The following is a 234,415-nucleotide window of genomic DNA, read 5'->3' on the forward strand; positions in this document are numbered from 1 at the left end:
GAGCGATGGAAACGGGTGAAGCCGGGCAGGAGCCTGCCAGGAGCCCTGCGGGGCACGGACCCCGGCAAGCGGCTGGGCCACCGCCAGCCATCCCGCACCGAGCCTTCTCCCTGCTACATCTCCCTGCTGCCCGTACTGCATCCCCACGGGACGCGGCGGCTTCTGCCCTCACCTCCTGGGTGTCCCACAGGGGCCCTCAGCTCCAGCAGCAGAGGCAAGAAAACGCCCATAAAGCAGGTACTGATAAATAGGTCAGCGATTCAGCCCTCAGCACAGCTGGTCCAGGTCTGGCCCAGTCACCCAGCAGCACCCGAAATGGAATTAAGTCACAGCCCAACGCGTGACCCCCACCCCTGGCTGCTGGCGAGAGCACGGGCCGGCGGCGAGGGCTGGGACGGGCATTCCCGCGATTGCCAAAGCCCTTCCCGGGATTCTGTGATTAAAAAGCAATGAGAAGTTTTCTTTTAGGATAAAGATTTTTCAAATTTTTTTTTAATTAGGAAGCATCCATTAATGTCCCTGCCCTCTCCGAGGCTTGATAGTTTCTCCCCGTCTTCCCCTCTCGCTCCATCACCAACCTTGTGGGAAACCATTACCAGGAAGACGCTTTGAAGTACCAACTTTATTAAGATTGATTCCGCCTGCCTCCAGTTTTGACAAGTCCAAAGCAAACACACAGGGCCACGGGGAGATTTGGTAATAATTACCATCTTTAATTACTACTAAAACATCAATTGCTCTTGTTCAATTAGTATCAGAGATCCAGGCATGGCAAATTTTGTAGCACAAAATAAGCTGAAAATTGATTTCTGAACACTTAATGCAGATCCAAAATTGCTAACCTGATAAGGGGCAATGGCAGAACAAGCTCACCGTCAGGGAGGGATCGCGTGCTGGTGTAATTGCTTCAGCAGAAGATTAATAACTTGTATACTTACATCTTGTACATCAAGTAGGAGTTACTCATTAGGGGGAGTGCGAAGAAGGGGAGAACGTGTTAACAAGGACAGAGGCAATTAGAGAAGAAATCGTGGCAGAAATGCCGGCGGCTCGCCAGCGATGCCATGGCTGGAGAGGGCGGCACCGTAGCTCCCTGCCTGCCAACGCGATGCCACCCACGATGGTCACGCACGCTCCGACCTCCCCCCCTCGGCCCCAGGGCAACTCCTGACCCAAGGAGAGGTCTGTGCTCCCGAGAAATGCGCTGAGAACCCTCACAGGCTCCGCAGTCAGAGCCCCCCAGCCCACCAGAGATTCTCTTTCTCTGCCAAAGAGGGAGGGAAGAGGGGCTGCCCCCCCTCCTGCCGCCTCCCGCGGCTGCTCACTGCCCACAGCCTGGCCAGGCAGCGCTCCGGAGCACGCCCCGCCACTCATTGCCATTAACCAAAACGTTTCAACCTTCACTCAAATGTTATGAATTCACAAATAGCTCATGTTTTCTCTCCAGCTGCCCCCCGGGACAGCGAGGAGGCACGTCCCCCTACCCCAGCGGCGCTGAAGGTGCCTGGCTCCAGCGTGCACTGCGGCTGTGTGTCCCCATGTCTGCCCTCGTCCCCCCCCCACAGCCCACCCGCCCAGCAGCCTGGGCTCGGCTCATCTTCAATTCTCAGTGAGGAAGAGGAGGCAAAAAGGCGGGTTTCCTCGCCTCCACCCCGCGCCGCAGAGCCGCCCCACCACCCCGAGCTGCCGAGCGCTGCGAGGGAGGCAGCTAATTGCCGCCACAACGGGCAGAGGCATTTGCATAATGAAGTGCAGAAGGGATGCTTAGTTCATGTATTTTTTAGGAGGTTTATCTTTAATTTTATTTAGCTTAAGAAGGGCATGTCACTCAAACCCAGCTGGTCATTTATAAAAACATTTCAATTGTGTCTGCGCGAAGCTGTCTCCAGGCCTAAGTGGCTGCTCCAACCAGCCCCGAATACTAATGGCTCTGGCAGCACCAGGCGAGCGAGGGACGGAGCCCGCTCCCGCACGCAGGCCACCGAGGCTCCTTTCTGCTATTCTCACATGTGATTTTGTGTGGAAAACTCTCTCCCTTTCTACCTTGTGAGCAGCAGTTTTCTGTCTTTAGCCTCCTGAGCACCATCTGTGCTCGGGAAACACCGAGATTAAAGTATCGACTGCCTGTAGAAGCCCATGGGCAGGTGGTTTCTGAAGAAAGCTTTAAGCAAAGGCTGCTGGTGGACTCGGTACAATTGAGGGATAGAATGCCTTTGTTTTTAACCATGAGGAAACACACTGAGTTAACTCGCCCCCTCCAGCCTGTCCCGGGGTGCCCAAAGCCCAGGTGCAGAGCTGGGGAAGGGGCCGAATCCCTGCAGTGCCCCCAGGATCGCCCTGCCCTGCTGGGGTCCCTCATCCTCCGCTGAGACCCACCGGGCTGCCGAGCAGGAGCCGACGGGCCCCGGCCCAGCGTCTCTAACCAGCTGGTTTTTCATCACCCACAGAGCCCTGCAGTGACCCGTCTGGGTGCAGGATTGGCCAAGGCCTTCCCAAACACTGGTGGTGACCCAGCCCCTCCCAGCACCCCAAAGAGACCATTTTCTTGCTCCACACCCTTGAGACAAGCAACAGGCAAACAACTGGAAAGACGCACAGAGGGAGCAGTTGTGTATTCGCTTGGCATATTTTCTCCTCTCTTTCCTCTGCTCCACCTTCCATCTTCCCTCCCACACTGCTTCACCTCCCACACCTCCCTGTAGCTTAAAAGCAACTCAGCGAAAGCATCAAAAGCCCAAAATTCAGTGTGTGTCTTCACCCACAGCACAGGGGGCTTGAGAGACCTTTTCTGCCTTGTCCTGGGCCCCACACAGCACAGCCCTTCCTTGTCCTCCCACGCTCCCCGGAAACCTCTGGCAGCGTCCGTCCACCCGCTTCCCTGGCGTTTGGGGACGTCCCTGAGCACTGCCCCACTCCCCAGCACCCCACGGCGGTCCCTGCTGTGGGGCAGCACAGACCCACAGGGGGGTCCCCGCTGCCCCAGCCCCTGACACAGGCCGCTGCCAGCACAGCCCCTTCGAACACACGGGTACAGCGCAGGGTGTTGCCCAACTTGGAACTCACAGAGACACTTTGCAGCACAGAGAAGAGCAGCCCCTGCTCAGAGCTCCGCCACCCCCGCTGCCAAAACCCACATTTCTCTTTTTCTACAAGACCCCCGAGCGCTGGGACGCAACTTGCCTGGGGTTTCCGTGGCCGGAGAGCAGCTCTTCCCATCACCCGCAGCCACAGGAGCTGGGCCCGCCTGGCCTGGGGCCTGCAGCCCTGAGCTAGGAGGGGGGGCCACCCCTATTTGAAGGCTCTTGCTTTGCCCAATTAGCAGCCCCGGGTGCTAATGAGCAGAACTGGGCACAGGTGGGCAGCCGAGCTGGCTCTCACCTGAGAGCCTCTCCCCGCTGCACGGCTCGTGGGCGAGCTGATTAAACTGGCACGCACAGGCGCTCCGAAGTTGGAGAGAGGGCTCCAAACTAATTAGCACATGCACAACCACTCATTACTATTATTACTATGACATTATTAATTTCCCCACCTCTCATCTGCAGCTTTTCAGTCGCTTCATTTCAATCTGCTTTAGCATCGGGAGATGGAAATTAAACCCAAGCATTTATCCCGGAGTCACACAGCCCCGTCCCTCCTCCTCCTCCCACTCTGTCATGCCCGGTCCCCGTGTGCCGCGGGCTCCCGGCGTTCCCGGGTCCCCCCTAAATGGGGGTTTGCTGACAGCAGCAGCACCAGCCAGGGAGGCTTCTCCGTCCTCCGTGTGGGAGCTGGCGCATGCACGAGCGTGCACAGGGCAGCAGCCAAGCAGGGAAAAAGGATACAGCGGCTGAGAGATATTTGTTGGGAGTCATTAGCTACTCTCGGCGATCAATCTATTACCATAAACTTAAGCTTCCATATTCTTTCATTTTAAATGAATTTTCACATCGTATTTCCAAATGAGCTCTGCCTCCAGTCAGCTCCCATTTATCTAATAACGCTATGCAAATATTTTGTTATATTTCAATGAAATATGTCGAAAACTATTACCCAGCGCATTATCTCAGCATCAGCAGGGAGGCTCCAGTCCCTGCCGCCGGCGGGCTGTCGCTCCCCACGCCCCACGCCGAAGGCGGGTGAGCGGCCCGCAGCCACCCGGCGTGAAGGGCGCCCGAGGCGGGGCGGCGGCAGGGCCTGTCCGAGCGGGCAGAGCGTGGGCAGCGCCGCTGAGCACGTCCTGAGCCGCTCTCCCGGGGCCCGGCGGTGATTACACGCCCTGCGTGCACTTGCTAAGACCCACCAGCCTCCCCCTTTGCTGACCACCAACCCCCCGTTCCATGCAGCATCGGTGCTGTGTCAGGGGTCACTCCTACCACGTTTGCAGAAATGGCTTTTGACACCGCAAACACCCGCAGACGGGTGACGATGGTGTCATTGGAGCCACGTAGCCGGCGCGGGCGGCAGCTGCGGCCCCATGGGGAAGGGCAGTTCTGCCTGGCTCGGTGCCTTCCCCACCGCCCTCAGAGAGGGGCCCCTCTCCACAGGGTCGCGGTGCTCCAGCCATCAAGCTCTCGGCGAGGGGGCACCACGTTTTATTTGGTACTAAAACCCGCAGCCGCGCTGGGCTGTAATTGCAAAGTGCTCTTTCCCTTCCCGCCCAAGTACTGATTGCTGGGAGCGGGGCAGCTTTTCTGTCCGGGAGAAACACGCCCGGGTCTTGCCAGGCAAAGGGCCGAGACATCTGTATAAATAACCGGCCTTTGATCTCCGGCACCGCTGTGGTACTGGTGCTGTGTGGCTTCGGCTCTCCTCCTCCCTCCCCTCGACTTGTTATTGCCAAAGGACACGATGTGCCATCTCCCCCCCCGCCCCCAGCCCCCTCTCCTGATCTCAGAACCTGGCTTTATAGATCTCTCTTTTAAAAGCACTTTTATATTTTTAATTGGTATTCTGCAAACTCAGAGCCTTCCCTAAGGAGCTAGGATGTTTGTCTTCAAAAAGCCTTTTTTTTTTCCAACAAATTTTTTAAAGTACAAATTTTCCCAGCACGGATGAATGAGCTGCCATGTGCCCCACGCGACCTGCTCGCAGCCGAGGCTGCTTCTCCCAGTTTCAAGCATGGTGCGAGGGGGAGGAGAGGCAGCAGCATCGCTCCCGGCAGCAACACCTCTGCCCCACGCCCTCCCCACGCCCCGGGCAGCTTCTGGGGGGCTGGACCCCAACCCCGGTGCTGCCCAGCCAGCGCCACAGCCTCCCCCTGTGCACGGGATCCTGCACCAAATTAAATAACTGCAACTCCCTTTTTATTTTCCATTTGACAGTAACGTATTGCTAATGCGGCCAGTTTTGACATCCTAATATTCAGGCTTGTATCCCTTGGGATAAACACGTCATCTGTTATCTGAGGAAATGATTTGTACCGGGACAGTAGGGAGGAGGAAACCGGAGCAGACAGGCAGAGCCGGGCAGCAGCAGAGCGGAGCTGAACGTGCCGCCCAGCCCGGCCCCGCCGTGTGCCCACGCATCTCCTCGTCTGGCTGCCCCAGGGGCTGTGCCGGCGGTTCACTGAGGCGGGGCGGGGGCCATCTTCGGCTGCCGGCAGCGTGGCCACCTCATCCACACCGCAACAAAGCGCTTGTCACCAGGCTAATTTTATTAGGCGGGATCTCAAATGGCTAATTTCCTTTTAGTAATGAGAAAATGAGAGGAATCTCGGATCTGTTTTTAAGGCAGTTATACTAATAGAAGGCGGAGCAGTGGCTAAATTCATCCCAAAGTTGTGACCCGTGGTGTTAGAGGCGTGAGAAAACGACGGGCACAGCAGCTGGGAAAGCAAAGGTCTCCGTCTGCCGGCTCCGACGGGGCCTGCTCAGGCCTGGGAGCTGGAGCAGAGGATGGCTCAGAAGCGGCCGCGCCTGCACCCGCCATCCCGGGGCTGTGTGCCGGGGCCGGGCAGCGGCAGGGCAGCAGTCCCCGTGCTGGCCGGGGTCACTCAGGCAGGCTCAGCCCACCTCTCCCACTCATCCTCCCCTGGGAAAGGACGGAGACGCCGCCGTTTGACTCCCCTGGGGAGAGTTTGGGCTGTAACCGCCAAGCAACAGCGGTGCGGCAGGGTGCTGCGGCCTCACGGCTCTCGGTGGCAGCAGTTGAGCGCCAGGCGTTTCCCTCAGAAAGGCACCCGGCTGCCCGTTCTGTCCCTGATCGCTGGAAATTTTAGCCGTGGCTTATTCTGTGCGTGTTGCTTTTTAGACCTTAATACCAGCTCTATCCACTCGCCATTGCTTCCCATGAAAAGGTTCAGGCGGCTTAGGGTGTATCAAAAAGTCCATTGATTGTTTTGCTATATGTTTAAGGAATAAAAGTGGTGGAGCTTTAAGAGAAATCCTTTGAGCAAGCAAGACGCAACTGTGGCTCATGGCTGAGGGCAGAGCACATGTAGGCTGTTTTATTTCTCTTCCCAACCCTGTTCTCCTGAACTCGCTCCACAGCAGAACTTGATAGTGGGATGTTATTCAGTCAAAGGCGGGAGCTGATTCCTGACTCTCCACCCTCCCGCTGCATCTGGTAGCCGACTGCCCACTGGCCCCAACCCAGGGATCCGTGTGGCCCCCAGCGCCCCGCCAGCACCTCCCGCTCCAGCTCCTGCACCCCCCGGGCCATGCGTACCTCCCGGCCACGCTCCCCTGCCAGCACCGTGTCGAGGGCCGTGGCCCGACCCGCGTGGGCTTGGGGCTGCAGGACCAGCTTCCCTGGGGGGAGGTCTGCAAGGTGTTCGGGATTTTGTGTTGAAACCTGCAGGATGGGAAGGAAGAGGCTTGGTGCCCATGAATATTCTGTAGGAGGAGATGGATTAGTGTCTGAGATGTATCTGAGGGGATTTGCGAGGGAATTATTTATGGTGGTAACAAGTAAGCACTCATTTAGCTTATATTATACATTATACAAACAAGGCGTCGAGCTCTGGAAGTTAAAGCAGTAATGCCACTCTAAATTAAATTCATCAGTGCCTTAATTAAGATCTATATTTAGTTCCTAATTAAGGGGAGTGGAGCAGAGGCTTAGATGCTGTGCGGGGAGGAGTACGTGGCGGGCCCTCGGCGGGCCGGGGGACGCGCTTCGTGTGACGCGCCTGGGAAGTTTGGGAGGAAAAAGTTAACTTGGCAATAATGGGAAGATGAGAGTGGCCGAGGACGCGGCTGCTTCACCCCCCTCCCCTGCACCCACCGCTACAGCGCGCGGCTTTGATCCCCGAAATCAAACCCCCTGTCTGATGGGTGACTTGATGTTATGCTAATCCGGGTTGATTGAGCTGAGATAATTACACTTCATCCAGGTTTCCTGGGAGTTTTGAATAAATATTGATGCACAGCTGTCCCCCCACTCAGGTACGGATGGCGGAGAGCGCTTCGCCGCTCTGGGCCTGCCTTGCGCCAGCACACGGGCTGCGACTGGGACGGTGGCGGGTGAGGGACACTGGTCAAGTCCAAGTTCCCTTTGGAGCTTAGGCCAGGGGCTGCACCCTCATTGTGCTGCCTCCTTCCCCGACGCGGCACGGCACCTGGCCACAGGACCCTGCCTGTCCTGCCCACGGCGCCAAACCGTCCTGGGGAGCTCCACAGCCCACGTCTGCCCGGGATGTCACAGGGGAGGCGGCAGCACCGGGACCCTCCGCTGCATCCCCGGGGATGGCGGCGGGGTGGGGGGCGGCTGCGGCCAGGAGCCTGCGGCAAGGGGCCGCCTGAGCCAACTCGAGAGCCACAGAGACACGAGAAAACAAGCTAATCAAATTATACATTCCTAAGAAGCATTTATAAGCTGTGTGCATTCTTTAATCTTAATTAGAAATCTTAGCAGCTCCTGCCGACTCTGTAATCAACGTCTGAACGCGGCTGACCCCCATCGCGCTAACCTTGAGAGTCTCGAGCAGGTATTTGCCGAGGGAGCTGGGGAGCGAGTCGGCATCGCCGCGCTCCTTGTGGCGGGAAGCCTGGGGGTAGGGAGCCCAAGATCAGAGCCGAGCGACGGGGCAACGGTGAGCGTTACGGCTGAGCTCTAATTAAACAGCCTGCACTAACAATTCCAGGAGCCCCTAATAATCTTGCTCGTTTGGCTCAATAACGTCCCTATTTGCAAATAAACACGATCTCCGTGCACTCCCCGCGAGGGCAGGTGGCCGGGAGCCACGCTGGGGACATGGGTCTGGCCGGAGGTTTCTGGCAGCGGCGGAGCAGGGCGGGAGGCGGCGGCGAGACCTGGCGCGGGAGGAGCCGTCCTGGGCCGGGATGGAGCCGCAAGCAGGGCTCCCTGAGCTGTCCTGGCCCCGGGGACGGGCCCGCAGCACGCGGTGGCCTCCCCTCCTCGCTGCCTGGCGCCGATGAGTTCCCGCTGGAGGGAACGGAGGGGCCCGAGGTCGCTGGGGAACCCACGGCCAGGCGGGTGCTGCCTGGTAAACACGAGGCGCGGCACACAGGTGTCTGCAAACAGCGTCGCCTTCGGCGTTATTAACGGGCAGCATTCGCTGCCTCTTCATTAGCGCCGAGTATAAACAGAAGCGCGTTTGCTCACTGCAGATTCCAGCTTGAGCTAAGCAAATTTGGAGAGGGCTCGGCAAACAGGGAGCTGGTTGCCCAGCTGGCTGGGCTCACGGCGGCCAGTGCAGAGGTGGCCAAGCCCGGGCAGCTGCCGGGTCCGGGACGGGGGGGCAGCACCCCCTCAGCGAGGCCGAGCCCCACGCCAAGCCCTGCGCACTCGGCATCGGCCGGCGCTTTGGTTTTTCCGCTCAGCTGACGTGAAGGCTGAGTTTGGGGGGCAGGAGGAGCCAGCAGAGCCCCCCAGTCGGGGCACGGCGGCTGCCGGGCTGGCGTCGCTGGCGGAGAAATGGCAGCAGCTCTGCCCCCCATCAGCCGGGGGCTTGTTTTCACTATCGCTCTGTATTTCGGATGCCTTCCAGGGCTCCGTGCTCTGCCAGCCCCTCCCCAGCGCGAGCTGCGCGTGTCCCAGCCCGCCCCCCGTGCTGTGCGTGTCTGCATCTACACAGCGAGATGTATGTGCAACAGGCCTCCTTCAGAGCAAACATAAACAAACACGGAGCTGCGCCGCGGTTTGTGTGCAGAGGAAGCGCTTGCTGGCTGCCGGCGCTTTGCCAGATGGGGCAGGAGCAGCGACGGGGGCGAGAGCTGGGGCCGCCGAGGTTTAACTGGTTTAACTGGGAGATGTCGCTGGGAAGGGCCGGACTGACTCGCTCCGCAGCCGCTGCTGGGGCTCGGGGTGACCCCGCGCCGTGGCAGCTCTGCCGTGCCAGCGCCGGGCCCTGGCTGCCGCCGGGATTTCCACGGTTTCTCTCAAGCCTGGGAGTAAACGGAGCAGCGGTAATAAATAAGGGAGCTGCCATCCCAGGCGTTACTCGTGTAATTTGCAGTTCTTTAATAACCTCTTTGTGACTTTAAGCAAGGCGGCCAAAAATCCTTCCCTCCAAGGGGAAAACTACGGGGCACTGCATCCCAGGTCCTGCCATGCATAACAGTTAATCAGCAATAAAGACGGAGTTTTAGCAGTAATTAAAGCTACCAACGGCGGACTCCCGCGGCCTCGGCGGTGCCGACTGCAGCCGCCCTGCGCAGCCATGGCGAGGAGCGACGCCCGCGCCAGCCCTCCCGGCCGCCCGAAGCATCGCCCGCCGCCGCACCCTGCCCCGCCGAAGCCGCCCCGCTCACCCCGGGCAGCAGCTGCCCTTTCGCTGTATTAAACGCCTCGGAAACAACAAGATCTCACAGTTGTATTCTGTTCCATCGATCGGCTCAGTTAGAAACTCAGGGACTAATTAAGTTGCAGCCCTCGCCGCCCGTAGATGAGGAGCGAGGCTCAGCCATGGCCGGGGAAGGTGGCGGAGCCAGCGGTGGGCGAGCAGTGCCCGGTACCAGCCCGGGTGGCACGTCCCTGGTCCCTGCCATCCCCCGGTGCCAACAGACACCCCGCGGGCTTGTCCCGCCGGTCCCTGCACCCATCACCCTGCCAAACGCGGCAGAGGGGTGGTGGTGGGGGCGGGATGATGTTTTAGCATCTGTGCTTCTGGTCACAGTGAAAATAAATAAATAAGGGGGGAGAAAAATCCCTGTGAACATGAGTAATGGCCCAGGAATGAGCAACCCGAGATAAAACTGAATAATAACATGTCAAAAACTACACGATGTGGGTTTTTATTCCCCAGTGGAGTTTCCTTCCTGCTAATCCATCACTGTAGAAGATGCAAGATTACTGCTTTCAGGAAAAACTCCGGGAGATAAATGTGAGTAAATTAGTGTTTATTATATTATTTAGGACGACGTAATTTCAAACATTCCTTTATTAAATTATTTATGCCCTTGGCGGTGGCTCGGCCGGGCAGCAGCTCTCCCGGTAGCGTCCCCCTGTGCCGGGTGGCCACGGCAGTGGGCGCGGTGGGGACGGCAGCAGCGTCAGCCTCGCCCGAGCCACAGCGCCGGCCCAGGTGGAGCCGCGGGGTCTGCGTCGTCCCACCCCACAGCCCCCCCGAGAGGCGGCAGCCTCCAGGGCATCAGCGGGGCAGGGAGCTCCCCTGCCGCTGCTTAACGCGCCATGCGAACGAGCCCCGGCCCGCTCCCCTCCCCGCTGGCGTTTAAACAAGGTGTCGGGCACTCTTCTGTAAATTGCAGCAAAATTACAGTCACATCAATAATGAAAGGCTTGTCCTCCTGAGGGGAGGCTGGCAGGAACCAGCCGTCCTGCTGAAAGACAAATGTACCCTGTATTTAAATCCGGCGGCAGAGCCGCTCGCTGGTGGACGGCCTTTCTATTAGCGCGCAGCAAAGCCCGGCAGATAGGTCAGCGCTGTCAGAAAATGAAAGGTGACGCGAGGCCGGGACGAGCAGAGCAGGTAGGGAAAGGTGAACTTTGTCACGGTGGGGAAAAGAGGCTGCTGACAGGAATTTAGCGTGCTTAATGAGCGGCCCCGCTCCTCCGCCTCGGGCCTGACATCTCTGTTTTCCCAAGCACGCGGCGTGGCCGTGCCGTGGCCGGGACCGCCGTGCGTCCCGCGTTGCCAGCCCCGTTGGCCGGCCGAGGGCCCCTGCCGCGAGCAGCCACGTCCCGCTTGCCGTTGGGCTCGGCAGCAAAGGCAGCAGCCACGGCATCCCTCCTCGTTAGCTCTGCCCGGCCCCGCGCGGCCGGCTAACTAGACCGGAGCTGACAGAGGAGGATTACCCGCTCCCAGGAAGCCAGCGTGATTGTGTTTACTCCAAAACCTGGGCCGATTTAGTTGTCGGTGCGCATCATTAATCTTCTTCTACAATCCCTTCCCCATCTGCTCCCACTTTTTAATGAACTGCCACTTGCCACACTCAATAAAATCAGCGCTTCGCAAGGATCGCAGCAAGAGGGGAAGCAAGAGGCAACGCAGGGAGGGAGGGGACGGTGATAGAGCCGCGCACTTGGCTTTGGGAAGCTGTTGTCTCATCTGCACGGGCAAACGGATCGCCACTTCCCTCCCCGAGACGCTTTTGGCTGCCTCACCCCCGAGCAAGTTACTAATAACCACATCAGGCCGCGCCGAACGCGAGCCTCGCAACGCAAAATGTCAGCCCAAGTTTGATCCCAGCTCCGCTGTTTTACACAATTATTTTCAGCGCATCAATACTGCAGGCGGCACCGAGATTGTAGTTTTCCAGCTTGCTGGCAGCTCTGGGGATTCATCCGATATCAGGCTATTACCTTCTGATTACTTTCCTTGGCAGCCAACCCATTCGGAGCTGGCAAATAAACAATAGGGAAGAGTGTGATGGGGAGCTTAGCTTTCAAATTACGCTTCTCAATCATTTGTCACACCAAAGGTATAATGAGTGTTTAATACAAAACTCAAAAGACTGCGGGGCTGGGGGGGCCTTTCCTTACGTGGAGGACGCCGAGCTTGGTGGAGCTCAGAAACGTCATCCCCGTTTCTCCAGCTTTCCGTTCACAGACGTGGCTGGCCCAGCTGGACAGGACCTGCCGGAAACGCCCCGTGCCCATGAGCCACACTGGCTCCTGCTGGAACTGAGGGAAAGAGCCCGAAACCCACCCAGGCATCACCCGCGCAGGGGAAGGACGTGGCGGGTGCCGTCCCAACACGCTTACGGGGACGTCCCCAGCGACAGGGAGGGCTGGTGCAGGACGCAGAGCCGCCCGCCCACACTAATCCTTAAGCATTTGTTGCCTTAATGTTACTTGTGATCAGACCATCTCACGTTAATGGGGATCTAATGTAGAAATCCATACGAGCTCCAGAGTCATTCAGTATTAATTAAACGCCGCCATTGTATTACTCGCATTGCTTTGCGCTGATTGCTCTCCGCAATTAGCAGCCGAGACCCGCTCTGCAGCTGCAGGGCCGCCCCGCGCAGAGCGGGCGAGCCGGGTGGCCGCTGAGGGCGACGGGTGAGAGCAGCCCCCAGCCCTGCCCCTGCCCAGCGGCCGCCGCTGAACAGTTTCCCCCGCGGGCTCCGGGAAGATGCTTCCGGCGGCAGAAGGCCGCTGCCTCGGTCCCAGCATCCTCCCCCGAGGTGTTTCAGCCCTGTCTCGTTACCGAGGCTCGCGGTCCCTCTGCCCACATGTCAGACGAGGGAGAAGAATAGAAATCGCTCCTTAAAGTTCACAACCCGTCACTCCGGCTTTCAGAAATACAAGCAAAAATGGCAAAGCAGTGGGGGGAAAATCCATTTCTTTCGAGATGATCTTTCCCTGGAACATGTCCTGTTGATTTGCAGTCAGGGAAAGGCGAGTGTGTTTGTCTGAGATAGGGGAATCAGATCTGTCTAAACTCTCCTCTACTCCAAACTCCCCCCTTCAAAAGAGCTTTCAGAAAACGAAAAGCCTCGTGAGAGAAATCTCTGCTGTTCCAAGACTCTTCCTCGGCGAACGTGCCCGCTGAGGACCAGCCCTTCGCCCTTCCCCTGCGCCTGCGGTGCCGGGGGATGGAGCCGGCGTTACCCCGGGAGCGGAGCCGAGCCCGGGCGCTTCCCGCCGGGGGGGTTCGGGCTGGACGCTGCGACCCCCAAAAGCCCCCGGGCCGCGCTCGGACCGCGGGGGAGCGGCACCCGGCAGGGCACCGTGGGGAGAAAAGGACCTCGAGGGGCCCCGTCGTGGCCCTGCAGCCCCCGGGGGCCCCCCGCAGCCCTGCCCACGCGCCCGGCGTCTCCCGCATCCCGCTGCGGGGTGCGGGGGGGCAGAGCACCCCCAGGGGCTCCCCGCCCGCCTCGGGCTGCGCTGGGACCCCCGTCTCGCTCCTCGGCTGTGCCGGGGGCCGGAGGGGCCGTCGGTGCCACCCCGGCGGGAGCCTGGATGCGATCCCGGGGGCCCGCTGCGAGCGCGGGGCAACAAGTAGCCCGGGGGGGGCTTATCAGAAGCAATTGACCATCGCGGCGGCCTGCGGGCTGGCCACGCCGGCGAGCGGCTGCGGCTGGGGCGGCGGGGCCCTGCGCCGGTGCAGCACTGCCACCTCCCGTCCGCGCCGCCGCGGGGACAGCCCGGGGCTCGCCCACCCGTGGCAGCCCCCCGCGGCCCCCCGCGGCCCCCCGCGGCCAGGGGGTCCCCTCCGGCGCGGGGGCTGCGCGGCCAGGGCCGCTCCCCGCGGGAAGCCCGGGAAGGGGGGGACGGCAACGCAGCTCTCGATCAGCCAAACAAACCGGGGAAAAATCAACTCTCTGTCAAAAGGAAAGGGAAAAAAACATTCAGAGTGTGACCTATAAACATCTGCTCATGTTCCCCTCCAGTTATTGCAGAGAGAGAAGCCAAAGATATTTCAGGCTTCTCATACATCTGGGAAGGGTTTTCGGGTTTTTGCTTGTTTTTCCACCGCAATCACTCTTCAGGCTGTAACAACCGAAACACCCCACAGAAAGGGTTAGAGAGCTGAGGCTGCGTGTCCCTGGGTGCAGGCAACACCCCTAAACCTGCCCCTGGAAGGGGGGTGCCATGGGGAGGCCCGGCAGGTCTCCGGAGCCCCTGCCCAGCACTGGGACACATCACAAAAACGGGGATGGGCAGAAATGTCGGGCTCGGGGGGCCACCCCATGTCTGGGTCCCACGGGCTCCCTGCCCTCCCCGCTGCCGGCCCAGCCGCCACAGCTGCTGGCGAACCGTAAATACTGCACGGTCACGTTTGCTTTCCTGCTGCCCCTGATGTCTCACCAGGATGAGCAGCTCCTCACTTGGCTTCCCCAAAGGCAGCCCCTTGGGAGAGCCCCACGGAACCCTGCAGAACGGGTGGAGCAGCCCAGGGTCTCCCCAAGAACTGCCAGCCCAGCCAGGGCACCCCAGGGTGGTCTCGGCTGCTCAGCCCTGAGTTACGGGGGGTTCGGCTGGGGAGACCCCAACGCAAAGTCCTGCCCCTGGCCTGAAAGGTGCAGGAGAACCGGGACGGTCGCGAAGAACAAAGCCCAAACGGTGAAGAGTGCCGGGGAATCCCGCCGGGAGCTCGGGAGAGGAGAGGGAAGCGCTTCGTGTAACCTTGGAGACGGAGACGGGAGCCCAAAGCGGAGGGAGCGTGGTGCTGGAGCCGTGGGGACGGGCGGCAGCGCAGAGGGGCTCAGCGAGGAGGAGGAGCGAGCCCCCTCCCCAAGCCGCCCCCCGAGGAGGGAGAGCCGGACAGAGCACCCAGGAACGGAGCACGGAGCATCGGGAGGGGCACGGGGAGGATCTGTGGAGAACCCGTTCAGTGCAGAGGGAACGGGAGGGTCAGGCAGAGGAGAGAGCGGACGAAGAAAGGAGCGAGGTGGGAGAATAAAGGGAGCCAAGCGGAGAGGAGACGTTGATGCAGGAGAGAAGAAAAAAGATCAGATATGAAATACGGGAGAGCAAGGATAAAAGCTGTAAAGAGGCTACACCAGCGCCCCAGCCGCCACGACACCGCCAGAATTGTCTGTCTCGTTGAGCGCTATATCTGTTTTGATAAATCCGAACCATCACCACACACCATTTCTCCAGAGCAAGCAATTCCTGCAGTTCCCTCAGAACTTGCGCTGACTTTTTCTCGTCTTGCTTTCCATCCACCCCATCCCGCTTGCTCTTTAGTCTTCCCGTTGGGCATGAATCCCTTGGCACAAACCTCCAGATTCTGCCCCGCATGGCCACCAGCTCAGGGAGGAGCTTTTCACAGAGAAATTCCCAGGGGCCCGGCCACGGTGCCCCAGCTCCTGAGGCACACTGTTGCCCAGTGGCCACTGGCCCCAGCCTGAGCGTGGAGCGGGCTAGGAGACAGCCGGCACCTGGCCAGAGGCATCATCACTTCTAGGAGAGGTCCATGTTCCTCTGTGCTCACTGGGGGTAGAGATTTCTAAAAAGAATATTTAAAAAGGTTAAATCGGTGAGCTCTGGAACTCCCTGGGTGTGAACGGTGGCCTTGCCAGTCCGGGCTAACGAAGGCTGCGCACCGAGGCTGGTCCTACCTTCCCGAGCACCCTCAGCGAGGCAGAGCCAGGAGATGGCACCACGTCACGGGCAGGTGACAGCGCTGGGAACTGGCTCCAGGTGCGGGGTCACCTCCCACCCGGTCCCCACGCGCCTGGGGGACCACGTCCCCTCTCCGCAGCTCTGCGGGGAGCGGGAGCCCGGAGAGCCCCGGTGCTGCCCCACCAGCCCCACCACGCCACGTCTGCAAGGGACAACTCGGTTAATATAGGGCATCAAACAGCCCGCAATTAGCTCTTGATCTTAATTACACGCATTACTGATGAGCTCATCAGCTTAATCTAATTAGTCTGCAGAGCTCAATTGCCTGTCCCTTTTTCTGAAATAATGTGCAATGTAAGCCTATTATCCCTTCTGATAAAACCTGTTCGCTCACACGATTTGTCAGCCAGGCACAGCACTGGCCGCGGCACGGCCGGCCCTGCCACGGGCACCCACGCAGCGGCGCCCGCTCCGTCCCTGCCACGGCCCTCTGGTCCCCAGGGATGGGGGAAGGTGCTTTCCCGAGGGGAGGACACCGGGCTCAGAGGGGCCAAAGCGCCGGAGCTGGGGGCTGCCGGGTGCTGGCTGCGTCGCTGCCGAACGTCCCCCTCCCACCAGCCCGCAGCAGGGCTGGGCAGGGCCAAGAGCCGTGTCGCCGTCCTTGCTGTTCGCGAGGCAGCGCCTGGGCTCCGAAAATACCGGCGGCCCTCAGCCCCGTGGGTCCTGGGCAGCCCCCGGTGCCGCAGCCACCCTCAGTCCCGAGGGTCCCGGGCAGCCCCCGGTGCCACAGCCAGCGCCTCCCCCACCGCGCCGGTGCTGCCAGCAACCTGCCCTCGCCCTCTCCCGGAGCAGGAATCAATGAAATCCCCTAAAAGCTCATAACTCGGAGGTAATTATAAGAAGCATCAATTACCCAGCAATGTGGGTTTCATGAATTCAATTAATTTGCATAGTGATCGATTCAGGCGGGTCCTCTCCGGGTCCCTGGAGGAAGTTAGGACATTGTTCTGCACGCTATTGATTTTACAATGTAAAACCAAAGCGCGCTCTCCTCTTATTCAGAGCTGCTCATTCAGCCATATTAACTTTCAGATCATTTATTTTTGTATGTCTTTCAACTCTGTTTGTTGCTATCACACAAATGCAGAGTATTACATTGTAGAGAATAATTGAATCAATACAGTCATGGTACTCTGGGTCTCCCAGGCTCGCAGGAGCGCGAGCTGGCAGGAGCCCGCACGCAGCCGGAGAGGGTTTTGGGTTTTTTTAACCTTTCCAGTTATTAAAAGGCTCGTCTGGCTACATATTAACTTTCTGCACCGCGGCTGTTATTGTTTCGCCTGCATTGGAGCCGGAGACGCCGGCACCGCGACCAACAGGCGGAGAGGCCGGTCGCCTCTCTCCGCGCATCCCTGCGCCCTCGGCCGAGCTGCCGCTGCCCGGTGGCGGGGCCCTGTGCGGAGCCAGCCTCAGCCCTCCTCGCCCGCAGGTCTTCCTCGCCCCGCCACCCCCATTCCCCTCGCCCTCCTTCTCAGTTGCAGGTGGCCACACGCAAATAAGGGACTGGGAGAGAGGAAGAAGCCCCTTCAAATGAAAAGCCACCGCACAAAGGCAGAATCCTCCTTCAGATTGAAATGGCTCTGAAAAGAGACGCGTTTTAATTCTGCTTCCCCTCCCACTGGGATATTAGACAGCTAAATACCAGCGCGCCTGTTTCCTTCAGATAACCGGTTCCCAATGAGCACCCTAATTGTCCCCGGCCCCTCTCCAGCACCGAACAGAGCAGGTCATTTACCGCCCGGCACACGCAGCTAAACACAAATCCATTTTCCAAGGGAAATTTCTATTCTTATCTGGGCTCTGCAAGAGGGTCGCAAGCGGCCCCTGTTAATTGAAGCTTTGATGTTTGTTGGAGGAGGCCTCTAATCAGCTCGGCAAAGGGCTGAGACACCGCACCGCGCCTGCACCGCCTGTGCCGGGCGCCGCCGGGCTCAACGGGCCGTGCCAGGACAGCTGCCGTGCCGGGAAGGGCATCCAAAGCGAGCAGCGAAGGCGCAGGGAAACACCACCTGGGCAATGAAGGGCGATGAGCCGAGGTGCCGCGGGGCACCGTGCCCTTGGGCCCGGGCTGGTGGCCAGGGCACGCTCCGACCTGCAGCGCCGAGCGCCCGCCCATGGACATTTCCCAACGACACAGCGTCTTCTAAGCGCTTTGGCTCGTCTGCTGCAATATCCTCCAGCAAATCAAGCATCCCCTTCTTGGGATGTTTTCAATCTGTTTTATGTTGATTTTAATTAAAGAATTTGAAACTGAACAAACAGTTCGTAGCAGGTGGCCATACAAGTGTGAAATAAGCAAACTGTTCTATTTGCCACAAACTCCACCAGTAAATTCCTTCAAATTAATCCCAGCCTCCAAAAGGCTCATGACTCCGACTCAAGCGCCACACAAGCCGGGCTCTGCCATTCTCCAAATATTTGCCTTCATCCCAGTGCCAGGAGCAGGAGTGGCGGAGAGCGGGGATGTGCAGCGGCCCCCCCCCAGCCCCGCAGGGCTTCCTCTCCGCCCCCCCACCCTGTGAGGGCAGGGCCGGGGATTTCCTGAGGGGACAAACTGCACCCCAGCTTTGGGAGCGGCTCCGGCTGCACCCCGTAATGCTGCCTGCGTCAAGCCTTGCCAAAGAGGACCCCATCCTCCTCCTCCTCCTCCCGGGCAGCACCCCTGCCGCCACTGGCTCCGCACGAGGACCGGCGGCTGCAGAAAGCGGCTCCCACTGTAACCTTGACGGTGTGGCGGCAGCGAAGGGCCTTTACCCAGGTAACGGGCTCTGCATATTGATGGCCCCGGGGGAAGGCAGAAGCGGAGCACAGATGCCCACAAGCTTTTCTTCTTGCAAGGCTGCGCCGGAGATAGCTCGGGGAGAAAAAAAAAAGAAGGGAGAAGAAACGCACACACACGTTCCTCTTCATCTCAGACGCCTGCCCTCTGTCAGAAACCTTATCAGCATCTTTAAGAGATCACGTTTTGCCGTCTGGCGACGCCGCCTCCCTCGCCGACGGAAGGCAGAGGAGCCGCCAGCTCAGGCGGTGTCTTGGGTCCCGGCCCTGGGGCAGTTGGGGTGTGGGGGGACCCCATGCCCATGCGCTCCCCGGTGCCCAGGACCCCTCGTGCCAGGGCCTGGGAGCATCATCGCCAGCTGCCGGCGGTGGCCGTTTACGTGTCCCTCCTGGCCCGCTCTCCCTGCTGTCCCACGCGCTGCTGGCTCTGCCTTTTTAATGTCATTCTCTGTCACTCCCTGAGCACCCCCCAGCTCTTCCTCCGGCCACGCTGGTTTCCATGGCAGTGGCAAGCGCTGACTGCTGCTGCCTGTGCTGCCTGCAGCGTGAGGCCCTCTGCTCCCCCACGCCTTCAGGGTGCCCATTGCTCCATGTCCCCAGCTCTGCCCGCCGGCCTCGCGGGGAGCAGGCAGAGGCGAGAAGCCACCAGCCCAGCCACGGAGCTGCCGAGCAGGAGGTGACCAGCCCCCTGCTCCGCTGCTTTCAGCGGGAGAGACCATGTCCGTCAGGTCCTTCCCTGCCTGCCATGCTCAGAGCTTGTCCAACATCCAACCGCTCCTGTCTACCCTCCCCGGTGACCCACAGCCAGGAAACCAGAGCAGCGCTCATGGTCAGCCCACGCCCGCAGGAGCCAGCCGAGCTACCCGGATAATTACAAGATGTTCGGCTTTCCTGGGATTATCGTCGGTTTTTCTTCTCTTCCCCTCAATAAATATGGATGCGCAGCTGCTCCTGAAAAGAATCAACAGAGGGGCAGGCCATGAGCCCCATGCGCTGCCCTCCCTACACGTGCTCCCAGCGCTGCCTCTGTCCTGGATTCAGGCAGGTTGGAGGCGGGGGGCGGAGCGGGGATGTTCTCCCCAGACACCAGGCTCAGGTGTTTGCCAACACAAACCCATCCTAACAAAGGCACTGGGAAGGACACGGGATTTAACAGACAAGTGGGCAGCGCTCCCTCTCCTGCAGCCTCACCCCAAAGCCTGGCAGGAGGCGTCGAGACTAAACACCCTCTGCGAAGGCGTCGCCGAGCGCCTCATCCCACCCGTTCCTCCTGGCCTTTAAAGGCGAGGATCTGCTCTACTCCATATATTAATCTCCTAATCACTAAATTAATTTCCATCTCAGTTACAGCACATTCAGACTCTATTAGTAAATCATGTCCTAGCTGCTTAGCAACTTTTGTTAGAAGATTCCTATTAGATCATGTTTCAAACCGACGGAGATGGAACAGCTATTATCTTAATAAGTTAAACATTAAAGGCACGACGGTGGAGACGGGGAGCGCTCCCGTGCTCACAGCCACGCGTGAACGGCCTGCGTGTGCACGCCCCACATGGACCCCCGCTCCTCCCGCCACTGGGGGAGCCCACCGCAAGCACCCCAGGGCCCGGCTCCGTGCCGCAGCGCATGTCTGTCCTCGCTCCCGAAGCCCAGGCAGAGCTGGTCCCCTGCTGAGCTTCATTTCAGCTTCCGGGGCTGTCATTACGGGGAGAAAAAGACAGGAGTGTTTGCTCACTCATCTGTGCACCAATTTTCATCCAAGCCTGCGGTGCAGTCCCCTGCTCGGGGCAGGAGGGGGGCACGGGGCAGAGGGGCGCCCAGCAGCACCCCTGCCCGTCTGCGGAGGAGCTCAGGACCCGCGTGGGGGCTGGAGCCCAGCTCAGGGTGCCCAGGCAGTGCCCAGGCACCGTACGTGCCACCAAGCCGGGGCGAGGAGGCCATGCCCGCGAGCGCTCACTGCCGATTGCCTCCGCCACCCGGCCCACATCCCCCCTCGTCGCGCCGCACGCCGGCTCCTCCGGCTCATTGGCGTGAAATTTAATTTGCAACAATCAGCTGGAGGTGAGGCAGGCGCCGAATTAGCTCGACGTGATGCTCTCGCCTCCTCCCAGAGCCCCTCCCCACCAGCAGCAGCAGGGGCAGGCGGCCCCCCTGCCCCATCACACCCCAGCCCGGGGCTCACACCCGCCGGGGCCAGGCCAGGGCCGCAGGAGCAGCAAGAAGCCGCCGCGGTCCTCCTGCCTGCTTACACGAACGACGCAAGGGGTGAGTTATGGCGTGGCTGGATGCACACATATTCTGATAAGGAAGAATAATAACTTGTCAAAGATATATATGATATGTGTTTTCTTTCCAGACAGAATATATATTGGGATAATTCATCAACTCGCCTGGCACTGGCCAGAAGAGAGAGAGAAGAGAAGAAAATCACAATAAAAAGAAGCCAAGGCAGAAAAACCCCTTGGCACTGAGCGCTGCCTCCCCGCTGGATCCCTCTGCTCCAAGCCGTGCCTGGCGGGGCCCCCTGGCCTGCTCCGCTGGATTTGGGGTGCAGCTGGCAGGGGGTGGGCTCTCCCTTCACCCGGTGCCGGCTGTGAGCAGAGCCCCAGGACGGGGAGGAGCAGGGCAGGGCCCTGCAGAGCGGGAGGAAACGGCTCCTTCCAGCGGGCAGGACCCGCTCCCCGCACTGGGCACCCGCTCGCGGTCTGCAGGCGGCCAGATGGCGGAGCCACGACGCACTCGCCGCAGACACGCCCGCGCCCACAAAAACGGCCAGATTTCCTTTCCGTGAGCTGAGGGATTAGAAATAAAGCTCCTCGCCAATTAATCAGTAATTACTTTGTTTGCAAGACAAACATGCCAGTAAATAAAAGTCAATGCAAGGCAGAGCGGCGCTGAGCGGGCGCGGGGCGAAAGCTGGGGCTGCGTCCCCGGCGGGTGCTGGAGCGAGTCCGTCCCCACCGTGTCCCCTCCCTCGGTGCCGCTTCACCAGCGGAGACTCACGGTCTCAGCGCACACGGCTGCAGCTGCTCCGCAGGGGCGGCGTGACAAGACCGCTGCGCTGCGCTGGAGACGGCCCTGGGCCTGGCCACTCTGTCGCTGCCGACAGGAATAAAACGTGAGCGACGGAAAGAAACACTTGTTTGGGCCAGGGAGGAAATCGAAATGGCCAAGGGCCCCACCAGCCCGCGGCCCGAGCGCGCAGAACGGCGATGGGGGAAGCGCGCTCCCGAGGCGCCTGCCCCGAGGAGGAGCGTGGCACAAACTCTCACAGCGGGGTGGAAGCCGGCACATCCCGAACCGGCGAACCCAGGCACCGCAGGACGCCGCAGAAGGGGTTTGGGAAGCAATCTGTCAACTGACACGCAAAAATATATTACCAATTTCAGACTGTGATTTGCCTGCAAGATTTTAATCCCTGAGATGTTATTGAAGGGATTAAAGTGTCAGCTTTGATCCGCGCGTTTGGATGGAAACATAAATATTGCCGGTGCTCATCCTCCCGGCGCCCCGGTCAGCACCTGCTGTGCCGAGGGGAGCTGCCGGCTGTGCCCACCCTCCACGCTGTGGTGGGCCCCCGCCGGTTCCACAGGGACCTCTGGCCCCCCACCCTCCTCTGGCAGCCCCTTTGTCTATCCTCGTCCCCCAGCCTGACCACTGCTCACAGGGTGGCGGCTGTGTGGGAGGAGGTGGCCGCCGCGGAGCGTGAGAAGGAGCAGGATTTGGGCGGTAATCCCGTCTATCCTCCCCGCACGCTTGGCTGATCACGTCGGCCCCCTCCGCTGCCGGGCGGCGCGACTGGGCTTCACGCCTCCCCGCCCGGCTGGAGGAGCAAACCCTGCTCACATCGAGCTGTCAGGTGGGGCTACAAGTGTGACCGGCCGCAGCTTCCCTCCGCTCCGCTGTCGGGGCCAAGGGCCAGGCCCGATTTTAATTTGTTCCAAGCCCCCGGTGGTGGCAGGGGCGAGCAGCGGGACGAAGGTCCTGGGCAGCACCGAGGCAAGAGCAGCAGCAGGGAAGAGCAAACAGCTTCCAGCAGCCGGCAACCAGCGCTCAGCCAGTCCCCCCTGGTCAGGTGAGCAGGGCGAGACCTGGAACCTCCCTGACATTTTATCCAGGGGAAATCTGGATGGACCTGCCCCAGGTTTAACTCTGGTCTAAAAGCGCTGGTGCAGCCAGAGAGGGCTGGGGGGGCACCGCTCCGGTGCAGACTCCACCAGCACACGGATGCGCCTGGGCTGTGGGATGCACGTCCCTGGTGCAGGCCCAGCCCCAGCACCCCCAGCCACGCGGGACATGGCCCTGCGTGGGGCTGTGGTGGCACAAGCCACGTGTCCGCTCCTGAAATAAGCCGAGATCAATGTTCTGGGCAATTCTATGATGCAGAAATATGCAGCATAATTCAAGGGAAACAAATGAATCTCCACTTGCTCCCCTCTCCTTTTTTCCCCTCCTTCCCCCCCTCATTTGATACCGCTCCACATGGCAACATCAAACAATCTTTGAATATTTTAGCTCCTGTAAAATATTTATATTATAATGCAAGGAAGGAAATCGGTCGCTTCCAAGCCATGTAAACATATGCCTTCCAACAGCTGGAGCCCTGGCAGCGCTCGCCGGGCGGGAAGCGGCTGCGCAGCTGGCACACGCCCCGGTATTTCAAACGCTCAGTGGCCGAGCAGCACCGGGGAAGGGCAGGGAGGGGGAGGACCCAGGGCTCAGCCCTGCGTCACCACCCAGCGGCCGGGCAGCCCTGCCCCAACAGCTGCCTCTGCCCTCCTGCCCCTGCCCCGCACGAGGGTGGGCAAAGGGGAGGGGCCAAAGCCCCCCAAAAAGCGAGGGGAGGGCAAGGGCCTGCCCTCCGCCCCAGCAAGGCAGCGCTGCCTCTGGCCGAGCGGCGATTAACCGAGGACTGCCATTAAAATGTCACCGAGAAAATTATTAAGTTAAGGTAAACCACTTCCACGTGTCAAAAGCAAAGGCAATCAGTCGCAGGCCTGTCCCCCTAGGAAATTATGTGGAGTAATTAATCAAAAAGCTAATGAGAAATGTGTTTTCTTTCCCAGCCTAACACCACATCATATTCTTATTAGCCAAGGTTATTACAATAGTAATCATGCATGCTCCGAGTTCAGATTGGGTTTTTTTGCTCCACTGCCACCAATTTAGAAAGCCATTAATGGAAAAGATAAACCCCGATACACAAACCAGCCCTTTGTGGTTATTCACCCGGCGCGTGAGCATCGCCGCACGTGACCCCGCCCCGCCAACACGTGTTCGGCGTCACCCAACGACGGGCACCCCGCGGCGGGCACCGCCGGCCCTGGCAGACCCCCGGCATCGCTCCCCCGGCGCCGCAAACCCGGGGGCGCCCCGCTGGCTCCTGCTCCGCTCCCCCAGCCCTTTCCCGGACGGAAACAAGCACCCGAAGCGCAGCAGCCTTTCCAGGCCGGGGCTGTTCCGTAAATCTGGCTGTAAGTGGGTAATTTGCTGGGTGCGATGGGTTCCCCCTCCACCCACCTCGCAGAGCAGCCATCTGCCAATCTTGCCAGCCCTAAAGTGCGCAGTCAGCAGCCCAGCGAAGGGAAAACATCCCTGCTTGATATTCAGCATTAAATAATTCAGCCCCCTACAGAGAGACCGGGGAGAAGAATGAGTCTGACAAAAAATATAAAGATTTCCTATGCCATGTTAAAAATGCAGTGACCTGATTAGCTCGCTGGAGAGCTGCTGAGCCACGGCAGAGCAGCGTGGGGAAACCCGCTCTCGCCGTGACAGCAGAGCAGAGAGGACCTCGCTGGGGCAAATACAGCTCCCCAGCGTGCAGGAGCGCCTGATCTTCGGGGTTTTTTTGGCTTTTCTGGACCAGTGGTGCCGCAAAAGGGTGTTCCCTTGCCCAGGGGACATCTCACACCTTCCCTTGGCAGCCGAGCAGCCCAGCGCCGAGCCCCCCTGTCCGGCCTGCCCCCCTGCCTCCCCGCCTGCCTGCAACGCTGGGGAAGCCGCAAGATCTCTCCAGGATGTTTGGCAGCTCCGGCTTTGATGTGCGGATTAATGAGAACTGACACCTCTGGAGCAAAACCTTCAGAAGCCCAAAGGCAGGGCCTGGGGCAAGACTGGAGGGGACGACACTCTCCGCGTGCTCCCTTTGATCGCTCCACGCTCGGCTTCGCCTCCCCGCAGCCGGGCAAGAGGGCGGCGCGGGGCCAGGAGCCGCGGCTTGGCGGGCTGGTGGCAGAGGAAGGCCGGTTGCCCAGGGCTGGCTGGCCCCAGCGGGTGCCACAGCGTCACCGAGAGGCCTGGCCAGTCCCTCTGGGCACCATCACTGGGGCTGGCTCTGCCAAGGCCCGCTGGCACGTCAGCCCACGCAAACACCAACATCCCGGCGCGAGGCAGGACCCGGGGAGCCGCGGGAGTCCGGGTTGGAGCCACCCAACGCTACTCGCGCGCTCACGGCCGGCTGCCTCTGCCTTGCTGCCCAACCGCGGCACCAGTGCGGGTCACGGAGGCTCACCTGCGGCGCTGGAGCGGCACCGGCCGAGGACAGGACGCAGCGTCTGCGTGGCCTCTGTCTGCCACTGGGGACATGGCTCTTCTGCGGGCTGGGGACCTCGTGGCGCGGCACTGGAGCGGGGCTGGATTTGGCCAACGTCCTGGCACAGCGCTGGCCCGACTTTGCTGGCGGGGGAGCTGCAGCGTGCTCGAGCACACCTGGAGAGAAAACAACAACATTGTCATCAAAACGGCCCAAGGAGGAGCCGAGGCAATACAATAAACACCCTCCTAATCTGCTAAGGGAGAAACCTCCAGGCACGACACTCCCTGGCACCTCAACAGGCACCGAGGAGCATGGCCGGGGCGAAGAGCGAAGAGCAAAGAGCTGCGCTCCGTTTACACCGAGCAGGACGAGGAAAGCTGCAGCCGCCAAGAGCCTCTAATCCCCCCCTGCAGTGGGGGTCCCCTCCGCCAGCACCGGTTCCCCACAGCCCCCAGCCTCATGGGGAAGGGGTCCCTCGGGGCCGTGGCGGGGGGGGGGGGGAGCCCTGCACCCACTGTCCACAGCACTGGCACCAGCGAAGCAGGGGGTGGGAAGGTCCTGGGTGCCCACAGGGCGCAGCAGCCGGGGCCTAAGCCCTTTAAGAAGAAATCTATTAGCTGGTAATTACATGCAGGCTAGAACACTACAATTTTATTACGGCTATAAAGCACTCCACAATTATAATCTGTAATTTCTGCTGTAGGGTGTTTACTGTTAGAGCAACACCTGATTTACAGCCCCGCACCAGCCTGGCCCCGGGGCCGAGGGTCCTGCCCAGGCGCCTCTCCCGGTGTCCCCCCGAGGAGCCGCCAAGCCCGCCGGGGCCGTGGCCATCGCAGCGGCGAGGGGGTAGGGCAGCCCTGAGCAGGAGCCCAGCCTCGCCCCGGGCAGCCCTGCGAGCCCCTGGCCACGCTGCCGTGGAGACACGGCCCCGGGCGGCCGCAGAGGACGAGCCCTTGCCGCCGTCCTCACCTCCTCCGCCAGAACGGGAGCCCAGGCCGGAGGGCTGCGGCGTCGGGCAGTTCTGATTTCTGAAGTTCCTCCAGAATGAATATGGATGCACATCTGCCTCCGCTTAGGTGTGACAAATTGTTAGACGTTGCGTTAAATTATCCCCAAACTGCATCCACCGCTGACACCCCAACTGCCCTGGGCACGGGGCGGCTGCGGCCCGGAGCTGCCGCAGGATCTTTCACCGCCTGGAAGAAAGAAACGCTGCAGACTTCTGGTGTTTCATCAGTATTGTGCAGATAAAGCCCTCCCCAGCCCGCTCCTCCTGGAGAGGACGAGGGGCCGTTCTGCCGGAGGCAGGGGCTGCCCCCCGAGGCCCCTCTCCCTGCACGGGGACACGATGTCATCCCCGGGGGTGGCAGCAGGGCTTGGGGGACTGCGGGGAAACTGAGACACAGGAAGCTTTCCAGGCGCCCAAACCATGAGCCCGATTACGCGATGCCTTGCTCTAACCGCCAGATAACACATCTAAAATGTGTTTATTTCCATCCAGGCTGCTTTTTAATTTGATTATTTATCTCCCGTTTAGCCTTTGACAGATCAAAGGCTCAGCGGAGGGGAAGCGGAGCTGGGCTGCGCATGAAAATGAGCCTTGATACATAATTAATTAACATAAAACAGTTTCATTAGGAGATGGTGTTACATGGCTGTTTGTCTTAAAAATTTAAGCTGTGTAAAGAGCGCGGGGGAAACGCGTCTCCCCGGCGGGGCGGCTGGGGAGCCCTGACCCCGGCGTCCCAGCCCGGCGCCGGCTCCTGCCTCCCCCCGGGGAGCAGGGCGAGGGGCCGGAGCGCGGCCCCCTCCTCCTTAATTGCGGGCAATGGCTCCTACCCTTGATTATTAATCTGTTTTTAATTCTATTAAGGGATGGCCAGGAGAAAGAGTATCAATTTTAGATTAACAAGGTTATTAGCACTTAATTATGTGAGGTGTCTTTGTAATTGAAAAGGAAAAGAGGAAGCGCCATAAATATCCCCAGCCCCTGAGCTCCTGGGGGTTTGCGGGTGGCTCTTTATTCACCAGGCTGTGGAACCATAAATATTAAATATCTCGTGAAAAAAATTACAAGGCAGAGAGAGGATGCCCTCTGGATATTCCGTCGCCGAATGTTCTTGCATTTACAAATATTCATTAACTGGGATCTGCAAAGTTATTTCCACCAAGACTCGGCGAATGAGCAAGAGAGAGAGAGGTTATTTAAAAAAATAGAGTCTAGAGTAAATATTATTAGTAATTTTTATCTCTGCGTGTCCCTAATTATTCCATAATTAGGGAAAGTGCACATATGCATATACAATCACTAACCTGGCAGTCTCGGGATTTTCGCTGCCGGCCCCGCCGCAGGACGGAGGCACCGGGGAAAGCGCTTTTCCCCCAGACTGAGCCGGGGCGCGCGGGCCCGGGGGGACCCTGCCACGGCACCAGCCCCCCGCGCTCCCCACTGCCAGCCCGGGACCCTCCGCACAGTCATCGGGCTCTGCCGAGCACCCGCCCCTCAGAGCAGCTGCCGGATCGAAATTCAAATGACACATCTCGGGCTCTTTTTAATTAAAAAATAATAGGAGATCTCAGCAGGAAACTGGTACGATAACATGTCGCTTGTCAGGACCCGATTTGCTGGAGATATTAAAAAAAATGAACCCAGAGCCAGGCAGTCGGGAGCAGCCGCACATCCCCCCGCCCAGCACAGACGCGGCTGGATGGACAGGTGTGGCCGGACGGACAGACGGACGCAGCCCTTCGCCCCCCACCCCTCAGGTCACCCCCCTGGGCAGCCCCACGAGCACCCAGTGCCCCGGGCAAAGCCCCCCACTCCCGGGCAGGGGTCTGGGGGGCAGGCGGTGTCACACTCCGGGAATTAAGCTCTTAATCTTCACCAAACACGTTACCGATGAGCTCATCAACAAAAATCTAATTATTATGTGTGAGGCCAGGCTTAATTGCTTGTCCTTGACACGAATAATGCACCACGTAAGCCTATTAGCCAGTGTAAGCCTATTATTATTATTATCGTGCTCACTGTCAAAAGTATAAAAGTAAAACAGTTGAACAGGGGGAAAAAATAATGTTGTGCAATTAGCAGCAAAACACCAGACAAATAAGCTCATTAATTGTTCGAGGGAGCCGGCTCCAGCAGTCACATGCAAGTGCCCATTTTGGGGGTGGTCGGGGCACTGCCCCGGAGGGACGGACAGACAGAGGGCGGTGGGAGCGGACGGACAGACGCGGTGGGAGCGCGCGGCCGCCCCGGCGGCTCCTCCAGAAACGGGGAAACCAGCTGCGAAAGCAGCTTCTCAGCTGAGCGGAGCTCAACGCCCGAGCGGGACTTCGGGCCGGGTGCCGGCAGGCGCAGGGTCCAGGCGGCAGCTCCCCAAAACCGGGCACCGGCCCGCGCCAACCCTCGACCTCCCCCCAAACGCCGCTCGGCTCCTTCGCATCGTTTGCTAATTAAATCCCACTAATGAGAAAATCAGGATGCAGGAGCTGGCTGAGCAACGCTGCCTCCTGCGCACGCACTCCTCCCGGACTTATCACTAGTCACAGGATGTTTACAATAATTTTTAATTTGCGCAATTATTAATCATTTTTCTATCTGCCTCATTTGCATAATAATTACTCTGCTCGGTGTTTGCCATGACTGTGAATGACAGTGTTTTAAATTAAATTAAGATTTTAATATTCATTTTTTTTTGGTTAAAGCTAATCAAAGTTGCCGCTCGCTGCCAAGACCGGGGCTGCTGCCCTTCCAGAAACGCTAATGAAGAGATCCGCTTCCCCGTGGCACTCGCTTTGTCTCCGTCACCTCCCTCGTCCCAGGGGATCCCACAGCGTCTCCCCAGCGCTCTGCCACCAGCACGGCTCAGCCGCGACACGGCGGGGAGGGGAGCGCGGCGGGATGCAGGCCACGGGGACGAGGTGGCCGGGCACCTGCTCGGACCTCGGGCAGGCTGGGCGCTTCCCCAGGCCCGGGGGACAGGCAGCACGGCTCTGCCACCCGCCTCGGGCCCCGGAGTCACGCTCGAGGCAAACAAGGGCTGTTTCAGATCCCAGGTTTTACTACTCCAACTGCACCCAGACCAGCCGTCTAGTATTTGCCGATTTGTGAGCATAGGACGCACGTTAAAATGCTGAAACGGCACCGTCCGAGCTCTCCCACACCCTTACTGTGCGCAGATACAGCTTCAAAATATCTGAGAATCAAAACAAATACTAGGTGTACTGTATAAATTCAGAACTAACGAACCCTCCTACGAGGTCTCTACAGTAGCACCTCTACCTAAAATCTTAAAAACTGCACCCTTCAGAAATTTATGCTGTTTTCCAGGTACCAACTAAAGGGCTGCGCCTCGCAGCAGCAGTAAGACGGTTCTGCCTTCCTAGGGAGCAGCTTCCCATCCCAACTGCCAGGCGAGGCAGCAGCTGCCGCCGCCGGCTGCCGTGCCAGAGCACGGGCTCTCCGCAGGCAGCACGGGCCGAGCATCGAACCGGGGCCGCAACCCTCCACCCCGAGGTGAATTCAATAATTCCACAGTATTTTTCTCACATCTCCAGAAGTCTCAGTCGGATAAGCGAGAGCAAGAATGAGTACGTGCCAAACGTAACCCCACTCTTCGAGGTCGCAGCTGCATCAAGTTATAGGAAAAAAAGAACAAAACAGGATTTTGGTGACAGAAGGGGAAAGTACAACTGGAAAACACGCCCGAGTGCAGAGCAGCTCTGAGCACGCCGTAGCTCGGCTGTCGCTGCTGCCCCGCACGCTGCTGCTGCCCCGCACGCTTGCCTCGCGCTCCCAACCCAGCTCCTGCCCGAGGGGCTGCGGCGGAGCCCGCGGCAGCAGGGGAAGGGCGAGTGGCTCAGTGGGGCCTCCTGGGCTTGGCTGGGCTCCGACAAACCCCGCAGCTCGCTCCAAGATCGACTGGCGGCGCCTGGCTCCCCGTTCCCCTCCCGTTCCCAGCCACCGGCCACGAGCAGCAGCCCGCAGCTCATGCGCTGGCAGGCGGCGACAGGAGAGCAGCTGTGCCTGGAGTGTGGATGCTCACACGAGTCCCCCAGGCACGGGCGGGGCGGCCGGGGGCCACCAAGTCCCCGCTTTCAGCCTGGAGTTCCAGCAGACCCCAAGAAAGGCACCAGCGAAGCACAGTTGGATTGGCAGAGGTAACGGCAGGCGGTGACAGCCGCGGCAGACACCGCGTCCAACCCTTTTACCAGCAGCTGACAGTTATCTACCCTCCTCCTCCCTGCCCTGGAAGAACCACCACCACGCCAAAGTCCAGTAAAAAAAGGAAGCTGTTATTTACAAGTGTACACACAGATTCCAGGACTGCTAGAAACATAACACAGGGAATAAAAACCCGGGAAGGAAGTTCTCACAACTCTTCCACTCCAGAGAAGAGTCTGTGGTCGTACTTCTGGCCCGCGGCCCTCCCAGGGCTCGGCAGCGCAGTGCTGGCGGCTGCCCCTGCCCGCTCCCGGAGACAAGGCAGCTCCATGGAAACCGCTGCCTGCGTTTAACACCCGCTCCCCGAGAACAACTGTATTTATTTCCAGAAGCGCTTCCTCGCAGGCCGGGATGAAGGGAAGGTCTCTGCCCGGCCTCCAGCCCCGAGCCCGACAAATACAAGCACGAGCACGAGTCTGCACGGCTCGCTCCTCCGCCAGAGCCATCAGGAGAAGCAATTTAACAACCTCTGCCTGCTTATTTCTGCAAGAAACTGCCCCACGAAGATCTGCCGGGTCCCCACGGCTCCCGCTGTCAAGCGCAGCTCTGCAGGCTGGTCACTCTCCGCAGAGCCGGAGCACTACTCGCTGCGCAGAGCGGGCCAGGACAGGCCGAGCTTTATGAACCCCGCTGAAAGGCGGCGACTCCAGGAAGGAGGTTGGAGAACTACACAAACTGAATGGAAGCCCTTAGGGTGCGCTGGGAAGGGCACAGGGGATCCGACATCAGCCCAGAGGCCAATCAGCTCACCCTGTTAAGTAGTTTTAGGGTAGAGTTGCTCTCTGGAACAACTGGAACACAACCAAAGCTGCAACCAAGTTCTGGAACAGGCTGACCTACTGGGTGAGGTTAACTCTGCCGTGAGCGAGCGCTCCACGTGCTTTCACCACGAAGAAAAACCTGAGATTTAGGACACCTGAAGAGTTGTGAACTGCCCTCAGAGGACAAAGTATTTGGCATAAAACAATTAAGCACAGAGTTTATGCGGTGTTAGAAGACAGATAAAGGGACCAGAGAGCAGCGCCTGCAGCACCTCCTGGGGAGCAGCAGAGAGCCGTGGCCGTCCCGCAGCCTCCCCACTGCGGGTGTCAGTGCTCGTCCTCTTGGGCCGATGGGAAAACCCTCTCCTGGCAGAGCTCCTCCCTGCCCAGCCTCGACTCTTGGTCCAAGCATGGCAGGGCTCCGCAGCCTGGCTACATGTCCTCGACGCTCCACTTGTAGGCCAGCTCCTGAACCGCCTTCTTGTTGGCGATCCTGGCGAAGCGCTGCTGCTCGAAGCCGTTGGACCTACAAAGCGACAGCGAGAAGAGCGTGGGCTGCTGCGCCGAAGCTTTTCTGAAGCCGCGAAGCACTTCAGCGACACGACGAGCTTTCCCGCTGCCTGGGCTGAGCTTCCGCCGTGCTCCGTGGTGAGCACACCCGCGCTGACCCTGCCAGCCTCGCTCCCTCCTGTCCCCGACAAGCACCTACTTGTCACCCGCTCGTACCATAGCACGTTCAAGCTTACGCTGCTCCCTCACTCATCTGGTAACGCCCTACGCTATGAGCTCGGAAGCAAAAGCTCCTCTGTTGTCACTACTACCGTCACACACCATCACACCAGCAACATGTACCTGTCCACTCCGTCCCAGCGATGCCCAGGCCATATATTAAATCTGTTGAGGGGAGGGGCTGGTCCGTTGTACCTCGGTCTCTCTAGGAACAGGAAGAGCAATACAGCCGTTTACTCCTTCGGCGCAATCCCGGTTCACGCCGTCACCGCCCCGAGAGGCACAGCCCGGCGCGGTGCGCAGGCTGCCTAGCGCCCAGCTGCAGCCCCCAAAGATACGCCTAATCCACTGGAGCCTGCTGATTTTAGGTGACTGACACCGCACTCTACGCTAGCAAATCTCAGTAACCGCTCCTGGGAACGAGGCGGTAACAGCCGATACCGCGACCACACCAACTCCAGACCACGCCAACGCGGGCAGCGTCGGCTCCGTCTTTAGCAGCAGCTGCACTTCTACACCGCAACCTTAAACCATGCACCGGTGCGAATCAACAGCCAAACCTTTCTTTTCCTTGTTCTCTTTGGCCTTCCTTCTCTTGATGAAGTCAGCCATGGGGTCTCCTTCTCTCTCTTGCTCCCGCAGCATTCGATCCAGGTCCTGGTCATCGATGTAACGGGCCAAGGGCTTCTGCATCTCTTTTATCGCATCTTCCACGTTCTGCTGCTGCTGCCTCCCCTGTGCCAGCCTGCAAACAAACACAGTTTCACCCCGAAGCCAAGCAATCGTTTACTGCGACCGGCTGGACGCGCGGGACGGGTCTGAGCCTGGAACCACCACGCCGCACGCAGCCCGAAGCACGTCCAGCAGCCGAGCGGATCCCGGAGGGGCCTCTAAGACACGTGGAAATCGGGCTCTCCCAGTCCCGGGCTCAAGCTCAGAATGAAGTGACGTGGCACCGCCACCGGAACCAAAACCGGGCCGAAAAGCAGGGAGCGAGGAGTCCTCCGCTGCAGCGTGAGGCTGAAGGCACGTGCTGGGGAGCTCGGCAGAGCCTTACCCTTTCCCCCATTTGGCGTACTGCTCGTCCCTCTCGGTCTTGGCTTCAGCTTTCTGCCTCTGCTCCAGCCACTCCTGCGTGAGGTTTCTCTTGCGGCCCAACTTGTCTCGGAAGACGGTCTCACAGTGCCGGGATTCCTCTGGAGGGAGCAGATGCCTCGAGTCAGGCATTTTGGAGCATTTTGCCGTCTCCAGACAATTTGATGGCTAACCATGACTCATTTCAACGCTTTTTCCTTGTTCTGGCCTCTGACAGAGCTTATCATCTAAAAGCAGGCAGGATCCCAGCTCGCACTTCCAGCTGCTGCCCCATGCGGCCACGCTCGTGCCCAGAGCTCTCGCAACACCAGTCTGCTTCTGCAGACCTGCAGCTGGAGCCCAGAATAAGCCTCTCGCCTTTGCTACGATTCCACCGGCACCACTTGGACATCACCATTTATAAATGTTATTTTTGGGGCTCAGTGACCCTGCCCAAGGAATCCATCGGCACGCGCAGGTGCTTCTCCCCTGGGATGCCCCCTCAGCACCCCAACACCCCGAGGCAGCAGCAGGGGCAGCCGAGGGCAGGGAAGAGGCAGCATGCTGGTGTTCGCGGTGTTTTCGCGCCCCTACCTTCCAAGTGCTTGTTATTTCTCTCGTGCCTCCTGAGCTCCTCCTGTTCCCTGCGCAGCACGTCAGCTGACACCAAGCCAGCTTTGACCCCAGAAAACATCGTCCTCGCCTGCAAACCAAAGAAAAACCACGTTCACTGCTGGCTGAGCGCAGTCCGGCCATCCCGAGGCGACAGCCCGAAATCAGGAGACGCATGGGCAGAGACAGTCGCATTCCAACGGCGCTTTGCTGGGACCCTCACAAACAGCTTCCCCAGGGCTCCGGAAGCAGAGCGGAGCGAGGCAGCGCTCCTCTCTCACCCCCACCTCATGCCCCTCGCTGCAAGCAGGGGGTCTGGCACAGCTGCACGCATGAAGTATATGAAATCCCCACTGTGCAGTTGGTAAGTCGTTGGACTTTCAGGGTTCCCTATCAGCAGGAAGCAATCTACAGCTGAAATGGAAGGACGCAGCATTTACCTTCTTGGGCGATCCCTGAGCGTCGCGGTGGTGAGGAGGCGAGAGGTCGGGGGAACCGCGCTGATCCCTTCCGGCTGGCAGAGCCCGTTGCGGAGAGGATAAATCCGAGTCTGAGGATTTGCTCTGGTTCCGTTTGAGAGGAGCACGCTTCAGGGCATCGCTGCGTACAGGGCCCTGCCCGCGCTCAGCCTCGGAGGCATTCCGGGTACCCCTCCGCGGGGACGGGGACTTGGAGCTGTGCCTCAGGCACCTCGTGGGCGAGGGCACGGGCCTCAGCTTTTTCATGGCTGGAGAAGCACCTGCAGTAAAGACATACACTAGCTAAAAATCACAGGATTAGACACAATTAGTCCCATGAAAGGACTACGCGGTGGTGTGTGAGGGTAACTCCGAGAAAAATCAAGACCTTAAGAGGTGACAAGCTGTAGGGAAAAGACAAGTATGTGACAAGAGTCTGAATGCTCTTGCTTCTGACCACGTACTGCCTAAAGACAGGGTTTAAACTCTCTTTTCCTTTTGGACATGTTTAAGCCTTTGCCAGCTAACTCTGAGGTTAATTCTAGTCCAGCTGATGAAAAAACAGGATTACAAGAACGAGCTTCACCAACAGAGATGGCAACCTACCCGTTACTATTCCCAGAGTGCAGACTACCAACTCCACGCCGCTCCCCTCTCCAGAGCCTGCGAACCTGATCGCAGCGTGGGCAGGCAGCAAAGCACGGCACCGGCACGACAAACTCTTACGCACGCTCACCTCGTGTTCTGCTCTGCTTCTTCAGACTAGGTGACCCAGTGCTCTTTCTCCCAGGCGGTGACAAATCCGGGTCAGAATCGTACCTCCTCTTCTGTTGAGGGGACAGATCTGAAGTAGCCTGATGCTTCTGACGTGACGAGGACTTGTCAGAGGTGCTGTGTCTGAGCTGAGACGGCTCTCCTTGGCCTCTCCCTGACAGCAACTTGTCTGTGGTTTTGCAGCCCTTTTTCCCCATCGCTGAACTGACTCTCTTTGGAGCGACATCAGGGGAGTCGTGGCGCTGGCGCCTGGGAGGAGACAGGTCGGGTGAGTCGTGGCGCTTCCGTCTTGGGGGAGAGAGGTCGGGGGAGACATCGTACTTCAACCTCAGTGGTGACAGGTCGGGGGAGTCGTGGCGTTGGCGCCTGGGAGGTGACAAGTCAGGGGAGTCGTGACGCTTCCGTCTTGGGGGAGAGAGGTCAGGGAAGACATCGTACTTCAACCTCAGTGGTGATGGGTCGGGGGAGTCGTGGCGCTGGCGCCTGGGAGGAGACAGGTCGGGGGAGTCGTGGCGCTTCCGTCTTGGGGGAGACAGGTCAGAGAAGACATTGTACTTCAATCTTGGTGGTGAGGGGTCGGGGGAGTCATGGCGCTGGCGCCTGGGAGGCGACATGTCTGGCGAGTCGTGGCGCTTCCTTCTCGGTGGGGAGAGGTCCGGGGAGTCGTGGCGTTGGCGCCTGGGAGGCAAGAGGTTGTGGGAATTGTTTCTCTCGCGCCTGGGAGGGGACAGATCTGGGGAGTCGTGATGCTGTTGCCTTGGAGACCATTTGTCCGGGGAGTCGTGGCGCTGGCGCCTGGGAGGGGAGGAGAAGGTGAAAACAACTTTATGAATGCAAAAACCTAGACAGCAAGCTACCTGCCAGCTCCCCCCCACCAGCAGAGGCTACTCAACAGCAGAAGATGAACCCCAGCATACACTGCTTCCCACATTTCACAGCAAAGACTTAGAAACTGCACAACAAAACAGATGATGCCAGAAAACAAGAGTTAACCGACAAAAGAATTTCTAGTCGGAGCCCCGTACCTCACGGTAGATCTGGCGGGTACTGAAACATCTGAGCTTTGCGAGTCTTCATTCTGGTCTGAAGAAAAACAATCAGAAAGTCACCATTGTTGGGTTGTCCCCATTTCATCACCTCTTCAGCTTTTCAAGAATTTTTTTTTTTTTTTTAGCTAGTATTATCTTTAACTTGCAATAGTTTAGAGCAGATAAACAGTCAGAGAGAAAGTGGGAAGGTCTGGTCTCACCTCCTAACAGTTTCCATTTAGCATTTGTTCGGAATTGCTCCATGAGCTTCACTTCATCTGGACGCTCATCAATGAATTCTGCCACCTGAAGATAAAACCCCACAAAAAACAACATGGCTTTCAATAAAAAAGAGGATTTCTACTCTCTAACCCAAAGAATTGAGCATAATTGCACTCATGGGCAGCTGATGCGTGACCACCATTTTGCTGCCTTCCTACGGGCGGATCTCAAGGCTGCTCTCCAAAGCCTTCCCCCTCAGCGTCATCTCTTCCCCCTCAGCGTCATCTCTTCCCCCTCAGCGTCATCTCTTCCCCCTCAGCGTCATCTCTTCCCCCTCAGCGTCATCTCTTCGCTGCCAGGATTCCCAGCCCTGGCCACAAGCCCCGCCGCAGTGGTCAGCGGGCTCCTGCAATCCCGTGGGTACCTCCCACCTTGTCTCCAGCGAGTGTTTTAAAGCTGCGAGCCCCCCATGCCGGCCCCACTGCGTGCTTCTGGCGCTTGGGAAAATGAAAACGTGTCAAGAACGGGCTGCTTTTAGCAGGGAGCTAAATCCTGGGCAACTCACCCATCCCTGCTGCGGAGCCTCCCAAGAGAGGAGGCAGGGAGAAAGGGTTGGGCAAGCGCTTCCGCGAGGGAGCCACGGGCCGGGCCGTACGGAGAATGGGCTGAGTTGGACATAATTCCCCGCTCACCACAGGCAGGTCCCCCTCGTCCTCCTCCTCCTCCTCCTTCTCCTGGGCCGCAGCAATGCTGTTCCAGCTGACATCGTCGTCCACGATCCGCATCCTGGGAGTGGGGAGAGGGGCCCGGCCGTCAGCCCACCGGCCAGCCCGCCCGCGGGAAGGGGCTGGGGGGTGGATGTGGGGCCTGGGGAGCGTCCCGGCCCCGAGGGGGGTCCCGGCGGGCAGCGACCGCGCCGAAGCCCGCGCCTGCCGCGAAAGGCCCGGGGCAGGCGCGGGCCGCGGCGTCCCCGCAACTCACCCGGCTCTGCCGGCGCCGCCCGGAGGCTTCTTCTTGCGGCGGCGGCGGGGCTGGGCGGGCTCGGCCGGGCCGCTCAGGTACCGCCGCAGGTACTCGGCCTTGGAGAGCCCCGGCGCCGCCATCATGGCGCCGCCGGAAAGGACGGCGGGTGCGGAGGGACCGGCGGCGGAAGCGGCGGGGCCACGGCGGCGGGATGGGGCGGGGCGATGGGTGGGGGCACTGTGATGGGCGGGACAAGGGGGCGTCACTGTGGTGGGCGGGGCCATGGGCGGTGGGCGGGGCCAGCAGCAGCAGACAGACACCTTCCCTCCAGCAACAGCTTTTATTCGGGGGGGTCGCACCCCCCATCGCGGCCGTACCCCTCCGCGGGAGGCCCCGGCGCCCATCCCCGCGGCCTTGGGGCTGCAGCACCCATCCCCGCAGCCCCGCACGGGTCCTGCTCCCCCGAGGCGCGGGGGGAGGAGGCTGGCGGGGTGCGGGTGCACCCCGCTACCGGCCCGCGGCTCCCTCGGACTCGTAGCCCTCCGTCTTCATGTCGTTCAGGCCCAGGTCTTCGTTCTGCTCAAACGTACGCTGGTAGCGCTCCACTTTGAGCTCCGGGTCCTCCTCCGGGGCGTACACGTTCTGTGGGGCGAGATGGACGCCAGCTTCGCACCCCCCTTCTCAAAGGCTCTGGCGAGACTTGCCCACCACCCCCCGGGGAGCTCGATATTCCCAGCACCGGACCCCGGGGAGCAGACGCCACTCCCGCCTTCCTTCCCACGAAGCCCCCAGCACTCGCCTTTCCGCGGACAGAGCCTGCAGCCACCCAGAACCCCGAGAAGAACCCTGCCCGCCCACACACACTGGGGAAATACGGAAGAAAATCCACCCAAACCGCTCAGAAAACTTTGCACAACACTGCACCTGAAGATAGCTGTTGCCTGCAGGGTCATCCATGATGAAGTGAGCCTCTGTCTTTCCCTCTATGATCTGCAGAAAGAGAGCGTGTGCAGGCATTAAGGCTTTCTAATCCCCCCGCACTTGTGGCACCGAGACACACACAGCCCGCCTGCGATCGCTCAAACGACTTCCTCAGTCAAAAAACAGTGATAGCTCAGTGAAACAAGGCAGGCAGGCGTGGGACAGATAGAAAAGTTAAGGCGACGCTTGCTGAGGAGTTCAGTTAAACACACGTCGCAGCTGCGGTGGCAAAAACCACGCTGCGGAGCGTGGAAAATTGGGAGCGCGCTCACCTCTTGCAGTTTCCCAATGAACTCCTGCAGCTTTCCCGTTCTGCTGGGCACAGAGCTGTCCCCCAGGGTGAAGGGGTTTCTCTCGACCTGGAAGAGCAGAGCCGCGTGCTCAGCCCCCAGCGAGGCCAAAGTGAAGGCAGAGGGGCCCGAGCTGTGCTCGGCAGCACCGCAGGGTCGCTCACCAGCTCTCGGATGTCCTTCAGCAGCCCCTCCAGCGTGGTGAACTTCCCCCCCAGCGCTCCCATCCCCAGCTCGAACTCCAGCTCGGGGATCTCCACGCTGCACGTCTCCGACTGCAAGGGCGAGCACCCGGTGAGTCCCCATGGAGGGAGGGCCGGGCCCCGAGCCCCCACCGCAGGGCGGGGCAGGGATCGGATGCACCGTACCTTCAGGATATCCCTCGTCATGTCAGAAGGGTCCGTGATCCGAAGGGTAATCCTGGTGCCGTGCGGTTCGATCGCTCCTCCGGATTTCACCTAGGAACACCTGGCCGTCAGCTTCACAGAATCACAGAACCATCCAGGTTGGAAAAGACCTTGAAGCTCCTCCAGTCCAACCATGAACCTCACCCTGACCGTTCCCAACTCCACCAGATCCCTCAGCGCTGGGTCAACCCGACTCTTCAACCCCTCCAGGGATGGGGACTCCCCCCCTGCCCTGGGCAGCCCATTCCAACGCCCAACAACCCCTTCTGCAAAGAAATCCTTCCTAAGAGCCAGTCTGACCCTGCCCTGGCGCAGCTTGAGGCCATTCCCTCTTGGCCTGGCGCTGGTTCCTTGGCTCAAGAGACTCATCCCCCCTCTCTGCACCCTCCTTTCAGGGAGTTGCTTCACAGGCTTTTACACTTCAATCACACCATGATGCTTTAAGAGGGTTTACCCTGGCAGCTCGGAGGCCGCCCCAAGCCTGGGGATGGCGCCTGAACGCAGAGGACTTGAGCAGACGTGGAGACAGCCGACTCACGCCAAACGGGGCTCTTCCAGACCAAAGTCAGCCCCTTTGATTGTTCAGGAAGGGAAGCCCAGCCCAGCCTGAGCTCGCAGCACATGCGGCCTCCACGCAGCTCGCCTACAGCCTGGCCCCCACCCCTAAGCAGGGCAGCTCTGTGACACCCACCAACGCACCCCGTGACACCACCTGTAAATCCAGGCTCCCTCCAGCCCGAACCGCCAAGCCCAGGGACTCCAAGAAACCCATGAAACACTACCCGCCTCCCCAAAAAAAGGAGTCAATAGTTTTCCAGCTCACTTCATTTGTCCTGTGCCCACAGGCGTCGCAGTTTGTGGCCATGATAATCACCTCTTTGAAGTGAGGGATTTCTAGAGCACACGGTCAAGGAAAACTCAAGGAAAGGAAAGTCTCAAAGCCGCCTCCTGCACCCTCTTCACAGCCTCAGTCCCTCCCGAGGTATTGCAGGAGCTCGCTGGCAAGTTGTGAGCGGCACCGAGACAGATTTGCACCCTGACAGGCTCTACTCGGAAGAGTTTATGTCTTATGGGTGCAGCAGTAAGAGACCTGGGTCAGCACAGAGCAACTCCCACCCTGGCGCAGACAGCACCGACCCCCCTCAAAGGATACGCACTAACTTCATATTCGTGTCAGCTGGAGCGTTGCACTCGGGGCAGTTGGTGTTGAACTGCAGTACCTGGGTCACGGGAAGGGAAAGGAGAAACGGGAAGTCCCGGTCAGCCTGGACAGCCTGTCCTGGGAGCCAGCGGCCCAGGCATGGACACCGTTGCGCTGCAAAGGCACCCACCTCATTCCTCAGGTCCTCTGCAGAATCCACCGGCTTCTCGTCCGGCTCCTCTCCCTGCCAGGGGGACACCAGACGCAGCATTAACTCTGTTCCTGAGCTGAGGGCCTCCCGGGGAACGAGGGGACCGATCAGCCCCGCTGCCCCAGGCCGCGAGCACGCAGGGGCCCGCCGGCCTCGCGCGGGGAGCACGGCGGCAGCAGCTCCCCGTTACCTCCAGTCCCAGCGCGGCAGCCTGCTGGGGCGTCCTCCGGTAGCGGGTGACCACAAGAGCATCATCCTTCTGCGGCGCGTGCGGGTTCTCCACAAAGCTGTTCCCGGAAGGGTCGTCAAGGATCTGCGGAGGAAGGAAGCCTCAGGAATGCCTCCCCCCACGGGAAAGGGGCTGCCCTCCTGCGCGTACTCACAAAGGTGAAGGGGGAATGCACTTCTTTCAGCTGCTTTAGTTTCCCAATGAACTCATCTATTTTACTTGCCACCTCTTGGTCCGTCGCCTGCAAAAGAGGACACGTTTGAGACTGATGCTGGGGACAGCCCAGAGCTGAATACAACACCGACAACAGCACAAACGAGAGCGCCCTGCAGAAGAATTTTAAATACAACCTCTGGTATATTTGAAATAGATTTTAAGGCCTAATGAAACGTGTTTAAAAGCCAGTCAAGCTAATCACATAGAGACAGTTTTAACAAAGATGATTAACTGACTAAACACAGGTGTTTTGCCAGATTAAGAGAATTCGGTATATAGAAACTGCTCGCTCTGCCTAAGCTTTTAATAGATCGTCTTGAAGTCTTTCTCAGAATTGTGCGAGATGAAAAATAGTGGAAGAAAGATGAACGTGATGACCCGAAAGATGACCCTGAAACTGAAGCAAGAATTGGAACCAGAAGAGAAGAATTCAGCTGAGACAAGGGATTGTAGTGAACTGTAATAAATTATGAGAATCAAGAACTAAAAGGTTAAGTAGGACCTTACAAAGACTTTGGGCTTAGGTAATAGATTCAGAAATAGTATATAAACTGCACGAGTCCTTTGGACATTTGCCACTCACTGAGGTGATGGCCCAAATCCGAGTTGTTAATAAAGCTACGCCTAGAGATACCCAGAGTCTGGTGAAATTCTGAAATTCTTTAACAGCCCACAACACACTTATCAGCAGCACACGAGGCCAACAGGCAGAGTATGAACAAAAGAAGCATTTGCCACGCAGGCGCCCCCGAGGAGCTTCCCCCGTCACAGCATCTTACCCTGCGGAGGGGCTGGTCCTGCTCCAGGCCCACGACCGCTCTGTCAATGATCCCTTCAATGGTGGTGAGAACTGGAGAAGGAAAGAAAACAGAAGCGGCAGCACCGTTAAGCCCAGCTGTGCTACCCCCCGCCAGCTCATACCGATCTCCAGCAACCTCCCCCCGTGGGCCCTGCCAAGCTTATGTGAGCCCCGGGACAGGCAGCCGGGCCCTCCGCCGGCGTCGGCAGGCCGAGGGGCGCAGGCCATGTACCCACCTCCCTTCTGGGTGAAAGCGGGGATCTCAAAGTCCAGCTCTGGAATGCGAGTCGTGGCACAGTCGGTCTTCACCACCTCCCTGTTCATGTCCTGCACACGACAGCCGAGGAGCGGCGTTAGGGTCCCAGCGGGACCAGAAGCTCCCACACACTACGGGACCACCCCGGGACACACGGCGCCCGCCACAGCCGCAGCGTTCGCTCCAGGCAGCCTTTAGCAGCCTCTCCGTTCACAGGAATACGCGTGTTTGGGGCTTTACACAGTTACTACCAAACAAACAATGCTATTTCTCAAACGGCGCAGAGGAGAAACGCTTTATTGCTCAAGCTAGACCGGCTCATGAGGGGCAGAGGCGGGCGCCAGGCAGCTCCTGGCACACGGGTGGCCCCAGCCACAGCGGGGGGAGGAGAGGGAGCCCCCGCTCACCTGCCGGGAGACGACAGCCAGGGTGTAGCGCACGCCCTGCTCCTGGATCCTGCCCGCGGAGTGGATCTCCGTGTTGGACCAGGAGCAGCTGTCGCAGGCGAAGGAGCTGACGATGATCTCTTTGAAGAAGGGGATCCTGGTGAGCAGGAGCCGCGTCACCCCCTGCGGCAGCGAGGGGCCTCGTGGGAAGCCGAGCTCTCCCAACACTCCAGGCCCCGTGTTCCTGCCAAAACAACCCCCCGGGCAGGTCCCGGTCCCCGTCCCCGAGCTCTGTCACCCCCCCCCCCCCCCCAAACACCCAACCCCCCCCTCACCTCCGGGCAGGCCCCACCTCCCCCCGCTGCCTCCCACCGCCCCCCGCCTGCCTCCTGCACCCCAGCCCTCCGGCTCCCACCACCCACCCTCGCCCCGGGACGCGCCGTGGCCCCCGGCGGGCCCTTCCCCGGTGCTGCCCCGCTACCCGCGGAGGCCGCTGCGGCCCCGGCCCCGCCCTCACGTTGCGGAAGCAGCTCATGCACAGGGACTCGATCTCGGCCGGGCGCTGCTCCCCGTCCTCGGCGCTGAGAGGCCGGAACAGGGAACCCCCCGCCGCCTCCACCGCCCCCAGCGCCGACATGATGCCGCTGCCGCCGCGCCTGCGCGCCGCGGTCACGTGAGGCGGGGCGGTCACGTGAGGCGGGGCGGTCACGTGAGGAGGTGGCGGCTGAGGCGAGGCCTAGTCCGCCATGACGGCGCCTTTATTGTGGTTCAGCTTCCGCCAGACGGCCCCGCCCGGCCCCGCCGCCCCCCACACCCCCCACACACCCCCCGGGAGGCCCCTCCGCCCCCCCCCGGCCCCTCAGCGGGCCTCGCCGCCCCGCTCGCTCAGGCTGAGCGCCAGGTCTCTCCAGAGCGCGTCGAGGCGGGCACGCAGGTCGTCCACGGCGGGCGGGCCGTCCTGCGGGTCCCCCGGGGAGGAGGGCCGCGAGGAGAGCTTCAGCCTCATCTCCTCCGTCTCCTGGTCGAGGGCCCGGGTGAAGGCCTGGATCTGGACATACGTGTCCCTCCGGAACTCCTCCACCCGCCGCTGCACCTCCCGGGCCAGCTCTGCCGGGGAGCGGTCCGTGGGGGCCGGCGGCTGCTGGAGGCTGCCGGGGTAGAGGCTCAGCTTCACCTTGAGCTGCTCCAGGTTCCTCTGGATCTTCTGGTGGAGGTCCCTCGCGTTCTGGGTCAGCTTGGCGGAGAGCTCCTGGATGTACTGGTTGAGCTGCTCCGGGCTGGCCTGGGCGTGAGGGACAACGTTTCTGTGCAGCTCTTCCACGTTGCGGTGGATCTCGGTCACCAGCCTGTCCGCGTAGGGGTGGAAAATGTCCTTCACCTGCTCGGTGTGGAACGCGATCTTGTCGGCGTAATGAGCCATGAACCTCTGGACCTCGTCCGCGCCCTCCAGGAGCTGAGCTGTCACCTCCCGGCTGGGCATCAGGTGCCGCCGGAGCTCCCGGGCCTTCAGGGACACCTGGTCCAGCAGCTCCTCCGTGAACGGCTGCAGCCGGTAGCGAAGATCATCCAGGTGCTTCCCGACCTTGTGGTGCACCTCGTCCACGTACGGGGCCAGTTTCACCCTCAGGCTCTCCAGCTCTTTCCGGATGAGCTTGCGCAGGCTGTCCGAGTCGTGGTCCAGCCGGGGCTGGAGGCCTCTGTTGAGGGGCGCCAGCTTCTCCAGGAAGTTTCCCACGTAGCTGACCCCATCCTGAATGCTTCCCTTCAGGTTTCTGCACGAGACAGCGGGTCTAGTTACTGAAACAAAGAAATTCACTCAACAGTCAGAATCCAGTAGAACCGTTAAGCAGATATTCTTTATTAGCAGTGCTGAGGTCGCCCTGGGGATTCTCCACCACAAGGGCTCCCGAGAACTAGCAAGGGACATCAGTTTACCTACACACAAATCATACATGTTCAGATTTCGTGGAAAGGGCTGTCTTATGATAATGAGTTCCCATTTACATAGTCCGAGCACGCGTAGTTTAATAGAGTGAGGGTCTTTGGTGGTCAAGGGAAGAAGTAAACAGTCTTCTTCACGGTGTTCGCTAGCTGACCTTCCTTCCAGAGCACGGGCTGTGAAGTAAAGTCCAGGTGTCTTCTTCCTAACTCAGCAAGATCACCCTCCCTAGACTGTATCTCTGTGTCCTTTTGTTTGAGTTCCCCTCATCTCGGTTTGCCCAAGTGCCCACTGAGGGCTGAGTCTGCCCTCAGTGAGTGACAGAGGGAGCGTTTTACTTTAGACAAAGAGGCCGAGGGAAAACAGCTGCGGAGTCCTTGGGAAACAAACACAAGCCAAACTTTCATGCATCGCGGTTTAGTCTTAATCAGAAATTCATTAGTTTGAGCCCTTTCATTACTGAGCAGCCCGACTCACCGCAGCGTCTCCGCTCTGCCCTGACGCGCCCCAATAACCCCCCGACAGCCGCCAGGGCCGTTCCCACGAGCTTTCCTGCCCCCGGGGGGAGAGAAACGGGGGCCGCGGCGTGTCGGTGGGGCGCGGGGGGAGCTCGCTGCCGGGCGAGCCCCCGCAGCGGCCTACTCACGCCACGTCCCCGCCCAGCTTGCCGCCCTGGCCGTGCTCCGGGCTGTCCTTGTCGCTCGTCAGCTGGCTGAGGTGCCCCCAGAAGCCGCTCCGCGCCAGCTCGGCCGGCGACACTGCGGGCAGGAGGGCAGCGGTTGGCGGGGGGGGGCCGCGGCGCTGCCCGCCCCGGCTCTGCCCTCCCGCCCATCCGGCCCCGAGCGAGCCCCTGCGCTCGCCACCCACCCGGTAAGGTGGCCAGGAGGGCGAGGAGCAGCGCAGCCTTCGGAGCCATGGTCCGCCGGGCCGCCGCGCTGCGGGGACCGAGGAGGGAGCGGCTCGGTGGTGCCGGCGCTCGACGCCCCGCTCGCTGCTCTCGGGGCTGCCCCGCGCCCCTCTCCCGGCTCCTGGTCGCCGCCCGCCCCTCTCCTGCCGCCGCTCCCTTTATAGTCGCCGGGGTCGAGGTGGGGGGGGGTAGAGGCGCCCGGGCGATAAGGCGCGGCCGCAGGGGTGGCCAGTTTGGACCCTGGAAAGGCGACGTGGAGGTCGGCGGCCGGTGCCGGGAGGTGACGTGGGGGCCAGTTATCTGAGCGCCGGCGGCCCCTTCGCCTGCCCCGCACCGCGGCCTTCACCCCCCCCCGGGGCTGCCGGTCTGCGCGGCCCCTCCCCGAGCATCTCCCGGCCGGGAGCTGGCGCCGGGGCGGCCCGAGCGGCCGCCGTCCCGCTGGCTCAGCCCTTGTTTTCCCGGCGGCTTTCCCGGGACGAGGCCGACCCCCCCTCGCAGCCCACCTTTGCGCCGCGGAGCCAACGGCGGGGGGGCTGCCGGGGGGCGGGGGGCAGCGGGACGGGGCCGGCGACACCGGCTGCAGCTCCCGCCGCAGGCACTCGCAGCCCGAGGGGGGGCGAGGGCAGCCCGGGCCCCCGGACGAGGCCACGGGGGTGCGGGGGGATGAGCCCCACTCGCCAGGGAAGGGTGGAACGAGCCCCGGCACACGGCGGGGGCTGCCTGCCCGCGCCCCGCCGGGACACCGAACCCGCCGCCTTGCGGGGTGTTTCCTTCGCAGGCTGCCTCTCCCCCGGGGAAAAACGGGCGATGTTTTGGGCTGGGGTCTCACCCCCGGGAGGGGTGCTGGTCGCCCACCCCGGCCTTCTCCATCAGCAGAGCGCAGCTGTGTTGGCGCTGAAGCAGCTTGGCAAGCGGGGACCCGCCGGGACCGGCGACTCCCGGGGGGGGCCGGGCTGCGTGGCCGGGGCGCGTGTCGGGGTGCGGGGCCAGGGCACGGGCACCCTGCGGCGGAGGGCAAAGTCCGTCACCCCGCAGGGGCGAAGCTCCACGCAGTCGCCAGCGCTCCTCTGGCACCAAAGTCCACGCTGCTCCCCGGCCTGTGCGGACATGGTGGGGGGGCCCCAAGCAGCCCTGGCCGCACCCCCATCCTGCCGCAGCCCGCGCGGGAAATCCCCCCGTCCGTGGGAGCGTTCCTCACGGGGTGCCCAGCGGCACGGCGGCTTGCTGGGGCCACGGCTCCTGTCCCCTTCCTTCCCCCCGCACTGGGGATCGGGCGCCCCACCCGCCCCACCCCAGCGCCACTCGGCCCTGGCACCCCAGTTCGGGGGGATGCTCTGCCCTGAGGGCAGCCGGGACGCAGGACCCCACCGGGAAGGAGGACACAGACCAGCACGTGCGTCACAAAGCAGCGGTTTATTTGTGCCGCGGGCAGCGGCCGGGAGCGCGTGTGCTGCCGGGGGGGCGGCCGGCCGCCCCGTGCCCCCTCCCTGGGGTGCTCCAGGGGGCTCAGTTCTGGGCCGGCGGGGCGGTGCTGAGGAAGGCGGCCACCTTCTCCCGCACCTCCTTCTCCAGCAGCTCCAGGTGATCCTCCACGCCGGCGGTGCCCGAGTCGAGCTTGCCCCGCATGGCCTCCAGCCGCTCCACCAGCCGCTGCCCGAAGGTCTCGCCGAAGGGGGCTGCCTGCTGCCGGAAAGCCTCCAGCGTCTGCCCCACGCGCGCGTCCAGCTGCTGGGCCAGCGGGGCCAGGCGCTGCTGCAGGCCCTCGGTGTCGCTGCTGGCCGCCTGCCGCAGCTCCTGGGCCACCGCGCTGAGCTGGGCACGCAGCTCCTCCGAGCTGGCGGCCAGGCGGGCGCGCAGCTCCTCCGCCGCCTGCTCCATCTGCGCCGTCAGGCTCTCGAGCTGCCGGTTGAGGCCGTCCTGCACGTTCTGGGCGTAGGGGCTGAGCCCGCGGCGCAGCTCCTCCACACTCTGCTGCACCTGTGCCTTCAGCTCCTCGCTCAGGGGAGCCAGCCGCTGCTTGAGGCTCTCCACCCCGCCGTCGATCTGCTGCTGCAGCTGGTCAGCATAGGGGCTGAGCGAGGCCTGGACGCTCTCGGCATTGTCCTGCAGCCGGTCCCGCAGCTCGGTGGCGTAGGGCTCCAGCGCCCGCCGCAGCTCCCCGGCCCCGCGGTCCACCTGGGAGCGCAGCTCCTCGGCGTAGGGGCTCATCTTGGCTTGCAGCTGGCGGATGTTGGTGCCGATCTGCTGGTGCACCTCGTCGGCGTAGGGCGCCAGCTTGGCCTGCAGCTCCGCCAGCTCCCGCCGGATCTGCTCCTTCAGCCGCTGCGAGTCCTGCGCCAGCCGCGCCTGCAGCTCCGTGGCGAAGGGCACCAGCCGCCGCTGCAGGTCCTCGGCGTACGAGTTGACGCTCTGCAGGTTGCTCTCCAGCAGCGTGCTGGCAAGAGGGGGGATGTCAGCGCCCGCTACCCCGCAGCCCCCTCCCCTGGCCAGCACCTCCTGGCCGCTGCCGTGTCCCCCCCCCCCGGTGCCGCAGCTCGCGGCTCTGCTCACTTGAGCTGCTTGGTGAGCTCGGTCTGGTGCAGCTGGTCCACCGTCTCCTTGGCATGGCTGCCCAGCTCCGTGAAGTACTTCCAGAGCACGCTGGCCACCTCGTCCGGGTTGATGTCAGCCTGTGCCCCTGCAAGCCCATGTGGGGATCAGCGCTGGCACAGCAGCTGCCCCAGGGATGCAGCGTCCCCATCCCTGCCCCGAGCAGGGCCACCGTCCCGGCACCCGGCACCCGCACGCCGCCTCACCTGCCACGGCCAGGAGCACCAGGACGAGGGCGGCCGCCTTCAGGGACATCCTGGGTGCTGGGGGGGCCTGCAAGAGCGTGGAGTGGAGCTGAAGGGAGCCCGGGGTGCCTGTGCTGCTGCCACCGCGGGTACCTGCACTGCCGGGGAGCACCCAGCCCCTATTTATGCAGCCCCAGCGCCCTCGGCGGGTTCCACGCGGGCCGGTGACACGAGCCCCGGGCTTGGACTTTAGCACGGCCGCGACGTGGAAGCGCCTGACACGCAAAGCCATCACCGCAGCCCTGCCGGCTCCCGGCGGGGTGCCAGGGCAGAGAGGGGCGGGGGTACACACAGCCATCCCGCGGCTGAGCCCATCCTGGGGAGGGCAGGGACCCGGGGGTGGAGGGGACACGGGCACGGGGGGACGCTGTGGTGGATGTTTGGGGACACACGAGTCGGTGTTTGTGCAGGACAGTGTCGCTGCCCCGAGCACAGGTTCCGGGGGGATGTTGTGCCACAGGCAGTGCCAGGCCCCGTGTGCCCTTGGCTGGCGCTGGGAGCTGTGGGCGTCCCTGGCCGTGGGCATCGGGCTCTCGCACCAGCTCCAGGCTGCGGCCCAGCGACACCAAGGCCCCGAGAGCCCGGTGGTGCCCTGGGGCCAAGAGCGCAGCTGCACGATAGCCCTGGGCAGAGCCAGCCCGGTGCCATCGTGCCTGGGGCCGGTGCCGCTGGATGTCACCCTTGTGCTGGGTGTCCCCGCACCAGCCCTGGGCCTGTCCCCAGGGTGGCCCTCGCTGCCGTGCGCCCTGCAGCAGGCACTGGGCTGGTGTCACACACTGCAGCGTGTGGCCCCAAGGCACAGGCACACACGTGGCACAGGAACACACGTGGCACAGGCACACGCATGGCACACGTGTGCAGAGCCCCCGGCAGCCGTGCTCCCCGGGTGATTTCCCAAGCCCTGGCCGGGGCGCCGGCCCCTCCACAGCAACCCTGGCAGCAGGATGGGGCCATGCAGGTGTGTGTGACCCCCCCCGCCAGCCCTGCTGCCCCTGACCTTTGCACAAACCCCCCCGGAGGTGGCTGGGGGAGGGTATAAAGTGGGAGGCTGGGGCTGTCCCCGCGTAGCAGAGCCCAGCGCAGGTGAGCGAGGAAGCCCCCGGCGAGGGTCACGCCAGGAAGGGGACAGGGACGGGGTGGGGGTCGGGCCCCCCACCCACCACCCCGCGCCACGTGCTCTGCTCTCTCCGCAGCCATGAAGGCGTCGCTCCTGCTCGTGCTGGGCTGCGCGGCCGTCCTGGTGGCGGGAGCACGTAAGGGGGGGGCGAGGGCTGCAGCAGGAGGAGGGGGCTGGGGCTCAGGGGGCCGGGGTGCGTCCACAGCGGGGGGGGCCCAGCCCCATGGCCCCCCGCTCCCACAAGGCTGATGCTTGCAGGGGCCGAGACACCCGGGGAGCCCGAGGTTCTGCTGCAGAAGGTGCGGGAATACGCCCAGAAAGCCACGGCCGTGGCCAAAACCGCCCTGAGCACGGTGCAGGAGTCGGAAGCGGCTCAGCAGGCCAGGTGCCCCCCACCCCCCCGCCCCCCCACCCGGGCACCCGTCCCCCGCGCCCCGCTGCCCGCGGGGGACCCCGCTCTGAGCAACCCCCCCCTTGCAGGCGCTGGCTGGCCGACAACGCCGACCTGGCGAAGCAGCGGCTGGCCTGGCTGAAGGAGCAGCTGGCCGAGCTCTGGAAGCGGCGGGCGGCTGCATAGCCCCGCCGGGGGTTGGACGGGGCCCCCCCAGCTCCCCACCCGCTGTCGCGGTTCTGGCAATAAAGCGGCGCTGAAGCAGACGGCTGTGGCGGCGTCACTGGGGGGGGCGGCGAGGAGGAGCACACACCGTGGGGCGAGGAAGGGCCGGGAGAGACGCTCGGGCCGGGGTGCCAGGACCCCTCGCCTCGGGGTGAGCACCCACATGTGGGTGCCTGGGGGGGGCAGGAGCCAGTGGCAAAAGCAGCCCCTGCCGGGTTGGCCGCCCTGGCAGAGCCCTTTGTGTGGGGAGAGCCCCCGACTGTGTCCTGGAGAGCCCTGGGCACCTTCCCTGTCCCCACCCTCACCCAGCAGGTCCCCCCAACACCCCCCGCCTGGAGCACCCCTCGCCCCCAGCACCGCGCGCAGCTGCCCCCCTCCAGCATCCACTGCAAAGACTGAGCGAGCTCCAATAACTTAAGTCACGTTTATTTGACAAAAGAAAGGCAAAGCTGAGACCAACTCCGGTTCGGGGAGGGGAGGCGGCGGGAGGGGAGGAGGGGGGTCCCCAGGGAGGGCTCCCGCAGCCCGTCCCCAGAGCCCCCCCGGGCAGGGCAGGGAGCAGCCCCGGGGCGGCTGTAGGTGTGGGGCCGGGGTCAGTCCCTGGCTGCGCCGGCCGGCGGCTCAGGCCACGCTCTTCTGGAGGTCGTCCAGGAAGGTGAGGAAGCGGGTCTTGAGGCTCTCGGCGTAGGGGGTGAGGCGCTCCTTGAAGTCCTGCACCAGGGGCGTCACCTTCTCGCGCAGGTTGCTGAGGTGCTCCACCACCTTGGCCTGGTACTCGGCGGCCTGGGGGATGCCCTTCTCCCGGATCTCCTCCAGCTTCTGGCTCAGCTTCTGCCGCAGCTCGTCGCTGTAGGGCGCCAGGTTCTTGCGCAGCTCCTCGACGTGCCCGCGCAGGCGATCCCGCGCCTCCTCGGCGACTGGGGTCAGCTTCTCCTGCATCAGCTCCACCTTCTGCTTGGTGAGCTCCTTCAGCTCCTGGGCCACAGGCGCCAGGCGCTGCCGGTACTGCTCCAGCTCCTCCGTCCACTTGGCCGAGAACTGGTCCAGGAAGGGCCGGATCTTCTCCTTCACCTCCTCCAGGTCCTTGGTCAGCTCCTGGCGCAGGGCCTCGGTGTCCTTCAGCCACATCTCCCGCACCTCCTTGTAGTAGGGGGCCATGTCCTCCCGCAGCTTGGCAGCGGCTGCGCTCAGCGTGTCCAGGTTGTCGGCCAGCTTCAGGCTGCGGGGAGCGGAGGGGGGTCACGGCACGCCCGGCACCCGGGGACCCCCCGCCGGCCCCCCGCCACGCGCCCCCCCACTCACTCCAGCTGTTTGCCCACTGCGGAGGACTCGAACTGGGCGATGGCATCCTTGCCACTGGCCTTCACCGTCTCCAGGTACACGTCCACCATGTCCCTGAGGCGGTCCAGGGGCGCCTGGGGCTCATCGTGCTGCCAGAAGGAGCGGGCCTGGGTGCCTGCGGGGAGAGGCCGGCGCGCTCAGGACCGACTGCGCGGCGGGAGGGCGGCGGGGACGGCTCCGGCCCGTCGCCGCCCGGGGACCCACCCGGCTCCGGAGGGGCCCCGGGAGCCGCTCGGCTGCAGCCCGGCGCTTCCAGCAGCGCCCGCGCCGGGCTCGGCTGCCCCGTCCCGCTCCGTCCCGCGGGGATTTGCGGCCGCGGCCGCCCCAGCCGCAGCCCCGGCCCCGTTCGGACCTACCCGTCAGGCAGAGCAGGGCGAGGGCCACCACCACGGCTCTCATCTTGGCGCTGAACCTGGGGGCAGAGCGAGAGACGTGGGTGCTGGGTGCCAGCGGGGACCGAGCCGCTCGCCCCGGGCTCGGGAGCCCCCGCAGCCGCCCGGGCTCTTACCAGCTCTCTCCTGCCGCTGCCGCGCTGCCGGTCGTCCCGTCTGAGCCGGCCGCTGCCCCACCGCCGCTATTTATGCAGGAGGGGGCAGTTCCCGCCGGAGATAAGCCAACGCTGCAGCCCAAGAAACCGCTCCCCGGCGCGGGCGATGTGGCGTGTAGAGTTCAAGGATCGCGCGCGTGGGCCAGCGCCGAGGAGCCGCCGGCTTGGCAGGGGCGGCGAGCAAACAGGGGCTCCCCGCGGGACGCGCCTCGCTGGCCAAGGAGCCTGTTTACGCTCCCGGTGACCCAGATTCCTGCTCGCCGCTGCGGCCTCGCCGGGGCCTCTCGGCAGCCCCCGGGGATTGGCCGGCAGCCCGGGGACCGGGTTTATACCCGCAGCGATTCGGCCTGCCCTGCCCAGACCCCTCGTCCTCCGCTCGCCAGCCCTGCGGGTTCCTGCCCTGTCCTCCCCCGCGCCGCCGCCATCGTCACCCCCTTTCCCCGGTGCGGGGGGCCAGGAGCTGCACCCCCACGCGCTGCCGGGGGACCAGGGCAGCGAAGCGACAGCTCAGCCTGGAGCAGACGCCAGCGCGGCCGCCCCAAACCCCAAACCCGGGGTGGCCCCATCCTACAGCCGCCAGCCCGGGGACCCGCAGGAACCCAGCGCGGGGGGGCCACGCCTTGGGGGGGGGTGAAGGCGCCTGGCAAGAGCGGCCGGGGCAGAAAGGGGACGTGGCGTCCCCCCGGCAGCACCGTGCAGGAGGGGCTGGTTAAAGCCGGGGGGAAGCTGCCCACTGCTGGGCCCCACATCGGCATCCCCGGGCTCAGGCTGGGCTCACGGAGGCCAGAAACGGGTCAGGAGAGAAAGCGGCAGCGGCCCCGCGGCGTGGGGTGACAAGGCAAACAGGAGACGAGGGAAGATCATAATCATGGTTTTATTTGTCATGATCCCACTGTCCAACTAATTGACTAGTTGCAAGTGACCCACAAAAAAATGGACTGAAGATTTACTGAAACTTCTTTTAGTCCAACATAAATGAGGAAGAAAAAAAATACTTCTGACATTTCCAAAAAACAGAAATAATAGCAAAGTATATTAATATACATTCAACATATACTGCGCGTATTGATTACTACAATACAAAGCAATGATAAAAAAAGTGTGATACTGCGAAATGGCACGGTTAAGCGAGTCCCTGCTGTTTCGGATGCTGCTGGAGGGTGGCCGGCGGCTCTCCCACAAATACAGTGTCATGTAAACAAAAGGAAAACAAACCAAAGGTACAGAGCGAGAGGCTTTTGGGGGCTCCCGTGAGCCCCCCACACCCGCCAGCGCCGGGGGAGGCAGCGCCGGGGGAGGGCGGGGCCCTGGGCTGGCCCGGGCGCTGCCGGGGTCCCCCCTCGGCGGTTTTGGGGTGTGGAGGCGGTCGGCGTGGCTCCCCCGGGGCGGGGAGACGGGGAGGCCGGGAGGAGGTGGGGGTGAGGACAGCAGAGTCACCTCTGCCGTGCTGGTTTCACACTTCCTTCTGTGCAAATTCAGGAGGGCCGGGTCGGTTTTTCCTCGTTTAAAAAAGGTTCCGGAAAAGTGTCAATAAGAATTGGAGCTGTCGCTGGTAAAGTCCCAAAGGCAACGATGACACCGGGCGCTCCCCAGCCCCGGCGGGGGGGCTCCACGCTCCATCCGTTGGGAGAGGATGGAGAGAAGGACAGAGGAGGGATCTACGCGCGTCCCAGGTGGATAAAGGAGAAGACCACTGTCGCCACTGGCACGAGAGAGCAAACCAGTCACAAGTACAATGTCGTTAAAAGAAATAAAATACTTTGAACAAAAGGTGCAAGTCACAATTCATATAGAACAGAATCTAGTTAAAAATTTCTCTCAAACAGAAATTCCTTTTGCCTTTTATTAATAACAATAATAATAAAACAACATTTACCGAAAAACAATTCCTACATGATCGGGAGGAGAAGCTAAGAAAACAAAGAAAAATCTGTCTTCCCTACGTCAGGCCAGGAAAGAGGAAAAAAAACCCCAAGTCGTCTGCGGATTCGAAAAGAAAAGGTTCGAGGGGGCGGGGAAGAGGCGACCCCCGGCGCGCGCTGACAGCCGGAGCAGGAACAGCAGCGGACACGGATGAGACAAGAAGCGTCTTGCACCAGGGTGGGCGCTCCCCCGCCCTCGCCCCCCGCCAGCGCTGCCCCTCGGGGCGCGCCGGGCCCCTCCCCTGCGCCGAGGGCGAAAGATCCGGGGGGGCTCCGGCGCCCGCCAACGCCCTCCCCGCCAGGCCGGGCGCTCGCTCGGGCTCCACGAATCCTCCGCGGGCGCAGAGGCTGCTGGCGGGTTCTCTGGTCGTGTCGGCGGTAGCGGGAGTTACAGGCAGACGTGGCGAAAACGAAAGAAACCAAAGGAACAACACACGGGATGAAGTGACTATGAGGAAAGGGGCCATGGTATTCCAGTTAGTCAGAAATACTACGGCAATTTGGCGCAATGCTGCTAGATACTGTTGGTTTAAAATGGACCTTTTCGTTTCAAAGCTGTACATCAAACCTGCGAGAGAGACAGAGAGAAGTGGCGGAGACGTTAGGAGACACCCGAGCACAAGCCACCGTCCCGCTGCCGCAGCCCCCGCCGCCTGCCCGGCCCGGCCACGCGCACTGGGGGCTCAGGGTGGTGGCCCCTCCCTCGGGGCGCAGGGACAAGGAAGGGACATGAAAGCCAGGCCAGCGGGCCCGGGCCTGCCACCGAGGCGACGTGCGGCGGGAAGAGGAAGGACGCCCCAGTACTCACCCCCTCCCGGTTACACCCCGGCCTGCTCCATCCCAAAGGGCACCTCCGGGTGCTTGTAGCTCAGCAGGACGTCGGTGATACACGTCGACGGGTAACAGGAGGTGTTTAGGTGCTGGCTGCCATCGCCGAGGTTGGGATGCTCTTGACCTTCCAAACTCTCCCCGCATTCTGTAAGGCCGAGGAACTGCCTCAGCGGCTGCACGAGGAGCTCTGGGGCACCGGTTCTGGGGTGCTGGCTGCGAGCGGGTGCTCTCGGCGCCCGGCGCGGCCCCCCAGCAGCCCCCCGTCCTTACCCTCGCTGTCCCGGTCGCGCAGCTGCTGGCTGGCCATCAGCGACGACTGGCTGAGGACGGCGTCGGACATCCGTGCGGAGCTGAGCGCTTTTCCTGCCATCAGGCTCATGCCGGGCAAGTTATCCAACTGCACCTGCAGGGAGAGCAGGGCCCAAGTCAAGGGGGGTCGGGACAAGGCACCCCGCTACGCCCCAGCTTGGAGAGGCTGCCCGGGGAGCTCCCGCAGGCCTCAGCGAGGCTCCAACTATGGGTAAATCCACATCAGGGACCGCTCAGGCACAGCCAACGTCCACGAAGGGACTGGACGGCCCAAGTCCCCTCAGACTGACGCTGAGGGAAGGGCCCTTCCCCGTTCCAGGAGGGAACTGAGGCACCGAACGCATCAACGTTGGGGCAGGACGGTTCCCAGCGGCCCGAAGCGCCGGGGATGGGGCGCGGCCGCGGGCACCTCGTCCCCCAGGACACAACCCGCGCGCAGGGAGGACACCCCGCGCCGCTGTCAGCCCTGCGGGCACCGGCTCCTCCAAACCTACGTAGGCATCGTCGCTGTTCTGGATGGTGTGGTGTCTCTGCAGGGTGCGTGGCCGCGGGTGCTCGCTGGCGGCGGGGCGCGCCGGGTAGCCCAGGCCGTTGTGGTCAGGCACCTGCATCGCTTGGCCGGGGGAGCTCCTGTCCATGCAGTTCCCTACGATGGACTCTGGAAAATCAGACAAAGCACAAAAGCGACAGGTTAGCAGAAGGAAGCTGCAGGTCTTGGTGCTGCGTGGGCCCAAGGTGCGACGGCACAAAGGAGCGCTCGTGGCGGGTGGGCAGAAAGGGGAGGTGGTGCAGCGCCAGGGCCCCCCCAGTGGCACTCGGGGCAGCTTCTCCCGCCAGCTCCGAGATCCCAAAGAGCCCAGCGCTGCCTCCGCTCAGGTCTGCAAAAGCAGCCTGGAAATGGGGGGCCGGGAGCCCACAGCGCAGCGACCAGGGGCCTTCCCGCTGCCTCTGCCCCGCGAGCCCGCGCTCGCCCTCCTCCCTCCATTGCCCACACGGTTACACAAGAGCAGAGGGAGAAGCATCTCCCCAGCCTCCAACACGGGACGTTCTAGCAGGGCCCCTTGGCAATTGTAAGCAACATAATCTTGCTGGGAGCGTTGGCCAGGATACTCGCTTTTATCAGATGACTTCTCCCTGCCCTCCTCCAATCTGGCTGTGGGAGGACATGAGTGTTCTGCCTGGCAAAGTCCATCTGCACCGCAAGCTCTTCTGACCGAGGGTAAAGGCTACATTCCTATCGAGCAAAACCACTCGTCATCAAGTACACGATGTTTTGAAAAAAGTCCTGAGGTACGGCGAAGCCTATCACGGGGCCGATGCACGTCAACAGCTCTCTGTCAGCGAGTCGTCCCGCGGAGCACAAACATGCCGACGTGGCCGCGAGCAGCGGGGAGCTGCCCTGAAATGACACGGCTGCAGGTAGATCCCCCGCCCAGAGCCAGCGGCTGGCGCGGGCCTTGGCCCGGCGGGACGCGATCCCCCGCTGTGCCGGGCCGCCGCGGGCAGCCCGAAGGACGCTCCCCGAAGCGAGAGAGCCCCCGTGCCAGGCGCAGGCTGCGCCCCAGCCCCCCGCGCCGCCCTCCCGTCCTGCCGGAACCCCGGCCCGGGGCAGGGGAGGCGCAGCGGCCTCCCCCTGCCTTTGCACAACCGCGGGGTTACGTGCGGTTAACAGCTTTCCGGGAAAAACACGAGGGAAAGCATGAGGTAACAGATGTTGGCGGAGCCGTGCCACCCACCCACGGCTCGGGACGCCGCTCCAACTGTGGGAACAGTTGCTGGGGCCGGAGCCTGCTGCTCCAGCTCTGCAGCCAGCCCTGGCGCCAGCCCCCGCACCCCAGGTGACGCGAACCCCCTCAGCCTGCACCCAGAAAAGCCGAGCGCAGGCTGCCCGCCGCCGGCACGGCTCCTCTGGGAGCTCCCTCGCGCTCCCTCCCTCGCCCCCAGCCCGCGCCCACGGCGGGAGAGGTGGCCTTTGTGTCGGGGCGGCATGTGACACTGGCACGGCGGCAGGGCCAGCGCCGCCAGCTCAGCCCCCCCGCGCCGCGGCGAGGCCCGTTTCCCATGGGCAGCGTTCCCAGCCCCAGGACGGCCAGGTTGGAGCAGAGCTGGAGCGGAGCTGTTCAAAGGAGGTTCAGTCACATCCCAAACACAGATTTGGTCGGTGCTCTCACAGTCTCCGGCAGATGCTCAACAGCCCAGCCAGGGCTTTCTGCTCCCTCGGACGGCACAAATACTCCTGAGCCACCACAAAGTTACCCCCTGCTCTGGGGAAAACACACCCGGTGAGCTGGGGCAGAAGAGAAAGGATCCCCCCTCTCGAGACGTTGCATCCTCGGAACACAGGATAGGGAAAATAACGGGAAAACAGGAAAACGTGAGGAGGCGGCTGGGAAAGCATCGGGTGGGGAGAGGAGCCGCGCTCGGCCAGGGTGCTGGTGGCACCCGCGCGGGGGCTCCGGGGGGTTGTGCCGTACGTAAGGGGCCGCAGGCCGCGGCGGTGCCACTGGGGACCAGGCAGCACAGGCCTCATTCCAAGTGGGTTACGGAAGCCAGGAGGAGAGGGGTGCGAGCGGTTGTATCTCGGGACATAGTTTACTACATGAGCCCTCTGAACAGCACTGCCAGAAGGGCTTACACAACACTATTTGTAAACATTTACTTGCTTTTACTCATTTACGAAGTCTTGTAGTCTAAAGTCCTTTTCCCTTGTGCAACAGTTTCTAGTGCCATCAGTGTGGGGACAGACATTCAGCCTCTGGCTTCCTCAAATCTCGTTGTTCATCTAAGGGTCTACGATACTCAGAGGCAAACTCTCAGCTGGGTACAAAAAGCACCTCCAGAGCATCAAAGCTTGGCCTAACCGGGGCCGATTCCTCCCTTCCACGCTCCAGGGAAATGGAGGTCCGAGAGCAAACGCATCAGTAACCCAAAGTCGAAGAAAACTTCAGAAAAGCCATGGCCCGTCCCTCCCCCCGCCGCGCTCCGGGGGGCTGGGGCTTGGCGTGCCCACGCTGCCCTCCGAGCCAGCCTGCTCCAAGCCAGTACTTTCCCAACAGACCCGCGCTGTGTCCCCAGACAAAGCCGTGCCCCCCGTGCCTGGGCCAGCGCTCCCCCGCAGCGGGGCCCGCGCTGCCAAGGGCCGCCCGGTGGCTTCGGCCCAGGGCGGCTCAGTCCCGCAGTGAATACGGATCCGCCCAGCCCGGCCCGGAAAGCCTCCCCCCCTCCTCAGAGCCCTCCTCGCCAGGGGCTAAGATGGTGTTTTTCAGGCGGAGAAGGCCTGCAATGACAGCTCAGGCAGGAATTTCTCTTGCAGCGTGCCGCTGCCAAGGCAGCCACCAAGAAGCAAAGGCGCGGCTGCTTCCAACTAGCAGAAAAGGTCTTCGGATGCGAGTTTAAACTCCGCTTCCTTCAGAGTCAACCCCTCCTAGTTCAAGCGGGGCTCGAGCCTCGCCGCCGCTTCCCCACGCGCAGGAGGAGCCGCTCGTGGGAGCTTTCGCGCTGCTGGGACTCGAGGGCCTGCTCGTAAGAGAGGGACCCCCCCGCTGCAGTCAGGGGTACACAGTAACTGAACCGCTCCTGGGCCGCTGCTCCCGCGGGGTGGGGAACGTCCCCCCCCAGGAATCAGCACGTCGACAGCCCCGAGAAGACGGCAGCGCTCCGCGAGCCGGCGGCTACCTGCCGGCAGAAGTAGGGCAGGTTCCCAAGAGGAGCAGCCGAGCGGGTTCCCTGCTTATTTAAGGCTGTTTATTCGGCTGTGCCCACAATCGACGTGAGGCCTCGGAAGGAATCTAGGTAATCCCGCGCTATGCCAGGCACGGCACGCAGGCCGGGCCGGGGCGCGGCAGGAAGCCTTACCTCTGCTCGGCACCTTATTCCTGCCGAAGGCGGCAGCGGGCGGGTGTCGGTACGGCTGCGTCCCCAGCTCCGGCGCGTGCCCAGCAGTTCCCAGCAAGGGCTCGGGGTCCCCGCGCCCTCCCGCGCTCACGAGCAGAGGGGTCTCGTGGCAACCTTTGGTCAATGTGTTTGAGCTCTTACTGTCCGGAAAGCTGTCCCTGGCCCCCTCGCAGGCGCAGTCCTCCTCCATGCTCTCCGAGTGGAACAGGGCCGGCTGGTGGACGTACCCGTGCGGCGGCACCGACGCGGGTACCTGCGGGATACATTCTTGCGCCCTGATTTTTAAGAGGTGCTGGGGGCTGTTCTGGGGGTGGTACGTGTCAGCACTCTGATAAGGCAAAGACAGCGACTGGCGCTCCGAGAGGTTCTGGCCCACGCTGGTGCCCATGTTCCCAGCATCCCCTTGACTCATGTGCCTGAACAACTCTTGAAATTCTTGCTGCTGCTGCTGCTGCTGCCGCCGCTTGATGAGCTGTGCAAATTCGGCCTGGGGCAGCCGCATGTCCGTGTGCCCCGTGAGCGAGTGCCGGGGGGAAAGCAGTCCCTGGAGGATGTGCGGTACCTGCTGGTGTCGGCTGTAGTCAGGCGGCGTCGGGGACAACAGTGCTTGCTGTAGTGCCGATACGGTGTAGTGCTGCTGCTGCTGATGTGCATTTTGAGGGAAACTGGGGTACTGCTCAAGCTGGGGGACCTTCAGAGCTTGCTGAGCTGGAGGAAACCCAACTCCTCCCGATGGGCTGTAGCTGCTGGGGGAAACGCGAGGCTGCTCCGGGAACAGGTGGGGGTGTAAGTGCACCTGGTCGTAGTTGGCGGGGGGATACCTGTTCACGTTCAGGCTGCAAGGAACAGAAAGCAGCGGGTGAGCACGCCACAGCACCCCAGCTCGGCCGCGCAGCCGCCCGGGGCAGCCCTGCAGAGGCCCAGAGCCTCGGCTTGGCGGGGAGACACCTCACTCCCCCAGAGCAGCACGGCATGGCCCTGGGCTGGCGAGGAAGCCACGGCTCAGGCCGAGACAACCACTCCCTTATCCTCCTCCTCCTCCTCCCTGCTCCCAGCCAGTGGCCTCACCTGTGCGACTCGGCGCTGTCGGCGCTGAGCTGCTTGGAGAGCTGCCGGTGCCCGTAGGTGAGGGAGGCCATGAGGCTGGCACGGTGCTGCAGCTGCAGCGGGCTGGCGCCAGGGCTGAGGGGCAAGCCCCGGGCGTGGGAGGCCAGGCCCTGCCCGGCCACTGAGGCCCCTTGCAGGAGGTTGTTGCTGACCATGTCGCCGGGCTCCTGCACTTGGATCGTGACCTGCTGCGGCTGCGGCTGCTGCTGCAGGCCCAGGCACGGCAGCCCCATGGCTGGGGGAGGGGAACAGTTACCGGACTGCGGGAAGATGGCGGTGTGGGACGGCATCCCTTGGAACTGGGACTGGGAGGCAGCACCTACAAGGAACAGAGAGCCTCAGCGCCCACGCCGGCCCGTGCCAGGGCTCGGGAGCTGCTGCTCTTCAGGGCCGGAGCGGGAGCCCCAGCACGCGTTTGCGGGTGGCGAAAACAGCAGTACCCCAACCCCCACCATGCCACGCCAGCGGGCACAGGGTGCAGCTGGAGCCCCCTGCGCAGAACGGGAAACAAAGCGGAGTTGACGGGGATTTGCATAAACCCGAGAATATCAGCCCTTCCTCCCCACCCCCGGGAGCAATAAGTAAGGATCTTATGACAAGAAACCCGACAGCGCGTTCCAGCTGGCAGCTCCTCGCGAGCTCTCGCTAACACCAGCCCTTGCTGCCAGATGGAGAATCTTTTACATCATCAGCAAACCGTGCAAGGACGAGGCCACGGGGGGACCAAAGCCCCCGGCACCCTCCACCACTTTCCCCGGAGGGTCCACGGGACCGTGGGGCTCTGCCGAGCAGCCGGCCCAGCAAAGTGCCGGCGCTTACCGTGGGGCTGGAGCACGCTGCTGCTCACAGGAGGGGGGCTGCTGTTCGGCTGCCTGAAGAGGTGGTTATTGGGGTGGTTTGGGGGCGGGCTGGATGGCTGGATCCGTAACCTGCGCAGGGAAACAAGCACCTTCTCGTCACGCCGGCTCCTCATTAGGATGCCTTTTCAACTGCTCGCGCTGACACCAACTGCTGCGCTTCTCTGGTTTTAAATAAACACCATCAAGCCCTCGGTGGGGATCCCAAGCTCTTTACAGCCTGGCTTCTCTCCTGAGAGCCACCCGACTTGCCTAAGCCCAGCAGCTCGGGAGAAAAGAAACCCAGGGCCACGGGCACTGCAGGCTCGCCCTCCTGAGTCACGGCGGCCGGTGAGAAACCGTCCTTCCTCCTCTCTAAGTCAGCCTGCCCCAGCTACAAGTCGGGGCTGAAGCCAAGGCCAGTCACCTCCCCAGAAGCCTGAGAAGGTGCGAGACGGGCAGCAGCAGCTCCGAGCTGAAAGCACAAAACTGGCTAAGGAAGGCAATGCATTTTCAAGCTGGGCAAAAGGCAGAGCTGTCAATCATCTGTTCAAAGCAGATTTGTGCCTTTGAATCGTGTGTCTGTGCTTCTGAAGGGCCTTCAGACAGAATCCAGCTAAAAGGACCAGGCACATTCACCTGGGAACTGGCTCTGCGGTTCCAACTTCACACACTTCCACCCCAGCCCTGGACTCACAGTGTGTTCACACACCCCTGGGCTGGAGCACGAGAGAAAACACTCCCCAGAGCCTTACTAAAGGCATTTCTTTACCTCTGAAGCTGGTGAGTGAGCAGAGCTGGCTGGTTTTCACAGGGAGCTTGCAAGGGTGGAGATGGCTGGGGCGGCCGGATACAGTCCTGAACCAGGCACCGGAAGAAAACAAGAAGTGTTTGCGGTCAGTCAGGCCTCGGCTAGTGAATTAGAGAACACCGATCGCTGAAGCAGGACGTATCCCAAGTCAGCAAATGCTCAACCCCTGACTGCAGCGCTGGCTGTGGCAGCAGCTGTGCAAACATCACTGCTGAACTCCCTCAGGCCTGCTTCTCGTTACGGCAAGCCCAGCAACCGACCCTCCTCGGTCCCCACGGGCCCCACTCAGCTGCTCCATCTGCAGCAACGCAGGAAAGCAGCCAGGATGGCGGCAGGCCCGGCATGGGCGCCAGTACCTGGATCTGCTGATGAAGAATCTGATGGTGCTGCTCCTGCTGGTACAACATGTGCTGCTGCTGCGTCTTCTCCAGCGTCCTCTCGTCCATGTGTCCGCCGTACATCTTCTGAAGCTGCTCGCACTCCTGTAAGGAACCCAACACGCCTCTAAGTAACCTCTTCGGGCACGGCACACTTGCTGCGCAAAAAGGCGCTCTCTGCAGCCCGCCCATCTTGAAAAAGGCAGTAAAAAAAGCCTAATCTGCTTAATTTGACACAATCAGGTGTGTAACAACATGGCTAGCTCCAGCCTTGGATAACAGAAAAGGAAGGGGTGTCTGTGACACCGAGCTGGGACCCTTCCGTTGCCTTAAAAGTGCAAGCACAAAGCTCTCGAGATGACAACTTCAAGGTGAACTGAGCACCTCGTGTTTCTACCGGGTTGCAAGGTGAAAGTCCTGTCCCAGGGCCAAATCCTGCTGCAGCCATCGGTACAAGGCACACTGGCTGCGCAGGGGACAGCGCACGACCCGCTGCAAGCGCTGGCAGGAGGAACTGCCCGTGCCCAGGACACCCCAGGACACCCTTGCTGCCACGGAAGAGGCGGCAGAGGAGGAGCCGCGCTCAGGCAGTGCTGGTGGGACGTGTGGGGGCAGAGCGGTGCCCACTTTCCTCCCCAGAAAAGGGGGGTGGAAGCCCCCAGTGCTCCCGGCCCTACGCCGAGAGGACGCTCAGCGGGGCGGCTCCCGTGCGGGAAGCCCCCAGGGCATGTCCTCAGCCGGCAGCGGTGAAGGTTTCACCTTCTGCTTCCCGGAGCAGCTCGGCTGAGACAATCGCAAGCCCTTGCAGCGGCTCTTGGGAGGACCCCCCCTCCCTCTTACCTGCTGAAGCTGTTTGATGCTGCTGTTATTGCCCATCTTCTCCAGGTGGGCTTTGAAAGCCTGGATGCTGGCAGCACCATCAGAGAAGCGCCGAACCGGGGAGAAGCGTTCGGTGGGGAGGTGCAGAGTGTTTGAGTCCTTGTAAATAGAACTGAACACATGGGGAAGCGGGTTAGCGATGCCAGCTCAAAAACAAGCTCCAGTACAGAGACACTTAATTTACACCAGCCACGCCAAGTTCTACCTGCCCATTCACCCGGAATAAACCATGTTTTAGATCAAGAAATAAAGTCCCATCATCACAGTGAACAGGAAACAGGATTACCAGGTATCCCCGGTGCCTGGGCAGATAAACGTGTTTTGAGGTCGCAGAAGACTCAGCTGCAAACCAGACTCCAGATGGGCAGCAGCTCATTGTCCACCCATACAGATGCATCTATCCCTCGGATGGAAAAGGTTTACAGAAACCATCCACATCCTAAAAGTCTAAAATGCACGTCTCCGGTAGCCAGTTCTGGAGCTTTCCAGCTCTCCGGGGCCCCTGACTACACCTGACGCCTGTGCAAAACAGGAGGGGCACGTGGAGAAAAGCCTGGCAGGTTCTGCAGCCCCCGAGGAGGCAGCGGGGCTGCCGTCCCTGCTGAGAGATGCCCTGAATTGAAAAAAGAGGGCAGGGAGGGAGCTCTGCGCAGCAGGGGCATCTTCCTCGTGCATTAACCAAGCCGTCGCTTCACACGCAGTCTCCCGGTTGCCCGGTGCTCAGCCCTGGGTGATCAGAAGAGCAGACGCAGCCAGCACGGAGGCACCTTCCCCTCCCGACGAGGTTTCTTCTCCTTCACCATCAGAGGGAGCCAGATTTTGTTCAGGAGCCGTTTTCTCCCCAAGTTGGGGCTCCCCATTATCCCGGCCTGCGTTACCGTTAGCGCTGGCTCTCCGCGCCCCCGTCACCACGTCCCTCCCGAAGGGAGCCGGCTTCCTCTCCCTGCCCTAACGGCTTCTGTGCAAACGCAGCCTACGAAAGCCAGCGTCACCGCAGGACGGCCCAGGCTCCGGCGGCAGCCTCCCTCTGCAAGAAGGTGGCGGAGACGGGGCTTTGCGGCCGCCCGGGCACGGCGGGAGCCCCTCCGGTGGGCGCTGCTGGGGTCCTGGCCCACGTTACCGCCGCGGCTGCTCGGAACGCAGCTCTTCGCCGCAGCCTGTTCCGCCAAGAGCAGCGATTCCTCCTGGTGAGGAGCACGGCCAGCACGCGGGGCCAGCTCCTGCACCCGGCCGGCCCCAGCAGGACCTACTGCAGTTGCCACAGATCACACGTCACCGTCTTCCCAGGACAGAGCGGTGCCCCGGCCTCTCGATGCCAGCCCAGCCACCACCCTGATCCCTTTCATTGCCCTGATGGGAAGTGGAAGCTACAGATAAAACGCTGCTGAGGTTCCCAAACCCCTGTGGCTAAGGCAGAACTGCCCTGCCCCGTGCAGTCGGTGTACTTCAATTCTGCGCTCAGAGACTGAATTATTGTGACCAAAACCGGGTGCTACGTAAGAAGACGGCTTAAAATAGGGAAAGCGCTAAAATAAGCCCCACCTGCCGTTCAGTAACTGAGGTGTACTCATGTGCTCGTGGTTTCTGTGCGGTATGTGGCTGGGACACGACACGGGACAGTCCATTTAGGCCGTGGCGAGATGAAACCCCCGCGATTGCACAGGTAAAACAGGCGGCAGGCGCCCAGCGCGTCACCGCACTGCGGGTACCACTCGGCTCGTGGTGCAACGGCCTCAGGCCACCAGAGCCAGGAGGCGGAGGGGACAGGAGGTGACACCAGCCTATGTAAGTACAGGGTGAGGTGTTTGAACCAGTGTTTGAACCGTCTTGTAAAGAATCGGCTCCTGCAGAGCGCGAGGGGCCCAGCTTACCTGTGTGACTCGAAGCAGTCCTTAAAGCAGGACACAGACATTCTGGTTGTTTTGCAAGCTGTGCTCCTCTTCCTAGCAAGCTGTGACCCTAGAAATCTTTCCCCTCCTGCTCTTCCCATCCCCCAAGCACCTCTGTGAGGGAGTAACTGCAGGGTAGAGAGGTGCTTATCTTGGTTTTCCGGAGTTCCAGCGTGGCACTAGCACTGCCTCAGTCTGCTCAGAGTTCACCTGTCTCTGCTGATTACATCAGTGCTCAGCTCAGCAGGTATCTGGCTACGATAAAAAGCGCTTTGTCAAGCTCGCCAGCATGAGCTGGCTGGAAGACTGACCGCGAGCACCAACCGCGCCCGGTCGGCGACGGCCTTCCCCACAGGCAGCAGCTCTGCAGCTGGCAGCTGCTCTGCGCTCTCGGCGCCCAGAGCTTCGGAGCACGGGGTTTAAGCTCGCTCTGGGGCATCAGCGTCTCCAGCTCACTGCTGTGCCGAGGACTCTGTGTACCTCTCCCCTTCAGAGGGGCCCCCCAACGCTTCTGGTGGTTCAGATCCAACCTGCATCGGGTCCCTCCTTCCCAGCCACGGCAGCTTCCTTGCCTCCCCGGTGCCCTTTCCCCACATCATTCCCATCAGGGGTTCAGATCAGAAAGAAATTGACTCTTGAGGAGCTTTGCAAAGAGACTTTGCAGTCAGAACACACAACTCTGGTGCAGAACAGTGAGGTTTTAAAGCTGTGATGTAGATGACTTTTGCCTGCATCTGCCTCTGAAAAGGTTCTGTAGAAACTCTGCTAGCTAACTGTTGCCCTGACACCTACCCCTAGAGCAGAGAAAAGCTCTCCTCTACGCTGAACAGCTTTTTCCCAGCCCTCACATGGCGGCGGCCGTTCCGGCAGATCACCTCCAGCCGCAAACACGGGCCGGAGGGGCAGAGGCAGCCAACTCCTGCCCCCGTGCTGTGGGGATCTGCCGGCACAGCGCCCGCACAGGCCTCGGGCGTCCCCGTCGCGGTCAGACACCCCCTGCCCTGTGGGTCCGCTCCTGGGGCGCGCTCCTCCTCCGCACCCCTCCCTGCCAAGCGGGACGTCCTCAGTGCTCCCTTCCAGATGCCTCCTGAGCGGGGTTCCTGGCGCAAAGCTGCCCGAACGGCCGGTGCCATTACTCACCGGTGCTGATCGGGTACCAGGTGTGGAGCCCAAGCCCGGGGTCGGAAGGACTGCTGTCCTAGCTGCCTCTGCAAGTCTGGAGGGATTTCAGCTGTAGGGTTGGTCATTGCCAGAGTGTGCCTTTTTGACCTATTTGCCAAGTATCTGCAACAAGCAGGAGCACATTTTATAAGAGACTGATGGGAGTACTCCGAAAACAGGGAGCGTTAGATAATCCAGAGGAAACGGGAAGGAAGAACGCTTGCTGCAGTGCTCAGAACAACCGGGGAGAAGCGCGCCAGGGGCACGCTGCCCCTGCCCGTCACGTCACCGGGTCTTCCGGGCTTGGGGGACCAGGGTAGCCCGAGCTGCGTGTGTGCTACTGCCAGCCTCCGGAGGAAGGAGCGGCCGTTTGCTCTCCGCAGCAGCGAAGCCACGTCCCACCTCGCGGGGAGCGCCGGTATATCCATTGGGGAATACCCAGGCGACCACCGGCCCGCAGCGTGGATTCGCTCCGTGCCAGCGGGCCTGCCCCCCTCGGCCGAGGCCCCGCTGTGCCGCGGGGAAGCCTGCTGCGCGCGCGGAGCCAAGAGACGCGTCGCCGATCATCCCAGCGAGGGCTGGGCAGAGCGCGGGCGCCGAGCAGAGCTGCTGCTCGGCTGCAGCCTGGCAGGACGGCCCTGGCACTTCAGCCCTACCCTGGGACGCCCCAGGGCTTGTTGCAGCAGGGGAAGGGGGCGCGGGGGCCACCCCAGCCGAGGTTACGGTGTGTAGAGCCTCCGGCTGCCTGAGGAGGAGCACGAGGAAGGCGCTGGGCTGAGGACGGAGCGCTCAGCCCGGTCCAAGTGCGCCATCTAGTCCCTGCTCCACCTTGGGGAGTTGGGAACGGCCCAGCGAGGCGCAGGGCAAAACCAGGGCAGGGAACTGCACAGCGAGAGGCTCCCGGCCTCCGGAGCCAGCACACGGGCTGGGCTGGCCTCTCACCTCGGGGCCGGGGGCTGCAGCTGGGCCCAAAGCACCCTCTGCCCTGCAGCTGAGCAACTGTGGGTCCTTCGCAACCCCCCCCCGGGACTACGGCAGCATGCGGGGCAGCGCTGGGAGCGTCTGCACCAGCGAGGATGTGGTGACGGGCCAGGCGGCTCTGCCAGCCGCCGCCCTGAACGGCTGGTACTGGGGGCAGCGGGGCCTGAAGAGACAAGTGGTGAAGCCCCTGCACGGGCGGCCCGGGCTCGTGACGAGCGCGGGGGCTAGCACCCTGCCTGCTCGAGGCCAGGCGGGATGAACACCCGCTTCCAAACCCAACTGTTCCTACCCTCGTGAGCAGCAGCAGCAAGGCAGCTGCAGGAACTGCGACAAAGATCGCTTGGCCAGTGACACCAGGGACCCTGACGGGGAATTCTCACCTTCGCTCTCACCCCCTCCTAGGGCTCCCTGCAACCTCAGCTGGGGAAGCACAGAAGAGCAGCAAGCACCGAAGCTGTTGCCTTCTCCCAAGCCAGCCTCTCCTGGCCAGCTACTGAAGGCACTTAAGCAGAAGACAGCAAGTTAACAGAATGAAGAGCGCTTAGCGTTGTGGTAACTTGCCAAAGTCTGTGCCATTAGCTGTTTAAGAATCACTTGATGCAGACGGAGAAAGTTTCCCAAAGAGCTTTACAGTTGTGGTTTGCTCAGATCATTTTATTTCAGACCTCCAGGGAACAATCCAATCATGAGCTATAACAGCGTTCCGGGTGGAAGACAGTTCCCCAAAGCTCAAAGGAGATGTGACTGTTCCCTGGAGCGGAGAAGAGACTGCGCTCCGTTCTCAAGGTCAGACTGAGAAGGGCAAAAAGCGCTCACTGGTGGCTGCACACACTGTTCGGAGAAGCTAAATATTTGCATCTGTCCCCAACACTAACGCTATTTACCCTTCTCTGATGACTACTGACGTGTTGCAACACGAGGGGGTGGAGAGCAACTGAACACACCACCTGGATGGGGCTTTTCCTTGGCCACCTGATGGAGGAGGAACGGGTGGTGGGGAAGGGCCAAGGGCAGCACTGCCGAGAGCAGCAAGGCGGCCTGCGGGTCCAAGGAGATTTGCCTCTCAGCGGGACCCCAACATTTCAGCACCCTGTGACCTCCAGAACACCGTGTGGGGGTTTCAAAATGTTTCCAGCTGAACTAATGCTTTAACTTAAAGATTCAACAGACACCTCAGCTTTTAGAATAGGAGAGGTGAGAACCTGCCCAGGTAAGATGTCCGGGCAACCCCTTGCCAAGAATCAGATTCCTCCGACTGGCGCAGTCAGGGAGCCTGCCTGCCCTCCGAAGTGTTGTCAGCGGGCGTTCTTTGCCCTGAGTTACACCGTTTAGCAGCCGTCCAGCTGCGCAGAGTCCGTGCTCCTGAGCCCTGCCAGGCAGCGCAGCGCACGGGAAGGGCACCGCAGCCTGACAGGGGCTGAGCGCAACCTCTGCTGCCTGGAGGAGCAGCTCCTCGTCTGCTCAGCACGACGACTTCGCCTCATTGCTTTCATCCCGCTGCCATGCAGCTGGGGTGGGTCACGAGCAGGTACCTGCCCAGCGCTGGGGCTTGGTGGACAAACAGCAGCTCGTGAAGCCGGAAAATACTGCGAGAGCGAGCACAAAGATGAGGGTGGTGGAGAACTATGCAGAAAATATTAAGATGTGCTCCGTGTGAACTCAAAGGTGGGCTGGAAGCGAGCTCTTTCATGTGTACCAGCTCTGACTTTCTTCTAAGCTCAGGTAGGCAAAAGGAGTCTCAGCGCACACTCTGCACAGTCTGCCACTGCACACACCCACCGTTCAAATCCCCCCTTCGCTCTGGAGCGCCCAGAGGAGCAGAGCTGGCAGAGGCCCTGGAGCACGACCTCCACCCACCCCGGGGGTTCTCTGCCTGCAACCAGCCCCCAGCCTGGACCCTCCTCCCGAGCGCAGCCCCTGAGCAAACGCTGCCTTCCTCCAGGCAGTGGCCTCTACAAACCGGGGGGAATCCAGAAAACCCTGCAAGCCGGAGGTCAGAAGAGGGGCACTCCGTAGCCACACCCACCACACGTAGCGCACCAGCTGGTTAGCAGAGGAGAAACTATGCAAAAGCTTCTATGAAAATGTTAGCAAGGACACGGTTAGTGTTTTCACGGATGGAGACAGTACAAGCATATTCTACCCACCGCCTAGTACGTGTCTGGAGCAGACAAAGAGACCAGAAGTTTCCAGCCTGCTATCTAACAAACCCTTCCTTACTGGAGCAGACTATTTCAAGGCCTACTGTTTAAAATCAGAAGCTGGAGGGACCCATATTTCCAGCAAGCTCACTTTGTGTAAGGCATCAGAGTTGGATGTTTACTGCATGTCTTGATACAAAAGCTGCACTGACACCCAAGGCCACAGCTGAGATCTTCCTCCCTCTGCCCCTCGGCAGGGAGGGGCGAATCGCTGCGCACTCCTCTGGCAGGTTAGTGTGGATCGCATGCTGGTGCACACTAAGCAAAGGAATTCAGCGTTTCAGAGTTGCTGGAGAACCTACTGCTCGATTAGCCAACATTTCGGGGGGATCCAGCTTTGTGGGCACCGAGGAGTGTCAGAGGAGTCATTGCCTACAGCAATCAACACCCACAAGAACAAGAGAAAGCTCAAGCCTTCGCTGGAACCAACACTGTCGCCTGCGACGAGGCTGCTCGTGGTTTAATTGAGCTGTGGAACACCACAGGGTGAGCCCCGTGGAGGTGTAAGGGCAAATGTTAACAGATGGGGAGTTACCTCTGCACAGCTTCCTGATCCGGCTCCCCGTCGGAGCTCTCCTCGTCCACAGGGGTGACGGCGGGCACAGCCTGCAGAGAGAGAAGCCGCAGGTTCCCGAGGGCGGCCGGCGCGGGCCCCCCCGCACAGCGGACACCCGACCTTCCCAGACGAGCTGTCACAAGGACGGACGTCAGCTCTGCCGCCCCGAGGACCCTCGGCCAAGAAGCCCTTTGACATCCCCTCCCCAGAACCGCCTGTACAAGGCTTCTGCTTCTTCTGGCGCTACCAGGAAAATTCACTGATACAGATGCATCAAGGAAGAAAGAATGTGCATCAGTGCCCAGGAGGGACATTTTAGTTTTCTGTATTAGAACAGAATCACAGAATCATCCAGGTTGGAAAAGACCTTGAAGCTCCTCCAGTCCAACCATGAACCTCACCCTGACCGTTCTCAACTCCACCAGATCCCTCAGCGCTGGGTCAACCCGACTCTTCAACCCCTCCAGGGATGGGGACTCCCCCCCTGCCCTGGGCAGCCCATTCCAACGCCCAACAACCCCTTCTGCAAAGAAATCCTTCCTAAGAGCCAGTCTGACCCTGCCCTGGCGCAGCTTGAGGCCATTCCCTCTTGGCCTGGCGCTGGTTCCTTGGCTCAAGAGACTCATTCCCCCTCTCTGCACCCTCCTTTCAGGGAGTTGTAGAGGGCGATGAGGTCTCCCCTCAGCCTCCTCTTCTCCAGACTAAACCCCCCCAGTTCCCTCAGCCGCTCCCCATCAGACCTGTGCTCCAGACCCTGCACCAGCTCCGTTGCCCTTCTCTGGACACGCTCGAGTCATTCAATGGCCTTTTTGGGGTGAGTGGCCCAAAACTGAACCCACTCATCGAGGGGCGGCCTCACCAGTGCCGAGCACAGGGGTCAGATCCCTTCCCTGTCCCTGTCCCTCAGATCAGCAAAGAAGTAAAGCAGCCGTTAAAAAGTTCCCAAATGCTCTGTCAGCTCCGGAGAGGAACGCCATCCCGGCAGCCCTTCCGCAAGGGGACAGAGCTCCGGAGTGGGGGGACCTTTGGGAGGTGGCAGGCACCCCCCCAGCAGCGCTTCTGGAGCTCCTGCTGCCCTGACCTGGAGGCAGCCGCCTCTGCCCGCGGGAGCAGGGATTTCTAAGCAGCCACCAAGGCTCCTCCTCCCTTCTGCTACTTACTGGCGTCATGGTGACGAGCGGAGAGGGACCTCGCGGGCGCTTCAGCAGTTGCTGGGCGTGCAGCTGGATGTTGGCCCCGCCGTCCGAGGCGCGGCGGCCCAGCGGGCCCATGCCGTTCAGCAGCTGCAGCGTGGGGGGCTGCAGCAGGGACTGCTCCTGCCAAGCACAGACAGCGCCGTTACCCACCCCGCAGCGCGTCCTCCCGGCTGCCGGGGCCAAACCCCGGCGCTGGCACGAGAGGAGACAAGAGCAGACGAGCCTTCCGGCTTCAGGAGAAGGAGCATCACAACGTCCCCGAGCTGGCGCGGGGCAGAGAGGGGCAGCGGCGGTGGAATCGCGGGGTTTAACTCCCCGCGTCCCCGCGCTCTGCTTTGGCTGCAACCCGCAGCCCCAAAGCCAGGCAGCGCAGGCCTATCTCTCCCCAGCCCATTAATTAATTTCATCCTGCTCTCTCGTTTTTAAGGAACCAACTAGAATCACACCAAAAGAGACAGTGAGAGGGGAAACCGCGAAGCTTCTGGAGCCCAGGGAAGCGGCAGAGAGCGAGCGCGAGCGCCTGGGGCGGTACCTTGTACTCCAGCTGACCCGTGGGCTGCAGGTTCTGCCGAGGCAGCACGTTGTGCATGAAGTTCACGTTGGGGGTCACCTGCAGGAACGGGGCCTGGGGAGTGACGCGGGGGAAGCCAGGCAGCAGTTTCTGCAGATCTTCCATGACCTCCGTCCTGTGCAATCACATTCGGAGAGGTCAGTCAGCAACCATGGAAGAGAACCACCCCTGGGCCCGGCGCACTCCGCTTCCCCTCACAACAAGGCTTCTTACTGCTTGGGAAAATGGTCACAGAGAGCAGCCAAGCCACTCCTTGGTTTTCATTTGTCCCTTTTTCCCCTCCGAGTTGAGATTTCCCAGAAGAAGCTCTTTGCATTAGCCTCAACTAATCACAAGTTCACAAAGCCTTCCCCTAGCACGTGACGGCAGGACAGCTTGGGGGGAAACTGCCCAGCGCATGCGAACACCACTACAGCTCACCCAGAGCTCATCGGGGGGAGGAGGAAAGTGCCTCATCCTCAGCTGAAACACTAACCAAGTTGTACAATGGGACTAGGACGTTTAGAAGAACACTTCTGCGAAAGAGACACCTTGAATTTCTTTCCCCATCTAGCAAAAAGCAAGTTTGGGGGAATAACCCCAAGCCACGCACGGCAGGAGCGGGAAAGCAAAGGTCTGACAGTGGCTGCGATACCGATCCAGGCGCTCATCACCACCTGGCTGGGGTGAAGCCGAGACCCAGGACCGAGGGCCACGCTGTGAAGTGCATTTGCCAGCCCAAAGCTGGAGACCAATGCCAAAAAGTATCAACTCGCACACGGCACAGTGCCCAGGAGTCCCCTCGAGGCATTAGCCTCCCATCTGCCAGTGTAGCACATGAATAAAGCTGCGATGTGTCAGAAGGCCCAAGGTCACATGCTGGGAGTAAATCCTCAGGTTCCCCTCAGCCTCCCTCAGGGAGTACAAGTACTAACAGTACTAACAGTACTAACCGTGGGTCAGCCACTCCAACCGTGTGCCTTCTCATGGAGAGGTAACGGACCAGCGCTTCAGGCGACGGCTCCTCCCCCTCGTCACTGTCCAAGTTCATGGTTCCGTCGGTCTGGGCAGGCAGAACGTCGGAGATGGTGAAACACCCCGCGAGGATCCAGCCCAGGGCTCCAGTGCGAGCCCGGGAAAAGAACTTGCAGGGGTCAGCAAGGGGTGCACCTCACCTCCACAATCTGGTTCTCGGGGTTGATGAGCTGGACTTGGGGCACGTTGATGCTCATGGTGTTGCCGGTCTGCTCCGTCTGCTGAGCAGAGAGATCAGTGTCAGGAGACACGGACTGTCTCTGACAGCCCCGCCACAACGCTGCTGGATTAACTCCAGCGCCCAGGCCCGAGCAGCTGGGCCCAGGGCGGCTATCCTGGACCAGGGAAGATCTGTTTGCTCTTCATTCTCAAGGGGTTGCCTCACTTCCCCTCCTCCCAGCTGCCAGGCAGGGTCAGCACCTCTTCTGCTTCCCTTATGACCTGGCCTCTCAGAGCAAACCCCCATTTCTCGACAGCAGCACGAACGGACGAGGCAGCAGCGCACCGCAGGCCCGTGTGTGAACTCTGGCTGCCAGAAGCCCCCTCACGCTGCCTCCTCCTCCTCCCTAAGCTGACCCACGACTTCGTCCGAAGGGAACGCGCTAAGCTGGCAGCCGACGAACAAACCGTTCCTAACCTCGGGGTTAGGGCACCCCAACCACACACAGAGTTCTTGGGCCATGAACGTTTGGACGCTGCTGCTGGGACGGGGATGTCCGTGAGCCGGTCCGAGTTGAGCCAGGCCGGGCCTGGCTGCCCTGCCAGGGCTGGACAGACGCTGCGGGCGGGATCTACCTGGATGGTCGCAGAGGCGGGGAAGGTCACGGTCCGGGGCACGCTCGGAGACGCCGCGATGCGCAGATTCTTATGTCTCTTCAGACGGTCGCAGAGCAGGCTGTAGATTGCGCTGTAGTGATCGTAAGCGTCGGCCCTTAATGACTAGAAGAGGAAAAAGCAGTCAGCTCTTTTTGCCAAGCGATAGGACACGCTCCACGCCGTGCTGAGGTTGCTCGGTTCGCAGAGGCAGCAAGCGAGCACCGCAGCCGCTGGCTCTCGACGGAAACAGGCGGGACGCGGCTCAGCCACGGCGTCTTACCTGAACCGTGCGCTCCTTGTCCAGCCCCATGTCCGCCATCGCCAGCAGCACGTCCTCGTTCAGCGGCTCCATCTGCCTCTCGGTCTTCAGGTGCTGACACTCAGCGATGAGCTGCGAGAGCACGACAGAGCCAAAAGCACGGCGGTGAGCCACAGCGCCCCGGGCTCCAGCTGCAAGCTGGCGTCAGCTCTGGAGGCTGATGGCACAGCAACGCAAGATCTAGCGCCTTAGGCTCTCAAAGCCAAGGGGAAAGACACAAAAATATACACAGATGAGGAAAGCAAGACCAGGAGACACCGAATGCAGAAAGGCAGTGCACCAGCACTCGGAACGAGCCTTTGCAACGGCTGAAACAAACACGGTGGCCCGGCAGGCGCCGAGCAGGCCCCGCTCGCCCAGCGGCTCGCTGCTGCTTCTCACCCTGTCAAACTCCGCGTCGGCCTCCCCAAGCTTCATCCACTTGTGCTTGCAGATCTGCTCCATGGAGAGCCGCTTGCTGGGGTCCAGGACCAGCATGTGGCGGATCAGATGTTCACATTCTGCGAGGGAAGAGGGGGGCTGAGCACCCGCGGGGGAAGCCGGCTCTCGCAGCAGGCAGCCTCGCGCCGCGAGGGCGAAAGCGCTTCTCCACAGGGAGTCACCCACAGCAGAAACGTGCTTCTCCTGCTCCCGTCCCATCCCCGACACGCCACTTCGCTGCAGACACCGGCTGGCACGCCCATGCTAGGAGGGAAGGAAGCCACCCAGGCCACCAGGCCCATGTGCTGTTTGCCAGAGCCCTGAGCTGGCACGGTCACCCTGTCCCTGCCAGTGCGGGCCGGGGGACACGACTGGCTTTGGGGGCTTGAAGGGCAAAGCAGCCTCTGAACTCTCCCCACCCGGCAACAGCTCACTGCGGATGACTTCCCAGCGCTGTCACTGGGGGGACGCTGAGGCTCTCCCTGGCCTGGGGTGGGACCTAAGCTCGCGTTTTGGCAAGTGTTTTCTGCAGGAGAACCTCTGCCCCCAGCAAGGCGGCAGGTGAGGAAGGTTTCAGCTGGGAAATTCCACAGAGCCCGTGCAAAATCATTCCTTAAATTGAGAGGAGGCAACCAAGAACCTACACAGGGCTCGTTCTTACGTGAAGTTGGTTTTATCTGAGAATTAATCACACTTGTCAAAACCAAGATTTGTTGCTAAAGCATTCAGAAGCGTTTTTGCAGAAACCGGACGTAGACATTTGTCTCTGAGGGGGCTGTTGCTGGAAATTCACAGGCCAAAATGCTGTAAAAAGCTTCTTGTCAAAAACAGGTAGGGTGAAAGCCTCCATATTCCTAAATCACCATTCCATTTTTAGCTTTCACATTTCCCAAAATTTAGAAAGAGTCTATCTTTGCTAACGTTTTTCTGTATTTGCATAGCGATATACGTAAAAGCCGAGATTTTAAATAAGAGCGTTTTGGTTTCTAAATTCCAGATTCCGAACTATTTTAGCTTACACTACAAACCCCCAGCCAGCGGACAAGCTTCCCAGCATTCCACCTCGCTGGCACAGAACCCAACCGCGACGCTCTGATCTAAGCGCTCCCAAGAATCTGCAAGCAGAGATGGGGCCAGCGCCGGCTCGGGGCTGCCAGCACGCTGCGGCCCGCGCGCCCCGTACCTGTGGACATGAAAAATGGAATGCGGAATTTCCCACTGAGCACCCGGGCCCGCAGGTTCTGCAGCGTGCTCCCGTCGAAGGGCAGAGCGCCGCACACCAGCACGTACAGCACCACGCCGAGGCTCTGCGTCCAAAACAAAGGGCACGGCAGGAACGTTAGCGGGACAGACCGGGAGACGGCAGTTAATTGCAGTTAATGTTGCTTAAACAGAAACAAGTAATAATAAAGAAGAAAAAGCAAATCCCGTTAGAATGGACCTTGTTGACATCTGAGTCCTGGGCCAGCTTAATTCCTCCTTCAAACTTGAAGCTTAATCTAGGCTTTGGGGCCTCAGGAGCCAGCGGACGCGGCGGCGGGCCGCTCTGGCCGACCCGTGCACCCCAACAGCTTCAGCCGCCTGGAGGCCGCTGTGACAGCGCAGCCGTTGCGAGCCCAGCTCAGCCGCCCTTCCCTCCCGCTCCTCCGGCCGCGCGCCGAGGAGCCCCTCCCCAGCCTGCGCAAAAACCTCGCAGAGCAAGACTCAGTGTTTCCTCTTCCAGCTCTGCCAGATCAGGCCCTACCACCGTAAGTCCTCTGCCACCCAAAGCAGTGAGGTGAACCATATTTTGGGGAATTTAATCAAATTAAAACGCATTTCTGGGCAACCAGTAATTCTGGCACCATGCCTCCCAATGAAGAAAATGTGTGACACAGGAGCCAGAATACAATTTTATACTCATTTCTTTGAAAAATATTTTTTGCCACATCAGGGGTTTTCTCCAAGGCATGTACTGAATATCCAGGAAGCAAAGCCAAACAGAGCAAAAATTAGATCAATGTAAGAGAGAAAGTGGTTCATCACATACCCAAATGTCAACCTTTGGCCCATCGTACTCCTTTCCTTCGAAGAGCTCTGGAGCAGCATAGGGAGGGCTCCCACACCAGGTTTTAAGCAGCTGACCAGGTGTGAAGATGTTACTGAACCCAAAATCTGAAAGAACAAAGAGAAGCGATTAGAGGAAAACGATCCACTCCAACTGTCCTAAACAAATGGCATTTGAGTAATCCGCCAGTAAAGTCACGTACAATCCCCTAACGGAGAGCTGATACGCAGAGGTCAGAGAATCAAGAGGGCAGAAGAGGCAAGAAGAGGGAGAGCAAGGCTGGAGCCACCGGGACAGCGCGTGACGTCTCTCCGCACCAAGGCCAAAGACCACCAAGTATCGACAGCGGCAGGTCTGCTGCAGGCAGCATAAAGCACACCCTGTTCAAACAACCGGCTGCAAAATACCAGGCCATAGGCCTGCCTTGCTACTACAACCCCCCTGCTTTAGCTCAGCAGAACACGAAGACCTTCCCAGAGGTCTGCTCCTGCTTTTCACCCACGTGATTTCCGTGCTGGAGTCAATACACCAGCGACCAGATCAACCAGGGCTGCTGCAAGTCAGGCGGATGGTTTGGCACGAGGCTGCCACCTTATAGTCAAGAAATCCCACGTAAATCTTGTGTGTTAGTTCCCAACCTTCAGCTTCTCCAACATCAAGTTTGACAACTTCACTGGGGCCAGGGCAGCTGCCTGCAAGGGCAGAACATGGACAAAGGGGAAAACAAGGGGAAATGGTGATTTTCCAGAAAGCACGACATGAGCTGGAAGCTTTGGTTATGGTGGGCAGCTCTACAAACCAAGTCAAATCATCTACCAACAGCAAACAACAAATCCTGAAAGAGAGATTAAAAGAAAGGTCTTCACCTTACAGGCAGCCAACCATGAGCTTACGTGGGCGCTAATGGCATTCTCTGCTAATTAACCTGCCACCCCCTGGCACACAGCTGGGACTTGCCCTGGAAAGAGTAAAGAAACCAGAGTCTGGATTCAAGAGAAGCGAGCTCTTTCTTACAAAAAGAAAGGATCTTCACTAACAAATTCCCTCTTTTTTGCTTCAGTTGAATCAAAGCAAACAGAGAGTCAGAGGGGCGTCCCCACGTCCCGTGGAGGGGGTGTCCGTAGAAGCAAGCTCCGCCAGAAGGAGCGGGGCCACCAAGGTTATCTGCTCGCGGCTGTGCCCGCGCCTGTGCCAGAAGTGCCGGCAGGACGGGGGGTGACGCTGACGCGGGTGGACGTGCGCCTGCAGCAGCGAGGACGCTTCTCGTGGCATCGGCGCCACCGCAGATCCTCCCGGCGGGCTGCGGCGAGAAGCGCTGGAGAAAACGAGGAGGGCCAGCAATACCCCGCTTGCAAATTCTGACTGATTAAACCAAAAAGCATCATGGCAAAAATACACGGGACAGCTGCAGGAAGTGAAAATCTCTTAGCAAGAGCTTAAGATCAATTTTGACTCTGGCACTGGTCAGAACTGCAGCGTGTCTGGGATGACGCACGGCCGACTGCCCACCTGCCAGTGAAACGCAGGATCCCGGCGCTGGGCAGGGAGAATTTGACTGACAGGGCGTGTTTTAATAGATGTACACAAATGGCAAAGGGTACCTGAGATGCGAAAGCACAAAAGTTTTTTCCCATTTCTTGAGATCAATACACATTAATCCTGAAGATCCATCTTTGCTTTTATCTGCTTGTTTCTCTTCCCAGTCTTTTATCCACGCTGTAAAAGGTAAGGACGTTGGTGTGTGTTCTTTAGCCATCGAGAAACATCTGTTTTCCTAAATCCTACAAAACTAAGGTTTGCCCTAACACATTCCGTATTACCCTGCCGAAAGGAGAACGGCTGTCGTCCTTTAGACAAAAGCCCCTTGACACCAGCGCCCGGAGCTTCACCCCAAGTTCTGGGAGCGAGCGACCAGCGAGGCCAGCGCTGGCCAACGGCTCTGTGGGAGGCACAGAAAACCCCGCGGGCGCTCCGCAGGCAGCGCGCTAACAGAGCTCCGCGCTCCCGCCCGCCGGCGCCGCTCTCCTGACGGGAGTTTCCGTGACCTAATTTCAGGTGTCTCTCCTCTCCTCCTTCCAACGGCTTCCGCAGAGCTCAGCAGCCCACCTAGCACAGCTCGGCACCGCTGGCGCGGCTCCTGCTGGCTCAGCGCCGGGAGGGGACACCCGCCTCTCCTCCTTCCCACCCCGTCGCAGGGCCAACATTCGCGACGTGGAGATGGTTTATGCTCGTGAAGACGACCTGGTGCGGCGTGTTCCTGTGGAAGCACCTGGAGCACAGACAGCGCTGCTCAAACCCTGCCTCCAACCAGAGCACGGAGATGGTAAGCGTGCTTCAAAAGCATCACGGTATCAAAATAAGGCAGTTAAACACCCTTCGGGTTTTTACTGTTGGAAATGAAGTCATCTGAACTTCCAAAACACAAGCGCAGGCGGCCTTTGGAGGACTATTGCAGGGAAATAGGACACAGCTGCACATCGTCCTTCCCACCTCTGCAAGCTCACGGGCCACAAGTGCCTGAATTACAGCTACCAGAGCAGGCAGCGAGGACCGCAGCGCTCAATCAACTTCCGTCTCCTAACAACAAAGCACTTGTACTCAAGTTCAGACGTAAACTCTTTCCAACTGTGCAAGAATACGCTGGTGTTTTAGTACTTCACACGCTTTGAGCAAATTATTCTGGTTTAGTTACTTTTATTTCCCCTTGTACATACACGAGGGGGTTTTGCAGCACTTTGGGAACCAACCGTATTTTCAAAGCAGGGAGCATCGCCCCGTGCAGCCCGGCACCAGCTCCAGCCCCGCGCGGGGCAGAGGGACGGGGCGTTCTGGCCCCGGGGTCCCGGCGCTGAGCCCTGCTCGACGGCAGCGCGCTGTGTGGCGAGGGCAGAGCCGGGCCGTGCCAGCTGGCAGCCGCCGCGGCCTCTGAACAGACACGCAGCAGCTGCCTCCTGCAACCTTCTCTGCTTCCCAAGAGCTGCAGGAGATTGGCCGCCGTGGAAACTTTACCCCTCTTTCACCTCGGGTTGAAATTAGCCCACGGGTTCACAGCTCTGTCTGACAGCGGAGGGGAGGTGGGCAGAGAGCACGGCCCTGCAGAGCCCCTCCTTGGCGAGCCGGGCAAGAGGCAGAGACACCACGAGCGGGGCCGGGGGCTCCTGCCGTCACCCCGCGGCTGCCCCACGTTTCAGGGTGAGAAGCCTCTCCCTGCGAAGAGCTGCTGCCCTGCCCAGCGCTTCCCGGGCTCCGGGGGGAGCTGGATGGATCAGACGGTCCGTCCCGCACGCAGCGCTGCTCCCAGAACCCACCCGCGGGCCCGGGGGGAACAGCAGGCCCCCGAAGAAGTTAAGGGGCAGAATTTGAAAACCCCAAAGCAACAAACAACACCACAAAGTACAACTTCAATAAACTTTAAAAACTATGACAAGTCACCCCAGTCCAAGGAGACGTATAAATCCAAATCCTCAGGGAGCAGCCAGGTCTCATTCCACAGACGCACGCAGAGGGAAAAGGACACTTCTAAAGAGCAAGGTGAAAGTCCCCATGATGTGATACAGGGAAGATATTTAAAAAGAAACATCTCTGGGCTACAAAGCAGCGGGCCCAGTCCCTCCCGTTTCCTCGGAGCAGAGCTCCAGGGAGCTGGCTTCAGTATCTGCACAACAGGGACTTCCATCCCCCGAAGGTGAAAGAGCAAGCAGCCTCTTGCGAGCGAACGCAGAGCAACGCATAGATCACATTCCTCTCTGAAACCGTACCCCGGGAAGGCCTGGGTATTTAGCAATAATCTCAACTCCTGGCTGAACTCTCGGCCTGGGAGCGTAAGTGAACACAGTGCCAGAAGCTACTGACTCAGACTCTGAGAAGGTACGCTGGAGAAAAAGCATCCATGGGAAAAATGAGAGCGAGGGTAATGGCGTTTGTGTCCTACTGTTTACGGAAAAACTGTAGAGTTGCAATCGATCAAAAAAAAAACCAACCCCCAAGCCCCAAAAGCACATTTGTAGTCACCATCGAGTGGGAACAGCAGCATTAACCCGCTCCAAGGCCGCCACACTACCTGGCCAAGCGGCAGTTACTTAATAAACACCGAGTGCGGGAGGCAAAGCTGCACACGGAGGTCAGCTGGAACGTGCTAGAAAATCTGCGTCGGGGAGAGTCTGCAAACCTCCAAAAGCTGATGGAATTGTGCACGTTACCAAGGGCTGTGCACACGGGTCAGAAGAACCGCGGAGCTGTGGTCCCAGGCTCAGCTCCACGTGTGTGAGCTGACCCGCCGGCTCACCGCACCCGCCAGGCTACTGCCGCTGCGGCTACCTGGCAGCTAAAGAGCGACTGGACCCGCCCAGAGGAGCCTTCGAAGACACCCGAGATTTATCTACAGCTTCCATCAGCTGAATATCAAATGCATGACCGAGGAGGTTTGAGTTAGACACGGTTAAGGGGTTGAGTGATCCTCCGGCCTGTGGAGCAGGCCTTCGCGCAGTGCTGCAGTGTTTATTCTGGGAGGTCTGGTGTGAAAGAGATCAGTTGCTATCGCTTCTTTTTTCGCTCTTGGAACAATGGAAGAGCTGGTGTCAAGTTGTAAGTGATGAGTTATAGGGACAAAACTTAATACTTGGAAAATCCTATATCATAAATCAGCTTTTCCAGGCTAGTTTTCAAATCACTACATCTTCCTGCCAAGTAAAACACTACCACCACCAGGGTGGGAACTATCTTCTAGAGTCCATTCTGGGAGCAGAGATTTGGAAGGAAAATAGTTTCCAACTCCCTTAGATTAAAAAAAAAAAAGTTTCCACAATTTTCAGCCATTCACAGAGCTCGTCAGCATGCTCATGTGGACGTTTCTTTAGGAGATCCAGCCATCTCCCAGTTTCTACCTGGGTTAGTTTTTAACTTCTTTTTCTTTTTATTCGCCACGTTCCCCTGCGACACACAGATTAGATTTTACTCCATGAACACAAGATGGCCTCAAATCATCAGTGCATCTGTTTGCGTAAGACAGCTACCAGAAAGTGCCGCTCGAAGGGCTCCCGAAGAGCCTTTCTCGCAGGAGCTCCCTCACCTGCCACCAACTCCTCCCCGGCCCAGCGCAGGGCACTTGCTGTCGCCCTTCTTCAGCCTGGAGGCTCTTACCCAGCGGCGGGAGGTAAAACCATTCTGCCCACGCTGTCAGGACGTGTCTCTCGGTGACTGCGCGCACACGGTCCCGTGAGGCGCGAGCTCTCGGCCGGCCACGAAACGCTGCGCAGCGCCGGGCAGCTCAGGGCACCCAACCCCGAGGAAACACCGCGAACCACTCGCACTTCAGCAGCAACACGGCTCTTACTCATCTTCTGCTCCCAGAACAGCCAAGAGCAGGTTGTCATCCTTGTGCCAAGGAGGACATGGTTCATGCCGCTAATGTGTCCAGAGGACGTTTCATCAAGTCCTTCACTGCATCCTATTTCTTCCCCATTCCCTCCTCACAGCGCCAGGATGAGAGAAACCTAAGAAATTACTCATCGTTTTACTACAAACCAAATGTTAAACTCTAACACATAAGGATGGTACCTAAGAGAACAGTAACATGACAAACAAGACTCTCTCCTCTCTCCAACATGGCATCAAGCTAGAAGAGCTTTCCCCAACTCCCAATATTAAAATTGCTCAGACTGAAAAGTTTTGTAGCCCTAAGCGCCTTTTTTTTTAAAAAAAAAATCAAGTTACAAACCCTTGTAGAAGCCAACAAGCTCTCCACGGAAGTCTATTAGGAGAAAGGACAACCAAGTGCTTTCCAAACATGCTCTGCTATGCATTAGGCTCTAGAAGAATTAAATGGTAAGTACGAGCTCTTCCAATTCAAAATCCCGTGAAACAAGACGACCAGGACAGTACTAAATCCTCTTGTTTCAGTCAGTTGCTGTATAATCCCCCAAAGCTAAATAAAGTCAAGTCTAGCCAGCGCCTCACAGAGCTCCCAGGCAAGGCTCAATCTCAATACAAGAGGAGCACAGAGGTGCAGGCCTAGGAACTGCCCAAGGTTCCCCCCTCTGGAAGGGCAGGTGTCAGCAAAACCCCACGGCCCGGCAAAACCCTGGGAACAGGCTGCAAGGGGCTGTTCACTGAGTAACTTCAGCTTCTCTCCCTGCGACGAGGGAAACACCCGAAGCACTGGGGCTGTTCTCTTGCTGTCGGACGGCGCAGTGAAGTGATTCCAGGAGTGCCGTTTCCCCTTCACTGCTCTATAAATGTTGTCAGCCCTATTTTTCCATTCTTTCTCTCTCACCTAGTCTGACCTTCTTCAAAGAAGTCCCAAACCGGCAGCAGGGCTCAAAACAAGGTCGATTTTTTCATATTAGTCTCGCCCATGATGGAGCGTACTGGAACAGTGCGGTATCTATAGCCGCATATCCGCCTAGGAAGCCAGAACTGCTTCTTTTTCTCCTCCTTTCATTTTGCACTACTTGAAGGGAGATATAAATCTCCTGGCTACAACCTGGCAGTTTCAGCTCTGGGCAGCAGGCCACACAGAAATCCAAAGCTTCCTTTAGCTGCACTGCGCTTCCTTCTTTCTGAATACCTGGAAGCAGCCAATGCCTCCATTTATTAACTTCTGAGAGCAGCTGCCTTCCTCCCACACCGCTCGTCTGAGCTCACCTGCTATTTTGATGTTAAGGTTAGCATCCAGAAGGAGGTTTTCTGCCTTCAGATCTCTGTGGACGATATTACGACAGTGGCAGAAGTTGACAGCAGCCACTATTTGCTTGAACTTTCTCCGGGCTTCCTTCTCCGCCATACGACCGTGGGCCACCAAGTGATCTGCGAGGGACCAAGCGAAGAACAAAGTGGTTATTCACACGGGGAGCACGGCCTGGACAGGGGCTTCTCGCGGGCTGGCGGCCAGCGAGGCCGAGGGTGGCGGCGGGGAGCACTCGCCAGGTTCCACCCCCAGACGGGGCCAGCGCTGGAGCCGCATGGGGACGGACCCGGGCCCACCGCTGCCACACCGGCCCTCGCCGGGGCTGCCTCCCGCTGGAAGGCTTTAAAACGATGAACCTTCCTCCATTTAGTTCCAGCTGATGGCGCTGCCTGGAAAATCAGAACTGTTTTGGGAAAAGCGTAAAGGTGTTAAAACTTTTTCTACATCAAAATAAAACCCTTCCAGCCGTTTCCTTCAGTCAGTTACCAAGCCTCGTGCCCCATTACCTCAACAGTGAGAGGTGCAGGTTCGTGGCCACACGCCATCCCTCCTTTCCTCTGATTTTTGACAGAAAATGTGTCTTTGATCTAACAAGCCTCACCAAAGGTACCTCTTTGTACTGGTGGTGAAGTCCCGGCTAGTCAGACGGCCAGCTCCTCAAGCTCAGCTTTCCAGCTGCACACCCACCAGCTGCAGGAAGCATCGAACATGGTCCCTCTCTGGAGGAAAAGCCACTGGCGACCCGACCAGAGCGAGCCCCGCGATGCTCGGCTGCAGCGCGCTGTGCATCGGCCCCGGCCCCGTGCTCTCCCTGCTGCTGGGGGGCACGGGGCGCTCGCAAGGCCCCTCCGGCCCCCCCCGGCCCACCAGCTCCCCTCCCAACTCGGGACCGACGCGCAGCTTCAGGGACGTTCCTACTTCTGCAACACAACAGAAGGGCGTCACGCACGCGCTTCAGAACACACGCAGGGGTGTGGATGCTCGTGACCAGTCTCGGGGTACTCGCTACTGTTTTGGTGCAAAAACGTACTTGCAATATTCCACAATGCCTTTCACTACAAAAATGGAGCTCGCCTCTACTACGGAAATCTGAGTAGTCTAAAATATTCTGTTGAAAATCTATACTCTGACTGCTGCCAGCGAGGCTCTCGGTGGAAGCTAGCACTGCACACACGGACAGGAAAAGCCTCTCTACGAGATCACAAGGGCAGGCAGAGCGCAGCAACCCAACCGAAACCAATCCACTTCAAACCTGAAAGCACCAGGCTTACAGCAGCCACTCATCATCCTGTCCCGCAAGCGGGGATGGACAGACGGGGGACAGGCAGCAGAAAGGGCAGAGGAAGGAGGAGAAAAATTGTCCCCCTCCCTTGAAGCATCAGCAGAACAGGCAACAAAACTCTGCCAGGAAAGCGTAAAAGTCAAAGTAAGCAGCAGCTGAATTATGAAATACAAATATCACCCCTTCCTAATCTCTCTCTACACTATCAGCAAATCTAGGCAAAACTGATATAGTGTGGTAAGAGGTACAGGTAGGAAAAGTAGTTTGCAAGATTATGGAGCTGAGGAGAGTGCTACAAAAACCAGGAGAAGCCCGAGAAGGGTCCTGGAGAGCCCCAGTAACCACACGCCCTGACCCACACGCGGGGCCAGGAGGGCTCCCCAGTTTCCCCAATGCACAGCAAGAGCTTTGGAGAGGTTTGCATGAGCCCTCTCCCCTCTGGCGTGGGCCATGGAGTGGGCTAGCAGAGGCACTGGCAAGCCAAGCCCTGGGGTTTATCTCCTCGCCCATTTCAAGAGGCCATTACTTCGTCGCCGGGCCATCGAGTTGGCCTCCAGAGTTCTGGGAAAATAGGCTGAAGTGGTTCATTTCACTCCAGAAAGTCCATTAAACTGGAGGGCTTGAGAGAGATATCTGTTCTTGAAAATAATAAAAATAAATCACTTCTGAAGGTTTCTCATCAGGTGGTTGTATTTTTTCCAGTCACCCATTAATTAAAATACCTGCGACATAATTGACTTGCAGTAAATACTAATTACCGAGATCCATCAAAGCAGTTCTGCTGGCTGCTGGCTGCACAGCAACCTACTGCTCCGCGTTCGACTACTCGTGTTGTGCAACAGAGTCAAGTTGTTTTTCAAAGACCTTGACAATTAAGTTTTATTCATCGGATAAAGTTATTCCATGAGCAAATCCAAACCGGGGCTGGGGGAAGAAATCCATCGCCAATTCCAACATGACCCTCAATTCACTTGCTAGGAAAAGCAAAATTTACGATCTCAAATAGCCCCATCGTATTTCATTAAGTCATCTGCACGGTCATAAATTTTTTACTCTAAGGAGCTGGGAGACTGACAAGCAGAGGTAAGCAAGGGCCTGCTCTGATTTAAGCATTACCACCCATCAACAGATAGCAGCTCAGCTCCTAAACAAGTCAAGGTCGTTCACGCCTCTTACTCCGCTGGAACCGGGGAGCGCAGCCAATAGAGCAAGCGCTCCTAAAGCAAAGCGCAAGGCTGCCATCCCAACATTTTTGAAAAGATTCTCCCGCAGGCAAGAAATCAAATGCAGCTACTGCAGCAGGCGCCAAGGCTCTCCTAAGTACGTTTTTGCCCAAACCAGGTTGACCCGTCCCCGCGCGCAGACGGCGATGGGCGCCCTTCAGGCTCGCCCTCAGCAGCTGCCCCGCCAGGCGTCCGCTCACACAGAAAAACCTGCTGCCCCTTTTATTCCTCAGTCCTGCTTCGGCTGCAGAAAAAATCCTTTTAAGTTAGGCGTGAAATTTCACTTTTCATGAAGAACTGTGAGTGGAGGCCGGTCCCCAAGCTCTGCACGTAGGCACAGCACTCGGAGACCGCTGACATTTCTGCACGAGCTCCAGAGGAAGGACAGAAACAATGAAGCTACAGAATACTTCACATACCACCAAGGGCAACTGTATGCCAAAATTAACCGTTGCAAGCTTAGTCTGCAGAAACTTCTCGTGCAGCGGAGGTTACAGCCGTGACCTGCATGTCCAGCTGGGAGCCCGCACGCCGGTCTCCTGCACCCCAAGTGCGGAGGCACAGGCTGGCCGCTGGGTCGCACAGACGTCAGCGTGATCTTCGGAGCGGCACAGACAGACGGCGTCACTCCTTTGAGGGTTTTCCAGAGAGGAAGGAATGCGTGATTTCGTTTCACAATCCTTAAAAACGTCCGTCGCTGATCTCTGTGCTGATACGAAGCACCTGATGCTGCTCTCGGCATTAAAAAAACAGTAAAATCCTACACTGGAGAATAAGCATCTTCTGGTTAAGACACAGGACCGATACCCAAGTTTCCACTTTTTGCCTCTGGACAGACGCCTTGTGCTTTCTGTCTGGGAAGAAAACGCTGCTTCAGCTTCACGTCTCCTCTGTGTGGCGGGTTAAGCCCTGGTTCCAGCATATTTGGTGACCTTGTGATCTCAGAAGCAGCCTGACCTTCTCGAGACGTACCACGTCGCTCAACGCGCCTGTCAGCTCCTGCTCAGAGAGCTCAGGACGAGCAGGCAGGAGGTGGGAGGCAGGGCAGGGACAGAGGCCTGCTAACCACATTAACCAGACCATAATTTTGCCAAGTTCGCTGACATTTTCTGTTAATCAACCAAGTACCCATATCCTTGTCCACGAGGACTGCAGCTTATTTCCAGTAAACAGCTGAAATCAAACCAGACCTTTAGACTATTTTCTGTCTGGCCTCCCAAGAAGGACACTAGAGGGACCTGGAACAAAGAGCACCCTGTGTTTAAAAGGAGACGTTCATTTGTTCGTAATGTCAAACCAGCAGCCCAACCACACGCAAAACACGCACAGGGACAAAAATAACAATTTACATTTTGCTGCTTAAGCCCACAGCAAAAGCAAGTCTCTTCCCTGATCCCCGTGCTCCGCTACACAAACAAAGCGAATTATCCAAACGTTTCCAGTAAGGGATGAACCAGACACTTACGGCCCAGCGTGGCCACTGCAGGAGCCGTCGGCCCTCGGCCCGGAGATTCGGCTAACCGGGCAGGAAAGCTTATCCTTCGTAACATCCTTCGCGAAATCCTGGGTAAGCCCCAGCTTCCGCCTGCTGCAGGACACCACGGGAGAGCCGGAGCGGGTGCGAAGCCAGCCCACGCTGCGACAGACTTTCTCTCCACAACATGAGGACGTGAGATTCTTCAGTTCTGGAGATGCTAACGACGGCAAGGAAGCCTTCCCAAAACGGCTTGCTGTTTCCTCCCTGGAAATTGCTTCCGCTGTTAGAACAAAGTCTTAAGGGCTCCTCAGGAAACTCTGATTACAAAAAGCCGAGGCTTTAGTTTCCCCCTCTCTGCTCTAACACCGAGGGCGCACAGGGCCTCGTGCAGTGCCTGAAAACGCTCAAAACCAGGTAGTGGGGGCACAACCTCCTGGCTCCGCTCTGGAAAAGAGTCACGGCTGTTACATAACTGGCTGCTCCCGGCTATCAACGAGGATAAAACGCTGGGCAGCGTTATGGAAATTAGCCACGCTAACGAGCCGAGTTTACTACAGCATAAAGTATTTTGGAAAGCAATTAGATTTTCACTTCGCCTCACATAGAAGGCTATTTTTGTAACTAAGAGAATTCATTCCAAGTTCATATATGAGCTTGGACATCGTTCTGGTTTTAAAAAAGATGGGCCCACCTCTGCCAGATTCAACAGAAGAGGGGCAAAAAGTAAAAGGTGATTTCTAGTCTTCTGCAGCGATCCACACACAAGCAAACTCTAACACACACTCAAGTGATTTAGCTGCAGTTACGGCTTGCTGCACCGGGCAAGGTGACTTTCACAAGCCTTCATGACTGCTGGTGTCCAGCACCGCAATCCGTGTTTGAGGAAACAACTGGACGACTCAGCTGAAGTCAGGTTTTTCAGCAGGTGTTCCCCACTCTCCAGACATCGGCTGCTACTTGCTTCTTCCTTCAGCTGCCACTTTCTCCGAGAAGAAATCCAAAGGACAGGGACAACGTTGAGAAGAGGGCACGACAACCATCCACAAAGGTGCTGAAGGACTGGTATTATAGTTACTGGAAACCAGCATTGGTCAGCTCAAGTTGTCTGCTTTTCCTTAATTTGGGGCTTTTCTTGCTTCACTATGACAACGTGGTCTCAGTTCCGGCAGAGTGAGAGCCTCTGCCATCCAAAGCGAATCTCCTGCAGTGGCTGACCAGGACCAAAGGGAGAGCGTTTCCATCTGGCTGACAGGCCGCACGTGCCCGTCCTCACGAGGACACTGCCTGCAAGCAGGTTTAAGGCAGCTCCCTTCAAGCATGAAGGATTTTCCCCCTTTTTCTGAAGCTCACGCTGGCTAAGCTAGTAAAAGCCAATCTTGCAAAATTCTGACTCTGTCACCTGGCACGATATTCCAGTGTGTAAGTAAACCTCTGCTTCTACAAGTTTCTTATTAGTCATGGCAATAAAACAAATTAATGAATCAGTCAACAGTTCTTGCAATTGTCTTGCACAGATACTTTTTTTTTCCCTTTAAAGAATAGCTTCTGTGGTCAAGAAAGCTCAGCCAAAACCTTGTTAGCAGACAAGGGAGTTTAAAATGGATGTAGCTAATGCACGCTAAGATAACATCAGATATGAAAACGATAAGAAAATACATAGTTTTGAGATCAAAATACTGCAGAACCACAGGACTGCCTGTTTCTTTGAAAGCTACTACAAACACCAACATTTCTGCTATGTCAACAAGTTTCACACAACTTGCTGGGGAGCAAAGTATTCAGCAACACTTTAAAATCCGACTGGGTCACCAATTCCAACATCTTTAACCCCAAAGTCAGCATAAGAGAGGGGCAGCACCACCTGTCAGTGAAACCCAAAGAAGAAACAGAGGTTATGGCAGTTATTTTTCCACCAAGTTGGTATCGCTTATTTCTTTACTCCTCTTGTCAATGGAAAGTTTTCCGGCTGAAGGGCATCTCTCAACTGAAACAAGAGCGTGGCAGCTATTTTCAGTTTACTGTAGTTGACCAAGCGCATTATCTGATTAAAGAATGCAATAAATGTACTTACCAAATATTTCCCCTCCACTAGCATACTCTGTCACTAGATAAATCATCCTCTCCGTCTCCATAACCTGGACGCAAGGACAGAAAAGTGACAGATAAGGAGACCGCCGTGTGCAAAAAGAAACGTCACTAAAAAAGGTTTATTCTTTCTATAACACGTGCAACTGCTTTCATCAAATCAAAAATACTACCTTCCCGTGCTTTACAGAGCTATGCAAAGGAATGGACGGGAACTGGGGAAAGCGAGACTCAAAGAGCAGGTTTTAAACACTAAACCTGTAGCTACACACAACACTTCGCCTGCACCTTCCTCTCTTCTATTCCCCCCCCACTTTAGCGTTTGCTCCCTGGTCTCATCCTGTTCCAGCAGCCTGGGAGACTTCTCAGGGCTAGTTCACCTTTCTGATTAATCAGTCCATTGCAGGCACTAAAATAACCAGCACAAATTTGTCAAAGGGGGGATTATTCACTGACTTTCAAATGAGTCAAGACCTATCGGAAACCACCCAGAGCTCGGGCGTTGCTGTAGGAGTCTGCGCCTTTCAGTCAGGTAACACCGCACCTTCACCAGCTTTTAACACACATTTTTAAGAGTCTGTTGGGATATTGGGGCCGAAGCAGTCCACCACGCCAAGGCCAGCGGTTTCTCCGACGGGATTTCCTTAGGGGGCCGGGCACGGTGCAGGCAAAGGCAGTGAGGGGCTGCGGGAGCGCTCGGCACAGCAGCGGGGCCGCTGCCCACGGCTCTCGGAAGCACACGGCTGATTTCTGAGCACGGTTCTACAATCCTCAGGGAAACCAGCGCTCCGGAACGGCCTCAGAGGCCTGAACAACTTCTGGGAAGGGCCCTGTCAGGATGCAGAAGAGAAGCAAAGCACAGGGCAAGGCACTGTATGCTGACGACAGGCCTCAGCGACGGTTCTGACGCTCAGGAGGCAGCAGGTGAGGGCGTACGATCACGCCGCGCACACAAAAAGCAGCAAACGATGCCCTCCTGCCTGCAGCTTTGCTAAGGGTGCTCCGAGGGCTGTTCTGGGACCGGATTGTGTTTTGTGACCCGCCTTCGGGCAAGTACACGCTTGGGGTGTTTTCCAGAACTCGATGCTGTTCATTTAGCAGGCTTCACAGGTTTGTCAACGGCAAAACACACCGTCCGCGGCACGGAGCCTCTGGTGCCAGGAACGACAGGTCCGTTTGGATACTCCGGGGGGCTGAGAAAAGGCCTGGAAGCACTTTGTGTTTGTTTTGGCTTTTCTCTGATTCAAAGACAAGCGAAAGTTCACCTTTTGACACTAAACACACCGTTAGCCCAACAGAGAGGCTACGTACGTGGAGCCCAACGCTGCTTGTTCTTACTGAGAATTAGGACTCAAATGTGTAGACTTCATGCTTTAAAGAACACAGGCCTGACGCAGACAACAGCAGCTGCTGAAACAGCTGGATGGCTCTCACTCGGAATGTTAAAACAAGAGCATAACTGAGATGAACCTCGGTTCTGCGCAACTGTCACAGGGCGAGATCTACAGCTCCCACCTAACGGTGAGACTCCACGTCCAGAAAACCCTTAGGCGGATATTTTTAAGCGCAGTTCCGTTTCCAGACAGAATCTCTTGCATTATAAGCTACTGTCACTATAGACACTTCCTCCTTTTTCACTTACACCTTTAAGTTTTATAAGATCAAAGAAATGTGGTTTTTAAACTCAGATTCCTGATGAAAAGCTGTGGAAGGCTCTGAATTCCCAACTCCAGGTTTTAGTAGTTTTTCTCTAAAAATAAATGCCACTCGAAGTACCCAGAAAGAAGGGCCACGTGAAACACGCTCCGCAGCGGGTACTCTCTTCTCACCTTAGCAAAGCTGAGCCACAAGCGTCACCTGTCCAGTATCACATCAAAAGCTTTAGACGGAATAAAACAAGTTGAAAAAGGGGTTTTTGGCTCAAAAAAAAAGCTCTAAGGAGTCAGTTCACAAAGAAGCATTCCTTAAGTTCCTTAAAAATGCCACAATTCTGCAGTGTCTGCTGTAAGCATCTCACCCTTGGCCGTTTGGCCAGAACAGCTAAACATTAACCTCTGTCACTTCTCAGTTTTAACCCTTTGGAGTCCAGCAAATGCTCCTACCTATCAGGCACCGACGAGAAGCAGAGTGGGCTTGAACGGACAAGAGTTGGTTCTAGGGAACGGCAACTTCTGCTGCAGGTTAGCACAACTTCTCCCTTCAAACACTCCATTCCAAAAGGAAATAACCCCAGTGTCTTTCCCGCAGGATTTTGAGTCTCTCCCATCCGAGTCAGGCAGCCACAGAGATACCCCCTCCTGCACCTGCACGCTGCCCCAGAGGCAGGGCCCTCCTCCGCTTCGTGCGCCAGCCCAAAGAGCTGACTTTGCACCCGCAGCTCGGGTGGAAGCCCCCTCCGTTCCCTGCCAGCCCTCGGGTGGGCGCTGCTGGAGCCGAGGGCAGGTAGGTCTGGGTGGACCTGGCAGGCAGCGCCAGCTCTGGCAGGCTCCAGGGAAGGAGCCTTTGCCCCCAGCTTCCCAGAAGCGGGACCGCAAGCAGCCGAGCAGAGCTTGCACAGAGCTTTCCGCCACTCTGGTTGTAAGTCACTGCTCGAGCCCTTGCATCGGGAAGGCCCAGGGAGGGAGTTTTTCATCTGTCCGACTGCTCCCAAAGCAGCATTTAACATTTCGCCGAGGTGCGGGCTCCTTCATTCCTCCGCTCCCATCCCTCTGCCGTCTGCTTGTCTCTGGCCTGTGGCAGCTTCCTTGCTGTTCTGATTGACGGTGCAGTCGGAGGGGCACCACCAAATTCGTGTGTAAAAGGCAGCGCAGACGGATTCTGTCCCCGGTGGTTTTGTTTGCAGAGTAAAAATGCCAAACAAGCAGGAGAAAAAGTCTGCAAACAACATTCAAAAGCAGGTCTGCCGCTGCTATTGATCACCTTCCAGGAAAGCGCTGAGCAGATCAGCAAGTCCTCGGGGCCGCGGGGCAACCGGGCAGGGAGAGGAGAGCCGGGGAGCCGCGTGCTTTCAGTCCTGCTAGCGGGTGAGACTTACTCTCTCCCTTAAATTGAGAAGGGGAGCCCGCATCCGGTTTCAACTGGGAAACTGAAAAGCACACAATAGCCATAAACAAATGGCAAGAGGCCAGCCCACAGAGGAAGCGTGATCTCCCAGAAAAGCGAAGGATTAGCCACACTTTCCCCCCCTGCCCCTCTAATCAAAGAGACCTTGAAAACATAAAGGACTTTCCCAGTATTTCACGTAGCAGAAAGGGAGGGATAACCCTAGAGAAAGCACAACTATAGAGCGTAAAGGGAAGCCCACTGCAGGGTGCTCCTACCTGGTACAACCTGATGATATGCGGGTGGCAAAGCATCTTCATGATCTGAACTTCTCTAAATATCTTCTTCAGGTTCTCTTCATCCAGCTGTGTCTTATCAATTATCTTGATAGCAACCTAGCAGAAGGGGAAAACAAAAGAGAGATTATTGACCCAACTGCATATCAGGAAAAGCATTTTTAAGAACAAATACCGCACAGAAGACCCTGCCTCACACAGGCACCCACTACTGCGCTGAAAAGCACGCTATTTCTGAACTCCTGCCTGTATTTCAAAGCGAGCCCAAACATTTGTTTTGCTTGCCCGCAGGAACCGGTTTCTCAGATCTCACCAGCCAGCTCTGCTCTTCAGCCTGGCCGCTGCCGTGTTCCCTTACCGCTGGAGGATGCGCCCGAAGAGCAGCCTGAGAGCTGCACCGTGTTGGCATCAGGGCAGCGAGGGGGATGGAGAAGTTGCCAGGCTGCGACCCGGAGGGGAAACGGCTTTGGGGGATGGAAATCCGGATGCAAGTGGAAAGGACTCTGCTGCCCCTCCCAGCCAACGCCTCACTACAACAGGGCTGATCAACACGAGCAGGGACAAGAATGGGGGGGGTTCAGGCTTCTAACAACTGAGGTATTTATTTATCTATTTTAAAACAGAAGTGCTCCCTAACGCTACTTCAACAGAGTTTAAACAAGTCTAAGTGCTTCCAGTCAGGTGCTCTCCAGCCTCGAAGACTTCCTCCTCGCTCCTCTTCCCTCCACCCTCCCTGGCGCTGGCAGCTCCCAGCGCTTTCAGGCACGGACAGCAAAGCCATCAGACTGTGAACGGGGAGACTCTGCTGTGCTAAAGAGTACCTCCTCTCAAGTCCGCTGTAAGAAAGCAATTTGTTTCATCCAACACGCGCAGATAACGAGGAAGAGTCTTTTCCAGAAGGCCTGACTCAGCAGGGGAGACAAGGCAGCACTCTCAGCCAGCGTGAGACGTTGCTGGAGCAAACAGCTGAGAGAAAAGGCTGCTCTTACCAGCAGAGGAACATTTGCGCTGCTGCTTCTAAATCAGATTTCAGCCTTGAGTTAATAAGTACCTTCCTCCCCCCAAGAAACATCAGTGCGAGCGAGTAGCTACAGCATGCCAGCCTAGTTCGAGATTTGTGGGCTGAATTAACATCCACCAGCAGGTTTTCTCGCGTCGAGATGGCACACTCTCTGGGAAAAGAACCGCTTCTACAAATCTTCCCCTGGTTGCTTTGCTAAAGCATAATTTACAAAAGTTCTGTCAAGGAAGACTGCAGAATCATGCAAAGACATGGGGAAGGGCATGCAAAGCAGCACTGCGGTAAAAACCGCTGATGGTGCACAGCCTGAAGGATTTGACCCAGGAGCCCAAGCCCAATGACATCAATGCTTGTGACAGACTCCAGCATTCGCTGGGGACAGGGACACGTGCTCCGCACACAGCGGCGTGCCATGTCCACAGACAAAAAACCGCAGCAGCACACGATCCAAAACACATGCGCTTCTCCTCTGGTGCCAAACCCCAAGTGCAGTGCTAAAGGGTGCTCTGACAGGCATGGTGCCCTTTGGAGAAAAACAAACAAACAAAGGGAGCTTTAGCATGTTTAAGGGAACAGTCTGAAGCACACAAAAACTAGGCACCGCATTTTATGATAAAATCCTCGCCAGGGGAATAACTGCCCTGCATGTAAGCAGAACGCAGCAGAATCCCGAAAAGGCACCAAGCACAATAAGCTGTTTCTTTCATTTGAAACCTTTAATTCAGAGTCCAGGAACGATTCCAGACTTCTAAGTCACTGAGCATGCTTCCTACAGCAAGACCAGGAGCTGGAAGGCAGCCAGGCCTGGCACGCAGCACCAGAAGCTGCTGGCAGCAGCGGGGCTAGAGGCGAGAGGCAAGGTGAAACGGCAGAGTCGGGCCCCGCTCCGGGAGGCTGCCCAGCGGTGATTAACGGGGTGACGAGCCGCCGCTGTCCGGGGCTGGGCTGGGCTGGGCTGGCAGCCCTGTGGGCCGCGGCTCCTCCTCGCTGAGCAGCAGCCGGGTGAGGAGCGCAAGTGCCATTGGCCACGGTTCCGGCAGATCTGCACCGCGCAGTGTCAAGGACAACGCTCAGGAGTGGACTGGAAGAGCTAAGAGAGCCAGAGGGGGATTGGAAAGTGCTCGCTGCACGCTTTTCACCGAGGATTTTCCCCGCAAGAACGAGCTTTTGTAAAGCTTAAACCAATAGATAGATAAAAAAAAGCTAAGAGAAGCTTCCTCAAAGAGTGAAGCCAAGATGTCTACCGGGAGACGTGAGTCATTTTCAGGCACAAATACGTAAATGAAAATCCACAGATCTGGAGTATTCCGAAGCTCCTTACTCATTTCCCAGCTCTATATTTGCTCTACGGAAATCTCATTTCCCAGCTTAATTATATGGCTTGAGTTGACACTCTTGGCCAAGTTCAAGGTATGCAGAACATCTGATTGAATGCATCTTGGTCAGTAGGGCCAGACAAAACAGAAGAACTGAATTGCTCTGTTTTTCTCCCCGATAACGCAGGCAGGGAGAACCAGGCTGCCCCCTCTGCCGCCCGCCTGCCCCACGCTCGTCACCTTGCTACGCTGTGGGCTTCACACGCGGTGCCCTGCAACTCCACACCCGCCAGACACGCAACACCCGCGTCGGGAGCAGAGGAACGCCAACGCCAGCCAGAAGACTGCTTGGGAAGGATCTTACCGTGAGCTGGGCCAAACCTAAACCCACCCTCAAAAGTTACGAGGAGGAGAGAGCTGGCATTTCTGAAGGGGTTTCTTCAAAATGTTTTCATTCCATTCAAATGCCTCCAGCAACTGATGTAACCTAAAAGGTAAAAGTCTCCTGAAAAAGCCTGGGGAAACCACCCAGTGCTCTGGTTTCAGGAAATTCAGAGCTTCCTCACGAATGTGTGAGGGTGGAAGTAGGAAATCCCCTCCGCGCTCGCTGCAGAAGGGAAAGTGCAGGGAATTTTGGGGGGGCTGCGGAGGTACTTTATTTGGTTTGCTTCAGAGGATCGCTCTTCTCTCTCCAGAGGGAGGGAGCGGTTCAAAGGCTTTCCAGAACAGACCGAGTTGGTTCCTCCATTCCTGCATTTCCCAGCTGGCTAACATTCTCCCTTCCCTCGAAAGATGATGCAGGATTTCAACAACAAAAAGACTGGCTGAAGTCCTCTGGTCTCAGCAGCCAGACTGCCTTCACCTACAACTGGGTCGCAGGGGAAGAGCCACGGTGCATCCGGCCAGGCTAAGCGCACGCTCTCCTTCCTCCGGGAAGGTCTGCCCTGCCTAAGCCTCCCTGCCGGGACAGAGCCCCTGCAGCTGCACGCCCTCCTCTCTCCTCCTCCTCCTCCCGAGCCCGGCCCCGTCCTCCAAGCTGGGGGTGCAGGTCACGCACACGAGTATGCAGGCTTGGGGTGCTGTTCTTCCCGCCAGCAGCACCCTCCTGCCGCTGCCACAAAAGCATCTCAGCCCAGGAGAAAGCGTCGAGAAAGTACTGGCAAATCTGCTTCCTGCTCCAGCCGAAGGGAACGCCAACACGTGTGGCGCCACTAGAACTAGTACTATTATTACTAGTAGTAGTATTTATGTAAAAAGAATCAGTTTCAGGTAGTCTCGCGAAGCACCAAAAAATCCCCAACCCAAAATCAAGTGCGTTCCCTCATGCTTGCAAATATCACATGAAATAGAGAGGAGAGAGCGAGACTAAACATCATTAAATAAAGCACAAATGCAGCTACAAGTAGAAGTGGAAGAAAACCATGATCTAATTTCTTAAACAATGAAATACTGTAAAAAAGGAGTCTGAAAAATTAACTATTCTTTTGTCAAAAGTTAATGAAGCTTACAGGCAGTAGGATATATGCCAAATCTGGAGCATACATGCTGCTAGCAATTAACAAAATGTTCCCTCCATTTCTAAACCTTTCATTTTTTCCTTCTTGGATCCAAGTAAAACTGACACTAGTAATTTGAGGAAGAAAGTGTTACTTGGAAGAAATGTTAAGTTGCTAAAAACAACAGTTGGGAGAGAGAAGGTAAGGTGTTCAAACTGATGCCTGCAAGTCACTGCCGAGGTCTTGCTCTTCGGAGCCAGGAGGTCCGTCCTCTGTATTTCAGATTTTTCTCCTCCTGGTGCACTTGAGCTGAGCACCGCTCTAGTTTTTTGCTTCTAAAGCTGTGTGAGTATGCGTGTGTACCAGGCCAAGGCCCCGCGAGAAAAGGTGCAAGTTTCAAGCGCAGATTAGCAGGACAGCAGAAGGGTAGTTGAGGAACCAGAGGAGAGGCACGGGACCTCTGGAAGGCCAGAAGGGTGCAAGCACTTATCACTGGTATCAACATGTCCCCCTGCATCACATGGGAAGGCAGGAGGGACAGAAACTGCACTTCAGGTCAAAACAGCAAAGCTGCACCCGCTGCACCCCAAAATGATGAGTTCCTACTTTGCACCGAGAGACCAGATTTCAAAATCTGGTACCCGCCAGAGCTAGAAGATCACACCAAGGGTGAGAGTCTCCTAAAAAAGGCACGAGTCTGGGTTTGGAGAGAATACCTACTTGCAGGAATTAAAATTTATGTAGACATCCTGTTTATCAGCTAAGTGTGGCTAATATTCATACAGACTTCCTCGAATCAATGCTGCCCTGCCAACAAGAAGGGAAATAAATTGCTGGGTGCCCTGGCGGAGAGGCAGGAGGAGGACGGGGGCAGCACGGGGGCAGAGGGAGGGCACCCACCGTGCTCTTAAAAGTGCTCCAACTTCTGGGAAAGTACATAAGGGAGGGAAAAAAGGTAGGAGCAAACAGTCTGCCTTCAGTGGAAAGAAGCCATGAAACAGCGAACATTTCCTTTTTCTCTGTGCAGTGAACAAAGGAAAAAGCTAAAGACCCTGTCCTGGGCTAACATCTATTAGTCTGTGCCACACATTTGCTAAGATCTAATTATAACTATAATTAAACTATAATTAAAATTTCCTGCATGGATGATCATTCCATAAAGAAACCACCTTTTCCATTTCAGTCCAGTTGTTTCTATAGCAGCCTGAGTTGAAAATCAGGGAAAAAAACACTTCTTTCGGAATGTGACCATGTGACCAGCCTAATCAGTAATCGTTATAAAAGTGTAATTATGCCAGTAAGCGTTCCCGTAAGTCAGCAATTGATCTCCTCAATGCAACAAGAGCCAACAGATGGCACCGACAAACTGACTGCATTGAAAAAAAAAATCAACATGTTTATTTAGGAGAAACATTTCCTAGAATTGTTCCGAGGAGTCCTCCCGCTCCAAACTCCTCCTGGAGAACCCGCAGTAAGCACTCGCTGGCTGTCCTGCTGCGGTGGACCCGGCCACGCCACGGGGCTGCGGGGCGCTCCGAGGGCACAGGGCAGAGCGCAGCGGGCCGACAAGGGGCCGCCGGTGGGTCTTCGGACTGAGGAGTAAGCCTGGAGAAGGGTGATTGCCAGGACGGCCGCCTGCACTCCTTCTACGTCTGCAAGTTCTGCCAGCGAGGTGGCCCTCTCCCTTCCACCCACTCCCCCAGAGCTCACTCGTCCTGGGCTGGCAGCAGGAGGGCTCAGACGGACGGACAGAGAGGATCTTCTCCTCCCAGCAGCTCCTGCCTGCCAGAAACACTTGGGGAGCTCGGGAGCATGGTCTGTTTGGCTTAAGCAGCTGCTGGAGGGGTAAAAATCACTCCTGTAAGCAGATACCCAAGCTGCACAGGAGAACACCAGTAGCAGAGACCAGAATAAAGACAGATGGGGCAGTGAGGAAAAGAAAAAAAAGCAAAAAATCAGAAGAGAAAAACCTGCCATCAGTGGCTGATGCAAACTGCAAAGCACAGCAGTGCCAGCCCAGCACTGCCAGCACAACACCCCCCTCAGGAAACCTCCAGGGGAGGGTCACCTCGAGGTGCTGAACGCAGCCGAGAGGAGGTACAGAGGATGCTCTAAGGGCGGTGGGGAGCGTTAAGTGGCTGCGATGCAGCTACCAGGGGGCTGAAGCTGGATGGTTTCCTCCCCCAGCTGAGCCGCACGCTGCGGCCCACCCCATGTCCTCACGCGGCCGTCGCAGCTCCGCAGACCAGATAAGCACGCGGGCGTATGCAGAAGGCGATAGGCGTATTAGCTACGTGTGGCGGCGCTGAGCTGGCATATGGACACACGGCGGTGATAAAAACAAAGCTTGAACTCCAGGCTGCCGCCGGTCGCGTCCCCTTCCGGGAGCCCCGTTTGATAGATGCCACTCCGCAGCAACGCCGTGCTTCCGTCTGGGCCGGCGGATGGCGGAGGCACATGTTTTTCTGGCAAGCTGTCATCACAAGTTTGCTTGTGTGTTTAGGGTCGCTAAAAGTGATCTCTCGAGATGCAAATAGGCAATTTGTACAATTTTTAGTCATAAGGGAATGCTCGACAAAAAAGATGTGCTCTAACTGACATTTTAGATACCCGGCCTGTCACTGAACCATCGAGACTTCTCTTGACAAGCTCATGGGCAAAAGGGAGGCATCTCCTCCTTGGAATGAACTAACTCGCAGAATCCACCTAACTAAAAGCGATGTAGCAGATAAAACTAGGCCATTCTGCAGCAAAATCGGTGGCTTTCGGAGGAGGTACAAACAAATATTGGCAGCAACTGAAAGCAGGAAACTGTGGACCAAGATGTGTCTCAAAAAGTTGCATTTGCTCAGGAAGGAAGTTATCACCTTGTCCACATCCCTCTGCAGAATCAATGCAGTGACTTGTGTCTTGCACAAGGTGAAGAAAATACTGATGGCGTTTTCAGAAAAGTCAATATGTCCAAATCCTCTTGGCCTGCTGCAGCGTTAATACCCTGCTTGTGTGAGTGCTGTACTCTGCTATGACCTCTCCTTGTCCCCAGGGGAACAGAACCGGGGTTTCAATGGCAGAAGCACAAAACCCACATTCACATCTAGAGCCCAGCACACCAGCTAGACCCAGTGAAGAAAATCTCATCGTTTCAGTGACTGTACAACAGCCTATAAATGCGGTTGGAACCCTTGCAGCCAGAGGAGACTCATCCACGACACCCTCCAGGAGTCCAGCCCTTACCCGTGCTGACCACCAGAACACCAATTCCTCATTTTCCAGTCTTGTACTAACACTACGCCGGCAGCTGCAGCTTCTCTTTTCAAAAAGAAACTATCAGACACGTACAAGAGGTGAATGCCCCCACCCGAAGGACACTGCTTCACAGCATGAGCTTCTGTGTCAAATGGTGACCTGATCCTAAAGGCAAATTCTCTCTATTCCGAAAGGTGCACAGGATGACAGGGATCCTCTTGCACGTTCTGCCACAGCACGTAAGAAAGTGTTCTGCAAGCAACGAGCACGCTTACTCGCATTGCTACAGCCGGCTTCCAGGAACTTCACAGTTACCTTGCCTTGCAGGTCAGCAGCATGCCCTTCTGCAGAGCTTCTAATTGTTTCCTCACCTGGGGTAACAGCAGGAAACAATAGAGAGATTTTAAGTTGCCTTCGCTGGCTGCCGAGCATGCTCACGTAAGCGACACCACAGGCTTGCCGAACAGCACCAAGGGCGCTGAGACTGCAGAGAAAGGCAAGGGAAGTGTAACCGGAGATGCCAATTAGATAAACAAACCATTTCAGTGCACAAAGAACCTCCTGCTGCAAATCAGTGGTGCTGCAAGTGCCAGTCCTCCGGCCCGCAGCAGGGTCACACCGTGAAGCATCACCTGGGAGCGCAAACGCGAGGCCCGGGAAGAGCCCGCGCGGAGGGACAGGCTGCAGCACATCGCGCAGAACCACGCCGCCCGCCGCTGCTGCTTTGCTGTGAGGAGCGTGCCGAGGCTGTGCGGAATTACTGCATCAGTCCACAAAACCCGACGGCTGCGCGGCGAGTTACCCAGCCTTCAGGCTGACCAGAACTTCAGAGGACCCAACTGTGCCCAAGGAGGTCAGCCACCTGCAGCTTAAGCACCAGAATCCCTTAAGCTACACCACGTTTACCTCCAGGCTTTATCCTTAAAGGCAAGATCTCCAGAACCTCTTCTAGGAGATGCTGCACCTCCTGGTCGCAGCCGCTGCTGCCTTCTCTTCCTCAGCTACAGCAGGAGACTACACTGGATTGGGCCGAAGGCAGAACAAGTCTTAGCAAACCAGACTGTAGCCAGCCCCACCGAACCAATTCAAACAAAAGTATGGGGTGTTCACACAATTCCTGCCTCTTCTAAATTCCACCAGTTTTGCACTGTCCCGTGTTTACAATACGAACGGCCTCTCCACCTTTTCATTTAGCACTCAGTTACAAGAGGAGAAAAACCCTCCAGCTCCACAGCTTCAGCTGACATTAGGGCCAGTAATTTGGTTTTAGTTCAGAAGCCTTATAAAATTACTGTAATGCTTAACAGATGCAAGACAAAGAACTTCACAGGAGTCAGAACCGTGAATTAGAGGTGGTATGGAAAATTATTTATCCTAGTCAAGAAAAAAAAAAAACAAACCACACCCAGAAACACCAGCCTCCTGTGCTACTACACTGAAAGATGTCCACAGGGCCATCCACAGATAGGCGTGAAACAGCGAACGCCTGGGTACGTGATTTAATTGGACTCCTTCATACCTTGAATATAAATGCAGAATATCCAAGAACCGGTATTAAAACTTAGCCTAAGCCTAAGGGAAAAAGCTTAGGTAAAAGCCAAGTAAAGGCCTCTCTCCCCACCGATGTTGGACCCCCCAGCACAGTCCCTGGCTTCTTTACGTCTTATTTCTGCCTCGGGATCTTTGATCTAATGAGACTCTTTCTACAGCAGAGATCAAGATTTCCCTAACCAGTGGATGATGTTACCAGTTCACAAAACTCAAGCTGCAAATTAGGCCACTGTCGGGTCAAATCTAACCTGAGTTGCAGGTGTGAAACACATCACACAGACATTTAATGGGAAAGCAGCTTTAGCTTGTAGCATCAGCACTGACCCTACAGTAATTACGGAGGGATCCACCGAGGCGATGCAAGGACTGTGGGGGTTTGCTGGAGTGAAAGGAATGAAAACTCCACCAGGAACACTGCTGTGGTTCAGCCGTATGATCTGCTGACAGTCTGCAGCGCTACCTCCATGGCTTCCATGCAAATTAAAAGCAATCTTGGCACCTACTACACAAAGACTCCACTTGCTAATTAAAACCGGTTTTTGAATGAGCTTAAGCTAGTGCAGAACCTTATGGAGGTATATTTAAATTGATGTAAACCAGTCAAATGCCATGTGAAAAAGCAGATCCTGGTCACGTAGGCTTGACTCACCTTTTAACAACTTAAAGAAATCCCAGTGGTACGTTCCAGCTCAGCGCACGGCAGAGTCCCCGGACCACTACGAAATGCCTGGCTGTAACCAGGTGAGGCCAAAACCATGTCACTTAACCTCAGAGGGCACTTCTGCACCAGGTTTACCGTCGTTCTTTTATTTGCCAGGACAGGAGAGAGGAGGAGACTACACTGAATTCATTTGCAGTATCAGTCTGACACAGTTGTGCAACACCCCCAGGGCTATCCAACATAACGCAGCAGGCCGTAACAACAGCAGGAAAATTAAGACTGCTTCCGAGAAAAGCTCGCTGTTATCAATGCTGGGGTCTCCCTGACTTGCAGGAATTACACCCAGAATGACGCCGACTTGCACGGGGCGGAGGACATGACTTCACTCAACGCCAGTACAGCCCTTTTTCAAACACGGAGTTGTTTTGTTTGTCCCTACCTCACCATCTCTCTGAAAAGCCCAAAGAAGGAACAGGAAAATGAAATCCATACGGAGAGGCGCGTGGGATCACCTCCGACCAACGCCATCACCTCTCCCTTTTGGGCACACGCGCACCCTCCCGGGTTGCCCGGCCCCAGCCCACCACCCCCAGCCCTCTTGGGGCCGCCTCGCTGCGGGCAGCCTAAAGACAAGGTTCCGTTTACCAGCAACTTCAATACCCGTTTGTCAGTATTATGGCAGGAGATGTGGGTTGCGCACCGTAACCGAGCACCGCTCAGGCTCCTAACATCTCATGAGATTGCCATTTTAAGATTTAAAGCGGCTGTCAAAGAGCCAGTGTTGCTAAAGCTCAAAAGCCCATCAGCGTCCAAGGAGTAAAGCGTTAGTAACACATGTCAGACCCAAGTAAGAGCGTCTTGCAAAAGCCCAAGTGCAAACTCTTAAGCTGCAACTGATTTATTGTTGCTTTGCCCAGAACCAAGCGGCAGCTGAAGTAGGAAGCACACCAACTCATAAATCCAGCTCATTTCAGCAGTCAAGGCCTGCTTGGAAGATCACCTGTACTCCAACGAGCCCGTTTCTTACGCTGCTGCTGCTCTTGCCTGCAGCCAGAGCCGGAGGGAATCAAGCGAGCCTGTTCCTCCCTGGTGGTGCGTTACAGCAACACTACACTCTTGGACCGAGTTGCTTAGCAGCAGAGTTTTGGAAATGTAGTTGCATGCAGGAAGAAATCTGTCACAGCAGGCGACGCATCAAGAATGCTGCACGGCAGCGGCCGCCGGTCCGTCCGCCACAAAACCAAGCTGTGCTTGCTGCGACACGGAGACCGTGTCCGAGAGCAGAGGGGGAACGGCACAGAGTCCACCTTCCCGGGGATTAGGGGAAGAACAGTCTCACATATCCATAGGAAGCCTTCACAAAACTACTGGGATATCGGAGCAAGCAAGTTTTAAAATTGTTACTGAAAGTTCCCCCAGATTGTCGTTTTGCTCTAATTCAGTCATGACCTAGAAATGCAAGTGATGAGGGAAGACAGCACATTTCAGGTACACAGCTGCCAATTAGACTCAGCTTTGAATGCAAGTGCATTGGATTATTAAAACATAAAAGGTCAGAAGTAAGGAAAGTTAGTAGATGGTGTGCATGAAGTGTTGAACCATACCGTACTTTGGGGTTTGACTATTTTTAAGCAATACTTACAAAGCAAAGAAGCCCCACTGGGCTTGAGAGGCCTCCAGTGAGAAGAGGGAACCCCTTAACCTCACTCATATCAGAACACGTAGGGAGCAGCCAGCACCGGTGCACCACAACGGGTCTCTCAGCAAGTAAACAGTAGCTGGCTACTTTTTAATGGCAAGAGCAAGATGCAGGCAGCGGAAGCACCCCTGGTTTGGCTCACCGGTCCTCCACAGCACACAAGAAATCCGATGGCTGTAAGCTGTCGGGAGAAATAACTGGCACTGTACACCAGGATGCACAGCAGAGCCACAGGGAGCCTTTGCACCGGCTTCCAATTCCCTTCCCGAGGCTCCTCAAGGGTTAAAGCAGAGGCCTTCTGGAAGATATTAAGCACCGATGTCTTGGCTTCCCTTCTGCAAACAGCAACAACCTCCAGAGGAATCTGTCATCCCGTATAACAATCCCTTTCACTCAACCTCAGCGGCCTGCTCCCCTCGCCTCGCCACAGCCCAAGCGGCGGTGGCTCCGTGCTGAGCCGTTACACCGGGCTCTGCCCGCGTGCCAGGGAGGAGGCCGGCGTCTGCAGCAGGTTTTAATGTGGACCTAGGTTACAGGCAGTGATCTGCAGAAGCGTAACAGCTCCTGGCTGAAAAAGGAGGCTGCAAGAACATTAAATATCACACTGGGATCACAACAGTATCGGAGAAAATCTAAAGCGACAGATAAAATGGAACGAATCATTACCCCACTTCCTATGCCATCAAGCCCATTGGGGAATACGGTATTCTGGGCTCCAAAATGCAAACTTGCAGATATTTTCCTAAGCCTGTGCACGTTAGGTCTTTTCTATACCAAAGTGAATCTACTTGGATATTCCAAATAAACCCAAACAGCCTGCCCTTGCAGAGAAGGGCGTTATGCTGTAATATTGCTACAACTCCGTGACTGCCAAACACTACGACCTTGTCCCCAGGGTGCCCCCAGTGCACCACGGGCATGTCCCAAAGGCTCTGCAGCCAGCTCGGCTCCCACGAGGGCAGCGAGACCGCCCGAGGCTCCGCACCGAGGGACCGGCACCTCGCGATCGTCGGCGTCTTCCACAAGCACAGACACCCGCCTGCCACCGTTCAGAAAGGCTGCTGAAGGGCCAGAAAGACAGGGAAATCAGAGCTACGACAAAAATCCCACCTGATAGGCCGAGTCCCGAGGCAGCCGTTAGCTATCGGCACACGAAGGCTTTGCGCATGGTCCACAGAAGTTCGGGATTTCGATGCAGAGCTGTTCCCGGCTGCTCGTGGGGAGCCAGCTCCAGGCTGGGTGCGGGGCTGCCCCCCAACACGGCCCTCCTGATGCCAATGGGTGCTGGGGGGTGCCGGCCCCCTCCCCTGCAGTCTCTGTGTGCAAGCACATGCCGCTCCCACGCCCTGGACGGTTCAGATCACAGTTAGCAGGGGTAGCATCCCCTTTATTTCTGGGATCATTTTTAAAGGTGTCAAATGCATTAATGCTGCAGGATCTGGAGTCTACTGAGCGGGAAGGGACCGAGATTTTGACAGGAGAGCAAAGAATAAAGCAAAATGCTAGCTCTAGATGATGTATTTAGAAATTTTTAGACACTGCGTTTCCAGCAAGAGCCTTTATACAGTTTGCCATGATTAGGTGGCAGTTTCTATGGGAACAAACAAGCAGCGGCCCCGTCACAAGATGTCTCATAACCAGCACTTCCTCACGGCTTCGCATGAAACGCACCGTCCTCTCGCTGCGTCGGGAGATGCAGGCTCCCAGCCCCGCAGCACGGTCCTGTTTTGAATGCTGAGGGCAGAGCCCATATGCGTTTATGATGAACATCCACTGCTTTGCAAGACTGTACTAGCCGTCAGGATTAATGTATTCTCAGCGGCAGCCAACCCATTTGACATCTACTTTAATTTGGGCAAGCTCTCCTGCCCGTGTAAATGTTCACCCTGAGAACGGGCCTTTTCTTTGTGAAAAGACAGGCAGCAGTGGGGTGCCAGGGCCCCAGTCAAACCAGAACAGAGCAGCCGAGAGAAGATATAAAGGTACGGCAATCTGAAGGTAAAAAGCACCGTGAAGGCTAAGTACTTCATACCTGCAATGCCAGACGTTAGACCTCACTTTTTCTCTGGACCATTCATCCTCTTCCCCCTCAAAACCACCCCCAAACATCTACAAGTTGAACTTGAACAACTGATGAAGCATCTGAGCCAATTAAAGCCTGAATCTCAGGAAAATTTCTCATGTTGCAGCATAGCCTCCCAAAGATGTTCCGGAGCAGGTTATCAGCTCGCAAGGCAGAATTACAACAGATACGCCCGAAGTACTTCCAGTACAAAGCCGACGCAGACATTTGGCTCAAAGGAGTCCAGCCTTTGTGTGCAGGTAAGGCACCAACACGCTGGTTTCGAATCTCCACGTGGTGAGGGGAGACCCAAGCAATGGTGAGTGTTGGCTCGGGCAAAGCGAGCCCAGGAGTCGGGCCGGGAGCCAGCGGTGAGGGGTGGAGAACCGCAGCACCTCTGCTGCACGTTCACTTACGCGTCCGTTCAACTACCGCCTGCTCCGAACAGCTTCTGAAAGGCTGTAGTTTACCTCTCAAAGACGTCTCCATCGATACTATGGTTACTACGTGCCTGCAAAACCTAGTAACCTTAGTCTGCATTTGGCTCAAAAAAAGAAGAGAAACGATCAAACCAATGCAACACGAATTTTTAGCCCTAAAATGTCAGAACTTCCACTGCAGTTCCAAGAATACAGAAGAAAGCAATTTTCTTCTCAAAACCATCACCTCTATTTACTATCTCCACCCCTTAAGTTAATTAAAAATCCCTCAATTAGCTGATTTAGGGAGGGTTAATGTTACTCTCAGGAAGACTGGTTCCACGCCCCCCTGGGCCTGAAAACAACCGTGGCTGCCTCCATCCCCTCGATGACACAGACCAACATTTTCAGCCTCAGCAAAGGTTCCAGAGTATTACCACCCCTCAACTCCAAAACGGTTATGAAATGAAGTGGAAATTTTTAGGAAGGGAAGCCAAAAGTGAAACTGTAAGGAATGTAGCCTTCACATTAACCCTCAACCACCAAGTGAAAGTCCAAGCAACGCACGGCCCCTTCCTCTGCCCAGTCTTGCCCACGCTTTGCAGTTGAAGCAAACCCAATCGTGTCAGCGTTAGCACCCAACTTTCAGGAAAGGTGCCTCCCCTGTGCCCCCGCCCCGTCTATCTCTCACTGTTTGCACTGGCTCAGAAAGACATTTACTGGGTGTATTAGGTCTAGTGACCCTAAAACCTCAGTCCAGTGCAGCCAGAGCAGCAGCTCTGGCGGAAAGCAAGCTGGCAGCACGGCGCAGGGCTGCCCACGCTCCCGCACACGCAGGGAACCGCCTGGCTGGGAGCTCACCCCACCGTCACCACCGTCACCCCGCCCTGCAAGGGCCCTTCTCGGGGCGCTGCTGAAAAAAGAGAGCTCTGTGGGCACAGCAGGAGAGGCAAAGCTGAAGCTCACCTTGTCTAAGCTGTGCAGCCTACTGCTCCTCCCCAGACTCCTCCAAACCCCCTGTGCGCTGGGAGAACCGCCGGCTGCTGCACCCTTCTGCTTTCAGCAGAGTTTACGGAAGTACAAAGGAAGATGCAAAGTCGGCAACTTATGTTCAATCATAATGTTTGGCTTAAAATAAACCCATGTTCTGTGGTGGTATTTCCACCAAAGGGTGAGGGGGGAATACCTAAGTCAAGTCAGAAATTTCCTCGCTCTTAACCAGTGAGCAGCTCGGAGCTTGCTGAGGACAAAAACACCCTTGCAGTTATTTCCACTAGTGATGTCAGAACACAGTACCTGCCTCTCGTTGCTTTAGGAAGCTTGCTTCTCCCCCAGAAACCACAAACAAAAAGATTAGCTTAAAAATTAAATTTGTTTCATAACAAAGCAAGCCTGACAGAAGATCCTTCCACAGCAGCGACTGCACAGACCCACTTTTTAAAGAATCGCCTTTTGCTCTGGGGCAGAACTGAATGACGACACTAGAGAAGCCTACAAGTCACTTCAACAATAGTATCTGATTTCCCTTATCAGTAGAAATGACCTAAACCCACAGATAATGCGCTCAGGAGTTGAAAACCTACTTCAAAGCCAAAACATGATCCGGCAACGGCCTCTCAGGGGAGCATGGTACAGCACGGCCCGAGAAAAAGGGCACCTGGATGGAGAAGCTCAGCGCCACAAGAAAAGGCTGCCGAAGCCAGCCGAGGAAGCTGGTGCCCACCCGTGCCAGCAGCTCACTGCTACTTCCTCGCACAGGAAAGAGCCTTGGCAACGAAGGGCACTGCTGCAAATCCCCTGTCCCCGAGGACCCGCAGCCCTACGACACCCAACACCTCTTCACACCGCCCAGGCAGCGAGCAGGAGCTCTTCGGGTGCTGGTTTTCCCCTTCTGAAGGTGGATCGGCTGGGGAGTCCTCCCAGCAGCGCAAGAAGAGGAGGTAAGCCCTCGCCCGCAAGGAGGAAAGAGCCCTGGTCGAGGTTATCGTGAAGGACAGCGTGGAGATTTTATTTCCAGCTTTACTGGCAAACCAGGGGCAACATCCTCACCTGTTCTCTTGTAAGAGAGAACCAAACCATCGCAGCCCTCGGGAAGGCCGGTCTCATGTTCACGATTCACCTTTCTGTGCAAGCCGAAGCACAGCACGGCTCCTCAGAGGAGTTGATTCCAGTAAGGACAGGACAATTCCTGAGCTTCACCCTAAACACCCAAGCAAGCTGCTGCTCTCCAGGTATCACACACAGCCGTTAACCCCAGGTCGGTGGCAGGATGCGGCAAAGGGCCAAAAATCACAAACAGCAAGAGGCGTCACGGTCTTATCGCTGCCACGCCATCCACGCAGAGTAAACACGTTACTCCACAAGCCAGCGGCTTCGGCTGGAGAAGTGGGAGACCAGCAGCAACCAGGGCTCAGGCGGCCGGAGAGTTCTGAGGGGGGTTTCCGCCCTCAGCACTAACGCAGTCCTCACACGCGTCACAAATAACCATCGCTGCATCCCAGCTCCAAAACTTAAAGCGAGGGACAAGGGAGTATTTTTGGAGCATGGAGACACTGCTATTTTGAAAGCAGACTTCAGCGCTGTAGTACCGAAATTCTAATTGTGGCTGCTGCTTTGCTTTGCCACCGTAAATCCTGTTCTGAGGGAGTAAGACAGCAGCCAATACATGAGCGTAGGCATTGCACAACTGGGCTTCTACAAGCACTTGGTGTGAAGAATAATGTTCTTAAAAGATTTAATTTCGAGGGAATGTTTAAATACTGAAGAGTAAACACTGAGTCAGAGACATGCACTAAATACAGGTAAATGCAGCAGGGGCACGTGGAAGCAAAGCCGCAGCCTGGAATTCACTCAATGCCTCTCCTTGTACATGTGAAATTCAGGGCCCGACAGAGGACAAAGCCTCTTTTATACGTGCAGAAACTTCAAGAAAACAAAACCCCAACAAATAAGGCCAATCTACAGATCCGTTTGGGGGTCTTAAAACACGTCTGCAACACCCAAGGTCGCGTGTCTGAATTTTCAGCAGTTGGGCTGTTCCGCGCGCAGGGCACAGGCAGCGAGGACTCGCCAGCCCAGGAATCGCCGAGCAGAAAGGGTGGGACCGCGATCACCGCACTTGTCCAGGAAACCGCTCCGCATCTTCGGGGAGGCGACGCGGTGCACCAGTTTCTTTGCACAGCACGGATTGCTCCCTTCCACACGCACGTGGAAATCTCAGAATACAGCAGTTTTCCCATTTCACGGTATTTCTTACAACAAGCAGGTCAGGAGTAGTTGCACCAGGACACCGACCACGCGGTTTGATTTTTTCTTTCAGTAGAATGAAAATATCTACTTTCACGAGAACAAACTGATGCAGCTACTGAATTGTTTTACTTATCCTAGATCTTATAATACAACAAAATGCACATAAAAGCAAAAAGAACTATATATTAAGGAAACTCTCCAGTTCAAACAGCCACAACAGACAGAGGCGTGTTTAATTTCTACAAATTCTTGCAGACCATACACCATGCAGGTAATAGGCATTTTCTGAGCCACCCTCCCTTCCTTAGGTGCACCCCCAGGAGACAGTGCTCTGTCTGACACCGTCCAGGGCCAAGCAGAAGCACAAGCTTCCCTCGGCAGAACCCATCTTAGCACGTCAGGGCATCTGTTAAAATCCTTCCGCAGCTAAACTACCATTTCAAAACAAACTCGCCAGGCCATGACAAAAGCAGAAGGCACAGCTGGAAGCTCCCACCACCTCTGCCCCCACCGAAACACAGATAGCGCGGGCCAGTTCGGCACGGCCACCCAGGGGGGCTTTATCGGCTACCTGGGGCTGCCCAGAGGCGCAGGGCCTGCACACCCCAGCCCTCGCTTCACCGCCCAGCAAAGCTCAGGCCGCTCGGCCAAGGGATTTTTGCCTCCTCGAAGGGGAAGGGGACCAGCGAGTTCTCTGCAAACTTGGCAGATCATGTGGGAACCGATACAGCCAGGGTGGGCAAGCTGGAGCCAGAAGAACAGTTTTGGCTCCTAAGCTAGAAGCCTGAAAAATTGGAAGTGGCACTCCATTTGTTTAAATTACCTTCTGAAACCATGCTCCATATGTGGGAATAAACAGTCACTCTAGTAGCCCTGAACACAACCGGCAGTAAATTGTTCCAAGATGCACATCTGCATTTACCAAAGATTAGACAGACAGGCTGCCAAGTCAGGATTTGATTTTCCTCACAAGCCTTTTTTTTTTTTTTAAAGAACTCTTAACTGAACATGGCAGCACAGAAAGGTACTATCTGTGCAACAGGAACAGATCACCATCACCCCCACCTCGTTCCAACAAAGGTCTCAGTCTGTCCCGCTGCCGGCTGCGAGCAGAGACCACCGAACAGAGCACGCCCTGTTTGTCCCTCTCACACCGCACCTCCATAGCCCACGTCACCCTGGAACCCCAGAGAAAAAATAAAATCCCTCCCTCCCCAGCCTGCAGAAAAGAGCAGTTTCAGGAATTCGGTTTCACATTTTACGCCTTGTGCCCACACAAGCATTATTCTGAGGGCAAGAGAAAAAAAAAAAAAGCAAGCGTTCACATTTAATCTGTGAAGGAGCAGTCTCCATTCCCCTCATCCCCCAGGAACGATGTCTGACCTTCCCTGGTCACTGCCAGCACTGCCGTGGGACGGGGGTACCCCGGCCCTGACCCTGGCCGGGAAGGCAGATGACATCGTGCAGGTGGAGTCTGTCTTACGGATAATTTCCAAAAGCACAGAGTGCTGAGGGAAGCGACACCTCGCTCTAAGGTAGCGCAGCTCCTCCTACGTCGTGGACTGGCCTTTGCCTACCGAAGAACCAGGCAGAAAGCAGATGAGAGATCAGCTGCGAGGATCCATTTCGGGGGCGCGGCTGCTGCTGACACTAAGCGCACCGAGGGGCTTTCGGGCGCTTCGGCACGTTCGATGCCATCGGCTGAGACCGGAGCTCAGCCCCGTGGACCCTGGGACAGTGATGGGACAGAGATTAGAACTCCAACGACAAGGAGCAATTATCTTTCCTTTTGCACATGTACTGGGGGATCTAGAAAGGACAAACGCTCAGCATCACACCCGAAGACTTTGTTGAGAGCAACGCAAACTTCGGGACAAGCATCTCCCAGGGTTGGGAATGTCACAGAAGATTTGGGCAAGCCTGCGTGGCTACAGCTTGGTGAGCCACCTCCCAGGGAAGAAAACTTTCCCTGCATAGGCCCATTCTACCCAAGTTCTTTATTCATCACTATGGCACTTAGAAAGCAGGTTTTTCCATATTCCTGCACATCCGTAAAACAGCAAAATTAAGAGGACAGATGCGAGCTTTGAAGTGATTCTTTCTTACCATAAGGACTCTACCAGAGTCCCAGCCTGAGGGCCAATCTCCATCCTGGAGCAAGCCTACTCCATCCTTACCAGAAACAAGGCCAGCGCACTGGCAGTTTTTACGCGCTACTTCACCCTCGAGCTCTCAACGCTTTAAAGTCCTCGTCCCCTTCGTGCTGTACAGTCAGAGGGGATTTCAGCGAGAAGCTCATACTGTACGGATATCGAATGACACGTGCAGTAAAACAAGCTGCTTGCCTTCTAAACCTGGACTATCACAAGACCACCACATAAATGTCAAGAACAGCAGCGCCCGCTGAACAGCCGCAAGCTCACTTGTTGCTGCTGGCTGACATTAGGACACGGGCAGCAAAGCACCGCACGTGCAGCACAGCCTGCACAGCACCCTGCGTACTGAAGGCAAAGCACCGCTCTGTCGCTCAGGTAACCTAAACACAGCATGTGCTGTCAGGCCTGCACGTAATTAAGCACAGACCGCCAGCACTACCTGGTCTGAGCAGCGATCGGGATCACCGCGAGGCAACTCCTCCTGAAAAGAATTTCTGAAATCCTCTTTTTCCAGCACTCTGACCAACTTGGAAAGCTTTGGCTCGATCACTAAGACATGGGAGCAAATACTGCGTCTGGTTTTAAGAAACTTACTTCAGGCAGAGTTAGACCTCACTTACAGGCCATATTTTATAGCTAAGCAACGTTCTTCTGCACCGGGTCTCTTTGTTTGGTAATTCTGCTTATTTGGCGATACGCGCGCCGGCCAAGGCGTTTCCAAAGGCATCACTGTTTCTGAAGTGCGTGATCCAAAAAGGTAGGAAGTTGATTTAACAAGCAATTTACCAGCACTGGGCAAGATATTTATGGCAGCCGTACAAGAAAGCCTGGAAAAAGTGTAGCAATCCAAACACAGGCTCTTGCTTATTCACACTTGATAACATTGTACCCAAATATTGACTACTTGGCCTTAGGAAGCTAATTTACACATTAACTGCGTTCTTCCGCTCTTTAGCATTTTTAACCCAGCATGCACTACAAGTCCAAGACGCCTGAAGCAGCTGCAATGCCAGAGAAAACGGTGACATTAAAGGGAAAATAAGAGAAATCTAGAGCTGTGTAAAGGTTCCATAATACAAAATCTTTCCATGCGGCTGCAGAGTGGGACATAAGTGCTGTGCAGCTCTGCTGAGCACATACTGAACCAATTACACAGGAGCCTCATAAGACCCACAGAACCTCAGGAGCTATCGCATTATAGATCCTTATGTAAGGCACAATGACGTAAATACCGTCTCCCTTGACACACGGAGGGTGCGAGATGAGTGAGCCTGCAGGAATTTCAGATCACATTTCCAATCTCCCCTATTCATTCATTTCTATCATTTGTGATGACCTTGCTCTCCAGGGACATATATTACCAGGAGGAGATAAATGAGATTTCTATTAACTTAAACTATACCAGCAAGCAAATAAAGGCACTGTCTCACAAGGCCAATTATTATTTTTCCTCTCTTTGAATGCAGATGAAAAAAAAGCTTATTTACCAACTGCAAGACTGGTAACACCGACAATCATCACTGCCCTCAATGCTCGAAACCAGATAACCCAGACAGTTTGCATTTCAGCTACAATCTCTCTTCTGGGAAGAGAGAGAACATCCCGAGAAACATCCAGGCTAGTGAAGAAGCCTCCAAGGCAACGTGTTACTCCTCCCTCCACCCCCAAATCCTCCCCTCTGCCCCCCACCTCCACAAATCCCCACAAATTTATTGCCATGCAGACTAGTTAATCTCTTATCCTCTAGACATGTCCAAGTAAATTGAAAACCACACACCAAAATCCGAACCGGCTAAGATAGACCTCGGGCTTATTTCAGTTCAGCTCTCGGCAGTCGCAGTCACGGGCGCTTGCATCAGCGACGCCGAGTCTTGTTTCTGCTCCGGCCGAGCACATGCGAGGGGCTGCTGCTCCTGCAACCACAGCACGTGCCATCGTCCTTCCAGGAAAACCTCTTTCAACACAGGTGTTTTTCTGAGTGTCTGCCTTGTGGAGGGAGAAGCATGCAAAGCTTAAGGGTATTTCAAACCATGACACTCAGCAGAAATACAACTTCCCCTTCATCACCAAGTCAACCATGCTTTGCTGTCTTTCAAAGGCCCAACGTTTAAAAACGTCACTTTCATGGGCTACTCGCACTGTAAAAAGAGCCAAGAGGATGAGAAGTGACATCTACTTTCCTTACCAAAAATCACCTGTCTCCACCAAGGCCAACGGGACTCAGAAGCAGCCGTGAAAAACTCCAGAAACCTTTCCGCAAGAAAAGCCACCCAACCCGACCGCGGCCGAGCCCCGGTGCAGCCAGGCAGCACGCAGCCAGCCCCGCAGCTTCCAGTTTGCAGGACGCGGAGCGGACCCATCGCCATGCGCTAACCCCTTTCAAATCAGCCGGCAGAACCGCCTCTGCCGCCGTCCTGCGGGAAAGGCGCCTCACGGCCGTCCCTGAGAAGGGGCAGAAAGCCTCAGACTTCCCCCCGCACCCCATGAGGAGAAAGCCAAGAATCGCAGCTGGAGCGCAGGGGCTTTCCCTGCTGGCACGTTACGATGTCACTAGAGTTGGGGCAGGGAAGAGGGGAAAGAGTCGGGCCGAGCTGGCACAGCCGCAGAGATTCGCGCGGTGCGGGAGAACTTTGTCCGTCCCTCCAGAAACGAGCGTCGGCCGTGTTAGCTTGCTTTTCTAGGATTCAGGTACAAAATGAAAATGAGTTTCTATTCTAGCACGTACCAAAAATTCCTTAAATGCAACAGCTGCCTCAGGGAAAACAAGAACTTTTCCCTGGTTATGGAATGTGGTAGAGTCTTAGAGAATAAATAACAGTGACATCTGAGATAACTATAACGGGCGAGGGCCAGTACATGCACCTTCCAAAGAAACCACAAGCCTGCTAGGGAGTAAGTCACTCCCATCAGCAAGGCTCTACAAAAACGTGTTTCTTACAAGCTACAATTTCCACTCGTTACGCATCACATCCCTCTTCTCGTACACTGACCCAACCCACGGGTGCGGATGTCAAACTGTAAAACCTGACTGTAAGCAATTAGCTGCAGCACCATGTCACACAAACGGCCCCTGCATCCTGCAGAGTTGCAAAAGAAAGACCTATCGTTCCAGCAGGATTAACAACTCGGAAACGTTTAGAATTTAAAGAAATCACATTAAGAAGCAGCGAACAATACGGTTTCACACCCTAACACAGGTGAATACAGCTTCAGGATCAGCTGTCGGGAGCGATGGAGCCAAAGCGTGTTCCCACAGCGAAACGTGGAGCCGGCCCATGTGCTTCGCATCGCCCGTGGAAACCCAGGGAGCTGACAGAGGCGCTGCCGAAGCAGAATGGGACAGCACAGCACCCGTAAGGTGCTCACAGCTCCCGCTCCGGGTCTCTCTGGTCCTGCTCTCCTCTCCTTCCCCCTCTCACATTCATCTCGCTGTACTTGAGAAGTCTTGCTTTCGTCCGTCTGAGGGGAAGCTGAGGGTAAACAGTTCTGCTAAGTCCCTCTGGGGAAAAAGAAAGAAAAAAGCTTGCCAACGTCACTGAAATGGAATGTGAGGGAACTAAGTGCGCTTGGTAGGGGGAGAGAAAGGACAGCCTGACACTCCAACCTGTGCGTACACAGCGCTCAGCCGTGGAAAACGCGGAGCGTTCAGCAAAGCACCTGGGCTCACGCTTAAGATCCCTGTTCTGAGGGTCTGAAGAGATATTTTGGTTGGTAGAAAAGTTATGTTAATCGAATGAATCATTTGATAGGAATGTACAGTCATCCCAATGCAATGGAAAATCTAGAGATTAAAACGTTCAATCTACGCACCCAGCATAAAAGGTTAGAGTAGCGCTTCTTTAAAAAGCATTACTCATCCCTGCTTCAGCAGCACATCACTGCAGAGGTGTGGAGAAAGGGGGATGAACAGCATCAATAACTTAGCAGCTGCGGTACAAAACAACCAGGTAAGAGTCATAAAAAGCACAAAGCAAGACCTAAACCGCCCCGAACGCCTAACTGCAGCAGGGCCACCTCCTAGTCACTGCGTCTTGAAGTGGATGATGCCTGAGGCAGGTTTTCAGCTCTACCCCACTCCTACTGTATCCAAAGATGTGCACATAATGGTGGCACTCGCACACTCCTGCGAGCATTACAAGAAATTCCCTGTCTCAAAGAGCTGACAGAGGGTTTGCTGAAGTGCTGTAGCTATTGACCTACGGAGAAAAAAGAAAACAACGCAAGTCTTGGTTGAAAATAGCACGCATTCTGCGTTACACACGTGCTTTCCTACGCTTCTCAAGCTACGCTCAAGAAGTGCAGATACACAGTAACAGATCAGAGTTTTCGCAGCAGCTGTTTAAGGAAATTAATTTACAAAGATTAAGCACCACAGCAATCCCCCACACGGCCCATTCTTTACTGGGGGTTACATAACGAGTTCCAGTTACCCACTGACTTGGTTTGACAGTGCCATGACATTTTATGATCTAACAGGTAACCGCACGCAAGCAGATCCCTTCCTTACGTAGGCCGAGCTCTCTGCAGCGCCATTCTGCAGGAGGTGTGGAGACAGGCGGCGGGTTCACCCCGACAGGAGGTAGGCTGCGACCTCTCCCGTGCCACACGCCCTCCTCAAACCCCTCCTCAATTGCATTCACGTCTGGTGAAGAGTAATGCAACAGAGAGAGCATACGGATAGATCCAAAGATACTGCGATTCGTTACTGCCAGCAGACATATTGCTGTCATTAGGCTCTAGCTCAGTCACAAAAATTGTTTCTGAAAAGTCTTTAAGCCAACAGATCTGGTTATATAAAGCTCAGACCCTTCCTCTTTCACATGAGCTGATAGTCTTCTCGACGGGTGACTGGTGTTTCCTAGCAAAAACATTCATCCCTCCACAGACGAAGACGATGCATCTAATCAAAACATCTTCCCTGCCCAACAGCCTGCAGGTGGTCTAGCCAAAGCTGGCGCTGCCGGCTAAGCCCAATTATAGAAGATCTGCCAAAGAGAAGAGCCTCCCTCAGAAGAGGTCTGGCTGAGAAAAGCAAGGCCCAAGCAGCCTGGCGAGCAGCCGGCACCAGGGACGGACGGTTCCGCAGGAGGTCTGCTGCGCCCTCGCTTCCACAGAGAGCCTGCGCCTCGACGCGAGCCGGCAGAACAGCATCGCAGAGACAAAGCTCATCTGCCACCACCCCAACGCGCGTTCCTTTACTGCGAGGAATCCTGCTGCCATCGGGGTAAGGCAGCGTTCCTCGCCTCAGCACACCCCACCGACGGAACTGGCTGACCGGGCAGCCGAGCCGAAAAGGTTCATCACGTTACCCAGCACTTTTAAATAACTGCAGGTTACTGCTGAACCTTCTTTGTATCTTTTATCTAAACAAAACGTTACAGGACCAGGCTTGCTTTACGCAGCAACGCCCTTTAGTTTCTACTCCTGATAGCAAGCAAGCAGTTAGTTCTGTACACCTCACCGAGTGACCAACGGGCTTACCTCTTCCCACCTTTTACAAACAGATGCCTGAAAAGTTAAAAGCTATTCTGTCTTCTGAGATGTGCCTCCCCCTTTTTTGGTTTCTTTACTAATAAATACATATCAGGATCTCGCCCCCCAGATTCTGATAAACTCCTTGCGGTTTAAGCTTTACTGGAAACCACGCTTCCTACCCTGCTAGTTTTTCATATTACTCTCTCTCTCTCATTAAGCAATTTAGATACCCAAGGAGTAAGTTAGAAGTGAAAGGAAAGTTCTTAATCATGAAATCTACACTAACTGGTCCTTCGTCAGCTCGTAGCTCCTGATAACTACCTCATCTTCTGGTAAAAGTTGTCTAACACACTACAGTATCTTTACACTTTTGGTTGTCTGAACGAGGTCAAACAAGCACGTTGTACTCTCCCTGCAGCAGACTGGTAGTACTCCTGTGGTCGGTACTCCCCGTGCAGTGGAGATGGCTAGAGTAACTCAGCAGCTTGCAGTCAGCCGCCAATAACCAAAGTTCCTGTCCTAAAAACGACAGGCTGAAGAGACAGGTCAAGTGCAGCGGGGCACAAGGGCAATGAAATACAGTTAGCCATCCCAGCACACCCTCCAACTATTCCCCAGAAACTTGCTGGCTTCTTAGCGAGACGGCAGCTCGAGATGTGCTTTATCCAGCACTTCTCAACACAAAATACATAAACAGTCCCTGGAGCACAGATGGAAACCGATGCCTATCCCCTCCCAGGGGAGTTCCCTCCTCACTGGGCTACGAAGTCATGTTGCCTCTTGCTTTCAGTCTTTGATGATACAAATCTTACGTTCCTTCCTACACAGCACCCCAGTTTCAACATGAGAGGTAGAGCGTCCCCTCCCTTATTCGCCCGTAGCTTCGCGATTAGGGCGCTCTCGAAGCTGGAGCCACGGCTGCTGCACGGCCCGAGGAGACGGCTCATCTCTGGTATCGCACTAAATGCGATTTCCCGTCTCCTTTCACTCATCTACGGGGTGCCGGTGTTGGCCCGCGACGGATGACCTGGGGTGCAGCTCATGAACCACACGCAAGCTCCGAGTTGGAAGACGCTCCAAAAGCGCACTCATCTGCTCTGCGTAGAGATTTGCTCTTCCCACAAGAGCAGGCTGCTGAAAAGGGCCAAGCTGTTTAAGAGCAGAAGGAATTCAGTTTCTCCCCGTAGCAAATCAAAGCCATACAACATCATTTTGCTTAAGGAGACTTGAGACAGGAGAGGAAACCCTTAAAAGCCAGCTTTTAAACAAACAAGCAAGAGAAAAAACAGGCACATTGAGAAGTGCTGTCTTATGTGTGAAGTTTTAAGATTTAAGCCAAAATATTTGGAGCAAGATGAAACTCCATCCGCCGAGCGCCACCGGTTAAATCTCTCTCCAATACAAGCATCCCAGCACGAACCAGAGATCTGTGTCCAAGCAGCACGCAGGTATTGCTCAAGGTTCTGCCGTCAAACGCCTACTTCCTCCACACGTCCCGCAGCTCAAGCGTTTGGCAGAGAGTCAGCTATCCCATTTTTAAGGCAAGTGTCTAATCTTCAGAGTTTCTAATAACTTCTGAAATACTGACTTTTCTCCCTAAAAATCTGGAAGTCAAAGAAATCCTTTCCCTTCTGCACCCCTGCAGTTCACAGCACTCCTGTGCTTTGAGATCCTACTGCTGCTTCCCCCACAGCACGGCAGAAGGTTTCACCACTCACTCTTCCAATCCAAGGCCAACGAACCCAGAGGTGCTGCCTCCACGCTGCAGCCTACCTGAAAATAAGTCATTAGCTAGCCACAAAGAGAAATGGCAGATGGACAGCAACCCAGCGTGCCCTCCTGGCCAGCCAGGATGGCTGGGCTCCTCAGACACAGAAGCTACACAAGCCCATCATTCCCCACACAACAGGAGGTTCTTGAGATCATCTGAGGCTCTCTGGAAAAATCAAGCACAAGGCTCGTCAGCTTGGACACCTACTGCTATGGGCCACTGCCTTTATAAAATATTTATCCCTGCAATCAGCATCTTGCCAGCCATCCTGTTGAATCATCTCCCTCGTGGCCACTGCACAGCCCGCTACCGATTCAGCATTGCGACCTTACAGGGGTCACAGCAAATCACCCGTTAACGCCTCCGTCAAATCAGCGCAGGTCACACGGGAACAGCAAGGAGGTCGCCCAGTACTGGAAATCATCAGTTTCAACTAAGAGCTTACGAAATGTCGTTTAGGGAACAGAAGGTAACATCAGTTCCTAGACCTGAAAGCTAACCAGCTTTGACACCGCTGCCCCAGAGCTCTCTTACCTACACGTTCCACCCATGAAAAAAATTCATAAACTTCAGACAGAAGTCAAACTGCTACACTGAACTCACCTCACTCCAAGCATACTTGGAAGCTACGCACTCAGAATTGTATCCACTTACACCACAGATGCTTGACACCAAATCTTTGCAAACATAACTTGTCGTTCAAGTCCTTTGAAACAGAAGTGAGTTTGACACCACTCAAGGAATCTTCACTCTTAAATTGAAGATGAAAATGAAGCAGTGCGGGAAGGATAGGCCAGATTTAAGCCTCGAAATACCTAAGTTTCAGAGGTGTAGAATTAATTCAGGTTTTCGCATTTTGACTACCATACCTTACTACCAAATGTAGGGAAGGAAAGGAAGGCAATGAAAAAGGCAATCAGTATTTTCTGCATGATGTTCACCTTAAAGAAGCCGTAATGCAACGCATCCAAGCAATTATCGGACCTTGCCGGTTGGCCACATGAAGAGGTACAGACAATCAAAGCCCCCTGCCAAGGTCTGAAGTGCCCCCGGACCAGCAGTCCTCTACAACTGCTGTGAGAGCTACAGCACAACACCCTGCCACGGCTGAGCCCGGCCCGCAGCTGCCACCAGGGTAAAAAGACATTTCCTGTGATCTCAGCCCCTGACCTGTCCTTCGTGCTGCGTACAGGGACGATCCACTGGAGGAAAGAGGTTCCATGGCCATGGGAAATGAAGGACAAGTTTTCCAAAACTACATTTGTCTATTCAGAATATTTCCCCAATGACTTCTAATTAGACTCCTGACTTCTCATTTGCTTTCTATCAAATGTGCATCTAAAGTGCATCACAGGTGCACAAGGTAGACAAAATTCCAACCTACGTGAATTTGTAAGCACGTTTATCACAGGGAGCAAGAGCTTACGGGAACTTTGGCTGTAATCCTTACTAAAATGAAATCTCGGGCTGGGACTCTCCGCATGTCCTGTGGTCACACACGCAGCCCCAGACAGCCAGAAACCTTCCAAGGCTGAGAAGAAAGGGACACGTGGGCAGTCTGACTCCAAAGGCCCTAGAAAGCATCCGGCATGGAGTCACTGAATCAAAGGCCGACTTGTGTCCACGCCAACAAACAAGTTCACTCTTACATTAGGCACGTTCTTCTAAGGAGTTACTCAAAAGCTGGCAGCTAACCGCCTCCTAGAAAACAAACTGCTGACGTCTGAGTTATCTCGTTGGTCGTTTGTACTCACGCTAACACCACGAGAGCCTACAACGCTCTGCACTGCTCCGATTCTCATCCACCCCGTCAGCCAGCAGCGACCGCGCAGCTGAAGATTCCCGCGTACAGCCACTGCCTTTCTGATCAGCTTCCCGGGGCTGCGCTGCCTTCGGCAGTTTGCTCTTCCTCACCTTCACACACCTCAAACTCCAGGAAACTGGAGAAGTTAGGCCGATCGTGCAATTCCTAGGTCACTTCCACTATTCCCACGCCTTTATGGCTGTGGTCTCTATTAAACTCTTCCTCCCCCTTGTTTGTGGTGCGTTCGTCAGAAGCCTGTGCTGGCAGGCCTGCAGCCCGCGAAGGGGCCGAAGCACACCCCTTCCTGCAAGCTCAGCCAAGCCAGAAAACACGGGGGACGATCCCACGGAACCCTCTGCGGTCCACTAAGAAAATTCTAAGTGAAGAGGAAACAAAGATGGCCCTGGCACACAGATGGGGGAGCCTTCTACGCCCTTGGGAAGACAGCAGGTTTTGCCTGCCATAGCTAGTTTTCTTTTCCCACTCCAACGGCTCGTGGCTCTTCCGCGCGGCCGGTACACACATCCCCCCTCACCTGCATCTGCCCGTCCTGCCCCGGGGTACGCCGAAGGGCACAGATGTGCCGCCCAGGAGCAGCGGGGAAGTGAACGCCACCCTTGCAGCTGGCGAGGCCCCAGAGCCAAGTCGGGCCCTGGGGAGAGGCAGAGGAAGAGCTCACGAGTGGCAGAGAGCAAGCGTGGCCACGGAATTAAAAATAACTGCCCTGATGCTTCCTCGCCCTGCCACGCAGCTCAGTCCAGCGTCCCGTGAACAAGGAGAGGGAATTCCCCCGCTCCAGGTACAAAGGAAGCGCACGCAGATCATGTGCTTCACGTCACAGCAGCACCAGATCGAGTAGCTCGAATTATCCTTTAAAAAACCAAATTGAAATTCAAGCTTTATCACAGCCTCATACTGCAACTTCACGTAGTCCTTTGGCCGTGTGCTCTCTCCAGGGAAGACAGATAGGTTGCCAACCAAGAACTGCTCTGTGGGATTAGCCAATGTTTATGAAGTGCTTTAAAGATTAGAAGTGTCACCTATGCGCTAAATATTTCGTCGGCACTATCAGCTTGAACAGCAACCAAGTATCTCGTATCTCCTCCTGCTGATCTTGAGCTGGTTGCCCAAGGCGTCAGTCAACCTGACTTCCAACCACCGTGTCTGGCATTAATTCTAGGGGCATTTTTAGACACATGGCAGGAGAGGACAGAATTAGGGAAGTACTTAAACTGTAACTTCTAAAAACTACCAGCAGAAAAATGACAGTAATATCACCAGAAAAGGCTTAGGGATTTATTTTTTTAAAAAACATTCTCATACATGTGCGTGAGACCGGAATACTTTGGAATGAAGCCCAACCGTGCGAGGAGAGGCCCTCACCATCACTCCCCCAGACGGAACTGGCTCGGCAATGTTATGAAAAGGGACTTTGTACACATCAGCTTGATAGGAGCTCAATGGATCCCAAAGTCCTTCATTCCCCAAAAAGCTTTTTGCAATGCTCTTGCAGCATCTGAATCGAGAAACCGAGCCGTGAGCCCGAGCACACGGACAGCAGCAGTGCCCTGCTCACGCCGTTCACACCGGACAGTCTGCGTGACGACACACACAGACCAAACAGCAAGGACATACTTATTTTCATTCCTTTCTTCCTCCTGTTCCCCCATCACTTAAGTTTCTCTTCCAGCTAGAATACAATTCGAGCCTGCCTGTGTCAAGACCTTCCTGCTATCGCCACAGAGCCAAGCTGTAAGTGTTCAGCTTGAGATCTGGGTGTTTCCCATTCACTCACCTGTTGTCACCCAGACTCCATCCACCCGCAGAGGACTTACACCCCACATACAGGTTTAGAAACATTTGAAAGACACATTTAAAAACATTTAGACACATTTAGAAACATTTAGAAGTCCTCCCTTCAGCCTGTGCATTTGAACCAACAGCAATAGAATCCAACGACTATTATCAAGCAGTTGAGAAACGCGAAATTCAGTTCCAAGGGTTTACTCTGGGCTGGAGAGAGAAGAAAAACAAAGCAGGAAATCCCTCGCGTTGTAAACAGCTACTCCGAAAGCGCTGTCAATAGGAAGTTGTTGCGCTAAATGGCGTGCTCATCTGCCTCGCAATTTGCCAATGACGAGGGAAATGAGCTCTATGGAAGGACACCCATAACCTGAGCTCAGTGTCAAAAACTGGAGAGGTCACACCCCAGATCCAAAGGGGAACGTCACCCCAAATGGGCGCTGCACCACAGAGGGGCAGTTCTTACCGCGGCGGCCCAGCCCACGTCCGGCTTTCAAGCAGCACAGTTCAGCCAAACGCAGGACAGGCCCTTGCCGACGGGCCACGAGCACCCAGACCTGCCCCTCTGCCTCGAGCAGGGCACAAATCCCTTCCCCTCACCAGCTCTACGATCTTCTGTCGGCCACAGAACCGCTACCCCCTGTAGCCCGGGGACCCAGACGTCACCGTGCCAGCAGCGTGCCACCAGCGCTGTCTGCGGAGCGGCTCGGGCTGCACCCCCAGGTGCTGCGTCATCCCTCTGACTGCCGAGGTGAACGCTCCGGCAGCCGGAGACACAAACACACCGAGCCCAAGGACAGAGGAGCCCAGTGCAGAGACAAACATCATCCAAAGTCAAAACAGCGTCACCGCAATGTCTTCTGCTCGGTGCTGGAGCCAGGACAGGCACCTTGTTAACGCTTTACTCAACACAAACAGCAGCAAGAGAACCAGAGAAGCTGTGGTCGTCACTCAGCTCCTCTGCAGCTGGGAGGGCATTTTGGGGAGGAAACCATGAAACAGGACAGGGTACAAGCAGGGCAGGAGAAGAGCACAGCTGAGGACAGCGCGTTTCCCACACAGGTTTAAGGGTTTCCCGCGTGGCAGGAGGACTGCTCGCAGCTGCAGCCCCAGCCAGGTGCCCACCGAGGTGCCCTCGCTCGCTCGGGCCTCACCCAGGTGTCTCGCACGTGGGTTTGCACCGGCCCACAGGGCCGAGAGCGGCCTCCGACTTGGGATGAGGTGACTCACTGAGGTCACACGTCATAAACTGCTCTTAGTGCAAGGGAGCGAGAACCCCGAACTGAAGGCATAGCTCAGTACAAATAAGCCTCCCAACAACACGTGCCATTCTTGCAGGGCCACTTGCATCCTCTTCCGTGCTAAGCCAGCTGAAAGCAAAGGACCAAAACAAAGAGAACACCGGAATGGCCATTCAAGACTTTGAAACACATTTAACAGACTAAAAAAGCCTAGCAAAAAAATAAAAAGCAATCTTAATCGAGAGTTCATCTTCTTAAGTCTACTAAATGACCGGAGCATCCTAGGCACTGAATTTTGCCACTAATAACTTGGAGGCACCGCTGAGGTTTCCACCTGCGAGGAGGCGGCGGCACGGTGGGAGACCCTGCAGAGCAGCCTTTGTTCTGGGACCCAGCAAGGAAAACACATCTGCTGGGCCCAAAGCGCTTTTCCCTCCAACCTGATAGGATCTGAGTTTGGAGGACAGGAAGCAAGCTTTGTTTCAGGCAGCAAGGAAGGCGGTCTTAGCACACAGACTAACGCATCGGGTTTTCGACTTTGGAGCCCTACACATGGTAAAACAAAAAGCGTTTTGCCGTTTACCTCAGAGACACGTAACGCACTTTAAAAGAGCCTGCTCGGGTGTCTCTGCAGAGCTCCTCGTGTTCGGACAAGCACGTTTGCTCCGGTGACTATTTGAATGATGACTCACCCGAACAAGCCAGGGCACCCTACCACACAACCCCCCAAACTGCTGACTTAGGGCTTGGGATGCAAATCCGCCAGGAAGCGGCGTTTCCCCGCCAAGGGCCGTGACGCCTGGACCTGGTCACTGCTGCACGTCCCAGGGGGAGCAGCCAGGCTGCTCTGGGCACAGCCCGAGGCACCGCTCCTCCGGCAGCTCCAGGCCAGTGCTGGAGGAGAAGCTTTTGATCAAGTATATGTGTATGTATTTATTAAATGTGACCATAAACAGTGTTTGGTGAAAGCCTGGTATCTACGACGAAACAGTTAATTCTAATGCCATGAGGCCAAGAAGTACAAAACATGAAGCAGACTGGTGAAACGCAGCGCTAAAGAGAAAAACCCTACTTCAGCTGCAGTTCTTGCCTTGAGGACAAATTCAAAGAGCAGACAACAGGGATAAGCAAATTTTATAAAATATTCTTGCTCTCATTGCACTTCTAAAGTTGCTATTCTTTTTCTTTTCATATCTGAGCTCTGTCAAACAGACAGTCCAACTGCAATTTCTGCGTTCGCCCTCAGAAGGGCTCGTGGCAGGCGGGCACAGGGTCCCCCCGGAGCCACCGCAGGGCCGGCGCGGGTGCAAGCCCGCATCCGCCACTCGCCTCGCTGGTGGCACCCCTCCAGTGACTGCCACTTTTGTCCCACGAAGCATGTGAGAGTCACAACCCATGACGAGCCCAGCAGTAATTGCTGTATCAATTTCGACGCTCCGCCAGCCAGAGCAACGCCTGTAACTGTAAACCATAAACCTTTTAATATCCCGCTCAATTATGAAGACAACTCCCAAGCAGCAGCAGCACCGCAGCAGCGTCGCTCGGAGCCCGCTGCCATTGATTCCACCGTGAGCGGGGGCCTGGCTGGGGATGGCCAGACCACACGGGGAGAAGCTGTGTTGAGAGACACCGTCACGGGGGCCAGAAGCAGAGACGGCCCTTCCACGTGTCACTAATGATGCCAGTGCTGCTCAACCCCTTTCTTGCGACCTCAGTGAAGAGCTCAAAACGCTGGAACACACGGAAGGAGAAGGCAGATGAGCCAGCTGATGGCGTGCCATCAGAATGTGATTCAGGGCTAGTGCAACCCACAGGCTGTTCGCAAATCCAGGAGAAAGAGCCCAAGAATTAAGCAACTAAATCAGGCACTGTCGTATGAAGTAGTCTTACAACCACTCTCTTATTTCCAAACAAGTATCAAGGAAAGGTAAACAATCTGAATGACTGTTTGGAGTTCATAAAACATTCCCATCCACTGCAGCCTTTCAACAGCAAGTCAGATGCTTTGCTGAAGGAAGAATGAGATCAGCAGAACCCACTTCCAATCCCCGCCGCCAAACCCTGCCGTTCGCCGTCACCTTACCAGCCCTTTACACCGAAGGCAGCTTTTCTTGCCCAGGAATTCGGGGCAGGGTTTGGAGAGGCGCAGGCACAGAGCCTCCAGCAGGCTCCCACCTTGCTCCACTCAGACCTGACCCGCTTTTGCCTCGCTGGGCTGTGAGCTGGGCTTTGTTGCCATGGTGAAAGCTCTGACACATTTCTTTTTCCCACTAGTTTCCTGCTGCACTACAAACTACCGATGCTCTGCACCTCGCTGTTTATCAGTGCGGTGACAAGGAACCCCACCACCCCCCACACAAGTGAATACAGATTCGGCCAGGCACTGCCCTTGCCTGGTCACTCTGCCAACAGCATTTCTCAAGGCGACTTTAGTTACGCCTCTAGTAAGTAGCATCCCTCTTGCCTCAGCTGTATCAGGGTGGCTTTGGTACTCTGGGTTTTCTCAGGACGTGCAAGATTCGATACACTTTCGAAGGGTTTATCTTGCACCCTAAACCCACCTGCCTGTAAATTAAGCCCTACAAAAGTTCAAGAAATTTGATCATCACCCAAAAATGCCGCTCCAGAAGAAAAAAATGCATGCCTGTCCAGGTTTTGATTGCAACAACTGATAATCCCAGTCTTAGGATGACCTGAGAGCCAAACTGGGAGCGCCGAGTCCCTGCTGTCACACAGACTCTCACGTCAGCTTCCACTCCCGCACTGACCGGCAAGGTGCGAGAGCTCTGACCGCTGGAACAACGCAGGATTCTTGTAAACCTTGATCTACAACACAGAACAGGCAATTCTGCTCACAGAGCAAAGCGTGTTGCCATCCTCAAACCACACATGAATTTTAGTCCTGCCACTTCCCACATGTTTTAGGAAGCAACACTAACAGCTGCTTCCCCATCCTCCTGGAGACTGAAGCAGTCAGCAAATCCCATACACTTCTACAGGCCCTTGCAGGAGTCACCCACCAACCTCGTGTCCTGAGAAAAAACAAACAGTCTTTGCACACGAAGGATGATCAGCTTCCGTATGTTCTCAAGCAGCTCTGAGATTCTCAGCTGAAGTTTTCCCAAAGAAATACTTGGTACAAATCTGATGTTGTTCCACGGGCTCTACCAGCACATCTTCTGAAGCATTTTTTCCCCAAACTGCTTGTCTCGCTGTTGTCAGATTCGGGGTAAAGCACACAAGAGTGACCACTGCCACCCAAAAAGATGGACTAAAGGGTGTGTTTCACCAGGAAACTCACGAGTACGGGACAACACAGGGGTTTTCCAGGTCTCTGAAAGCTTCTCGGAAGGAACTAGACAACTTAGTGACCCTCATAATTAAAGGCTGCATCCCACCCTTGGCTTAAAAAAACATGGTACAGCCTCAAACACCATACTACCACTCCCGAGCCACCATATTTCCCTTTGAGCTGACATGAAGGAATTAACTTTATACCCAACTGTCTCAATGGCCCATGGCAAGTGAGAACAACGATCCAATTTTGTCTGCGGTACCAAACTGGGCCCAACAGCGCACACACACAAACAATGGAAAGTAGAGATTAAGGCCCACATTGTCTAGCAAATGACTCAGAAACTGCAGAAGCGCCTACTAAGTGGGAAACTACCTATAGTCAGTCTTCACTTGTCTTTTTACTGTGTAATAGGAGTCTCAACTTGGCTGAAAAAATATTAATATTTTGTTCTGACTAAGCATAGGCTTTGCCCCGTACTTCAGCTGCTGTGGGAAACGCACTCCCCTGCAGCTCCGCCAGGGCAGCGGGCACACAACACCCACACCGCAGCAAGCCCGTGGCGGTAGCGACCGAGATTCCCTTCTCCTCCCCCAACTCTGGATTTTCTTTCCAATATAAAACAGCTGAACTCACCAGCAGAAGGGAAAAGTCTTTGGCTTTATCTCACACTTCCCGAAGCAGCTCAGGTGAAAGAACCTCCACAGAAGCCAAATATTAAAATTCTTGTACAGAGATGGAATCAGAATGATTTGTATAGGTTTCCAATGGGATTGTCCTTGAAAACAAACAGTTGCTGTATAACTGACAACCCTCTCGCTGTGTCAGAATGCTTGAGATGCACGAGCATAGATGGGCTTTGTACAGCCAAGAACATACTCCTTCATGGCTACTGGGTAACGATTGTATTTGTTTAATGGAACATTTACATGTGCAAAGAACCAGTAGCACAAGCTACACTATACAGCACTCAGCCTTACTGGGGGGAGCGGGGGGGAACCCCACGACCTGCAAAAGTGCAGAAACCAGCTACAGCTGTTACCAGCCTCGGGGACGCAGAAGACACCAGACACAATGGAGGCTTCCCGCAGAAGAGCACTATTGTCTTCTGGCCACCTGGTAAGGAGAAGACCTTCCACAAACCGAGCGGCACATGATCCTTTCCCCATTCCCAGGCAGGGGAGAGGCTGGGACGGTTCCCCGCAGCAGCCGGCGGGGCTGCAGCGCACTGCATGGGCAGCGTCTGCGTGAGGAGCAGCCTTGGCTGGGCTGGGGGTGCCGGGCGCTGCCGGAAGCCCCAGCCGTCAGCGGCACCTCCAGCCGAGCTGATAACCTCGCCAGAGCCACTCGCCAGATTACAGCCCCAGGCTTTCCTACAAGCGCAGCTGGAGAGGAAAGACTAAGTACGAAGGCTAATACTTTTCATCTTTGGTTGCTGCCAGTGCTACTGAGCTTAAACTGCAATTTGGGAAGCGCAGATACACGGTCACGCTGTCAAGGCCAAAAGGCAAACACCTTTCTACAGCACGAATTCCTTCAGTGCAAAGGTAACGTCGGAGCAGGTCAGAGACCAGTGCCTCTTTCCGCTGTGGTAGTGCACAAAGCCAGCGCGGACATTTCAAGACTTACACGGCCAACAACTTAGCTCAGTAGTTGAACAGGCAACTGCCCAGCTGGTTTCACCTGCAAGGCAATAGTGATCGCAGGCCTCAAGGCAAAGGTAAGCACAAACCCTTTCCCAAAGAGACAGCAAGGACGAGGAGCAACAAACACGCAATGAAAGATGGCATCACTAAAGGAAAGTGTGGACCAACGTCTTGGTAAGAGTCTAGACACACAGATGATGAGAGGTATTTTTTCACTTTCGTTATGATGCAGTCCATTCCCCAGGAGATCTGAACAGGCAGGCCTACCTCCCCTTGCACACCCGCGCTACCCTAGCGAGGGCCACCAGCACCACTCCAGACCCCCGCAAGCCTCCTGCGGCAGCGCCGTACCCAAAGCAACCGCATCCTCCCGGCCCACGGACGGGAACTGGCCGCAGATGAGCATCGCTGCTGCCGTTCAGCGCGTTATCTGATCAGACTTCACAATTACATACAGCTTGCCAACTTACTCCTTCCATTAAAAAAAGACTCAGATGTTGCAAAATTAGTTTTTAGGTGAAGACTCATCAACTTCAATTCAGCGGCCTTTGCCCATCAGCAAGAAGCCTCAGGGCTTGAAGACACTGTCCCCTGAGAGGGACCAGAAGCACACCTGGAACTACCCGAGGAGCCTGAAAGCAGGCAAAAAAGTGAGAAACACCTCAAGCTAAATGACGGTAGACCCCCGAGCCTTAAACCCCCTCCCTGTGCCCGCACTGCGCTGGCCATGGCTCTTCCACCCACCCGACACTGTTCTGCCTCTCCCCACGTCACATACGTATTTCCGCACACACGGTCCATGCGCGGGAAGAGGCTCTCCAGGAAGCGATACAGCTGAAAGTCCGAGGCAGCCAAAGAGCCAGCACAGGCTGAGAGAAACTTGCTTAGGTAAGGAAAAACCTTAAAAAAATGCGTCTTCCCTCCTGCTGCAGAAATCCACGTGCACTTCCTCAGCCTTGAACACACTTCACTGGGTCCGTCTCATTCAAGACTACTTCCAATAGGCCTAACCATATTTTAAAAGTTATTGGAATGAGACATGAAACATCCATCTGTTTGCTGAAAGGCAGCAGACGTACGCAGCCTCCAGATCCAGACTTTAATTGCCGTACTTTAATCTGCTGCCGCAGCCCCCCATTCTCTTTTATTCCCAGGAGCTCCAAGGCGTGCGCTCTCCTAATGGAGTCCTGACAGTCGCCCTGCGCCTGGCGCTCCGTCAAACCACTCCAGCCTCCAGCTCCGGGCCCGCAGTCGCACGCTGATACCCTACAGAGACTCCTTTTCTTCTAAACGAGCTTCAAAACTCAATGATTAATGTACTGTAACTGCATTGGATACTTTAAGAAGTTGAAGGCAGAGCTTCTGATTGCCAACCCGTACAGGAAAGGGGCAAACGTCGAGGAGATACTGAACTACAATGAAAACATTAAATTGGACTGTCAATAACACAGCCGTCTTCTGCATTACACAATACCAAAACTGAGGCCAGTGGCTTCATCCATCTGCAAACCAAGACAATACCTTGAGGCACGCAGACGACTTCTGTGAGTGGGCCCGAGGTGGACGGGTGAGGCAGGATTCAGCCGCCTTGCTTTGGGAGGTTGCTCAGGCCAGGCTCTCACTCCGGTCACTGGAGAGCAACGGGCAGTTCCTTTCCTGCGACCTGACATGGTTCAGGGTGCACTGAATCACCCTCCAGACGAGCCGCCTCCTCCCACCGGTCGGCCCCAGGCTTTCATATCCAAAGCCAGGTGAAATGCATCCCGCTTCACCCGCGCCCTCCCCTGAGCCAGAAGACCATTTCAGGAGGGAAATTCAGGAACTTTCAGGAAGAATATCTGCGCTCCCACCACCTGCACACGATAACCAAGTCGCATCAATAATCAGCGCTACCACCACCGCAAACTACAGACTGAAGCCCACCTCTGCATAGCGAGGCTCCGTACCTCCACGGGGACGCTGAGTCGCTCCGGACACAGCCGTGCTACGCAAGGACCACGCCTTTCCCACAGTTCTTCAGCGTTATGAGACCCCCATCCCCAACTCGCACCTGCCCAGGCTGGTAACCGTCCCCAGCGCCGGACGCAGAGGCTGCCGGGACAGCCAGAAGCAACAGCAACATTTCAGCGCGATCAGGACGCGTGCTCAGCAAGGACTAAACGCTTCAAGAGAGCGTCCGGCAAGACGTGCCGCCCCCCGTCCCGGGAAAGCCGGCGGCGCCCAGCGCCATCCACCTCGGCGGCAGATGCTCGGGCTGCCCCAGGATCTCCTGCCCACCCCCTGCCCGCTGCTGACGAGCGGAGCTCAGCTCAGCTCCCCCCGCACACGCAGGCAAACGCTGCGCTATTTCTGAGCGCAACGTGTCAGTTCCACCGGGCGTGGGAGTTTGTTTGCGTGGGTTTGTGTGATTCGACTACTTTGAAACTTGGCTGAAGCCACATAATTCCCTTTTTATGGAACCCCTTTGATGGCCATTTAACAGAGAGGGCGAGGTTTAGCCTCAACTGTAGAGACTTGGGGTCAGAGTTACTAGAAAAAGACACATAATGACTAATAATGAATCAGCCTTCAGTGGTTTCTTCATTTAAGTGTTAATGCAGCATATTAAACCCCTGGACTGGGATCAGCAGAAAGGCCCTGTCTGTAATAAATGAGTACAATGGCTTAACTAGAGACTTTCCAAATTGCTCTACTTAAACCCCTGCGAGCTCCAAAGGGACACACTGGAGCCAGTTTAACCCTGGCTCACGCAGCGTCTCGTCGCCCGTGCAGACGACGGTGGGACTGACAGACGACAGCGCCCGTCGCGCTCGCAAGGGGAAGAAGTCACAGGTCACACGAGAAACTCTTCAGCCAGGGAAAACTTCCACTACGAACTGTAACTGCTGCTCTGCTGGCAGCACTGGAGCAACTTCCTAAAGCTTTACTGTCGTGGGGAAAAGCATACAGTCGTTACGCAACCATCTTGACAAGAGCAAGAAGGGGCGAGCTGCTCGGGCTAGCAGCTTTCTGCAGCAATTGCACAAGGCTGATACATGACCCAGTGAGAGGACGTGGGGAAAAAGGAGTTTAGCTGCTGCTTCTCTGTGAAAATATCTAATACCCAAGGAGCCCAGTCTCCCAGCAACATACTGCCATTTCCTCATTTCCTTCTAACACGATTCCTCCTTCAATCACAAATGAGAACACAGGCTTCAGAAACCCTAATTAGGCCTCCGCAGCATTCACAAAACCCTTGCGAGATCTCTACCAAGAAAAGAGACCCCAATCCCTTTTTATGGCGCAGCCGTTCCTCTCCCCGCTCCTGCTGGCAGCAACTACTTTTCCTCACAGGGGCAACTTCTAGACCTGCCCAAAGATGCCAGCACCCCGCTGACCGGCGCTTGCTTTGCTCCCACAGCTCCGTCCCACCTCCTGCCGTCACAGCCCCAGAGCTCTGGCCCAGGAGGACGGGATGCTGAGCAGCCAGGCTGCAGAGGCACCCACCCCAACCCCCAATTAATCTAATAGCAACACAGCTCAGAAGTAGGCCCTAATTATCTTGGCTCTTTCAGACCACTCCCCCTGCCCAAAAGGCTCAAGGCAGGCCAGGTGCCCAAGGCCCCCTTGTCACCATGCCCCTGCAGGGATGTTACCGCCGTCCGCTGGCTCTCCTGGCCCCTTTCTATGCGTTAGCACCGTTAGACTCCTCGAGAAGGAGCCTGGTCTCAAATTTATATCCTGCTCTTGCATTAGTCTCTCGGTAATCGTATGTCACTCGCTACAGCAAGAAGGTTGTAACGGAACATCGTGTCAGCACTTCAGCCTGCAGTTGACAGGCGTAATGCCGCTGTGAGGTTTTCAGACACAGTCCCTCTAAGCCCCGCTGCGGCAGCTATGCTTAGCCAAAGCCCATTTCCAGCTTTTAGGCTTTTACGGAATCTCCCCACCAGACGAGAACTAAAACACAACTCTTCCTCAGCACACAAATGATGAGAACAAAGGCCCCGTGAGCAGCAGTATAATAGATGCCTGAGGAATTAGCGATCCACAAGCATCAGCTTTCCCTACGGCCAAAAAAAATAAGCAGCGGGACAGGTGAAGCACCGACAAACACTGAAAAAGAAAGCGATTCGGAAAGGCGACCACGCGAGGCCCTCACGTGGCTCATTACACAACGCGCGGCACCAGCGCCAAACGACTTCCATTTGACGTGACGACGATGAACCACAGCATGCCCTGCTCGGAGCTGATCACCCTGAACATGCTGCTGGAGCCCAATGCCCCCCAGAGCAGCCAAGCCTAATTATCAATAAAGTCTACCAGCCGGAATTTCATCCTGGTTTTAAGTGCCCTGGTGCCACCTCCAAGAACTGCAGTGCCAACGTTGTTCTGCTGATGATTCCAACTCACCCAAAGACAAACCACAGAAACTAAGGCGGTTCTCTCGTGGAAGGGAACACCCTCTTCAAGTAAGAGCAGAGATGCCTCCCGTTCTCCAGAAAAGGCTCAGCTCCTTCAAAACCTAGAAAAAAAAATCTGCTTCATTCTAGCCTTTCTCCAGTTGAGCTTGTGATGGTAGAAAAAAGGCTCCGTTCTGCCAAGGATAAAAGCATCACAGCTTTGGGTTGCCATCCAACACATCAACCCCAGGTAGCCACTTAAACAGGATGCCCTTACACATGATTAGTCAAACTCCTTCCCAGCTTTGCCCATTCCCTAGCTGATATTTAAAATGCTCAGGGACTCCAAAAGCGGACAACCAGCCTGGAAGAAGTTAAGACAGCACAGGAGGAAGATCACTGGACTCGGGAGGTATCCACGTTCTCCCAGGACTGTGAATTCTCATCTCCACCTCAAGAGAAAAATGGAGGCAAAAATTAATACTCATCTCCCAAGGAAACACGCAGTGCAACGGCTTGAACTCACAGAAGAAGGGAAGGCGGGACGTTTACAGCAACGTACTGCTCGCTGCAGTGGGACGGCGGCGGGGACGCTCCACAGGCTGGCTGGGTCTCCAGGCTGTGGCTGGCCCAAGGGGAGGAGGGACAGCAGCGAGCTTTGGGCATGGCACAGCAGCCACAGCGGTCCCCCTCCTCCCTCCTTGTCCCCAACAGCTCCTGAAGGCCGAAACGCAACATCCAAAGAGCAGGGGAACATACGGTACGTGCTCCGCAGTGCATTCATGAAGTCCTCTCTGTTAATGTTCACGGATCAACCCCTATGAAAAAATGTGGCGTTAAAAACAACTCCAGTGTCTGAACAGAGCTGGAATTCTAATGAAGTCGCTTGGATGATTTATAAATGGAAATTGTGTGGAAAACAATTCATTCAGTAGGTCACTCGGAAGATTTTGAGAACAGAAGCAAGAAAGGGTTTCTTGTGGGAGATGAGAAGAGACAAAGGGAAGGGGGACAGAAGGCAGGAAACAGAAAAGGAGAGACGCAGCAAGATATCCTGCAGGTGCCCAATTAATCCCAGTCAGAGAAGCGGCTCCAGTTCCTGCCCAGCCATCAGAACAGCTCTCTTACAGAGCACAAGATTCCGACTTTGCATAACCAGGGACTGAATGTAAATTGCTGGCTTGGTTAATACGTAAATTGTCGACTGTTCCCTTCTATTTCATCAGTTCCAGCAGAGACAATTATGAATACAGGCCTCCTGCCCTTTGGGATGATTAACATTCCCTTTCGTTAGTGTCCCCAACACTGCTGACCCACATTCGACTTGTGAAATTCAGTTATATGTAAACTGCAACGCTCTGTGTCAGCACTGTGTGCCAGACCATTAGAGCCAGGCGCGCACGGCACACGCTCTCCTCCTCTCTGCAAATAAACCCAGCCCTCCGTTTCAAAACGGGGAGAAAAATCCTGGTCCTTTATTTCGAGAACAGGCACCAAACTATTCTCTGCTTTTCTTTTTTAGGGAAAAGGGGACGCCGGCCAGGAATGCCGAAGCCGTTATCTTCAGATGCCACGTCAAAGTCCGTTTGACCTGGTAAATGTCCACAGGACAGGAAAATGGGCTCCAAAGCCTCATCCAGGGGCCACCTTTAAACTGACGCGCAGCGATGAGCACGAGCAGACCTAGTGATTCGCTTCACCTTCTTGAAAAGGTCTAAAAAGAGGGTACAGCGCGTTTGCAAGCTTACGCAGGCGTTCACGCTGGAACTCCTTTGGAGACGTCAGGCAAGCGCGGTTCCCAAGGAGGGGCCGTGACGAGCAAACCAGCTTTTCTCCCAGAGAATGTGACACGGGGTCAAGTTTGTGCCGGGATTCGGTGGCTATATTTGAACGCTGCCCGATTCTTCTCTGCAGCCACTACTGGAAGAGACCACCTCTGGAGGGGGCCGCCAGCACGCTCAGCAACTGGGCTACACTTGTGTTTCGTGATCAAAGAATTCCTTCAGATCGCTAAATGGGACCATTCTGCCACGGCTTTTTTTTCTCCTAAGTCGTTTCCATTAAGCCAAACTGTTAAAAGTACTACCCTGATGAAAACAAGCTCTCGGCAGCGCTATTTGGTATTCCCGCTGCCATTTAGCAAAGCCTTCCCATACAGATTCACTCTTTCCAATGCTTTTTACATCGATACCTCCCCTCTAACCTCACGACTCCCGGAGCTCGAAGCGAGTAGCTCCTTTCTCCTTCCCCACTCCTCTCCCAGAGTCAGTAGCAACGGCCCTGTCAGTGAAGGAAAAGCACTGAAACAACAGCGCGGAGGGTTTGCAGGCAAAAACAATCCATTTGCTCGCACTCCACAGGCTGGGATTTGAAAGGAAACCTGACCTCCGAGCTGAGAAAGCTTCCAGGTCAAGTTTCAGCTCCAAGCTATCCCAGCTCAGCCCGGCAGGCCCCGGCACAGCCAAACAGACGGCAGTTGTTCCAGCACAGGTATTTCCCCAGTCTCAGAGAGCGCTCAGAGTTCGGAGGGATCGTGTCTCCTCCTCGCAGCGACGCAGGGCAGCGTGCAAGCACGCCCAACCCGCCCCTGCAGCAGCCGGCACGCTGCACGAGGCTCAGCGGCAGCAGCAACCAGTACATCTACCGTCCCACCAGGAACGAGCCGCGCTGCTTCGCAAAGCCAACAGACTGCCCTCGGTCGCCTCACGGCAGTCAAAACAAGTGTAAACGGCCATTTAGCAAAGCACGAGTTTTTCAAGCTTTGCAGCCTCTTCCACTATCCACCGACCACGCACAAAACCCAGCCCTGGCCCTGTCAACGCTGAACAGGGTCTCCAGAGAAAATCTACGTGCCTTGTGCCACACTTCAGAAAAAAAAAATCAACTATTCCCATGCAAAAGATGGTCTCCGCTTGGGTACTTTGCAAAGTTCGGAGTTCGCACCGCTGAAAAAAAACCTCGACTCAACGAGGAGGCCGAGAACAGGAGCGCAACTTGTCGCTGCGGGATCAGCCTCCTGCATGCGCAGCAGCTGGGCCTATCGCCCCTGCTTCTACCAGCACCATCCTGCTTCTGAACGGGGAAAACGAGGGCCAAGCCCTGCGCAAAACAGCAGCAGCCGAAGCGCAGGTTCAACTGCAGCATCGAGCACTTGAAGGCACAGAAGCAGACGTCAGTTTATGCAAGATAGGCAAATATAACCCAATTCTGAAAAGAACTGTCCGGGAGGTGTTAAGTAACTGGTTTTTAAATAGCCCCTGAAACTAATTTTACTTAGTTATCTGGGCAAAAAGCCAGAGTTCCAACAAATGAAAGTAACCGTGGATTTATACTGATGCTTCAATAACTTAACTAACGTAACTCTTGAAATTTATAGGAGGACAAGGACAGCCCCCAAGCCACAACCGCTTTCTCGGCCTCCATCGGCAGCCTCCAGGGTGCCACTACGGTAGCCAGGAGCCGGGCAGTGGCGCGGGCGAACGGGATTTAGCTGCGGCCTGTCCGCTCCCCGCTGCCTTCCCATGCCCGGTTCCGCTTCCATCGCGGTTTTCATCCTGCGAGGGTTTCCGCACAAGTCGCCGGCGTTGCCACCGGCACGGGCAGCGAGGCAAGTCCCCTGCGAGAGCGCGGCGTAAGGAAGTCACGACTGCAGCGGCGATATTTGGGTCCCTCAGGGATCTCCCGCCGTGCTCCGGGGTAACGGAGCCGCCGAGGCGGGAGCGCAGCCCGTACCTGGAGCCCCCCGTGCGCCAGCAGCGCTCGCCCAGCCAGCCCCCGTCTCGCGTTATTCCTCGCCGTTTGCTGCGCAGCCCCGCCAGACCGGGGGGCTCCTGCCCTGCAGCCCCGCTCGCCGCCGGGCTGGGGGTGCTGCCCCGCGCCCGGCGCATCCCCGCGCCCGCGCTGCCCCGGCTCCTGCCCCGCCGAAATCCCCCGGTAAAATGAAGAGCGAGAGCGAGCGAGGCGCGGGACCGCCCGGCGGGGAGAGGCGGCGGGTTTCGCTGCCGGCCGCGCCGCCGAGGCGAAGGGCCCGGTGACAGCTGCCCCGGCTCGGCCCCCGCTCGCCGCGGCGCTCGGCCCCCCGGTAACGCCACGAACCGGCCGTGCCGCGGCCGCTCGCCCGCCCCGGCGCTGCCGGCCCAGAGCGGGCGGAGCGGAGCGACGGGCCACGGGGAGCCCCGGCCGCGCCGCCCGCGGGCCCGGCCCCACGCACGGCGGGGCGGGCAGCGCTCTCCCCCCGCGCCGACAGCCCCGACAACCCCCGCCGGCGCCCCGGAGCGGCCCGCGGCGAGGGGGAAGCGCCCGGCGGGGCCGCCCCACGCGCGCCGGGCCCCCTCACCTTGGCCCGGGTCACCAGGTGCGTGGCCAGCTTCACGACGGCGAAGTTGCCCTTCCCGATGGTCCGCTCGATCTCGTAGTAGCCGATGCGGGCCGGCCCGGGGGGCCGCGGGGGCGGCGGGGCCGGGGGCAGCCGCGGGGCCGGAGGGGGCCCCCCCGCGCCGCTCGCCGCCGCCGCTGCAGCCGCCGCCGCCGCCATCTTGTTGCGAGGAGCAAACCCCCCCCCTCGGGGCTGCGGCACCGCGTGAGCTCATCCGCGGGGGGGGCGGGGGGGGGAAGGGGGGAGGGCGGGCGGCTGCCATGGCAACCCCGGGGAGGGGCGGGGCCAGTGACGCCAGCGCCGCCGGGACGCGCCCGCCATTGGCGGAGGGGCCGGTCGGGGCGCCCCCGCGCGGAGGGCGAAGCCCCGCGGGCCCGAAGGGAGGCGGCCCCGCCCCCGCCATCCCGCGGCCGCGGCGCGGTGACGTCACGGCTCACCGCTGACCTCAGCCCCGCGGCACACACACCCCCCCCCCCCCCCAGCACCCCGGGAGGTTCGAGGGGGACGGGACAGCCCCCCCCCCGCCCCGGGCCCGCCTCACCTCGCCTCGCCGGCGGGACAATGACGCCGCGGACGTCACGGCCGGGAGAATGACGTCATCGCCGCGGCCGCCGCCGCCGGGCGCCGCCTAGGGGCCAAGCCGGCCGGAGCGCTGGGCGGGACTTCCGTCAGCGCGGCCGGAAGCGCGGCGGGAGGCGAGCGGCGATTGGCGGGCGGCCGCGGGCGGAAGCGGAAGCGGCGGCGGCGCAGGCGCGGTGGGAGCCCGGGCCGAGGGGAGGGAGGCGCCCGCCCGACAGCGCCATGGAGTCGCGGGGGGAGCCGCAGCCGCAGCCGCCGTGAGTGCGCGGGGCCGGGGCCGGGCGCGGCGCGGGGGACCGGCCCAGCCCCGCCCCACGGGACCGCCGCCATCCCGGCCCGCCGCTCCCGGGGAGGGCGGAGCGGGGAGGCCTGGGCCGCGCCCCGCGGCGGAGCTGGCGCAGGGCTGCGGGGGCCTCCCCCTCCGCCCGATCGCTGGGGCCTGGGCGAGGGGGGAGGGCAGCCGGGCTCCCTCAGGCCGCAGGGAGACCCCACCCGACGCGGCGGCCTCGCCGTGACGGCGGAGCAGGAGGAGGAGGAGGAGCTCCCCCCAGAGCGGGGGCGGCGGCGGGAAGCCGTCCTTATAAACCCTGCCCCTCAGCATCGCCACCTGGGCGCGGGCGGGGCCGCTGGGGGGGCCCAGGTGGGAGCGGGGCCGGGGTGGGCACCTCTCTGACGGGACGGGAGGAGATGGGCTGCAGCCCGCCGCCCTGATGTCATGGCAGCCCGGGGCTGCGGGAGGAAGGGCTGGGCTCCGCTCTGGCCCCGGGCGGGAGCTGGCAGCCTTGGCCCGCTGGCCGACGGTCTTCCCCGTTTGGATCCTTCGGGATCAATCCTCTGTGATGCACCATCCCCTCAAGCCAGATAATCCACCTGACCGGCGGCGCTCAGACATTATAAGCTGGATATCTCAACGCTAATAGGGGCTAATCCTCAGGCTATTAGCGTTTATTATTATGTTATTCAAGCCTTGCAGAGCTGAGGTGCCCTTCCACAGAACACCCTCTGAAATGCGCTTTTCTTTGTTTTTTATAACGTGGTGTTCACATGCCGAGATAGGTCCAGGTGTGCTTTGCCCTTTGCGAATGTCAGGATGCGCAGCGGTTGCTGGCCAGGCAGAGCCTTTCTTCCCCAGCACCCGCGTGCCGCAAGTGCTGCTGGAATCGGCTCATCTGACGTGTTCTTTCCGCAGGAACAGCATGAGCCGGGGGGACCGAAACCCAGCAGCAGTTCCACACGCCGCTGAGGATATTCAGGGAGATGACAGGTGGATGTCACAGGTAAGGCCAGGAGGGGCTGTGGTCGTATGAGGTTGAGTTCTCTATACTGGGGGAGCTGCTGGGCGAGTGCTGCAGGGCCCCGACCGGTCATGCCGCTGGCCCTGAGGTCACAACAGCTCCGCTGCCCAAAGCTAGCTGGCTGGCGGTCGGTAGGCGTCTGCCTCGGGATGATGAAGCCCGGCAAAAAGGAGCATCGTTGTGTGACCTGGAGGCTGCCCTGTGCGTTTCAGAAAATCCTCCGGCTGGCCCATCGGCTGGGAGAAGTTGCCAACCCCTTTGTTAAACAAAGCGCAAAGCAGCGCTTTCACGCGTGCGCCTGCGCGAGGGAGTGGCAGGGCTGCAAACAGCAGAGGTGAAGTGTCTGGAGTGCCCGTCCCCTGCTGCGGCGCTTCCTGCTGGGCAGGGAGCAGTAGCCAGAGGATGCTCGCTGCGGTGACTAACTGCTCATTTCTCTGCTCTGTAATTGTTGAATCTAATGGGCGTCTGGCAGGCTCACAGCTTACGTACGTGTAGCGCGTGGGGCAAACGAGCTGCTGCTCTTGCCGCAGCCGAGGTGGTTGCTGGGGTTTGTGCAGTGGGGAGCAGCGTCCAGCGGCTCACGGGTTAAGGCAGAGGAGGGTGTTGGAGGGAATGGCACCGTTCTGTCCCGCAGCAGAGATACCGAGGAGGCACTGTCAGCCGCCAGCCCCCGCTTACCTTGCTGCTTCCTTTTAACAGCACAATAGGTTTGTCCTGGACTGCAAGGACAAGGAGCCCGACGTGCTCTTCGTGGGTGACTCCATGGTGCAGCTGCTGCAGCAGTACGAGGTATTGCTAAGGGCAGGAGGGCGGTGGGGTTGCAGAGAGTGGAGTCTTTCCGTCTCTCGTCCAGCAGTTGATGAGCACATGTAACACTGACAGCTTCTTCTGTTCTGATTTGACTGGCATCCCTTCGGGTTTGTCCTGCCCAGCTTCCGTAACATCCCAGTGCTTGTACGGAGCCCTGCCCGATCACCTCTGCCAGCCACCCGCATTCCTCTGAAGCCGTTACCGACTGCCTCCATTTTGACACACGTACACAGCCCCTTGCTAGTTCCCTGAGTCTCAGATTCCAGCTCCGTCGGGGTCTTTGGAGGCGTATCTTGCGTGGCCAGAACAGGTTTAACAGCCCCCGGAGTGCTGCTTCTCTCAAAAACCCTGTTGGGGCAAAGAGGAGCTGCGGTGGCAGCTGAGCAGCTTTGTTCTGCACGAGCTGCTTCCGTTTCTTCTAGTTCTGTTACCTGGTGATGAAAGGGGTGTCTTCGGGTCACAGCTCCCTTCTTCAGGAGCCCCGTGCTTAGGGTAGCGGGGGACACAGGGGTCTGCAACCGATCCAGCACTCTCTGTGGCTGATGGGACTCAAGAGCACTTGCCCTTCCTTTGTGCCAGGAGTGCTGGAACATCAGCGACTCCATCTCTTCTGGACCCCTGAGCAAAGCCTCGTCCTGTGTTTAACTGCCCCTTATGGCAGCGTGTTTCCAGAGGCAGCCTCGCGGCTGCTTTCGGGGTCCTTGAAGACGTCGCTGTCTGTGTAGGATCTTCCTGTCACAGTGGGGACGCTGCTCTGAACCGGCCGCTAATTTCTGATTGCAGATATGGCGAGAGCTCTTCTCACCCCTTCATGCGTTGAATTTTGGGATTGGTGGAGACACCACGGGACACGTTCTATGGAGACTGAAGAACGGTGAACTGGAGAACATTAAACCGAAGGTATAAGCAGAAAACCAAACCAGGCAGCCCTGTGCTGGCTTAGGAGAGGCTTCAGTGCTTGGGCGGTGCAGAACTGAGCCGTTACTCTGCACAGAACTTTTTGTTGGCGCTGTGTTGACATGTATTTGGCTAAACCCGCCGTGTTTGGGAACAGAGCTCTGTCTCCTACGCTGCTGAATACACAAATCGGAGAGTGTCATCCAGAAGTAGAGGCGGCCTTCTAGTCCTAGAGACAGTGTTGATCAGGCCTATGGTTTAGCTTAGCTAGGCGTGGTTTGGAGTGGCAGGGTGTCTCTCAGGCCTGCGATGCAGCCTTGGCCTCTGGAAAGGGGTGGTGAAGGACTGGCTACAGAGTTAGTGGTGGTGTTGGGGGGGTGGTGAAGATCAGCTTTCCGGGCTGCAGTCCTGTCGCCAGCGTCTTCCCTGGAAGGGGGGGCAGCGCAGCACGCTGCTGCGAGGCGGGGCGTACCCCGGGGAGGAGGCAGCGTCACTCCTGTTGGAGCCCAGTATTGAGCAGTTCACAATCTTTCAAGATAAAAAGCGGAGCTGCGCGGTTCTCCCCACCCCTGAGGAGCTGAGGCTATGCTGCCCTCTCGGCCGTGTAGGCTCCTGTGGGTCTGTCTGCTGGGAGGCTCCCAAATGGGCTCAGACGTCTCAGGCTGTCCAGGGAAGCTCCAGTAGTACCAGTTCGTCATCTGTTCTGGGGGCCAGAAGAGGAGCTCGTTCAGTGCTCTACAGGAATCAGCCTGGCTGCCCACTGAAGCCCTCTCGCAGTCCGAGTTTAGCCTTAAGCCTGACTCTGTAGCTCACTGGTCGCAGATGATGTTTACCCAGGGCTTTCAGGGTCAGCAAGCCTCTCACGGCATGTTCTGCAAAAGCTGCAAACATTTTTTTTCTCCTCGCAGGTCATTGTGGTTTGGGTTGGAACAAATAACCACGAAAACACAGCAGAAGAAGTAGCAGGTGGAATCGAGGCTATCGTGCGCCTGATAAACACCCAGCAGCCACAGGCCAAAGTGATTGTACTGGTACGTCTCCTGCGGCGCTGTGAACGTACCCGGCTCCGAGGAGGCCGGGCTCGCTCTGCACCGGGCCCCCACAGTGCTGGGAGTTACGGGGGCTTACGGGGGAGGGCAGCTGCTGGACTTATCTCCTGCGGCGTGCCTGCCTCCCCTCCTCCGCTTGGCTCTGCACCAGCCGTCCCTGCGGCCCCCCCGGGGCGGGTACAGCCATTCCCGGTAGCGGTATCGCTGTCCCGCTCGGCAGGGCGGGAGGAGAAGTCCTGTGAGGGGGGAAAAAAGGTGCCCAGAGCAGAGCAGGGATTGGAAATCCTGGTCCTGGCAGCTTAGCTGGTGCCTCTCTGACCGAGAAGCTGGGCACTGGCATTCAGGACGCCGCTGAAAGCTTCTAGAAAGAGCACAAGTGGATATATTTTTAAATAAAAGAAAAAAGAAAGCAGGCGCCTTGCCGGTTGTGCTTACAGCTCATCTGGCTCCTTCAGCTGCATTTCAAATTAGGTCTGAGTGGACAAAGTCTGGTTCGAGGGACGAGTCGCCCTTGTCGCAGACATCTTAAATCTGGAGAGGCAGCCTGGGGCGGAGGGGAGAGCAGGCCCCGGGATGCCGTCAGAGTCGCGTGAAGCTCTTGTCTTGCTCCTTCCTGTGCCAGGGCCTGCTACCTCGTGGAGAGAAGCCAAACCCGCTGCGGCAGAAGAACGCCAAGGTGAACCATCTGCTAAAAGCCTCGCTCCCCAAACTGCCCAACGTCCAGCTGCTGGACGTGGACGTCGGCTTCGTGCACTCGGACGGCACCATCTCCTACCACGACATGTTCGATTTCCTGCACCTGACGGGAGGGGGCTACGCCAAGATCTGCAAACCCCTCCACGAACTGATCATGCAGCTGCTGGAGGAGACCCCTGAGGAGAAACGAGCTGCCCTGGCCTGAGCAGCTGCCGCCAGCGTGCAGAGCATCACCCAGCCCATCAGATCCGTTCTGTCACTGGCACTACAGAATCCTTCTTTCTTAAAGCACTTTCCATTGTAGAATGTTACCGGCTGTTCGTACCTAGTGTTTGGAGGGGGAAGGCTCATGGTTAACTGGTCTTGTACATACGAGGGCCGGCTTGGTTGGTTTTATTGCAGGAGGAGATTAGCTGCAGAAGAGTTTTACTTTTAAACCATTCCTCATTTAACCTGAGAACAGGACTGTCGCTCTGTGCCCCCCTCACCTCTCGTTGCTCCGTGGTTGTCCTAGACCCCTCGTAGCCCGTCTCTGACGGCCCGTGCACAGCTCCTGCTCGCCAGTCCTGGCTGTGGGGACTGTGCTCTGTGTAGTAGCCTCTGAACAAGAATCACATTCCACTTGCAAAAGCCAGAACAGATGCATTTTTCCAAACTCGGTCCCACCTTTTAACGTTGGTCGGTCGGTTGTTGGTTTTTTTTTTCCCTGGGGGGGTTTGAAGTGACGCGTGTGGCTTCCTCACTCCTCACCGAAGCGGCGTGAAACTGGAATTCAGAAATGCAAAGAAACAAACGGTTAAGCAACCTCGTGTAACACTCCCGGGTGCTTGTGCTTGTGCTTATTTCACGTGCCTGTAGCCGGGCACCTTCCCCCCACGGGGCACCTTCCTCCCATGTAGCTTTCCCCGGGGGCAGCCTCGTCCCGGTGCTGCCGGCCGTCCTGTTCTCTGCTCCCGTCTCGCCGTGGTGTCGCTGGCTTTTAACAGTTGCTCAGTGTAGGATTTTAATTATCCAGTAAACACCGCGCAAGGCACTCACTTCCTCGCTACTCTAGAGCCGACATTTCATTCCTCCAAGATGCCACAGGGCCCTTTGTAGTGCTGTCCGTTGTTTTTTTTTTTTTAAGTATGACTGTTACATCCTTTTTTCCTAAAGGAAACCCCTATGAGTAGCCCCTGTCCGCAAGGCCTCAATCACTCTGAAGCTTTACAGATTCCAAGGTGTATATTTCTTTATTGCTTCTGTTTTACATGTATAAACATTTTATGTGAGCAACTACAGCCTCTAACAGTAAACACTGAAGCCAAGGTGTAGCTTTTCCTGCCCTGGACGCTGCTCCTCGCCTCGAGCTGAGGGACTGGAGGGGCAGGGCTGCGGCCAGCGGGGATTTTGGTTTGGGTTTTCTGTTACGAGGGCTGGTTGTGGTTGTAGTCTACTAACGATCGTTGGCAAACAGCCTTTCGTTTAAAAGCGAAAGGTTTCTCTTTTTCAGAAAGAAACTGGTTTGGACCCGGAAGGCAGAGCCCTAGACGAATAGCTAACCGTACTCGCAAATCATCTGAAACAAAGCCTGTTCCTCCTCGGCTTACCCGCCACCGCCGGAGCTCCCGTGGGCCTCGGCGCTTCCTCCCGCACGCGCAGGGTCCATGGCCCCGCGCGCTCGTCCCGGCGGGTAAATCAGGGAGGAACGGGTCGCTTTTCAGCGGGCGCTTCCCACCGTGTTCCCAGCGCGGGGCGTCGGGCGTCCGGGTTGCTTGCTGTGCCCCGCTGCAGTGGCGTGCGTAGGCGCTGTACATAGTCTGTCTGCCCTTTCTTACACGGAAGGGTGCTGGTGTTTAACACAGTCTATAACCTAGCAGTAAGGAACTCGTTAATTGTCCCACTACATTCCCCTCTCCCCGTAGATTTGATCGTAGCAGGATTTCTGCCTGGATTGCATGCGTAGTGTGTGTTTCGTTTCCAGTATATGTGATCTACACACAGATGAAGGAAAGACGAAGCGTTCCGCTTGCGGCAGCAGGAGCGGGACGTGGCGGTAGAGAAGGGACCACGGCCCCGGCCCTGCTGCCCCGACCAGGGCCGGCTCGGCCGCGGGGCTGCGCTGCCCGGCGGGATGGGCTCAGGCGAGGCCGCTCCGCTGCCGACCAGCCGCTCGCCAGGGAAGTTGGGGCAAGGGAGAGTGGAAAACCGCAACGCTGCAGCGGAGGATTCCTGGGGAAAGGACTTACCCCCACCCCACGCACCCCTGAGGGAGACGGGGTGAACCGAGCTCTGCTCCCTGTCAGCTTTCCAGGCGCTGGTTGAATCCCCATCGCTGCTTCGCTGTCGCTGCGTTTGGCTCAAGAGCTGCTGACCAGGAACATGCGCTCCAGCGAAAGGCCCCAGGTCGTCAAGTCAGCAACGGCGGCCGTGAGTCAGCCCCTCTTGGCGGGGGGCCGGGCAGGCCCAGAGCTTTGGCAGGCTCCTGAGCCGCCTGCGACGTGCCTGAGGACGGCTCTGCTTAGGCTCGGCTTGCTAAGGCGCCACGCTCTGCTCGGTCCAGCGCTCACAGCCCCCCCCTCTGCCCCCATAACCGCCGCTGGTACTGCTGGCACCGCGTCAAGAAAGCGAGGATGGCTTCCTCCCCGCTCCGGCTTGAGCTCTGCTTGTCGCTGCTTAGCAGGGACCTGCCCCGCTCCCACTGCTGGGCTTTGGGGGACCCAGTACCAGCGTCCCCACGCCCCGTCGCAAGACGGGTGGAGAAGCTGCAGTTCCGGCTCCTGAACGGCCCCTGGGGTTGGGGCTGGGAACCCTGACGTTGTCACGGTGTGAGCTCTGTGGGAGCGTTGCCAGCTTCGTCTTTATCACAGCAGAGAGAGAAACAAAACAAAAGATGTGAAAGGACAGAAAGTCACTGGTAACCTGCCGGGGTGGCAGGATGGGAGCTGGGAGGAGGAAAGCCCGCACCAGTGTGAAACGAGGCCGCAGGCTCCCTCGGCGCTGCCCTCCCTGCCCTGCCCGCTGCCCGCTCCGGACCTCCCCCGGGACAAAACCGTTGTGATTCTGCTTTGGCCAAAACGCAGCGTCGGCTGGTAGCGCTCGCTCTGTTCGTGCGTATTTCGATATAAATGTCAATGTTTCACCCCACCGTGTTGCAGCGTGTCTTTCCCACCGTGTTGCCCGCGTCTCCCCTCCCTGCCCGCTGTGGCTGACCCATCCCGTTTTGTCTCCGCGGGGCCGGGGGGGCGGCTGGGGGGTGCTGCCCGTGCTCACGGCCTGCCCTCCCAGGGGGCCGGCCCCTGGCTCCCCGTTTCACCCCCCTCCTGTTCCCCCGCTCCCCGGGGGCTGCTTTTCGCTTGGTTTCCCACTCCTTGCGCCGTGCAGAGCGTAGGCCCCGTGCCCGAAGCCGCGAGGGCGGTTCTGCACGGGGGGGCACTGTGGGCCTCGACGGGACCCCCGCCGGCGTTCGATTAGTCAGCGATTGATGTTTAACAGCCCTGAAATGAACGGGGACTGCGCGTCGCCACGCGGCTCGCGGTCACCCGGCGGAGGCGATGCTACTCCAGCCTGGAAACAACGTCCAGACTGTCTGAAAAGTGCTTTGGGCTCCTCGCTGGGGGACCCACAGAAATAAAGTGCACAATCGCAGCAGCACTCTTGTCTCTTGACGTTTGTCCCGCAGAGAACGGAGGGAAACTGGCGGCAGAGGCCTCGGTTCAAGCCTAGAAAAGGGCTTTCTGTGAGATGATGCGGGGCTGAGCTGCTTCAGCGGGGGTTTTAAACCCCAAAAACCCCAATCACGCACACAGAAAATGTGGTCGGGTGGCTGCAATGCGCCGAGGGAGAGGCCTGTAAGCGGGGAGCTCGGCCGCAGTCGGGCCAGGGGGTGTTTGAGGGAGACTCACGCTGAGACGCTGCGCAGCATCGCTGCTGCTTCCCCCGTGAGCGGAGCCGGGGAAACTTCCAGTGACTCCAAGGTCGGGTGCTGACGGGTGGTGAGAAGGGCGGGGGGGCTGCGGGAGCCCCCACGCAGAAATCCAGAGCACCAGACCTTGCCCGGCACCGACTTCGACCACGTCCCCACACGTGAGGATGCGGGTGGCGGCCCGGCTGGGCCGGGGGCTCAGCAGGCGGGACGGGCCCTTGTCCCTGTCAGAGGGGCTCTGGCAGCCTCTGTGCGAACTTGGGGGTCACTCAGGATGGAGGGGGGCTGTGCCTGCCCGGCCCCTGGGGCTGGGCACTGCCCTGCAGGGGGGCTCCCCTATAGGGTCCCATACGGGGCAGGGACTCCCCTATAGAGCAAGGGCTCCCCTATAGGGTCCCATACAGGGCAGGGGATCCCCTATAGGGTCCTGTATGGGGCACGGGATCCCCTATAGAGCAAGGGCTCCCCTATAGGGTCCCATCCGGGGCAGGGGCTCCCCTATAGAGCAAGGGCTCCCCTATAGGGTCCCATACAGGGCAGTGGATCCCCTATAGGGTCCTGTATGGGGCAGGAGCTCCCTTCTGGAGCAAGTGCTTCCCCTCCGGGGTCCCGTCTGGGGCAGGGGTGCCCGCGGCGCGGGGGGTTCCCCGTCGGGCCGAGGTTCTGCTCGGGGCCGCTCCCCCCGTCCCGTCCCGCCCCGCCGCCGCGTCACTTCCCCGGCCGGGCCCTTTAACGTGTGACGGCCCGTGACGTCACCGCCGGCCCGTGTTTACAGCGGCCAGCGGAGCGGGGACGTGCAGAGCACCGGCACCGGGCACCGGGCACCGACAGCGGCACCGACAGCGGCAGCTCCGCCGGGATCCAGCCCCGGGCAGCGCCGGCGCAGCCCGGCCATGGGGCAGGGTGCCCGGGCGCGCCCCGGCTGACCACCCCGTCCCGTCCCGTCCCGCCCCGGCGGACCTTGGCCGGCCGGGGCGCGGCCGGGGATGCTGGCGGGATGCCGGGCACCGGGGCGGCCGCGCTGGCCTGGGCGCTGCTGGCCTGGGCGCTGCTGGCCCTGCCGCCCAGCCTGCCCCTGCCCCAGCCCCGCCGGCCGCGGCGGGTGGCCGAGACGGAGGCCGCCTTCAACACCACCTACGCCGACTGGGTGGACGCCGACCTGCTCAACATCTACGCCTTCAACCACAGCGTCCGGAGGAACCGGGTGAGCCGGTGGGGCGGCCAACCGCGGCCCGGCCTCCTCGCTCCCGGGGCGCACGGCGGGGCCGGCGGGACCCCCCGCGCCATCCCCGCGCCCGGGACGCGTCCTCGTGCCACGAGGGCCGAGCAAAGTCCGGGTGCCGGGGCCCGGCCGACGCCTCGCCTTCCCGCTCTCCCGCAGACGGAGGGCGTGCGCGTCTCGGTGAACGTCCTCTCCGACCACAAGGACTTGCCCGTCCTCTTCGTGGTGAGGCAGAAGGAGGCGGTGGTCTCCTTCCAGGTGCCGCTCATCCTGCGGGGACTGTGAGTGGCGGGGGCGCGGGGGGGCCGGGGGGGCGTGGGGGGCGGCGGGGCGGCACGGCCCAGCTCGGCGGGCGCTCTGCCTGCCCAGGTACCAGCGCAAGTACGCGTACCAGGAGGTGAGCCGCACGCTCTGCCAGCCCCAGACCAAGGCCGAGGTGGAGACCCAGCACTTCTACGTCGACGTCTCCACGCTCTCCCTCAACGCTTCCTACCAGCTCCGGGTCACCCGCGTGGAGAACTTCGTGCTGCGGTGAGGGGACCCCCGCGCCCCGGACAGCCCCCCCGACCCACCCGCGGCCCCCCGGGGCTGCCGGCTGGAACTGGGGGTCCCCCCGCCAGCGTCATCCTTCCCACGCTCTCTGCAGGACGAATGAAAGGTTCAGCTTCAATGCCACGGCCGCGCAGCCGCAGGTGAGGAGGAGCCAGCCCGGCGCAGCGCAGAAGAGGGTCTACACCTTGGGGGGAGCGCGGCCGCCACGGCACTGATGGGCCCTTTCCCCCCCCCCGCCCCAGTATTTCAAGTATGAGTTCCCCGAGGGAGTGGACTCGGTGATCGTGAAGGTGACCTCGGCCATGGCCTTCCCCTGCTCCGTCATCTCCATCCAGGACATCCTGGTAGGTTTGGGGGGGGCTCCTGCCCAGGCGACACACGACACCTGGGGGGGTGACAGCTCCTCCGCCCCCGCAGTGCCCCGTCTATGACCTGGACAACAACGTGGCCTTCATCGGGATGTACCAGACCATGACGAAGAAGGCGGCCATCACAGTGCAGGTGGGCGCGGGGCCGTGCCCTTCCCGGCAGAGCTCGCTGACATTATCGCTCCGGGGCAGCCCCCGGCCCCCCCTGGGGAGCCCCGGCTGCGGGTTGCGGTGTGGGCCCCCCCAGGTGGGCTCCGCTGACCCCCGTCTCTGACCCCGCTGGGGACGGTGGCTGCAGAAGAAGGATTTCCCCAGCAACAGCTTCTACGTGGTGGTGGTGGTGAAGACGGAGGATGAGGCGTGCGGGGGGGCCCTGCCCTACTACCCCCTCTCCAAAAATGCCTCCCCAGGTACGCGGGGGGGGCTGGGGGCAGGGTGGGGAGCAGCACCCGCAGTGGCTGAGACCCCTGCCCGTGCCTTCTTCCAGATGAGCCCGTGGATCAGCACAACCGGCAGAAGATGCTGGAGGTGATGGTGTCGCCCGCCATAACCTGTGAGTCTGGGGGGGGGTTCTTCGGGGCCGGGGGTCTGGGCGCTGCAGGGGCCCCCGTGGCAGGTCCCCCGGGCTGCCGCTGCCCCTGAGGGCTTTTGTCCCGGCTCTGCGCAGCGGAGGCCTATGTCAGCAGCGTGCTCTTCTGCCTGGGCATCTTCCTCTCCTTCTACGTCCTCACGCTGCTCATCGCCTGCTGGGAGAGCTGCCGGTGAGTTCCCGGGCGCCGCCGCCCCCCAGCGCTGAGCCCACGGGGACCGTCTGTGGCCGTGGGGGCCCACAGGCCTGGCTCAGTGGCACGGCCCAGCGTGGCTCACGCCGCTCCCCTCGCAGGCAGCAGAAGAGGAGGGGGCTCCTGGCAGCCATGGACTCGCCCAGCCTGGACACGGGTGAGGGGCCGCAGGCAGCAGCCAGCAGCAGCGGCACGGGGCGGGGGTTTGCCTGCGGGATCCCCACGGGTTTTGCCCCCTCAGGCCCGTGGCAAAGCCCTCGGTTCGGCAGGAGCTCCCCGCTGTCCCCCGCTTGTCCCCCTGGGGACGAATCCTGGTGTTGGGGGGACAGGGAGGTCTTGGGGCACTGCTCTGGGGCTGGCCAGGCTGCGCTGGGGCTCGTCCCTCTCACCAACTCTCTTTCTTTCCGCGGCTTTCCGGGGACTCCCAGCATCTCTACTGGGTAGGTGCCACAATCCGCTCTGCCCTTGGCTGCCAGCCCGCTCTGTGCCGAACGGCCGGGTGGCCCCGGGTGGCCGCCGGGGCCTGATGGGGACCCTCCTGTCTCGCAGGGCACGCCCGCAGCATCCCCGACTCCTTCCTGGGCCATACCCCCTACGACAGCTACGGTTACGGCTCCTTCGGTGAGTGCCACGCGCCGTCCCTCGCCGTCCTGCCTGTCGGCAGGCGGCCGTGCCCACCCCGTCTGGCCGTCCCGGCAGGGAACGGCTCCTCCGGCAGCACCGAGGGCGTCACCGACAGCCTGGGCTCGGCAGAAGTCCCCTACGGCTACGTGGGTGAGTGCCGGGGCAGCGGCGCGGTGGCTAGCACGGCCGCAGCCCCGCAGAGCCGCGTGCCCGCGCTGCCCCTACCGCGCTGCGCTGCCGGCAGCGTCCCGGCTCTGCCCCTCTCCACCTCCCGGGAAGGGTCCCAGGGCCGCCAGCCCCTCTGTGCAGGCCGCAGCGGGGCCTCCGTTGGCACCGGCGGGACGGACACGTGCCGGGGAAGCCCCCGGGCTCGGCCCCGCTCCTGCTCCAGTAACTCTCGCTTTCCTTTGAAGGGCAGGAGCAGTTCAAGCGGCGCACGCCGTCCGCCCCGACGAGGCCGCTGAGCATTGCCATGGGTAGATGCTGGTACCGGGCGGGGACGGGCCAATCATGCTGAAATCTGCCCTGCCCCGAGCTCACGCCCGGGGCGCCAAGCACCTCAGGTCCCGCTCCGCTCCCCGCAGCGAGGGCAGCCCCCGGCAGCCCCCTCCCGCGGGCAGGGCAGCGCCCCAGGGGCGGTGGGGCGGGGGGACGACATCGTCCTCCTGACCCCCCCACTGTCCCCAGCCCGGCCGAGCGCTGCGGGTCAAGGGCACGGGGCGACGCCGGCACAGCCTGTGTGTGTCCCCCGGGCAGGGGCAGCGCTGGGGGTGCGCAGAGCTCCTGCGAGTTGGCGAGGAGGCGGCCGCGTGGTTAATTGGGGGCGATTAGGGGTGGGGGGCTCAGCCAGGGGTCTCAGCTCATGGCCCGGCTCGGCCGCAGGGGAGCGGTCGCTGGAGAACGTGGCCGGCCGGCCCCGCCTGGACTCGCTCAGCTCCGTCGAGGAGGACGACTACGACACGTTGGCCGACATCGACTACGACAAGAACGTCATCCGCACCAAGGTGCGTGTCCCCCCCGCGCCCCCACGCCCCGCCGGCGGCTCCCTGCCGCCCGGGCCGAGCCCCTCCGCCTGCCTCTCCTTCCAGCAATACCTCTGCGTCGCCGACCTGGCCCGCAAGGACAAGCGGGTGCTGCGGAAGAAGTACCAGATCTACTTCTGGTGAGCGGGGGGCAGCGGGGCTGGGGGGCAGCAGGCAGCGCCGCGGGGCGGGCGCGGGGCCCCCCTGACCCCCCCGGCCTCTCCCAGGAACATCGCCACCATCGCCGTCTTCTATGCCCTCCCCGTCATCCAGCTCGTCATCACCTACCAGACGGTGAGTGGGGCAGCAGCCGGGGCTCGGGGGGGGGGGGTCGCGCTCCCCCGGGACACTTCGGGGACGTCCCCGGGTGCCCCCGCGTCCGGCGCCGCCCACTCTGACCGCACCCACGTGCAGGTGGTGAACGTCACCGGCAACCAGGACATCTGCTACTACAACTTTCTGTGCGCCCACCCGCTGGGGAACCTCAGGTGGGCCCAGGGGGGACGTGGGGGGTGGCTGGGGGTCCCTGGTGAGGGATGGGATGGGATGGGGTGGGGTGGGATGGGGTGGGGTGGGGGGGCACAGCACCCACCTCTGGCCCGTCCCCTCGCAGCGCCTTCAACAACATCCTCAGCAACCTGGGCTACATCCTGCTGGGGCTGCTCTTCCTCCTCATCATCCTGCAGCGGGAGATCAACTACAACCGGGCGCTGCTGCGTAACGACGCTCGCGCCCTGGTAAGGGTCCGGGTGGGTGCCGCGTGCCAGGGGGGGCCTGTGCCGCCCGGGCTCCCCGCTTCCCCTCCCTGCCCCCCCAGGAGTGCGGCATCCCCAAGCACTTCGGGCTCTTCTACGCCATGGGCACCGCCCTGATGATGGAGGGGCTGCTCAGCGCCTGCTACCACGTCTGCCCCAACTACACCAACTTCCAGTTCGGTGAGCAGCTCCCCCAGCCCCCCGCTGCCCGCGCTGGAGCTGCCTCCACCGCGCTGACTGCTGCCCACCCCCCCAGACACCTCCTTCATGTACATGATCGCGGGGCTCTGCATGCTGAAGCTCTACCAGAAGCGTCACCCGGACATCAACGCCAGCGCCTACAGCGCCTACGCCTGCCTGGCCCTCGTCATCTTCTTCTCCGTCGTCGGCGTGGTGAGTACGGTGGGTACCGGTGGTGGGGAGGGGGAGGCACAGCCGGTGGCCCCCACTGCCCGCCGCTCCACTGGCCCTGCAGGTCTTCGGCAAGGGCAACACAGCCTTCTGGATCGTCTTCTCCGTCATCCACATCGTGGCCACGCTGCTGCTGAGCACTCAGCTCTACTACATGGGGCGCTGGAAGCTGGGTGAGGGGGGGCCCCGCCGCCAGCAGGGCCGGGGGGGGCCCCACCGCAGCGTGGCAGCCCCCCTGCACGACCTCTCTCCTCTCCTCTCCTCTCCCCGCAGACTCGGGCATCCTGCGCAGGATCCTGCACGTGCTGTACACGGACTGCGTCCGCCAGTGCAGCGGGCCCATGTACGTGGTGAGTGCCGGCACCGCGGCACCGGGGTCCCTGGCTCTGCCGAGACCCCATCGGGCAGCGCCGGCCCCCCCCGCCCCTCACAGCCCCCCCTCGCCCTCGGCAGGACCGAATGGTGCTCCTGGTCATGGGAAACATCATCAACTGGTCGCTGTAAGTGCGGAGCCGGGCAGACGCCAGACCCGGCAGCGTGGTCCCCCCCCACCGCCCGCGCTGCCCTCTGCCGGGCTGGGCTGAGGACGGCCAGCTCGTGACGGCTGTGAGCCGAGCACCACGGGCCCCCCTCCCCATCACCATGGCAGCCCCATGTGCTGCCCGGCCTCCCGGGGGCTGCTGGCGTGGCTTGAAGGCAGCAGCAGGCGGGTGGGGGGGTCCCCCTGGCTGGCGCTGACCCTGCTGCCTCGCCAGCGCTGCCTACGGCCTCATCGTGCGCCCCAATGACTTCGCTTCCTACCTGTTGGCCATCGGCATCTGCAACCTCCTGCTCTACTTCGCCTTCTACATCATCATGAAGGTGGGAGCCCCCGGCCCGGCGGTGCGGAGAGGGTGGGGCAGGGCAGGGCTGGGGCGGGCAGCTCTGCCGGCTCCTGCCTGCACCTTGACCCCGGCCTCTCCCGCAGCTGCGCAGCGGCGAGCGCATCAAGCTCATCCCCTTGCTCTGCATCGTCGGCACCTCGGTGGTCTGGGGCTTCGCCCTCTTCTTCTTCTTCCAGGGGCTCAGCACATGGCAGGTGAGCGGGAGGGCGGCGCGGTGTGGGGTGGTGCGGTGGGGCACGGTGGGGCGGCCGCGGTGACGCCTGGCCCTGTCCCCCGCAGAAAACGCCGGCCGAGTCCCGGGAGCACAACCGCGACTGCATCCTGCTCGACTTCTTTGACGACCACGACATCTGGCACTTCCTCTCCTCCATCGCCATGTTCGGCTCCTTCCTGGTAGGTGCTGGCGGCCCCAGCGCGGTGCCACGGCCCCGGGCGCCCCGGCTGAGCGCAGCCCCGCTCCCCTCGCCCCCAGGTGCTGCTGACGCTGGACGACGACCTGGACTGCGTCCAGCGGGACAAGATCTACGTCTTCTAGGGCCCCGCGGGCGCCCGCTGCCCTGGGCCCGTGCCAAACGTCCGGGGGGGGGGCCCCACCGCCACGGCCCGTGCCCCTGGGGAGGGATGCCCGTGCTGGGGGTCCCACCAGCCACTCCGTCCCCCTCCTCACGCCACCCGGGGGTCCCGGGGTGCCTCCTCCCCCTCAGCCGGGTCACTCCCCGGCACCGCGTGCCCATCCCCGGGCTCATCATAGCCAAAAATGGGGCGGGGGGGGGCCGCCGGGTGACCCGTCCTCGGTGGCAAGTGACACTGGAAGAAGTGCCGCTGCCGCCCCGTGTGCGGGGGGGCCGGGGCGAGCACCGTGCCAGCAGCCCCGCGGCCCCCCCAGCGCGGGGGTGCGGGTCCCTCCTCAGTGCCTGAGTTGGGTGGGTGGGAGGGGGGTGCGTCACGGCGGTGGTGGTGGCAGGGGGGGCCCTGCTCGCGTCTCCTTCGGCATCCCGGGGGGGGTGGGCTGCTGCGTGCCCCCCGCCACCGCTCCCCGCCGAGGCTGCCGCGTGCTCTCCGCGCGTGGGTCGGCTGGGAAGGGACTCGCATTAAACAAGTGTCTGCACTTTGCCCGCGCCTGCCGCCTCCTGCCTGGGCCGGGGTGGGTCGGGGGGGTCCCGGGGGGGCAGCGGGCTCTGCCGAGTGTCAGCCACGCTCTGCTGCGGTGACAGCTTCTCTGTCCCACTGGGGCTTTGGGGGGAGAAGATGCCCCGGAGGCTGCTGTGGGGCTGTTGTGGGGCGGGCTGTGGGGCGCGGGGGGGGCTGGTGTGTGGGACGGGGGGGCTGGGGATGCGCAGGGAGGGTCCCGCGGGCTGGGGCTGCCCGTGCCATCGCGGCCCGGGGTGCTGCGGGTCTCGCTGTGCCCTGGACCCCGCGGGCCGGGCCGGGGGGAGCCTGGGCATGGGCCGGGGGACCCGCAGCCCCGCTCGCCGCCCCGGCACCGAGCCCGCGGGGCAACCAGCCCTGAAGCCAGGGCAGAAACCCTCGGCGGGAGCCGCGGGCCGGCGAGCGCCTGGCTATAAAAGGACTTAGTCCAGCAGCCCCCGGCCCCGCTTCCTCCCTGCCCCCGATCCCGCTGGGGCGGAGGAACGCGGGGAATGCTCAGGCACGGGCCCGACTCGCCGATTTTCGGAGTCTTTCCCCAAATATGGTGCCCGGGCCAGAGTCCCGGTGCGCTGCGGGGCCGGCGCCCCCCGGGAGGGGGGGGGGGGCGGGACCGGCCCCCCGGCCGCGCTGACATCACGGGCCCGGCCCGGCCTTTTAGCGCGGGGCCGCCTCCAAGTGTGCAGAGTCCGCTCCGGCCGAGCAGCCCCCGCGCTCCGCCAGCAGCCGCCCGTGAGTCCCGCGGCGGGGGGGCGGCGGGGGTGGGGGGCCCCCGGCACCGGGCTGCTGCGATTCTGCTCCTGCCACCGGGGAGACGCTCCCCGGGACCACTCGGATTGTGCCGCCGCTCCCGGCTGAGGCTCCCCGGGAGGGGCAGCCGCTGCCCGGGCTCCGGAGGGGCCGCAGGGGCTCGGGGCACGGCGGAGGGGCGCGACGCCAGCCCCCGCTTGCCCGTTTCCAGCCCGTGCCTCGGCGGGGCCGGGAGATGGGCTCGGGGCCGGCGGGGCTGGGGGTGGCCGGTGGCCAGCGGGCACAGCCGTGCGTCCGAGGGAGCCGTGCCCGGCGAGGCTGGGGTCTGCGCGCGACCCCCCTGCGGAGCTGCTGCGGCAGCCGGCGGTGCCCGGGGGGGGCTCGTGGGGTGCTGCTGCCTAACCCGGGGGGCTCGTGGGGTACCCTCACGTCACCGGCAGCGAGCGGGGCCGGCGTCCTCCGCTGCCCTGAGCTGTGCCGGGTCTCAGAGCCCGTCTGGCGAGAGCTGGGGCGCGTCTGCCTGGGGCAGGCACCGGGCAACTGGCCACCAGATGGGAGAGCACCGGCACGTGGCAGCTTGAGGCAGGGAGCCACACGGGAAGGAGCAGAGCCGGGGTGCCACAGGCACCAAGCCGTGCCACAGCCCCCCCAGGATGTTGGTGCCGAGGGGGCGGGGGCCGGGGATGAGCCAGGGCGTGGGGACGGCTCGTGGGACACGCTGTGGGGGTCGCGGCCGCGCACTCACCTCCGAATGCGGAGCTGAAGGGCCGTGGCGTGGCGAGGGAAGAGCCGGGAGGTGGATGCTGTGGGGTGCCGGGGGGGCCCCCGGGCACGGGCACGGCCTCTCCGCAGCCTGACGGTCCCCGTGGCGGCGCCAGCTCTCCCGCCCGCCGCAGACATGGCGAACAAGGGCCCGGCCTATGGCATGAGCAGGGACGTCCAGTCCAAGATCGAGAAGAAGTACGACGACGAGCTGGAGGACCGGCTGGTGGAGTGGATCGTGGCGCAGTGCGGGGCGGCCGTGGGTCGCCCCGAGCGGGGCCGCCTGGGCTTCCAGGTCTGGCTGAAGAACGGCATCGTAAGTGGGGGGGCCGGGGCGGGCGGCGGGGAGCTCCACGGCCGGCGGCGTGCGCGGCACAGCGCGGCGAGCCCGGCCTCTGCTCTGCCGGCAGGTCCTCAGCCGGCTGGTGAACAGCCTCTACCCCGACGGTGCCAAGCCCGTCAAGGTCCCCGACGCCCCCCCCACCATGGTCTTCAAGCAGATGGAGCAGATCGCCCAGTTCCTCAAGGCGGCCGAGGACTACGGCGTCATCAAGACCGACATGTTCCAGACCGTCGACCTCTTTGAAGGTGCGGGCGGGGGGCGGCCGTGGTTTGGGGGGTCGGGGGGGGCCGGGGCTGCCGTGCTGGCCCTGACGCTGCTCCCTCCCTTGGCAGCCAAGGACATGGCGGCGGTGCAGAGGACGCTGATGGCCCTGGGGAGCCTCGCGGTCACCAAGAACGACGGGAACTACCACGGGGACCCCAACTGGTTCATGAAGTAAGTGAGGGAGCGCGGCCCCGGCGTGCAGGGACCCCCCCTCTCCCCGTGGCTGCCCCTCTTTGCTGGGGGGGCGACTGGGGCCCCCCGGGGGCGGGGGCGGGTGCCACATGGGCTCTCCCTCCGCCCCGCAGGAAGGCGCAGGAGCACAAGCGGGAGTTCACCGAGAGCCAGCTGAAGGAGGGCAAGAACGTCATCGGCCTACAGATGGGGACCAACAAAGGGGCGTCACAGGCGGGGATGAGCTACGGCCGGCCCCGGCAGATCATCAGCTAGGCAGCCCCCCTCGCCGCCCCCCGCCCTCCCGCCGGGACCGCCGCCTCCGCTCCCCCCGGCCCCGCAGCCGCCCGAGCGCCGGCGGCCGCCACCGCCCCTCACCGATTGGTATTTATTGAAAAGCAACCGCCAGCCGACGCCAACGCCCCCGCCGCGCTCGGCCTCTCCCCTCCGGCCCCGCACGCCCCCGCCGCACACCCCAGCCGCCAGCCGGCCCCGCGCTCGCCGGCACCCATGGGTGCCCCGCCGCCCTCCCCCGGGGCGGTGGGTGGGAAGGGCCCCGGCCCCTGGAGCCGCCCCGCCTGCCCGCAGCCCCGCACCAGCCCCGCGCCGCCACCGCCGCAGAGATCCTCGCGATCGGGGAGGAAAGAAATCGGCCTCGGTTTTGTACTTGTTTTTTGTCCAAATTAAAAAGTTATTCATCTATATCCATCTAGCGCGGCCTGACACGGTTTCCTCCCGCCCGCCCCCTCACAGTGGTGCCGGGAGAGCCAAAGCCGCCCTTGGCGAGAGCCGCTCGGGCCACCTGGGCCACCTCGGCTCCTTCTTCCAGCTCCAAACGTGGGAGAACCAGAGCCGTGGCCACAGCACCCACCTTCCTCCTCGCTCCTCCCGAGGGTGCCAGGGGCCTCGTGTTTCTCCAGCGAGAAAGCGCTGGGAGGGCGGAGGAGGGATGGGGTGGGGAGAGGAGAGGAGGGTTTTTCAGACTTTATTTGGAAAGCTACACAAAAGGGCGTTGCTGATTAAAAAACAAACCCCAGCTTTAAAAAAATAAACCGATGAACCCAAAGACACACGAACAAGCCGGCGCCGCTCGCAGATGAGCCACTGCCAGAGCAACTCGACCCCCCCTTCCTCCCCCAGGCATCGCCCGCGGCCTCGGCCACGCAGCAAGGGGACGGCCCGGGGAAGCCCTGCTGCCATGCTGGCCCCACGGCCGCTCGCCTGCCCGGGGGGAGGTGGCGGGGTCGGAGCACGGGGGACAGGGAGCAAGCGCTGGCTGGAGATGGGCAAAATGGCACCCTGCTCCTAAGCTGGGCTTAACTGGTGGGCACGGGCCAGCTCCCAGCCCAGCGGGGCAGGAAAGCGGCAGCGCTGGGGGGTCCCTGCCTGCGGAGGCAGCTGCGGGGGCTCTGCTGCGTTTTCCAGGCTCAGCCCTTCCCCGTGCTGCGGGGGGCTGGGTGCGGAGCTCTGCCACGGCCGCCCTGTGCCCAGGAGGGAGCGTCACGGCGCGGGGCCCTGCTCCACGCACAAAGGGAAGCCCTGAGTGGCGCGGCAGGCCGGGCTCCGTTAGGAATGGGTTTAAGGCTTGCTTTGTTTTCCAGAGCGAGGGCAAGGGAAGCTCCCCTTCCGCCGCCAGCGCTCTTCCTCCTCGTTTCTGAGCCCCTGCCGAGGCTGCCTGGCGCAGGACGCAGCGGCATGGCCCGGGGAGCCGCCACTGCCCGGGCGCGGGAAGGACGGACCAAGGAGGGTCCCGGCCCCGAGCCCCAGCCCCCGCTAGCACGCCTGGTGCTCCCTGTCCTCCGAGAGCAGCTCGGGGGCCGCCTCCCGGCCCCGGAACCCTGCGCTGGCGGGGGCCGCCTCGGCGAAGGCCGTGGCTCTGCCGCTGCCGGGAGGTTTGGGGTGCGCGGGGGTCCAGGGCCCCTCCTGCCCCTCGCCCTCCCGGGCAGGCTGCGGGTGCTCACACTCCATCTCGACGTCCTCGAGGTCCTTCTCCCGGTAGAGCGGCACAGCCTCCATCTCCAGGCTGCTCTCCAGGGCTCTGTGCTTCCCACCCGGCTGGTACCACTTGCAGGCGGCGGAGCCGTTGCAGGCCAGGTCCAGCCCCACGTTGTTCCGTGTCAGGCAAACCTCCAGCATGTAGTAGAAAGTCCAGAACACGGCGAAGCACCCCAACAGCAGGAGGGTCTGCGGAGGAGGAAACCCCTTGAGAAACAAAGCCCTCAGCCACTCCCTGCAGAGAGGGCCCCGTGCCGGGAGGAGTGGCGAGGGGGGTCCCACCCACCGAGGACGGGGTGTGCCGACCCCCGGCTCGTGGGCGCTCACCTTGAGGGTGTTGGCTGTGATGGTGTAGCGCTGCTCCTCGGGGATGGCCAGCCCCGGCGGGCAGGGCAGGGCGAAGTCGCTGCGCAGGTACCGCCCGCTCATGGCCTCCTCCAGCAGCCTGGGGGACAGAGGCGCCCGTGAGGGTCCCGCAGGCTGGGCTGCTCCAGCCAGGGCCGCGAGCGCTCCAGCACGGCTCCTCCGCCCCGCGGGCTGCCCTCCGGGGTCAGGCCCAGCCTGCAGAGCCCCTTCCCACGGCTCCCTGTGAGGGGTAATGGCCCTTAGCCCCCCTGTCTCCCCTCTCCCTGCCAAGACAGGGCGCAGTGTCCCACCTCTGCCGGTCCTTCATCTCCGCTGGCGACCAGGCGGAGCCATACAGCGTCAGCTGCCACTGCCTCAGGGTCCCAGGCCTCAGACTCTCATCTCCTGGGGAGAAAACGTGTTGGATGGGCCAGGAGCTCTCCTGCCCGGCCCAGCTACCCCACGGCCGCCCCGGTGCTGAGCTGGCAGCTCCCCAGGCCGCAGCACGGAGCCACTGCCCCCGCCCCGCAAGGATCCCGGGAAGGAGGGACTCACCGATGTCCCTGATGACCAGTCTGTATGTGCCCTGCGCTTCCTCGCCCCAGCACCGCACCGTGGAGAAGGTCCAGTCGGCAAAGCCGCTGGGGTCCCTGCCGAAGGGCGAGGAGAAACAACCCGTGAAGGGCCGGACCCGGGGTGGGGCCAGGTGTCCTGCCCCGTTGCAGCAGCCTCCACGCCCCGTCCCCCACGGCGCTTACGAGTCCATGCTCCTGGTGGTCCCGATCAGGGACATCATGCCGCTGGGGCAGAAGAGCCTGATCTCCAGGTTGCCGCGGCGGGGGTGGGTTATGGTGACGGTGACGGCCACGTGCTCCAGGGTTCTCATGCCGGAGAGCTGCAGGTCGGCGGGGGTGACTGGCAAAGGGAAGGCAGAGGCTGCTGAGGCTGGCGGCCATGATCAAGTCCCCGCTTCTGGCTGGCCTTAAGGGGCTGCTGTGCTGCTTGCCAGGGGACACGCGCTTGCCTCTGCCTCCTCCGCCTGCCCCCGCGTGCCTGTGGCCCCGCAGCGAGAGGCGGGAGCCGGGGCAGGCACACCCCACGTGGCAAGGCTGGGCTGTGCTGGGTGGCCTGGCCCTGGGCCACGCTCTGTGAGGAGCCCCCGTGTGTGTCCCCACACCTCCCGGCCGGGCACAGGGAACGGTGTCCTGGCATGCTCCCCCCAGCCACCCCACATCGGGCTCGGGCTGCTTGACATGGGCCAGAGGCTGTCAGATCCTCCCGGAACAGAGGCGCAGGAGGCACCTGGCACTGGCTGTCCCCTGCCTGCAGTGGTGCCCTTCGTCCCCTCCCTGAGCTCAGCCAGGGCCAGGCAGGATGGTGAGAGAGAGGTGAGGAGGAGGCGGTGAGGAAGGAGGGGTGAAAGAGCAGCATTAGCAGTGGGAAAGCCGCCGGGGCATCTCCCAGCACGTCCCCGAGCGGGAAGATGAGAGGAAGCCCCGCTCTCCCCGGCTCGGGAGGAGGGGGCCCAGGCAGGCCTCGCCGCCGCTCCTTAACCAGCAGCCTCTCTCTTGCCTGCAGCCGCGTCCTGGTTTCACGGGGGGGGTCCAGCTGCTGCCCACACCGCTGCCCCACGGGCTCCCCGACAGCTCGGCCCTGGGCCTGGCTCAGGGCCTGTGGGTTCAGGAGCCCACCCGGAGCGCTTTGGCCACTGCCGTGAGGTAACGCCTCATCCTTCATCAAAGCCTCCCCGCCTGGGTTCGTGCCAGCTTCTGGCGGCCCCAGAGGCTGCTCAGAGCCCACAGCTCCGTGGGAGCCCAGTTTGGAAAGAGGCCTGGGGTGAGCAGCCTGCTGTCCAGGCTCCCTGATCCCACCTCAGACCGTCTGCAGCTCCGCAGACGCTCCCAGCCCTGGAGCCGCTAATTATAGCGCAGGGAACCCCGGCACACTCCAGCCAGTGGCTCGGCTTTCCCCCGGCAGCCCCGGCCGAGCGGCGGGTAGGTGCCCCCCCAGGTCCCCGCAGCACCCCGGGAGTGGGCATTGGCCTGCAGCGGCTGGCCAGCACACTCCCCGGGGCCACGCGGGGCCAGGGTTAACTCCCAGTGGGTACCTGGGGGACAGCGGTGCCCCCGTCCACAGCCCCTACTTCTCCAAAGTGCCTCTTTTCTCCCTCTTCCAAGCTGTGCTTGTGGCCCAGCTGGCAGCTCACAGCTCCTTTGAGGGCAGGAGGAGCTGCTTGGCCCCCAGCCCTCTCCCCAGAGGCAGAGCAGGGTGACCCTGCCACCAGCCCCAGAGCGGGGTGTCCCCCCTGCGTCCCTCCGGGGTGAGCAGCCCAGGCGGGCAGGGGCCAGGGGGAGAGCAGGAGCCCAGCGCCTGCCCAGCACCTGCTCAGCCTGTGGCAAGGAGGGGAGGGACAGGACACCGGTGAGGGGGTGCCGGCCTGCCGAGCTCCGGACGCTTCCCAGGGCTCCTGTCCTGGGGAACAGGCTCCAGGCGCTGCCAACCCCCAGCACCTCCACAGGAGCTGCCGCTGGGGTGCAGGGTCAGGCCCCCCGGGACGGCATCTCTGGCGACGTGGGGAGGGGGCCAGTGGCCCAGCCTCAGTGCCAGCGGCTGTGCCCAGGGAGCCTGAAGGGCTTGGGCCTGAGCTCTGCATCCCACTGGTAGCAGCCTGAGCAGCCTTGTTTGTGTGGCCAGAGGCCGCCAAGTCGGGAGCTGCAGCGTTACCTAAAATGGTCAAAGGCAGAGGAGCGGGTCTGGCAGCTGCCCAGCCCGGCCACACTCGCTAAGGCCCGTCTGGCTCCTCCATGACATCAATCTACGGATGGAGCTCTGGGGAGGGGACGGCATCACCAGCCACAGATCCCCTGGGGAAGGGCAACGGAAAGAGCAGAGCGAGGGAAAAAACCCAGCCAGCCCAACGCTTAACCCCTCCGTGGCTTTGGCAGCCCAGGGCTTCCCCTGCCAGGCCGCTGGCACACCCAGCTGCGCCCCATGGCAGTGGCAGCGGGCTGGGTCCCCGGCCCCGGTGTGTGCGAGCACGTGCTGCCGCGAGGGACGCCGACTCTTACCGTTCCAGGCGACCTCCAGCTCCTGCGGGAGCAACGGGATGCTCCGGCCCTCCTTCAGGGCAGGGCTCACGTACGAGGCGAGGTACGGGACGGACTCCCAGATCTGTCAGGGGAAAGGCAGGAGGACTCAGCACGAGGCTGTGCCTTCCCCACACGTCCGCCTTGTGATCTTCCACTGCTCCTGCGAGCTGCTCCTACCCGGAGCACATCTAACGCGTGTGGATGGGGCCCAGGCCCAGGGGCCTCTCCCGAGGGGCATGGCCCCCCAGGCAGCACGCGGGGGCTGCAGAGGAGTGCCCACACCCCTGGGAGCCAAGGGAAAGCGACTGCCAGGCCCGCAGGGGCCAACTGAGACTCGGGGTTCGTCTCCGCCACCGCTCGAGTGGCTTTGAGTGGTTACGTGAAGCCATTCCACCTCAAGCCCTGGCACAGCGGGGCAGAGATGCAGCAGAACCCAAAGCCCGGCCAGAAGAGAGAGCAGCCTCTACGTCCCGCAGAGCTGGGGGCATTGCTGGCAACCGAGAGGACACGGCCTGGTCTCCACGCGACCGGAGGTGCAGGCAGGAAGGGATGGGGATGCCCCCGCCCGCTCTGAGCACACCGCTCTCCCGGCAGCCCCAGCAGCCCCCAGAGCTGACGACGCCCCGTTTCCTCGGGGTATGATGCGCTCCCTGGAGCCAGCTGCGCGGGGGGAAGGCGCTGGGGCTGCTGACGAAGCTCCCCAAGCCATGAATCAGAGCTGTCGTCTCCCCCCAGCGAAGGCTCTCGCCCATGGCTATATATAGTGCTGAGAGCGCAGCGGCTCGGGGGCAGGTTGCAGGCGTTGCCGAAAGCCTCGTTACTTCATACCAAAAGCAGCCTTACAGCGAGGGCCGGCAGGATGGTGGCCAAAGCGCTGGCCCTGAGCGGCAAGCGTGGCCCCGTGGTGCTGCCAGGACAGCGCCGGTGGCCGCCGGTGGGCGGGGCAGGCCGTGCCGGGGGGGGGACAGTCACCTTGGCGGCGTTCACCAGCCTCCAGGCGTTCAGCAGGCCGAAGCCGTGCTGGTGGCTGTGGCGGAAGCCGGCCTGGTTGGTGTCCCACTTGGCGCGACGATCCTCGTACTGAAAAGAAAGGCAGGACAGCCTTGTCACCGCGGGGTCCCCCCGCAGCCCCGCAAGCAAAGGGAACTGGGCCTGAGGGGAAGGGGATCAGAAATAGCCCGAGGCAGCGGGGAATCAAACCCTCGTGGCCTTATTCGAAAGGAACGGGTTGACCAGTGTTTGAAACAAGTCCCGGGACAAACAGGCGTCCCAGCTCCTCCGAAAGGAAATCAAACAGCATGAAAGGGCACAGATGCCTCTGCTCTGAAACATCCCAGCTGCTCCCCGCTGCCCCAGCCACAGCCCGTGGGACGACGGAAGCCTTGGGGAGAAGGAGCCCAGTCCTTTAAATCAACAAGAGCTGGGCCAGGACAGATCTGGGTCCCATCACTTCTCGGGTCGTAGGACTCCGGCACCGCTGGCTTGTAGCTGTGGAAAGCACGGCCCCGTGCCAAAGTGAGCACAGCACCTGCTGGGCACGGCTCCTGCTCCCCAGAGGGGTGCGGAAGAAGCCCCATCCCCAGGCCGAAGGGGGCAGCTCCTGCCCATTCCCCCTGCTGCGCTGCGCAGCGAAGCTGTGCTGGAGTCGAGCCGAGCCGAGCGAAGGGAAGGGCCGCGTTCGCCGCCCAGCTCCCTGTCACGTCTGCTCCCAAGAGCCCGACGCTCCGCAGAGCCCGAGGAAAGGCAGAGGCAGAGCTCCCTGCTCGCCCACCGCCCCGACTGCGGGCTGGCACCGCGGAGATGTGCCCCTGCCAGCCGGCAGACGGAGGCATTCCTGCAGCAAATACCCCGTATATTATCAGGACGGAGGAAAACGCCTCAGCCGCATTCCTGGGAGGAACAAGGGGCGAGGGGAGAACGCAGTCCCCTTGCTGGGAGCCAGACAACACCGAGATTTATAGAGGGGCAGGCAGACATAAACAAGGATGTGCACAGCAGGACCTCAGCGTCCCACAGCGTCCGGAAGGGCAGGCCTGGGAGGGAGCGGGAGGGAGAGGGAGGGAGAGGGAGGGACAGCCACTCACCTTGGTGGCAGTGAAGACAATGATGTGCTGGACGTCTCGCCAGGTGAGACACGGCCGCACCTGCAGCATCAGCGCGATCATGCCGGCTGCAAGCGGAGCGGCAGCCGATGTCCCAGTGTGGCCCTCGGTGCAGCCCGTGCCCTTCTGCAGATCCCAGTCTGTGGTCACCTGCCGAGAACGAGGAGAGGTGCCTCCCGTCAGGCCACCACTCACCACGCTGCGGGGGCCGGGAGAGGGACTCGAGCCACCTGCTCCTGGCCCCAGGCTGTGCCCTTGCCACACCAGCGGCCTGTGACACAACCACCAGCCAAACCCCGGGGATCGGGAGAGCGTGACCTCCACACGAGAGACAGGGGCTCTGAGGCTCCCCCCACCCCCCTGGATGCAGCAACACGCGAGCACAACAGGCACAAACGGGGCCAGCAGCCGTGCTCCCGGTGGGGAACCGGGCAGAGGGTGGGGGGCTCGTGAGCAAGGGCAGGCTGGTGAGGAGGAAAAGATCCCCCATGGGCTGGACACACGAGGGGGAGGCCTGGAACACCGGGAGCAAGTCGGGAGGCAGGACAGGGTCAGCAGCTCTCCTCCCCAGCAGCCTGGGTCCCCTCAGCACCAAGGGCTCTCGGGGGCACCTGGTTATTATTTTACCAAGGACAGCGCAGACCTTGTCCAGCTCAGGACACCTCTGGCCGGGCTGAGCCGACTGTCCCGGCCATCACAAGGTGTGTTGTGCAGTCAGCATCTGCCCCAACGCCTCTGCCCCGGGCAAACTGAGGGGAAAGCCTCTGAGCGGGCATGAGGTGCGAGGTCTGGCACCACGCTGGAATCGGAGCGAGGCAGAGGAAAGCGTGGCAGGGGAGAGCGTGGCAGGGGAGAGCGTGGCAGGGGAGAGCGCTGCCGCACGCACCGCGGGGTCGAAGGGCTGGGCTTCTCTGTGCTGTGCCAGGGCACGCAGCAGCCTCTGAAGGGCACCACAGATGCTCCCGCAGCACCTTTGCACCCGTCTGCTATTCCAGAGGGAAGGAGGGACTGCAGCCGAGCGCCCACGGCCCCTCGCCCAGGGACACTCCCGCCTCTGCGACCGCCACAGGGAAACAGGGGCAGGGAAGGATGAGCTGGGGCAGCACCCAGCCCGCACCCAGCGCCCAGAGCATGAGTCCCGCTGTACAGGGCTCTCAGGCCAAACGAGGAAGTTCTCTGGATGCCCAAGGACCCCCCGTCCAGAGCAAAGACACGGGGAGATGGTCCTTAACCCCCTGCCCACAGGAGCCACATCTGGTCTGTCTGTCTCCCAGCTGTCTGGTCCACACGGGCGGCTTCCCCCCAGGCAGGAGGGAGGAATTTGCAGCACACAGCTTTCTTTCTCTCTGCTCTCTCTGCGGTTGCTGAGATCAGGCTGGGAGATGGGAGGGGCAGTCAGAGATCCCATCATCCTCCCTGGGCCCAGACCAGAATAAGAGCAGGGGGAGAGGCTCTGAGATTAGCTGCTGAACAGCGTGCAGACATCTCCCCGACAGCGCCTGGCCAGGCCACGGAGACCCAGCAAAGCGCAGCTCACGGCGGGCAGGACGACAGTGCAGCTCCCCGGCGAGAGGCGCAGCCCGGCCAGGGCAGGAGAGCGAGCGCCTTCGCAGCCGCCGTCTGCGTGGTGTTTAGCCAAGGCTGGGGAATGGCAGCTTTGCATCGCTCCGAACCATGGCCCGGGAGAGCAGAGCACACAGAGCCTCCAAAGAGGCATCGGGACGTTCCCGAATTGGGACACCTCGCCGCAAACCACCTGCGCCCGTCTCCCTGCGCTCCCCGCGGGCAGACAGCCCACACGGCCCAACGCGCTGGGGTTTGCTGCCTTCCGTGCCTGGCTCCGGAACGCTCTGCCAGCTCTTAACAAGCGCAACTTGCGCCCGGACGCTGCGTGTCCTCCAACGAACACCCTCAGCGGCACAAACTTTCAGTAGGAAATGCAGCCAGTGCCAGAAGCCGTATTAAATTCTTCCCATTAAGGAAACCACACAAAGTTTATAGTCTGGTAAAAGAAAAAAACACCCAGCAGACGGCTGCTGAGAAGTTAACTCCTGCCACCACCGGAGCTCAGTTAAAGGGCATTTAGGAGCAGACTATCCTCCAGGAAAAGGGGCAGGGAAGTTTTAACGTGGCATGGGCTGCCAAAAGGAGCCATGGCAGTACGGTGAAGCAACCGGCCGGCTCTCTGGCACGTGCCGTGCCTCGGCTACGCGCGGCCTCTCGCCTGCTCCGTTACGCTCCCACAGAGCCACTGTTCGAAACAAAGGGGCATTTGGGCCCTTCAGAGCACTCACAGCAGCAGCAGCCTTGGGGGACGCTGGGCATAAACCCCAAACTCCTGGTGAAAGTGCAGCAGAGCCCTTGCCTGGCTGCCATTCCCTTTTTCCCTAGCGTCACTAGTTTCCAAACCAGCCTGGGACAACTGAATTTCTTTCTGAAAGGAAAAATTAGCGCCATTCTGGGTTTTCCCTTCCCTACTGTGTGAGCTGAGCCGTTGCTCCAGGCCGATTGCCCCGTGCCGCAGACGGATTCCTGCCCTGGCTCTGGCCTGCACGAGGAGCTTGCGGAGTCCCGACCAGGTGGGTGAGGAACCTGGGCTCGCCCGGTTCCCCCAGTTTACCCAGCAGGCATGGAAGCCTGTCTGACAGGCCGGGATTCAGCTCCCCGCTGGCAGGCACAGAGCCACAGCCGCACATCCCTGCTCGCACCCCTGGGCACTGTCCCCCGTCTGTCAGACCCCCGCGACCCCCCCGTGGGCTGGCTGGCCTGAGAGCCCCCCGAGTGCACCAGCACCAAGCGGGGAACGTGCTGGGTCGGGCCTGGGGCCGGGGAAAACAGGCCTCGCCGCTTGGCTCGGGCAAAAAGGACATTTTGTTGACAAGAAGTCATTTTTTGGCAAAAAAAGGAAAAGCTGATAAAAATACTCAGAAAAGTTCAGCCAGGAGAGGCACACGTGCCAGAACAGAGGAGCTGGGGCCGAGTAGTTTAAAGAGCCCAACCCTGCTCCCGGCCCCCCCATGCTCCCTTCGGGGCAGAAGCGCGGGGGGCTGGCGGGGCAGGGCATGCCGCACCCCCACAGAGCTGAGCCGCCGCCACAGCCACCCGTCTCCTCAGGAAAGCCCACAGTGGCACGGAGTCGAGCCCCAGGCTCCCTCCTCGCTGCGCAGAGGGGCGCACACAGCCGGGATAAAGCTTGTTTTGTGCCGGCTGGGCCCGGGGCTGGGCCGGGGGAGCTCCCCGGACGACGTTCCTGGAGCACGGGGCAAGGCGAGTGCTGCGCGTGGTACTCACAATGCTCCTCATCATCTTGTCCCCGCCGCTGAAGGTCACGGCTAACATGGAGGCACACTCCTCGGCGTAGAACGGCATGGAGCCCGTCTCGTCCACTGCGCCTGGGGACAGGGGAAAGGCATCGACTGTATGAAGCCTGTTTGCTCTGAACTGCAGAACTCGAGGTGACGAGCCCCCAGGAGCCTGTCCTGCTCACTGCCGGCAGCTGGGCAGGGAAACCAGAGCCAAGCCTGCATTTTTCACAGCTGGAAGATCTACAGGAAAGGCAGCCACAATGAACACCCTTTCACTGTGCTTAGTATTACACAGATCTTCTACCCCTCGTGTAGCTCCTGCCCTCAAGAAGGTGGATTGGCTGTTTCTTTCCTAACACACGCGCTGGGAACGCTGCATTTGGGGTCGCTCCCTCAGCGTGTCTGTCCCAGCCCCAGCGATGGAGGCCTGAACGCAGGCAGGAATTCCTTGGGCCTCCTTTTGCTCTGTGGGTCCAAACAAATCTGTAGATTGGGGGGCTGGAGCCCAGCACAGCTCTCCAGGCCGCTGTGGCCACCCCCAGAGGAGCCACGCCTCCCACACATTCCCAGTCTCCGGCCAGCTCCCAGCTGGGCCGGTTTGGTGCTTTTGGGGTGATCTCACTTTTCCACGCTGGGAAGGAATGAGGCAGAAGACACGTGCGCTCACCTATGGTGACAGTGTAGATGGAGTTGGCGTAGCCGTCGTAGTTGCAGTTGTCGCTGTGCTGCCCGCCGTTGCCGCTGGCCACGACGAAAATGCTCCCAAAGCCCCTGCGACCCGCGATCACGCCGTGCTGCAGGGCGGCCTGCGGAGAAGGGACGGGCACAGCTCAGGGCGCGCGAGCCCTTCCCCGCGGATCCCCGAGGGTTCTGCCTTCGCCGGGGAACACGACTGCACCACCCCGCAAGGGAGGAACATTTCCCGGCCGGCAGCTGGCCCAGGCATCGTCCCCGCCTAGGAAAGGGCGCGGGTCTGAGGGACGGGCGCGGGAGCGACCCCGCGGGAAGCAGCCCCCCTCCTCCTCCTCCGCCCTCCCGTCAGCACGCGCGGCGCCGGACGGAAAGGCCCCCGGACGCTCTGCTGGGGTGAAGTGAGCTTTGCTTGTGCTCTGCATCCCAGAGCTTGTGGCAGCTGCCTCTGCATGCAGGGAGCGAATAAATTAACTGGCAGGACTGGAAAGCATTTGTCAGGGTGAGCTGATGGCTCTGCTGTCAGCCTCGCACCAAACAGTGCAGCAACCGCTGTCCTGCGGCCAGAGCAGCACAGCAGAAGGCTGACAGGGAAAGAGAGATCCAGCAGAGCCACGTCCCGGGAGCAACGCGGTGCCGGCTGCGGGGCCCCATCCACGAGCCCTCTCTGCGGCCCCTGCGCTGCGGCAGCCGGGCACGGGCAGGCTGGGTGCACCCCACCGCGGGTCTGCAGCACGGGCGCTGCCGGAACACCCTCACAGCCCGGGAAGGGGCCGCCTCAGCGCTGCCTCCTCCCCCCACCGCAGCCCCTTATTTACTCCCAGCATTCGCAGGGACGCTCCCGGCCTCGTGAGCCCCCCCAGGAGCGCTCGGTCTCCCCAGCACAGAGCGTCCCTTGGGTCACAGAAGTCATCGGAATAACAGCCCCGGTTGTGAAAGAGCATTTTCGTGCTGGACCCAGCCTCCCCTTGGAAAGCTCATCTGCCAGCGCCCGAACGCTGCCCTCCTGCAGCCGCGTCACCCCCCCGCGCTACAAGGTGCCCGGCAGCACCTCTGCGGGCAGCGATGGAAGCAAACGGATGGAACCGTGGGCACCGGAGGGCAGGCCCGGGGGCACCCGTGCTGCTGGGACTGGTTTTTACCTTTCCCAGTTGATGGGGGCCATCCACCGTTTTCCCATCGTCATCTGGACCCCAGCTGCAAAGAGAAACACCATGAAGCGACCGCCCCAGCGCCGCAGACAGCAACTCCTCCATTCCAGTTGGCCCTTCCAGTGAGCTACAAGCAGCCACCAGCTGCTCCCAGCACCGCCACTGGGATCGGAGGGTGCTGTACTTTCCCACCCGTCAGGTTGGCCCCTCGCTGCTGGGATATCACCGTCCTGTTTGCACGGTGCCCCCAGGTCAGATTCCACTGGACAAAACGTTTGATTTTTATTTAACCACCAGCTCTCACACATTCCAGTCCCCGTCACACGGCTCAGCTGGGGCTCCCCAAACACAGCGGGAGGCACGGTGCCCCTCCCGCTCTGCCAGCCCGTGGGACACACTCTCCAGTCCCGGGAAGAGCGCTGTTCCTCTTCGCCTCATGTTCCCAGACCCTCTCGAGGCCCGGCCGCGGAGGCCCCGCGCGCTGAGCGCAGGGCAGGGGCGCGCAGCCGCCCCGGGGAGGAGCCGGTGCGAGCGCTCAGCCGTGAGCCCCACAGCCCTTCACTGGCAGCCAGAGCGGCCGGCGTGGGGTCCCCTCAGGGCTCACCTGCAGCTGTAGATGTCGTTGATCTGATAGTGCTTGTTGAAGGCGATGGCCTCCATGCTGTCGGTGAGGGGCCCGTCCAGCACCCGGATGCCTGCAGGACAGAGAAACATGAGCAGAGGGATCAAAGCAAGCTGTCTAAACAGTGCCAACAAATTCCTCGGCAGGTTCACACCGCAGACACCCACTCTCCCCGCCTGACGGAGCCAGATCTCTCGGAGCCATGACCCTGCCGAGCAGCCCACAGGAGCTACGTGTGTGTGAGGGACTGGAGGTTCACCCTCCGGCACAGCTCCGTGTCCGCCGCACCCGGCTTTTCTGCCGAGCCAGTCCCCTGGTCCCACTGCCAGAACCAAGCTGGTGATGGCGGTGGCACAACCCGGCACCGCCCGCCCCTGAGCCCCCCTGCCCAGAGCGCAGCTCCCCAGGGGCCTCCTCTCATCCCACCCCCCGTTATCCCGCTGCTTTCCAGGGCTGCTCCCTGCCTGCAGCAATCGCCTCCCCTCCCAAGGCGCCAAAAGCCGCCACTCTGGGACGGACGGCACGCTCGCCTGCTGAGGGGAGGGCTCAACGGACCGGGAACAGCCCAACCACTGCGCTCAGGCCGGAGGTCAAGGCCACTTCTCCAGCAGTGCTGAGCTCTCAGTGACCCCCACCACCGAAAATTACTGTTTGGCATCACAGTTTAGGCTGGCAAAGGGTGTTACAAATGGAAACCAGGCCTGCAGCTCGGCAAAGCCAATTTATAAACAGCGCAGCCGCCCACCCGTCTCAGCTCTCGCCCGCCACGGCACACGCGGCTTTTCGCTGTCGCATCAGCGCCGCCCCCGCGCAGGAGCGGAGCGGCCAGCTCGGGACATGCCGCTCTCCCCGCTGAAGCCCAAGGAAGTTAAATCCTCCCTAGTCTCTGCACTGGGGCTAAGCTCAGCTTTCCTTCTGCCAGCTGGGCTTTGCTAGCTCTGCCCGCAGCCTCCCAGGCTGGCTGGAGCCATCAGGGCGGCTGCTCAGGGAGCGCCCTGCACCGCCTGCAGCACCCTTGGGTGAGCTCCCCACCCCCAGTGCCCTGCAGGCACCCCGGGACCCACCCGCTCCCCTCCCGCCCCTGCCGCAGCCGGGGAACGTGGCACCATCTGCCAGGAACGGAGCGAATCCCGTCCCAGGTTGCGGCACAGCAGCACCGTCCCCTGCTCTGCCAGGGACACACCCTGCCCAGCACCGGGGTCTCGCCCCTCCGGGAAGGAGCAGGATTGCTCTGGAGACAGCCCAGCCACAGCAGCACTGGCGCCGGCTTCACAGAGGAGACAGACACGGCCGGACCTTCGCACCCCGGCCTCCGCACAAGGCGTCATGCTGGGAGTCCTCTGGAAAAGCCACCCCGGTGCAGCCCTACCCCGCTCTGCCAGGAACCGGCCCCGCAGAACCGGAGATGAGCACGGCACGTCGGGGTGCTGCGGCGTGCACGCACCTGCAATGCGGCTCCCGTAGGCAACTCCCACTGTGCAGAAGCTGTTGTTGGGCACGGCCGCGATCTCCCCGGCACAGCGGGTGCCATGGTGGTTGCCGTTCTCCTCGTCAGGGTGAGGCATAGGGTCGGGGTCGTTGGAGTTCAAGTCATAGCTGCCTTCCGGGCTCTGAAAATGGACCCGCAGTGGCAGCTCAGTGCCCTGCTCTCCTCTCTTTGGGAAAAACAGGGCTTAAGAGCGTGCTGCGTGGGCTAAGCGTGGCCTGCAAGGTGTGGGAGCTTAGCGGCTGCTTCCCCACAGGGCTGCAGCTCAACAACACTACCAGCTGCTGGGGTAGAGGGCCCAGCAGAGCCAGCTTTAGCCACTGCTGCGGCTCAGAGGGAGGCCAGCCCTTGCCCGTGCCCCCCGGGTAGCACAAAGGCCGGTAACCCTGCACCTTGGCTGCAAGATCTCCCAGGGAGAGGTTTGCCACTGGCCCGTCCCGCCCCGGCCAAGCGCAGGGTGTGAGCGTGGGTCAGGCCCCGCTGCAGCCGAGCGCTCGCCTGCTCCCGCTGCCCAGCCTCCAGCCTGCCCCCGCGCCCGCCCGCCGCGGCGCCGGCACTCACGTAATTTGGCTGGATGTCTTTGATGGTGTGCTCCACCCCGTCGTCCACCACCACCACCGTCACCCCGCGCCCCGTCACGTTCCGCTCCCAGACGCCCGTGACGTTGATGTCCTTCCCGGGGCTCTTGCGGTTGTTCTACGTGCCAGAAAGGAGAGCGAGGGGAGAGGAAAAGCGGAGGAGCGGGTCAGCCACGAGGAAAGGGGCTCCCAGAGCCTTCGGGCACGCTGGCTGCGACGTGCGGGGCCGGGGCCAGGCTGGGGGCGCAGGGAGGAGCCACAGGGCAGCCACGGGAGACTCGTTTGAGGCGGACAGCAAGCGACTGCTGCTCAAGCCACGGAGCCAACACCCCTCTGCCCACCCCAGCTGCGGGAGGTGCCTCCTGTCAGCACGGCGAGCACGGTGAGCTCCGGGCGCGCTTCCTCCTGGCCACCCAAACAGCAGGCGGCCATTTGCCTGCCACATGAACGCTCGCTCGCGGCCACAGGGCCGGCCCGAGCCGGCGGGCACAACAGGAGCTGCAAAACCACTCACCAGATGCCACTGCTGGGGGTATTTGGGATCGTTAAAGTGCAGGCTGCGTTTGGAGCGCTTCAGAAGCTTCTGCTCCGAGTGCCACCGCACGCTGTCGTGCTGTGCAAACAAAGTGTCCACCGACCTCCTTATTGCTTCGGGCTCGCTTGCCGCCTGCCCGCCGGGCTGGTAGGTGAAGAGGTAATGGCCCTTGAGCTCCCCGACGCGGCCCATGTTCACCAGCCCTGCAGTCCGGGCCAGCTCCTCCGCCCGCTGCTCCAGCTCCTCCTCGGGCGCGTCCAGGCTGACAGCCCACGTCAGCTCGCCGTGCCGGGCCTCAGCGCCGCCAGCGCGCTGCCCGTCGCAGGCCAGTCCGTCGGTGGAGGCGAGGGGGACCCAAGCGGTGCTCAGCCAAAGGCACGTGTGAATACAGAGCGTGGCCTCCATCCCTGCGCTCCATCGCGGCCCCCTCCGCTCCCAATGCGGCATCAGACAGGCGGGCTGCCAACGGCACAGAAGCAAACCGGTGAGAATCTCTCCTGACCCGCAACGGGCCACGGCTGCACCCGAAGGTCCCAGGGAGCCCCGTGGCTCGTGGCGGGCAATGCCGGCACACCTGGGCGAGCCAACAGCGCCCCGGCACAGCAGAGATCCCCTCCAGGGAAGCCCCGGCCGAGGCGGCTCCTTCACAGCAGCGCAGCCCTGGGAGGCCGCACCCAGGCCGGGCAGGGATCGGTCCTGGCCACGGCCCAGCCTGCCGGCGTGGCGGCCCCGGGCACACCGTGCAGCCACGGGCAGAAGCGGGGCCACTCCCCTCTCCCGCCGTGGCCCGACACGGACACAAAGGTCACGAGCGACGCCAGGCCCCGCAGCCGAGAGCCAGTTCCTCTTCTGGGGAAGCCCCGCCGAGCTCGTTTCTCACCTGCCGCGTGGCCAGAGGAACCTGTTTTCACCCGCCACGGGTGGAAACCGCCACCGAGCCCCGTTCCAGCCCGCTCCCCCAGCCGTGGCACGGTGTGGCGGGGGGAAGCGCCTCCCGAGGTCGCGCTCCGTTTCCGTACCCGCGGCCGTGCCGCCCGGAGCTCGACGCCCCGCAGCGCTCCGCTGCTGGCGGCCGCCCCGGCCGCTCTCCATCCGCTCCCAAAGCCTCTGACGCGACTCACCGGCCGCGCTTCGTGCCGGACACCGCGGTCCGGGTTTCCCTCCCTCCCAGACGGGCTGTAGCCGCCCGCGGCCGCCTCTGCGCCCCGAGAGCGGCACCTCCAGGGAGCGCCCGCAGCGGCCGGAGCCCGGCGGGCCGGGGCAGGCCCGGCGCTCCCCGCCCCAGCGGGCAGGCGGACAGGCCTCGGCCTCGGGCAGGAGCCCAGGCGCGGGCGGCCGGAGCTGCGGGGCCCCCGGGGCGCGGGGACAGCCCGCTCCTCCCCCGCCTGCCGCCGGTGTCCGCCCCCCCCAGCTCCCCGGGGCAGGCCGGGCGCCCGCCGCGGCCCTTCCCGCGTCGCCCGGGGCGGGCAGGCCGCGCTCAGCCCCGGTGCCAGCCGGGCCGGTGCCCCCCTCCGCCCAGCCGGGGCGCGGGCAGGGCCCAGGGGCCGCGTCCCGCCCCCCCTCGCCGCGCCGGGCGCTCACCGGGGCCGGGCCTGGGCCGCCGCCGGACGCCCGCGGCCGCTGACAGCGACGTCACTTCCGGCGGCGGCGGCGCCGCGACCTCCCGCCGCCAGGCGGCGCCCTCGGGCCGGGCGGGGCCGCTCTGCCCGCAGCGGCGGAAGGGGCGGGGCGGCGGGGGCGCGGGCCGTGCCGCTCCGCTCGGCTCCGCTCCGGGCCCGCTCCGCGCCGCGCCCGCAGCCCCGCGGCCCCATGGCGCTGGAGCAGGCGCAGGCCGAGGGCCCCGCCGCCGCCCCGGCCCCGCCGCGCCTCTGCGAGCCCGGCAGGTAGGTAGAGGCCTGGCGGGGCCGGGGCCGGGCCGGGGCCTGGCGCCGGCGCGAGTGACCGAGCTGTTTGTTTCGCCCAGCGGGAGCGTCCTCGCCGCCCCGGAGAGCCCCAGCGAGGCGGCGCCGGCCGGCCCCGGCGGAGAGGCGGAGCCCGCCGCCCCCGGCCCGGCCCCGGCGCTGCCGGCGGCCGGCGGGGAGGGGGACCCCGGGCCGGGCGGCGGGGAGGCGGCGGGGCAGAGCGGCGGGGCGGCGGAGGAGCCCGACCCGGAGGCGGCCCCCGCCAGGCCCTCGCAGACCATCGCGGTGCAGGTGCGTGTCCGCCCCCGCGGCGGCGCGGGGCTGCGGGGAGGGGCGTGCGTGAGCCCGGCCGGTTTCGGGGGCGCGGCGGTGCCCGGCCTTGTGCCTCGACCGGGCGTGAAGTAAAAGCGTGGCCCGAGGGTCGGTTACGAGCCGCCGGCCCGAATCCGGGGTGGCGGCGCGGGCGGCGTTTCCCCGGGAGCGGGGCGCGGGTCCGGCCGGTCGCTGCGGGGCTGCGGGGGGCGCTGACCGCGATCGCCTCCCTTTGCAGACGGACTTCAAGACGGCCGACATGGATGTGAGCACGGATCAGGACATCGAGAAGAGCTTGGTGGGTATCGGAGCCCCGCGATCGGGCCCGGGCGAAGGAGCTGGCGCTGCGCTTCCCACGGGGTGTTTTTTCTCGTTGAAACGCCAGTTTTGGGGTTCCTGAGCTGTTCTCCTTAAAGGAGGACATGCAGGGCCAGGTGCAGCCGCAGGCGGTGCCTCCCGTCATCTTTTCTGGTCCAGAGAGCCCCAGATTTGAAAGCAGAAGCCCTCTAACTGCGGTTCTGGATGGTGGCACCTGCTGGGCTCTTACACGCTGCTGAGCTTTCCTGCCCCTGTCCCTGAGCGCGAGGGGAGGGGAAGGTTCTCCCTAAATTTCTGCTCTCCGCTGCAGGACAAAATGATGTCCGAGAGGGCTTTGCTGAAGGAGCGTTACCAGGAGGTGTTGGACAAACAGAGGCAGGTGGAGAATCAGCTGCAGGTGCAGCTCAAGCAGCTCCAGCAGCGGCGGGAAGAAGAGATGAAGAACCACCAGGTATTTGGCGACGTCGCGGTTCCGTTTATCGCCCGCTAGCGCTGCTGCTCGCGCAGTGACGGTGGGCTGCTCTGGCCTCGGGCAGTGGGGAGCAAACGGGCCGGGAGCGGTGCCGTGACGCGCTGCGTGGCCGTTCCCCTCGTGTGCTGCGCTGGTCTCCGGCGCTGGGGACTGGCCTCCGCCGCAGTCGGGGCGCTCAGCAGTTCAGAACGCCCTCCTGACACGGCGCCCCGCGCGCACATCTGCTCCCGCCGCTGCTCCTGCGGCGTCTCTTCAGCAAGCACGGCGTCCTTCCCGAGCAAAAACTGGCGGGAAGGGAGGAGAATTGGCCCGTCTGATTATTGGGATCTCTGTGGCTCCCGGATCGCTGGGTTAAAGGAATTAATCGCGCTGGCCCTGCAGTAGCTCACGTTAAGACAAAAGTGACCGTCCGTGGCCTAGCTCTAACCCAGAGCAGAACTCGTTGCCCCTTAAAATCCTTCTAAAGAGGCGGGAGAACCTGCGGTTTAGGCCGTCTGTCTCCTGGGTTTCCTCATTGTAGCTGCTCTGTATCTTGTCTGGATCTACTCAAAAAGATTCTGATGATGCGTGTAATCTCATAATCTCTCTTCAGTTAATCTAAAATAATAACGGATTTAAAAACCAAAACTCTTACTTGGGAATTTTGCTCTTTAATTGTGTGGTGTTTGTTCTACTCTAGGAGATCCTGAAAGCGATTCAGGACGTTACGATCAAGCGAGAAGAGACAAAGAAGAAAATGGAGAAAGAAAAGAAAGAATTCTTGCAGAAAGAGCAGGACCTGAAAGCAGAAATTGAGAAGCTCTGTGAGAAAGGCAGAAGGTATTAGGACAGAAAACAATTTATTCTGGGGGTGGGGGGAGGTATTGCTTAACCCTGGGTAAGCAACAGAGGATCGCTTTGGCCGTTGTGGAAGCAGCGAGCGTGGGGGGGGGCAGTTTCAGGCAGACGGGTACGGCTCTGGCGGGGTCTGCGCAGACAGAGCGCCTTTTGTTTGCAGAAGGCCTCAAGAGGAGTTTTTGGGCAGCGGGTTCCCGCGTCGCCCGCTCGGCGCGCGCGTGGCCAGCCCTCGGGAGGGGCAACGTGCCGCTTGGCTCTGTCACAAACCATCGTAATAGTCCCCCCCGCAGCGAGCAGTCGCAAAGCACGTGTTGTGGGAGCAGCGCAGCTCCCTGTGGCAGATTCTGGTTCTGTGCCACAGCCTTTGTGCAGGATCATGATACAGCAGAATTCTCGCTCTGGGGGACGTTCACGGTCGCGTTCCAGCCTTTGTGGACCGGCGCAGCGCCGGGAGCGTGTTGCTGCGCTGGGCGTGCTGCGGGGCCAGCGCGTCATTCAAACCCGGGACCGGCGCTGCCACAGCGGGCAACTCCATCTGTCCTTCTTCTCCCGTGCAGGTTGCTGAAGGAGCAGGAGGAGAAGGAAAACAAGATTGCCTCTCTGATCGCGGAGCAGTCCGATGAGAAGTAAGGCTCTTCTCCGTTAGCAGATTATTGCTGTGGAATGCTCTTTTCCTTCCACTTGTTTTGCCTTGGAGCGAATCTGGTGCTGCAGGCAGGGTAGGCTAGAGAGAGCTCTAAGGGTTTGAGCTGCTCTTCCAGCAGGCTGGTGCCCCCCAGTCTCTGGATTAAAGTGCTCCTCGGTACTTGTGACGTAACGAGCCCCTAAGGTTAGAGTCTGCACTCAGTGGATTGACTCGGCTTGAAGCTGCTACCTCGCACTGAACTTCAGCTTCCCAGAATTAGGGCAAAGCTGCTTCTCAGTTCCCCACAGCTGCCCGGCTAAACTTGGGCCCGCTTGGGTGTTGCAGAGCTGGGTGGAGAAGCTCCGGGTGCAGGCAGAGACGCTCACGTGACACGGGTGGAAAGGGCCAGCCTCAGGCTTCTCCAGGATCCGAGCGGCCAAGTCCCGTGTGCCGGCTCGGAGCCGTGCGGCCTTCCCTGGCGCTGGGCCCAGGGAGTTCCCCGCCCCGTGCTGGGGGTTCGCGTGCTGTGGAGCAGCTCTCGGGATGGTGCCTCACGCAGCCGTGGGAGCTGCGGCCGGGGCCGGGCTGTGGGAGCTGCTGCTCTTCTGTGGGTCCCACAGCTACAGGGGTCGACGGGGTTGTGGGGGGGTTTGTCAGCCGTCCCTGAGCCTGAGTGGACGTGTCCTGGGCCTGTGCAGGCAGCTGTGGGAGATGGAGCTTGATAAGCTGAAGAACCAGCACAATGAAATCAACAGGAACATTCTGGAGGAGACGGAACGGGCCTGGAAGGCAGAGGTTAGTAGGTGCCTCCTCACCTGCGGAGTGGTTGCTGAAGGGGCTCTTTAAGGCTCCAGGGCGCAATGAATGACTGGGTGAAGTCAGGAGCGGCTGGGGACGAGGCCGAGCACCCCTCGGTGGGAGGAGAGAGAGGGGGGATAAACACGTATCACTGCAGTAGATTGGAAGTTGCAAAATTGTAATAGTAAAGGGTAAAATCGGTGATTGGGAGCGAAGAGATTGCCTTTGCAGTCTGGCAGCGAGAAACAAGGGAGTACAAAAGCTGCTCCTCGTGGGGGGCCTCTCTCTGCCAGATCCTGTCCCTGGAGAGCCGGAAGGAGCTGCTGGTGCTGAAACTAGAAGAAGCAGAAAAAGAAGCAGAGCTACACCTCACCTACCTCAAGTAAGTCCGTGTAGTCTCAGAAGGGGCGGGGAGCTCGGGTGTCCCTCCGTGCCCACCTCCTCTGCCTCGGCTGACGCTGGAGGTTTGACCAAAGTAGTTTGAGGTTTCCTGTGGCTTTCGTGTTTAACGGGGTTCAGGAGTCATGTGTGGGGCTGTGCTTATCCCCCAGCACCATCCGCCTGCCGGAGCTGTGCCGTGCTCTGGGGCGAGCTGACTGCGCTGCTGGAGGGGGGGAGCGCTGAGGGGGCAGGCAGGGAGGGGTGTGGGGCGTCGGCCGCTCCCACTGAGAGCGCAGTTGCAAGTGGGAAAGTTCAGTTGTGCTTGCAGGTCTGCGCCGCCCACGCTGGAGACCATGAGGCCGAAACAGGAGTGGGAGATGAGGCTGAACAGGATACGGATGACCAAGGAAAGCGTCCGAGTAAGTTCCCGCTGGACGGCTGCCAGCCTCAGAGCGGGCAGAGCTGCGCGGCGACGCTGGGGGAGGGCGCCGATGCCCCGCTGAAGCGCCGTGCAGCTGCAGAGATCCCCCACCCGCCTCGTCAGGCTCCTGGGCGTGATGTGAAAGCAGCGTGTCGGGTTAATCGCCGAGGCTGTTACTGTCTTTCTCCCTCCAGGTCCTTTTTTATTCTCCTGACTCCTGTGGAACCAGACTGTGCCCGCTTCAGGGCCGGCAGCTGTTCGGGGCACCTGCCTGTCGTGAGCGCGCGGTGTGCAGAACTTCCCCGGGCCGAGGCTCAGATAAACGTGTCTGTTCTCTTTCCTCTCTGCCAGGATCAGTTCAACGACCACATTCAGATGGTGAGAAACGGCACGAAGCTGAGCAGCCTCCCACAGATCCCGACCCCCACGCTGCCCCCTCCGCCCTCAGAGGTGAGTGCCTCTCCAGCCCCGCTGCTTGCTGCTGCGTGGGTGCTGCGGGGCCCTGGGGACAGCCCGCCCGCTGCTGTGCGATGGTGATGTCGGGGGTCCTCTGCCTGTCCCCCCTCTGCCTCGTCCTGGCGGGGAGGAAGGGTCTGTTCCCTGGCCGCAGGGAGAACGGCTGCCAGGGCCCACGGCTCGGCCCATGTCCCATCTGGCTGCGGAGGAAGGCGCTGCCTTCGGGTGGGTTCTTCTAACCAGCCTTTCCCTCTCCCCCTGTTTTTCTTTCTCAGACAGATTTCATGCTGACGGCATTCCAGCCCAACCCCTCCCTTACTCCCAGGCTCCCGTTTCCCATCGGACCAGTCCCCGTTCCCATGGTGATGCCGAGTGCGGATCCTCGGGCGCTCTCCTTTCCCCTCCTGAACCCCGCCATCTCCAGGCCCAACCAGCCCTCCCCGCCGCTCCCCGCTTCCCAGGGAAGAAACAGCCCGGTGGTGGCGTCGCTTCTGGGCACGCACAGCCCCCACGTGCCTCCAGCCGCCTCCATCCCTCCTCCGCCGGGCCTGGGCGGGGTCAGCGTCGCGCCGGAGTTCCACAGGCTGCAGCCGGCCGACAAGCTGGAGAAGCTGCTGGAGAAGCTCTTGGCTCGGTTTCCGCAGTGCAACAAGTACGTGTTGAGCCACGGTGGCGGCGCGAGGAGAAGGGCAGCCGCACCGGGGGAAGCGTCGGGGCCCTGCGCTCTTCCCGCAGCGTTTTGGGGCGCGGAGCTCCCCCGGTGCGCCATCACCCCGCTGGAGGGTGGGCCCGGCCGGAGGGTCCCCCCTGCCGCTCTGACGGGCCGCTCTCCGCGCAGGGCCCAGCTCACCAACATCCTGCAGCAGATCAAGACGGCCCGGAGGACCATGGCGGGTCTGACCATGGAGGAGCTGAACCAGCTGGTGGCGGCCAGGCTGGCGGAGCAGCAGGAGCGGGCGGCGGCTGGGGCGCAGGTGGGGGCCGGGCTGCTGAGGGGGACGAGGAGCTGGAAGGGTGGCGTGCAGTCGGTGACGCAGGGCGAGTGACGCAGCTGTCCTTTCCTCCCCACTGCAGCCTCTCGGTCGGATCAGGGCGCCCATGTTCTCGGCTCCGCTGCCCCAGATCAGCACGCCCATGTTCCTGCCCCCGGCCCAGGTGGCGGCGTACCCCGGCACGGCCTCACATGTAAGGCTTCGCGGCTTTCCCGGGCGCCTCGCCCTCCCCGGGGGGAGCAGAGGGGTGCGGGCGCAGATCCTTGGTGCTTCGGGGCGGGGAGGAGGGGACCGGCCGCGGGAGGGGTGGCCGAGGCTGCGGCATCCCGCGACGGCTACGGGCGGAAGGAGGAGCTGGGCGAGTGGTGGCCCCCAGCTGCGGGTCCTGACCTCCGTGCCCGTTCCCCAGAGCCCGGCTGCCTGCAAGCTGTGTCTGATGTGCCAGAAGCTCGTGCAGCCCGGCGACCTGCACCCCATGGCCTGCTCACACGCGCTGCACAAGGAGGTGAGTGTGTCCGCGGTGCGGCGCTGCTCCCTCCTGCCCTGAGCAGGCGCCAGGAGAGGGGAAGGAGCAATAAGCACCTTCTCTGCGTCCAGCTGGCCCCGAGTGGCCCTTGGGGGTGGCTTTAGGCACCGTCTGTCCTTGCTGCTGCCCTGTGCCCGTTGCTGCGGGGGTCAGATTCCGGCCCTCTGCCTCCTGGCTCAGGAAGGACCTGGAACACGGGGCTGCGCGCGGGAGCTCTTGGGAAGAGGAGGAGACTTGCGGGCTGCCGTGCTTGGTGGAGGCAAAGCCCTCATCCCAACGGCTCCGGGGCCTTCAGCAGCCACCGAGGAAAAGGAAAGCGGCGTCTCGAGGAGGGGCTGGTGCTCTGCCGGGCCGAGGGCTCCCTCCACGGGGCGACCGTTGGGTGGGGGCCATCGCTAAGGCACAGAAGAAACAGGTGCCCCCTCACCGTTCGGGAAGAGCAATGTCAGGCCCTGCTCCGAGTCGTGCGGGTGGCTCCTGACTAATCCTCTCTCTTCCAGTGCATCAAGTTCTGGGCGCAAAACAACACAAACGACACTTGTCCCTTTTGTCCGAGTCTCAAATGACGGCGACGCCAACAGAGCGGCCCCGCGGGAGGAGTTGCTGTGAATAGACAGGATCGGTTCTAAGATTTCTACAGTTCTATATTTATACGACCATGTATACACATGTACATTTTTATTATATAGGTAATGTGTGTATAGAAAGTCTGTATACATACAAATTCATAAATAAAGTGTGTATATTATGCAGTGATTTGGTGCCGCTCCTCCTTCCTTAGCTCGCGGCCCTGCTGGCTGCCTTGCAGAGTGCCGCCATGTGCCGCGCTCCTGGGGATGCCCCGGCCCCTGTCCCCACTCTTCCCCCCCCCTCGGCAGGACGCCCCTGCAGCCCCCTCCCCTGCTGCTGCCCCGCAGCCCCCCTCTGGGCGACGAACAGGGCGCAGAGGAGCGTTTCGGGTGGCCTTTTTTTTAATGTAATAATAATTTACCGTGTTCACATTCATTGCTCTTACACAGACAAGAGGTTACAGGGTGCCGAGGCCGCGGCGAGGGCCGGTGGGCGCCACAGCCCCGGGGAGGGAGCGCCCCGGCGGCTCCGGAGAACTGACCTCACACTGTTCCCGCTTTCCCCTCTCCTTCCCGCTGCAGCACGGGCGGCTGCCCCGGCCCTTTCTCCATGGATTCCGGTGGGATTAGGGGGTGCTCAGCACCGCTTCAAACCTTCTACTTGCTCTGCAGAATTTTTTTCCCTCCGCGTTCGCAGTCTGCGGCTCAAATCCGGCGCCTCTGCCTTGGGGCTGGAGTTTGGCTGCGGGCCCAACCCTTCTCCACAGCCACCGTGGTTTAAGGCAGTGGTCCACAACAGTCTCTGGGGGGGCCTGGGGGAGCTGGAGGCCGACGGGTGCGGGGCAGGGGCTGTTGCGGCAGTGCCTCTCCTACACCGCGTGCGTCTCCTCCCGCGGCCTCGCGCGCCGGCTCCCTCGTGGCCTTTTCGAGGCGAGGCTGAACTGCAGGCTGTGGTTAACGAGCCTCGTGCTTGGCGCTGCCGCAGAGCTCCGGCCCCTCGCCCCCAGCCCCGCCGCAGCCCCCAGCTCGCGCTCGCCGTTGCGTTACCCGATCGCGGGGGTGAAAACAAAGCGCCTTCCCCTCCGTGCGGGCGGCAGAGCAGCGGGGAAGCACGGCGCTCTCAGCCGCCCACCCTGGGGGAGAGGGGGGGAGCCCGCAGCGGCTTCCTCTCCCCAGGGCACGGCAGGACACGGGGACGGGGTCCTGGCACCCCGGAAAATCCGCCCTTGGATGTAGGAACGCAGCGGGGATGGAAGCACCTCCCGCTGCCCTCTGGTGCTGCCACCACCTCCCCCTAAAGCAACCCCGGCCCCCCGCGAGCCCCCCGAGCTCACCGCGGCAGAGCGAGCCCTGGCCCTCGGACTGAACAGGGGGCTAAAAATGTTTAAAAAAAACAACCCCAAACAAAACAGGACCAAACGCCCTAATGTTGGGTTTGGAACAGTGGCTTTCAGCGCTAGAATTAAAAATATAGATATACGTCTGTATTGTACAGGTGAGAAGCGACCGTTATTTGTACACCCGGGGGTGGGGGGGGACCTGCTATGTACACGCTCTGATCCTGCGCGGCTGCACTACCAGTGACTCGCGTTATATATAAAAAAAAAATCCAGGAAATAAATACAACCACGTGTTTAAAAAACAATAAACGCTGCAGCCCCCACCTGTCCCCAGGGTGTCTCAGACGCGGGGGCAGGAGCCGGGGCCCGGCTGGGCCACCTGGACTCGGAGCGGCTGTGCCCGGCGCTGTGGCACTGGCCGGCGGTGAGCAGGGCGGGGGCCGCCGAGCCCGGCGCTGGCTCCCCTATGGCTTTCGAACGGGCGGGTGGGCTGGGGAGCGGCCGGCGCTGGGGCCTTCGCTCGCTCCTGCCGGCAGTTTCTGGGGGCAGCGGGCGGCGTGGGGCGCGCGGGGGCACTGCAGCCTTCCCTCCCTGCAGCCCCCAGCCCGGAGGGCAGCAGCTGCCGGCTCCTTGCGCAGCCGCTGATGCTGGAGGGTGGCGAGCCAAAGCGGAGTGGGGAGAGGGTGGGCGCGGGGAGTCCTGGGGCCAGCAAGAGCACGAGGGGCAGCTGGGGAGGGCAGGGGACATGCCCTGGGAAGCGTCGGGGCGAGCGGGAGGAGGGGAGGGAAAGCCCTGCCTCTGGCCCTGCGCGGCCGCCTCCAAAAACCCGGGGCTGGGGCCACCGCAGCACCCAGGCCCAGCCCCCTGCCCCGAGAGCTGTGGCTTCCCGGGCTGAGGAGGGCGGTGGCGCAGGGCCGGAGGGATGTGGGGAGATGCTACGCCCAGCCCCCGGGACAGGGCCACTGCGCTCCTGGGCCACCAGCGGGCACCAAGCGCCCCAGGGCCCGGGCTAAGAGTCTGAGCTCCCCAGGCTGCCGCCCTGTCGTCGCGCCCCCGACCCCCCAGGTGGGACGTGGGTCTCCCCGCCCCGCTGCCTCACCTGCGGCCCCCGGGGCTGCCCCCACGCTCTGCCGTCACTTCAGCAAGGATATGTCGTCAGCGAAGTCGTCGTGGTCGCGCCGCAGGCAGTGGAAGCAGCGCCACTGGAACACCATGAGGCAGAGGGGCAGCATGAAGAGGGCGCAGATGGCTGCCATAACGTAGGCGATGGTCATCAGGGTGGACTCGTCCGTCTGCGGGATGTTGTAGCCACAGTCCTCCATGTTGGAGTGCAAGTAGGGTCCCTCCACGGCGGCCATCCGGAACTCGTCATGCACTGCGGGCGGGAGGAGGCAGGGCTCTGGCTACCGCCTGCCCACGTCCCCCCCCGCCTCTCCCAGCCCCGGGCGCAGCCCTCACCGTGGCAGGCGCTGACAGCGAAGCCGATGCGCTTGCGGGCACGGTCGAAGACGACATAGAAGCCCTCCATGATAACGGCACCCATGACGGTGCCCGTGGAGGACTGTGAGATGGCGAACTTGTAGCAGTCGTCCTGCGAGGTGGCCACGTCCTCCACGGGGCGCAGGTATTGCTGCGGGGGGAGAGGGGCCGTCGGGCATGGGGATGGGGCAGAGCTCCCTGCCCTGCGCCTGCCCGGGCCCGGCCAGCGCTCACCTGGGGCAGGATGGTGATCCGGAAGGACTGGTTGGTGGCTTCCCCCATCAGGTAGAGGGACAGGACAGGGAAGATGTGCCAGGGGGTGGTGCCGACCTGCCAGCAAACCAGCTGCTCCCCCAGCCAGAAGCCGTCCGGGAACTTCTCCGTCTGCCAGAGGGAAGCGGAGGTGAGTGGGGCCGTGCCGGGCGGGCAGCAGCCAGGCTCAGGCGGGCGCCGGGCGGCTGCGCTGCCCCCGGCCCTGGGGACGGCTTTCACTGACCGAAGATGCCGTTTTGATGGATTTCACCGCAGCCTCAAACACCTTCTTGGGCAGGCGGAGGTTGGTGGTGCCGCTGTCCACGATACTTTTGTCATAGTTGTACTGGGGGCAGAGGAGGAGTGAACCAGGCGCCAGCCCCCAGCCCCGCTCCCCGCCGCCCCCCTCGCCCCTGCCTCACCTCCTTGCAGTCCATGTTGAGGTCCTGCCCGTTGACCTCCAGTTTGACGATGATGACCTCGTAGTACCACTCCTTCCGGATGGGCGTGTACCAGATGTCCCCCACGTACAGCGAGCGGTCGATGCCACCGATGATCTGCAGCCACAGCGAACGGCGTTGCTGTTGGCTCTGGCCGGGGCAGGGCCCCCATGGCAGCCCCCCGGCCCCTCGCTGCCCCCCCGGGCTCTCACCATGCTGCCCCCCACCGACGCCAGCGCCTCCGTCTCGTTGGGGGAGAAGCCTGCCCCGCAAAGCTGGAGTGAGAAGATGTTGGGCACCCGGGTCTGCTTCACCAGCGAGTCGAAGAAGGGCTCCAGGCTGTCGTCGGGCTGGTGGGAGGAGAAAGTGGAGGCGGGACAGCGGTGCATCAGCACTACGCCTTCTCCAGGGGCTCCCCGTGCCCAGGGGACCTCTCCTCGCCGGGGCTGCCGTGCCCCCAGGGGTCCCGGCTCCGTGTGCTGTCACAGCCAGGTTCAAGGGCACCGGCACTGCTGCGAGCCGGGCCCTGGGGACTGACCAAGGCGTGGCAGAACCCTGCTGGGACAGCTGCCGGCAGGGCCGGGCAGAGCTGGGACCCGGCGGCTGCCAGCCAGGACTCACCCGGGCGATCTCGGCGTACGCCAGCCCCAGGATCCCCTCCCAGTTGGAGCCGTTGATGAAGAATTTGTCTGACTCCGTGATGGCAGCGATGTTGGCTCTGACGGTGACGTTGGGGCCGTGGGGGATGGTGACGAGGTCGGTGCCCAGCTCCCCTTCCCACTTGCCCTGCGTGTAGGGCACGTACACACCCTTCCGCAGGTCGCGGTAGGTGCTGGACCTGCAATGGTGTTGAGGAGGCCGAGTGAGGCCGGAGCGGAGGGGGAGCAAGTGCCCGCGCGTGTTGGCAAGGGCGGAGGCGGGCGGGTGCCTCGCGGGCACACGGAGCGGTGGCTGTGCTCTCCGTGTGCCCCCAACATACTCACAGCTGCCGCTGGTAGTATCTGCGGAGGAAGGGGTGAGGCGCGGCTCCCACGGCGAAGTTACTGCTCCCTGTGTCCACCAGGATATTCAGCTGGAGAAGGAAAAGAGGCAGGGAGGCTCAGGACCGCAGCAGGACCCGGCCATACCACCCGTCCTGCTCACTCTGGCACCGCTGAACTGCCTTCCCCTTTCCCACACCTGGCACGTGGTGGCTGCTGGACCTGGGCTCAGCCCTCCCACCTGGGGCCAGGCCCTGCCCGGGCAGCAGGCAGAGGGATGGGCAGAGGCAGGGCAGGGAGGCTGCCCTGGTGCTGGCTGCATTCGGGGGGCCCCAGGAGCGATGCCAGGCAGCGGCGCCAAGCCCCGAGCCGAGCAGGGGCCCCCTTTTGCCGTGCCCAGGGACAGCTCAGAGACACTTTGCGAGAGGACGCGGTGCCAGGCAGGAGTCAGCGACATCGGGGTGTTGCACAACAAGCAAACATTGTCCAGCACGGCGCAAACAGAGCGTGAGGTCTCCTCGTGGCACCGCGCGGCCTCGGCCCCCGCCGCCTCGGGCAGGATTCGGACAGCACCTGGCGGGAGGGAGCAGCAGCGGGATGGGGCGCCCAGGCTCCTCTGGCCGGCAAACCTCATGCCCATCTGGCCGGAAGGACGGAGGGTACCCGAGTCACCGCCGGCTGCTGGGGCTGCTCATCAGCCACCCACACACCAAGCTCTGCTCCCAATTCCCTTCTGCCTGCGCCCCGGATTACCAGCTCACGGGCAGGCTTTGGCAAACGTCCCGCCGGCAGTGGGTCAGCCACATCCTGCCCCCAGCTGAGGCCTGCCCGCAGCCCCGCCGCCCGGCCAGCAGCACAGTGGGGATCACTGGAGCCCAACCTTCCCCTGGCAACCCGGCACCCGCAGCCGGTGCCACTGCGCCTGGCCAGTTCCGTCTGATGGGGCGTTAGGGGCCTTCTGCTCCACACAGCCCCTCTCCGCTGATCCCTGGGGCACCCGGAGGGTTCGGCTTTCCCTGGAGAAAGATCTGCCGAGCTGATGCTGCAGGCAGAGGAGGGCTTTTGCTCTCTCCCTCAGCGGCACCGAGCCTTCGCCGTCTGTCCTGAAGCTCCCGAGGCTCGGCTGCCCCCCTCTTCCCCATGTCTTTAGGAAGCAGCTGGTCTCAGGGAGCCTGGCGTGAGCGTGCAGCATAACCAACATGCTAAGGGATGCAGAGCGTGAGAGCAATTAACTGCTGACGGTGGCTTTGCAGCCCAGCACGGCTCAGAACCAAAATTAAAGCGCAACAGAATAAAGAAACTTCCTTGCCAGCACCAGGAAGGTGGCAGGAAAAGTGAGGAGGGAGATGGACTGCGAGGGAGAGCAGGGCACCCCGACCAAACGTGGGCCTTTGAGAAGGGTGCGTGCACCCCCGTGGATAAACACCCTCACCGATTTCTGCGTATGCGCAGCCACAGTCTTTCACGTGAATCCTTTAATCCCGTTACAACGCCCGGAGGGATTTTGCTCCAGCACACACACGCACACGCACCACGTTCGCGTTTGGAAGGAGTCCAGGCTGGAGGACGCGGCCCAAAAGGGCGACTGGCTCGGAACCGCGCGGCTGCCTGGGAACAGGTGGTTCACACGGAAATTATCTGGCAGCCGCGACACGTGGCAGGTCCCAGGCAAATGATGACGAAATAGCATTTCAAGCCTGATTTTTTGAAATCATCTCCTCTCTTTTTCCCTAAGCATACCCTGCCAGAGCAGGGAACAAATCCCTGGCGCGCAGGGACAACGTGAAAGCCCTGCGAGAGACCCGATCTCCGCGGCGGCAGCATCGGTCCCCCGCCTGCCGTTCACGTCTCGCCTGCGTTGCTCTCCCGCCACGTGCGCAGAGCCGTGCTGGGACCCAGGACGGAGCCAGCCCGGGGGAAATACCAGACTTTATTTCTGAGTCAGTGCGGGTCTGGCAGCCTACACAGCGGGCGGGGGGAGCCCAGCCCTGCACTGGGGGGAACACGGACCCTCGAGCACCGAGCTGCCCCCCTGGCCCTGCTGCTGACGGCAGCAGGGGCGAGCGTCTGGGCGCAAAAGGACTCGCCAGCGGGAACTCGCACCGTGTCCCCCAGAAAAGAGGGGAGGAGCTGATCCACCCTGGGCTGCACGGCCAGCACCTGGCCCTCAGCACCCACCCTGTCCCCAGCGCAGGGGCAGACGGTGCCAGGCGCAAGAGCCAGGCAGCGCAGCTCTGGGACACGAGGGACGCTGGCAAAAAGGCGGAGCAGGCGCAGAGCCCGCTGAAGCACTGGCCCCCGCTCCGCACGCTGTGCCCCCTGAGCCCCGCACAGCGCCAACCTGCACGAGAGCCCCGAGGAAAGCCAGCTCGGCAGACTCTGCCCGGGCACGGAGCGGCACGCAGAGCCAGGCGGGCAGCAGCCGGCGGCGTGGCTCGGCCGTGTGCTTCCTTCGTGGCCGCACATGCAGCTGCGGGCAGAAAGACACCGGCCCGCCGCGTCCCCACCCCTTGGCCACCCACACACCGCGCCAGCTCCTGCGCGGTGGCAGCCTTCGCCTCGGGAGGGAGGGAGGGATGATGGATGGAGGGATGGATGGGTGGAAGGAGGCAGGGATGGAGGGATGGAGTCTGGCCTGCGTGGCACACACAGCACTCTCCCGCCTCGCCCCAGCACGCCCGGGCAGCCCGTGTGTCACCCGGGCGAGGCGGGGGTCACCTTGGGCGGGCGCCCGCGGCCAGCTTTTGCCAAGCGCGGGGGAAAACGCATCCCCGGGGCATCACGGCGACGCGGGGGAGCGGGACGGCGACGCGACGGCGGGCTCGGCCGCGGGGGCACCCCCGCACCCCCCGGGCTCGTACCTTCTGCGGGGGGCTGCCCACCGTCATCTCCACGTAGTAGCCCTGCCCGGACTTGCCCCGCAGGTTGTCGATCATCTCCACGAAGCTGCCGCCGCCCCGCTCGGCCTCCTCCGGCGCCCGGCGCGCCCGGGGGCCCGGCGGCGGGGCCGCGCCGCCCCGCAGCGGCAGCCGGATGCGCGGCGGGGCCGGGCGGGCGCGCAGGGCGGCCGCCCCCAGCCACAGCAGCAGCCAGGGCCAGGCGGCCGCCATCGCCGCAGCGCTCCGCCGCACCGGGCGGCTCCCCGCCCCGGAAAGCCCTCCTCCCCGCGGGCGGGGGATGGGGCCTAACGGGCCCGCAGAGCCCCGCGCCTCGGCCGGGCGGCCGCGCCGGGGCCGAGCGGGGCGGCGGGCATGGCGGCGCGGCGCTCCCCGCCCCGGAAAGCCCGCCCGCGCCCGCCCGCCCGCCGGCGGAAGCGCTTGCGGGCGCCCGGAGCGGCCCGGCCCGGCGCGGCGGGGCCCGGCCCGGTGTGTGTGTGTGTGTGGGCGGGGCGGGTGGCGGTGAGGCCGCGCCGGGCCGGGCCAGGCCGCGGGCCCGGCCGACGCGTCGCCATAGCAACGCGCGGCGGCACCCGCCCCGCCCGGACTACAGCTCCCGGCAGGCGTCGCGGCTCTGTGACGTCAGACAATCCGGCGCTGCCGCCGGCCAATGGCGTTGAGCCGGGGGCGGGCCGCGCCGTTGCCAAGGGAGCCGCGACCCGGACACAGTGACGGCGGCGACGGCGCGTCCCCGGACAACCGGCGGGCGTCTCCGGTGAGCGGGGCGGGGGCCCGTGTCCGAGCGCGGTGCGGGGCGAACACCGGGGCGGGCGGGGGAGGCCGCGACGCTGCAGGGAGCTGTCCCGGCCGCCCTGCTCGGGGCTGTCCGTCTGTCGTGTCTGTGCAGGCAGGAAATAGGCGGGAAAAGCTTTTTTTTTCACTTTTATGCCGTATCGGTCAGAGCCGGTTCTCCTCCTCGCAGCCCTTGCTGCCCTCGCGCTTAGCTGCGCTCACAACCCTCCTGGCGGCCTGTGCCGGGGGGGGAGGCAGCAGTAATTCATCCCCCAGCGCTAAGGCCAGGGATGAGGGAAGGGGCTGGAATAGCGCGGTGAGGGAGGACAAGAACAGGCGGCCCCGAGCGAGCTGCCCACATCCAAACGCCTCAATCGGGTGCGTTTGGGAGGGGGAGAGGCTCAAGCGCGGCGATGCTGCTTCGTTTTGGCGTGTCCTGAGATTATCTTTGCCTGGAAGCTGCCAGGATTAATTGCTGCTTCCGAGAGTCGCTTTACGTAAGAGTTACAAATAGGGAGCGGGCCGTAGTTGGGCAGCGGTGGGGTGATCCTGCCTCAGGTGTATTAACGCTGCTCAGACCGTCCCTATCGCTGCTGAGGCGCCTGGCAGGCACCCCAGCTTCCCGACCCTCACGAGGAAGGCAGCAGGATGCTTTGTGCGTGGAGGGGTGTGGGGGTAAAGGCTGCTCCGACCTGGTCATCCCACTGTGTGAGCGGTGGGGCTGGAGGGGACGGTCCTGGCCGCCCCGGTGCTTGTGCAGCTGCGGGGAGCCTGCTCAGCCTCCTGGCCGGGCTCCCTACGTGCTGTGCCAGGCAAATGCTGGCCAGATGTGGCCATGCCGAGCCACAGCTGGGGCTGTCTGGGGTGGGGAGATGAATTTATGGCTACCTGAAGCTGTGAATTGAGTCGTAAGGGCTCAGCTGTGGCAGGACTAAGTCACTGCCTGCAGTCCTTAAATTAAATAGTGAAGCAGTGCCCCAGCGGTGGGACACATTAAATTAGGATCCTTTTACAGCTGCTGGAATCTCCCCTGGGAAGGCGAGAGGCCAAGGCGAGCAGGGCGCGGGAAGGAGCTGCCTTGGCCCTGGGCACTGCTGATTCAGCCCGGGGACTGCTCTCAAAAAGCTGTGCTGTGCTCTGGGAAAACTGCTTGCTTGCTTGCTCTTTCTTCCCATCCTCATTTCACCTTAATTTTTGCCTGTTTAAGAAGTGCCCAGAGCAAGTGCTCGTCTTCTCTGTAGAAGGTTGAAAGCCTGGGGGGTCTGATAGTAACTTCTGTGTCGCTTCAGCTCTGCTGCCTGTTTCCACACCGGGAAAGGCCTTTGATTGGGTTTTGCTGCGTGCAGTGGAAGGGCACTGTCAGCAGAGCGGAGCGCTCTGCCCCGTTGCACGTTTCCCTTTCCTGGGGGTGGCTCGGGCTGTGGGTGTTGTGACCAGGGCAACTTATCAAGATCCATCCTGCTGCCTTTGCCCTCACCCGTCCCGTCTGCACCACGCGTGGCAACCCCCTTGTTCCCCTCCCCAGCCCCAGGGCTCGCGCCACTCGCCGTGTGACGAGGAAGTTTTATTTCTGCGTGCAGTTGGTCACTGGGCTTTGGTGTCACTTCCCTTGCACGACCAGGTGTCGGGAGCCATGGCAGCACCAATGGTGTGCATTGGTGACCAGCTCATTCTGGAGGAAGATTACGATGAGACGTACATTCCCAGCGAGCAAGGTAACTGCTGCCTGTCCGCCCTGGAGCTGTGACGGGGGATCTGAGTGTGCGAGTCGCTTCTAGGGGTCTTAAAACGGGAACTGGGGAGAGTGTGGGTGGAGAGGGTCGAATAAATGGGATTTCATAGGAGGCAGAGCTGAAAAATTAGCTTTTTGGTGGCAAAAGTAAGTGGCGTTTTGCAGCCTGTCTCCCTGCTTTAGCAGCCTGGTGGGACGCGCTCACTGACACATGGGGCCGTGCTGGCAGCTTTGAGCAGCTTCGTTTCAGGATCAGGATTTCCCAAAGCTTTCGCCGCAGAGGTTGGCTTTGTTGTGTAGTGCCTGGTGTAGACCATCTCCACAGGTTCCTCTTCTGTGTTCCTAGAAATCAAGGATTTTGCACGGGAGATCGGGATCGACCCTGAGAAGGAGCCAGAGCTGCTGTGGCTGGCCAAGGAGGGCATCGTGGCCCCGTTACCACCCGAGTGGAAGCCCTGGTGAGCACTGGGGCAGCGGCTGCCCGGGGAGATCCGTAGCCTCTCCTGCCCAGCCCGTCTCAGCGGCAGAGCAGGGGAAAGCCACAAGAGATGTACTTCCCGTGGGCAGGGGAGCTTGGGTCTTTCTGGGGTGGTGGGAGAAGAGGAAAGAGTGTTTGGGAAGTTGGAGAAGGGTGTGAGCAGTCTCTAGGAGGGCTGCTGCCCCACACTGAGGTGTCTTTGGGCTCTTGGGGGTGTCACGCTCCGCTGAGCTTAAGGTGGTGACGTGACCCAGTATGGCGCGTGCAGCTGTGTTTGCGTGTGCTCTGTCACCTTGTCCTGCTCTTTTTGCCACACAGCCAGGATATCACTGGCGACATCTATTACTTCAATTTTTCTAACGGCCAGTCCATGTGGGACCACCCCTGCGATGATCACTACAGAGAGCTCGTTGTTCAGGAGCGAGAGAAACTGGCTCAGGGCAGCTTGAAAAAGAAAGAGAAGAAGAAGAAGAAAGAAAAGAAAGAAAAGAAAGAGAAGAAAGACAAGAAGGAGAAGCAGTCCTTGAAGCCACCCACTGTGAGTAGATTCTGCTTGTGGCCCTTCTGGGGAGGGCTGGGCGGGGGATGAACTAGGGGGTGATCCTGAGCTGTTGCTGCTTTGGGCTCGGAACAGCGATCCCCCGACAAGGGGGCCTGTCCAGCACTTCTGGGTTTGGTGAAAATCCAACAGAAGTGGGGTCGCAAACCCACCAAAGTTGTGAAGTTTTGGTCTGGAAGGACACACCTGGAGGGGAGCGATGCTGTTGCTGAGGAGGATACAGCACCAGCCTTGGTACCAGCTGAGGGTGCTGGTGCTATTCTTAGCAGCAGATATTTGAGTGCTGGTGCGATTCCTTCCGCAGAGAGGCCAACAAATGGTGTTTGTGCCGTGTCCATGTGTGTGTTGCTGTGACACACAGGCAGTGGACACGGGTGAGGTTAGTCTGCTTCGCTCTTGACACCTGCAGGTGTAACCGAATGCCCTGTAGATCCCAAGTGGGAGCAAATCCCCCCCGCCGCCTCCCATTTGCTGGTAACAAGCTCGGTCTGCTCGGGAAGAGATGGTGCCTTGTGTTGTCGCTCAAGGCATAGACCTCTGCCACCCGGAAAGCCTCCAGCCTTCACTTTCAGCATTTTCTTTTATGTGTATGCATGTAATTTCAAGTGTTTAAAAATTTACACACCTATTTATATAGAAATTGTGTATTAAATAAATATATATCTCTACTTTAGATAGATAAGGGTACATAGAGTGATAAGTTTTAGTTATTTGCTAATATTTACCAACTTAGGGAATGCAGCCAGGGATTCTTCCTTCATCAGCCTCTTGTGGAAGACCCCCTGCCATTCTGCCCCCCGGGCAGGAGAGTCCTGCCCCAGATCCTGGTAGCCAGATGAGAGCTGGAGGCTGCCTTGACGAAAGCAAAGGGAGACTGTCAGACCTCAAGGATTCAAGGAGACCGTTTGCAGGCAGGTGGCCAAACAAGCTGCAACCCTTGCCTGTTCCAGAGTTGAGCAGACCGTGCCAGACCTCACCTGATGTGGAGAAAAGTTTAGGAAAAGACCTCTCTTTTAGCAGCTCTGATGCAGACATCCACCAGGACCAATATACACCTTTAGAGATGCCAGAAGAGCTTTGCCTCAACTCCTCTGACTTGCAGCCTGGCGATTTAGAGGTTAGGCCACCAGTGCAACCTTTGTATGTGTCAAAGGAATCCTGTTCACCAGACTTGAAGAATGTCAGAGCTCTGCTAGAGGCCTTTGAAGAAAAACTCCTACTCTTTACGGATGAAGAGCAGAAAGAAAAGTGGAAGATGAAGGACGAGAGGGGTGAGTGTGTCCATAAGCCTGCTGATCACTTCGCAGTCAAAGAGAAATCTGCAGGACCGGAGGGGCATGTGGAAAGAAATTCAGGCAGATTGCAAGCCAGAGAAAAAGAAAATTTCTACTGCAGGAACAATGAAATGACTCTTTTTGATGCCAGTCTCACCGGTGACTGGAGCTTGCAGGAGGCAGTTGATGTTCTGTATGCTCAAGAAGAGCTGAAATCCCACAGCGAGGTATCTGAGAGTGAAAGCAACGGAGAAGATCAGGACGAGGCTTTGGGTCAAGCCATCGCTCTGTACAAGAGCAACGAGATCGTCGGCAGAGCTGAGAGCAAGGGTTTAAATCAGGTAGAGCCGATGGAAGGAAGAGCAGGTACAGAAGTAGACAGTAGCAAAGGCGCGCTGGAGAGCCACTCCGCAGTCCCTCGGAAGGTCGCAGAGGTACTGCCCAGCTGCCAAGGGGTAGCTGCAAAGAGAGGAATCGAGGCGCTTCTTCACTCTGCAGTGGATCCTGCATCAAAATATCTTTTTTCATCTGCTGAAGACAGCTGGAGAAATGACGAAGGAAGCGGTCTGATATCAGAGTGTGATAGCAGCGATTCAGCCAGATCTCATGATGATAACGCCCCCCAGGTCGTGGGAGTGAGCCGTCGCTTCTCTCCACACCACGAGCCTGGGAGGCAGAAGGACGGGCACGCCGCTGCAGAGGAGCCTTGGCTGCCTCCCCCCACCGCGGGGTCACCCTCGCCGCAGGCACCCAGTCCAGCCCAGAGGTGGGAGAGGGAGCGTAGCTCCGAGGAGGTGAAGTTGTGCCGCAGGCCAGCACATGAACACGTTGGTCTTAGGATGGATTTGAGTGGGAAATGCCCTGCCCAGAAGTCTGACGGTGCTGGAGGGCAAAGAGAACTGAAGAGAGGCAACGGGAGGGCAGATCAAGCTCCCGGAGCGTGGGGAGAGAAATTCGCAGCAGAGTTGCAGGTTGAGCACGGGCGGAGCAACCCCCTTGGCCAGCACAGGAAAGCGGAGATGGCCCAGAGCAGAGAGACTGCAGCGAGCTGCAGCAAGATAGATGCTGGGGAAGGAACAGGTGGGAATAAGGTAGGAGTAAGTCCTTCACGATGGCCCTTCCTTGTAACCATTTCTGCAGAATTGAGAGCGTGAAATTTTGCTTCTAAGCCAATTTTCAGGAGAAAAGGGCAAAAACCTGTTGGCGGTCACATAAACGGGTGTGGCATTAGTTACAGTGGTTTTCCTAAAGCTTAGGGGATAGCTTGAAAAAGGGTGTTTGTGGTCTTCCTTGCGTAGCAAACACTGCACAGTTCCCACCTTGTTTGAGCTTCACGAGGACATGAAGTGCCTTCTGAATTCAAACAGGTGATGGGCAGTAAATTAAGTGGGATGGCAACTCCCAATACAAAATCATCTTGAATTTTGGTGCTAAGCTCTTTGTAGCAAGCACACTACAAAGTCAGCCTCTTCCCTGGCGATCCCACAATCTAAATTGAGGGGCAATAGCTTATTCAGCTATTTCTGGCTTAAATCTCAAGGCCCGGAGTGATTGGGTTGGTTGAGGTGATAGGGAAACGGCAAGTCACAGCCCGCTCTCCCACATCGATGTCCAGTACCTTGAGAAATGGGCTCTCTTGCCTCTTAAAGGGAAGAGAAACAGGAAAAAGTTTGAATGAATTAGGCTTTTCGAAGGAGAGAAGGATTATTCCCAGTGGTTACAGACCATGGTTTGGCAGGCGGTGCAGCACTGATTTATCTGAGCAGAGCTTAGTCCTTGGACCCTGCTGCCATGGTCTTAGGACACCGGGGGAGCTTACGGGTGTGATGGGCCCAGCGATAAACACAATTTCCTCCTTCCTCTGTGAACTGCTGGCCCATTTCACTCTGTTTTGCCCAAACTTTTTCCCTCTGTTGCCTATAGCAGGATCCCGCCCTTCACTGGGAATAATATTGCAGGTTGTTTTGTCTTTGTCCATGAGTAATTGCCTCGATTTAATAAGAATTTACCAAATCTCCTGGTTTGAAGGAAAAACCAGCACCAAAAGGTCACTGTGTGTAATGTTAATGAATTGCTGTGCTCTGCTGGTACCCAGCTGTGGCTCCACTGAGTCACTAGCTCAGGTTCCTAATTACCAGCATGTGGCACTGCTCGGTTAGCTGCTAAGAACTAGGACTATAAATATCAGATAAACTGCAGCTTATCCCAAAAGTTCTAATGAGCCCAATGGAAGTGAGTTTGTCTTTGCTGAAGGGCAGCTGACATCCTCTGCTCCACACACGTCGTTAGTGGCCATCCGCAGAAGATAATGAGTTAAGCCCAGCATGCAGCATTGATTGTGCTACCATTGCTGTGGCAGGGACTTGGTGGAAGAAGGGTCCATGCGTTTTCACGTCCCGCTCTCCGTCCCGCAGCGTGCGAGTGAATTCACTCTGTTCTCAGTCCCTAATCTCGGACCGACACAGACTACAGGCGCTGGGCGTTCCGAACCCCCGGCGCTTGGCTGTACGGGCAGCTGCCGAGAACAGCCTCGCTTAACCTGCGCCGTGTACCGTGGGGCAAGACCCGTGGGCAGGAATTCCACACAGCCAAAGAGAACAGCCCCATTTCTGGGGGAAGACAGCCCCGGCAGGCTGTCGGATGGCTCCCCGGGATCTGGCCAGGCTCTGGGGGGGAGAGGCATGTTCAGGATCTTCTCGCCGATGCGTGGCGGCAAAGCTGCTTTCCACTACCTGGGGCTTCTCCGCTGGTGTGAGGTGAGGACGGAGCCTGGATTTCGGTCTAAAGAGAGGTGGTGATTGCAGCTTGTGGCGGGCAGGAGGCTTCTCACCGTCATGTCACGCTGTGCGGAGTAGTAGAGCAGACAGGTGAAGCTGCTGTAAAGTAAACGACCCTGTTCAGACGGGTCTTTGGAAGGCGAAAGGTGCAAGTCAATCCAACCGCTAGTCCTCGCGTGTCTCGTGTGCTGGTGGTCGCTGGCTGTGGGGTCTCACAAGCAGTTCCACGGCGGTGGTGGGTTTAGGATCAGCAGCCAGAGTTTGCACGGGAGAGGAGGAAAGGAGGAGCGCAAGCGGCGTGCCCCTGCTCTCCGTCAGCGCGTCCCTCTGCACGCTCCAGCCCTCAGGCACTCTGCTTGCTCCCGTCCAGGTGCCCCTGGGGAACCTCGCGCCGCTGCGTGGCCTCGTGGCGCCTCTGGCCGGCCTCCGCGGGGCCATGAGCTTGGACGCGCCCAGCTCAGCGGACTCCAGCCTCGTGGCCAAAGGAGGGATGCAGGTAAGGTGCTGTCTTCTCTGGGACCGTGCCCTGCAAAAGTCACAGGCGTGGTGGTGCTGAGAAGCTTCAATGACACTGTTTGTGATCTCTCGTCAGCTTAGAAAGGCTTTTGTCTGTTAAAAAGCTGTTTCCCTACTCTGTCTTTCACTACGTGTCTTGTCTTTTGTTATTTCTAGGGAGCCCAGTGCTAAATTTGTGGCAAGCTTTCTTCTGCTCTGTCAGGCAGATTTAAAGAAAGAATTGTTTCAATTACTGTTGGGAGGGGAAGAAGTCTGTTAAGTTCACTTTAGTAGAACTTTGATTTGTGTCCAGATGAGGCAGGACATACAGCACAGATAATGTAATCTAATCAGTAATATTTTCACTCAACTTTGAGACTAAAAAAATGAAAAGAACAATTTTCTGGATGAATGTAAGGTTTACAATCACATTGAATGATTATTTATAGAATGTGACCTTTGGGTCAACAAAACAAAGTCTTAAGTGGTAACAAACTGATCTTTTAAAGGAAAACAGTGTATGTGCAGAACATTATACACCTCCTCACCTTCACCGAAGGTTTTCTTCTTGCTGAGTCAAGTCTTGTCTGTGGGAATTTCAAATCCTTTGCTTTATTACGGTCTCGAGTGATGAGTGTTTTGAGGCACGGGCAGGTTTTGCAGATGGGCTGCTGGAGGACCAGAGCCCCTTTGGCGCGGGGGAGAGCGCGGCCTCGTAAAGAACGTGTCATGTCCCAGCAGGACGTGGCGCTGGCAGAACAGGGGTAGCAGCGTCTTCCCGAGCACCTTCTCGGAATTCAGCAGCTCCCCTGCTGCTGGCCAGCGTCTCGGCGGGTTTGTGTCTCCCCCTCCTCCCTGGCTCTCCTCTCACCTCCCTTTCTGACTTCACAGCCTGCAGAGACCTGTAAGCCCACCAGCCAGACCAAGAAGTTGCTGAGCTTGGTCTGCGAAGAGCAGAGTTCCTTGAATACGGCAACCCTGGATAAAGGGAGAAACGAAGAGGACGAAAGCGCGGATGAGGTACTTTGTGTGCCTTGTTTCTTCACGTGTCTCACTAACCGTAGCGCAGGCAGCCTCCAGCAGTGAAAACTGCTGCTCCCCTGCTAATAGCTGGTTGGCCGTGGTCATTCCATTTGACTCCAGGCCTTAATTTGTGCTGCATTTTCTCTGTGTTTGGTCAGCAAAAAGCATCTAATCCTGTTTTCTCGTTGTTCTTCCTATAAATCAACATCTGACGTGATGTATTTCCAAAAGGCTGTAGGCCTGTTGCCTTGGGGCACGGCGATGGCTCTGCCTTAGTTCAGTGACTAGGGCCCCCCAGTCCCTCCTGGGGGATTGCAGGGGTCGGAGCTCAGTGTGGGCCATCTCCTCTTTTTAATACCTTTAGAGTCTCCGTGGGACAGCAATTCTGTTCAAAAACCTGCACATGGATGTCAGCGCCCTGGGAGGCAGCTTCAACTCTGAGGTAAGAGAGCGAGTGATGAGACGGGCGGGAGAAACCCCCCGGGGGGCAGAGGAGCTGCGGTGCTGCCAGCCAGCACCGGGGCTGGGGAGTGAGAGCGCAGGAGTAGCGCCGGAGGGACGAGTTCATGTGGCAACCTGAAACCTGTCTTCTCGCACTGCTGAGAAATTCCATGGCTGGGACGCAGAGTGCCAGTGACGAGTTCAGTACCCGCGTGGGCTCACGCAGACATTTTTCTTCCCGTGGGGGTGCGCGCGCTCTGCCTGCGCTTGCTTAGCAGCGATCAGGCGTCGGATGACAAGGACACAATGGGAAGCGCGTTGCAAGCAGCTCTGGTGATTCGGCCCAACTGTTCATGCTGACATTAATCCTTTCTCGGCGCTTTGAAAATTCCGTTCCGGTATCTGAAAGGCACATTAATTTCTTTTAAAGTGTTTTACAGTATTTCCCTTATCCTTTTCACAGCATACGAAAATTAAGCTGTAAAGTACTTTGCTGGAGAATCCATTCACGGTGCTGGGCAGAAACTGCAAAGGCTTGTGCTAAAGTGGATGTGAAAAAGAAAGGCCTGACTCTCTCGTCTCCAGACGACAAGCAGGCTGTCGGGGCCCAATTCGTCACTGAAATGTTAATGTGGCCAGGAACAAAGAGCTGTCTTGGCATTTCAGTGCCGTGCCAGGGCTTTGGGAATCTGTTATGAGATGGCAATTGCCGCCCAACAGCCGGGCTCTGTTAACCCAGATGGGCGATATCTTAGTTTTGCTAAGATATTAGTGCCCCAGTGGAAAGTATAATTCTTTTGTAGTTCCATGAGATGGCAGTAGAAAAGCATTCCTATGAGCAAGGCTCAGCCCGCAGCCCCAGCCATTTGCCAGCTTCCTTCCAAAAAGGAGAGGAGGAAAGGACTCGTAGGGCGAGCCCTCCAGGGGGGAAATCTAGGCAGTAATGGGATGACGGGATGAAAAAACTGGCTTCCTGTAGCCTGCGGGTCAGGGTTGACCACCTGCATTCAAAGAAATAAGCACGTGGTTTTCGTGACTTGCTGAGGCAGAAGGATGTTGGGTGAGACTGGAGGCCGCATCCAAGATGGCACAAACCTCCAGGAGGGAGGGAGGAGAGATGGAAAGAAACGCTGCACCCTCAGTGGGCTCCTCTGGAGCAAGGACTGAGTTAACTGGGGAAAAGGCACCCAAAAGGAAACCCAGGTCAGATGCTGGAGAACTTGAGGCGTGAGGTGTGTGTAGAAGGCAGAACGTACTCTGGGAAAGGGGCCGCTTGGTTTGCTCGGCCGCTCGGGGGCTTAGCTCTCGCCCAAAGCCAGCCGTCCCCCTTTCTGAATTTCACGGTGGAATAGCCACTGCAGATAAGGGAGACTCTGCCCTGAAATACAAAAGGCTTTGGGAAGGGGCGAGAGGAGGGAGAGGTCTGGAAGCGTCTGTGGGTGCCTGGGGAGGGGGTGGCAGGGCAGCAGAGGTGACCCCTGGTGCAGCGCTTGGGAGGTTCAGAACTCTGCCTTCTGTACGGGTCAGGCTCAGGGTAAACGCTGGGCGTCGCGGGGTCCTTTGTGTGGTGGGAAATTACCGTGCAAGGCTGCTTCACCAGATGGAGAGGTGTGAAAGGGAGCTGCCTCCGTAAATAAACATTGCGCAACACAGCTTGGGTGTCGCTGCGGAGATGTACGGGCGGGAAGCAGCGCTGCTGGTTTCCAGGGAACAGGCGCCCGTAAAATTCCGGTGCAGGGAGGGATGGCTAGTGAGAGCAGAGGAATGGCTGCTGTGTTCATGGCCTCGCTCTCACCCGTGCTGGGGGAGCGTGGCGGAGAGCTGCGGCAGTGAGCCACGGCTCGTGGGGAGTCCTCAGCTGGGAAGGGTCTGCCCCAACAGCGAGTTCCTTGGGCTGGCCAGCGGGAAGAGCAGCAGCTGTGGAGCACGTGGAGCAGAAACAGAGCGATGGCTGGGACGATGTTCGATGGGAGCCCCTGAGCAGGGGTCGGAAAGCTGCTCGGCTGCAGAGCTTTCCGCCCCGGGGTGCGGGCAGTGGGCGACACGCAGGGCAGTGACACGCGGGGCAGTAACCAGCCGCGGGCGGGTGGCCCTGCCAGCTTGGGAAGGTGGTGTGGAGACTCGGGCTAGTGGATGTGTCACCCCCTCCCTTAGGAGAACAGCAGAGCAGAGGAGGAAGAGTGTGGCAGCTGGTTAGCTGCTGCACCTGATGCCCAGCACCCGAGGAGGCCTGCAGAGGAAGCTGGCAGCCCAAGAGAGGTGACGAGTTGCTCTGACGTCACCGTCCTGCTTGCACGATGTCACTGAAGCTCCGCGTGCAGTAGGCAGCCTCTGTGCTGTGCATCTGATAGTTGCTTGGGCTGTTTCTTCTGCTGGTGAAAGTAGCACATGCGCCTGGAGAGGTGTAAACTTGGAAACTGAGGGCAAATGCTGCCCAGGTGAGGTCTGGCAAACCTACACCCTCTCTGTGCTTCCGTGCCTGAGAACTGCCTGAAATCAGGGAGCAAGGGGAACGCGTCACCTTTAAAGGCATTCTGTACCCAGGAGGAGGTTTTTGCCTCTTTTTTTCCTTTTAAAGGTGGAAAGCATGTGAAGTTTTTTGTTGTAATCTCTCATGTTCTTAAAGTCCGAAGAGGTGCTATAGTCATCCTGCTTCCTGAGATGAGCAGGGTTCGGTTTCGGTGGTGGCTGCTCATCCTGATCGTTGAGCTCTGGATCAGACGCCTCTCCGAAACCTGGCCCCGTTGGTATCAATGTGCTTTTCTCCAGACCTGCGCTGCTCGCTGGAGGTCTGGAAGTAATGATTGCAAAGGCAGAAATCTCACATTAGTCAGTGTCACTCAGCTGCAGGTAATATGTGTCACAGCTTGTGAAAAGATCAGCTAAAGCCGATTATAACCTGTCGGACTCGTCCTAGCTCCGAAATCCATAGAAAATCCACAGGCTGTTTTTGCACGAGGAAAACTTGCCTCCTCTTCCCCCTGTGTGTCCGATGGGAGAGTCGCGCTTGGCATCTCTCAGGTGGAATGTTAACAAAAGCGTTCTCTGTATCTGTCCTTAAAGTAGGATTCTACTGGCTAAAGAAACAATTCTGGGATATTTTAGTAACCGAGGTAGACTTGCCTGGAGAGAAGCCTTTCTGTGCACACAGTATGATTGGATACATCAGTGTATTCTGTTGTGGTGTGTGTGCTCCTGGAAGGGAAATACCTGTGGACAGTTTTCAGGCAGAAGAGTCCTGCCTGCCCTCACTTGGTGTAAGTTTTCCTGGGTGCTGTTGGCCCTCCTGGAGGGAGGTCCCCAGGAAAGCTCTAAAGCCTAAGGGGAGCACAACTTTCCAGACACCCTAATCTCCGCATAAAAGGAAGCAGGAGGTCTCCTCCGCTGGAGTAACGCTAAGGAAATGCCGCTTGCACGTGTTTTTGTGGGTCCTGGCACGAAGGTGTTATCAAGGCCTTTACAGAGCCCCGGCTAGTGGTGCAGTGGCACTGGTGAAGCCCTGCTGACCAGGCACCAGCTGGAAAGGGGCCGTAAGCTTTCATTAATTCCTCGGCGGATTGGAGGTGAGGCTCTGAACTGCAGGTTTTTTGGAAAGTACCCAGTGATTAGATTTCTCTGTCCTCCTCTCTGGTCTGATGGATGGCTCTCTCAGCCCTGAGAAGGTCTCTCAGACAAATGACGTGCGAGGAGACGTTCTTTCAGTTTGCCGCAGCTCCGGGTTTAAAGCTGACAGCATTCCAGTTGCACTTTGATAAAAATACATCGTTAAAATATGCGGTCTGTGTATGGTACATGCTGTACACAGGATGCAGCTAATGTTTGACAAGACACCACAGCATTAATAAAACAGTGAGAAAGTAGGACGTGCTAGCAGTTTTGTTTGCATACTGATGAGGGAACCTTTTCCTGCTTCCTCCTGGCTATTGCACGCTTTATTGTGAGTTTTGTGGACCTCCCCACTGCTGGGAGAGGCAGCGAACCTTTGGGTGACTAAGGTTTAATTCGGGGTTGGTTTTCCCCAAGGCTGGGGGGTGCTGCCATTTCTCGGTCTAGGGGCTTAGCTGGTCACGGTCTCATTCTGAGCTCAGAGCGGGGGCTTAAATTGGTGCCTGCCCTCGTTTGTCCTGCCGGAAGGTGGGATGATTGCATCTGCCTACTCTTCTCTGCTTATAATTTCAGGCAGAAGTTAAATGTCCAGTAATAGTCCCTTGCAGGTTTGTGTCTCTGGCTGAACAGAGCCAAGGGGGTCTGCTGCAGAGCGTGTAGGCTGCTCCCGGGACGGATGGGCCCTGTAGCAGCCACTGCTAACCCTTAGCCACTGAGACCCTGCGAATAAAAAAGCAACAGACTGAAAGAATAAAAACTCTGAGCCCAAGAAATGAATGTGTTTATCTTCATGAAATTCCTAGACCGTGCAAGGGACTGCATGAAACAAAATCAAACGGGTCTTGAAGTCACCCAAAGCTTTGCCCTTTTGCTGCTTGCTGTAGGAGAACCCGTGCTATTTCTGAGCCCTGCACCCCCCCAGAGAGGGGGTAAAGCATGTTGTAGCTATAATTGTGTTTGACTTGCTGCCTAGAACGAGTCTTTAAAATCAAGACACACTGAAGAAGGGCAAGAGTCTTCCTTGGCTTCTGACGCTGCCTGCCCTCCGACGCCAGCTCACGTCCTTCCTGGAGACGCTGACAGTAGCCTGTCTGGCCAGAGCAAGGAGGAGTCCGCTGGGAAACTTGCCGGCAACGAGCTACTGGGCAAGCAGGATACCGAGGTGGAAGGTGACATCTCTGCAGCTGATGAGCTGCCACAGTCTCTGGAGGAAAGGAGCGCAGCAGGGACAGATGTGCCCAGCGGTCCTGGGCAACCTGCAGTCGCATCTCCAGCTGCCGAAGCCGCCGAGGCGGATCAGCTGGCCAGCCTGGCTGCCACCGTCGACACTGTGTCTGTTGGTGAAAAGATAGTGAATGAAATGAGGGAAGAAGCAGCAGCTGATCTGAAAACAGACAGCAGGCTGGATGCTGGCAAAGTAAGAGACCTGCCTGCGTGGGTTGGGTTCGGGGTGGAAGCTGCTGTGGCTGCTCCCGTTGCTTTGTAAGGCCCTGATTCAGGAAAGCTCTCCGAGCACTGGCTTGTTTCTGTTACGTCAGCGCAGGAGCTCTCCTAGTCGGCAGGATGTTCCTGGGGGGGCACAAGTGCTCTCCATGCCCTGATCGGCGTCCTCAGTGCGGAGCTAGGAAATCGTTCTTTGATGCACACACAAAGTGCTGTCCAAAGCAACTGACAGGCAAAAACCCTGAACTGTGAGGCATGTTTCAAGTCTTGGAGGAGAAATAAGTCTCAGCTTTCAGTGCCGCCATCTGTACTAGGCAAGCAGGTTTTATAATGAAGTTCGCACCAAGCCCAGCTGTCCGCACTGCTTTGTTTCTCTCCTTCTGTTGTTTCTCTCAGCTTATGCAGAGATGGGGCAAAAGTGTAAAGTGAGCTGCCAGCTGTGACATTTGCAGCTCCATGGAAGGATGCGACGGGGAGGTGCGAGGTTAGAGTGGGGAAGGACGGTGCCTCGGGGCTGGCTCCAGAGCTGTAGCTCGAGCCCATCGAGCGTGGTACCCTCCCGCCCGCCCTCCGCTTTTCTGGCACTTGCTGGGAGGAGAACTGGCAGAGAGACTGCAGTCAGGGCGCTTGATCGAGCGGCCTCTGGCAGGAGAAGAACCGTTGCCACGAGGTGCAGATGGGTTCGTGGCCTGGCCCCTGCAGCTGGGGTGCCAGACAGACACACACTATCCGCTCTCGGGCTGTGTCTTCCAGAAACGTTAGAATATGAGATCTGATAAACTGTCTCTTTCCAATCTGGCTTCCTTCCTGCTGATTTTGATGATTTTTCTAGTTCCACTGATGCACAGTGTCTTTAAGAAATGATAAGCTATAGAGCTGAGCCTGGAAAACATGCTCTGTCCTGAAGAGCTGAATGTTGAAAGCTTGGCTTTGACGAACACTTAGGCCCATGCTTGCCTTTCGCGCGCCTGGGCAGCGCTGCTGAAGTCAGCAGGCGACGTGGTGTTCACGCTGAACGCCTCCTTACGGGCGCTGGGCACAGGAGTCCTCGCTGTGCTTCGGCCTGGCGGCATGTGCTTTAAAGTCCTTTAGGACCACGGTGTGTCCTGTGGCTCTACCCGTTTGTGTGGTGGGTTTGGGAGTTCTCAGAGCTGCAGGGATCCTCGCAGGAGGAACAGTAAGCAAGTGCCTTTTGGCAGGGGCATTTGAAGAGCACTTCTTTGCCCTCCCAGCACCATCTCCTGCCCCTGTTCTCCTGTGAAGTGGTGTTGTGTGCTTGTCTTGTGGGTCACACCCTCAGTGTTTTTCCCATGACGTTTAGTCACCTTTTCCTCCCTGTGTCAGAGAGAGGCCAGATTTGTCTTCCCAGTATTGGTTGGCATCGTGTTGGGGGTGCCTGGGGGAAGCTGTGGAGGTAAGGCATGAACTGCCTGTAATGCATATCTCCCCTCAGGTTTCAGAGGCTTCCGAGACCAGCGACTGTGGGGAGGACTTGCAGGTCTCTAACTGCTCGGACCATGAGCTGATTCGGCCTGTGGTGAGTCACTAGAAGCTCCCTGTCCCTTGGGTGGAGGCTTTGCGTTCCTCGGGGAGCGTGCAGCCAGTTAACGCCCTGCCCACCCCTCGCAGCCCGGCTCCTTAACTGCTAAGCAGCGACCTCACAGCCGTTGCACAGGGCAGCGGCGTCACCCTGCACTTAGCAGGTTCTGTCTGTGGGTGAGGTAATATCCCCGGAAAAGTAGGTCACCTGGAGCTGGGACTGTGTTCAGATAATTGCAAAAAGGGAAATAATAAGCAATGTAAAAATCTTGCTTGAAGGGACACAGCAGTTTTTTCTACGGGGAATCTGCATGGCCAGGAGACCTGGCTGCTGACGGTCCCCAAGGGAGACCGTGCGGGAGGGTAGCCCTGAGGTGGGGGGAGATGCCCATCAGCATCTCTTCATCTCCACAGGAAACTGCCATTGCCATCTGGCAGCGGGAGCAGAGGCAGCATGGCCAGCAAATGGCTGAGAATATCATTATTTGTCAGTGGTAGCACAAGCCTGCGTGTTGGCAAGTGGCTGCCGCCTCAAACAATACCTTTTGTAGGGCTCGCTTGTGGGCACGTGTGCGCACGCATGCGCATGCTCGCCGTGTGCAGCTGAGTGCAAGGACCCCCAGAGACTCTGCCAGGAGGGAGAACTATGGCGGAGAGTGAATAGCTTGTGGGCAACTTGCAGGAGCCGACTTTTAGGAAAAATCTGGGGAAATCTGCAGCAGTATCGTAAATGAGAGCAGGAGGGGCTGGGGGAGGGAGGATCTGCTGGCTGTGAATGTGCCCCTGCCTGCTGTGGTCGGTGGCACGGCAGTGGGCACTGATGGTAGAACAGAGCTCACTGCCCCGCGACCCCCCAGTGTCCCCCAGTGTCCCCCCTGTGCCGCCTCATGGGGAGGGTTTCCTTGGGCACCGCCAGCGAAGGGAACCCCCCTGCTGCACTCTCCCCGTGAGCAAACCTGCAGGGAATCCTGATTTCCCCAGCGCCCCATCAGCCGTCGACCCAGCAGGTAGCTCTGCATGAACCACCTCGCCTGCCTGCGCCTCCGCGCCCTGGCAAGGAGCGAAAGCCAACGGGCCGCTGGCCGAGCCGCTGACAGAGCCGTCTGTCCGTCTGCAGGACGCTTGGCCGCGGGGCTGAGTCTCGGTGTAGCCGTCTCCTGCATCCCGTAAAGCGCTCTGATGGTGCCAGTAGCTAGGAAAGTGCTGCAAAAGACTGGCCAGCGGGGCGGTTCCAAGCTGTGCTGGGGTTTTGCTCTGGCCTCAGGATCTCTGGCAAAACCTGTGCGTGCTCATCAGCTGCCGATCCTTCTCTGCTTTCTTCTCAGGACTTGGGCTTCCGGAGTCGCCTTCCCGAGCAGGTGCTGGATGTGGAGGTTCTGTCTCTGGCTGCGGGCAGCCCCGTGGGCAAGGTGAGCGCTGTGTGTGTGAGCAGGACCACGCTGTCAGCGGGCAGCGCAGGACGCTCAGGTGTGCTGGTAACTGGGTGATGCCATTGGCACAAGGCTTTGCGGAGGCAACCAGGAGCGATGTGTGAAGTGTCAGGGATTAGAGCAGCGCTAATTGCTTCTTCTGCAGAGGTGAGATGCGGGTAGCTACAGAAAGAACATAAACTTTGAGCAGAGGTGGCTTGAGGGGTGCATGCCTGCAGGCTCACATGTGTGCCTTCCTGCCCCAGTACGAGTGGAGATAAATGGCTTTCCTGGGGAACGGGGGAAGCAGAGTCTATTTTACTTTCTTCTTTTGTGAGTATCTGTCCTTTTCTTTCTCTTAAGCAGATGGAAAGGATTTGTGTAACAGAACACGATAGCAAAAATGGGAAGAAAAGGAGGTTAACTCCCTCTGACAGATTTTGGTATAGGGAGGCTTATTTTTAAGCATTTGGTTGTCTTGCCTGCTTTCATGTAGGGGGAAAAATAGGCTCCTTTCAGCGAGTCTGTGGCACAGGCAGCAGCGTATGTACGCGTGCGTCTGTGCTTCCTAAACCACGTGAGCCTGGGGTGCGAGTGTGGTCGGGCAGTTCTGACCAAGGCAGATTGCTGTGCACCTCAAGGCCTCTCCCCGCACGTTGCTGCCTCGGCTCCCTCAGCCCTGGCGCCTGCGGAGCGCCCCAGGCGCCCCTGTCCCGCAGCAGCGGTGCGCGGGCCGGAGGAGCGTGTCGCGGCGCGGCGAGGGCCGGGCTCCAGCTGGGCTCGCTCAGCCTTGCCCTGATTGTAAGCGAGTTGATCAGCGGCACCGGAGGGGACCCGGAGTGGCAAAGCCGCCACCTGTCCAGCAGAGAGGAGCAATCCCGTTTGTAAGGTTGTGTCTGGAGAACACACCTGTCCTCTTGTGCCTAATAATTAGCGTAATCAGATGGGAAGGGAAAATAAAACATATGCCTGCTGCGTTCCGCCGCTCCCTCTTGCTGCAGCGCATACAAATGTCTCGCTGGAGCAGCCGCGTTTGGAGTTTGTTACGGCCCCGTCTCAAGGAGAGAGGGGGGTTTGAAACGGTGCTCCCTGCGGAACTGCAGCTGCTCCTTTGTGTCCGTAGGCAGAGGCTAGGCTGCAGTGGCTCTGGCTGCAGGAATGTGCTTACTTCCACCCAACGAGCTTGCCTTGCTTTGCATACATTGGCAAAATATTCTGCTTTTTAAGAAAGGCCACCTCTGTCAGCTACGTGAGCGGCACAGCCCCGGGGGTTTTTGGTTAGTGTGTTTTGGCAGGGGCTGGGCACCTGGCGGAGGCGGCGTGGGCTGCTTCCCGCTGGACTCGGCTGCTGCTTGCAGCGGGGGGCTGCTCCTTTCACCCTTCGCTTAACCCGGCTGGAGTGCTGGCATCCCGCGTCGCCGGTCCCGCCGCCGCAGCCAGGGCGTGCTGCAGACCGTGGGGGTGCCCCTCCTGGGGCCCCCCGGGAACTGCTGTGCTGAGGGAGGAGGCGGCCTATTACCCTTATTAACGGGCGTTGTGTCGCGGGCGGGCGAGGCAGCCTCCGTGGGCCACGGGCTGGCGTTTGAGCAGGGCAGAGACCCGAGCTGCTGTAGGCCGGGCACTGCTGGGGATCCCGCGGCCACAAGCGCTCCGGTCGCCTCACAGACAAGGCTCGAGATCAGCCCTTGGTCCCCGCAGGCGGGTGCTGTCGTCCCCTTCTCAGATGTGTCCAGAGACTCCCGCAGCCCGGGATTTCTGGGCCTGCCCTCCTGGGAGGCCATGCTGGGCAGCAGAGGTGCGGCAGCAGCCCCGGGCCTGGGCTCAGCGGCGTTACCCTGCGCCTGGTCCCCCTTGTTCCCAGGAAGATCACGTCCCCCGTTTGCCTTCTTTCCTGTCACGGGCAGCCGTGACAGAGCCCGCCTTGAGCCAGGAAACATTTGCTGAGCTCCTCGGTTCTCGGGAATTGGAGTCATTATTTACACCGGGGCAGGAGGGAGGCTGGGAGGGGGAGCTGCCCGGGAGAGCTCTGGCCAGGCTGATGCGATGGGAGGTGACAGTACTTGCAGGGAATCCTTCTGCTCTTTGCTCCACTGAACATTTGCATAAATTACTGCGGTTGGAATCCTGTGTTGTTTTGGCCCTGCTCCACCGTACCCTCCCGCATGGCCAGGCCTGGGCTCACCTGCAGTTCTCGTGCTCCCCAGGAATTGATGAACGGGCTGCTCTTGTGGGGAGCTCAGCAGGGAGGGTGAGCCCCAGCTGCTCTCTGACAGGGGAGCTGCCAGCTCCGAGAGGGAGGTCGCTGCCCTCCCCAGGTGAACTGGGCGGCGTGTGCTCGTGTGTGCCCACGGCGGGGACAGAGGTGCCCCATGGCTGGCCGGCGGGAGAAGCAGCAGCTGACTCTTTCATACTCAAATATTTGCTACTCATATTTCAAGCATTTACCATGTCATAACTAAGCCAAGGGCAGTTGCTCAGTGTGGTATGGAGGGGGCTGGCAGCACCCAAGCTGACGTGTTCTGGAGTGAGCAGCTGGAACTCCCTGGGCAGGCGAGGCTGCTGCTGCCCGTGGCCCGGGGTGCGAGGCGGGACTGAGGCGTCTTGTGATTTTGCCTGCAGCTGATGTATTGATTTGATTTACGGCCGCAGCACGTTATCATACTTCTGTGTGTGTGTGATGTGCCTCTTTTAGGAGATTTTTGTCCTGCGCTTTTCAGGGAGTTTAGTGTTACTTGGAGATGTAAGGGGACCTGTGTGCGGAGTGCTTAGTGCTGTCAGGGAGTTCACCTTCCACACTGAAAAAGCAACCCCAGACCATCACCCAACAGAATGCCCAGAGCGGAGCCCCCAGGGCTCTCGGCTGTGCGCTGCAAGCGTTCCGGCAAGGCGTTCCTGTGGTGGCTTGAGGCCCTTGGTCCCTGCCGGGGAGGAGGCTGGCGCGTCCGGCCGGGCGCTCTGCAGCAGCCTGCGGATGCCACCCGGTCCCCGGGCTCTGCTGATGCGCTGGCCCAGAGCGGTGCTGCCCTTCAGCAGAGCCGCTGTACGGTCCCGAGAGGCTTTGACGGTGAAGGAGCCACCAAACTCCACACTGTTTGCTTTTACCTGCAGGCCCAGGAGCTGGGAGAAGAGGAAAAAGACCAAAGCAAAGCCAGTGTAGAGGAAGAGCAAAGCAAAAGAACAAAAGCTGCGGAGAGGTATGGTACAAACAGAGCAATGAAGGAGGCGTGGGCAGCTCTAGCTCCCGATGACTTTCCTGTCTTGTCCGCCCCTGCTCTGCTCCGGTCGCTGTAACCTGTGCAGGTGTCCCCTGCAGAACCCCCCGAGATGCTGCAGCTTCCCACAGGGTCTTTCCCGCTAAACCTCTCGCTTCTCCTGCCACCTCCTTAGCACTGTCTCAGGAGATTTCAGCTTTGTTTCAGCTTCTGGCTGGGTAGGCAGCAAAACTCCCATCCTTCATTTCCTTGTGAGTGCCCCAGCTGTGGAGCTGGCTTCTGTTTCCCTTACAGCTCTCTGACTTTTCTCTGAGGCCGCGAAAGGCACGGCCTCGCCGTGAACCTGTTAATGCTGTGTGTTGCGCCCTGTGGCATTTAACCACGGGAGGTTTAGCTACTGGCCATTTCCTGACAACAGCCCTTTCTGGTTCTGAGCCAGCCACAGTCTCGGTGAGTGCTGGTCCCGCTGGGCTGCCAGCTCTTTGCCGGGCAGAGCCTGGAGCTGGAGGCTCCCAGGACCAGCCTGGTGCCCGCTGCTGGGGGCAGAGGCGTCCAGCCGCAGGGCGAACAGTTCTCTGCCACTTCCTTCCATAGAGGGCCCAGAGCACGTCGCTGGGTGCAAACCTTAAGCTGTTTGATACCCTGATGTGTGGACACGTCGCTCTGGAGCGCCCCAGCTGTTACCCCCAGAGCAGTGCTGGCTTCCAGACCCTTAGTTTCTGTGAGGACTCGACTCTCTAGGGGAGCTATTTTCAGCCTGCGTGTGGCGATTTGTTTAAAGCAGTTGAAACGCTGTGCTGAGCAGTAAGCTCCCTGCTCTCCGGAGCCCCTCCCCTGCAAGAGCTGCCGCGTGTGGCATTTATAGATGAATTGTGTCAAAACTCTTAGCCTCCGCACAGAGTTACATGTACTCTGGGGCACTGGGAACCAAGAAGCTGTTGCCTGTGCCAGGAAAACTTGTGAACAGAAGAAGCTGCAGTCCATCTTAATGACTGTCTGCGTGCCCTTGGGATTTGCAGCCTTGTTCGTAGAGGAGCTGTTCCTGTGAAGGTCCCCGAAAACGTGTTCTGCCCACAGGAATTGTCTCCTTATCGCTTGGTACCTGCTTCCCAGCTGTGCATCCTCTCTTTCTCTCTGCCTGTAAAGCTAGCTCGTGCTTGCCTCGTCTCTCTTCTCTGCACTTCCAACACAAAGTAGGACTGTAGATGTGAACATGCCTGCCAGTATTTCTATCTGTAATTTGGACAGCGGTGTGAGTGTTGCTAACAGGGTTGCCGTATCTTGGGGAAGGTCTCTAAGGACCTGGAAGGAGAGTGGGATAGTCCAGGGAAGGGATTCAGCCCTTCGAGTCCAATGCCTCTTGAATCCTCGGCTGCTTGTTGGTCTGGCAGGGCTTGAGGGGGTGGGAGGGCTCTGGAGATTTGCTGTGCCCTCAGCAGCCCGGTGCCAGGCAGACGGGTGCCGCTGGCAGGTGTGGCTCGGTGCCCCCCTAGAGCAGCCGCACGGCCCGTCTTCTCCCTGTCTTGCCTACCTGCAGCAGCCCCTAGACTCCGATGCGTGCTAATCTGGTCTTCTTTACCTCTTTTGTGCTGCAAAGCGAGAGGGATCAAAGTGCTTGTGAAACACCAGAAGAGAAGTGTTTCGCTTTAGACATCCCCAGTCGGGAGGAGGCCGTGTCCCAGGCGCCGGAGGAGGGATCGCTGGATAGCCTGATCGGTCTGGAGGAGCTTGCTGCCCTGCAGAAAGCGTAAGGGCTTCCTGTTAGTCCCTGGTGCTGTAAGCGTAACAGCTTTTGTCCTTTTGTTCCCCTTTGTGGTGTGTGGAGTTGGTGTGTGAAGTCAGCGCCCCAGGAGATGCGGTTTGGTGGGCACAGTGCAGCTCGAACATCTCCGTGTGCAAACGCAAGCAGCTGTTCCGCGGGCAAGTGCCAAGCCAACCGTCTGTACCGGGGAGGGTGAGAACAGCAGCTCTGCCCTTGGGGTCTGTGGCACAGGACTCCGTGGGATGCAGAAAGAGCTGTTTGCTTTGTACTTGGAAAAGCCTCCTGCTCGCCGGCGTGGCGGACGAGGCTGCCAGCGCTCGCCCTCCCTCGGTAAACGGTTTCGCGCAGATCCTGAGCTCCCTCACTGCGCGGGGCTGCGACCGGGGGCGACGACGCAAACCCCACAAACCGCCCCACTTTTGCAGTCGCTGGGAGCATCGGCTGCTTTGAGATAATAAGGTCAGAGCGCAGGATGGTAGAGCTCAGGTTCCCTGCGAAAGCCGGTGGGCTGTTGGTGTGCTAAATTGATGGTCTTTGCAGTTACGTACCCGCGGTTCCACTGCGATAGAAGGTCTCAGTAGAGGTGATTGTGCTGACTTTGCTCTCCGTGTCAAATGACAGATCAGCAGATGCAATTGGAGAAAATAGGCAGCACGTCTCTCAGGACAAAGTGGTGGAGAAGCAATCTTTGATGTGGAGACCAGCACAGATCTCCCTTTTTAGGAGCTGTGTTGTGTAAATGTGTGTGTGTCGGCTGGGTCTCTTTTTAAGTAAGAACTGGGGCAAAAGGAAGGACGTGATAAAAGGGTGGAAGTGGCTGAATTGCTTTGCAGGGCCGGCTGATAAATGCCACCTTCTGCAGGCATCGCCACAGTTGGCCCAGAGCATGTAGCGTTACGGGGCAGTGCTAGTGAAGCAGGATTTTTCCAGAACCCAGCTATTCTTTCCTCTGTCTCACTCTTCTTGCTAATGGCTGCATAAGTGACCTTTTCTCTTTTGACTCGAGGCTAAATTACTGGGGCTGTTACTTCCCTGATTCCTGGCAGAACAGCAGTCCCTCCGCCTTACGCTAGCCGGCTCAGAGCACGATGAGACCTTGCTGCTCCAGCTTCGACTAGCGAAGAATAAAAATTTTTTTCCTAGACTAATCTTCATTTTCCCCTCCTTCCCCTTCAGCCTCTCTCAGACCTTATAATTTTGCTGCTCTCTGTCGGAAAAAACTTAATTAGAAACAGATTGGGTTTGAGTTTTTGGAGCGCTTAGGGCTTTCTGTTGCCTAGAGCTGGCAAACTCCCAGCACGCTTTAGATCGCAATTGCAGACAAATACCTGGTCCATCAGCAGCACGCTGCTGATCCCTGGGCTGAGAACAGGTACCGATTGCATCTGCTTTTGTGCCCGCCGGCTCTAGCCAGGGTTTCATAGCTGCTAGATCCTTCACCAAGGGAGAGTGTGTTGCCCTCGCGGGCTGCTCTAGCAGGCCAAATCAAGGGGTAGGGGTGTTTGGGGCCCGAGTGCTGGGTTCAATAATCGATATAATTTATTGTTTGGGGGGATGTTGCTCTTCCTTTCATGTTACTCAGTTTCCTGTCGCCCTTTGGCCAAAGGAGCTCTCCCTTTTGGTAGGCACACTGAGAATGAAATCAAACATGAGCGGTCCTTGAGCCAGCCTAGTGAAGAATCCCTGGAGGAAATAGCCAAGGAGCTGGAGACAGAGCTTGAGCAGGAGAAAATGCATTTATTGCAAGCAAAGAAGGAGAAAATTCAGCAATTCCAGGAGGAGATGAGGCAGCAGGAGGAGGAGGAAGCCAAAAAGCTTCATCAGCAAAAAGAACAATCCCTCAGGTACTTTCCTTTTTCCCTCCATCTCCCTCCTGTTTCTCCTCCAAGCCTTTCCTAGCTGCGATCTCGTTGCCGGTGGCCGCAGGCTCGTGCTGTTACAGGCCACCACCTTGGGAGCGGTGCTGCTGTGCGGAGCTGTGGGCTTTTAGGGAGGAGGAGCACGGGGCTCCTCGCCTGGCACAGAGAGTGCTGCGGGTGTTGAAAGGAGCAGCGGTGTGCTGTCAGAGCTGCGAGGAGGGACGCTGTCTGCCTCGGGAAAGCGCTCTGCAGTGCTGACAAGAGCAGCTGCCCATCTCCCCGGGACGAGCTTGGATTCACTACGCAGGCGGCTTTCAGAGCTCCGAACCTGCCTCTGATGGTTAACCTGGGAAAAGCTTCCAGTTCAGCACTGGGAGCTTTACCGCCTGGCAGACGGTCAAATCCGGGGCTCAATGGCAGTAACAGGACTGGAAATTGGAGCGGGAGAGGAGATGAGGTTACCCCGGAGGAGGTAGCTGGAACTCGGCTGCTGCACGTTTTACAGAGGGACTTCCAGCCAAGACTTTGAGCACTAGGGCATGGATGTCTGTGTGAAACGCAGCCATTGCGTGAAGGTAGAATAGCAGTCCAGGGAGCAGAACAGCACCGGGACCTGTGTGCTCTCCCCGGGGGGATTTTTCTCTCCAGGCTTGTATTTGATTTCAGGTGGCCTTGATACTTATGTTCTGAGCACGCTGAGCCAGCCAGAAACGGTATCTTGACATGAAATGTTCTGGGAATGCTGTCTTGGGTGCGAAGGCAGACACAGAAATCACACCTGAGGGAAAAATGCCTATGTGGTAATAAAGCAGTAGTAAAAAGGGTGTCACATGGAAATATGGAGCTTACAGACGCACTAATGGGTCCAGGTACCTTGGCTGGCAGCCTGCTTTCATTTAACAGGAGTTGATTTCATTTACCTGGGAAAAAAAAAAAAAGCCCAAGTGCCACCTATGATGATATAGTGCATTTTAAAAGTGTGTGCAGAGTGTGATACTCAGGGGCTGCCTCTCCCGCCCCAGCAGCCGGGTTCGGAAATGAGGAGGAGAATTAATGGTCTGGAGCTCTGAGAGCGCGTCACTTGGGCAGGCACAGCTAGTGGAGCAGCCTATAGGCCTTGGAGGTGATTAAAGCCTCCTGAATTTACTTTTTGGTTATTTTGCTGCTCATCTCTCAGGACTCTAAAAGAAGATTTGGCAAAGGCTGCTGAGGAGGAAGAGTTGCGTGTCCGAAAGGAAGAAACCGAGAGGCTCTCAAAGCTGCGAGCCAAAATCACCTTGGAGACCGAGGCTGAGAAGGAGAAGATCAGGTGAAAAGCTTTGCTGCCGACCCTGGGGACGTAAGCTGTGGCGGTCTGGGCGGGCAGCGCCTCGCGCACCACCAGCCGCCGCTCGCAGCGCAGGTCCTGGCCCTCCTGCGCTGCCACGGCTGGTACCCTGCCGTGGCACCAGAGCGCCTGACTGCTTTGCTCTTCATTTCCAAGGCCTCGGTTGAGCTCTTGTGAGTCTGTGTGCAGTGGTTCTCAGTTTCGTGTGGCCTGCATGTCCTACCCCATAGCAGTGTCTTCTCTCAGCTCTGGTTCCTGAAGGCAGTCCAGTGGTAAAGTGCCGAGCTCTGACGTGCCTCTGGCTGTTCTTGTTGCAAACCCAGGGCGGAGCATGAGGTGACACTGCGGAAGCTACGAGGAGAGTGGGAATCCCAGCAGGCAGTGGAGAAGGAGAGCCTGGAGAGGCAGCAGCAGCTTCTTCTGGAGAAAATGAAGCTGGAAATGAAGGAAGCTCAGCAGAAAGAGATGACTGACCTGGAACAAGAGAAGGAACGATTCCTGAGTGAGCTCAAGGAGAGGTTGGACAGGGAGAAGAAGAAGGTGAGATCTTTATCACCAGGTCGGGTCAGACCCACGCTGGTCGCGCTGACCTGGCTCGCGTTGCAGTGCCCCAGTGTTGGGATGAAGTAACGCCTGCGTGTGCTTTAATGATGACTCCCTGAAAACCCAGAGGAAAGGTGCTAGGCGTGCCGTTAGAGGTGTGGCTGAGGTGGGGAGGAGTACTCCCTCAGTTCTTCTTACAACCGTGATTAAATAGCAATTAAATAAATGGCCACACTGCCTCTGAGGAAAAGAGGAGGATCGCTGTGTGTCTCTGCCAAGCTAAACCAAGCCATTTTCTCACCTCAGAATAGCTCTTTGGCTGCTGCTTTGGTCCTCCAGAGAGCCTGGGGAGCTCCCGAGCGGAGGCAGCTCACAGTCCTTCCAGCACAGCGTGATTGAGATCCACTGAGATCTCCCGGGAGGGAAAGCACAGAGAGAGTAAAGGCGTAATCTGGTTTGAAAGGGGTTTACCGTTGTGCTTTTTTGGTGCTTATGGATAGACATTGACTGCAATTGCATCTTGTACAGTGTGTCCCCACACGTAGAGGTTTTTCAGCAGACTGTTTTGCTCGTGTTCCTGTAGGCAGTAGAAGAGCTAGAGAAACAGTTTTCAACTGAACTCCAGCAGCTGAAATCTGCGGCAGAAGAGAAGCATCATAAGGTAAAAGGTGGTGTCCTTAGAATGTAAATCGTTGATTTCCCACACTGTCACCAAAGGTGGCCGGGGAGGGTGGCGTTCGTTTTTTTTTCCACTTCCTAAATGTGGTTCTGGTCTGGCTCAGCACTTGGACGTGCTCCAAGTAGGGGGTGGTGAGACTGCACACGCTGGTCTTTGCCACGCTGCTCGCTCTCCGTGGGAGGGCACCGAATGGATCTTGTCAGAAGGGTGACAAGTCTCTGTGGGTGGCTTTCATGGCAGGTCATTTCCAGCCTGCAAACCCAGATAGCAGAGGCACGGCGGAGCGAGGAGGCTCAGCTGCGTGAAGACTTGCAGAGAGCCGAGCAGAAAGCGCAGCAAAAGGCGTATCAAGTCACGGAGTACGAACGCGAGGCAAGTGCTCCTCTTGGATTGCCGCGGGTCCTGCACCCTCTCTCCCTGGGGCTGTGGTGAGGCCCAGAGGCCGTGTCCCCTGCCCAGGGCTGACAGCGGTGCCGCGGGGGAAAGGGCACCCCTGTGGCATCTAGCCCCACTGGGGCACTTGCCTTGGGCTACCCCGGCCTGATCCCGCACGCGTGGTACCACGACCGCCTGTCCTTCCGCTCACGTGAGGGGCTGCTCTCCTGGGGGGCACCGTGCTGTGGTGCTGTAGGTCACAGAAACATCTTGTCACGTCATCCCCGCAGCTCAGCGAGCTGATGAGAGAGAAACGCCAGGATGTGGAAAAAGACCATGAGAGGAGAATGGAGAGGATGAAGGAGGAGCACCAGGAGGTCCTGGCGCAGATTCGGGATCAGTATGAGGAGGAGGTACTGCTGGGGGGAGCACTGGAGCCGGGAGCTGACTGCGGCAGCTCGCTCTGTCAGGCCGCACCCGGGCTGGCACTGCTGCCTGCCAGAGCTGCCTATCTCAGCTGCTCCCAGAACTGGGAGTCTCCTTCCTTCTTGGGGAACTGGGCACTGTTGCCATGCTGTGAAGTGAGTTTAGCCTGGGGTTGTAGGGATAAGCTGTCAAAATACTCCCCGTGCAGGCAACTTCCACATGCGTTTGTCAACTTTGGTACGAGAGAAGATTGTTCACATTTTTGCAGGTGCCCCTTCTGGAAAGCCTTCTGCCTCCCATTTTTGGCAGCAGTGTGTGACAAAACCTTAGTTTCATGGGTTGTTTTTTCTTTCCCAAGCCTCTCCCTTAACAGCGTTGTCCCTGCAAGCCATAGGTTTTAATCTGCTGAATTTGTGTGCTCAGGAGCTGCTGCGGGATGGGCTGGCTTTGCAGAGCGTGTGTCCTGTGTGCTCACGCTGGCTTGCTGGAGAACGCTGTGCTCCACTCAGACGCTTTTCTTGTTTGTATTTTGCAACAAGCAGGAGAGAAAGCAAAGAGCAGAGCTGTTGGAAGGCCTGCGAAGCGAGGTGGCACGCCTCCGGCAGCTTCACGAAGCAGAGGTGAAGGCTCTGCAGGTAGAGCTGGATGAGCGGCTCACTGCGTTGCAGCGCAGGCACAGGGAGAAGGTGAGGAGAACGCTGTGCCTGGCAGGTCCTCCTGACTTGGCTGCCTGGGGACAGCCTGGGGACCATGACACCCCAAGGCGCCTGCCCCCCTCTATGACTGGGGTGACAAGCAGCAGGTCATGCTCGCCCCATTTTTGTTGTTCCTCCTGGTGGCAGAGCTCTGCCTGGTGACTTGTGCCGTTCGCTCTCTAACTCAGCCTCTCTGCACAGGAAAGAAAACTCCAGGATTCAGAAAACGAGCTTGAAATGCGCACGAAGAACGTCAAAGCCAGATCGGTGCAGCTCCTTAGCCAGGTGAGTCAACTCTGTTGGGCTCGCAGAGGTGTCTTAGCCGATGCTGCTCCTCTGGCTGCTTCCTCCTGGGCTCAGGCAGGGCTTTGGGAGGGGAAACTTCCATCACAGGTGAGAGCAGGGCTCAGCGTTCCTGGCGGTACAGCCTCCTGGATGGTGTTTGCCAGGAAACTCAGTGCTTGGGGTTTGCTCAGGGCTTTGGGAGATGGTAAGTGGCTGTAAGAGTGACGGAGGGATCATAAAAACCTTTCAAGGTGTCAGGTTCTGCTCAGCATCACTTTGGATTTCAGTCAGTCCCTTCCTGATTTCCCTCCTCTTCTCCCTGCTGCCGTGGAAGGGGAGCGCGTGCTGCTGGATCTTGGGCAACACAGTGAGAGAGGGAAGCGCTCCAAATGCTCCTGTGGAGCTGGCAAAAATCACTGGCTGATGCTCTTGCCTGCCAGATCTCTTAAGTCCTGGCCTGTGCCAAGGGCTGTAGATAACCTTGCTTCTGGCAGCCCGCCCTTTCCAAGCAGCACCGGAGTGAGTAAGTAAAAAGGTGGAGAAATGCTGGAGGCAACCAGAGGCTTGACAAAAGCAGGATCCTGGAGAAATGGCCGTGTGCCGTGAATGCTCTCGCAGCTGAGCAGGAAGGGGTGTTCTTCCCCCAGGAATGCAAATATTCCCAGCTCCTCACTTGAAGCCCAATAAAGGGATGAGAACTTGAGTGTGTTGGGGGCAATAAAGCAAAACTGAGAACAATCCTTAGGTGTTTTGGAACAGTTTTGAGACTTAGGCCTGACCTGTGCCCTTCAAGCGCTGCTCAGCATCAGCTGTCTCCTCGCTCTGCCACTCACCTGCTTTCTCGTCTGGTTACAGGAGGAGTCTCTGAGAAAGAAAAGGCAGCAGCTGCTGGATGAGGACAGACAGACTGAGCTGGAAAGAGATGTACGTATGCCTTAGCTCTGGAGAGGTGCTGCGCTGCTGCTGGGGGTGAGGGCAGTGCACTAGAACCAGGGCTTTAAAAAAGCAAACTGTTGCTTCTGGAGTGCCATCCTGCTGAGAGTTTGCTGAGCTCTGAGCTGTCTCTCAAAAGAAGAGACAGTCCTGTTCCTCCAGGATCAGAGTGTGTACTTACAGCTCTGGGACCTCCTGTGAACTGTGCAGGTAGCCAGTTCTCTCACATCACATGCCTTTTATTTTGGTGTTGGGGAGATTACTGGGAGGGATTTTTTGGTTTTCTTCTAAGAAGCTGCTTTGGTTCTCAGCTCCGGCTAGAGGAGAGCAGGAAGGAACACACCAGCCTCCTTGAGTCCACCCGGCAGCTGCGTAGGTCTCTGGAGGAGCTGCAGGACCAGAAGGCTGAGCTGGAGGCCCAGGTGGAGTTGTTGCAGACCCGAAGCCAGAGGCTGCAGAAACGCATCAGGTGTGTGCATGAGAAACTTCCTCTAATACAGAAAGATCTGCCCGACGCCCCGAGCAGAAACCTCTCTAACCCAGCCTGGACCGCTCCCGTAGCTCCAAGCTGCTTGTATGCTGGGCCACGTTCCTCCAGAATCCTGGTGGTGGTTTTACTGCCTGTCGGGGGCACGGAGGCCCCAGGGTCCGTTTCCAGACCTGTTAATAACTCGCTGTGTAAATTCGTCCCTTGGCCTCTGCTTGTCAGGTTCAGTTGTTTGTCTTCCCAACATCTGTCCTGTGAGGTTATTAAGATGCCTCGAGAGGGGCACTGAAATGCAAAGAAAAGGTTTTGCTCAGATAGCTGAGCTGCCGGGTAAGGGGGTGAGGCCGCTTCCCTCCCCAGCCAGGGGTCCTGGCTGACGCCCGCCGCAGACGCGGTGCCGGTGTCTTGCGCGTCTTGGCCCTTTCCCTCCCGGAGACCGGAGGCCGCTTCGGACACTGCTGCGGGCAGACGGGCGGGAAGCTGGGCCCGCGGTCTAATCGAGTGCTGCCGCTGTCGCCTCTTCTCATGACAGTGAGCTGGAGGCAGCTGTCAGGAGCAAACAGGAGACTCTGAAAGAACTGGAGGCAGAAGAAAGCATAGAATCTCCAAGAAGGAAAGCTGAGCTCCATGTGGAAGACCTGAGAGAAACTCTTCAAGCTGTGAGTAAAGGTGTTTGCCTCGTGAGAGCTGAGGCTGTAACTCCCCCGAAAATCCCGGCTTTGGTTCCTTATGTGAAAACTCATTGCAGATGCAGTGCTGCATTTTCCTTTGCCGGGGGACATCGATATGTTTAGTAGCGGTTGTGGATTTCTGTCTATTGTTGCTGGGGGGAAAGGACTGTGGGATACTTAAGTGCCCTTGGAGTCCAAAGCAGGGCTCAGTCAGGGATAGAAATGTCTGTTACTCTTTGAAAGTCACATAAAGAACATCCCTGGCACTGGTTTTGGATCGGGGAAATACCATGGTGGTGTCATTCTGAATTTTTACTCCCTAGTTGGATTCATATGGGGTCTTGGGGTTCTGTTTCCCATACATATTTCTTAGTTTTTGAAATGTTTCAACTCCTCAGCCCTCCTCCAGAGAACCTGCTTCCCCACCCTCCCAAAGCCATGAGAACAGCGACGTGCAGTTTGATCAGTGAGTATCTGTACACCAGCTGCTTCTGCAGAACGGTTTTGCTTCAGTTTTAGGAGCTGGTGTTTTTGCTGGGGTTTACGCACGTGGCGTGGCGATGCGTTTTGGGGGAGGGTGCTGCATGAGGCTTGCAGGGTGACACAGAAAGCCAGGAGGTTTCCCACCTCTCTGTAGTGTCAGGAGCTTCATCTCTGCGGAAGGGATCTCCATCAGGAACGCCAAGGAATTCCTGGTGCGCCAGACCCGCTCCATGAAGAAGAGGCACACGGCACTGCGAGCTGCCAAGCAGCAGTGGCGCCAGGACCTGCAGAAAGCCCAGGAGGCGGCGCAGGATCCCGACAGCTCCCAGCTCCTGGACAGCGTGCGCAAGAACCTGGAAGAGGTGAGGCCCCGAGCGCTGCCTGCCTTCAGGCCTGGGGGGTCGCGGCCGTGCGGCTGCGCAGGGATCAGCTCCTGGCTGTGCGGCGGCAGCGACAGGCAGCCGCAGGGCTTCGGGCCTCCTGGAAGGCCGCACGTGTGGCCCGCAGCCCGCGCAGTGTCGCGCGCCAGGGTGGTTCCAGGTCTGCTCCGCTGCAGTGCAGTCAGCCTTGCTGGATTGCAGGAACTTGATGGGTAGTTGGGGCTCTTGGGACCTTAAAAAGGGAGAAGGGATTTGGCCGGGGAGAAAGGGATTCGTGCATCCCACAAATCCCATAACGTTTTCTTCTCATAGGAAAGGAAGTGGCAGGCATCCATCCCATCGGGAGGTGTGAGGTTATTTTTTCCCCTCTCGCTTGGAAAGGGGTTCTCGAGTCCTCGTCAGCCCTGCTGACAGCCAACCGGAGCCAGGGCAGGGTGTCATTCCCTTCCCTGGTTGCAGCAAGCATTTGTGTTGGCAGAACCAAAGCTGTTGACCCTGTTGGACGCAGGGTCTGGACTTGAAACCTCCTTTTCCTTGGGATGAACTTGCTTTGCGGCTCATGCTCTGCCCCCTCCACACTCCCCTTTCTGTGCTCTCAAAGACCTGGGAGCAATTTCCCTCCAGCAGCGTGATTTCCTGTGCTGAGCAGAAGTGGGATAATGAAAGTCACCCTAACCACCACCATCGAATATTTCCTGTCATTCTTGTTTAATTTTCTTCCTTGGCTTGGCTGTTTTTGCAGGAAGCAAAGCAGCTGGACAAGATGAAGTCAGCTATGTGGAAAGGGCAGGCGCTGCTGAAGAAGAAAGAGGAGAAGCTAAGCCAGCTGGAGTCCTCACTGCTGGAGGAGGTAACGACCAGCACCACCAGCACTGCGCTCCCCCTGCCCACCGCTCGTGGCCCTGCCCTGGGCTGGAGCCTCTACAGGCCCTTTGGTGCTCGCAAGGGCTGTTTAACTGGTGGCCAAAGGCGTGTTTGCCAGTGCAGTGGATTTTAGAAACACATTTTCTGAGAGCAGAACAGTGTTGGTCTGAGAACCGGGGGGGGAAGGCTAGTCACAGAGGTGGAGGGAGAGGAGGACAAACCTCACGGGACTGGGGCCCCTGGGGTTCACTAGGGCTGCAGCCAGCACCACAAACCGGGGCTGGGCCTTGGGATGGAGCCTCCCTCCATGGCGGCAGCTTGCCAGGCACGGACGGGCTTGGGTGGAGAAATCCTGCGGAGTGCACGGGCTTGGCAGAACCTTGTTAGCGCAAAGACGGAGCGCTGTGAGCGCCGATAGGCTGAAGTACTCTACAGTATAAACTAAAACCTCGCAGCAGAGTGGTTAGGTGTCTCATTAATGCTCTGTATCTGCTCAAGATGGCAAATACTCTGCCTCCCCTCTGCTCGTGACACCGGGGCTCGCTGTTAAGTGTGTGGCTGCAGAAAGCAGCTGGGAAGAGCCCCATGGTTTGAGCCTAGAGCAAACAAGGGCAGGTCGCCTCGTGTGAGCGAGGATGAGCCTGGTTTCCTGACCCAGGCCAGCCTTGGAACCTGTTCAGCTCTGCCTGGGACCACGCGGCCTTAGGCAGACGCAAGAGCACGAGACCTTTGACAGCCAAGCCCTTGTCCTTGGTGCAAAGAGAGAACCCAGCCCATGCAAGAGTTCTGAGGCTTATGTAAAGCACAAAACACTTTGACTCCCGCCTAGAGGGGCCTGTGCGTGTGGCTGTTAGATTTGGCCTCTAGTGCACGCACGTGCTTCCTCCAGAGACCAAGCAGTCTCTTGACTTTCAGGTTTTGCTGTCGGGGCCTGAGGGTGAGTGTGCCTTGGCTCGGCCTGCGCCTGTCTGGGCAGTCCGGCCTGCGCAGAGCAGTGTCGGCAGTATTCCGCTGGCTTCTGTGTTTCGGGGACAGAGCAGCAGGTTTCATTTGCGTTGTCTTCCCTCTTTTGACCAGCTTTCGGATGAAGATACGCTGAAGAGTGCTGCGTGCAAGAAGATGGTGACTTTTGACCTCAGCAACTCTGAGGACACCAACAGCACGTCCAGTGTAAATCTGCACCAGCCCAGCTGTAAGTACCGGCCGGGCTTGGTGCGCTGTGCCAGGGGCTAACGCCTCAGCCCTGCTCCTGGCTTCCCCTCTCGCCCCTCATGTTCTCACCTGGGCTCATGGGTGTCCAAGGCAGCTCTGCTATCCAGGACTGGCACTGCTCCCTGCATAACATTTGATTTGAAACACTTATTGCCTGCCTGCGGTGGCAGCTGAGAGGGCTGGAATCTGTGAGTGAACTTGCCTTTTAAATCTCTGCCGTTGTTTTTAGAGTGGAATGTAAAGTCTGGCTGCAGCTCTTCCCTCTCTGCTGTTGCAGAGGTGTATTGCTCCTCTGCAGGTGCCTGGGCTTCCTCTTCCTCACATCTCTGGCAGGAGAGGCTGCTGCCCTTCCCTCTCTCTGCTGCCTGTGCTTTTTTCTTTGCCTTCAGCTGCCTGTAACCCGAGCTGTGCAGGTGGGAAGAAGGGCTTCCCACAGGCAGCAGGGAGGCAGGAGGCTTGCGTTGTTTGCAGAAAGGCTGGCAAGGCTCGAGCTTACAGAAAACCGAGAAAGCCTCCCTGTGGCACCAGACGGACAAGCTGTCTGGTCTGGGGTGGTCTCTCTGACCCTGATCAGTAAAAATTCTGTTGGCACACGTGAAACTTCAGGGTTTTCTCTTGCCATAAGATGGGAGCCGGTGTATCAGCACAGTCCTGTCCGTCCTAGGCCAGCCGGGCCCGTGGCCTAGAGAGCTTTGCTGCTTAGGAGCACGTGAAGGGCAGCCAGGTGTCCTGCCTCCCGCTCGCTTGGGGTGCAGCGGGACCGTTGGGGTGAAGCCTGATTTCCTGCGCCAGGCTGTCGTCCGAGAGGCAGGGTGGGGTGCAGGGGTCTCAGTGGGAGGGGGGCAGCTCTTGGAGGGGTTTTCCATTCTCAGGGGAATCTGAGACGCTAATGGCTGTACGGCGCAGGGCAGAGCAGAACCCAGAGGGCTGGAGCAGGGAGGCAAAAGACACACACTGACACATACCCAGATGTGTTCTGCTGGGCCCCTTCTTGCAGCACTGGAGGATCTTGTCCCCGGCTTTGTGCCCCAGCAGCCTCCGAGGCACAAATCCTCAGTGTCAGTCTGTATCTCCTCTGGCTGCCAGGGCGGGTTTTTGCCTCTGCATCCCGCTTAGCACAGATCAGTCAGACTCGGCTTGGAGTGTAACCCAGAGAGGAAAGTGGGTCTCCTGCCAGGCAGGCAGTGTCTCCCCGGCCCTCCCACTGATCCTTTCTTCTCCTCTCTCCTGCCAGTTGATTTGAGAAGCGATTTACAGCCTGCCCCCGCTCCGGACAAGATCCAGTACTTGACAAAATCGGTGCAGCACATCTCTAATGAACTCAACGGGGTCCTCGACATCTTGGGCTCACTGAACAATTGCCAGTCTCCGCTCTTCACCTCGACGCCCTGCGACAGCATCCCTCTGTCTACATACGCCTCCTTGGCAGGACTGGAGGCCGGGGGGTCCCTGGGGGCCCCCGCTGGGCTGTCTCTGGTGGACCAGTGGGCCTGGAGCACTGGGCTGAGCTCTGGTCGCTCTTTTGCAGCGGGACAGTCAGCGGACAGCATCCTGGCAGAGAAATGTCGCAGGTATTTCCCAGGTAAGTCCTGTCCTTAATCCATCTCCTTGCTTGCCTGTGGCTTTGGATCTCACAGCCCTGCACGTTCTAACCATCTTGCCCTTCCAGTGCTGGTATGGCCAGATCCACTGGTGCGGCTGATAGGAAGGGTGCTAATGAGATGAGGAATGAGAACCTCATTCCAGGATGCGCAGCATCTGGCCGATCTTGTCATCCTGCTTCGGGAGCTGTTCAGCCTTTAATACACACCCCAGAAAGCAGTTGTTACCAAAGAAGGGAGCAAAAGAGCTTCACTGGAAGCCTCCCGTGAGCTGCAGCTAGGGTTCACCATCTGCACGTCCTTAACGCCCCTGTGCCCTTGGCAGGTGGCTGAGCTGTCGGGACAGCGTGTCCATAGTGCAGGAAAGCAAATGCACCCAGACGTAAAGACTGTTGATTTGGGGGTGCCTGAGTTTAACGTCTGTTTTCCAGGGGGGTTCCCGTTGCTCAGTGGAAGTTCCAAGCCTCCGGACAACAAGCTGGGATACGTTCCTGCAGAGTAAGGGTCTTGTTCCTTGAGCTGTCATGTCACTGTGCTACTTTTATTTCTCTGCGATGATTTGTGGGTCGCGTGTTGTAGAACAAGTAGATAACAAAATCGTAAGCTACGTACTAAGCAGACAAGTTGGATACAGTTAGTTTTTCCGTGCCACGTGCTCAGCAGTGCCTTGCAGCCATCGTCAGGGCTGTGCTGATAACCCTCGCTCCAGGACCAGGCTCTGGGGTGCTGGGGAAGGAGGGCGGCAGCCTGGGAGCGGGCGGCTGCTGCAGCTTTTCTCTGTGCTGGGGCTGGGCAGAGGACCCTGAGCTAAGAGGAGGTCACGTTTCCTGAACTGTGTCTCTTGCTGCAGCAGCCCATCGCTTCCCCATCTCTGGGGTCGTTGCTGCCCAGACCAGACCTCTCTTTTTCCCACTTGCGCTGACTCTTTGTCTCTCGTGTGCGGCAGGGAGCAAATACGGCTGTTCCAGCGCTCCCGGTTCCAGAGCCGAGAGTCAGACAAGATGAGTATTCAAGGCATGATTGAGACCAACAAGAAATGGCTGGAAGACTTCAAGAGGGATTCAAAAGTGTATCCTTTGCCTGGCTCTGGTCTTTAATTGCACTCCAGCCTCCTGCAGCAGGAAGGCGGAGACAGCAGGAGGCGAGCGAATTGGGAGCACTAAAGCACTGAGCAGCAATTTTGAAGCCTTAGCCTCTATTTTAGTGTCTGGTTCTGCAAAGGAATACGGTGTTTAGCAGTTAGAGCATGAGTGACCTGTTTGCTCTTCTCTGAGCTGTACTTGACTGAAAAAGTCTCTTCCCTTTCCCCGGTTGCACTGTGATGCTCTTTAGTGCTGCTACTCAGCTGTCGGAGCTGGTAGTGTGAGAATTGCCAAAAATGAGGCGAAAAGTGCAGAATGGAGGAGGCGGAGGGAAGCCAGGGAGCTCAGCCTGGCTTTGGGTGCCACTGCTAGAGCCCGGCCGCAGCGGAGTCCCAGCTGCAGGCAGTCCCTCCAAGCAGCCTGGGGTGCGCGAGCAGCGGCTCCACAGCGAGGGTGCCTGGGGACATGAGGACCTGGCACGTGGGGTGACCGCGTGGCTGGGCAGGGGGGGCTGGGGCTCCCGGCGGAGCTCTCCGTCTGGCTCAGTTGTGAGGCCTCTCGTAGCACGTGGCTGGAGCGAAGGAGCGAGACCTCGCCACGCTGTTAGTGGGGATGTTGCCTGGCTCGTGGCGTAACAGCATTACACTGGGGCTGTCAGCTTCTCCTCTGCAGCCTGCGCTGGTGTTAGCAGCAAATCCCTCGGGGCTCCGATGGCGCCTGCTGTCCTGAGCACGGTGCTCCTGTGAGTTCCCTAATCCCCCTTTAATTCCGTTGGACTTGGGTGCAGCGGGCTAAACCCAGCCCGTGTACGCGAGGCCGGCTCCTGCCGCTCAGCACCTGTCCTGCCCGCTGCCCGCACTCAGGCAGGCTCCTCCCTCGTGTCAGCCCGGCTTTTCCTTCACCCAGCTGCCAGCCCTCTCCTCCCAGGTGCGCAGAAGCCCCCTGCCAGTAGCCCCAGCCTGCTGCAGCTCGGACTGGATGAAAACAGGCAAATTAAAGTGTACCGTTACTGAAAGGTGCGACGAGGCTCTGAAGAGGGGGTGGCGGTGGCCCGTGTGGTCTCCCCGAGGATACGCCGGATTTCAGCAATGCCCAGCCATCGCCACCCTGTCTTTGTGCTCTGCCCTTGAAATAGTATCTTCTCAGGATAGTGGAGGAAGGAGGAAGTGAACTTCCCAGGTGGATTCTTCTAATCCTCAAATGTGTCCAAATATACTTTATAGACTCTTTAATCCAGTGGTGAAATATCAGGGCTTCAATAAATCAACAGTGTTCTCATTAGTATTCTAGCGATCGTCAGGCAGAGCTGTGAATCACGGAGGACTTTGAGTAACTGGTCAAGGGGGAGGATGTGAATCCAGCTGAGACTCTGCTCGAGGAAACGTGTCAGGAGATGAGCCCACACTGCTGCCCGCAAGTGCTTAATTGCAGGTGGGCCGAGTCGTCTGGCCGCTGGCGCGTGGGAGCAGGGAGAACTGGCAGCGAAATGGCTGTCGCGTCTGGGGACAGAACCAGGGAGCGGCAGACTCTGCCTCTCGGGAGACGTTCCTCTTGGGGTGGAAGCAGTAGGAACGAAACCAGCAGCCGGGCTCTCCTCCCGCACAGCGGGGCCGTGGCGGCACAGGGAGCCCTGGGTGCCCAGCCTGGCACCTGGCCTCACTGCTCCTGGCCTCGCCGCTCTCCTGAGATGGGCCCCGCACGGCTGGGAGCCCGGCCGAGCTGGGGGGCTGCTGCGGGGGCTGCGGCGGGGGGCTCTGCGCCCAGAGCCCCTCAGCACCCCGTGGGGCTGGGCAGGGGCAGGCGGTGCCGCTCTGACCGACGCGGAGACGTCGGGCTGGGCTTCCGAACTGCTGGTGAGAAACGCGCTGTGGGGTTGTCTTTGTTGCTATTTGAATATTTCATGCTTTAAAAAATACTGAACCACTTGCCATTTTGTCTGATGAAGAAGTCTGCATTCCGAGGGATCCCATCTGTGGGAAATCATCTTCCAAGCCTCTCCGTAGAGGCGGTGGCGGGGAGGCTGGCGGAGCTGCTGCTCTGCACCCTTCCGCGCGTGGCTGACGATGCGCCGCGAGCAGAGCGCAGCCCCCTCCCGCTCCCCGGGCGTTGTGCGCCGCCCAGCACCGCAACAGCTCACGCCGTGAGCGTGGCAGGGGAATGTTTACATCCCAATAGAAATCTATTTTTGATGAACATCATTTTGAAACTCTTTAGAATGTTTGTATATATTTTTTTGGCCGATTTTCTTGGGATTTTTTTAATTGCTTGGCCAGCCTTTGTCCTAGGACAACTCGATCCTCTGGTCGGGTCGGAGGGGATGGATCAGAACGTGGGTTTCCCGTCCCCTGTCGGATTGCACCAGTCCCTGTCTGCAGGGATTTTGCTTTTGGTTTCCTGGCTATGGGTGGGGGACGTGGCAGTCCTTCCAGGCCGGGGTGCTGGAGGGGCCCCCGTGCTGGCTCTCTGCAGCACGGGGGGGTGCTGGCCCGTGGGTGCCCTGCCCAGAGCCACTGAGTCCGCTCTGTGTATTGGGAGAATCGCGTATTAGTGCGGAGAAACGCCCATTTTCTTAGCAATAACTTGTTCTGAAACATGTTCCTTTTTTCTCTTAAAACCTGCGGTAGCAGCTGTATCTGGTTTTGTACACAAATTAAATCCACGTGAGCCTGTTTTGTACGATGGTGATGTTTGTAGCTCTATTTTGTTTTTCTTTTCTTGCTGTAGCCCCAGATATCCAGCTTGTACTTACCTTTCCCATCTTCCCCTCGCTTGTCTCTGGGCTGTTTCACATTTTGTCTTGTCAAGGTCGTTTCTGGCAATTTCTGAGACCACTTCAGCTCGCTGTGGCTTTATTACCATTATTCTATTAAGTATCTGGCCAGGGTAGCAAATGCAGGGGCAGATAAAGCTAGAAAACAAAACTCCAGAAGCAATTCTTCATGGGGCTTTCAGCCAGCGGGACAGCTTTTCATGGGCTTGTGTCCTGCCCTCCCCATAAAACTGTCATCCAGCCTCGTTACAGGGGTTGTCTCGGGCCCTGTCAAGGCTGGGGATGGGCTCTGCAGGGAACGGCCAGAGGCCAGCTGAGCAGGGTGCCCGGGGGGGCTGCCCGCCTGCGTGTGAGGGTGCTCGGGGGGCTGCCGGGGAAGGGGGCTTCCCTCTGGAGCTGCTCCCCGGGAGCCCGGGTGGGTGACAGCCAGGTAACTCTGCAGCTTGGCTCTTGCTGCTGATTTCTCTGTTTATTCCGGAGCAGCCGGGCGTTTTCCCCCGCAGTGGTGGTTCGGGCGCTGCTGCCGCAGCGATGCGCTCGCTGGAGTCCTGCCGGCGGGTGCCCTGGGTAATGCCCTCGACAGAAATCAGGGAGCGTTGGTGATGGGCTCTTCTCTTCCCGGGGCTTGTTCCTTTCCGCTTCTCAGCTCCTTCCAGTAGCCCTGGGATGCCCCCAGCAGCGCTTCCCAGCTGTGCACCTTCGCCCCTTTGGGATTTGTCCCTTTAAGGTCGTCTCTCGTGGAAGCCTTGGCTGGTCCTGTGTCTCCAAGCGCAGCAGCGAAGGCTGCCTCTGTCCCAGTGGGGTGTTTGCCGTGCGGCTCCTGGCTGGGGGCTCTGCGGGGCCGAGGGATGGCACTTGTGTGACGTGGCAACGATGGGGACGGGGGACGGTCAATGCCCGCCTGTGTATTTCCAGCTTTGACGCTTCTGCACCGTGCGTTGCTCGGTGGTTCGGGTGGAGGGGGCTGTGGGGACGCTGGGGATCGTGATGTGACTTGAGCTACTGGTACCACAGAAGCCCAGAGTGGCCGGAGGATGCGTGAGGCACGTGGAGACGTGCGGGCTGGGACGCTGCTGTGCCCAGCTGTGGGCTGCCTGCGGAGCGGGGCTGGGGCTGGGGCCAGGGAGGACGAACCGTGCTGTACGTGCTGGGGAGAGGAAAACGCTGGAGCTGACGAGGCACGGGAAGAATGCGCGGATGCGCGCGGAGAAGGGGATTTGCTTTTCCTGGAACACCAGCACCGCACATGTTGGAGAAACTCAGCGATTAGAAGAGCAGAAGGACAGCGCGCGATTACTTCGCCAAGACGAGCGCGAGCCATAAGCTCATTAAGGGGCTTGGCCTCTGCCTGCCGAGGGAGGGACGTGGCAGTCCCTGGCGACCGGGGACTGTGGCGAGTCGCTCTCGGGGCTCTGCCTTCCCGGGACGCCCCAGCCATGCTGGCGACCCTGATGACAGCGCTGTTCTTCGCAGTGAGAGCGTTCGGGCAGGTGAGTCTGGGCGGGCCTGGCAGCAGCGCGGCGTTACCGCTTTCCGTCGGGTGCCTGGAAGCGCGTGGGCCGTCGTAGCAGGGAGGCAGCGAGCGGTGGGGAGCGTGGGCTGGGGACACCCCTGCTTCGTGCCGAGCCACCCGCCTCCTTCCCTCTCACTGCCGCGAATCCTTTCTGTGTCCAGCTGGGGAGCAGCCTGGTCCACGAAGAGCCGTTGCCGTACCTCGTGTACCAGCCCCTGCCCTGGCACATCCAGTGTGTGACGCAGAGCCGCCGCACCAGCCGCGACAGCGAGGTAGGGCTGGGCCTCGGCAGGGCCGGCTCGCGACCAGCCGCCCTGAGCCAAAGGGGCTGCGCCAGCCGGCAGCGGGGCCGGCGGGGAGAGTTCTCTCTTTCCCTTGAAAGATGGAAAATAATAGAGTAATGCCAGGAGGCAGGATAAGCTAAAAAATGTATGAATTTGTAGACAAATTCAAGTGTGTTTTTAGGGATAAAAATCGCAGACCTGACATCCCAGGTGCTGCAGTGTCACGGTGGGGCTGGAGTGGAGGAACCGAGCCCAGCGAGTCTGGTTCCATGCGGATTGGAAACACAGATCTGGGGAGGCCTGTGCCGAGGGACTTCCCCGGGTGCTACCAGCGTGTCTCTCGGATCTCATTTTTGATACAAAGCTCTCTTCTGCTTCTCCTTGGAGGACTTCCCACAGATGCGAATGAGTTAATCGGTGCTCTGTAGTGCTCTTTAAGGGGACCACAGTATTTTGAGGTTTCCCGAAGGGAAGGGGCAGTGGCAGCTTGCTGAGGCCAGCCCTGTCCCTTTCAGAGCTTCCCAGCTGGCCACAAAGGGACTGTTCTTGCCACCTCTGCCTAAGATACAACTAACTCACTCTGTTGTATTTTTCTCTACATTTCTAGAAAGGCAGATGCTCTCGGCAGAACAGCATCTACTCCATTTCTGGAGAGACAGGTGAGTATGGAATAGGGGAAGCTCATGGCTGTGACCATGGGACGCAGTGGGAGAGTGGCACTGCAGTACCCAGACCCCTCTTGGCCTCTTTCTTCTTCCAAAAAACCTCTCTGACAGTATTAAGGGGTATTTTAGAAGTCAGCCTTGCAAGAGGGAAGCCTGCTCAGCTTTCTCTCCAGCCCACGGCCTGCTGGCTGTACTGTATTTCGGGTTGTTTCCCCTCTGGGGGGGGGGGGGGGTGCCCTTGTTGCCACCCCCAGGAGGGCAGGTGAGTACGGACAGGGTGGCCAGATGATCATTAAAACCTGTGGTATCAGCAAGCGGAGGCCCCACAGCTGAATATACCACAGCACACATATGTGTGTGTGCGCAAATCCCTGCCTCCCTCTTCCCCCGAAACCTGCGTCACTGCATCCCGTGGCTCACTGGCCCCCAAGCAGCCCCCCTGCTTCTTGGCTGGGCAGAACCACCCTTCCTCCTCCTCCTCGCTCTTGGCTCTGACTCTGCCCCCCGAGCGCTCAGCAAAGAGGATTTGTGCGCTTCTATTCTCAGCGCAGCTCGGGTGGCAGCCGGACGAAGGCGTGTGAGGGGACGCGGTGCTTGGGCAGCGCGGGGCTGGCCCAGGGGCTGAGCTCGGCCGTTCCTCTGTGACAGAGCGGTAGCTCTGCCCGGCCTGGCCACAGTTTCAGGGGCTTCGCTGCCCCGTGAGCAGGTGACGGTCCCCAGGGTGCCCGGGCAGGTGCAGCAGCGGGCGTCACACCTGGGCCTGGCTGCCCCGAGCGCCTTCAGCAGGTGGATTCCTGGCCGAGGTGCGGGCAGCGCGCGGCCGGGGCTCGCTCCTGCAAACACGCAGCAGGACGTGGCACTGCGGCTCCCCAGCCACGTTTGAGTTTTGCAGCGGGCAGGATTTACAGCCGACGATGTATCTTGTTAAGCAGGGCAGGAGGGAGCTGATTCCCAATGTGGACTCTTTTTATGTATCTTTTTACTTTGCAATTTCTTTTAGGATGTGAATAAAAATGGGTTCAGGTGACAGTGGTGAGTTTATGCAGCAGCATCTGGCACCAGGATTTCTGATGGCTGCTCGGGGGGTGCTTAGCAGTGACACGCTGGCTTAAAGGAGCACCGCTGAGTGGCTTTGATTCAGTTCCTGTTGAATTTCACAATACTTCCCTAATGCCACATTAAGCGTGAGGTGGGGAGGGCTCCCATTTGTCAGCGTGAGAGCTTTATTGCCGTACAGTGCCGGGCTTTTTTTGTAATCTTATTTGTGTGTGTGAAAGTAAGTGAGCATCATACTTGGTGATTAAACGTGGGGAAGCGGCGGTCTTTGGGGAGTAAAGCTGGGTAAATAGAGGGCTTAGCGCTGCCGGGGAGCCCGGGCTGCTCTTCGCCTCCTGTTCCCTGCTCCGGCTCCCTCTGCCCTGGAGATGCGCCCCGTGAGCTGGTGGGGCCGTGGTTTCGTGCCGTGGTTTCACGCTGTGGACTCTGCAAGCTCTTTCCCCTCCGTGGGGGAGGGACGCCCTCCTGTCTGTGGACACTCTGCAGGGAGCCCAGGGGTCAGTGTGACCCCACGGGGGGTGAGGCCAGAGCCCTGTCCCACTCGGCGGAGCCTGCCCAGGGCCACCGGCACCACCCAGGCTCAGCACAGCGCTCGGTTCTCATCCCAGGCAACGTGACCCCTGATGCCAGCTGCAAGAGGAAGTCCTTCAGCGACCCCGAGAAGGCGGCCGTCACCATCCAGACCCACTTCAGGAGGTACCAGAAGCAGAAGCAGGGGAAGAAGTAGACATGTTGGCCGCCCGTGCCCTGCACCACCCCCCATTTGGTCTGTTCTGTACCCTGGAGAGATTTGTGGCCGTGGTGGCTGTGAACCTGTTCCTGATCCGTAGATTCTGGTGCGTGCTGCTGTAGATCCTCTGGTGTTGGTGGCTGCTCAGTGTCAGATCTCTTTCCCGATCAGTCCTTCCCTGACAGCGGTGCCCGCAGGCCGGGGTACAACCGCTGAGGGGCTGTTTGCTGGGACCTCAGGGAGTGGTGCAGTGTCTGGGGGCCTTTCTGTGCTGGCAGCAGCGAGTTTAAGTCCCAGCAGCTGTGTGGGGGAGCAGAGCCCTGCACAGCTGATGGCAATTGTGGCTGGTGGCTGCCCAGCTGGGGCTCGTTTTGCCCAGCAACAGCCCTCCCCTGTGCCCCCGGCTCCACTCTGCCTCTGGAGCTGGGGGGAAGGACTGCTCCTGGCCCCTGCTCTGGGCGGCTGGCTCACTGAGCTGCCGAGCAGTGGCTGGTGGCCAGGGGCTGGCCCAGAGCGAGATGTCACTGAGGGGACGTGCTGCAGGCAGCCGAGGGAGCAGGAGCAGAGCTGTGAGTTGACCTTCCTTTTCTTGGGGAGAGCTGCTTGGGGGGCCCCGGTTCCGGAGCTGGGGTGGGGTGGGACTGTGGCTCCTGTGGCTGCACGTGCTGAGGGTGAACCCCCTCTGTTCCGCTTGGGCAGAGCCAAGCAGAGACCTCTCCTGGTCTGGCAGGGGCAGGACCCCAAGATTGTCGGATTTTAACACCCGTTTTTGAGTGCTGGCTTTTGGAAGGTGCAGGGTTGTTGAGAGAGGGACTGTGAAAGCGCGGAGCGCTGTGCCAGTGGAGGAATGGGCGGAGGTTGGGTGTGAGCGGGGAGGTGAGGGGGTGCTGGGGCGCAGTGGGTGCCCACCGGAGCCCTGCTGTCAACTGGGCGGCTCCGGCCGCTCCGGGGGCGGCTCCGCTGCCCCTTTGCTGGGTTTGGTGCCGGGTTTTCTGTGCAGAGCTGCTGGGCTGCGCCCCCTGAGCCCTCTCCGGCCACAAATGCCCTCAGCCCTCCCTACGAGGGCTCCGTGCCCGGCTGCCCTGGCAGGTGCCGGTGTTTGGTGTGTGGCTCCTGCCTGCGCTTGGTGGCTGCTGGTCGCGGTTGTGCCTGGTGCTGCGGTGGCTCTTCTGGAGCCGCGTCGGGGCAGCGGGGCTGGTGCCGGTTGGGTCTGTCGCTCCGCGGGGGCAGGAGCTGCCGGGCTCCGCTGTGGTGTGGGCAGCCTGAGCTCGCCGGGGTGATGCCGGGGGGGGGGTGCGCTGCCCGCGGCGCGGTGGCCGGGGTTTGGCCGGGCCAGGCGGCCGGTCTCGCGGGCCTCAAACCCAACGGGCTCCTCGGATTTCTGAGCTTGATGGGGTTATGCCTGTTTGAAGGCAGTTTGGCTCGTGTGGCTTGAGCTGACTGTCCTCCTTCAGCTCCCGGTTCGTTCCTGCGCGCAGCGATGCGGGGGGGCTGCTGCCGTGGTGAGGGGCTGTGGGCTCGCTGGGACCGGGGGGTGCTGAGGGGGTGCGCTGGGTGCTGGAAATCGGGGCTGTGTTAAGCTGTGCAAGGCCAGGGTTTGTCACTGCTGGGGAAGGGGAGGTGGAGAATTCTTGCTAAGATGTGGAAGGAAATCTGTACTAGGCAATTACAATAAAGTGTATTAATCTGTGTTAATCTGTTGTTCTTTTTATCTTGCTAATCCGCTTACTCTCACAGCTGAGAGCGCACTTGCCTTGTCTTGCCTCTTCTATCCCCAGTGTGGGGTTGGTGCCTCAGGGGTGCTGCGTGGTTGCCCGGCCGTGACACCGCTTCGAGCTGGGGGTGGGCGCTTGGCTCTCGTTAAACTGCGCGGTGTGAAGGGTTTGAAGTCTGATGTGCACTGAACTGCTTTGGAAATCCTGAGAAAAATGCTTGAGAAACGCTGGTTTGCCTGTCAACACTTCCCAGTGATCCCGGGGAGAGACAGAAGGGGCAGGACTGGTTTCACTGGGTCGACGGCCAGTGCTCACTGGTGTGAGAGGGAGCTGAGCACCGGGCTGAGGTGGGCTGAGCTCTGGGGCCGGTGCTGCGTGGACCCGGGGGTCCCCCGGCGTGGCCAGAGGGGCTCAGCCCGTCGGTGCACGGCGTGAAGGGCTCTGCAGCCAGGAGGTGCCCCGGACTCCCCGGGTGATGCGAAAGGCTGAGGGAGCAGTTGCTGCGCGTCCCCCGGCCTCTCTGGCCCCTCGGTATTTTCCCTCGAGGACTTGCTTTGAGCCAAACGCGACCCTGTCAGAGCTGCGTAGTGTGATCTGCAGCACTCAGCCGCCTTGCTCGTGTTCCATGTACAAGCGCTGTACAAAATCCGTGTGCTCCTTGCATGCTAAATTGGAAATGCACCATGGTTTTGTCTCCAAAAACCTGTTAAAATTGAATGAATAAGAAAACTCATGCCTAGAAGTAAGTGCTATTCAGAACAGATCTTGGGACTCGTTTTAAAAAAAGAAAACCCCACCACCAAACACGAAGCGCATGCTGCAGAAGCAGCCTAACCCCGTTTGCTGCCTGGATTTGGAGGGTGGCCGGTGACTCTCGACGTGAATTCTCAGCACATCAAAAGCGGAGGCTGCGGGTGGGGGCAGTGACCAGCTCCTCCGGCCGAAACTGCTGGCAGGGGCAGGGCAGCTCAGGCGGAGGAAGGGCAACGGCCTGGAAGGGTCTGGTTGGCCAGAAGCAAACTCTGCCTCTAAGGAAAGCTGTACAGGGCAGGAAGGTGTCCATGGGGGACACGAGTGGGAAATATCAATTTGTGGCATCGGGCACGATCCCTGATGCCTCCCCAGCGGCCGATCCTGGAAGCGCGCTCCCCTCCGTGCGGGCCGCTCCGCAGCAGAAGTTGGTTCTGAGCGTCATTGCCAAAATGATTCAAAAGTGCCTGGCAAGACCATGGAGTGGCTCTTCCTGGAGACTCTGCTGGGGCGCGTCGGACGTGAGGAGGTGATTGGTGACAGCCAACGTGGCTTCACTGAGGGCGAATCGTGCCTGATGAATTCGGTGGCCTTTTACGATTCTTCCCTGTGAGGGCGAGGAGGCACGGGAACAGGTTGCCCGGAGAAGCTGTGGCTGCCCCCTCCCCGCACCGCAAGGAGGCGAGGGGACTGCGGGCTGGAGGTGGAGACTGCAGGTAACGGCACCAGGAACACCAATTGCTTTATTTGCGTAGCGTTTGGGTGGTTCTTTTTAAAAAAAAAATTAAATCTAGGAGAAGTATTAAAAAAGTGAATGCTGTAGCACTTGCTGTTTTTAACACATCAGTTATAATCACTTCTGTCAAGAGGAAGAAAACGAGAATGGTAAAAATCTATGCATAGATGTTACAGCTGGTAGTTTAAGTTAAAATAGGAAGCTTATCGGTTTGTTCTAAGGAAAGGAGAGATTGAACCAGAGGGTAGAACCATGGATGAAGTGATGAAAACAGCTTATAAATTACAGGAAATCAGGAAAGGAAAGTGCAGTTAGTTAATTAGACCTCAAATAGCAGCAGAGCCTCCTCTGGAAGGTGAACTCTGACTTTGGGTGGAACAAGTGTTCCCAGCACCAGCCTTGGCTATTTTGGTCGGTGGGGGGGGGGGCAGCACAGGGACACAAGGCCACCCGCCCCGGGCTCCGGGCTGTGGCTGCTCTTGCTTTTGCTGTCAGATGTGCACAGATGAAAGAGGAAGGTGGAACCTGGATTTCTTCGGTGGTTAATTGCTGGTGGTGAAAACCAAGAGGAAAATAAGAACAAATCAAGGTGGGGGGCTGTGCCGTGCTCCAAGGGGCTTTACGGCACCGTGGGGTGACCTGGTGGTCGCTGTGCCGTGGTTGGGTGCCCTGGGGGAGCTGGGCTGGGCTTTACTGTCCTGGGCCATGGTTCACCATGACGGGAGGCAGCGACATGGCACCGTGCTGTGTTCCCCACGCTGCACCGCGCTTCCCGGCACTTCATCACGTGGCCATGACCGAGGATAAGGGTGCTGGGCTTCCCTGGGTGCGAGGGGT

The 234,415-nt window shown here is 59.2% G+C and overlaps 14 protein-coding genes across 38 annotated transcripts; 6 read left to right on the plus strand and 8 right to left on the minus strand.

Annotated features, from left to right (window-relative positions):
• Positions 1 to 30,073: 30,073 nt before the first annotated feature.
• On the minus strand, positions 30,074 to 36,871 carry BUD13 (BUD13 homolog). 3 transcript variants are annotated; one of them, XM_074851194.1, is made up of 11 exons: positions 36,663 to 36,871; positions 36,374 to 36,467; positions 35,681 to 35,765; positions 35,457 to 35,514; positions 34,394 to 35,109; positions 33,640 to 33,938; positions 33,182 to 33,290; positions 32,571 to 32,709; positions 32,074 to 32,258; positions 31,637 to 31,718; positions 30,074 to 31,310 (listed from the first exon to the last, which is right to left on the minus strand). In XM_074851194.1, exons 1-11 carry the CDS (start codon positions 36,785 to 36,787, stop codon positions 31,217 to 31,219), a joined length of 1,986 nt encoding a protein of 661 aa, XP_074707295.1. In that variant the 5' UTR covers positions 36,788 to 36,871; the 3' UTR covers positions 30,074 to 31,216. The 3 variants fall into 3 exon arrangements, with proteins under 3 accessions (XP_074707295.1, XP_074707294.1, XP_074707296.1); XM_074851193.1 differs by having other exon boundaries at positions 34,394 to 35,226; positions 36,663 to 36,868; XM_074851195.1 differs by lacking the exon at positions 36,663 to 36,871 and having other exon boundaries at positions 34,394 to 35,226; positions 36,247 to 36,380.
• Positions 36,872 to 36,970: 99 nt separating this feature from the next.
• On the minus strand, positions 36,971 to 42,327 carry ZPR1 (ZPR1 zinc finger). 2 transcript variants are annotated; one of them, XM_074851196.1, is made up of 14 exons: positions 42,078 to 42,327; positions 41,582 to 41,743; positions 41,155 to 41,245; positions 40,899 to 40,969; positions 40,058 to 40,144; positions 39,865 to 39,987; positions 39,654 to 39,707; positions 39,476 to 39,542; positions 39,146 to 39,216; positions 38,284 to 38,373; positions 38,080 to 38,190; positions 37,898 to 37,984; positions 37,569 to 37,634; positions 36,971 to 37,286 (listed from the first exon to the last, which is right to left on the minus strand). In XM_074851196.1, the coding sequence occupies exons 1-14, from the start codon at positions 42,195 to 42,197 to the stop codon at positions 37,152 to 37,154; spliced, it is 1,335 nt and encodes a 444-aa protein (XP_074707297.1). In that variant the 5' UTR covers positions 42,198 to 42,327; the 3' UTR covers positions 36,971 to 37,151. The 2 variants fall into 2 exon arrangements, with proteins under 2 accessions (XP_074707297.1, XP_074707299.1); XM_074851198.1 differs by lacking the exon at positions 42,078 to 42,327 and adding an exon at positions 41,983 to 42,066 and having other exon boundaries at positions 41,582 to 41,717.
• A 69-nt stretch (positions 42,328 to 42,396) lies between these two features.
• APOA5 (apolipoprotein A5) lies at positions 42,397 to 44,554 on the minus strand. 2 transcript variants are annotated; one of them, XM_074851200.1, is made up of 3 exons: positions 44,367 to 44,554; positions 44,146 to 44,257; positions 42,397 to 43,332 (listed from the first exon to the last, which is right to left on the minus strand). In XM_074851200.1, the coding sequence occupies exons 1-3, from the start codon at positions 44,413 to 44,415 to the stop codon at positions 42,420 to 42,422; spliced, it is 1,074 nt and encodes a 357-aa protein (XP_074707301.1). In that variant the 5' UTR covers positions 44,416 to 44,554; the 3' UTR covers positions 42,397 to 42,419. The 2 variants fall into 2 exon arrangements, with proteins under 2 accessions (XP_074707301.1, XP_074707302.1); XM_074851201.1 differs by lacking the exons at positions 44,146 to 44,257; positions 44,367 to 44,554 and adding an exon at positions 43,496 to 44,116 and having other exon boundaries at positions 42,397 to 43,357.
• Positions 44,555 to 45,807: 1,253 nt separating this feature from the next.
• APOA4 (apolipoprotein A4) lies at positions 45,808 to 47,322 on the minus strand. The gene is made up of 3 exons (XM_074851199.1): positions 47,202 to 47,322; positions 46,957 to 47,083; positions 45,808 to 46,840 (listed from the first exon to the last, which is right to left on the minus strand). The coding sequence occupies exons 1-3, from the start codon at positions 47,248 to 47,250 to the stop codon at positions 45,913 to 45,915; spliced, it is 1,104 nt and encodes a 367-aa protein (XP_074707300.1). The 5' UTR covers positions 47,251 to 47,322; the 3' UTR covers positions 45,808 to 45,912.
• Positions 47,323 to 48,323: 1,001 nt separating this feature from the next.
• APOC3 (apolipoprotein C3) lies at positions 48,324 to 49,014 on the plus strand. The gene is made up of 3 exons (XM_074851202.1): positions 48,324 to 48,493; positions 48,616 to 48,742; positions 48,838 to 49,014. The coding sequence occupies exons 1-3, from the start codon at positions 48,436 to 48,438 to the stop codon at positions 48,932 to 48,934; spliced, it is 282 nt and encodes a 93-aa protein (XP_074707303.1). The 5' UTR covers positions 48,324 to 48,435; the 3' UTR covers positions 48,935 to 49,014.
• A 369-nt stretch (positions 49,015 to 49,383) lies between these two features.
• Positions 49,384 to 51,017, minus strand: APOA1 (apolipoprotein A1). The gene is made up of 4 exons (XM_074851067.1): positions 50,823 to 51,017; positions 50,671 to 50,726; positions 50,276 to 50,429; positions 49,384 to 50,192 (listed from the first exon to the last, which is right to left on the minus strand). Exons 2-4 carry the CDS (start codon positions 50,711 to 50,713, stop codon positions 49,595 to 49,597), a joined length of 795 nt encoding a protein of 264 aa, XP_074707168.1. The 5' UTR covers positions 50,714 to 50,726; positions 50,823 to 51,017; the 3' UTR covers positions 49,384 to 49,594.
• Positions 51,018 to 51,716: 699 nt separating this feature from the next.
• SIK3 (SIK family kinase 3) lies at positions 51,717 to 135,875 on the minus strand. Of its 7 annotated transcripts, none has more exons than XM_074850972.1 (25): positions 135,718 to 135,875; positions 91,071 to 91,187; positions 87,737 to 87,800; positions 81,641 to 81,802; positions 74,981 to 75,105; positions 74,135 to 74,258; positions 72,913 to 73,031; positions 72,493 to 72,603; positions 72,192 to 72,335; positions 71,537 to 71,614; positions 71,315 to 71,424; positions 70,344 to 70,497; positions 69,776 to 69,931; positions 68,595 to 68,665; positions 64,857 to 65,000; positions 61,789 to 61,939; positions 60,928 to 61,053; positions 60,533 to 60,618; positions 59,744 to 59,853; positions 58,886 to 59,243; positions 57,779 to 58,653; positions 54,418 to 54,581; positions 53,885 to 54,017; positions 53,592 to 53,759; positions 51,717 to 53,351 (listed from the first exon to the last, which is right to left on the minus strand). In XM_074850972.1, the coding sequence occupies exons 2-24, from the start codon at positions 91,110 to 91,112 to the stop codon at positions 53,602 to 53,604; spliced, it is 3,765 nt and encodes a 1,254-aa protein (XP_074707073.1). In that variant the 5' UTR covers positions 91,113 to 91,187; positions 135,718 to 135,875; the 3' UTR covers positions 51,717 to 53,351; positions 53,592 to 53,601. The 7 variants fall into 7 exon arrangements, with proteins under 7 accessions (XP_074707073.1, XP_074707072.1, XP_074751127.1 ...); XM_074850971.1 differs by having other exon boundaries at positions 71,537 to 71,617; positions 135,718 to 135,873; XM_074895026.1 differs by lacking the exon at positions 135,718 to 135,875 and adding an exon at positions 100,368 to 100,542 and having other exon boundaries at positions 71,537 to 71,617.
• Positions 135,876 to 136,482: 607 nt separating this feature from the next.
• Positions 136,483 to 144,208, plus strand: PAFAH1B2 (platelet activating factor acetylhydrolase 1b catalytic subunit 2). Its single transcript, XM_074894927.1, has 6 exons — positions 136,483 to 136,592; positions 137,525 to 137,612; positions 138,330 to 138,419; positions 139,224 to 139,340; positions 140,246 to 140,368; positions 141,009 to 144,208. The coding sequence occupies exons 1-6, from the start codon at positions 136,558 to 136,560 to the stop codon at positions 141,285 to 141,287; spliced, it is 732 nt and encodes a 243-aa protein (XP_074751028.1). The 5' UTR covers positions 136,483 to 136,557; the 3' UTR covers positions 141,288 to 144,208.
• A 1,656-nt stretch (positions 144,209 to 145,864) lies between these two features.
• On the plus strand, positions 145,865 to 152,719 carry SIDT2 (SID1 transmembrane family member 2). 8 transcript variants are annotated; one of them, XM_074850977.1, is made up of 28 exons: positions 145,869 to 146,190; positions 146,368 to 146,489; positions 146,578 to 146,739; positions 146,855 to 146,900; positions 147,003 to 147,104; positions 147,178 to 147,261; positions 147,427 to 147,538; positions 147,616 to 147,681; positions 147,796 to 147,889; positions 148,012 to 148,067; positions 148,339 to 148,350; positions 148,460 to 148,531; positions 148,610 to 148,684; positions 148,948 to 149,010; positions 149,417 to 149,538; positions 149,623 to 149,696; positions 149,784 to 149,850; positions 149,971 to 150,044; positions 150,170 to 150,293; positions 150,374 to 150,491; positions 150,568 to 150,704; positions 150,787 to 150,895; positions 150,996 to 151,072; positions 151,176 to 151,222; positions 151,478 to 151,583; positions 151,690 to 151,800; positions 151,886 to 151,999; positions 152,079 to 152,719. In XM_074850977.1, the coding sequence occupies exons 1-28, from the start codon at positions 145,984 to 145,986 to the stop codon at positions 152,139 to 152,141; spliced, it is 2,616 nt and encodes an 871-aa protein (XP_074707078.1). In that variant the 5' UTR covers positions 145,869 to 145,983; the 3' UTR covers positions 152,142 to 152,719. The 8 variants fall into 8 exon arrangements, 7 of the variants coding, with proteins under 7 accessions (XP_074707075.1, XP_074707076.1, XP_074707078.1 ...); XM_074850974.1 differs by having other exon boundaries at positions 145,868 to 146,190; positions 148,460 to 148,684; XM_074850979.1 differs by lacking the exon at positions 148,339 to 148,350 and having other exon boundaries at positions 145,870 to 146,190.
• A 710-nt stretch (positions 152,720 to 153,429) lies between these two features.
• On the plus strand, positions 153,430 to 155,744 carry TAGLN (transgelin). The gene is made up of 5 exons (XM_074894849.1): positions 153,430 to 153,484; positions 154,381 to 154,580; positions 154,675 to 154,852; positions 154,940 to 155,042; positions 155,177 to 155,744. Exons 2-5 carry the CDS (start codon positions 154,401 to 154,403, stop codon positions 155,316 to 155,318), a joined length of 603 nt encoding a protein of 200 aa, XP_074750950.1. The 5' UTR covers positions 153,430 to 153,484; positions 154,381 to 154,400; the 3' UTR covers positions 155,319 to 155,744.
• A 267-nt stretch (positions 155,745 to 156,011) lies between these two features.
• PCSK7 (proprotein convertase subtilisin/kexin type 7) lies at positions 156,012 to 172,581 on the minus strand. Of its 3 annotated transcripts, none has more exons than XM_074894846.1 (16): positions 172,522 to 172,581; positions 170,920 to 171,399; positions 170,389 to 170,523; positions 169,786 to 169,951; positions 168,324 to 168,414; positions 167,711 to 167,765; positions 166,546 to 166,684; positions 165,865 to 165,965; positions 162,556 to 162,723; positions 161,444 to 161,551; positions 160,451 to 160,553; positions 158,141 to 158,297; positions 157,938 to 158,032; positions 157,694 to 157,787; positions 157,365 to 157,482; positions 156,012 to 157,226 (listed from the first exon to the last, which is right to left on the minus strand). In XM_074894846.1, the coding sequence occupies exons 2-16, from the start codon at positions 171,385 to 171,387 to the stop codon at positions 156,816 to 156,818; spliced, it is 2,409 nt and encodes an 802-aa protein (XP_074750947.1). In that variant the 5' UTR covers positions 171,388 to 171,399; positions 172,522 to 172,581; the 3' UTR covers positions 156,012 to 156,815. The 3 variants fall into 3 exon arrangements, with proteins under 3 accessions (XP_074750947.1, XP_074750948.1, XP_074750949.1); XM_074894847.1 differs by lacking the exon at positions 172,522 to 172,581 and adding an exon at positions 171,821 to 172,217; XM_074894848.1 differs by lacking the exons at positions 161,444 to 161,551; positions 172,522 to 172,581 and having other exon boundaries at positions 170,920 to 172,220.
• Positions 172,582 to 172,687: 106 nt separating this feature from the next.
• On the plus strand, positions 172,688 to 179,735 carry RNF214 (ring finger protein 214). Of its 2 annotated transcripts, none has more exons than XM_074894797.1 (15): positions 172,688 to 172,823; positions 172,904 to 173,132; positions 173,392 to 173,451; positions 173,782 to 173,922; positions 174,623 to 174,762; positions 175,338 to 175,406; positions 176,104 to 176,200; positions 176,497 to 176,585; positions 176,901 to 177,003; positions 177,357 to 177,455; positions 177,737 to 178,113; positions 178,300 to 178,435; positions 178,536 to 178,646; positions 178,863 to 178,958; positions 179,480 to 179,735. In XM_074894797.1, the coding sequence occupies exons 1-15, from the start codon at positions 172,750 to 172,752 to the stop codon at positions 179,543 to 179,545; spliced, it is 1,887 nt and encodes a 628-aa protein (XP_074750898.1). In that variant the 5' UTR covers positions 172,688 to 172,749; the 3' UTR covers positions 179,546 to 179,735. The 2 variants fall into 2 exon arrangements, with proteins under 2 accessions (XP_074750898.1, XP_074750899.1); XM_074894798.1 differs by having other exon boundaries at positions 176,913 to 177,003.
• Positions 178,108 to 187,269, minus strand: BACE1 (beta-secretase 1). Of its 3 annotated transcripts, XM_074894801.1 has the most exons (11): positions 187,121 to 187,201; positions 186,901 to 187,005; positions 184,043 to 184,131; positions 183,681 to 183,897; positions 183,272 to 183,409; positions 183,042 to 183,176; positions 182,864 to 182,965; positions 182,602 to 182,751; positions 182,347 to 182,518; positions 181,988 to 182,263; positions 179,933 to 180,496 (listed from the first exon to the last, which is right to left on the minus strand). In XM_074894801.1, exons 2-10 carry the CDS (start codon positions 186,973 to 186,975, stop codon positions 182,022 to 182,024), a joined length of 1,320 nt encoding a protein of 439 aa, XP_074750902.1. In that variant the 5' UTR covers positions 186,976 to 187,005; positions 187,121 to 187,201; the 3' UTR covers positions 179,933 to 180,496; positions 181,988 to 182,021. The 3 variants fall into 3 exon arrangements, with proteins under 3 accessions (XP_074750901.1, XP_074750902.1, XP_074750900.1); XM_074894800.1 differs by lacking the exon at positions 179,933 to 180,496 and adding an exon at positions 178,108 to 179,582 and having other exon boundaries at positions 186,901 to 187,269; XM_074894799.1 differs by having other exon boundaries at positions 186,901 to 187,269.
• A 356-nt stretch (positions 187,270 to 187,625) lies between these two features.
• Positions 187,626 to 226,042, plus strand: CEP164 (centrosomal protein 164). Of its 3 annotated transcripts, XM_074894958.1 has the most exons (31): positions 187,626 to 187,690; positions 189,329 to 189,422; positions 189,786 to 189,897; positions 190,236 to 190,455; positions 194,898 to 195,023; positions 195,914 to 196,042; positions 196,410 to 196,487; positions 201,066 to 201,509; positions 202,989 to 203,072; positions 204,400 to 204,483; positions 207,592 to 207,677; positions 209,293 to 209,442; positions 211,083 to 211,301; positions 212,494 to 212,625; positions 212,967 to 213,183; positions 213,770 to 213,847; positions 214,106 to 214,237; positions 214,531 to 214,653; positions 215,209 to 215,352; positions 215,563 to 215,646; positions 216,502 to 216,570; positions 216,891 to 217,048; positions 217,599 to 217,725; positions 218,136 to 218,203; positions 218,375 to 218,582; positions 219,343 to 219,450; positions 220,542 to 220,656; positions 221,911 to 222,258; positions 222,709 to 222,775; positions 223,224 to 223,346; positions 224,273 to 226,042. In XM_074894958.1, exons 2-31 carry the CDS (start codon positions 189,341 to 189,343, stop codon positions 224,370 to 224,372), a joined length of 4,215 nt encoding a protein of 1,404 aa, XP_074751059.1. In that variant the 5' UTR covers positions 187,626 to 187,690; positions 189,329 to 189,340; the 3' UTR covers positions 224,373 to 226,042. The 3 variants fall into 3 exon arrangements, with proteins under 3 accessions (XP_074751059.1, XP_074751060.1, XP_074751061.1); XM_074894959.1 differs by lacking the exon at positions 209,293 to 209,442; XM_074894960.1 differs by lacking the exon at positions 201,066 to 201,509.
• The last annotated feature ends 8,373 nt before the right edge of the window (positions 226,043 to 234,415 follow it).

Source organism: Strix uralensis, chromosome 26, assembly GCF_047716275.1.
Source record: "Strix uralensis isolate ZFMK-TIS-50842 chromosome 26, bStrUra1, whole genome shotgun sequence".
NCBI classification, from domain to species: Eukaryota; Metazoa; Chordata; class Aves; order Strigiformes; family Strigidae; genus Strix; species Strix uralensis.

Bases quoted from the DNA above. Each gene is read 5' to 3' on its own strand.
- BUD13 (XM_074851193.1), bottom strand. From the start codon at position 36,787: ATGATGGCGGCGCCGGGGCTCTCCAAGGCCGAGTACCTGCGGCGGTAC. The intron at 35,227-35,456 runs GTACGGGGCTCC...CTCCCCTCCCAG, and splicing joins CCCGCCAGATCTACCGTGAG to GCGCCAGCGCCACGACTCCC. The intron at 33,291-33,639 runs GTAAATGCTGCG...TTTGGTTTGCAG, and splicing joins CTCAGGGATCGCCCAAGAAG to GCGAGGACGATGTTTTCTGG.
- ZPR1 (XM_074851196.1), bottom strand. From the start codon at position 42,197: ATGTCGGCGCTGGGGGCGGTGGAGGCGGCGGGGGGTTCCCTGTTCCGG. The intron at 39,708-39,864 runs GTAACGGGGAGC...TCCCCCTGGCAG, and splicing joins CTGCCGCGCTGGGACTGGAG to GGAGAGGAGCCGGACGAGAA. The intron at 39,543-39,653 runs GTGGGTGCCTTT...CCCGTGACCCAG, and splicing joins CAGAGGACCTGAGGAATGAG to GTACTGCAGTTCAACACCAA.
- APOA5 (XM_074851200.1), bottom strand. From the start codon at position 44,415: ATGGCTCCGAAGGCTGCGCTGCTCCTCGCCCTCCTGGCCACCTTACCG. The intron at 44,258-44,366 runs GTGGGTGGCGAG...TCCTGCCCGCAG, and splicing joins CCTCCTGGCCACCTTACCGG to TGTCGCCGGCCGAGCTGGCG. The intron at 43,333-44,145 runs GTGAGTAGGCCG...TGTCTCGTGCAG, and splicing joins AAGCTGGGCGGGGACGTGGC to AAACCTGAAGGGAAGCATTC.
- APOA4 (XM_074851199.1), bottom strand. From the start codon at position 47,250: ATGTCCCTGAAGGCGGCCGCCCTCGTCCTGGTGCTCCTGGCCGTGGCA. The intron at 47,084-47,201 runs GTGAGGCGGCGT...ATGGGCTTGCAG, and splicing joins GGTGCTCCTGGCCGTGGCAG to GGGCACAGGCTGACATCAAC. The intron at 46,841-46,956 runs GTGAGCAGAGCC...CCCTCTTGCCAG, and splicing joins GAGCTCACCAAGCAGCTCAA to CACGCTGCTGGAGAGCAACC.
- APOC3 (XM_074851202.1), top strand. From the start codon at position 48,436: ATGAAGGCGTCGCTCCTGCTCGTGCTGGGCTGCGCGGCCGTCCTGGTG. The intron at 48,494-48,615 runs GTAAGGGGGGGG...TGATGCTTGCAG, and splicing joins CGTCCTGGTGGCGGGAGCAC to GGGCCGAGACACCCGGGGAG. The intron at 48,743-48,837 runs GTGCCCCCCACC...CCCCCCTTGCAG, and splicing joins GAAGCGGCTCAGCAGGCCAG to GCGCTGGCTGGCCGACAACG.
- APOA1 (XM_074851067.1), bottom strand. From the start codon at position 50,713: ATGAGAGCCGTGGTGGTGGCCCTCGCCCTGCTCTGCCTGACGG. The intron at 50,430-50,670 runs GTAGGTCCGAAC...CTCTCCCCGCAG, and splicing joins CGCCCTGCTCTGCCTGACGG to GCACCCAGGCCCGCTCCTTC. The intron at 50,193-50,275 runs GTGAGTGGGGGG...CGCTCCCCGCAG, and splicing joins GCAGTGGGCAAACAGCTGGA to CCTGAAGCTGGCCGACAACC.
- SIK3 (XM_074850971.1), bottom strand. From the start codon at position 91,112: ATGAAGATGCTTTGCCACCCGCATATCATCAGGTTGTACCAG. The intron at 87,801-91,070 runs GTAGGAGCACCC...CCTTGCGTCCAG, and splicing joins ATATCATCAGGTTGTACCAG to GTTATGGAGACGGAGAGGAT. The intron at 53,760-53,884 runs GTAAGGACGGGG...TCGGCCTTACAG, and splicing joins GCGCGACCGGGACAGCGAGG to AATGCGGGGAGAGTTTGGAA.
- PAFAH1B2 (XM_074894927.1), top strand. From the start codon at position 136,558: ATGGAGTCGCGGGGGGAGCCGCAGCCGCAGCCGCC. The intron at 136,593-137,524 runs GTGAGTGCGCGG...TTCTTTCCGCAG, and splicing joins GAGCCGCAGCCGCAGCCGCC to GAACAGCATGAGCCGGGGGG. The intron at 138,420-139,223 runs GTATTGCTAAGG...TTCTGATTGCAG, and splicing joins AGCTGCTGCAGCAGTACGAG to ATATGGCGAGAGCTCTTCTC.
- SIDT2 (XM_074850974.1), top strand. From the start codon at position 145,984: ATGCCGGGCACCGGGGCGGCCGCGCTGGCCTGGGCGCTGCTGGCCTGG. The intron at 149,011-149,416 runs GTAGATGCTGGT...GCTCGGCCGCAG, and splicing joins GCCGCTGAGCATTGCCATGG to GGGAGCGGTCGCTGGAGAAC. The intron at 149,697-149,783 runs GTGAGCGGGGGG...GGCCTCTCCCAG, and splicing joins AAGTACCAGATCTACTTCTG to GAACATCGCCACCATCGCCG.
- TAGLN (XM_074894849.1), top strand. From the start codon at position 154,401: ATGGCGAACAAGGGCCCGGCCTATGGCATGAGCAGGGACGTCCAGTCC. The intron at 154,581-154,674 runs GTAAGTGGGGGG...CTCTGCCGGCAG, and splicing joins TCTGGCTGAAGAACGGCATC to GTCCTCAGCCGGCTGGTGAA. The intron at 155,043-155,176 runs GTAAGTGAGGGA...TCCGCCCCGCAG, and splicing joins GACCCCAACTGGTTCATGAA to GAAGGCGCAGGAGCACAAGC.
- PCSK7 (XM_074894846.1), bottom strand. From the start codon at position 171,387: ATGCCGCATTGGGAGCGGAGGGGGCCGCGATGGAGCGCAGGGATGGAG. The intron at 168,415-169,785 runs GTGCGTGCACGC...TCTGTCCTGCAG, and splicing joins CTACGGGAGCCGCATTGCAG to GCATCCGGGTGCTGGACGGG. The intron at 167,766-168,323 runs GTGAGCCCTGAG...TTCTCTTTGCAG, and splicing joins AACGACATCTACAGCTGCAG to CTGGGGTCCAGATGACGATG.
- RNF214 (XM_074894797.1), top strand. From the start codon at position 172,750: ATGGCGCTGGAGCAGGCGCAGGCCGAGGGCCCCGCCGCCGCCCCGGCC. The intron at 172,824-172,903 runs GTAGGTAGAGGC...TGTTTCGCCCAG, and splicing joins CGCCTCTGCGAGCCCGGCAG to CGGGAGCGTCCTCGCCGCCC. The intron at 178,114-178,299 runs GTACGTGTTGAG...CTCTCCGCGCAG, and splicing joins CGGTTTCCGCAGTGCAACAA to GGCCCAGCTCACCAACATCC.
- BACE1 (XM_074894800.1), bottom strand. From the start codon at position 187,149: ATGGCGGCCGCCTGGCCCTGGCTGCTGCTGTGGCTGGGGGCGGCCGCC. The intron at 183,898-184,042 runs GTGAGTATGTTG...ACACCATTGCAG, and splicing joins AGATACTACCAGCGGCAGCT to GTCCAGCACCTACCGCGACC. The intron at 183,410-183,680 runs GTGAGTCCTGGC...TCCTCCCACCAG, and splicing joins CGTACGCCGAGATCGCCCGG to CCCGACGACAGCCTGGAGCC.
- CEP164 (XM_074894958.1), top strand. From the start codon at position 189,341: ATGGCAGCACCAATGGTGTGCATTGGTGACCAGCTCATTCTGGAGGAA. The intron at 222,259-222,708 runs GTAAGTCCTGTC...TCTGTTTTCCAG, and splicing joins ATGTCGCAGGTATTTCCCAG to GGGGGTTCCCGTTGCTCAGT. The intron at 223,347-224,272 runs GTATCCTTTGCC...CCCAGCTGCCAG, and splicing joins TTCAAGAGGGATTCAAAAGT to CCCTCTCCTCCCAGGTGCGC.